Source organism: Nycticebus coucang, chromosome 12, assembly GCF_027406575.1.
Source record: "Nycticebus coucang isolate mNycCou1 chromosome 12, mNycCou1.pri, whole genome shotgun sequence".
NCBI classification, from domain to species: Eukaryota; Metazoa; Chordata; class Mammalia; order Primates; family Lorisidae; genus Nycticebus; species Nycticebus coucang.
Genome location: NC_069791.1, coordinates 95,620,803 through 95,868,999, shown reverse-complemented (window position 1 = coordinate 95,868,999; position 248,197 = coordinate 95,620,803). Strand labels below are relative to the sequence as shown.

At 42.1% G+C, this 248,197-nt stretch overlaps 2 protein-coding genes, 1 non-coding gene and 1 pseudogene across 7 annotated transcripts; 3 read left to right on the top strand and 1 right to left on the bottom strand.

Annotated features, from left to right (window-relative positions):
* Positions 1 to 35,307: 35,307 nt before the first annotated feature.
* On the top strand, positions 35,308 to 46,416 carry MPV17L (MPV17 mitochondrial inner membrane protein like). 3 transcript variants are annotated; one of them, XM_053556381.1, is made up of 4 exons: positions 35,309 to 35,712; positions 39,522 to 39,592; positions 44,438 to 44,467; positions 44,544 to 46,416. In XM_053556381.1, the coding sequence occupies exons 1-4, from the start codon at positions 35,403 to 35,405 to the stop codon at positions 44,721 to 44,723; spliced, it is 591 nt and encodes a 196-aa protein (XP_053412356.1). In that variant the 5' UTR covers positions 35,309 to 35,402; the 3' UTR covers positions 44,724 to 46,416. The 3 variants fall into 3 exon arrangements, with proteins under 3 accessions (XP_053412357.1, XP_053412356.1, XP_053412355.1); XM_053556380.1 differs by having other exon boundaries at positions 39,519 to 39,592; XM_053556382.1 differs by lacking the exon at positions 39,522 to 39,592 and having other exon boundaries at positions 35,308 to 35,712.
* Positions 45,223 to 48,569, top strand: LOC128561791 (centrosomal protein of 57 kDa-like; annotated as a pseudogene). The gene has a single exon (XR_008373340.1). The product of XR_008373340.1 is annotated as a centrosomal protein of 57 kDa-like (transcript).
* Positions 48,570 to 93,626: 45,057 nt separating this feature from the next.
* LOC128562830 (U6 spliceosomal RNA) lies at positions 93,627 to 93,733 on the bottom strand. The gene has a single exon (XR_008373530.1). It is a non-coding gene; the product is annotated as a U6 spliceosomal RNA (small nuclear RNA).
* Positions 93,734 to 99,268: 5,535 nt separating this feature from the next.
* BMERB1 (bMERB domain containing 1) lies at positions 99,269 to 247,288 on the top strand. 2 transcript variants are annotated; one of them, XM_053556379.1, is made up of 6 exons: positions 99,269 to 99,559; positions 205,108 to 205,231; positions 241,224 to 241,297; positions 241,878 to 241,992; positions 242,873 to 242,955; positions 245,712 to 247,288. In XM_053556379.1, the coding sequence occupies exons 1-6, from the start codon at positions 99,454 to 99,456 to the stop codon at positions 245,822 to 245,824; spliced, it is 615 nt and encodes a 204-aa protein (XP_053412354.1). In that variant the 5' UTR covers positions 99,269 to 99,453; the 3' UTR covers positions 245,825 to 247,288. The 2 variants fall into 2 exon arrangements, with proteins under 2 accessions (XP_053412354.1, XP_053412353.1); XM_053556378.1 differs by lacking the exon at positions 242,873 to 242,955.
* Positions 247,289 to 248,197: the final 909 nt, after the last annotated feature.

The following is a 248,197-nucleotide window of genomic DNA, read 5'->3' as shown; positions in this document are numbered from 1 at the left end:
TATAAATTAAAAAAAATTAAATTGCCTGTGAGGAAAAGATTTCAGTAATTTTTTAAAACCATATTGAGCAATTTCAGAGAAGTCTGCGATCCCTAAAGGCAACTCAAGGTGGCAACCCTGAGACCAGTTTTATTCTCTTGCTTCTTTAGGGACACCAACGTCACTAATGTAGTCTAAGGGAGGAAAACCCTACAATCTTTCTGATTGTTAAAATATACAAAACAGCACAAAAGAAATGAATTACTATTGACTAATACCTTATGTGGGAATAGATAGGCTGAGACCCCACGGGCCCTTCAACAGCCAGGGTAAAGACTGCAGGTAGGCCACCCCTTTACTCCTCCTAATTGAGAAGAAAGGAGTCTCTGAAGGTGCCCAGTAAGGGGAATGTCTTGAGGACATTCAGAAAAATCCCTGCATGGGGAAAATCAGCAGTGCAGGCAGCTGAAACCATCAACTAGTAGCTTAGGCTAGAGAAGCTGAGATGTCTGCCTGAGGAGATGACACTTGCTCTCCCCGCTTTCTCTCCTGCTTGTACCATTATCTGTCCTCTTCAGATGTTCCATCACCCTGTGTCCCTGTTTACCCTTTCCCCAACTTTCCTGGGTGCTCTAATCTTCCCCTCTCTCATTTAACCCTGACTACCAACTACTGACTGCTATACATCTTTGCAACATTGTATACTCTGTTATGTATGCAATAAAAAGACTCTGGGAAACAGTACAGGTGCTGCCTGGTTCTTATGCTGCCACCAGGCACATGAAATAGTGTTTGCCCTCACAGGCTTCCAGTTTTACACTAAGTTTGGTGTAAGTTTCATGCTTTCTTCAGTGCTATCTCTCTTGCTTATCTCTGTCCACTAGATGCCCAACAACCCTATAATTACCCCATACACATTCCATGAAAGGAACCCTCTCAAACACCTTTAAACCCTTTTGGTGGGTACATTCCGAACACAATCCCAGGTCCCCCTCAAGAAATAATAACCACTTTTCAACCTTTTGGTAATCATTCCTTGTCTTTTTATCACCCAAACACATATCCCTAAACACTACAGTTTAGCTTTGCCTTTAAAAAATACATATTTTTCTCTTTTAATATGTAGATTTTCCCATATCCCTTTTTCCCCCTTCTTTGCAACTGATTTGTTGAAGATAACAGACTATTATTTTAAAATTTCCCTTAGTCTGGATTTTCCTCTATTCTCTTTTTTTCCTGCAAATTGATAGGCTTAATCAGATAAAAGTTTGAGGGAAATATTCAGAGACAATATTGTGCTCATCATCAAGAGGCACATAATGCATTGTTCTTTCTCTTTTTGTGTTGTTAACAAGCATGAATCCTCTTTAATTTACATTAATTCTGACCTTAGTGAGAAGAGCTGTGAATTTTCTTATACAATATATCCATTTTTGTGTGTGTGTATATGTACATATGTATATATGTGTGTATGTATATATATATATATATATATTTGTTTGTTTGTTTTTTAGAGATAGGGTCTTTCTCTATTACCCAGGCTGGAGTACAGTGGCCCAACCTTAGATCACTGCAGCCTCGAACTCCTGGGCTCAAGAGATCCTCCTGCTTCAGCTTCCTGAGTAGCTGAGACTATAGACAAACGTCACCATGTATGGTCATGTTATATATTTTTTGTAGAGACTGGTATCCCATGTTGCTCAGGTTGTTCTTGAATTCCTGTCTTCACCTCCTACCTCACCCTTCCAAAGTGTTGGGATTATAGGTGTGAGCCACTGTGCCCGGCCACCGTGTACGTTTATTATAATAGAGGAAGGGTTTCAAGTGTATAGATTCCAAGGTAAGATTTCATATCACCCTACTTCTGTTTTTATTTTGATGTCATTTCAAACTTGTAGAAAAATTGCAAGAAGACTCTCTCTCTCTCTCTCTCTCTCACACACACACATTTTTCTGAGTCATTTCATAGTTACAGACATGATACTTTCATCCCTAATGTGTATTTCCCTCCAAATGAGGTCATTCTCCTTCTCAGTCACAGTACAATCAAAATAATTGAGATTGTTAATAACACTATTTTCTAATCAATAGAGTGTATTCAGATTTTGACAATTGTCCCAGTAAAATTCTTTAGAGTGAAAGAAAATCTATAATAGTGTGTTCTGGAAGAGTTCCTCCCACTTTGTATTTCACCAGTCTGGGGGCCAGATTTCACCCAAGGCTGTAATTTGCTGATCCTAGTTATAGGTGACTGTCAGATATGCTGAGTGAAAGAAGCCAGATAGAGGGCAGCACCTGTGGCTCAGTGAGTAGGGCGCCGGCCCCATATACCAAGAGTGGTGGATTCAAACCCAGCCTTGGCCAAACTGCAACAAAAAAATAGCCGGGCATTGTGGTGGGAGCCTGTAGTCCCAGCTGCTTGGGAGGCTGAGGCAAGAGAATCGCCCTAGCCCAAGAGCTGGAGGTTGCTGTGAGCAGTGATACAACAACACTCTACCAAGGGTGGTAAAATGAGACTCTGTCTCTACCAAAAAAAAAAAAAAAAGCCAGATATAAATGAACACATTTGCTGTATATGTACTGTATATGTTGTACAATTCCATTAATATGGAATTCTAGGAAATACAAACTAATCTGTAATGACAGAAAGCCTGGGGCTGGAGCAGGGAGGGGATTGACTGCCAAAAGGTGCTAGAGAATTTTTTTTTTTTTTTTGTAGAGACAGAGTCTTACTGTACCGCCCTCCGGTAGAGTGCCATGATGTTACACAGCTCACAGCAACCTCTAACTCTTGGGCTTACGCGATTCTCTTGCCTCAGCCTCCCAAGCAGCTGGTGCTAGAGAATTTTCATAGGTGATAGAAGAAATCTGTATCTTAACTGTGGCAGTGGTTACACAGGTATATACATTTGTCAAAATTCGTTGAACTGTACATCAATAAAGATAATAATCAAAAAAAAGTACATCAATGAAATGTACTTAAATAAAGATAATAAAAATCATGGCACATCCCAAGTAGCAAGGGTAATCATTGCTTCTGAAATTTCTGTGCCATTTATGTAAATAGATCTGCAGTGATTACGTTGAACTCATCCTTTTCCACCTTAAACCAGGGACTTCTCTGGCATTCCTCATCCCGTAAAAGGATTCCGTCATCCACCGAGATGTTCAAGACAGAAAGCCTGGGGTCTTCCTCTCTCTCACACACACTTCCCTCTTGCCACTTCAACCTCCTAAATACCTCTCAAACCTCCCCACATCTCTATTTCTGTTGCCACCACTTTGACTACTGCAACATGTAAGCTGTCTCTGTAGCCAAATCATTCTTAGCACAGAAACCAGAGTCACGTGTTAAAGATAGAAATCAGATCCTTTGTTTAAAAGCCTTCACCTTTTCATAGAATGAAGTAAGCATGCTTTGCATGGCCCATAAGTATTGTATTGGCCTTTGTCCACTTTGGTCTCTGCTGTCATCTTCCTCCCATTCTTCCAATACAGTAAGAGATCCTTCCTGACAAGCTGTCTTCTTTGACGAGACTATTCTTTCTTTCCCTCTCCTTTTGTCTTGTGTAACTTCTAATCCCCGTATCATTTTCTCAGGGAACTGTCATAAGTGCTTATGGGTACCCGTATTTCTCCTTCAACATACTTAGCACAATTGTAATTATGTAATTAATTAGTTGTTTAATGTCTGTCTCTCATGATAGATCATGAATACTATTTCTTCAGGGACAGAATTTGTCTTTAATATTATTATGTCCCCAATGCTTAGCAGACAGACTCTCAAAAAAGTATCTGTAGAATGAATGAATAATGAATCCACACACTGGTACAGTGTGTAAATTTTATTTTCCAAACATTTCCATTGTTTTCAATCTGGTTTTAATGAGTATCATATTTTAAAGACACTCCATAGGCCAAAAGGCAATTTACCTCCCAAAGCTAGTCAGTACAGTGTCTAGAATGCAGTGGGGAGTCAAAGAATAATTATTGAATGCATTGATTCAATAAATATTTTTTGAGGGTACGTTATATGCCAGGCAGGGTTTTAGAAACTGAGAATACAACAGTGACTGAAAGAGATTAAATCTTTTCCTTTTGTACATCTTATATCCTATTGAAATGAAAAGAAAATGAGTAGCTATATAATATTAATAACTTGTAAATTTTATATAAAAATAAAACAGGATCAAAGAATAGAAAGTAAATTATGAGTGAATCCATCTTTTGGCTATCAATTTAAAATCTCTATTCTAAAACATCAAAAATATTTTTTCAGTGATAATTGGGTGGAAATAGAGGTAAGCAAAATCATCCAACATCCAATACAACCAATGTATTTATTTTTTGATTTATTAATTTTCAAGACCTTGAGAAACACATTCTTTTTTTTTTTAGAAACAGAGTCTCATTTTGTTGCCCTTGGTAGAGTGCCCTGGCGTCACAGCTCACAAGAACCTCCAGCTCTTGGGCTTAGGCGAGTCTTATTGACATTTTTCTGGTGTTCAAAAGACCTTTATTTGATGTCTGGGTAGCTCCGGCAGGTCATAGATTCCATCATTATCTAATTATTGTAGGAGCAGAGTTGGGCATGAAATCTTCAAAAATCTGAAGCACAGATGTTAACATTGATATAGACATATAAAAATAATAATTTTTATTAACATTTTAAACCACAATTTTAATTTGTTTAATTTGTTTTGTATTTAATTTAATTTTAATTATTTATTTATTTATTTTCGAGGCAGAATCTTACTCTGCTGCCCCATGCCCTCACCGCTCACAGTACCTTAAACTCTTAGGCTCAAGTGATCCTTTTGTCTCAGCCTCCCAAGTAGCTGGAATTGCAGGCACCTCCCACAATGCCAGCTAGTTTTTCTATTTTTAATAGACTTGGAGGTCTTGTTTTTTGCTCAGGATGGTCTCAAACTCCTGAGCTCCGGAGATACTCCTGACTGGGCCTCCCAGAGTGCTAGGATTACAGACATGAGTCACTGCACCCAGCCTGATTTATTTTTATTTTATGAAAGTGCCCAGCCTCCTCTAAAACTGTGTACCCGAAAAGTAAATGAGCAAAGATTTTAACAGACAATATAAAAAAGAAAGAACATATGTAAATAGTCAAGAAACATGAAAAAAAGTTCAACATTACTAGTAACAAAAGAAAGGCAAAAACAGAGTGAAATAGCTTTCCCCCCAATAATTAGCAATGTTTTTTGTTTTCTAAAAGAATAATATCCAGTGTTAGTGTAGAAGAAAATAAATACTCTCATGTGTTACTGGTAGACTTTCAGACTCTTATGAAGCCTTTGCTACATTTCAGTTGCATTGAACTGAATAGAATTGGGCATTCAGAAACAAAAACCTTTAAAATATACCTATCTTTTGTATAGGATCCTTTAGGGACACCTACCTTTTATCTCTAAAATTCTTTTCTCAGAAATGTAGACTAAAGATGTCCATAGAAGCATTGTTTGTAATAGTAAAACTGAAAACAAACTATATGCCCAGTGGTATAATACAGAATTGGCTAAATAATGGTACTTCTGTAAATAGTGAGATAGATAAATACCTATTATAAACATAGAAAGATGACATAGTGTTGACTCTAAAATGTTGGTAAGAATACAGTATGCATGGCAGGAACCTATTTGCTTTTTAAAAAGAAAAAATTATATGCAGGTGCAGAAATGACTATAAAAATTTTACCAAAAGTAGAAACAGTGTTTAACTCAACATGTTAATTTTCTTTTTTTTATTGTTAAATCACAGCTGTGTACATTAGTGCAATCAAGGGGTACAATGTGCGGCTTTCATATACAATCTGAAATATTCTCATCAAACAATTCAACGTAGCCTTCATGGCATTTTCTTAGTTATTGTATGCAGACATTTGTATTCTGCCTTCACCTGTACCCATTCTAAGATGCACCGTAGGTGTGGCCCCACCCGTTACCTTCCCTCCATTCTAACCTCCCACCTCCCTTCTGCTTCCTTGGCCCTTTCCTTATAGTCTTGTGCTATAATTGGGTTATAGCCTTCATGCGAAAGCTATAATTTAGCTTCATAGTAGAGCTGAGTGCATTGGATACTTTTTTTCCATTCCTGAGATACTTTGCCAAGAAGAATATATTCCAGCTCCATCCATGTAAACGTAAAAGAGGTAAAGTCTCCATCTTTCTTTAAGGCTGCATAATATTCCATGGTATACATGTACCACAATTTGCTAGTCCATTCGTGGGTCGATGGGCACTTGGGCTTCTTCCATAACTTAGCAATTATGAATTGGGCTGCAATAAACATTCTGGTACAGATGTCTTTGTTATATTGTGATTTTTGGTCTTCTGGGTATAAACCTAGTAAAGGAATTATAGGATCGAATGGCAGGTCTATTTTTAGGTCTCTAAGTATTCTCCAAACATCCTTCCAAAAGGAACGTATTAGTGTGCATTCCCACCAGCAGTGTAGAAGTGTGCCCTTTTCTCCACATCCATGCCAACATCTCTGGTTTTGTGATTTTTTTATGTGGGCTACACTTACTGGGGTTAGGTGATATCTCAAAGTAGTTTTGATTTGCATTTCTCTGATGAATAGGATAATGAGCTTTTTTTCATGTGTTTGTAGATCGTGCATCTGTCTTCTTTAGAGAACTTTCTTTTCAAGTCCCTTGCCCACCCTGAGATGGGGTCATGTGTTCTTTTCTTGCTAATACTGTTTGAGTTCTCTGTGGATTCTGGTTATTCGACCTTTATCAGAGGTATAACTTGCAAATATTTTCTCCCATTCTGAGGGCTGTTTGCTTGCTTTACTTACTATGTTCTTGGCTGTGCCGAAGCTTTTTAGTTTGATCAGGTCCCAGTAGTGTATTTTTGATACTGCTTCAATTGCCTGGGGAGTCCTCCTCATAAAATATTCACCCAGGCCGATTCCTTCAAGAGTTTTCCCTGCACTTTCTTCAAGTATTTTTTATAGTTTCATGTCTTAAGTTTAAATCTTTTATCCAGTGAGAGTCTATCTTAGTTAATGGTGAAAGGTGTGGGTCCAGTTTCAATCTTCTACAGGTTGCCAGCCAGTTCACCCAGCACCATTTGTTAAATAGGGAATCTTTCCCCACTGAATGTTTTTAATTGGCTTGTCAAAGATCAAATAATGGTAAGTACCTGTATTCATTTCCTGGTTCTCTATTCTGTTCCAGACATCTACTTCTCTGTTTTTGTGTCAGTACCATGCTGTTTTGATCACTATGGATTTATAGTATAGTCTCAGGTCTGGCAGTGTGATTCCTCCAGCTTTGTTTTTATTGCTGAGTAATGTTTTGGCTATTCGAGGTTTTTTCTGATTCCATATAAAACAAAGTATTATTTTTTTCAAGATCTTTGAAATATGACAATGGAGCTTTAATAGGAATTGCATTAAAATTATATGTTGCTTTGGGTAGTATAGACTTTTTAACAATGTTGATTCTTCCCAGCCATGAACATGGTATGTTTTTCCATTTGTTAACATCTTCAACTATTTCTTTTCTTAAAGTTTCATAGTTCTCTTTGTAGAGATCTTTCACATCCTTTGTTAGGTATACTCCCAAATATTTCATCTTCTTTTGCACTACTGTGAAAGGAATAGAGTCCTTGACTGTTTTCTCGGCTTGTTTATTGTTGGTATATATAAAGGCTACAGCTTTATGGCTGTTGATTTTGTAGCCTGAGACATTGCTGTATTCCTTGATCACTTCTAAAAGTTTTGTAGTAGAATCCCTAGTGTTTTCCAGATATACGATCATATCATCTGTGAAGAGTGAAAGTTTGATCTCTTCTGACCCTATGTGGATACCCTTGATCGCCTTTTCTTCCCTAATTGCAATGGCTAAAACTTCCATTACAATGTTAAAGAGCAATGGGGACAATGGGCAACCTTGCCTGGTTCCTGATCTAAGTGGAAATGATTTCAATTTAACTCCATTCAATATGATATTGGCAGTGGGTTTGCTGTAGATGGCCTCTATTAGTTTAAGAAATGTCCCTTCTATACCAATTTTCTTAAGTGTTCTGATCATGAAGGGATGCTGGATATTATCAAAAGCTTTTTATGCATCAATTGAAAGAATCATATGGTCCTTATTTTTTAGTTTGTTTATGTGTTGAATTACATTTATAGATTTACGTATATTGAACCAGCCTTGAGACCCTGGGATAAATCCCACTTGGTCTTGGTGTATAATTTTTTTGATGTGTTGTTGGATTCTGTTTGTTAGGATCTTATTGAGTATTTTAGCATCTATATTCATTAGTGATATTGGTCTATAATTTTCTTTTCTTGTTGGGTCTTTCCCTGGTTTGGGGATCAAGGTGATGTTTGCGTCATAGAATGTGTTGGGTAATATTCCTTCTTTTTCTATATTTTGGAAGAGGTTTAGTAGTATAGGTACTAGTTCTTCTTTAAAGGTTTGGTGGAATTCTGACGTAAAGCCATCTGGTCCTGGCATTTCTTTTTAGGGAGATTTTGTATAGTTGATGCTATTTCAGAACTTGATATAGGCCTGTTCAACATTTCCACTTCGTTCTGGCTATGTCTTGGTAGGTGGCGTACTTCCGGGGATTGGTCGATTTCTTTCAGATTTTCATATTTCTGAGAGTAGAGTTTCTTGTAGTATTCATTAAGGATTTTTTGAATTTCTGAGGGGTCTGTTATTATTTCATCTTTAACATTTCTGATTGATGAAATTAGAGATTTTACTCTTTTTTTCCTGGTTAGGTTGGCCAAAGGTTTTTTCTTTTTCTTTTTTTTTTTTATTGTTAAATCATAGCTGTGTACATTAGTGCAATCGCCTGTACCCATTCTAAGATGCACCAAGTTGGCCAAAGGTTTATCTATTTTATTGATCTTTTCAAAAAACCAACTTTTGGATTTATTGATCTGTTGTATAATTCTTTTGTTTTTAATTTCACTTAGTTCTGCTCTGATTTTGGTTATTTCTTCTCTTCTGCTGGGTTTGGGGTTGGAGTGTTCTTCCTTCTTCAGTTCCTTGAGGTGTCCTATTAAGTTATTAACTTCCTCTCTTTCCGTTTTCTTGAGGAAGGCTTGCCGTGCTATAAATTTCCCTCTTTAAGTCTGCCTTTGCAGTATCCCAGAGGTTCTAGTAATTTGTGTCTTGATTGTTGTTTTGTTCCAAAAATTTGGTGATTTCCTTCTTAATCTCATCTATAACCCATCTATCCTTCAGCATAAGGTTGTTTAGCTTCCATGTTTTTGTGTGGGTATGCAGGTTCCTGTTGTTATTGAGTTCAACTTTTATTCCATGATGGTCTGAGAAGATGCAAGGAATCATTTCTATTTTTTTAAATTTGCTGAGGTTAGATTTGTGGCATAGGATGTGGTCGATTTTGGAGTATGTTCCGTGGGCTGATGAGAAGAATGTGTATTCAGTTTTATCGGGATGAAATGTTCAGTAGATGTCTATTAAGTCCAGATGTTGAATGGTTGAGTTTAAATCTAAAATTTCTTTGCTTAGCTTCTTTTTGGAGGATCTATCCAGCACTGCTAAAGGGGTGTTAAAATCTCCAACTACTAGGGAAGTGGAGGAAATCAAGTTGCTCATGTCTGTTAGAGTTTCTCTTATAAATTGAGGTGTGTTGTGGTCAGGTGCATAAATATTAATAATAGAGATCTCATCATATTGAGTATTACCTTTAACAAATATGAAGTGTCCATCCTTATCCTTAATTATTTTGGTTGGTTTAAAGCCTATTGCATCTGTGAACAGGATTGCAATGCCTTCTTTTTTCTGCTCTCCATTTGCCTGGAATATAGATGACCATCCCTTCACGTTGAGTCTATATTTGTCTTTTAATGTAAGATGTGATTCTTGTATGCAGCAGATATCTGGCTTGAGTTTTTGGATCCAATCAGCCAACCTATGCCTCTTTAGAGGACAGTTTAAATGATTCACTTTAATTGAGAATATTGATAAGCCTTTCGAGAGTCCAGTGGACATTCTTAATCCTTTTGTGACTGTGGAAGTTGGAATTTGATCAAGATTTTCTGGGTGAGTTCACTTTTGTGGTGGAGGATTACACTGGTCTTTATGGAGGATAGGTCTGAGAATATCCTGGAGAGCTGGTTTAGTTATGGCAAATTTCTTCAACATGTGAATTTCATTGAAGTATTTAATTTCTCCATCATAGATGAAACTCAGTTTAGCTGGATACAGGATCCTGGGTTGAAAGTTATTTTGTTTTAGGAGATTAAAAGTCAATTACCATCCTCTTCTGGCTTGAAAGTTTTCCGCAGAGAGATCTGCAGTTATTCTAATATTCTTTCCCTTGTAGGTAATGGTTTTCTTTCATCTGGCAGCTTTCAGAATTTTCTCCTTCATATTAACTTTAGGGAAATTGATTATGATATGTCTGGGGGATGTCTTATTTGGGTTGACACGTGCTGGAGTTCTGAAACTGGCTGCTATCTGAATTTCAGAATCTCTTGGCATGTCTGGAAAGTTCTCCTTCATAATCTCATGGAGAATAGACTCTGTGCCTTGTGAAGCCACTTCATCACTTTTGGGGATCCCTATAAGATGAATATTGGTTTTCTTTGAATTATCCCAGAGCTCTCAGAGAGCGATCTGTTTTTTGCCCTCCATTTCTCATCCTCTTTGAGAGTTTGGGAACGTTTGAAAGCTTTGTCTTCAATGTCAGAAATCCTTTCTTCTGCTTGCTCCATTCTGTTGCTGAGGGATCTACTGTGTTTCTCAGATCTTTGAGGGCTGCAACTTCTTGTCTCAATGTGTCAAAATCTTTGGTCATTTGGTCTTTGAATTTGTTGAATTCTTAAGATATCTTTTGGGTTACTGCTTGGAATTCTAATTTGATCTTATTTGCTATCCATATTCTGAATTTGATTTCTGACATCTCAGCTATTTGTTTGTGTATGGGATCTTGTGCTGTGTCTGCCCCATGGATACTTGGGGGAGTTGATCTACTCTTACTATTCATATTGCCAGAGTTTTTCTGTTGATTTCACCTCATGACTGTTTTTCACCGTTGCCTCTGGCCGTCCTCAGAGTTGGAGAGGTGTTTCTCCAAGACCCCAGTGGGATCACTCTATTGTTGCTGGATCTTTGTAGGGAGTGGCCCTGTGTAGTTCCTCTGGGGCTGTCCCAGCCAGGGTGTTCTGGCTGTGGAAGCAGCTCCAGAATGTGACACACCCGGATCCAGCAACAGGGCTGGAGGTGGTGTGCATGGTTCTGGGAGTGCCTGGTGCCCAGTGACTTTGGCACAGAGAACCCAAGGCTCCAGCAGTCTTTGGCCAGGAGAAGGGCTCTGCACAGAGGCAGGGAGGGCTCCGGAGGGCACGCGGCTACCAGACTTGCCAGATGAGCGGGCCGGTGTTGAGGCAGGGAGGGTACAGGAAGGAGGACGCAGGGTTGCGTGGCTCCTGCAGTTCCTGGTCAGGGCATGCGGAGGCCCGGCAGGTGCGTGTTGTGGGTCATGGTGCAGCTCTTATGGAGGTCCGGGCAGCGCCAAGCCCAGGAGTTTGAGGTTGCTATGAGCTGTGACGCCATCGCACTCCACCCAGGGCAACAGCTTGAGGCTCCAGTGTGCCAAAACTGGTCTCACTCTGCCCCTGAGGGTTAAGGCTGTAAGACAGCTCACTCCCCACCTTTAGGCTGCTCAGTCACTAGATTACTAGTTCCCGCCCGATCCTTGCTCTGCGACCCTGAGGGCTGAGCTTGCTGGGGCTGTTCTCTCACAATGGCTCCCTGCGGCCCCCAGCCGAACACTGTTAGCTCCATCCAGCTCAGCGGCTCAGTCTGGGGCCCTGGACAATGCCCAAAGTTCTCCACACTCCTGCTCAAGCTCTGCCCAAAGGCAGTTCAACTGCGTGCCAAGTCAAAAAACACCAAAACAGTTCACAGGTAAGACCTTTCCGGTTTGCAATCTCACTACTGCTTGTACTTACAGCTGCCGGCAGGATTAGGTCAATCGGACACAAGCAACCACTTGCCAGTTTTCCACTGTTTCTGTCCTCCTCCTGGGGTCCAGAAGTCCCTTGCTGACTCCCTGTATCCTCAAAGGGATGATTATAGGCAGATCCCACCAGCCAGAGTTGCCTGGAGTCTCATCTCCCCAGACTCTCAGTGCCCTGTTGCACAGAGGCTGTTACTCAGCCGCCATCTTGCGTAGGATTGTTAATTTTTAAGCCAGGCTCCAGTGCCACTCATAAGACTCCTGCTCTGCTTAGTGCAAAATGCTAATTTTCTTAATTACACTTTTTGTTTTCATATTTTGTTGTAGAAGTATTTTTTAGAAAACATTTATGTAGTCAGGCACGGTGGCTCACACCTGTAATCCTCTGAGAATTGAGGCACTCTACGAGGCTGAGGTGGGTGAATTGCTTGAGCTCAGGAGTTGGAGACCAGACTGAGCAAGAGCAAGTCCCTGACTCTAGAAATAGCCGGGTGTTTTAGCAGGTGCCTTTAGTCCCAGCTACTTGTGAGGCTGAGGCAGGAGGATCACTTGAGCCCAAGAATTTGATGTTGCTGTGAGCTATGACATGACAGCACTCTACCAAGGGCAGAGTGAGACTCTGTCTCAAAAAAAAAAAAAAAAGTACGTACTGTGCCAGTTACTAATTTATTATCTCCCAACTCCAAATTCATCATTTTTGCCTGCTGAGTAAAAGTGGATCTGGGCCCTTTAAATATTGTTCCAACTGGCACCATGTTAATTTAAGTTTGTGTGTAGAGGCCGCTAGAGAGACACTGCAAGAGGAAAGGGTTTTGCTTCCAGGTTCCTGCTAATGGCTTCTCCACAGCGCAGCTCTTACAACATACATACATTGGCAGCAGCTTCCTTGGGTAACTCCCTTCTGGAGAGGTTTTGTAGTAAGAGTACCTTCAGCGAGATGCATTCCCATGGAAAGTTTGTTGAAGAGGACAGATTTCCAGCAAGTTCCACCAGCTGGCAGAGCACTACAGCTACTGTCTTCATTGCCATTCAGTGAACGAGGGCTGTGCCCTCCCCACATGGCCAGGATGTCAGCCCTGGGGAGTGTGTGCGAGAGGGCTTCCTGGGGTGTTCTGTCTCAGTCAGAGGCTGTGCTTTAGAGTTCTCTTCTTTCTACTTAATCTCCCACTATTCCAATCTTCTGTTAGCATTTCTTCAGACAGTAGACCCTCTATTTGTGGACTCTGTATTTGCAAATTAGCATACATGCTAAAATTTATTTGGAGCTCAAAAAAATCAATATCTGTGGTGCTTTTGCCATCATCTGAAGACGCAAATGCACACAGTAACAAACAATTGAGTCATACAACACACCCCTTCCCAGCTGAGGGTGAACAAGGTGGCAGAAAGCTCTGTGTGTGTGTGTGTGGGGGGGGGGGTGGTCGTGGTGGTGATTTTGCTGTTTCACATATCCCCCAAAGGTAGTTCTGAGGTGCTATCCAATGTCCCTAAGTATGAGAAAACTGTGAAGCGCCTAATGGAGATAAGCTTTGTTCAAGCATGAGTAAGGGGACTGTTGGCTGTGAGGTCAATGTTGATGAATTAGCAATGTATGTGAGTATTAGATAGGGTGTCCCTCAACAGAAACACACATAAAACAAGGTTGATAAAAAATATTGTGACCAGAGACTTGGAGGAATCTAATTCCGTACTTCCTTAAAAATAATGATTTAGTATTTGCTAATTCAGTGTTCTCAGTAACTTTATGGAACATAACTACCTTGAATAATATGATTCAACTGTAGTAAACTTTCCCTGTTCTGATTACAGATAGTATGTCCCTCTCCTCATCAGATCAGACTGTTTAAAGTCCTAAAATCATCTCTGAACTGTTCCTGTACTAATCAGTTATTTCTTTCACATATTAGTAGAGTCATACGTTTGTGTAGTAATTGAAGTTTTAAAGGTTCATAAAAGCATAATTGGAGAAGAAAAGTATCTGTAATTAATTCACTTCTTAGGTGAAAATTCTTAATTCATATGCATGTTTGGTTGTGCACTAGATAAGCATCTTTAAAGCCACCTCTATGTTGGATTTTTTATAATTTCAGATTTGTAAATGTTATCTCTTCTTCATATATTTTAAAAGAATTTACAAATTTATTTCTATTCAAAAAGTTTAACAATGGAAAATTAATGAAATCAATTGACTTCTCCATTACTGTACTCCAATTGTGGGAAGAATAGTTAACATAAAATAAAGCTGGTAAAAACACAGTTCCTGAGCCTAAGAAATACCCCAGTTCAAATATATCTTCCAAAGGCACAATTTCAAAATCCAAGTTCCAGATGGGGTCTATAAGGTCTGTCATCTCTGATAAGAAATCTATTGCCACATTTTAATATTCTATTGGGGATAGGATAGAGGATGAAGTATTCCAAACTTTTAAACAAGAGTACGGACAGATAACATTTTAGGTTCGGTATTTTGTTTTAGCTATAACCAACATTAAAATGGTCAGAAAATGATCATATTGATCAAACCACCTTTCACACAAATTTGTGTCAATACAATGGTAAGAGTTGGATAGATCATAAAGACAGAATTCTTAGTCATGATTTTTTTTTTTTTTTGCAGTTTTTGGCTGGGGCTGGGTTTGAACCCACCACCTCCAGCATATGGAGCTGGTGCCCTACTCCCTTGAGCCACAGGCACTGCCTCTTAGGTATGATTTTTCCACCTCAAATGTTAAATACAATGATTTCATGACAGAATTGCTTAATATTTCTGCTAACTGGACAAATTAAGGCTCCACTGAGAGTTACATTTATATTTTCTTTTTCTAACCTCCCCTTTTGACCTTGTTTCCCAGGTGGAGGGCCTTTTATTTTGGCTTATTTTATTTTTGAAAACACAGTCTTACTCTATCACCCAGGCTGGGGTGTAGTGGAATGATCATTAACTCACTGCAGCCTCAAATTCTCCCTATCTCAGCCTTCCAGGGCATCCCACCCAGCTAATTTGTAATTATTATTTTATTATTATTATTATTTTTTTTTTTATTGTTGGGGATTCATTGAGGGTACGATAAGCCAGGTTACACTGATTGCAATTGTTAGGTAAAGTCCCTCTTGCAATCATGTCTTGCCCCCATAAAGTGTGACACACACCAAGGCCCCACCCACCTCCCTCCTTCCCTCTTTCTGTTTCCCCCCCCATAACCATAATTGTCATTAATTGTCCTCATATCAAAATTGAGTACATAGGATTCATGCTTCTCCATTCTTGTGATGCTTTACTAAGAATAATGTCTTCCACGTCCATCCAGGTTAATACGAAGGGTGTAAAGTCTCCATTTTTTTTAATGGCTGAATAGTATTCCATGGTATACATATACCACAGCTTGTTAATCCATTCCTGGGTCAGTGGGCATTTAGGCTGTTTCCACATTTTGGCGATTGTAAATTGAGCTGCAATAAACAGTCTAGTACAAGTGTCCTTATGATAAAAGGATTTCTTTCATTCTGGGTAGATGCCCAGTAATGGGATTGCAGGATCAAATGGGAGGTCTAGCTTGAGTGCTTTGAGGTTGGTTTCTCCATACTTCCTTCCAGAAAGGTTGTACTAGTTTGCAGTCCCACCATCAGTGTAAAAGTGTTCCCTTCTCTCCACATCCACGCCAGCATCTGCAGTTTTGAGATTTTGTGATGTGGGCCATTCTCACTGGGGTTAGATGATATCTCAGGGTTGTTTTGATTTGCATTTCTCTAATATATAGAGATGATGAACATTTTTTCATGTGTTTGTTAGCCATTCGTCTGTCGTCTTTAGAGAAAGTTCTATTCATGTCTCTTGCCCATTGATATAGGGATTGTTGGCTTTTTTCATGTGGATTAATTTGAGTTCTCTACAGATCCTAGTTATCAAGCTTTTGTCTGATTGAAAATATGCAAATATCCTTTCCCATTTTTATTATTATTATTATTAGTTTTTTTTTTTTTTTTTTTGCAGTTTTTGGCCAGGGCTGGGTTTGAACCCACCACCTCTGGCATTGTGGGCTGGCACCCTACTCCTTTGAGCCACAGGCACCACCCCTAATTTTTAAATTTTTTGTAGAGATGGAGTCTTACTATACTGCCCTGGCTAGTCTCAAAGTCTTGGCCTTAAGCAGTCCTCCCACATTGGCTTCCCAACGTGCTGGGATTACAGGTTTGAGCCACTGTGCCTGGCCTTGGTATGCCCTTTTTCTGTGTGTACATTCAAACAGGGAGTGGGCAAAGGGGTGTTTGGGGACAATCCCAGAATAGTGTAGAAAAACCACCCCCCAAACTAACAGCTGAAAGATCAAAGAATGACTCAGGCAAGCCTGTTTTGGCAAATAAGAGTTTATTAGCGGTTACTTTAAAAAGGGTCTAACTCCTGCCCGGTATAGGAATTGCTTTGTAGGAATTTTCTTGCATGCAAAATTTGCATCTGCCCACTCTGGTGCTGCTTTAAATCTCTTCCCAATGAGTAATGCAACAAAGTATCTTTGCTTGTTCATAGTGAAACAAGTCAGGCAATCTCAGTACCATCATGAAACAGCTGTTATGCAACCCATGTTATGTTAATGATATTAACAATTCTCCACAAGACAGGGATTTTAATACTACAATTAGCTAAAAGGGCACTACAGGACAGGCAAAGCAGCTCCAAAGCAGTCAGGGGTGGTCTAAGCCATCTATTTGAAGGCAAGAAAGTACTGAGATGCTCAAGTAGGTCCTGGGCTCTTTTCCCTGGGCCTAGTAGTCATCTTGGTACTTGTTTAATATACTTTGTAACAACTTTGGTCAGCGCTGGGCCCAGCAGAAATACCCTGTTATGTGGTGGTAAGGAATTTGCATTTTCCTTGGGGAGGGGAAATTTATACCACCATAATTTCAATCCCCTCCATTCAAACTTATCCAAAATAAAAAAAAAATTTCTAAAAACAAAAATCATACTGAAAGTTTGCATAAAGCAGAGATGTATTTACTGCTCTTTAGCAACACTCTGAGCAAAAACTTTGTGCTTGTTGGAACACTCAGTGTAAAATGAAAGTATCCCCTTCCATTCACATGGGTGCTGGAGAAACTGCAGAACTGATATTAAGGATGAAGAACTCTGGAATGATCGGGGAAGGGGGTAGAGATATCAGGAAGGGGGGCTTAGATAATTTACTGGCGTCCCTCCAGCCCCATTTCAGGTGACAAACAGGAAGGTAGTTGCTTCAGTTTCCTGTTCTGTGCCCAAACCCACAGAGACAAGTGGAAGTTCAATGCTACCTTTTTTGACCAAGCTGCTCTTAGCCAATTACTTCATCTGCTCCTTGGAATGCTGTCCTGTTGGTTTTAGGGCCTTTGAACATAGTAGTCTTTTGTTTGTCTGTAAAGATGTCAGGATTGGCAAAAGAAGTTACATTTTAGACACTGTGGCCCGCTTCGTGATTCTTATTAAGCCCCCATTCACGTAAACAAAATGAAATATTAACAGCTATAATAAACTCCATTGTAATCATCTTAATGTCTTTTTAATATGATCCTTAGTTGTGAATGAAGCTCAGCTCCCATATCAGTACTTACTCCCTGCTGAAAGAGTGCCTAACAAAACTCCCCCTTTCACAATTTAACACAGCCCTTCATTCTCCAGTCATCCCCCACTGTTCAGGGATATTAATACCACAGGAGTGTGTTGCCTCATTATTGCTGGAGGGCTCTGAATCACAGCTTCCGCAGATGATGAAGCATCAGTGTAATGAATTCATTTATCTTATAGCACCTCCTCTTGGGTGAGGGCTGTGTGAGTCTTTTAGCACTTGCTTGAGTAATAGATTGTCTTTAGCTACTAATGTTTTTATTGCTTTTAAGAAGAGCTGAAAATATAGGAATACATGTGAAATACTGAGCCTTCTTCTGACTATTTTTTTTTATTTTCTTTCAGTGCCCATTAAGTAGATCCGTCAAGTTGCTTGATAAAGACCACTGTGAATTTTGTTTTTTTAATATAATTTAATTTAATTTTTTATTGTTAAATCCTAGCTGTGTACATTAGTGCAATCAAGGGGTACAATGTGTTGGTTTCATATACAATCTGAAATATTCTCATCAAACCATTCAATACAGCCTTCATGGCATTTTCTTAGTTATTGTATGTAGACATTTGTATTCTGCATTTAGTAAGTTTTGCCTGTACCCATTCTAAGATGCTATAGTTGGGGTATAGCCTTCTTGTGAAAGCCATAATTTAGCTTCATAGTAGAGCTGAGTACGTTGGATACTTTTTCTTCCATTCCTGAGATACTTTGCTAAGAAGAATATGTTCCAGCTCCATCCATGACCCGGCCCGCGGGGTCGGGTCATGGATGGAGGGATCGACAGGGATACCTGGAGGAGGGGGTGAGAATGAAAAAGGGGCAAGGGGCGCGAAGAATGGAGACAAGACAGGAGTCTGATCAAGTCTCGTTTATTGCAAAGTTCTTCCAGGGTATGTAAGTGTAGGTGAAGGAGGAGGTTTACGTCACCAGGTATCCAAGCAACCTGGCCTTGGTATAGATAAGTTCCTGGCCTTGGTGGAGATAAGTTCCAACGGCAAGCTTCAAAGTTTCGCTCACGTGATTTATGAGAAGAGGCCTGGCGTTAGCAGGGAAATAGAAACTTAGGCCTAGCATTTGCAGGGAAATAGAAACTTAAGTCTGTTAGTACTGGAAATAGCACTTGGCCTACAAAATAGATGCTGTGGTGTCAGCCTTCCACACATCCATATAAACATGAAAGAGGTAAAGTCTCCCATCTTTCTTTAAGGCTGCATAATATTCCGTGCTATACATGTACCACAATTTGCTAGTCCAATCCTGGGTCGATGGGCACTTGGGCTTCTTCCATGATTTAGCAATTATGAATTGGGCTGCAATAAACATTCTGGTACAGATGTCTTTGTTATATTGTGATTTTTGGTTTTCTGGATATAAACCCAGTAAAGGAATTATAGGATCGAATGGCAGGTCTATAGGTCTCTAAATATTATCCAAACATCCTACCAGAAAGAATGTATTAGTGTGCATTCCCCCAGCAGTGTAGAAGTGTGCCCTTTTCTCCATATCCACACCAACATCTCTGGTTTTGGGATTTTGTTATGTGGGCTAGTCTTACTGGGGTTAGGTGATATCTCAAAGTAGTTTTGATTTGCATTTCTCTGATGAATAAGGATGATGAGCTTTTTAAAATGTGTTTGTAGATCGTGTGTCTGTCTTCTTTAGTGAAGTTTCTCTTCAAGTCCCTTGCCCACTCTGAGATGGGGTCAAGTGTTCTTTTCTTGCTAATACGTTTGAGTTCTCTGTGGATTCTGGTTAAACCTTTATCAGAGATATAACCTGCAAATATTTTTTTTATTTCTGAGGGCTGTCTGCTTGCTTTACTTACTATGTTCTTGGCTGTGCAGAAGCTTTTTAGTTTGATCAGATCCTAGTACTGTATTTTTGATGCTGCTTCAATAGCCTGGGGAGTCCTCCTCATAAAATATTCACCCAGGCCGATTCCTTCAGGAGTTTTCCCTGCACTTTCTTCAAGTATTTTTATAGTTTCATGTCTTAAGTTTAAATCTTTTATCCAGTGAGAATCTATCTTAGTTAATGGTGAAAGGTGTGGGTCCAGTTTCAATCTTCTACAGGTTGCCACCCACTTCACCCAGCACCATTTGTTAAACAGGGAATCTTTTCCCACTGAATGTTCTTAATTGGCTTTTCAAAGATCAAATAACAGTAAGTACCTAGATTCATCTGTTGGTTCTCTATTCTGTTCCAGACATCTACTTCTCTGTTTTTGTGCCAATACCATGCTGTTTTGATCACTATAGATTTATAGTACAGTCTCAGGTCTGGTAACGTGATTCCTCCAGCTTTGTTTTTATTGCTGAGTAATGTTTTGGCTATTCGAGGTTTTTTCTGATTCCATATAAAATGAAGTATTATTTTTTCAAGATCTTTAAAATATGACAATGGAGCTTTAATAGGAAATGCATTAAAATTATATATTGGGTAGTAAAGACATTTTAACAATGTTGATTCTTCCCAGCCATGAACATGGTATGTTTTTCCTTTTGTGAACATCTTCAGCTATTTCTTTTCTTAAAGTTTCCTAGTTCTCTTTGTAGAGATCTTTCACGTTCTTTGATGGGTATACTCCCAAATATTTCATCTTCTTTGGCACTACTGTGAAAGGAATAGAGTCCTTGACCGTTTTTTTTTTTTTGGCTTGGTCATTGTTGGTATATATAAAGGCTACAGATTTATGGCTGTTGATTTTGTAGCCTGAGACATTGCTGTGTTCCTTGATCACTTCTAAAAGTTTTGTAGTAGAATCCCTAGTGTTTTCCAGATATATGATCCTATCATCTGCGAAGAGTGAAAGTTTGATCTTTTCTGACCGTATGTGGATACCCTTGATTGCCTTTTCTTCCATAATTGCAATGGCTAAAACTTCTATTACAATGTTAAAGAGCAATGGAGACAATGGGCAACCTTGCCTGGTTCCTGATCTAAGTGGAAATGATTTCAATTTAACTCCATTCAATATGATATTGGCTGTGGGTTTGCTGTAGATGGCCTCTATTAGTTTAAGAAATGTCCCTTCTATACCAATTTTCTTATGCGTTCTGATCATGAAGGGATGCTGGATAGTATCAAAAGCTTTTTCTGCATCAATTGAATTAATCATATGGTCCTAATTTTTTAGTTTGTTTATGTGCTGAAATACATTTATAGATTTATATATTGAACCAGGCTGAGACCCTGGGATAAATCCCACTTGGTCGTGGTGTATAATTTTTTTGATGTTTTGTTGGATTCTGTTTGTTAGGATCTTATTGAGTATTTTAGCATCAATATTCATTAGTGATATTGTTCTATAATTTTCTTTTCTTGTTGGGTCTTTCCCTAGTTTGGGGATCAAGGTGATGTTTGCTTTGTAGAATGTGTTGGGTAATATTCCTTCTTTTTCTATATTTTGGAAGAGGTTTAGTAATATAGATACTAGTTCTTTAAAGGTTTGGTAGAATTCTGACGTAAAGACATCTGGTCCTTGGCTTTTCTTTTTAGGGAGATTTTGTATAGTTGATGCTATTTCAGAACTTAATATAGGCCTGTTCAACATTTCCACTTCATTCTGGCTAAGTCTTGGTAGGTGGCGTACTTCCAGGTATTGGTCGATTTCTTTCAGATTTTCATATTTCTGAGAGTAGAGTTTCTTGTGTATTCGTTAAGGATTTTTTTAATTTCTGAGGGGTCTGTTGTTATTTCATCATTACCATTTCTGATTGATGAAATTAGAGATTTTACTCTCTTTTTCCTGGTTAGGTTGGCCAAAGGTTTATCTATTTTATTGATCGTCTCAAAAAACCAACTTTTGGACTTATTGATCTGTCGTATAATTCTTTTGTTTTCAATTTTGTTTAGTTCTGCTCTGATTTTGGTTATTTCTTTTCTTCTGCTGGGTTTGGGGTTGGAGTGTTCTTCCTTCTCCAGTTGCTTGAGATGTCCCATTAAATTATTAACTTCTTCTCTTTCCGTTTTCTTGAGGAAGGCTTGCCGTGCTATAAATTTCCCTCTTAAGTCTGCCTTTGCAGTATCCCAGATGTTCCTGTAATTCGTGTCTTGGTTGTTGTTTTTTACCAAAAAATTGGTGATTTCCTTCTTAATCTCGTCTATAACCCATCTATCCTTCAGCATAAGGTTGTTTAGCTTCCATGTTTTTGTGTGGGTATGCAGGTTCCTGTTGTTATTGAGTTCAACTTTTATTCCATGATGGTCTGAGAAGATGCAAGGAATCATTTCTATTTTTTAAAATTTGCTGAGGTTAGATTTGTGGCGTAGGATGTGGTCGATTTTGGAGTATGTTCTGTGGGCTGATGAAAAGAATGTGTATTCACTTTTGTTGGGATGAAATGTTCTTTAGATGTCTGTGAAGTTGTCTTTAGAAGTCCAGATGTTGAATGGTTGAGTTTAAATCTAAAATTTCTTTGTTTAGCTTCTTTTTGGAAGATCTATCCAGCACTGCTAAAGGGGTGATAAAATCTCCAACTACTATGGAACTGGAGGAAATCAAGTTGCTCATGTCTGTTAGAGTTTCTCTTATAAATTGAGGTGCGTTCTGGTTCTGGTGTATAAATATTAATAATTGAAATCTCATCATATTGAGTATTACCTTTAACAAATATGAAATGTCCACCATTATCCTTCCTTATTTTGGTTGGTTTAAAGCCTATTGCGTCTGCGAGCAGGATTGCAACGCCTGCTTTTTTCTGCTTTCCATTTGCCTGGAATATAGATGACCATCCCTTCACCTTGAGTCTATATTTGTCTTTTAATGTAAGATGCGATTCTTGTATGCAACAGATCTCTGGCTTGAGTTTTTGTATCCAGTCAGTCAACCTGTGCCTCTTTAGAGGACAGTTTAAACCATTCACATTAATTGAGAATATGATAAGCCTTTCGAGAGTCCAGTGGACATTTTTAATCCTTTTGCGACTGTGGAAGTTGGAATTTGATCAAAATTTTCTGTGTGGGTTTACTTTTGTGGTGGAGGATTAGGAGGATAGGTCTGAGAATATCCTGGAGAGCTGGTTTAGTTATGGCAAATTTCTTCAACATGTGAATGTCCTTGAAGTATTTAATTTCTCCGTCATAAATGAAACTCAGTTTAGCAGAGTACAGGATCCTGGGTTGAAAGTTATTTTGTTTTAGGCGATTAAAGGTCGATGACCATCCTCTTCTATCTTGAAAGGTTTCAGCAGAGAGATCTGCAGTTATTCTAATATTCTTGCCCTTGTAGGTGATGGTTTTCTTTTGTCTGGCTGCTTTCAGAATTTTCAGAGCTTTCAGAATTTTCTCCTTCATATTAACTTTAGTGAAGTTGATTATGATGTGTCTGGGGGATGTCTTATTTGGGTTGACACGTGCTGGAGTTCTGAAACTGTCTGCTATCTGAATTTTGGAATCTCTTGGCATGTCTGTAAAGTTCTCCTTCATAATCTCATGGAGAAGAGACTATGTGCCTTGGGAAGCCACTTCGTCACTTTTGGGGATCCCTATAAGATGAATACTGGTTTTCTTTGAATTATCCCAGAGCTCCCTGAGAGAGTGATCTGTTTTTGCCCTCCATTTCTCTTCCTCTTTGAGAGTTTAGGAGCATTTGGAAGCTTTGTCTTCAATGTCAGAAATCCTTTCTTCTGCTTGCTTCATTCTGTTACTGAGGGATCTACTGTGTTTCTCAGATCTTTGAGGGCTGCAACTTCTTGTCTCAATGTGTCAAAATCTTTGGTCATTTGGTCTTTGAATTCATTGAATTCTTCAGATATCTTTTGGGTTACTGCTTAGAATTCTAATTCGATCTTATTTGCTATCCAGATTCTGAATTCGATTTCTGACATCTCAGCTATTTGTTTGTGCATTGGATCTTGTGCTGTGTCTGCCCCATTGATCCTTGGGGAAGTTGATCTACTCTGATTATTCATATTGCCGGAGTTTTTCTGTTGATTTTGCCTCATTATTGCTTTTCACCATTGCCTCTGGCCATCCTCAGAGTTGGGGCGGTGTCTCTCCAAGATTAGACTACAGCAGGATCACTCTATTATTGCTGGATCTTTGTAGGGAGTAACCCTGTGTAGTTCCTCTGGGGCTGACCCAGCTGGGGAGTTCTGGTTGTGGAAGCAGCTCCAGTGTGTGACACACCCGGATCCAGCAACAGGGCGGGAGGTGGTGCGCATGGTTCTGGGAGTGCCTGGCGCTCATTGACTTTGGCCCAGAGTGGCCAGGGCTCCAGCAGTCTCTGGCCATGGGAAGGGCTCTGCATAGAGGCAGGGAGGGCTCCAGAGGGCACACGGCTACCGGTATCCCCGGCCAGATGAGCAGGCCAGTGTGGAGGCAGGGAGGATACAGGAGGAAGGACACAGGGTTGCGCGGCTCCTGTAGTTTTTGGTCAGGGCATGCAGAATCCCAGTGGGTGTGGGTTGCAGGTGTGGGGTCACAGCGCAGCTCTTATGGAGGTCGGAGCAGCACCAAGCCCAGGAGTTTGAGATTGCTATGAGCTATGACGCCACGGCACTCTACCTGGGGCAACAGCCCGAGGCTCCAGTGTACCCAAACCAGTCTCACTCTGCCCCTAAGGGTTAAGGCTGTAAGGCAGCTCAGTCCTTGCCTTTAGGCTGCTCAGTCACTAGGTTACTAGCTCCCACCCAATCCTTGCTCTGAGACCCTGAGGGCAGAGCTTGCTGGGGCAGTTCTCTCACAATGGCTCCCTGCGGCCCAGCTCAGCGGCTCAGTCAATGCCCTCAGACAATGCCCAGGGTTCTCCACACTCCTGCACAAGCTCTCCCCAAGGCAGTTCAACTTAGTTCAAGTCCAAAAACACCGAAACAGTTCACAGGTAATGCCTTTCTGGTTTGCAGTCTCACTGCTGCTTGTACTTATGGTTGCTGGTGGGATTAGGGCAATCGAATATACGCAACCACGTGCCAGTTTTCCACTGTTTTTGTCCTCCTCTTGGGGTCCAGAAGTCCCTAGCTGACTCCCTGTATCCTCAAAGGGATGATTATAGGCAGCCAGAGATGCCTGGAGTCTTATCTCCCCAGACTCACCGTGCCCGGTTGCAGGGAAGCTGTTAAGCGGGTGCCATCTTGCTCCACCCTCCCCAGAGGATCTCTTGAGCCCAAGAGTTTGAAGTTGCTGTGAGCTGTGATAACAAAGGCACTCTACACAGGGTGACAAAGTGAGACTCTGTCTCAAAAACAAAACCAAAAAACACCATACATTTATCCACTTCCGGTTACTTCTCCTCCTTCTGTAGTAAATTAGCTGTCTATGGACTCTCATATGCTTTCTGTTCCCATTCATGCTATTTCCTCGTCTGAGGGCTCTCTCCTCTGGCTGATACAGCCCCATGTCCTATAGAGCTTACACCTTCTCCAACCAACCTCTTCTCTGCACCCCACATTCACACAGGCCCTCTAGTCACATAATCTCATGGCATCCTAGACTGAAGTGTGCCACATTCAGTGCATTAAAAATACAGGGCCCCCAGATAACTTTGAATTTCACATAAATAACAAGATGATTTTAGTATAAACATGTCCTAGATACTGCATGGGATACACTTAAAAAGAAGCCTGCGTGTTGTTTATCTGACATTCAAAGTTAACTGGGCCTGCTGTACTCTAACTGGCCACCCCGTCTTTGGAGCACTTACCACAGTTGAAATTATATTTGTATTTGTGTGATTAATTTCATGATGACAATAGCTAGGTTGGTCCCCTCCTGCCCCTTCCCCTGCCCCGTTTTGTTCCTGGCTCCTAACATTGTGCTTTGAGCACAGATGGTATGACATGAACTCTGAGGGGTGGATGGATGATGGTGAAAAGGAAGGAGGGGAAGAAGAGAGAAAGGAAGAAAGGGCAGGTAAGACAGGAACCCACTTCCCGTCACACCCAGAACACACAAGAACAGGGTATGTTCTGTTGATAATGAATTGCTTTTAGTTTGGTGGGGCGGGATTGGTTTTGTTTTTAAAACAGGTTCTCTCTCTGTCTCCCAGGCTAGAGTGCCGTGGCATCATCACAGCTCACTGCAACCTGAAACTCCTGGGCTCAAGCTATGCTCCTGCCTCAGCCTCCCAAGCAGCTAGGACCATGGGGCACCTGCCACAACACCTGGTTAATTTTTCTATTTTTACTAGAAATGGGGTCTCGCTCTTGCTCAGGCTGGTCTTGAACTTCTGGCCTCAAGCAATCCTCCCTCCTTGGCCTCCCAGAGTGCTAGAATTCTAGGTGTGAACCACCATGCCCAGCCATGAATTGCTTTTAGATCCCAGGAAGTACCATGCTGCTCCGTACTTCCATGACTTTGCTCATTTATTTCTTCACCTGTTGAACTGATTCAGGCGTCATTCCTGTCTGAATGCCTCCGTGGGGTACCAGGGTGGGTCAGGAGCTCCCAGTGCACGTAGATTTCTCCTGTAATAAAGCACTTAGCATATTACATAATTCTCCATTAATGTGTCTGTCTCCCTCATCAGCCTACAAGTTCCTTGAGGTAGACACTGATGTCTCATCCATTTTGGAAACTCTGTAATTAGATGGAGTTGGTACATGTGAAGCTGCCTTCCTGGTCTCAACATTGACCACAAGTAACAACCACTTCTTTTGCTCTTGGCCACCTTCAGCCTGGTCTTGGAACATCATCACATTAAAAACTAACAAAAACAAAATTTAAAACAAAGCTAACAAACTGCTGTGCAGGTGAGTGATATCTTTCTTATTTTTTTTTATTAAAGTTTTTGTTGAAAGTTGAGGGAGAGGGATATTTGGCTCATCCTCGTATTTCCAAATGTCTTCCTCCTACAAGGTGCATCTCTTCTACTTATACACCACTCTTGCCTTCTCCCCTGCATCTTCTCTTTATTTCTCCTTTTGTAGCTCAAATCTATGGCCAAGATGGCACCAGAGTCCCCACCTACCTGCCCCACCCCCTACCTTTAGTTTGGAGATTCTTCTTCTCAAGCAGGGCCATCAGTCATCACAGGATTTCTCCAATTTGAATCCACCCATCATCCCACTCTCCCTATTCTCAACCCACCCCAAGAGCTCTTGTTGGGAGGATTTTATATCATAATTAGGCTTCTCATCACACCAACAGATGGAACTTCCCATTCAAAAGTGGAACCAACACTAGGCAGAAAACCATGCTAAGCTGATGAGGAAAATGTATTATTTCTGGCATCCAGGCCAGAACTTCTGAGAAGCAGGATGTGGCAAGGGAAAGACCAATTAAAGGAAAGGGGACTTGAGAAGAGAGGAAACTGACCCTAGCAGACAGAATTCTGAAGACTAGAAGTTCCGATGTTTAAAATGAGCTCTTAAACATCTCCCCTACACCTAAAAAGGGCAGGGCCTTTTTCCTCAGCCTATTTTCCGCTGGTGCTATTGTCATTTCTTTTCACCATCAAGGCTGCCACTATGGACATGAGCATGATGACACCTCAGAGGACTAAAGAGGAAGTTACCAGATAAGGAATTTGGAAAGGTTCCACGGGATGATTCTGAAAACACATCTATCTCATTTTGAAATTGAGGCAAAATTCTCAAAATTCTCACCTGAAGCAATGCCTGGAGACATACCAAACCGTGAGCATCAAAGGCAATGCAAGGAGATGAAGGCAGGTCAGGGAAAGGTCTTGACTTTGAAAGGAGAGAAAGCAGGAAATGCTACAGGATAAGCCAGAAGTTTTAGCTTTATTCTGAAGGCAATGGGGTGAACTCCTGATGGACTTGACCAAAGGATCATATTTACTTTGTAGATAGTGAGTCCACTAGGGCCTGGTGTGGTTCTCTTTCAGAGTTTCCTGGCTTCATTGTAAAGATTAAATGCCTTCATAGTGCATACTGTTTTGAAATTGCATTTCTTAAAACAAAACTGTTTCCCCTCTTAATATATAGTTAACATAAATACTGTTTATCATCCATCTGATACATCGGCTCATTCTACACAGATGTTTTTCTCTTTGGAGTCATGTTCTTGGAGCAATCACTCTCAGTAGCATAGTACCTGCCCTGGATTAGGGGGAGAGACCCTTCTACTACTTACCCTTGGGCAGGAAATGCCTTCTCAACCCTTGCTGTTACCATAAAAATAGGACAGTGGTAAAATGACAAGCTATCCTGTTTGCCCAGGACTGATGGTTTTGTGAGATGTGGCCTCTTAGTACTGAAATGAGGACAGTCCCAGGCAAACCAGGACGGCTGAACACCCTGGTAGTGACCACTGCTGCCTGTTTTTTCAGGTGCCATTTTCTATTCTTTCCCTATTCATTTCAACTTTCCTTGTTGCAAGAGATCGTTAATGCTACAGAGACCATGAGAGGATTTCTCACCAAATGCTCATTACTTGTGTAACCAAATTCCACCAACTGAAAGGTTGCTATGTTTAAAGGGGCCTTTCAGATGGAATGTTCTGAGCATTCATCTCCACTTTTCCTGCTCTATCTTTCAGAATGTTTGCAGAGGATTAGTTTGATCTTGAGCTTGTAACTTAATACAAAGTTATTCACAGTAATAATCTTAATGTATATCTCCAGAGATTAGAATCTCTCATTGGTTTTTGGTGAGATCCAGACACAGGTGACTGTAGTGTGAACCCAGGGAGAGAAACTCTAACCCAGCAGAACACAGGCAGGGCTGGATACTTGATAGTTCTTCTTGGCCCTATCCAACAGCTGGCTTGAGAAGAGCCTGGTAGTATATTCAGGCTTTGCCACTCTGTACCTGAACAGTTAAGATTTAACCACAGGCCATGGCTCAGCTTATAATGGTGACAAGTTAGAAAACAGAAGGAAAAACGTCATTTAAGTATTAGCAGAATGAGTCAGGGTACTGTGGTCTGATTTCTGTGAACCTTGACTTTGCAAATTATACTTTAACATATTATTATACACTATATGCATTTATTATTTAAAGTAACGGAATAGGAATTAATTTCCAAGCTCATGGGGGGTGGTGGGGTGAAGACTTTTAAAATACTCTTGAGATCACAAGAGATCCTCTCCAATGAAACTGAAATGCTTTGATCACAGATGCAGGATTTCAGACTGAACTAAGATGCCTTGAGATTTTTGGAAAAGCAGTTTATCATTATTCAATGAACATCAAGTCAAACTTTAAGAATTGGAGAATTTCATATTTCTTTTTTTAAAATTGTGATTAAGGCCGGGCGCAGCAGCCCACACCTGTAATCCTACTATTCTGAGAGGCTGAGGCAGGCGATCAAGACCACCTGAGCAAAAAACAAGACTTTGTTTCTACTAAAAATAGAAAAACTAGCTGGGCATTGTGGAACACGCCTGTAGATCCAGCTACTCAAGAAGCTGAGGCAAGAGGATTGCTTGAGTCCAAGCGTTTGAGGTTGCCGTGAGCTATGACGCCACAGCATGCAACCAAGGGCACAGAGTGAGATGCTGTCTCAAAAAATAATAATAATAAAATAAAATTGTAATTAAGATGGAGGTGGCCTCACACTTCTTGAAAAATATAAGCTCTAGTTTAATCATAAAATAGAACTTGGTCTACAGGGGGAAAGATCTTGTAGTGTTTTTCCTCTCGTTTTTGAATATGATCAAGTTTGTTGCTCATTTCCAGACTTTAAAGTGAGCAGCAGCTCGTATTTGATGGTGGGGGTAGGGACAAAGAGCTCAATGTAGTAATTATGATTTCTTGACTCTTATCACACACGTATAAAATGTGAATGGATCTACCATCCCCAGAAAAGCCTTTCTGGACTGGAGATCTGAAACCAAAAAAGAAGAAAGTCACGAGTGATGACAGGATTCTGAAAGAAATTCTCAGCACAAGTCGGAAAAAGACTTTATTGTTCACACTTTCCATCAGAGAGTTTTGCATTGCCCCAAATACACTGGCTGAGTTCTTTGTCTCTTCTCATCCCCCTCCTTTTTTAAAGTAAGGTCTTTTATTTTCGAATTTTAGATTTACAGAAAAATTGCAATGATAGTACAGAGCGTTCCCACATACCCTTCTCTCTTCTTGCTCTGATGTTCACATCTTACAGAATGATGGCACGTCTGTCAAAACGAAGAATTTCACATCGGTACATTACTATTCACTAAACCACAGACCCGATGTGAAGTCACCCGTGTTTCCACTCGCAGCTTGTTTCTGTTTCAAGATTTAACCGAGCTTTCAGCATTTCTCTTTGTTGAGTCGCCAGAGCCTGCCCTGTCTTACTTGGAATAATCAGCTTCCGCTTCCTTTTCTCATCAGAGGGTATGCTTTAACACAGTTATTTGTTTTCCGTTCAATCAACAGATTTTAACTGGGCCTAGCGAAGTGCTGGGCAAATAAAGCTGCTGTGATCCCTACCTGGGGAGACAGGCAGTAAATATGTTTTTATAAATTGTGAGGGGTGGGGTGATATCAAAGAAAACAACGTGCTAAGGGAGAGGAGTATGGAGCCGGAGGAAAGGGAGGCATTGATATTTGAGTCCTAAAAGTGTCAGGAGTTCACCAGGTGAGGAAAGAGAGCATTCAGGTAACAGGACCCAGAAGAACAGGTGCCCCATCCTAGGAACCAAAAGCAGGACAAGTAAGTGGAAGAGAACCCTGGTGAGGCTGGAGTGGAAGGTAGACGAGATGCCGTCTACGCCTTCCTTGGCCCTTTCCCCATAGTCTTGTGCTATAGTTGGGTTATAGCCTTTATATGAAAGCTATAAATTAGCTTCATAGTAGGGCTGAGTACATTGGATACTTTTTCTTCCATTCCTGAGATACTTTGCTAAGAAGAATATGTTCTAGCTCCATCCATGTAAACATGAAAGAGGTAAAGTCTCCATCTTTCTTTAAGGCTGCCTAATATTCCATGGTATACATGTACCACAATTTGCTAGTCCATTCGTGGGTCGATGGGCACTTGGGCTTCTTCCATGACTTAGAGATTATGAATTGGGCTGCAATAAACATTCTGTTACAGATGTCTTTGTTATATTGTGACTTTTGGTCTTCTGGGTATAAACCTAGTAAAGGAATTATAGGATCAAATGGCAGGTCTATTTTTAGAAGACCACTGTGAATTTTGGAAGATAAATGTCTCTATGGGTCATTACCAATTCCTCGCCTCTTTGGGTTTCTGTGAGGAATAATGAGTCAACCTGGAGAACTGGCATATGCTGTAGGCACTCAGTAAACATCATTTCCTTCCCTTTGGGGTAGCCAGATTCAGCAAAATAAATTTTTAAAAAATACAGAGTACCAGGTTAACCTTTAGTTTTAGGTGAACAATGAATTTTATAGTATAGATTTGCTCCTAGTATGGGCACACCTATCCTCCTACCCCACTTTTTTTTTTTTTGTGGTTTTTTTGGCCAGGGCTGGGTTTGAACCCGCCACCTCCAGCATATGGGACTGGCGCCCTACTCCTTGAGCCACAGGCGCCACCCTCCAACCTTTCTAGCTCCAAGGTTCTTTTCCCAGAAACACGATTTTGTTCTTTTTGTTATTGTTGTTGTTGTAGTTGAGACAGAGTCTCACTGTGTCGCCCTTGGTAGAGTGCCCTGGCGTCACAGCTCACAGCAACCTCAAACTCTTGGGCTTAAGCAATTCTCTTGCCTAACCCTCCCAAGTAGTTGTGACTACAGGTGCCCGCCACAACGCCCAGCTATTTTTTGTTGCAGTTGTCACTGTTGTTTAGCTAGCTCGGGCCGGGTTCTAACCCACCACCCTCGGTGTATGTGGCTGGCACCGTAACCACTGTGCTACAGGCGCTGAGCCAATTTTTCTAATTTTGGTTAATAGTATTGTGTAGAAATCATTAGAGAAATTTTCCTTTTTTCATAGACCATATGATTTTTTCTTAGGAACCCAATTTTACTCTATTTTCTCTCTAACACATTTGATTAAGGGAATTGCATATGAATCATTAGGGAAATTTTTACCTTTTTTTCATAGACCATAAGCATTTTCTCTTATTTAGGCAGAAATTGGATTTTTTTTTAAGTCATCACAAGTACAAATCCTTTCCACACATAGCATATAGTTCAGTGCTTGACACATAATGGTGCTCAGTGAATATTTATCAACTGAAATGAATGAATGAACTGATGCCTGGACAAACAGTCCTGATCTGTATGTGTTGATAAATGGGGAGTTTGATTCAGCTAAGATGACCAATTGCTGTAAGGAGAGACCAACATGTCTACAGAGAAGAAAGACAGGGTAAAGAGAGATATCATAGGCTGAGCGACGGCCCCCCAAAGATGTTCACATCTTAATCTCCTGTGAATATGTGGCTTTACATAGCAAAAGGGACCTTGTAGATATGATTAATATAAGGATTTTGAGATGTTGAGGGTATCCTGGATTATCCAGGTGAGCCTACTGTAATCACATGGGTCCTTCTACAATTAAGGCAACAAGGTCAGGGTCAGAAAAGGCTATGTGACAATGGAACAATAGAGAGAGAGGTTGGAAGATTGTGTGCTGCTGATCCTGAAGATGAAGGATGGGGCCAAGAAGTGCAGGGGGAGTCTAGAAGCTATAACAGTCAAGGAAATGGGTTCTCTTCTAGACCTCCAGAAGAAATACAGGCCTGCAGACCCATTTTAGATTTCTGACCTTCAAAACTCCAAGAAACAAATCTGTGTTGTTTTAAGCCATTAAATTTGTGTTCACATGTTACACATACAGCAGCAATAGGGAGGTGTAAGTAATGAGCAAAGAAAGAGATGTTTTACTGGGCAGGGCCTGTGGCTCATTGGTAAGGCGCCAGCCCCATATACCGAGGGCCCCCGCCGAACTGCAACAAAAAAATAGCCAGGCGTTGTGGTGGGTGTCTGTAGTCCCAGCTTCTTGGGAGGCTGAGGCAAGAGAATCGCTTAAGCCCATGAGTTGGAGGTTGCTGTGAGCTGTGTGATGCCATGGCACTCTACCGAGAGTGATAAAGTGAAACTGTCTCTACCAAAAAAAAAAAAAGAGAGAGAGAGAGAGAGATGTTTTACTGAGCTAGGCACTTGCCCAGCTGGGAGAAATCTCACAGAAAGATCTACTGGGGACCAGCAACAAGGACTAGGAGAGGAGAGGGCTGGAAATTGGCAAATGATGGGCAGAAAGGGTAAGAGAACACAGAAATTGGCAGAATAGAGGGAGGGGGGAGGTAGGCAGAGGGAGGGAGATTGGTGGGATTACACCTGCGGTGCATCTTTCAAGGGTATATGTGAAACTTAGTAAATGTGGAATGCGAAGGTCTTAGCACAATAACTAAGAAAATGCCAGGAAGTCTATGTTAACCAGTGTGATGAAAATGTGTCAAACGGTCTACGAAACCAGGGTATGGTGCCCCATGATCACATTAATGTACACAGCTATGATTTAATAAAAAAAAAAAAAAGAAATTGGCAGAATAAGAGAATGGATATATTAGTTTTCTGGGGCTGCCACAACCAAATACCACAAGCTGGATGGCTTGAACAATAGACATTTATTTTCTCACAGTTCTAGAGGCTAGAAGTCCAAGATCAGGTGTCTTCTGGGTTGGTTTAATTCTGAGGCCTTTCTCCTTGGCTTACAGATGTCGCCTTCTTGCTGTTTCCTCACTCTTTTCCTGTGTGTACCCCACTGCCTCTTTGTGTGTCCAAATTTCCTCTTCTTCTTTTTTTTTTTTTAATTAAATTAAATTTATTTGTTTTTGAGACAGAGTCTCATGCTGTTGCCCAGGCTAGGGTGCCATGTGGTCATAGATCAGAGCAACCTCAAACTCTTGGGCTCAAGCCATCTTCCTGCCTCAGCCTCCCAAGTAGCTGGGAATACAGGTGTCTGCCACAATGCCCAGCTCAAATTTCCTCTTCTTATAAAGACGCTGGACAAATTGGCGTAGAGCCCTTCCTAAAGACCTCATTTTAATTTAATCACCATTTTTAAAGCTGTGTCTCCAAATATAGTCACATTCTGAGGCACTAGGAGTTGAGTTAGGGCTTCAATATATGCATTCTTGGGAGATACAATTCAGCCCCATAACAATGGGGTTGCTTAATTGAGATACAGTCTACAAAATAACTGGCTAGCAACCCAGATTGCAGACTAAGGTCGTATGACAGTTCATTGCAATGCAAAGTGATTCAGGACTGGATGCCAGATGGGGACAAAAGGACTTCAGTGGGACAATTGGCAATAATGTGAGTAAGGTCTGTAGGTGAGGTAATAGTATTACAGCTGTGCTTGTTTCCTTTCTTTGATCAGTGTACTATCGTTATGCAAGATGTCAATATTTGAGGAAGCTTGAGTGAAGAGTATATGGGAACTCTTTGTACTATTTTCTAAGTCTGGAATTATTTTAAAATTAGAAGTTAGGCAGCGCCTGCAGCTCAGTGGGTAGGGCTCTGGCCATGTACACCGAGGCTGGCATGTTCCAACCTGGCCCAGGCCTGCTAAAGCAATAATGACAACGGCAACAAAAAAATAGCCAGGCATTGTGGTAGGTGCCTGTAGTCCCAGCTACCTGGGAGGCTGAGGCAAGAGAATCGCTTGACCCCAAGAGTTTGAGGTTGCTGTGAGCTGTGATGCCACGACACTCTACCAAGGGTGAGATAGTGACGCTCTGTCTCAAAAAATAAATTAATTAATTTAATTAGAAGTTTAAAAATAAAGATTAAATAAAATAGAACAAATAATAGAAAAGAACAAATGAGGGCGACAGAACCAGGTTAGTTAGATATGACTGTGAAGGAAGAAAAAAAAAAACAAGGCAGGAAAAGAAGTAAGGAGAAAATGAGGGCCTTGTGGTCCGAGCTTCTACCCAAGCTGTTGTTTGGGCCCCCACAGACCTCCTGCTTGACACAGTGTCTGGGATCTCAGCATGTGTTTGGGGAGGCAATGGACATGGAGGCACAAACTGAAGAGGAGATGGCAGGAGGCACATTCACGAAAGTCCTCAAATGTTAACTTGTGACCTTCTCTACAAACAAAGGCACACAATGTCAGCGTGTTGTTGAAAGTGTGAGGCCAGGTTCAGTGTCAACCTGTAATCCCAGCACTTTGGGTCAGCTTGAGGCTAGGAATTCAGGACCAGCCTGTGCAGCATCCGGAGACCCAGTCTTTAAAAACATATACATATATATTAAAAAATTAGCTGGGCCTGATGGCACCACTGTAGGCCCAGCTACTTAGGAGGCTGAGGCAGGAGATCCCTTCAGCCCAGGAGTCTGAAGCTGCACTGATGTTTGAACTGCACTCCAGCCTGAGCCACAGAGCAAGACCCTGTCTCTAAAAAACAAACAACAAAGAAGACTCTTTGCACGAATTCTTCTGTATACAGAGTTGCTATTTTGATAACTGAGTTTCACTATCCCTTCATTTTTCCCCCTTTATTTTTTGAGCTATAATTCACATCCCATACACGTCACCATTTGAAAGTGTACAATTCAGTAGTTTTTATTTTTATTTTTTCAGTTTTTGGCCAGGGCCAGGTTTGAATCCACCACCTCCGGAATATGGGGCTGGTGCCCTACTCCTTTGAGCCACAGGTCCCTCCCAATTCGGTAGTTTTTAGGGTATTCACAAAGCTGTGCAACCACCACCACTATCTAATTACAAAATGTTTCCATCATTCCAAAAATGATCCCCATAGCCAGCTAGCTGTCATTCGTATCCCACCTCACTTCCACCTCTGATCTACATCCTGTCTTTGTGGTTCTGCCAATTCTGGTCATGTCGTGTGAGAAATGCCTTAGGCGGACCAGGCACTTTGCGAGTGCTCGGTCCCCACGATGGCCAGTGGCCACGGGATTGGACGGCGCAGGCAGGGTGTGGCCAGGCCGCCCACTGGCTCTTGGGCCTTTGGCTCCGGCAGGTGCAGGTGGCAGCAGCGGCGGAATCTGCGCGGGCCCAGGCCAGCTTCCCGGCTGTGGCTCGCGGGAGCGAGCATGGCGGGCTGGTGGCGGGTGCTGCAGCGCGCGGCCCAGCGCTACCCGTGGCCCACCAACGTCCTCCTCTACACCGGGCTCTACTCCGCCGGCGACGCGCTGCAGCAGCGGCTGCGGGACGGCCCGGCCGACTGGCACCAGACCCGGCGCGTGGCCACAGTGGCCGTGACCTTCCACGCCAACTTCAACTACGTGTGGCTGCGCCTACTGGAGCGCGCGCTGCCAGGCCGCGCGCCACGCGCCGTTCTGGTCAAGGTGCTGTGCGACCAGGCGGTCGGCGGGCCCATCACGCTGTCCGCCTTCTACGTCGGTGAGGGGTCGGGGCGGGGGGCCGGGGCGCGAGCCGATGAGGGGGCCTGAGACCCAGCTTTGAGGGACTGGAGAAGGGCGGTGCAAGGGGCTGGGGCCTGCGCAGGAGCCCAGCATGCTGGGGGCCGGGGCTAGGTACAGGCTGGAGACCAGGACGCTGGGGCCAGGGTGTCTGGGGGTTGGGGATTGAGGTTTCTGAGGGTGCGAAGTTGGAGGGCACAGGCAGAAGACTGCGTGGGTTGGGAAGCTGGAGATCCAGCTTTTCAAGGATCCAGGGACACTAGGGTTGAGCAGGACTCAGGAGTCAGTTTCCCCTTTAAAAAGGCCCACAGGAAAGTCGAGGAGACTGCACTTAAAGCCATAGCAACTGCAGGCTCGGTGAACCAGTTGTTGGGTGGGTGCCCAGACCTGTACCCTCAAAATTCCACGCTTGGATCTCTGGGGCCAACACGCCAACAAAATGTAAGGAGACTGGTGATCCTGGGAGGCAGAGCCGGTGGAACCTGAGGTTGGGCCTGATTCCTCAGAAAATTCCTGCCCTAGTCCTGTTTGGGTAACACGATTTTCCCATGGAGGTTTCGCAGAAAATGTGAGGTGTCCTTGGATCCTTGCGGTAGAAGACTCTATACCTGTGAGGGCCCAGGGAGTCCTGTCTAAAGAAAATCCTCCTTGGGTTGGGGTGGAGTGTGGGCCTGACTGTGGGAACCTTCCCTTCTGCCCCCATACTAAGAAAAGTGGAAGGTGGTCCGTTGCCACTGTCATCAAAGTAATTTCTGTAGCCTTCAAGGGAGTGGGCTAAGTAACTGGGAAGGGACATGATTCCCTCAGAAAATCTCCCCCCTTGAGTCCTGGGCCTGACCTTGGCATTGGGGCTTACAAATTCCCCCCAAATGTGAAGGGACTTCTTTTAGGGATTGTTGATGCCTTCATGACCAAGTTGAGGTCAGGCAAGTCACCCTTTTAAGGTTATATACCCTGCCCCATGGATATTATTATTGTTATTATTATTTTGAGACAGGGTCTGTCTCTGTAGCCCAGGCTGGAGTGCAACAGTGTCATCATAGACCAATGCAACCTCAAACTCCTGGGCTCCAGTGATCCTCTTGCCTCAGCCTCTCAGGTAGCTGTGACTACAGGGGTGCACCACCACATCCAGCTAATTTTTCTATTTTTTTTTTTTTTAGAGATGAGGCCTTGCTGTGTTGCTTAGGCTGGTCATGAATTCCTGGCCTCAAGCGATCCTCCCACCCTGGCCTCCCTATAGTGCCTTGTACCCTGGTGAAGGGATTAAAAACCAGGGAGCCGGGACTTTGGGGACTACATTCCTATTTTATCTTCTAACAACCAGAGTGGCAGGTATTCAGTATGTCCTAGTTATAAATGAGGAGACTGCCTCTCAAGGGGTTTATGTGACTCATCCAAAGACAACACGGTCCAGGCTCTCAGTCGTGTTCCTAATCTTGATGCTCTAACGATTAGAGTGTTGTCAGTCTCTGAAACCAGAAAAATGCAGTGACAGGGCTTGGAGAGGTCTGTGACTGACACAAAGAACCCTGCTATGGATCCCTGCCTGGATTACTGCTTTGTTTTGCTTTTCAAGTTTCTGGTCCAGTTTTCCTCACCTCAAGTTACAATGAAAGGAGAAGGAGAGGGTGGGTTGGATGTTTGTGTGAGGCACTGCTTGGAAATTGCACGGATCAGATGATCCTTTGTGCCATGGCCACTTCAAGGAGCCAGAGTAGTAACAGATTAAGAGGTCTGGCTCAGGAATCAGACACCTGGGTTGGATTTAGTCTGCTATTAACCTCTCTAAGCTCTTTCCCTCCTTTGTAACTCTACCTACCTTAGTGAATTATTAGGAAGGGCAGGTGAAAAGAGGCACATAAAGTGTTTAGCATTTACTTAATGCTAGGTAAGTGGAACACAGTATTACCAATATTTTGTTGGGTTTCTTTTGAGTCTAGTAAGAATCTGCTGCAATTGACTAACAAAGGTCATATTTTCCCTTTCTCCTGATGGAGGGTGGGAGAGGGATTTTTTTTGTTGTTGTTGTTGAGACAGGGTCCCACCCTATGCCCCTGAGCAGAGTGCAGTGGGTGTGGTAGCTCACCGCAACCTCAGACTCAGGCTGCGGGCACCCCGCTGCCTCAGCCTCCGGAAGCCGGAAGCTGCTGGGATTACAGGCGCTCACCGTGGTGCCCGTCTGGGTTTTTCCATTTTTTTCATGAGTCGAGGTCTCACTGTAGCTCAGGCGAGTCTCGAACTCCTGAGCTCAAGCGATTCTCCTTCCTCAGCCTCCCACAGTGCTGGGATTACAGGCGTGAGCCACCGCGCCCCGCAGGAGAGGGATTTTAAATAACTCTCATTTTTATACCCTTTCTGAAATAGGAGAAATTTGTCCTTGTTCCCCAAATTTCTTTTTAGAGATGTTGAAGGTCAAAGTTTACAAAGTGAGCTGGGTACTGTGGCTCACACCTGTAGTCTTAGCACTTTGGGAGGCTGAGGTGGGCAGATGGTTTAGGGCAGGAGTTCAAGACCAGCTTGGGCAACACACAGAGACCCTGTCTCTACAAAACATAGAAAAATTAACCAGGCATGGTGGTGCAGGCCTGTATTCTCAAATACTTGGGAGGCTGAGGCAGGAGGATCTCTTGAGCCTGGATTTGAAGGTTTCAGTGAGTTATGATGATGCCACTGCACTCTAGCTGGGGTGATAGAGTGAGATCCTGTCTCAACCAAAGAAAAAAAAAAAGAAAAAGTTGGGCATGGTGGCTCTTCCTTGTAATCCTAGAACTCCGGGAGGCTGAGGCTGGTGGATCACCTGAGCTCAGGAGTTTGAGCCCACCCTAAGCAAAGCGAGACCCCATCTCTACTAAAAATTGAAAAAATAACTGAGTGATATGTTGGGCACCTATACTCCCACCTACTTGGGCTGAGGCAAGAGGATTGCTTGAGCCCAGGAGTTTGAGGTTGCTGTGAGCTATGATACAATAGCACTCTACTCAGGGCAACTGAGTGAGACTCTGTCTCCAAAAAAAGTTTTCAAAGTGTTTTCAGAAAGGCTGAATTGGTACATTACTTTCAAACTTTTGATCAGTATAATACCAATAGGAAATTTGCAGTAGCCAGAATATTCAATACCTACCAGCCTTTAAAAAAAGAAATAAATTTTTCAAACTACACTTTTCATAAAAAGTTCAGAACCTAGAGAGAAGTCACCAATAGTTCCACTATAGTAACATTATTGTTTTTGTAAATTCTTAAGGTTTTTTTTTTAAAAATAATTCTTCTGGCTTGGCACCTGTAGCACAGTGGTTATGGCACCAGCCACATACATAGAGGCTAGCGGGTTCAAGCCCATCCCAGGCCAGGTAAACAACAATGACAACAACAACAACAAAAATAACCGGGTGTTGTGGCGGGTGCCTGTAGTTCCAGCTACTTGGGAGGCTGAGGCCAGAGAATTGCTTAAGCCCAAGAGTTTGAGGTTGCTGTGAGCTATGATGCCATGCACTCTACATAGGGTGACATAGTGAGACTCTGTCTCAAAAAAAGAAAAGAAAAAATAATTCTGCTATAACTTGTTTATCTTGTTATTCTCACTTCATATTTATCATTCCTTTAAAATTTATCTAATCTCAGAATGGAGATGGTGTTCTTTTTTCACTGTTGAGTCAGAAAGGACATACTGAGTGAGTGATAGTAATGGTTATTTTGCACATTGGCATAGGAAATATGAACATATACTGTTAATAGTAATCTTCCTACTGAATCTTTTAAAATTCTTTTGGTGTATGTTTTGGTAAGTAGGTATGAACATTCTCCAGGGGAAAGATGATATATTTTTGGATCTGAAACAGAAATTCTGGAATACATACAAGGTAAGATAGGCATTTGAAAATGTAATCAAAATCTTTTTGTATATTATTTATTTATTTGTAGTTTTTGGCCGGGGCTGGGTTTGAACCCGCCACCTCCGGCATGTGGGACCGGCGTCCTACTCCTTGAGCTACAGGTGCCGCCTGTATATTTTTAATATTTAATAAAACTGTTCGTAAATTAGTGTTTCAGTTTGGTTGACATATGGGTCCCTTATTTTGACACAGAGGTCTTAAATTTGTTTTTGTTTTTTGGGTTTTTTTGGGGGGGGCAGCTTTTTGGTCGGGGCTGGGTTTGAACCCACCACCTCTGGCATATGGGGCCGGCGCCCCACAGGCACTGCCCATCTTAAATTGGTTTTGATAGATGATTGAGGGGAGGCCTGAAGAGTATCTGTACTTCCATGAATCAGAAAGAAATAGTATCTCTGAATTCTAGTTAATGTTCACAACGATTTTTGAATTTGTTAAATTTACTCTTATTAATAATCACAGTCTATTTTGGAGCCTCTTCATAAAACAGGAATTAAAGAATGTGAGTGCCTGAATGAAAATATTTCCCCCATTAAGAGAAAGTTTCCAGGTGTGTGTTCTACCAGGTCCTGGTGAAAAGAACATTAACATCCCAAGGGTATTTACAGAGAAGGATAATGTTCCAGAGGGATATTCCTAGGCTCAACGCAAGTCAGCTAGTGTTCTGTCTGCTCATCACAAACATATACAATCCAGTTTAACAAATATTTATTCATTTATTCAATGAAGATTTATTGGACAATGTCCATAAGGCAGTATTAGGATGCCTTTCATCTCTGGCCTGGAGCATGTTTGATTCTGTTAATCACAATGAGATGAATCTTCAGAATTCCAGAATATGTGCAGACTGGCTGAGGTTTTCACATGTGCTTAATTCCCAACCAAAAGCAGTACCCAGCCACACCCAGCTGTTACCTGCACTGGTTCTAGCATCATCTATTCAATGGCACTGACCCCCCTCCCCCCCTAACCAGCCTACCACTTGAAGGTTACAGGTAAAGGATAGAGAGACTTGAAGCCATAGTCTTTCCCTGGGTTCTTCTACTCAGAGATGATAACTACAGGAAAGAGCATTCAGAACTCTCGTTACTTCTCTGGGAGAAGAAATTGTGGGCCCATCACATCCAAATGTGATTTTCTTCTGTTTTAGTTTGGAAAAGGAACAAGTTTTCCCACTATGTCATGGAGCCTAAGGTGATATTAATATATATATCTAACATATAAGAGCAACAAGCAGAGTTGGAAAAAAAACGGGGCTTTACACAGAGATTTGTATGAGTCAATGTTTCAGAATCTCCTTCCTTAATGCAGGTGTAACAGGCTGCCTGTTTGGGCAGAAACACGGGGGCCTTTGCATACCTTTTTGAGAAAACAGTGGTTGCAAAGAGTTAGACTCATCTGCATCCACAGGAAGAAAAGCGGTACCAGCAATCCGAAGCCCAGCCCCATTTGGGGACTTTTTTGAAGATCTCCTATAATAAAAACTTATCTTCTACCACTGTACTAATCGTCAGTGGAAGGTAGGAAAAAAAAAAAACTATACAGCTTCTGTCTTTAAGGGACTTAGAGTCTAGTGCGGCGGTTCTCAACCTGGACCCACAGAGTGGGTGACTGTATTAAAGGGTCACGGGATTAGGAAGGTTGGGAACCACTGGTCTAGTGGGATAGACAGACAAATAGACAAGTCATTAACTAGAATGTTACTAGAAATGCCTTGGGTCCCAGGGAAGCATGGAAGTGTGGGGGTAAGGGGCTCAAGGAAGGCTTTCTGGGCGAGTGGATTCTTTTTTTTTTAGTTTGTTTTTTTTTGCAGTTTTTGGCTGGGGCTGGGTTTGAACCCACCACCTCCGGCATATGGGGCCAGCTCCCTACTCCTTTGAGCCACAGGCACTGCCCGCGAGTGGATTCTTGAGCTAAGTTGTAAAGAACAGCTGCAGTCGGACAAATATTCAAGGAGTTCCAGGGGCAGAAGGAGTTAAGCAGAGTCAACAATGAATGAAACACTGTGGTCTTCCCAGGAGGGAGAAACCATAAACAGTTTGGTGTTCGCACAGTATTAAGTATGAGTTGGGGAGCAGCTGGAAATGAGTTTGGATCTTGGAGACTGTTGAACACTATGCTGGGCATCTTGAACTTCATCTTTAGGTAATGGCAGCAAGGGAAACCCGTTGGAAGTTACCATAACCAAGTTCACTTTAAAAAAAAAAAAGGAAGCAGTGGAGGATAGGAGTGATTTGAGCAATATTTACAAGGTAGATTAATGGGTAGGTCTGCATGGTCAAGAAGAAGACTCACAATTCTGGCTTTGAGCAACGGCATGGATGAAGTTCATCCCTTGATTGAGGATGTAGAGGAAAGGGTGGCAATTTGAGGGAAAAAACCAAGATGAGTTCACTTTGGGAAATGTTGAATTCCAGATGCCTTTAGGATATTCACAAGGAGATTGCCACATGCACAGAGGAGAGTTCATGACTGTGTTTAATTATTTTTAGTGTTCAAGTGTCCCAGATTTGGACGGTGGGAGTCCCTTCAAGCTGGTTCCTATGTCCTTGTGCCATCCCCCGTCTTTTTTCTTTTCCTCCTCCTTCTTCTTTTTCTTTTTAAACCATTTTATTACTTTCTGGCATAAAAAGATGTTCCAGGCTCATCTTGTACCTCGTACTTGCCCCAGCCCTGGAAGCAGCCAATTTTCTGAGGAGTCCTGATCCCTTTTTGTGAGGGATTGAATAAGGCTAAGATCTGGACACTAGATAATACTGCATTCTGACAAGAAAAAAAGTGCTCATAAGAAATAAAGCAACATTTGGATGAGTTTAGTTTTCTGATTATTTTTGCTAAAGAATTAAATTCCTAAGTGAATATATACTTCAGATATAAAACCTGTATTACATGTAATACCTATTTTAAATATAAAAATATGTATTATAAAGCTTTTATTGCATTTACAGTACAACCTCTGTAAGTTGACCACCCAAGGGACTGTAACAAACTGGTCAATATATGGAAGTGCTTGACATAAGGAACGAGGCCCGTGGTGCTCAGATGTACATGTGGTGCATGTCTGGTCTGTGAAAATTAGGTCAACTTAAGGAAGTGGTCAACTACGGAGGTTTTACTGTATTTATTTTAGAAATCTTGGAAAGAACAAACTGGTAAAAAGAAATAAGTCTGTAATTATACTTTTAAGAACAATTGTGAACACCTCTAGTTTTTTTTTTAAGATATAATTTACACACCAAGATCTCTATCTTTTTTTAAAAATTCACAGTGGTAACATTTTTTGTCAGAATGTATACTATAAAGCCTGTTAAAATAAGCCTATCTAAAATATTTTGTGGCCAGGCAAGGTGGCTCCTGCCTGTAGTCCTAGTTCTCTGGGAGGTTGAGGTGGGTGGATTGCTTGAGCTCAGGAGTTCTAGACCAGCCTGAGCAAGAACCAGACCCTGTCTTTACTAAAAATAGAAAAAAAATAGCCGGGTGTTGTGGTGGGTGCCTGTACTCCCAGCTACTTAGGAAGCTAAGGCAAGAGGATCTCTTGAGCTCAAGAGTTTGAGGTTGCTGTGAGCTATGATGCCACGGCACTCTACCTAGGGCAACAGAGTGAGACTTTGTCTCAAAATAAAAGTACAAATACAAATAAAAAATATTTTGTAATACACAAAAATGTTGACTCAATTTTTTCTATAGACTGACATAGTTTTAGATACATGTATATTATTAGCAAACCATTCCATTAAAAATGGTTTGTGGGGCCTGGAGGGGAAGCTGATTAAATGATCTTGTCCCCCTAAACAGCCATTCTTTCAATTTTTAAAAATTGAGATAAGATGCACAAAATATAAAATTTTACATAACATAAAATTCACCTTTTAAAAGAGTACAATCATTAATTTATTGACAAAGTTGTGCAACCACCCCACTATCTAATTCCAAAACATTTCCACCATGTCAAAAAGAAACCCTACATGGATTAGTAGTTTCTCCCAATTCCCTCTCTTCCCAGCCCCTGACAACCATGAATTTCCTTTCTGTCTTTGTGAATTTGCCAATTCTGGACATTTCACATAAATAGAATCATACAACATGTGGCCTTTTGTGTCTGGCTTCTTTTAGCCTAAAGTTTTCAAATTTCGTCCATGTTGTAGCATGTTTCAATACTAAATTCCTTTTATTGCCTAATAATACGCTATGTCAATCTGCTACATTTTGTTTATTTATTCATCTGCTGATGGACTCTTGAGTTGTTTCTACCTTTTTGACTATGATGAATCAAGTTGCTGTAAACATTCATGTACAGGCTTTTATGTGCATGCTTTCAGTTTTGGGGGATATATACCTAAGGATGAAATTACTGTGTCATACAGTAACCCCATATTTTAATTTTCAATTGATAGAAACAAAAAGAATGGTTTGGTATATAGTTTTAAGGCGTCATTGATGATCCTGTATATGTAAATATATTCCTGCATCATTCACTTCTGCTAACTGGAAAATTGTAATACATAAGTGTATGTTGTTATTTCTAAAACACTTGTCTTCTGGAATTGGTACTGATTCTGGACTTTCATTCTGGACCTATGAATATATCTCATACAAATATTTCATACCTAGCATTTTTTTCCAGAACTCCCCAGCCCTCTCTACTCCAGACTACTTAATGTAGTCTAATTTAAATAGCTTAGCTTAAAATATAATGCCATCCTGGCATCCTATCTGCCTGATATTTAATTTCTCATAGAATGAACTGCACGATTGTTTTGTGTGGTTAAAAGTCATTTTAATAAAGTTTGTTGTTGTTTTATTTTTAAATTCCAGACCGGTCTGATGTACTGGCCTTTTGTACAGGTGAGTTTCAAACTACTCAGAATATTAACTTATGGCTTTGGTTTATGTATATTCTAACAGACTGTCTCTGTTTCAGCTGACCAACTTCAGCCTTGTCCCTATTCACTGGAGAACAGCTTACACTGGACTCTGTGGTTTTCTCTGGGCCACCTTCCTTTGCTTTTCTCAGCAGAGTGGTGATGGCACATTGAAGTCAGCTTTCACCTTTCTTCGTATGAAGGAGACCCGTGCAGTTGAAGGGCCCCCAGAGAAATGAGAAGTTGAGGACTCTCCTAAAGTGACTAAATTTTGTCCTAAAATGCACTGGATTGCCTGCAGAGAAAATACTTATCAGTTATGTGCTTCATTTTGAAGAGTTATGATACTATTCTATGGACTCACTTGTTTTTTAATTGTCAGTGATTATTTTGAATTGTAGTCAAGCCTTTTTTCCCCTTCCCATTCTGTTCTGAAAGTCTTACTTCTGTCATGTTTTCACTTCTCTATTATTTTGGTTAATATCAACAACAGTGACAAAAATAGCCACTGTTTTAGAGTTATAAAATATTTTAGAGTTGATCGCGGCTAGTTCTAGCAGCCAGTCCCAGGATTAGGAGAGTGCCCCGATCCAATTGGGCAAATGTTCGCAAAAGGTTCGCTCTCTGCCGCTGGCTTTTTCCCCTTTGGCTTCTATTGGACCATATTAGCTCCTCCTAATCGTATTCGTTATTGGCCAAAAGAACACCTTAGCTGAACCATCAAAGGCTAGTGGAGGTATGGTTCGCCATTCTACATCTCCTTATGTAGTGTATCCATCTGATAAGCCTTTCCTTAATAGTGATCTACGACGCTCCCCAAATAAGCCTACACTTGCCTATCCAGAAAGCAACAGCAGAGCCATATTTTCTGCTCTGAAAAATCTTCAAGATAAGATTCGACGCTTAGAAAGTGTGAAAACCTTGTCTAAAGAAACAGTTGAATATAAGAAAGTACTGGATGAACAGATACAAGAAAGGGAGAATTCAAAGAATGAGGAATCAAAGCATAATCAAGAACTGACATCTCAATTGTTAGCTGCAGAAAATAAGTGTAATCTTTTAGAAAAACAGCTGGAATATATGCGAAATATGATAAAGCATGTGGAAATAGAGAGGTCATCTGTCTTGGAGAAACAGGTTTCCTTAGAAAGAGAACGGCAACATGATCAGATACATGTTCAGAGCCAGCTTGAAAAACTGGATCTTCTTGAACAAGAATATAATAAACTTACCACAATGCAGGCTCTTGCAGAAAAAAAAAATGCAAGAGTTGGAAGCAAAACTTCATGAAGAAGAACAGGAAAGGAAACGTATGCAAGCTAAGGCAGCTGAGTTGCAGACTGGTCTAGAAACAGATAAACTTATCCTTGATGAAAAGGCAACTCCATATGTTCCCAGTGCAAGAAGAATTAAAAAAAAGAAGACAAAATCACCAGAAAAGAAGAGTCCTAGGAACTATTTTGGTGCCCAGCCGCATTATAGATTATGCTTGGGTGATATGCCATTTGTAGCTGGAAAGTCCACCAGTCCTAGTCATGCTGTGGTGGCCAATGTTCAGCATGTCTTGCATCTAATGAGGCAGCACAGTAAAGCTTTGTGCAATGATCGAGTAGTCAACAACGTTCCTTTGGCAAAACAAGTATCTTCCCGAGGTGCTAAAAGTAAGAAGTTGTCAGTAACACCTTCCTCCTCCACCAGCATTAATGAGTAGTTGTCAGAAGTCTTACAGACCTTACAGGATGTATTTGGGCAGATGAGCTTTGATCATCAGCAGCTTGCAAAACTTATCCAAGAGTCGCCAACCGTAGAACTGAAAGAAAACTTAGAGTGTGAGCTGGAGGCACTGGTGGGAAGGATGGAGGCAAAAGCCAATCAAATAACTAAAGTTCGAAAATACCAAGCCCAGCTGGAGAGACAAAAGCTAGAGAAGCAGAAGAAGGAATTAAAAGCTACCAAAAAAACTCTTGATGAAGAGGGGAACAGCAGCAACCGTTCTGGGATCACAGGAGGGGCCACAAGTAAGAAGGATTGTGCCAAACCCAGACCTGGAGAAAAAAGAAGGAAAAATCTTCAATTATTGAAGGACATGCAGACCATACAGAATTCATTACAGAGTTGTGTTGGGATTACTGACTTGGACCAGGTCATAAATTTTATTCAGATAATCTGTACCTCATCAATCAAATTTTGACAATTTTACTTTCCAGACCTCATGTTTAGTTGGAATTAATGAGTAGCAGGTATTAAGAAATCCAAGCTTCATTACACTGAATTTTTGTGTATGCGGCATGACTAAATGTTAAACCAGGGGAGTGTTAAGCCTAAGAAGCCACATATAATCTGTTTCTTGTAGATAAATTTGCTGTACTGGTATATTGCTCTTTGTAAACAAATTACCAATTTTTTACTTGTGGATGTGATTTTTTAAAATAGTTCATTATACAGTATACAATAAAATTGGGTTTAAATTTTCAAAAAATACATTTTAGAGTTAATAATATTTCTATTTGAATATTTTAAATATTCAGAAATCAGGAATATTTGTCAGGAATCCCCATATTGATGGTTTACATCTCTATTCTAAAATCTCAGGTTACTCCTAAACATTTTTGAGTCCAATTATCTTTTATACCAAAAATAGCCCTTATAGTAAATTTCTATATACACAGAATTCAATCAAGGAAAAGATTTATAATCATTCTTCCCCTCAAAATGCTGCATAATATATTGTTATGCTGATACTAAAATTCTACAAGTACATTTTTTACCATCAAAAAAATAGTGCTCTGTTTAGAATGTATTTTATCTACTTCTACAATTTCTAATTTAAGTACTTTTAAATTATTGTATTTTAGTTTTGAGCATGTTCAGTTGACTGAAGCACCCCATTTCCTAGACATATGAAATAAAATATTTGGCTTTTTTTTTTTTTTTCTTTTGAGGCAGAGTCTCACTGTGTTGCCCTTGGTAGAGTGCCGTAGCATCACCGCTCGCAGCAACCTCAAACTCTTGGGCTTAAACGATTCTCTTGCTTCAATCTCCCAAGTAGCTGGGACTACAGGCGCCCCACCACAATGCCTGGGGGTTTTTTTTGCAGCAGTTGTCATTGTTGTTTAGCAGGTCCGGGTCGGGTTTGAACCCACCAGCCTTGGTGTGTGTGACCGGTGCCCTAACCACCAAGCTACGGGCACTGAGCCCTCAGGCTAGTCTCAAACCTGCGAGCTCAGGCAATCCACCCACCTCGGCCTTCCAGAGTGCTAGGATTACAGGTGTGAGCCACCACTCCCAGCCAATATTTGGCTTGTTAATGAAATATATTGACTTCCAGACAAAGGAAGAACTACAATCCATAGTGTACCAAGGAAAATAATAATTTCCTTAAATTTCACACTGATGTTCTATTTTTAAAAATCAGTGGTTTAAAATAAATTTTTATATTTTAAGGTAGACTTGAGAAAACAGACCTAATCTTCCAGATTTATTCAGTTTGTCTAACCTCAACAGCAGCCAGTTTAAAAATTATGTGAATATCTTATTTCAAGAAGATTCAGCAAATCACATCTAAGAATTACACTATAATTCTGTTGCTTTCAATTTTGTATTTCACAGATTTCAAAATGTGAAGCATGGAACTGTCAATTTATTTTGATAATTTATATTCAAGATTAATTTATGAACATATGCCTAAAATGTAATAATTTATAGCATAAGTTTATATGTTATAAATATGTAATTTCTAAGTATATAATTTATCTGAATGTAGTAGGTTATTCATATATTTTACATTATTGGGACAAGAATAAGGGAATTTCTAGGTGATTCAATTTAAAAATAATTTGTTATTTGCGTTGTTTTAAAAGTGGTTAATACAACAGGAAAAAAGATAAGTCATAATAAATAAGACAAATTTTGTCATCAAAAAAAGTGTATCCAGAGTAATTGTAGTAATTACTGCTTGGCAAAATTTTAGATGAGCGTCAACATTACTTTTATGATGGAAGAATAGTGTTTGCATTTTGTATAAAAATACTTGGGACCAAGCCTTGGAAAAAAAGATTGTGTCTATACTGTCAAAAAAAGCAACTGATTATTCACAGAAATTAGAGTGTGAGAGTCTTTACACAATGATATATTGCTCTGCCTCCATAGTTGACTCCTTCCCTACATTGACTGTTGTGCCCAGGAATTCCCAAAGACCACACCATCATACTAACCGAATTAACAGAAGAGTCCTTTATTGAAGAGCCAGCCAGCGACTGCCTCAGTGTCCCAACATAGGGTTTCTCAGAGCAGCCCTGAGTGCTTAAGGGGTTGGGTTTTTAGGGCCTGGTCTGCATCCTGGCTGGCAAGCAGGTGCCTCCAAGTAGGATAGCAAGCAAGCATTGTACAGAAGCAGAACTTTGTGGTCAGTTAACTATATGTCATATACCCCCTGTACCTCTTAGTCTTTAGCTCAGTATTTTCTCCACCTGTTATTGTTTAAAGGTTGGTCTGGGGACGGTCGGTTCATTTCCCAGGGAGTTAGCCAACCAAGAAACTGGGAGTGAACTAGAAGCAAGAAATCAATTAGTACTTTCTCATTTATCTTGGGGATGAACTAGACTTATTTCATTTCTTTTTTGAAAACTTGCAGTCTGGAAATTTGCCAGGAGTTAACTGGTATTTTTTCCATTATAGTCTAGGCCTAACACATTTCTGCTTTAGCCTAAGCCCACTGTGGCCTAGCAGACCGCCTTAGGTTGACCTAATTTTAATAAACTGGAGATGCACCACATGGGCGTATCAGTACAGTAGGCCTAGTTCCTCTATATGTTGACCAGTTCATTACAGTCCCTTGGGTGGTGAACTTACAGGTGAACTTACAGAACTTAATAGCTCTGTGCTATTAAGAATGTATTCTCTGAACTTTTGCAGGCAATACAGTTAATTTTTACGTGAGTTATTTTGTGTTTTTGAGTCAAAAGACAAAACTTATTCCAAATAATACAACCTGTAACTATTTTAAAGGGCTGCCATCCTTGGTATTACATGCCCAAGATGTTTCAGGGCTTAGAACCAAACAGGTAGCCCAACACTTTTTCTGTAGTTTTCATGGTTCCCTAAGGTTTCTTTTGTTGTGTGTTGCCCCACCATATTCTCTGGCTTCATAGTTGCTCAGGCAAAGGCAGTACGTATAATTTGTGTCTCTTAGCAGAATTGAGACAGACTAGATTTTCAAAACAACTTTACCTAACAAAAACATTAAAAAACAAACATACAGGCTGGGCACAATGACTCACGCCTGTAAGCCTAGCATTCTTGGGGGCCGAGGAGGGACGATTCCTTGAGCTCAATAGTTCAAGACCAGCCTGAGCAAGAGTGAAACACTGTCTCTAAAAAATAGCCAGGTGTGGTGGCAGGTGCCTGTAGTTCCATCTACTGGGGAGGATGAGGCAAGAGGATTGCTTGAGCCCTGAAATTTGAGATTGCTGTGAGCTATGATGCCACAGCACTCTACTGAGGGCAAAAGAGTGAGACTCTGTCTCCAAAAAACAAAAATACCCCAAACACACACTGATTTCTGATTCTCTCCCACTTACTTTGAACTCAAGAATCTCAGATCCTATCCTTGGTCCAGGCATTTGGGGTATTTATCTTACAGCCCTAACCAGACCTTCCCAGCACTTCTTGGTCACTTACTGATTGTCACGGTGTGGTTATTATCAACGGCCATCCACCGCCAGGGACCTGTCACCTTGGCCCTGCCACCATTAAAATCAAGAGAGTCTGAGTCAATCTCTTTGGACTCCGGGTTTTCATTTCCACTCTCATACCCAGATAACTGAAAAATGATTTCGTCACTTCAGGGGAGATCTTTCCTCTTATGTAAATGGATGTGGCTGAGATGAGATGAGGTCTCTTAAAAGAGAAAGCTAACAGATAGGGAAAAGTATAAGTTTGAACATAGAGGGAAATTTCCACTGACCATTCCTCAGAATTGAATAATGTAGATGCTTCTGACCAGCTTACTTGTTACTGTAAAATCATGCTTAATGTGCATCTTATCAGGCTTTTTCATTTGCAGGAAAACTAATAAAAGTTATTTTCTTTTATATGTATCATAGTTGACTTGTTGGGAGAGAATTAGGCAATTTGATTGTGTTTAAAAAATTTTTATTAGAAATTGGAGAGTGGAATATGAAAACTTTTTTGCAAATATTTTTCTCAAAATTTGTTCATTATGGCGATTCAGTGGACAAAGTAATTCAATTGCCTGATATATAGTCAGTTGAAATTTGGCAGTTAGGGATTCATAAAAATTAAGGATGCTTTAGGAAAATTTAATTATTATCTGATTTGTATTGATGCTGTTTGGATCAGAATATGAATACTGTTTAATAATTGAAAAGAATTATAGATAATATAAGTTATAGTTCAAAGAGGAAAACATTTTCATAGTCTAATACTTGGTAATTGTGATTTTGGTTTTTTTTGTTTATTTGTTTTTTGAGACAGAGTCTCATCTGTTGCCCTGGCTTGAGTTCCATAGCCTCAGCCTAGCTAACAAACAGCCAGCAACTCAAATCCCTAGGTTCAAGTGACCCTCCTGGCTCAGTCTCCCATGTAGCTAGGACTATAGCCGGGCACCACGCTTGGCTAATTTTTCTATTTTTTTTAAGGTTGAACTTTGCTCAGTTTGATCTTGAACTCCTGACCTCACAGAACACTCCCAACTTGGCCTTCCAGAGTCCTACGCTTATAGACTTGAGCCACCTCATTCATTTTTTAATGCTTTGAGGAAATATTTATTCTATTTTTTCACATTAAAACCTAGAGATAAAGAAAATTAACCATGGTATTTCAGGTTATATCTCAATAGGACCTTCATATCAACTATGTAAACTACATTTGACCAAATTAAATGTAAATAGTCTCCTTAATAGAAATAGATTACCCAGAACCATAATTTCTAACTCACATCATTGCTATGTACCTTATTTGTTTATCATTTTTCTTCCAAGGACTATCATTTTTTAGAATTCACTTGAAGCTATCAAAAATATTTTTTGGTATATGGGCAATTTACTTCTTTTTTTAATTAATATTAAATCATACCTCTGTACATTAATGAGATCATGGGGCACCATACACTAGTTTTATAAACAGTTTGACACATTTTCATCACACTGGAAAACATACCCTTCCTGGCATTTTCTTAGTTATTGTTTTAAGACAATTCTATTCTACATTTACTAAGTTTCACGTGTACCCTTGGAAGATGCACCGCAGGTATAATCCCACAAATCACCCTCCCTCTGCCCATCCTCCCCCCTCCCTGCCCTCCCTCTCCTCCTTCCCCATATTCTTGGGTTATAACTGGGTTATAGCTTTCATATGAAAGCTATAAATTAGTTTCATAGTAGGGCTGAGTACATTGGATACTTTTCTTCCATTCTGGAGATACTTTACTAAGAAGAATATGTTCCAGCTCCATCCATGTAAACATGAAAGAGGTAAAGTCTCCATCTTTCTTTAAGGCTGCATAATATTCCATGGTGTACATATACCACAATTTATTAATCCATTCATGGATCAATGGGCACTTGGGCTTTTTCCGTGACTTAGCAATTATGAATTGAGCTGCAATAAACATCCTGGTACAAATATCTTTGTTATAATGTGATTTTTGGTCTTCTGGGTATATACCTAGTAGAAGAATTATAGGATTGAATGGCAGATCTATTTTTAGATCTCTAAGTGTTCTCCAAACATCTTTCCAAAACGAATGTATTAATTTGCATTCCCACTAGCAGTGTAGAAGTGTTCCCTTTTCTCCACATCCATGCCAACATCTCTGGTCTTGGGATTTTGTGATATGGGCTAATCATACTGGAGTTAGATGGTATCTCAAGGTAGTTTTGATTTGCATTTCTCTGATGATTAAAGATGATGAGCATTTTTTCATAAGTCTGTAGGCTGTGTGCCCGTCTTCTTCAGAGAAATTTCTCTTCAAGTTCCTTGCCCAGCCTACGATGGGATCACTTATTCTTTTCTTGCTTATACGTTTGAGTTCTCTGTGGATTCTGGTTATTAAACCTTTGTCGGAGACATAACCTGCATATATCTTCTCCCATTATGAGGGCTGTTTTCTTGCTTTACTTACTGTGTTCTTGGCTGTGCAGAAGCTTTTTAGTTTGATCAGGTCCCAGTAGTGTATTTTTGAAGCTGCTTCAATTGCCTGGGTGGGGTCCTCCTCATAAAATACTCGCCCAGACTGATTTCTTCAAGGGTTTTCCCTGCACTCTCTTCTAGTATTTTTAGTTTCATGTCCTAAGTTTAAATCTTTAATCCAGTGAGAGTCTATCTTAGTTAATGGTGAAAGGTGTGGGTCCAGTTTCAGTCTTCTACAGGTTGCCAAGCACTTCACCCAGCATCATTTGTTAAATAAGGAATCTTTTCCCATTGGATGTTTTTAATTGGCTTGTCAAAGATCAAATAATGGCAAGTAGCTGGGTTAATCTCTTGGTTCTCTATTCTGTTCCAGACATCTACTTCTCTGTTTTTGTGCCAGTACACCATGCTGTTTGATCACTATAGATTTATAGTATAGTCTGAGATCTGGTAGCGTGATTCCTCCTGCTTTGTTTTTATTTCTGAGTAATGTCTTGGCTATTCGAGGTTTTTTTCTGATTCCATATACAACGAAGTATTGTTTTTTCAAGATCTTTAAAGTATGACAGTGGAGCTTTAATAGGCATTGCATTAAAATTGTATATTGCTTTGGGTAGTATGGACATTTTAACAATGTTGATTCTTCCCAGCAATGAGCATGGTATGTTTTTCCATTTGTTAACATTTTCAGCTATTTCTTTTCTTAGAATTTCATAGTTCGCTTTATAGAGATTTTTCACGTCCTTTGTTAGGTATACTCCCACATATTTCATCTTCTTTAGCACTACCGTGAATGGAATAGAGTCCTTAACTGTTTTCTCAGCTTGGCTATTGCTGGTATATATAAAGACTACTGATTTATGAGTGTTGATTTTGTAACCTGAGACACTGCTGTATTCCTTGATCACTTCTAAGAGTTTTGTAGTAGAATCCCTGGTGTTTTCCAGATATACAATCATATCATCTGTGAATAGAGAAAGTTTGATCTCTTCTGACCCTATATGGATATCATTGATCGCCTTTTCTTCCCTAATTGCAATGGCTAAAACTTCCATTACAATGTTAAAGAGCGGTGGAGACAATGGGCAGCCTTGTTTGGTTCCTGATCTGAGTGGAAATGATTTCAATTTAACTCCATTCAATACGATATTGGCTGTGGGTTTGCTGTAGATGGCCTCTATCAGTTTAAGAAATGTCCCTTCTATACCAATTTTCTTAAGTGTTCTGATCATGAAGGGATGCTGGATATTATCAAAAGCTTTTTCTGCATCAATTGAGAGAATCATATGGTCTTTGTTTTTTCATTTGTGTGCTGAATTATACTTACAGATTTACATATATTAAACCAGCCTTGAGACCTTGGGATAAAACTGACTTGGTCATGATGTATAATTTGTTTGATGTGTTGCTGGATTCTGTTTGTTAGGATCTTGTTGAATATTTTTGCATCTATATTCATTAGTGATATTGGTCTATAATTTTCTTTTCTTATTGGGTCTTTTCCTGGTTTGGGGATCAGGGTGATGTTTGCTTCATAGAACGTGTTGGGTAGTCTTCCTTCTTTTTCTACATTTTGGAACAGGTTGAGTAATATAGGTACTAGTTCCTCTTTAAAGGTTTGGTAGAATTCTGACGTGAAGCCATCTGGTCCCGGGCTTTTCTTTTTAGGGAGATTTCATATGGTTGATACTATTTCAGAACTTGATATTGGTCTGTTTAACATTTCCACTTGATTCTGGCTAAGTCTTGGAAGATGACGTGCTTCCAAATATTGGTCAATACCTTCAGATTTTCATATTTCTGAGAATAAAGTTTCTTGTAATATTCATTAATGATTTTTTGAATTTCTGAGGAGTCTGTTGTTATTTCGTCTTTGTCATTTCTGATTGATGAAATTAGAGATTTTACTCTTTTTTTCCTGGTTAGGTTAGCCAAAGGTTTATCTATTTTATTGACCTTTTCAACAAACCAACTTTTGGATTTATTGATCTGTTGTATAATTCTTTTGTTTTCAATTTCATTTAATTCTGCTCTAATTTTGGTTAATTCTTTTCTTCTACTGGGTTTGGGGTTGGAATGTTCTTCCTTTTCCAGTTGTTTGAGATGTCCCATTAAGTTGTTAACTTCCTCTGTTTTGTTTTCTTGAGGAAGGCTTGCAGTGCTATAAATTTCCCTTTGCCTTTGCGGTATCCCAGAGGTTCCGATAATTTGTGTCTTCATTGTTGTTTTGTTCCAAAAATTTGGCAATTTCCTTCTTAATCTCATTCTGACCCAGCTATCATTCAGCATAAGTTTATTTAACTTCCATGTTTTTGTATGAGTATGCAGGTTCCTGTTGTTACTGAGTTCAACTTTTATTCCATGGTGGTCCGAGAGGATGCAAGGAGTAATTTCTATTTACTGAGGTTAGACTTGTGACCTAAGATGTGATCGATTTTGAAGTATGTTCCGTGGGCTGATGAGAAGTATGTGTATTCAGTTTTGTTGGGATGAAATGTTCTGTAGATGTCTACTAAATCCTAATGTTGGATGGTTAGATTTACATCTAAAATTTCTTTGCTCAGCTTCTTATTGGAGTATCTATTCAACACTGCCAAAGGAGTGTTGAAATCTCTGACTATTATGGAGCCGGAGGAAATCAAGTTGCTCATGTCTGTTAGAGTTTCTCTTATAAATTGAGGGACATTCTGGTTGGGTGGATAAATATTCATAATTGAAATCTCATTATATTGAGTATTACCCTCAACAAATATGAAGTGACCATTCTTATCCTTCCTTACTTTTGTTGTTTTAAAGCCTATTGTGTCTGCAAATAGAATTGCAACACCTGCTGTTTTCTAGCTACCATTTGCCTGAAATATGGATGACCAACCTTTCACCCTGAGTCTATATTTATCTTTTAAGGTAAGATGTGACTCTTGTATGCAGCAAATATCTGGCTTAAGTTTTTGTATCCAATCTGCTAACCTGTGCCTCTTTAGAGGACAGTTTAAGCTGTTCACATTAATGGAGAATATTGATAAGTCTGGTGAAATTTTGGGTATCGAGTTTTCCAAAAGTCCAGTGGATAGTTTTAATCCTTTCACCACTGTGGAAGTTGGACCTTGATCAAAAGTTTCTGAGTGAGTTTATTTTTGTGGTAGAGGATTGGGCTGGTCATTATGGAAGATAGGTCTGAGAATGTCCTGAAGAACTGGTTTGGTTATGGCAAATTTCTTCAACATATGAATGTCATTAAAGTATTTAATTTCTCCATCATAAATGAAACTCAGTTTAGCTGGATACAGGATCTGGGTTTGAAAGTTATTTTGCTTTAGGAGATTAAAAGTTGATGACCATCCTCTTCTGGCTTCACAGGTTTCAGCAGAGAGATCTGCAGTCATTCTAATAGTCTTCCCTTTGTAGGTAATAAATTTCTTACCTCTGGCTGCTTTCAGAATTTTCTCTTTCATATTAACACTAGTGAAGTTAATTATGATATGCCTGGGGGATGTCTTATTCGGATTGAGTCATGCTGGGGTTCTGAAACTGTCTGCTATCTGAATTTCAGAATCTCTTGGCATGTCTGGAAAATTCTCTTTCATAATTTCATGGAGAAGGGCCTCTGTGCCTTGCGAGGCCACTTCATCACTTTCAGGGATTCCAATGATGCGGATATTAGCCTTCTTCGAATTATCCAGAGCTCTCTGAGAGAATGATTTGTTTTTGCTCTCCATTTCTCTTTCTCTTTGAGAGTTTGGGAGCGTTCAAAAGCTTTGTCTTCAGTGTCACAAATCCTTTCTTCTGCTTGCTCCACTCTGTTACTGAGAGATTCTACTGTATTTTTCAGTTCTTTGAGGGCTGCAAATTTTCGCTTCAGTACATCAAAATCTTTGGTGATTTTGTCTTTAAATTCATTAAATTCTTGAGACAACTTTTGAATTTCTTCTCAAATTTCTAATGCTGACTTTTGAATTGCTCTTCGAATTTCTACTTTCAATTTTTCCTCCATTCTATTAATCTTGTTTGCAATCCAAATTCTGAATTTGATTTCTGACATCTCGGCCAGGTGTTTATGAATGGGATCTTCTGTTACATCTGCCATATCTTTCCTTGAGGGGTGGGTTGATCTATTCTGCTTATTCATGTTATCAGAGTTTTTCCACTGATTCCACCCCATGATTGTTTTACACCGTTTGACTTTTCCCCTGGAGCTTTGTTGAGGACCTGAACAGTGCTACGGCCTATGAAACTGGGGACCTATTTGATGTGGTGGGGCTAAGTGGTTCTGTCTTGTTTACAGCTGGTCTCTGTTCGACCCTAGTGAAACAGTTACTCTGGGTTGAAGTCTCAGCTGTGGAGAAATACCAGCAATTATGTCACCCCGCCCCCCACAGGCAACAATTGGAAAAGGAAAATCAAACTTTCCTACAACCACACACCCAGGGCACCACTTGAATAGTGCTCCGGCGATTGGCTCAGTTCAAAAGGTCCAAATCAGTTGTCTCAGTCAGCACCTGTCTCAGGTGTGAGAGTTTCAAAGGTCTCTGGGAACTGGATCACAGGGGTCTGGTGACAACTCAAATATGACTTGCTCCAGTGCTCTGTGAAGTCAGGAGGACCCACCCAGCAAATAGAGTCGTCTGGGAAGGTTGATGCCTCCTTCCCCAGCTTGCACCTCTGTCACACCCAGTTACTGATAGCCCCACAGGGCTGTGACTCAGTTGCCTCCCATGAGCAGATACTCCAGGGGTTTGTACCAGACTGAATCACAAGGAAATCTGTATCCGCTCAGCCAGGCCACTGCTCTCTGCCTCTATCCAGCAGGGGGTGGTGAGGCCTGACAACCTTGGGCGCTTGATGGAGGCTGGGGGGTGTTCACTCAGTTCCAGCCCCGCCTCAATTGATGTTACTGAGAGAACAGAACAACTTTCTGGGAATTTGTTTCTGCCCTTGCTAAATTCCTCTGCAGAAGAGAAGATATTTTGAGTTCCCATAACCTGTGCCTCAGGCCCTGTCTTTACTCCTGCAGGTTTGTATTTGTAGCATGGTCAGCTCTAGCCTCTTGCCTTCCTTTGTCTATAGGCTGATGATCCCCTAAGGGCCGGGTGTGTCTTAGGCTCAGTAAAGCAGTCCTCTGGGTCACCCTGCCCTGGGAATTTCCTGGCTCTGCACATGTGTTTTCTAATCCCCACACTCCACCCAGGCCGGTACCGCCACAGGCAAACCCTTTACTCATGAGGCCTGTGTTTCAGTCCCAGATCTGTTCCGTGGTGGTTGCCATCTGAGAGGATGCCCGGCCTTCTCTGGTTGTCCAGGGGGACAGGGGTTGTGGCTTCAGAATATCCAGGGGTGGGCCGTATTGTTGCCAAAAACAGCTGCTGCTCTGCACCTCAGGGTACTGGCACTCCAGTGTGGTTCCCTCTCAGCTAACTGTCATCTCCTCACTCCTGTGCTGCAGAATCAGCATGACCAGCTGCAGTCCAACACCCCTCGAGAAATCACCCAAGAATCTGGACTCCTGGGGGACAGGCCTCCAGACCTCAGAGTGAGCATGGAGGGGAGTGCTGAGAGCTCAGAATTGCAGGTCAAAACACCAAACTCATTGAGACCAAATGAACAAATAAACAGACAAAAAGGCTACCAGACACACTAGCCCACAGTTGCACAAATAATCAGAAACACATAGACATACAGACAACAACAACAAAAAAACAACTACAATAAAAATACTGGTAATCATAAAATAATTGAGAAAAAAGGGTAAAAAACATACAAACAAAATGAATGAACAAACAAACAACTGTCTAGAAATCTGATGTTAGCACTCTCAGAAACCATAGGAAGGGAAGAAGAGGAAGAATGAAGAGAGAAAAAAAAAGTGGTGTTCATACTTTAAAGATCTTGAAAAAATAATACTTCATTTTATATGGAATCAGAAAAAACCTCGAATAGCCAAAACATTACTGAGCAATAAAAACAAAGCAGGAGGAATCACGCTACCAGACCTGAGACTGTACTATATATAAATCCATCGTGATCAAAACAGCATGGTACTGGCACAAAAGCAGAGAAGTAGATGTCTGGAACAGAATAGAGAACCAAGAGATGGATCCAGCTAACCGTTATTTTATCTTTGACAAGCCAATTAAAAACATTCAGTGGGAAAAAGATTCCCTATTTAACAAATGGTGCTGGGTGAACTGGCTGGCAACCTGTAGAAGATTGAAACTGGACCCACACCTTTCACCTTTAACTAAGATAGACTCTCACTGGATAAAAGATTTAAACTTAAGACATGAAACCACAAAAATACTTGAAGAAAGTGCAGGGAAAACTCTTGAAGGAATCGGCCTGGGTGAATATTTTATGAGGAGGACTCCCCAGGCTATTGAAGCAGTATCAAAAATACACTACTGGGACCTGATCAAACTAAAAAGCTTCTGCAAAAGAAAATTATAGACCAATATCACTAATGAATATAGATGCAAAAATATTCAACAAGATCCTAACAAACAGAATCCAACAACACATCAAACAAATTATACATCATGACCAAGTTGGTTTTATCCCAGGGTCTCAAGGCTGGTTCAATATACGTAAATCTATAAATGTAATTCAGCACATAAACAAATTAAAAAACAAAGACCATATGATTCTCTCAATTGATGCAGAAAAAGCTTTTGATAATATCCAGCATCCCTTCATGATCAGAACACTCAAGAAAATTGGTCTAGAAGGGACTTTTCTTAAACTGATAGAGGCTATCTACAGCAAACCCACAGCCAATATCATATTGAATGGAGTTAAATTGGAATCATTTCCACTCAGATCAGGAACCAGACAAGGCTGCCCATTGTCTCCATTGCTTTTCAACATTGTAATGGAAGTTTTAGCCACCGCAATTAGGGAAGAAAAGGCGATCAAGGGTATCCATATAGGGTCAGAAGAGATCAAACTCTCGCTCTTCGCAGATGATATGATTGTGTATCTGGAAAACACTATGGACTCTACTACAAAACTCCTAGAAGTGATCAAGGAATACAGCAGCGTCTCAGGTTACAAAATCAACATTCATAAATCGGTAGCCTTTATATACACCAACAACAGTCAAATTGAAAAAGCAGTTAAGGACTCTATCCCATTCACAGTAGTGCCAAAGAAGATGAAATATTTGGGAATTTACCTAACAAAAGACGTGAAAGATCTCTATAAAGAGAACTATGAAACTCTAAGAAAAGAAATAGCTGAAAATGTTAACAAATGGAAAAACATACCATGCTCATGGCTAGGAAGAATCAACATTATCAAAATGTCCATACTACCCAAAGCAATATATAATTTCAACGCACTCCCTATTAAAGCTCCACTGTCATATTTTAAAGATCTTGAAAAAACATTACTTCGTTTTATATGGAATCAGAAAAAACCTCGAATAGCCAAGACATTACTCAGAAATAAAAACAAAACAGGAGGAATCACACTACCAGACCTCAGACTTTACTACAAATCGATAGTGATCAAAACAGCATGGTATTGGCACAAAAACAGAGACGTAGATATCTGGAATAGAATAGAGAACCAAGAGATGAATCCAGCTACTTACTGCTATTTGATTTTTGACAAGCCAATTAAAAACATTCAGTGGGGAAAAGATTCCCTATTTAACAAATGGTGCTGGGTGAACTGGCTGGCAACCTGCAGAAGACTGAAATTGGACCCACACCTTTCACCATTAACTAAGATAGACTCTCATTGGATTAAAGATTTAAACTTAAGACATGAAACTATAAAAATACTAGAGGAGAATGCAGGGAAAACCCTTGAAGAAATTGGTCTGGGTGAGTATTTCATGAGGAGAACCCCCCGGGCAATTGAAGCAGCTTCAAAAATACACTACTGGGACTTGATCAAACTAAAAAGCTTCTGCACAGCTAAGAACACAGTAAGCAGAGCAAGCAGACAGCCCTCAGAATGGGAGAAGATATTTGCAGGGTATAACTCTGACAAAGGTTTAATAACCAGAATCCACAGAGAACTCAAACTCATCAGCAAGAAAAAAACAAGGGATCCCATCGCAGGCTGGGCAAGGGATTTGAAGAGAAACTTCTCTGAAGAAGACAGGCGCACGACCTTCAGACATATGAAAAAATGCTCATCATCTTTAATCATCAGAGAAATGCAAATCAAAACTACTTTGAGATATCATCTAACTCCAATGAGACTAGCCTATATCACAAAATCTCAAGACCAGAGATGTTGGCGTGGATGCGGAGAAAAGGGAACACTTCTGCACTGCTGGTGGGAATGCAAATTAATACATTCCTTTTGGAAAGATATATGGAGAACACTCAGAGATCTAAAAATAGATCTGCCATTCAATCCTGTAATTCCTCTGCTGGGCATATACCCAGAAGACCAAAAATCACAACATAACAAAGATATTTGTACCAGAATGTTTATTGCAGCCCAATTCGTAATAGCTAAGTCATGGAAAAAGCCCAAGTGCCCATCGACCCACGAATGGATTAATAAATTGTGGTATATGTATACCATGGAATACTATGCAGCCTTAAAGAAAGATGGAGACTTTACCTCTTTCATGTTTACATGGATGGAGCTGGAACATATTCTTAGTAAAGTATCCCAAGAATGGAAGAAAAAATACCCAATGTACACAGCCCTACTATGAAACTAATTTGGGACTCTCACATGAAAGCTATAACCCAGCTACAACTTAACAATAGGGGGAAGTGGGAAAGGGGGGGGTGGGTAGAGGGAGGGGAATCGGTGGGATCACACCTGTGGTGCATATTACAGGGGTATTTGCGAAACTTGGTAAATGTAGAATGTAAATGTTTTGGCACAGTAACTGAGATAACGCCGGAAAGGATATGTTAACCACTGTGATAAAAATGTGTCAAATGGTTTATGAAGTGAGTATATGATGCCCCATAATCATATCATTGTATACAGTTATGATTTAATAAAAAAATTTAAAAAAATAAAATAAAATAAAAAGCTTCTGCACAGCCAAGAACATAGTGAGTAAAGCAAGCAGACAGCCCTCAGAATGGGAGAAAATATTTGTAAGTTATACTTCTGATAAAGGTCTAATAACCAGAATCCACAGAGAACTCAAACATATTAACAAGAAAAGAACACGTGACCCCATCTCAGGGTGGGCAAGGAACTTGAAGAGAAACGTCTCTAAAGAAGACCGATGCACAATCTACAAACACATGAAAAAAAGCTCATCATCCTTAATCATCAGAGAAATGCAAATCAAAACTACTCTGAGATATCACCTAACCCCAGTAAGAGTAGCCCACATAACAAAATCCCAAAACCAGAGATGTTGGCGTGGATGTGGAGAAAAGGGCACACTTCTACACTGCTGGTGGGAATGCACCCTAATACGTTCCTTCTGGAAGGATGTTTGGAGAATACTTAGAGACCTAAAAATAGACCTGCCATTTGATCCTATAATTCCTTTACTAGGTTTATACCCAGAAGACCAAAAGTCACAATATAACAAAGACATCTGTACCAGAATGTTTATTGCAGCCCAATTCATAATTGCTAAGTCATGGAAGAAACCCAAGTGCCCATCAACCCACAAACGGACTAGCAAATTGTGGTACATGTATACCATGGAATACTATGCAGCCTTAAAGAAAGATGGAGACTTTACCTCTTTCATGTTTACATGGATGGAGCTGGAACATATTCTTCTTAGCAAAGTATCTCAGGAATGGAAGAAAAAGTATCCAATGTACTCAGCCCTACTATGAAGCTAAATATAGCTTTCACATGAAGACTATAACCCAACTATAGCACAAGACTATGGGGAAAGGGCCAAGGAAGGGGAAGGGAGGGGGGAGGTTTTGGTGGAGGGAGGGTAATGGGTGGGGCCACACCTATGGTGCATCTTAGAATGGGTACAGGCGATTGCACTAATGTACATAGCTATGATTTAACAATTAAAAAAAAAATAATAATTCACCAGGCAGGAAAGGGGGCTGGGGAGAGCATTTCCAGCAGGAAGAGGGCATCTTCACAGAGATAGAAGTTTTGAAGACAGTGCTGTGTTTGGAGGCCAAGGAATTATTTGTTGGTGGGTGGATTCTGTGAGGAGAGGGTGGGAGGGAGATAACTCTGGAAAGTGAAGCCAGGGCAGGGAGTGCAGGTGGGGCAGGGGCTGAGGAGTTTGTGCTTTGCCCTGTCAGGCAATGAACAGCCATTGAAGAGAGATTTTTAACATATTTTTTTCTCCTGATTCTAAAAGTAATACAAGCTTATTATAGAAATTTTTTAAAAATAGGGAAAAAATATGAGACACAGATGATTACTGTTAACATTTTGGCATATTACTTCTTTTAGTCTTCTTTCTATACACTTTTCATTAAATCTAAGACACCATCATTGGAGAGCACATCATTACTTTCTCCGCCACGAAGAAGGTGTAGTTATACTTGACACACTGCTCCTTATCAGAGAGAATGAGACACATTCCATTTCAGGTGGGTTAAAATGTAGGCAAAAAATCCTTGGAATTTCAATAATACCTTGGAATGGATGAAATAAAGCTATGTGTATTTTTCAAAAAGAAAGTGGTGTTCATCAAAAAGTTAAAAAAGAAGAAAGAAAAAATTAAAAATAGAAAAAAATAAAATTAAAAAATTGTATAAAAACTAATAAAAATTAACGATAGTTCCTCCAAGAAAATGATGAAAGAAGAAAAGGGCACCAACCACAAAAATATTATTCTTGTATATATGTAGAAATACACATCTACATATATGACGTAGGGATCACCTTTTGTAGGAATATATTTATAATGCAATATACTTTCTGGACACCAGGTGGCGCTGTAAGCGGTTACCAGGCTTGTACCCGATTCACAGTTTATACTGTTACCACGGTAACCACCCTACCTGGTCTATGGCCATTTTGGAGTTTCTGTAAAAGTTTTTTTACCTAATTGTTGTACAACCTCATCTGCTCTGTTCCAGACAGCACTCCTATCCGACCTCCCAACTCATAGCAGGAATCCACGCTTCACAAATCTTTCCACTCTGCTCCGCATTCTCCTGCAAACTGGCAACTGCAATCAGCTGTGGGGGAGGGTGCTGGCTGCCACGGGGTCGCTGCCACCTCAGCTGCAGCACTCAGAAACCTTATACTCAGTTTTGTAGCTCATAATGTCACTTTTGAGTCTGGAATTTCAAGTTCAGCCACCCACCAGTTCATCTCACAGCCTGAACTGCCAGCGTGCACCAATATTCCCCACCAGGAATGGTCTAGTCTATTTAATCACTCCCGTCATTCTGGGGGAAGGTGCCCACCATTTCCGACAATTCAGAATGTCTGTTTCCTGGGCGGGATCTCTTCCTTTCAATTTTTTTTTTTTTTTGTAGAGACAGAGTCTTACTTTATGGCCCTCGGTAGAGTGCCGTGGCCTCACACAGCTCACAGCAACCTCCAACTCCTGGGCTTAAGCGATTCTCTCGCCTCAGCCTCCCGAGTACCCAGGACTACAGGCGCCCGCCACAACGCCTGGCTATTTTCTGGTTGCAGTTTGGCCGGGGCCGGGTTTGAACCCGCCACCTTCGGTATATGGGGCCAGCGCCCTACCCGCTGAGCCACAGGCGCCGCCCTCCTTTCAATTTTTTATTGGGTTGCTTAGGTCCTTGTGATTCTGAGTGGCTCCCCTTTTGGGTGCCAAACTCTGCTCAGGAATAAATTTTCGTCAGTTGGGTTTTGGCAGGAATTGCAAACTGCTGTCCTCCCTGAGGGAGGGGCCTGCCAGCCAGCATGGCCAAGCAGAAAAAATCTCTACAACAGAGTCCATGGTTTTAAATTACACCTCATACTCATCAATCAGCCAATTTGCTGCGCATTTCCAGCTGTCTGTCCACACCAATAATCCATGCGGGGAAAAGGTCCAGACCCCCCTTCCTCTCACCTGATGACTTGGGAGAGGTGGGCTACATGTCCGTCCTGTCTGCCATCATGCTCCGCCTCCAGCAATTTACTCCTAGTTCCATGGAATTGTATATGCATTTCTACACAGTCTTTGCCAAAACACATTATATCTAGAACATTCTTAATGATATATTTTGGAGGCAGCTTTTGCTTGACAGTAGGTTCATCTTCTAAAAGTACAAAAAAATTTAATGGATTTTTGTGCCTGAAAATATTGACCTTGCATTAACTATGTTTAATCCTGTGTTACCCCTAAGGGTTAGAGTCTAAAGGAACTAAATCACTGAAAATGCAAATTAAAACTACTGAAAGTTTTTCTATTAATACTGTCAAGAGCTGATAGATGAAAAGGAAAATCTGGGGTTTAAAGATAAAGTATGAGCCTGGTAGGGAGCACATGGAGTGCTGTGAACTCTGCGTAGCTAACCAAGTGAGTAGAAGAGAGTAAGTAAAAAGTGAGTTGCATTTTTGGTACATATCAAGCAAAATTTGTCTTTTCCTACTTCTCTTCCACTTTTTGTCTTTCCCTAACGAATCTTTATTTGTTCATCTCATCCTTCTTTGCCTGTCAACTCCCCAACCGAACCCCTTCTCCCACCCTTCACCGTTGAGACACTCCAGGAAGGCAGAATAATTTTTTATTTATTTTTTTATTTTTTTTGTAGAGACAGAGTCTCACTTTATGGCCCTCAGTAGAGTGCCGTGGCGTCACACAGCTCACAGCCTGGGCTTACGCGATTCTCTTGCCTCAGCCTCCCGAGTAGCTGGGACTACAGGCGCCCGCAACAACACCCGGCTATTTTTTGTTTGCAGTTCGGCTGGGGCCAGGTTTGAACCTGCCACCCTCGGTATATGGGGCCGCACCTTACCGACTGAGCCACAGGTGCAGCCCAGAAGGCAGAATAATCGTAATAAGATCAGGGAACCAGGGCCTTGGGACACGGCTACCTTTAGAGAGGATAGCAGAGGCCCCTGTCTGGTCTCTGGGACAAGAAAAGCAGAAGGATCAGTTGCAAGGAAAATTTCAAAGTGAGTAAGCAGTAGGTGCCTCTCTTTGCTGCCCCTTTCCTTCATTTTGTCTGCTTCCAAGTTAAGTTCCCATTCCCCCCTCCCTGTGCCTTTCGAAACTTCCATTTTCTTCATCTGGCTGAACTAGATGTTAGAAACGTAGGCTTATCAAGTTCATTTCCAGAGATGTGGATGACAACCTTCCTAGCTTAGTTTTTGTGTTTGTTTTTAAATTGCTAACACAATGTTATTTCTGGATGGATTTTCAGGAACCATTGCTGTGGGGATGGAGACAAGGGTGTATTCTTGGCCGAAGTCTTCCAATGATGCTTTGCATTATGCCATCTAATTCCCGTTGGATTAAAACTACCCTGAAAATTGTAGACCCTGATAAAGACCACTGCAATCTGGTGTGAACTTTTCATAATGTGTGGTTACTCTCTGAATAGTTATTATTCCCTACCAGACTGTGAGCTTGTTGAGGGAAGAATATATTTTGTATTTATATTTGTATCTAATACATCCAACACAGTAGAAACTCTGCACATTGTTGAATGAATTAATGTAGTTTGGATTTCTTTATTTTCTGTCATTGTTTGCCTCTTGACTGATTCTGAGAACTCTAGATTGATTCCATTTGCTTTCAGCCCTATATGCAAGCAGAGGTCCTGTCTTAAGCTCAAACCTCAAGGCCAGAAAATTTTCTTTTTTTTTTTTTTTTTTTTAATCAGAAAAATCAATATTTATTAAATTACAAGTTTAGATACTTCCTTATTTAATAATTAAAAAATGTATTACTTTAGGAAAATTAAATAACATATGACTTTCTTCTCTGACAATCTTAACTTATAAAATACTTCATAATTATTTTATTTTATTTTATTTTATTTTATTTTTTGCAGATTTTGAACTCGCCACCTCCAGTATATGGGGCCGGCGCCCTACTCCTTTGAGCCACAGGCGCCGCCCCAAAATACTTCTGAATTATACAATTTCAGATTTAAATACATCTAAGTTACGGGTAATCAAGTAGTACTGAGAAAGATGCTGCAACATTTTCAATTACCTAAGGTTTACATTCAGCATACTGGACCACACTAAATTATGCTGACACTATTATATTTAGAGTTTAAAATCGTAGACAGAAAGGCCAAATCAGAAGTATTTCAAGGGCTGTGATTAACAGGATTTTCTTGATCAATATCTCATACTGTACAAAAATCATGGCTTTTGGGATATTCTTAAAGAGAGAAACCAGTAGCTCCAGGGTAACTCAGCAGAGACATGTAGAATATGAATGTAAAATAGGTATTTTTTCAGCTGCTGTTTTTAGGTAGCATTTCTATTAAAAAAAAAAACAAAAAAAAAACGAGGGGTAGGGAAAGGAAGATCAGGGAGAGGGAAGGAGCGAAGGGCGTGGGGCCTTGGTGTATGCCACACCTTTAGGGGGCAAAACATGATTGCAAGAGGGACTCTACCCAACAAATGCAATCAGTGTAACCTGGTTTCTTGTACCGTCAATGAATCCCCAACAATAAATAAAAATAATAATAATAAAACATAAGGGACGGGCGGCGCCTGTGGCTCAGTGAGTAGGGCGCCAGCCCCATATGCCGAGGGTGGCGGGTTCAAACCCAGCCCCGGCCAGACTGCAACCAAAAAATAGCCGGGCGTTGTGGCAGGCGCCTGTAGTCCCAGCTGCTCGGGAGGCTGAGGCAAGAGAATCGCGTAAGCCCAAGAGTTAAGAGGTTGCTGTGAGCTGTGTGACGCCACGGCACTCTACCTGAGGGCGGTACAGTGAGACTCTGTCTCTACCAAAAAAAAAAAAAAAAAACGTAAGGGACTTATTTTGAATGTAAAACGGGCAATTCTAGAATTTAGTTCCTCAAGTTTCACAGGAGTCTCAATATTTATACAAGATGAAATGTGAAGTCTATTGCATAGTGCTGACTTTTAGCCTACCTATGGCAAAGAACAAATTAGTGGAAATATTAAAAAATAAAAGATTTCATTTCAAACAAGATAATATACCTGGCAAAAATAATACAGAACAGGAAAATACTAGAAAATTAATTAGATACAAAACCCCATTTTTCTTATTTTTTTAGGGATGGCCATGTTCCCCCAGCCTCACTTGCACATATCCCTTAGAAATCCATCTCTTCACGCCTCTTTTAGTTGTGCAAGACTAGCGTCTTGGTTGTTGTTGCTGCTTTTTTATTGTTTGGGATTCATTGTGGGTACAAAGAATTAAGTACACTGATTGCATTTGTTAGGTAAAGTCCCTCTTATAATTGTGTCCCACCCACAAGAGGTATGCCATACACCGTGACCTCTGAACCCCTTTCCCCCTCCCCTCTCCGCTCCCTCATTCCCCTACCCTCATGTATTAGGTCATCTACTGCTTTCATATTAGAATTGAGTACATTGGATTCTTGCTTCTCCATTCTTTTTTTTCTCCTTCCTTCCTTCCTTCCTTCCTTCCTTCCTTCCTTCCTTCCTTCCTTCCTTCCTTCCTTCCTTCCTTCCCTCCTTCCCTCCCTCCCTCCCTCCCTCCCTCCCTCCCTCCCTCCTTCCTTCCTTCCTTCCTTCCTCAGAGTCTTACTATGTCACCTTCAGTAGAGTGCCATGGCAACACATCTCGCAGCAACCTCAAACTCTTGGGCTTAAGTGATTCTCTTGCCTCAGCCTCCCAAGTAGCTGGGACTACAGGCACCCACCAAAGCCTGGCTAGTTTTTGGCTGTAGTTGTCATTGTTTGGCAGGCCCGGGCTGGATTGGAACCCGGCAGTTCTGGTGTATGTGGCTGGCACCCTAGCCACTGAGCTACAGGCGCCGAGCCAGGTTCTCCATTCTTGTGATGCTTTACTAAGAAGAATGTGTTCCACCTCCACCCAGGCTAATACAAAAGATGTAAAGTCTCCATCTCTTTTAATGGCTGAATAGTATTCCATGGTATACGTATACCACAGCTTGTTAATCCATTCCTCGGTTGATGGGCATTAAGTTGTTTCCACATTTTGGTAATTGTAAACTGAGCTGCGATAAACAGTCTAGTGCAAATGTCCTTATGATAAAAGGATTTTTTTTTCCTTCTGGGCAGATGCCCAGTAATGGGATTGCAGGATCCAATGGGAGATCTAATTTGAGTTCATTGAGGATTCTCCATACTTCCTCCCAAAAAAGGTTGTATTAGTTTGCAGTTCCACCAGCAGTGTAAAAATGTTCCCTTCTCTCCACATCCACGCCAGCATTTGCAGCTTTGAGACTTTGTGATGTGGACCATTCTCACTGGGGTTAGGTGCTATCTCTGGGTGGTTTGGATTTGTATTTCTTTCATGATTAGGGACATAAGCATTTTTTTCACATGTTTGTTAGCCATTTGTCTGTCTTCTTTTTCTTTCTTTTTTTCTTTTTTTTTGGTAGAGACAGAGTCTCTCTTTATCACCCTCGATAGAGTGTCACAGCAACCTCCAACTCCTGGACTGAGGCGATTCTCTTGCCTCAGCCTCCCAAGTAGCTGGGACTATAGGTGCCCACCACAACACCTGGCTATTTTTTTCGTTGCAGTTTGGCAGAAGCCGGGTTTGAACCCACCACCCTCTGTGTATGGGGCCGGCACCCTACCCATTGAGCCACAGGCGCTGCCCTTATCTGTCATCTTTAGAGAAGGTTCTATTCATGTCTCTTGCCCAATAATTTATGGGATTATTGGTTCTTCTTTCATTGATTAATTTGAGTTCTCTGAAGATCCTAGTTATTAAGCTTTTGTCCAATTTATAGTATGCGAATATCTTTGTGCATTCTGAGGGTTATCTATTTGCTTTGGTTGTTGTCTCCTTAGCTATTCAGAAGTGTTTCAGTTTAATTAAGTCCCATTTGTTTATTTTTGTTGTTGTTGCAATTGCCACAGAAGTCTTCATAAAATCTTTCCCCAGGCCAATATCTTCAAGTGTTTTCCCGACACTTTCTTCAAGGATTTTTATTGTTTCATGTCTTAGATTTAAGTCTTTTATCCATCTTAAATCAATTTCTGTGAGTGGTGAAAGGTGTGGGTCTAGTTTCAGTCTTTTACATGTGGTTATCCAGTTCTCCCAGCATCATTTATTAAATAGGGATTCTTTTCCTCAGTGTATGTTCTTGTTTGATTTATCAAAGATCAGGTGGCTGTAAGATGTTTCATCTTATAGTTTTCTTTTCGGTTCCAAATGTCTATGTCTTTATTTTTGTGCCAATACCATGCTGTTTTGATCACTATGGCTTTGTAGTATAGCCTACAGTCTGGTGGGGTGATACATCTGGCTTTGTTTTTATTAATAAAAATTGCCTTGGCCATACAAGGGAGTCTTGGTTTTTGAGACTTGGTTGGAACTATAATAGTTGGTCTTCCTCAAACCACTGAATAACTCTTGTTCATGTATGTTACTATTTTGTAGTGTGTGGTTCATTCAGTGTGGTTGTCTGTGACCACCATTTCACAACTGTCACAGAATTGCAGTGAGCATTCCTTTCTGAGACTTTTGAAGTCATACTATTATAGGTAGTCACCTGTTTCTCCTACTCCACATCCTCTCTCTAGGACAAGAAAATGTAGTTATGACCTGCAAATGGACATTCAGCCAGGCAGTCAGATAATTTCCAAATAACAAGGGAATTGGCTACACTTTTCCTTTAGACTGCTAATGGATGGAACATGTGTGTTGTGAATGCTGTGAATGTTGATAGCTGAGAATTGATTTCAGTTAGATGACAAGTCCTGTGGAGCTGAGACCCTTGCGGTGCTTGATGACAGTCCTTAGTGAAAGATTTAATCAATGTGATTGATAGTCTCTATATGGAGGTTAAAAAGTGGGAAAATACCTGCCAGGTGTGAATATTGCCATTTGGGTATTCATGATGAGAAGCTCTATTTGTTCACTAGCTCATACTTATATCAGTGCCCCATTCCTCTGAGCCATGGGCCAGAATGTTCTTTTCTTATTTTTTTGAGGAAAGTGTTGTTGTGTTTTTTTTTTTGTAGAGACAGAGTCTTACTTTATGGCCCTCGGTAGAGTGCTGTGGCGTCACACAGCTCACAGCAACCTCCAACTCCTGGGTTCAAGAGATCCTCCTGCCTCAGCCTCCCAAATAGCTGGGACTACCAGCACTGGCCACAATGATTGGCTGATTTTTCTATTTTTAGTAGAGATGGGGGTCTCACTCTTGTTCAGGCTAGCCTCAAACTTCTGAGCTCAAGGGATCCTCCTGCCTTGGCCTCCTAGAGTGCTAGGATTACAGGTGTGAACCATCATGCCCTACCAAGTTGCTTCATTATTAAGTTTAGATTTTATGTCTAATATAAATATATTAACATTTTGATGCAATGTGATTTTGTATATATGAAAAATAAATTAATTTTAGTTAAGCATGGCAAATGACTCTCACTGGTGACGTGACTATTCTCGGAAATATGTAAAGGCAATTAGATTTACATCCTGCAATTTTTCCTAACATATCTATTGCAAATACAAGATGTGCGCCTTTACTTTGGACTGAGGTACAAGTTGTCCTTATCTGTTTTTGTGTGTTTTTGAACTCTTCCAAATGTTGGCCTATTTTATAGGTACACATGTACTATCATAGAAGTGAAATCTAGCATCAAAATCATTCTCATGCGACTTCTCAGAAAAACATTTGTTTTGTAGCATAAGTAGGAGAAAAGGGCAATATTAACATTTCAATTATTAGTACTGAGGAGACAAATTTAAGCCTCAATTTCAAGTTCTTGAAGCTAAGTTTTCCATGTCTAGTGCTCACGTGGCTCATTTGATCTGGAGACCACTCATTTCCTCTTCCACGATTTAAATTCTATTACCTTGACTGAAATAGATTTTTCTGAACCCAGTCAATGAAGGACCTAAGAGTATGTATTTGAAAAATATGTTGAATTGTTCTACAGTTGAGTTTTTATACTTTATCCTGTTTATGAATGTATACACCCGTGCCTGAAAGTCACATCTTCCTTTTTTTTTTTTCTTGAGACAGAGTCTAACTTTGTTCCCTGGGTAGAGTGCTGTGCCATCATTGTTCACAGCAACCTCAAGCAATCCTCTTGCCTCAGCCTTCCTACTTAAGTAGCTGGGCCTATAGTCACCAGCCACAATGCCCGGCTATTTTATTTTGTTTATTTTAGAGACAGGGTCTTGTTCTTGCTCAGGCTGGCCTCAAACTCGTGAGCTCAAGCAGTCCACCTGCCTCTGCATCCCAGAGTTCTAGAATTACAGGCGTGAGTCACCGTACCTGACTCAAAGCCACATCTTTCAGTGGCTCAGAGATCTAAATCTTTCTGTTTTTATTGCATCTTTATTTTAAGTCCCTTTCTGTTTTTATATGGTCCTATTGTCAGAGCAGTTCAATATTATAACTGAACTGCTATGGATATAATGGGAATAGAAAGTAGTTGTCAGAAAATGAATTTGGAGTGTAGGAGATGTGATTCCCTTCTTTGTATACAGCACTTAGCTTTTAGTTCTATAATTTGAGTAGGGATGGAACAAATGAAATAAAGTTATATGTAGAACTCAGGTTTCAGGTTTATTAAATTTCCATGTATCATTCTATCCCATGCCCTCTGTTTACGGGTTGTAAATTAGAAAATTGAAACAAAACCCACTAAACCAAAACAACTATTCCTTGGTCAGTTGATTTTTTTACTAGACAATTTCTACATTGATATTAGAATGCTCTAAGAGAAAAAAAATGTGTGTCAGTAAAGGTTCTTGCATATTTAGGCTATTTTTTTTTTTTTTTTTTGCTACTAAAGAACAATGGGAAAGATCAGATTTTGCTTGAGTAATGCCAGAGAAAATGCTTAATAATAGAGGACTTAATAAAGGGATGTGAGGTATTAAATTAATATACTAAACAGTAGCATATAAAACTACCAGGCAGAAACAATAACCTGTCTAACTTTTGCAAGCTGTTTTGGCTCCATAATTATAAGTAGTATGAAAGTGAACCAAGATTTACAGGCTATGACCAATAGTGAATTTGCAAGGGTAAGTATTACAGAATTTCCTGCAGATGATATGTGGATATTTGAATAGACCTAATGATTGCAAGTAGTTTTATTTTCTCCTCTGGGAGAAATTATAAAAAGCAACACAGTAAACATATCTTGAGTCATTTCTCAACAGTTCGGAGCAATGATGCTTTTACCTGAAGAAATAAAAAGCTTTTCACTACATTTTTTTTTTTAAGGAGTATAAAATAGTAAACTGTAAGATGAAGGGTTGAGGAGGCAAGTTTTATTTATTTAGTTTTGTTTTATTTTATTTTATTTTGAGATAGAATCTTGCTCTCTCACCTGGGCTTGAGTACTATGATGTCAGCCTCACTCACAGCAATCTCAAACTTCTGCGCTCAAGCGATCTTCCTGCCTCAGCCTCTTGAGTAGTTGGAACCACATGTGCCCACCACAACACCTGGCTAATTTTTCTATTTTTTTAGTAGAGATGGGGATCTCACTCTTGCTCAGGCTGGTCTGGAACTCCTGAGCTCAAGTGATCCTCCCTCCTCGGTCTGCCAGAAGCTAGGGATTACAAGCGTCAGCCACTGTGCCTGTTGAGAAGTTAATTTTTAAATGCAAATATGTAAAAGGAATGATGAACAATCCAGACAAATGTTAAAGCTAAAATTAACAACATCTTTATTATTCTCTCCGTTATGTTATACTTTCCCAGGGGTAGACTATCTCCTTATTGTCCCCTCAGAACAACTGACACTTCCTCATGTGTCCCCTCCTGGAAGTTTTTTTCTTACCTCTTTTTTATTTAAGTGCTACTTATTAACTATCAACTTTTCTCGCCCCCACATTAGTGTTTCATCCCCAGTTCAGGAGGCCTCTGGATCTCGCTTCCTTCCCTACAGGCTTTCCTTTCCATCCTTCCCTCAGGATTAAGGAAAAGGTTTGTCTGCACACAGTAATTTAAAGGGCTGAGCCACATCTGGGCCACAAATTGGTGTGTTCTGCTGGAAAAGGATCATGCAGGCAATGACGAGAACCGCCATGTGGCACCCAAGCATAGACCATGGCTGGTGTTCACTTAGCCAGTGATTGAGCAGTCTGTGAGCCTCCACCAAGCTCCCCTTTGCTGGTGAAATCCACTGCTTGCTGTGTAGTCTTTCAGTGCTGAATCACCTCCTGTCCCTGCAAACTCTCCTAACTTCTGGTCTCTTTGTTCCCAATCCCCGTGACCTCTCTCCTGGGTCCCTTCCCTTCCATTTCATCTCCATCCTCTTAAGGAATCTATCTCCCAGGGCGAGGGAGGCTTCGTTCTTCATTTACTGGGCACACACATTTATTAATCATTGAAGAAACTTTATGCCCTGTGCCCTTTGGAACTTTACTTTTGATTCTCAGAAGTGTTTGGATTTCAAGAGCTACTTGGAAGTTATCCTTCTGGGATAAGTTTCCAAAACCTGTTTTGAAATCCAAAGCTAATAATTGACTGGCTTATGGGTTGTCGTGCTTTTTTTTTTTTTTTTTAATGGTATACTTCCCTGGAGCTGCCAGGTCTGGGGAAGAATCATCTCTATACAATAAATGGTGGTGGGAGGCTGGGCTCAGTGGCTCACGTCTGTAATCCTAGCATTCTGGAAGGCTGAGGCGGGTGGATTGTCTGAGCTCACAGGTTTGAGACCAGCCTGAGACAGAGTGAGACCTCATCTCTAAAAATAGCTGGGCGTTGTGGCAGGTGTACTGAACCCAGGTACTTAGGAAGCTGAGGCAAGAGAATCACTTGAACCAAAAAGTTTGAGGTTGCTGGGAGCTATGATGCCATAGCACTCTACAGAGGGTGACAAAGTGAGACTCTGTCTCAAAAAAAAAATAAATAAATGATGGTGAGGAACTCAAGTTAATAATTCATTGTTGTACCTACTACTCATCCATTCATTCATTTATCCATTTGGTCAACAAATATGTATTGAGTTGAGTATCTACTCTATATTTAAAAAAACTTTTTTAGAGATGGGGTCTTGCTATGTTGCCCAAGCTGGAGTGCAGTGGCCATGCACAGATCAAATTGTTGCACACTAAAGCTTCCAACTCCTGGACTCAAGAGATCCTCCTGAGTAGCTGGGATTAGAGTCATAGGCCACCCTTTCTCACCCCACTATGCATTACAAAGTTGCTTTCAAAGGCCAGGCTTGGCCCCTTTGCCAAAAAGCTATCTCTGCCTGCTCTGGCTTTTATTATTTTCTGCTGACTGTTGGAGTATTTATAGTCTGTATCCCACAATTTAACTTATTATTTTGTGTTGTCAGCCATCTTACATATATTCTCTTTTCTCCCCACTATATTGAAGTTCATTGAAGTTATAGACCATGGTTTATATTTCTTCTGTATCCCTCCTGCCCAATGCCTTGGCCAAAGGAGTTCAATTAATACTGGTTGGTTGATTTCTGTGTCTATGAGTACTGATATTGGCATTAATTGCATTCACACATAGACATCTTCTGAAATGGAAGAAAGATTATTTTACTCTGCTAGCTAGTGAAATAAGTAATATGCCATTAAATCTCAAGCATGAGGCCAAGGAAGGGGAGGAAAGGCAGAGAGGGTGGGAATTATAAGTTCTAGGATGATGCTTCTCAGCAGGGGATTGTCTTGCCTGTCCAAGTGGGGTTTCTAGATTTAGCAAATAAAAATGCAGGGCATAGGCAATAGAAAACCCGAGGCCAGAAGATCGCTCAAGCTCATGAGTTCAAGGTTGCTGTGAGCTATGATGACTCCATGGCACTCTACCCAGGGTGACAGAGTGACACTGTCTCAAAAAAAAGGGGGGGGACATAAATAACAAATAATTTGTTGGGTTTTTTTTTCTTTTTCTTTTTTGAGACAGAGTCTCACTGTGTTGCCCTCAGTAGAGTGCTGTGGCATCACAGCTCACAGCAACCTCAAACTCTTGGGCTTAGGCGATTCTCTTGCCTCAACCTCTCAAGTAGCTGGAACCACAGGTCTCCACCACAATGCCCAGCTATTTTTTTTTTTTATAGCAGTTGTCATTGTTGTTAAGCAGGCCTGGGTCGGATTTGAACCCACCAGTCTCGGTGTATGTGGCCGGTGCCCTAACCATTGAGCTACAGACGCCGAGCCCTCAGGATGGTTTCGAACCAGCTAAAACAGCAGTGACAACTGCAACAAAAAATAGCCGGGCATTGTGGCAGGTGCCTGTAGTCCCAGCTACTCGGGAGGCTGGTGGTCACAACTGGGAATTGCTGTTGGTGTCTAGTGGGAAGAGACAAGGAATGCTGCCCAACATCTTGCAATGTATAGGACAGATCTTTACAACCAAGAATTATCTGGCCCCAAATATAACTATGCCAAATTGAGAAATCCCATTTTAGAGGGTGTGAAGAGTCTAATTCTGGGTATTCTTATCTTGTGGGTCCTGTGAACACAGGGCTTAGGGTCGGTGACCTTGTCAAGGATTTATAAAAATATTTGAAACTTGAAATGTGTATATACATACACACACATATACACACAGGTACGGCTTCAAAATGCAAAACAAAACAAACTCTAGAAATCAACAGGAATTAATTTTAAATGTCTTTAAAAGAGAATATAATGCCAGCCAGTCATCTGTAGCTCAGTGCACATAATTACATTTTCTATATTAAATATAATGTGGGATGTGGGTGCATTTTAACATGTTTGATACTATGTAGGTTAATTCTCCAGAAGAAACTGGGGCTTACAAAAGTTTAAGAATAGCCCTCCTGAAGTCAGGCAGCATGTGAAATATTGTTAGTGGGTTGGTGCATGGAAGAAGGATCAGGTTTTGACAGTTGGAGGATGTTAGAATGTAAGGTCCATTTAAAGACCATAGTTGAAATATCCCTGGAAGAGTTGAAATATCCCTGGAAGACTTGGGTGAAAACGCAACCTGGGCAGGACAATCAAGAGTAGAAATTAGAGGGAAGGGAAAAAAAGAGAAGGTTTTCTTAATTGTCATACATATGAAATACTTTTATATGGTGCTAAATAATACTGTTTTTCAGTTGTCAGGTCAGTTAGGTCATCTCATGTCACCTATATGCTTAAACCCTTGCATGCCTCCCCCTCACACCCCATGGAAAAGCTAAGAGTCTTACAGTGGTATAGATGAGTTCCTACCCCTTCCCCCTCTTTCCCACACTCTCCAGGCACACTCTTCATTTGTGGTTGTATTAGTTATCTCTTGCTGTGTAACAAATTATCCCCAAACATAATAACGTACAGCGACATACACTTGTTATCTCACACAGGTCCCTGCGGTTCTGGAATCCAGGAGTGACTTAGAGTGGTTTCTATTCAGGGTCTCTCATGAGATGACAATGAAGATGTCAACCAGGGGCTGGACAGGGTGGCTCATCCCTGTAATTCTGGCACTCTGGGAGGCTGAGCTAGGAGGATCCCTTGAGCTCAGGGGTTCAAGATCAGCCTTAGCAAAGCGGGACCCTGTCTCTACTAAAAATAGAAAAACTAGCCAAGCATGGTGGCAGGTGCCTATAGTCCTAGCTACTTGGGGGACCAAGGCAGGACGCTCACTTGAACCCAAGAGTTTGAGGTTGCCGTGGCATTTTACACAGGGCAACAGAGAGAGATTCTGTCTCCAAATTAAAAAAAAAAAAATGATGTCAACTGGGGCTGCAGTCTATGAAGAAGACTTGACTCTCAAAACAGGTCTTCTGTTGGGGGGGACATAGGAAAAGTACTCCCTGGTAATTCAAGGAATGGAGGGTCTTGAGCTTAGTAGATGCTGCTCAGATTAACTGAAGACTTGTCAAGACTTCGTTTTATTTCTTTCCATACAGACTTAAGGAGCAGGTGCTATTTAAAGTGTTTCACTCTGCTATGCTTGGTGTGAGATTATAAGAGATGTGAGGATCAACACTCTTATGAAAAACCAGTGTTGTTCTGGGTATAATTTTGGACACAGTGAGAAGGAAGCTCTTGGTATCCAGAAAAAGTCAACAGTTGCGTATTCAACAATAAGCTAAGCAGGGTTGCTTCCATTTTCTGCACCATCTTCTTCTTCTTTTTTTTTCACAGCTAAAATGAATTGTCTGTGATATTTTCAATTGGCACTTGCAAACTAGTGGTCTGCAGAGTGCTTTTTTTTATGATACCCACAGGTTTGAGACTTTGAATTTTATGTTCAAAATTTGGATTTCTGGCAAGACAAAAAATAGGAAGATCTGCCACATGGCTACTGCAGTCCTCGATTAAGCAGCGTGCTGCAGTATCTGCCCTGAATCTGCAGCCCCTGTTAGGTAGTTTCCTAGAGACGTACTTCCTCCTGTCTTACAACCTGCCCCATGTATTCATTTCCACTATGTCCTGTAAGGCACTGGAGTTTGCGATTTCTGTTCTGATTGAAATACGACATTGGTGACATTGTCCAAATGACCACCCATTAATTATAAGCTTAGCCGAGTATGACAATCAATAGAATGAAGTGACGTAGTACTGTGACCATATTTCTTGCACCTGTCTGCTGGCGTCATTGCGAACCTGTTGGTCAGAGATGGTCTAATTCCATCTTGCTCACTCTTCGGCGCATGTTATATTAATAGTGGTAACATTTGAGGTGGCACAGTGTGATTCAGCCTTTCCATTTCCCTTCTCGAGGCAACAACAAATGTTTTCCTTCTGAATCAGCATTACCTAGAAGCTACTGCTGATCAAATTTAGACTATGCATTTTCAACCACATGAATATTGGGCAGTTTAAAAATTCCTTAATATTGATTGCATGTGTAGGTCATGTTTAGTTCTGTGATGTGTGTGTGGCTGCTACAAAACCAGAGGGGGAAACACAAAAGCATTTTCTCAGTTGTGCACACATCATTACATTATAATGAGTAGGTAATATTAAATTGCGCTGATGACTCATATGACAGCAATCCAGTATTTCCCTTGTAAAATCCCTCAGGCTTGCATGAGGAAATCTCTTCTAATAACAAGAATAGTGATTTTGAAGCATGTGCTTCTCAATGCCTCAGTCTTTATTTACTAGCTGTATGAACCTGGGTAAGGAGCTTAACTTTTCTCAGCCAGAATTAAGTGAGGATTAAATGAGAGATCATGTATTGAAAAGCTTGAAGGACACTGCCTGGCACATAGTAGGCTCAGTATTTTTTTTTTTTTTGAGACAATCACTCTCTGTTGCTTCAGACTAGAGTGCCATGGTGTCATCATAACTCACAGCAACCTTAAACTCCTGGGCTCAAGCGATCCTCCTGCCTCAGCCTCCAGAGTAGCCGGGACTATAAGTGCACGCCACCACACCTGGCTAATTTTTCTATTTTTTGTGCAGACAAGGTCTCTCTCTTGACTAGGTTGGTCTCAAACAATCCTTCCATCTCGGCCTCCAAAGTGCTAGGATTACAGTGTGAGCCATCATGTCCCAGCCTGTTTAAAATAGACATTGATTCTTAGTATCAACATAATGATAGAATGGATCAGTCTTTCCTTTTGTTATTTATTTGCCTGCGTAGCATGGGATCATATATTGCATGTTCAAGGGACACATTTTAAATAGTTTTAAGGGGAGGGGAAAAGAAATTTTCTTTCACTGCCAAGACAGGCAGAATACACCATAATACTTCACTTAGTGTTTCTTTTCTAAATTGATATATATGTATATATATATATATATATATATAGTAGACTCTTAAAATATACACTGGAATATGTTCCACTTTTAGCTGTAGTCCTTAATTCAGTTCTATCCAGTTATTAATGCTATGAACTCAGCAATAGTTTATGTTTTCATCTTACCTGAAGTCATGTTGCTATTGAAATAATTTCCACAACTTTGCCACTTTTGATTTCACCATTTCCGTCATCAACATTAATTCAACAGATATTTAAGCTGCCTAAATGTCCCAGCACTGTGCTAGGCATCAGGGTTACCTGAGATTAATGAGAGGAGGACCCTTCTGTCAGTTTGCTTATGGTCTAGTAGATAGACTTCTGCTGTGTTTCTGCTAACTTTAGGGAAGGCTCTATGCTGTGCCCTTCACATAAGTTGGTAATTGGTGTAGTGCAGTGGGTGGTTGTTACATGCCTCTCACCATCAATTTCTCCACCCCTGCTTCCCAATAGCTCCTATTTCTCTTTGGGGGATTCTTCTGGAAGGTGACTCCATGACTGGTTCAAGATGTGGAGCACATGACCAAAGATAAGCCAATCAGTGCACCGCCTGCTCCTGATCACATGACCTGTATAGGCACAGTTAGAGTGAATCTCATAACTTTTGCTTAGAAAACCAAAACACAGGCTCAGCACCTGTAGCTCAGTGAGTAGGGCACCAGAAGGCTGGCAGGTTCAAGCCCAGCCCAGGCCTGCTGAATAACAATAACAGCTGCAACCAAAAAATAATAGCTGGGCATTGTGCTGGGCACCTGTAGTCCCAGCTACTCAGAGGGCTGAGGCAAGAGAATCTCTTAAGTCCAAGAGTTTGAGGTTGCTGTTAGCTGTGATGCCATAGCACTCTACTGAGGGCAACATAGTGAGAGTCTGTCTCAAAAAAAAAGAAAAAAGAAAGAAAAAAAAAAAAACACAGGCCTTCTCTCGTTTTCTGGTTGGGATGTTAATACAGAGAGAAGGGCTAGAACTGCTATGCCCGGTCTGGTTACCATGAAAGGCATGAAGGCAGGAGAGTATCCATGAAAGAATTTCAAAGCGATCTTGATGATTTCATGATCTCCAGCAGAGCCTGTGCCCAGAGACCGCTCTGGGCTTTTCTATCACAGGAGCTAGTAGATTCCCTTTATTGTTCAAAGCACTATCAGTTAGGTTTTCTACTACTTAAAGGATATCTTAAGGGATATCACAGTGGATATCACTCCCATTTTTAAAATTTGTAGAAATGTATTGGGTACAAGTGCAGTTTTGTGACTTGTATAGATTGCATAGTGGTGAAAGCCAGGGCTTTTAGGGTACCCACCACCTGAATGACATACATTGTACCCATTAAGTCATTTCTCATTTTCCACCCCTCCCCCTATCACCTTTCCGGGTCTCCACTGTCTACTGTCCCACACTCTATATCTGGTGTGCATATTATTTAGCTCCCACTTCTGTGTAAGATCTGCATATTTGTCTTTCTGTGTCTGACTTCTTTTGCTTAAGAGAATGGACTCCAGTGCCATCTATGTTGCGCCCAAAGACATGGTTTCATTCTTTTCTATAGTTGAATAGTATTCTATTGTGTACATATACCACATTTTCTTTACCCAGTCATAGGCTGATGGACACTTAGGTTGATTTCATATCTTTATTATTGTGAAGTCATTCCAATTTTTTTTTTCTTTTGAAACAGAGTCTCACTCTGTTGCCCTGGGTAGAGTGCCATAGCATCATCTTAGCTACAGCAACTTCAAACTACTGGGATCAAGCAACCCTCTTGCCTCAGCCTCCTGAGTAACTGGGACTACAGGCATCCACCATGACTCCTAGCTGGTTTTTCTATTTTTAGTAGAAACAGGCTCTCGCTCTTGCTCAGGCTGGTCTTGAAGTTCTGAGCTCAAGTGATCCACCTGTTGACCCAGCTGGAGTGCAGTGGTGTTAATCACAGCTTACAACAACCTCAAACTTTGAGGCTCAAGCCTTGGGACTTAGGGCTGGGACTTAGAGCTGGGACTACAGGCTTGAGGCATAATGCCTGGCTAATTTTTCTATTTTTAGTAGATAAAAGGTCTCACTCTTACTCAGGCTGGCCTCAAACTCTTGGCCTCACGTGACTCTCCTGCCTCAGGCTCCCAGAGTGTTAGGATTACAGGGGTGAGCTATAATGCTCAGCCCACTCCCATTCTTACAGCTGAGGAAGAAAGGTCCTTGCCCTTTACCACCAAGCCAATACATGGCAGAGTCATGAGGTCTGGTTGACTCTCAGACCCACACTCTTGCCATGATCATGCTTCTGGCATTTTCAGTGGAATAAGAGGTCTATGAAGGATATAGGAGTAGAGCAAAGGCAGGAACGATCAACTCACTGTGTGTGTGTTGGCCATGGAGATATTCTAGAGGAAGAAACGACATGTGCAGATCATGCAGTGATTGGCTAGTGATTTATGACAAATAAATGTTTTCTAGCTCATTTGCCTTTGTGCTTTTGAAAAATTTAATGTGCCAGAGAATCCTAGAGAAAGGGTCCCCATATCTCCATGGGTCCTTGAAAATGACACAAGGAACTAAGAGTTAATTTCAAAAAGCTAGTGTTCTAAAGTGGAATTGCACAGATTAATCCAGACATTCCTTCTTTACAATTGTTGGGAGCTCTGTGAACCCAGTGTGGCTGCCTCACACTTCTTGGCCTCCACTGCTATTGCTCATTTCAAACCCTTGCTGCATTTCTCATGGAAAACCTCCATGCTCAAAGTAAAGGATGGTCCATGGACCAATGGCCTCAACATCACCCAGGGACGGCTAAGAACCTCAGACCCCCACCCAGACAATCTGGATCAGAATGTGGATTTTAATGTAGTGAAAACTGAGAAGTGTAAATGAATTTTTCCACTGGAGTCTTCCAAGTGCTGTCTTTAACTCTAGTTTTGCTTCTATCTTCCACTCCATCCTCACCAGCACCATCTCAAAAGCACTTACTATGTCTCCACCCTGCTTAAGGTCCTTTAGTGGTTTCCTGTGGTCTTCTGGAGAATCTCCAGATTCCTTTGACTTAGAAGGTGTAATGGGGCACTTTTGCACCTGGCCAGTCTCCTCTCTTGCTGGCCCCTGACTTTCCCTGTATTGTGCTTTAACTGCAGGATAGCTCAGTGGTTGAGCACATAGGCCTTAGGGTCATATGAACTTGGGTTCAGTGCTCAGCATCAGCTATTTGACTTTGGGAATGTCCCTGAACCTCATTAAGGGAATGTCTTTATCTGTAAAACAAACAACAAAAATCAGGGATAGTAGATAGCAGAGATAGTACAATTTATCTCATAGCTTTGTAATATACACAGAGCCAATAGCAGAGCCTGGCAAAGAACAAGCTCTCAATGTAACAGCCATTTTCTTTTTTTTTTTTTTTTAATGAGAGCAACCTTTTTAATTTGTAAAGGAAAATAATATGATACACAAAGCAGTTGCTAGTCTATTAGAAATTCTGAAGTCCTATCCATTGAGATCCTCCTATTCTGGAGTGGGAATTGTTCCAAGTTTACATCCTAGTCTCTGGTCTCATAAGTAGATTTTCATTGTATTCTGTGGCCTTTAACTCTGCCTTCTGCTAGTTCCAATCTTGTCCATGATCATTTTTGGCCACATCTGAAGATGCTCTCCTTGGGAGCCCCATGGTTTCTGACCCTGTTGCCTTTCAGCGCTGGATTGTCTGTTGTTAACTTGATTCTTGGGCTCCTAAGGCTGGGAATTCCATTTCTCAGAATCTCCTTCTGTGAACAAATATGGGGTGGAGTTGGCCAATTAGAAGAACTTTTATGAATTGGAAGGCAAAATGAGAGCCAAGGACATCACTCTTAGAAAGTTATGGTCATTGGACGGCGCCTGTGGCTCAAAGGAGTAGGGCACCAGCCTCATATGCTGGAGGTGGTGGGTTCAAACCCAGCCCCAGCCAAAAACTGCAAAAAAGTAACAGCCATTTTCATTGGATTTCTCCAAATTCATTAGACATCTTTGTTTTTGCACCTCCTGTTCCAGCTTCATGGAAACCTTTTACCCTTTACTTGATTAACTTCTATTCATCCCTTCAAAACCTAGCTCAGATGTCGCTTTCTCCAGGAAGCCTCACTGTCACCCTCCTCATCAAAATCTGTGTTCCTGGTGTTTGTTACTTTCATTGCAGCACTCTCCACAGATACCAAGTTACATGCGTCTTTGATCAGTAAAATGGGTGTGGTGGCTCACACCTGTAATCCAAGGCCGAAGCAGGAAGATCACTTGAGGTCAGGAGTTTGAGACCAGTCTGAGAAGAGCAAGACCCCATCTCTACCAAAACCAGAAAAAAATTAGTCAGGGATAGTGGCACATGCCTGTAGTCCCAGCTACTTAAGAGGCTGGGACTTGATCCCCAGAGTTTGGGGTTGCAGTGAGCTGCGATGATGCCACAGCACTTTACCCAGGGAGACAGAGTGAGATCCTATCTGAAAAAAAAAGTCATATATTCTAACAAACACATGAAAAAATGTTCATCATCTCTATATATTAGAGAAATGCAAATCAAAACAACCCTGAGATATCATCTAACCCCAGTGAGAATGGCCCACATCACAAAATCTCAAAACTGCAGATGCTGGCATGGATGTGGAGAGAAGGGAACACTTTTACACTGCTGGTGGGACTGCAAACTAGTACAACCTTTCTGGAAGGAAGTCTGGAGAAACCTCAAAGCACTCAAGCTAGACCTCCCATTTGATCCGGCAATCCCATTACTGGGCATCTACCCAGAAGGAAAGAAATCCTTTTATCATAAGGACATTTGTACTAGACTGTTTATTGCGGCTCAATTTACAATCGCCAAAATGTGGAAACAGCCTAAATGCCCACCAACCCAGGAATGGATTAACAAGCTGTGGTATATGTATACCATGGAATACTATTCAGCCATTAAAAAAAATGGAGACTTTACATCCTTCGTATTAACCTGGATGGAAGTGGAAGACATTATTCTTAGTAAAGCATCACAAAAATGGAGAAGCATGAATCCTATGTACTCAATTTTGATATGAGGACAATTAATGACAATTAAGGTTATGGGTGGGGGAAGCAGAAAGAGGGACGGAGGGAGGGAGGTGGGGCCTTGGTGTGTGTCACACTTTATGGGGGCAAGACAGGATTGCAAGAGGGACTTTACCTAACAATTGCAATCAGTGTAACCTGGCTTATTGTACCCTCAATGAATCCCCAACAATAAAAAAAAAGTCATATATTAATAGATGCCACTTGTTCATACATAGAGCCTAGCAAAATATGGCATGCCTAGGGAAATTAATACGTTTTTGGTTGAAATTTATAATTCCTTCTCAGGATTTTCCAGTGTATGTTTTGTGGAATACAGTTTTGAGGGTTTTTGAGGGTTTAGTGGCTGTTATCTGATAAGAGGGTTCACTGTTTATCGTGCAAGAAACACAGGGTTACACAATGCTGAACAGATCTCAGAGCATCTAAGATACCGATATTCATACTGGGTCTCCAAGAGAGTGCTATATTGTGCAGTGGCCACCTGCCCTGGCCCACAGTTCTGCCAGCTGTTGAACAATATGGCTTCTCTATGGATGAGCTTTGGCATCTAGCATAGTTTCTGGCACAGAATAAGTGCTAACAAATATTTGTTAAAAGAGGAACTGATTGTCTGGATGCAGTGGGTCATGTCTGTAATCTCAGCACACTGGGAGGTTGAGGAAATAGGATCGCTTGAGCTCAGGAGTTGGAAATTAACCTGAGCAAGAGCAAAACCCTGTCTTTGCTAAAAATAGAAAAATTGTGGCAGGCACCTGTAATGGTTCTAGCTACTCAGGAGGCTGAGGCAGAAGGATGGCTTGAACCCAGGAGTTTGAGGTTGCAGTGAGTTAGTCTGATGCCATAGCACTCTACCCAGGGTGACAGAGAGAAAAAAAGAGTAAATGATGAATGAAAATTGCTTCCTCTTTCATTTTTTTTTTTTTTTTTTGGCCGGGGCTGGGTTTGAACCCGCCACCTCCAGCATATGGGACCAGCACCCTGCTCCTTGAGCCACAGGCACCGCCCGAAAATTGCTTCCTCTTTATGGGAGAGAGAATTTAAGCCCAAATTAGTTGTTCAATGATAGTAGAGAGTAAAGGATGGATTACATTTAATAAACTTGGATTTACCTAGGAGAGGCAGTATCAGCAAGATTTGTAGGGCGAAATACAAATTTTCTGGCTTGAATGACTGACTAAAACAAAGGTGTCATCAGCTGTGATAGAAAATACAGAAGATAGGTTTCAGAGGAAGACATTAAGGTGCTTCTGGGATATTCAGTCTATTGGAGCTATCCAACAGAGAGTTCCACATCTAGAAATATGGATTTGTAAACTTCCATCACCTCTTTACTCATTTACAATAGTTTAGGTCGATGCTTTCCCAGAGAATAACCACCCTGCACAGGTGATGATGAAAAATTGGAGACTAAGGCAGGGGCTCTAGATATGTGTACATAGTAAATCTAGGTAGGATGGAAGGATTTTATTCTCTGGAAGGGAATTTTGGAAAAGCCAGAAATATTAGCCCTGTGTGCAAAGGGATGCTATTGAATCAATTCCACACTGAATAGTTGGGTGAATATAGACATGGCATGGTAGCAGTTAAGTTATGTTATGATTATTTAAGCTGTACACAAACCAGGGAATGCTTGGGACTTTACTTGTGTTCATTCATTCATTTATTCAACAGACATTCACTGAGTATCTACATGGGGCCATTGGCTATTTCAGCTCTGATGATTGAAGAGTAAATAAATTGCATTTCTACTCCACAGGTATACTCACATAAACATGCGATTTATAGTAATTTGTAGTTCTCACACACCTTTCTGATGACTATAACTTGGCATGAATGTCAATTGCCTTTGAAAATGTGCATATGCTTTAATTCAGCAATTTCACTTCAAGGAATTTATGCTAAGGAAATAAAGGTCATCTATAAAGCTTTAACTGAAAGATGGTTCTTTACAGTTTTGTTAGTAATCTCAAAAAGTTGGAAATGACCTGTTTGTCCCCCAAACTGAGAAGGTTATGTAAATTATTCTGCAGACAGCAGGAAGCCAATGAAGATTTCTAAGGAGCCAAGTGGCACTGGATACAAGTGTGTGCTAATCTAATTTTAGAAGCAATGTGGAGATTGGTTTCTAGTGGGGCAAAGGATCTCAGAAAAGATGGTTTTTGTAGTAGTCTAAGTCAGAGGTGATACAAAATTGAGTGGGAATGAGGAAGGCGATTGGATTTTGGCGATACTTTCAAGGTAGAATGAATAGGATCTGTTGACTGACTATGTTGGGGAGAGTATGGAATATGGGAAAATAAGGTTACCAAGGAGAAATCTGAGATCTCTAATTCAGGTGGAGCAGGTTTGGGTGTAAACATAACGAATCTGATTTTGAACATGTTCAGGATGAGGTTATAAATCCCTCCTTGAGGGCATTACCATGGCAATTTCTTCTTTTTTTTTTTTTATTGTTGGGGATTCATTGAGGGTACAATAAGCCAGGTTACACTGATTGCAATTGTTAGGTAAAGTCCCTCTTGCAATCATGTCTTGCCCCCATAAAGTATGACACATACCAAGGCCCCACCCCTCTCCCTCCCATGGCAATTTCTTTAGACAAAACAGCTGTGAGAGGTGACTTGGACTCTGATTAAATGTTTGGGCTTTGAGACTGGCTGGCTGAGTTTGAATCCTGGTTCTGCCACATATTAGCAAGCAATTTACTCAAATATTCTGCGTGATAGCCCCTGCCCGATGGGACACTGGTAAGAGTATAGAGTTAAGAAAGGCAAGTATTATAAAGTGTCCAGCACATGGTAACCGCTCAAGAAATGTCAGCTTTAAAAAACCGAAAATTTGAGAATAGAAGGAAAGTCCCCATACGCCTCAGAGATTTTTCTCAGACACTTCCCACCCCACTCTCAATGGGGCAGGTAGCCCAAGTTCCACTATAATAACTTCATGCCCCAGGTGGTGAAAACACCTGATTCCACTCCTCAAGCACTTCAGGCAGAAGCTCCAGATGCAAGATTTCAGGTCCTCAGCCGTGAGCGTATTCTTCCTTAGCTTCTTTTCTATCTCTCAAGCTTCCTTTAAGAGCAATATATACTGTACTTTCTGGAACTCTGTCTTTAACTCTATTTTATCTTCCAAATCTATTTCCGTCTTTTATCAAAAATTTCCATGATTTCTGGGTATTTCCAAGAGGTAGATGGAAATATAATACACAAGAGGGAGACTGGAGCTGGAGGTGAAAATCAGGAGCTATTGGTGTTGAAGCCACAACCAAAGACAGGCTTAACTAGGAAGGGGTGAAGAATGAGAAGAAACGAAGATTAAAGGGGTCGTGCATTGGAGAACCATGAATGATGAGGGTGAGTGATGGAGAAAGAGTTTGTAAATGAGAGGTGGGGATGGAGGGAAAACCAAGAGAACCACAAGAGAGCATTGTCTTGGGAGCTAGGTAGGAAGAGGGTTCAGAGTAGTCTGGCCCACAATATATATATATATATTTTTTTTCTTTTTTTTAAAAAGAGGAGGACAGAAAGGAAGCAATTGAATACGGCAATGAATGAGCCATCAGGAATCTTAGAGTAGTTTCAGTAGAATGAAGGAGAAATGACTTGCCCAAGGTCACGCAGCAAGTGCATGGTGAAGCTAAGACAAGTCTGGATAGTCTGTCTGCAGAACCTGAGTTCCTTATCACTGTGCTTCACAGGTAAACTTTTTGACATGCCTATTAAAATGTTAGCAGAATTCTCTGTGTGTATGTGTGTGCTGGATATATGCTATTTCAAAATTATAAAAATGAAACACATTTGCACACTTAATTCTGTGCTCATTTCTCCCTAAGCACAGATGTCTATTGATCCCCATCTGTATTTATTTTAGATGCCTAGGAAACAAGTCCAGATTTTTTATATGAAAGCTATGTCCTCCTAAAACATTGATCATCAGCTTGCTTCATGTTTTATGTTTTTATTTTTATTTTTGAGACAAGGTCTCACTATGGTGCCTAGGCTAGAGTATAGTGATGTTAGCCTGCAACTCAAACTCCTGGGCTCAAGTGATCCTCCTGCCTCAACCTCCTGAGTAGCTGCAATGACAAGCACTCGCCACAATGCTCAACTAAATTTTACGTTTTTAGTAGAGACAGGATCTTGCTCTTGCTCAGGCTGGTCTCAAACACCTGACCTCAAGCAATCCTCCCACCTTAGCCTCTCAGAGTGCTAGGTTTATAGGCATGAGCCACCGTGCCAGGCCAGGTAGAGATTATTAACTTCATTTTACAGTTAATGAAGAAATTGATCCTTATAGAGCTTGAGTAGTTGGTTTAAGGTGACATAGCTACCAAACATAAAATCAGGATTTTCACTTGGGCAGCCTGGCTTCAGAGCTACAGTCTTAACCGCAAGGACATCCTCTTCAGAATCTTACTGTTAATATTTCTTCTCTTTCAAGTCATGGTTTTTAGAATTATCACTTTCTGGAAGTAACACTTTTTTTTTTTTTTTGGTAGAGACAGAGTCTCACTTTATTGCCCTTGGTAGAGTGCTGTGCCATCACAGCTCACAGCAACCTCCAGCTCCTGGGCTTAGGCAATTCTCTTGCCTCAGCCTCCCCAATAGCTGGGACCACAGGCACCCGCCACAGTGCCCGGCTATTTTTTGTTGCAGTTTGGCCGGGGCCGTGTTTGAACCCACCACCCTCGGTATATGGGGTCGGTGCCCTACTCACTGAGCTGAGCCACAGGTGCCACCCAGTAAAACTTCTTTTTTATAATTTTATTTTATTTTATTGATGTAGTCATTTATTTATTTTTGAGACAGAGTCTCACTTTGTTGTCTTTGGTAGAGTGCCATGGCGTCATAGCTCACAGCAATCTCAACCTCCTGGGCTCAAGTGATCCTCTTGCCTTAGCCTCTCAAGTAGCTGGGACTACAGGCGCCCACCATGGTGCCTGGCTAATTTTTCTATTTTTAGTAGAAATGGGAGTCTAACTCTTGCTCAGGCTGGTCTCAAACTCCTGAGCTCAAGCAATCCACCCACCTTGGCCTCCCAGATTGCTAGGATTACAGGTGTGAGCCACTGTGCCCGGCTGGAAGTAACACTTCTTGTATTTCCTTGGGTCCCTGGATATTTTTCCTTCGCTGCATTTTTAGAGTTTTAGCTGAGTCATAGATAAGTTCCTCTCTGGTGGCTTCAGTAGTTTCCATAACCATAGCATATGGCTGACAGAGGGATACAAGGCATGTGCCATCCTGGTTATGGGGCATTCAATTCAAATGGCTAGCTACTTGAAATATTTCTGATTTTCTGATTATTTTCCCAGTAATCAAAGAGTGATAGGGCTGATAAATGTTATGCTTTTATCGAAAAATGATCTATTAGGAGCCACTGGAGGCTCTTAGGGGTGGAGCCCATTTCGTAAACATAACAAATGCATTTCCACACCCACATCCCCCCCCCTTTTCCATAATTCAAAATGGAACCAAAGCAACATCATGGAAATAGGAAATTGTTTTTCCAATATTCTTTCATAAATACATCTTGCACAATCAAAACTTTTATATCACTGCCAGACATGGAAGTATAAATACAGTCTAATTAATACGCAGCCTATTTGTCAGTAGCAAAACGGCAAATTCAATAAGACCCCATGACAATGCTGGAGAAATTGTGTATTCAGCAGGGTATGAGAGTGTGGGTGGAGAGATTTCTCTGCATCGGGCCAAAGGATTCCTAGACTCATTGTCACTACTTTGGAAATTCCACCCAGACAAAGCACCCGAAATGATTCCTGTTAACACACAAGCTGGAGTGGTCAGTTACCACCACGTAATGTAAATGTGATTCAAATGTTTAAATCCCAGTCAGTGTCATTTTTTGGAGAACAGATTTATTGAGATATAAATTACATACCGTATTATTCACTCTTTTAAAGGGTACAATTTGATGGCTTTGCATATACTCACAGTTGTGCAATCATCACTACAATCAACTTTAGAACATTTTCGTCACCCAAGAAAGAAACCTGGGCCTTTAGTAATTACTATTTTTTCTCATCTTCTCTCTCAGTCCAAGGCTGAGGCACCCACTAACCTATTTTCTTTCTCCTTAGATTTTCTATAGATGTGCTTTCTCTATAGGTATAGATTCTAGACATTTTGTATTCAATGGAATCATACAATATGTGGTATGTATAGGATCTTTCACATAACAGCGTTTTCAAGATTTAGGGCGGCACCCATAGCTCAGTGGGTAGGGCACCAGCCACATACACCGAGGCTGGCAGGTTCAAACCCAGCCCAGGCCAGCTAAAACAACAATGACAACTGCAACAACAACAACAACAAATAGCTGGGCGCTGTGGCGGGCGCCTGTAGTCCCAGCTACTTGGAGGCTGAGGCAAAAGAATTGCTTAAGCCCAAGCGTTAGAGGTTGCTATGAGATGTGACGCCATGGCACTCTACCCAGGGTGACAGCTTGAGACTCTGTCTCAAAAAAAAAAAAAAAAAAAAAAGATTTATCAGTGCTGTAGGATGTTATCAGTACTTGACTCCTTTTTATTGCCAAATAACATTCCACTGTAAGGCTATGCCTTTACATTTTGTTTACCCATTTGTCAGTTGATGGACATTTGGATTGTTTCTAATTTGGGGGGCTATTGTGAATAATGCTGCTATGAACGTTGGTGCATTTTGTGTGAATATATGTTTTCATTTCTCTTGGGTAGACACCTAGAAAGAGTATAGCTGCGTTTTTTTTTTTTTTTTTTGAGGAACTGTCAGACCATCTTCCAAAGTGGCTGCACATTGTATGATATATTTCTGGTATTGAGAATTCCAATTTTTTAATTAGCATTAGATCATAGCTGTGTACAGTAATATGATCATGGGGCACCATACCCTGGTTTTATAAACAGTTCGACACATTTTCATCACACTGGTTAACATAGCATTCCTGGCATTTTCTTAGTTATTGTGTTAAGACAATCATATTCTGCATTCACTAAGTTTCACATGGACCCTTGTAAGATGCACCGCAGGTGTAATCCCACCAATCACCCTCCCTTTGCCCAATCTCCCCCCTCCCTCCCTTCCCAATATTCTTAGGTTATAACTGGATTTTAGCTTTCCTATGAAAGCCATAAATTAGTTTCATAGTAGGGCTGAGTACATTGGATACTTTTCTCCCATTCTTGAGATACTTTACTAAGAAGAATATGTTCCAGCTCCATCCATGTAAACATGAAAGAGGTAAAGTCTCCATCTTTCTTTAAGGCTGCATAATATTCCATGGTGTGCATATACCACAATTTATTGATCCATTTGTGGATCAATGGGCACTTGGGCTTTTTCCATGACTTAGCAATTGTGAATTGGGCTACAATAAACATTCTGGTACAAATACCTTTGTTATAATGTGATTTTTGGTCTTCTGGGTATATACCTAGTAGAGAAATTATAGGATTGAATGGCAGGTCTATTTTTAGATCTCTAAGTGTTCTCCAAACATCTTTCCAAAAGGAATGTATTAATTTGCATTCCCACTAGTAGTGTAGAAGTGTTCCCTTTTCTCCACATCCACGCCAACATCTCCGGTCTTGGGATTTTGTGATATGGGCTAATCTTACTGGAGTTAGATGGTATCTCAAGGTAGTTTTGATTTGCATTTCTCTGTTGATTAAACTGATGAGCATTTTTTCATATGTCTGTAGGCTGTGTGCCTGTATTCTTCAGAGAATTTTCTCTTCAAGTCCCTTGCCGAGCCTGAGATGGGATCACTTTTTCTTTTCTTGCTTATACGTTTGAGTTTTCTGTGGATTCTGGTTATTAAACCTTTGTCAGAGACATAACCTGCAAATATCTTCTCCCATTCTGAGGGCTGTTTTCTTGCTTTACTTACTGTGTTCTTGGCTGTGCAGAAGTTTTTTTAGTTTGATCAGGTCCCAGTAGTGTATTTTTGAAGCTGCTTCAATTGCCCGGGGGGGGTCCTCCTCATAAACTACTCGCCCAGACCTATTTCTTCAAGGGTTTTTCCTGCACTCTCTTCTAGTATTTTTATAGTATCATGTCTTAAGTTTAAATCTTTAATCCAGTGAGAGTCTATCTTAGTTAATGGTGAAAGGTGCGGGTCCAGTTTCAGTCTTCTACAGGTTGCCAGCCAGTTCACCCAGCACCATTTGTTAAATAGGGAATCTTTTCCCCACTGAATGTTTTTAATTGGCTTGTCAAAGATAAAATAACGGTTAGCTGGATCCATCTCTTGGTTCTCTATTCTGTTCCAGACATCTACTTCTCTGTTTTTGTGCCAGTACCATGCTGTTTTGATCACTATCGATTTATAGTACAGTCTCAGGTCTGGTAGCGTGATTCCTCCTGCTGTGTTTTTATTGCTGAGTAATGTTTTGGCTATTCGAGTTTTTTTCTGATTCCATATAAAACAAAGTATTATTTTTTCAAGATCTTTAAAGTATGACAGTGGAGCTTTAATAGGGATTTGCATTAAAATTGTATATTGCTTTGGGTAGTATAGACATTTTAATAATGTTGATTCTTCCCAGCCATGAGCATGGTATGTTTTTCCATTTGTTAACATTTTCAGCTATTTCTTTTCTTAGAGTTTCATAGTTCGCTTTATAGAGATCTTTCACGTCCTTTGTTAGATAAACTCCCACATATTTCATCTTCTTTGGCACTACTGTGAATGGAATAGAGTCCTTAACTGTTTTCTCAGCTTGACTATTGTTGGTATATATAAAGGCTACTGATTTATGAGTGTTGATTTTGTAACCTGAGACACTGCTGTATTCCTTGATCACTTCTAAGAGTTTTGTAGTAGAATCCCTGGTGTTTTCCAGATATACAATCATATCATCTGTGAATAGCGAAAGTTTGATCTCTTCTGACCCTATATGGATACCCTTGATTGCCTTTTCTTCCCTAATTGCAATGGCTAAAACTTCCATTACAATATTAAAGAGAAGTGGGGACAATGGGCAGCCTTGTCTGGTTCCTGATCTAAGTGGAAATGGTTTCGATTTAACTCCATTCAATACGATATTGGCTGTGGGTTTGCTGTAGATGGCCTCTATCAGTTTAAGAAATGTCCGTTCTATACCAATTTTCTTAAGTGTTCTGATCATGAAGGGATGCTGGATATTATTAAAAGTTTTTTTCTGCATCAATTGAGAGAATCATATGGTCTTTGTTTTTTAATTTGTTTATGTGCTGAATTATACTTATAGATTTATGTATATTGAACCAGCCTTGAGACCCTGGGATAAAACTGACTCGGTCAAAAAATATGGAACGCTTCACGAATTTGCATGTCATCCTTGCGCAGGGGCCATGCTAATCTTCTCTGTATCATTCCAATTTTAGTACATGTGCTGCCGAAGAGAGCACTGAAAGTTCCAATTTATCTACTCAATGTCATTTTAATAGGTTTTTGTTTTTGGTTTGGAGACTTCATTTGGTAAATTCCCAAAAGATAGATCCCCAAACATCAGCTAGCCCAGTGCTTTAACCCAATAATGATGATAGTGGTGGTGGTGATGATAATGATGATGATATTAACTTGCATTATCTCATTTAATCATCACAACAGTCCTCTGGGAGAGGTAGTGCCATTGGAACTTTAAAGCTAAGAACAGAAGCTTAGAGAGATTGAGACATATCACACAAGGTCATACAGCTGGCAGGTGGCAGTCAGGGCTCAAACTCAGATCCTCTGGATTTGAAAGCCCATATTTTTGCACACCGTGAGATCCTAATGAGCTCAGCATCATGTACATTTGGAAATTGTCAACATGCTGGATAAAGTATCAAATTACCAAGATAATATTGCACTATTTTAGCCTTCCATCAACCAAAAATGGCAGTTCTTGCACTGGCCTCTGCTCTCCTGGCTCTTTGTAATCACCCAGCATTCCTCCAAGTCTTTGGCATTCCCAGCAGAACTGAGGCACTGAGCCAGGATGAGGAGCCAGGGCTGGGGAACCACTTAATAATTCCATGCAGATGGTTACTTCAGCCAGTTATTGAACTTGAAGCATTATCACCCAAAACTAATGCAAACAGACAGAGTTTCCGGTACTACACTGGCAGAGATAGTTTTGTCCTCTAGGATTACAGAATTGAGTTTGGAAACTGAATTTATTCTTTTATGAATTACAAAACCTGGGCTCAGAATAGATGGTTGAAAAGTTCAGAAAATTAAAAAGAAAGTATCTCCCCCAAATCTCCACTCTAGAAACAAACACTGTTAATATTTCATAGTCATTTTAGCTTTCCACACATTCAAATCATTATTGATTTTTTTCTGATTATAAAAGTAATACATATGCCTTGTAGGACCATTGGAAAACACAAATAAAACCTTTACTATCATGCCATCCGTAGGTAGTCACTCTCAACATTTTGGTGTGTGTCATTTCAGTGTTTAGGATAATATGTGTACTTAGGGGTATGTACCATATATGCAAACACAAAATTTGAATCACAATATTTTTCTTTCTTTTTTTTTTTTTTAATGAGACAGTCTCAAGCTGTTACCCTGGGTAGAGTACCCTGGAATCATAGCTCACAGCAACAACCTCTAACTCTTGGGCTTAAGAGATACTCTTGCCTCAGTTTCTTTTTTCCTATTTTTAGTAGAGATGAAGTCTCCCTTTTGCTCAGCCTGGTCTTGAAATGGTGAGCTCAAGCAATCCACCCACCTCAGCCTCCCAGAGTACAGGATTACAGGTGAGAGCCACGATGCCTGGCCTGAATCACAATATTTTTCATTTAATTCCTATAATTATCATTCCACAAGATAATTAATACAATCGAGATCACATTCTAGTCCTGGGTGTGGTGGTGCACATCTGTAATTCAACATACCTGGGAGGCCAAAATGGGAGGATCTCTTGATCTCAGGAGTTTGAAGTCAGCAGGACAACGTGTGGAGACTACATGAGAAAAACAACAACAACAACAACAAAAAGGAAGTATAAAAGCATGAATTTTTTTTTTTTTGAGACAGAGTCTCACTGTGTCGCTCTGGGTAGAGTGCTGTGGTGTCACAGCTCACAACAACCTCAAACTCTTGGGCTTAAGCAATTCTCTTGCCTCAGCCTCCCAAGTAGCTGTGACTACAGGTGTCCACCAGAACACCTGGCTGTTTTTTTTGTTGTAGTTGTCATTGTTGTTTAGCAGGCCCAAGCTGGGTTCGAACCTGCTAACCGCAGTGTATGTGGTTGGCGCCCTAACCACTGAGCCAAAAGCGTGAAATGTTTATTTTAGTTTTCCATATAGTTAGGTGAGTATCTCAGCATCATTTGTTGAGTAGTCCATTCTTTGTGCACTGATTTGTACTACTCTGTCATAGATCAGATTTGTAAATATGTGCCAGTCTATTTTGGGGCTCTCAATTTTCTTCTTATGTGTTAAAGCTTTATAATAGGTTTTGATATTTGATAGTTAATTTCTACACACCTCATTAACTTTTCTTCAACACTGTCTTACCCATTCCTGGCCCTTCCATGTAATTTTACAATATAATTTTTGAATTAGCTTGTCAAAGTTTATTTTAAAATACTATTCCCTATAGATATTTCAACCAAAATAATTCTGAAGAGGATTTAGGATACTGATTCTTTTTTACCCCTGAACATGGCTTATTCATTTTTTTCAGTTCCTTTTTTATGTTGAAAAGGTAATATTGCAACATAAAACTAGTTAGTTAATTAATTCATTGTCTCAGGTGACATAAAGTAGTAATTTTCTCTCAAGGTTTTTTTGGTTATTATGATTATATTTTAAGTTTTTTAATATTTTAAGTTTGGTTAATGTTGTACAGAAATACAACTATTCTTATATGTTTATCTTGTTTCCAAAATCTTGCTCTTATTCATTTTAACAGGTTAGCCATGGTTTTCCTTGCATTTTTATGTAGGCAATTACAGTGTATAAAAAGAAAATTTTGTTTCTTCTGCTTCAGTTCTTATACTTCATTAATTTTTCTCATCTAGCTAAGCGAGGACCTCCCAAAAGTAAAGATTGTAGGCATCCTTGTTTTGTTCCTTACTTCAATGGGGTTGCCACTAGAAGTTCAACTGTAAATGTGATATTTGCTATAGACTTTTTTATAGTTATTCTCTAGAAGGTTAAGGAAAGATCCTTCAATTCTCAGTTAAAAAAATATGTATGTATGACTGCTAATTTAAATTTTTTTCTGTATTTATTGACATATCTGAATAGTTTTCTCCTTTAATTTGCAAATTTGGTATACTATATCAATGTATTTTCTGATATTGGGTCACATTCCATTTTGGACATATACCCTATTTGTTCATGATGTATTTTTGCTTATAATTTTTGCACTTGTGTTTATAGGTGAGGTCATTCTAAAATTTTTTTATGGCCAGATGTGATTGCTTATGCCTATAATTTTAGCATTCTAGGAGGCCAAGGTGGGTGGACTGCTTGATCTCTGGTGTTCAAACCAGCCTGAGCAAGAAAGAGACCCTATTTCTAGAAACAGCCAGGTGTTGTGGTGGTTGCCTATAGTCCCCCCAGCTACTCAGGAGTCTGAGGCAAGAGGATTGCTTGAGCCCAAGAGTTTTGAGGTTGCTGTGAGCTATGACACCACAGCACTGTACCAAGGGCAACAAAGTAAGGCTCTGTCTAAAAAAAAAAAAAAAAGAAGAAGAAAGAAAGAAAAGAAAAGAAAAGAATTTTTATCTAGTTTTGGTTTCAAAACTAGAAGGTCATACAATCTTCTTGAAATGAGCCCTAAAAAAATTTTTATAAGATAAGGATTATCTGTTATTTGGTAAAAATCACCTATAAAACTCTCTGGGCCTGTTGTCTTTGGGGACTTGGAGGAAAACAAATTTCTATATTAAAAACTAAATTTTTGTTGTAGTTATTGACTTGTTTTTTTATTTCTTGAATACATCTTGATAGTTTTTAAGAGAAAATTATCAATTTCAAATACATCTTAAAAATCTTACTGTATTATAATTCATTTCCCTTTTCACTCTTAATATTATTCACGAGTGCCTATTTTTATGAATTTTAAGAGGTTTGCCTTTCTAGTGCTTCCCCCCAAGAAATCAGCTCTTAGTTTTGTTGATCCTCTCTATTGCTACTTGATTTTAGATTTAGTCAATTTATGCTCCCTTGTTATTTCCTTTTTCTGCTTTACTGAAGTTCTGTTACTTTTTCTTAACGTCTCTTGAGTTGAACACTTAACCTATTCATTTTTAATGAATGCATTTAAGGCTATATAATTAGTCAAAACTTACAAGTTTTTATTTTTCTTTCTTTCTTTCTTTTTTTTGAGACAGAGTTTCACTGAGTTGCCCTTAGTAGAGTGCTGTAGCATCACAGCTCAGAGCAACCTCAAACTCTTGGACTTAAGCAATTCTCTGGCCTCAGCTTCCCAAGTAGCTGGGACTACAGGTGCCCACAATGCCCAGCTATTTTTTTTTGTTGTTGTTGGAGTTGTCATTGTTGTTTAGCTGGCCCCAACTGGGTTTGAACCTGCCAGCCTGGGTGTATGTGGCCTGCACCCTACCCACTGAGCTATGGGCACCACCCAAAACTTACAAGTTTTGATATATGGTACCATCGTTTTCCAGGTCTAAATATTTTATGATTTTCATTGTTGTTTTTTCTTTTCTCCCATATGCTATTTAGAAGTTCATTATTGATAGTTACTTTTTATTTTCATTAATTTTTTCCTAAATAACAGAACCATTTTACACTTCTACAAGTTGCTGTGGCTTTTTGTGGATACCAGATACTTTTTGTGGCTACAGGATATTTTTTGTTTCTTTGAGGCAGCGTCTGGCTCCTCACTTTGCCACCCAGGCTAGAGTGCAGAGGTGCCATCACAGCTCACCGCAGGTTCAAACTCCTGGGCTCAAGTGATCCTCCTGCCTCAGCCTCTCAAATAGCTATGACTATAGACACCCAAGATGACATTTCAAAACAACAAAGAAACCACCCATGTTCTATTATAGAGTTCCCCCCCACACACACCTTTTATAAAGCACAAAAATTGTGCAATCTAGGAAGTGAAGAGGCTAAATATGGATTCAAATTGCCTGGATTCAAGTACTGGTCAGGCCATTTATAAGAAAAGGATATATAAGATAAAACCTTATCTTATCTTATAAATGGTACTGGTCAGGCCATTTACTAAATGGGGAAGTTTGGGCAGATAATCTTTCTGCAGGCCAGTTCCATCCTCTGTAAAGCAAGGCTGGCAAAATCACATGTTTCCTAGAGTTATTGGGAAGTGTTTGCATCCAGTTGTCATTCAATAAATAGTACTTTTTAAACAATCAATTTAGCTACTGATTGTAGCTAAATCAGTACAATCAGTATGAAAAACCTGATTGTTAGTATGAAAAACCTCTGGGTTTCCGGAAAGTAAAGACCCATGTTCCAGAAAGCTTTGTTACACCTGTGCCTACAGTATACTTTCGTATTTCTCTCTCTCTCTCTCTCCTGCCCCCCAAGTCCATGCAAACACATATAGAACTGACATCCACTGTTTCATTTCAAATTATGTGCAGATACAAATGACAGAGCTTCTCACAAAAACACACTCAGCCAAGCACAGAATCCACAGATCTCGGTCCACGCTCACGCTTCTGCATACTCCCCACAAAGATGGATCCATCGCCCACAGATAGAGATGGGCTCTCCAATCCCACTCAAAGCCTAGCAGCCCGCTGACAGGTCGCGAGCCACCTCAGTGCCAAGGCCACATGCAAAGCGTCATCACCCGCTGCAGTATAGGCCGGGCCTTGTTCTTACTTCCTTTAGGTTAGTTTTATTTTAGTTGTTGTTATTGTTGTTCTTCTTAGAGTTATCTTAGAGTTATCGTCTGCCTCATCCTACCCAGCCCCCTAGCCGTCCGCCTAAGCCTCCACTGCGCATGTGCTCGGCATCCCTCCCCCTCCCGGGTACCAGTCGGAGCTCCCCGGCGCTGGCCGCGGAAGAGATGGAGCGGCGTCACCAGCGCCCGGCCTCTTAAAGCGCTGCTAGCTGGAGCCGCCTCCCTCCCTGCAGCCCGCGGCAGGGATGGAGTGAAGGGGGACCTGTCCACCTGCCTGCGGGGATCGGCGATGGAGTTAAAGCAATCTTTGTCTACCCATCTGGAAGCTGAGAAGCCTCTGAGGCGCTATGGGGCGGTGGAAGAGACAGCGTGGAAAGCGGAGGGGCTGGGGAAAAGTGAGTACTGCGGCCGGGGCTGGAGGACAGTCGGGGACCCGTGCGCTGCAGCCAGTGGTCGCGGGCGCGCTGGGAACGCACCTGGCGGACGCAGGGAAGCGCCCCCGCAGTGGGGTTTTCAGCGACCGCGGGTTGCGCCGCGCCGCGCCGCGCCGCTCTCTCCCGGTGAACAAAAGAGGGACCCTCCGGGCTGTGCTTCCCGGGCAGGCTCGGGGCACCACCAGGAAACTGAGCCAGGAGCCTGGGCTGGACTCCCGGATCTGTCCCCTGGAAGCTGGTGCTGCAGAGTCGGGTATTTCCCACAGCCGAGAGAGGAGGATCCTTTTTCCGCCCGGGATGCGCTAGGTCTCTGGGGCCGAAGGACGGTCCTGGAGAGGGGGAGTGTCCGCTGGATTCCTTTTGCTCTCCCCCAGCGCCAGGTTCAGAGCACACCTGAAATTCCAAGCTTTTCTCTCCCCCGCCCCGCCTTCTCCCGGGTCCGGAGCGGGAGGCGTGGGGGAGGATTTGGATAAGATTATCCGCGAGCACATCCTTCTCTCTTCTCCTTTAACCGAGTTCAAGTCTGTGGTTTGGGTATAATCCTCGAAGGCTGTTCCCAAACAGACTGGCCTGTATTTACTGGTTCTCTCTACGGTGTTTTGGTGTTAGCGCTGAGGAATAATATTAATTTTAATGATTCGGATGCAATAGTTGAAACTTCTGCCCTCGAAGTGTCGCGGCGGGGGTTTCAGGATCCCCAGAGGTCTCTGCACACCCAGGGTCTTCCCAGCGACCCTGCGCTGCTCGCGCTCGCGTGCGCCTCCTGCAGACCGGGAAGGGCCCTCTCGCCTTCTCAGGGACCCCGCAGCTTTCCGCCTGGCTCTGGGTCACCGTGCTTACTTCCCTCTCTTCCCCAGCATGGATCTCTAAGCTCTGTTGGGCTCAAGTGTCGTGAATGTGCTTTTTTCCTGTCTTTATGTGCATGTCTGTGCGCTCTTTCTCTATACCTACAATATGAATTCAGAAAATTTTCCTACAGTGTCTCGGGGTATTCTGATTATGATAGGTTCAAGTTGAAATCACCATCAAATGTCTTAGTTCCTCACCGACTACGATGGATACCAGAGGGCTCCCAACCTCTTTCCTTCTTCTCATTCCTTTCTCCTTTTTGTAACCTTGGTTCTACCTTCGATGCCATCCCTTCAAACCCTTTGGCATTAACACCAGGGCTGAGAAACTCTGTTCCTTACAAGTTCAAAATAATATCGACCATGGCTGCCTTTTACTGCTAGATTACAATGTACTAAGAACTTTACATGCCTCATATCCTTTAATCCCAATAATCACCTCCTGAGGTGTGTACTATGGCTCCCTGTGCATGGGTGGAAAAACTGGGGCTTCTTAGGGGATCTGTTAAGTGAGAAAGCCAGGATTTGAACCCAGATTTTTTGGACCCCTAGTTCCTGTGATTTTAACCCAAAGCTTTCTTGCTCTCATGGTTTTAGGAACCTTCTAAAGTCTGTTGAAAGAGTCCCAGAAAATGTTCAGTGATTTTATAAATATGTGGTAGCCCTGTCGGCCTCTTGAACACACAGTGGACTTGAAAAAAATGCTGGGTCCATGCAGAATAAAAGCCGTGCAGGGAAGTGCTGGTTTGAATCCTTGTTCTGTCCCTAGCTAGCTATGTGACTTGCAGAACGTTTCTAATCCTCATTCTGCCTCTATTTTCTGAAAATGTATGTGATAGTGGTAAGACCATATGGCTTTATGGTGAATATTAAATAAGATAGTGTATATAGAACTCAATACATATCGGTTGCTTCTACCATGTCTTTGCTACAACACATACAGAAGGAACCTGTTTTTATCCTCTGCAAGGAATTGCGTAAAGCAACACTCCAGGCCAACCAAACCTGCAGTGTGGTTTAGTTCCTTAATAACTCTCTTAGTGCTTTTAATTTTCTCATCCTTTTCTCATTAGGAAAATTTTCAAACATACAGAGAAATTATAGCAAGCACCCAAAGGTGTAGCAGTCTAGCTCCTGAAATTTTTGTACTTTTAAGTCCAAGGATGTGCACTTTTAAAAGTCTGTCAGAAAGGCTTCTTTATCCTCTCTCTTGCAAGCAATCAAAGACTTTTGAGTCTTGCTTCCCAGTCAAGTACAAGAGCACAGTTGGTGATCTGCCTTTGCATGGATTCTCCAAATTTGGGTTTTTTTCCTTCTCTCTTTACTTATGCAAACTTGAAATATTCTTCAAGTACTGATCCAGAGTCACAATTTTGAATCTTGAATCTGGCAGTTTTGATTTCTAGACTCTCGTCTGCAACCAGACATTTTTTTGATCAAAGCTTTCTTGGAACACTCTCTCAACTTCCAGGGTATCTATGGATCCATTCCATAATGTCTGGGGCCTCTATGTATTTATGTAAGAAGTGTGAAAATTAGTACTATTGTTCTAATGCATAACATTTGCCAAGCCAACATTGGAATTCCTCCATGTAAAGGCATAGAGACAGAAATATTGGAGAAAAGTTACCCCTTAAATGAAAGCATGCTCTGTTTAATTTCTACTCATATTTAAAGATTTTATGTTAAATACTGAGTATGTACAAAGTAGAAAGAATTGAAAATGGTAGAAATATCGCAGACCTAGTCATTTTGGGTTAAAGTTGTGTTAACTGCTATAATATTTCTAATTTTAATGATAGTTTTTAGATAAAAGTTATGTAATGTACTACAGTATAGAAGTAAAGAGCGGGAGTTTAAAAGTCAGGTGAAATGAATTCACACCAGCTCTAAAAGCTTGTAAGTTTGAGGTTTGTCACCCTGGGAAAATTGCTGAACTTCTTTGTTCACAATTGATGATATTACCTAGTCACAGTAATAGTAAAAGTCACAGTTGCGTCATCTGTGAAATGGGCACAAGAGTAATAATGAACACTTGAGATTCTTGGAAGATTAAATGGGATCATGCTATAACTCATTTAGTAAAGTGCCTGGCACACTGTAAGTGTTCAATCAACGCTGAATTGTTGTCCTAGTAGGACAAAAGAGAATGGCACCCAACAGTGTTTGAATAGATTCAGCTTTTTTTTTTTTTTTTTAATTTTTTTATTAAATCATAAGTGTATACAATGATATGATTATGGGGCATCATACACTCACTTCATAAACCATTTGACACATTTTTATCCCAGTGGTTAACATAGCCTTTCCGGCGTTATCTCAGTTACTGTGCCAAAACATTTATATTCTACATTTACCAAGTTTCGCAAATACCCCTGTAATATGCACCACAGGTGTGATAGATTCAGCTTTTTATTGCTTCTGTTTCTTTGTAAATTCTGGATAACAATTGTGTCTGTACCTCTTTCCTCCTGGGAATGTGGAGGGAAAGGCTTTTGCAGCCTTGCAAACCATCTAGTATTTTCTCATTTGAGAAAAATTCTTAGCAATTGCTTCCATCTACTGATGACGGCATTTTTCTGCTTAGCAGTAAGGTTGTGTTTTCCTCAGTTGGAAAATGTATGGTGACATTTCAGGGTGGTTAGATATACAAAAATACTGCTTTCAACGGACTGTAATTAATGGAGGGAGACACAAAGACAAGGTGCCTTTTGAAAGAGCACAGGGCTTTTAAAAAACACAGGTTTCTGTTGTTAGGGCCATTTCTTGATAGATTAGAATGTGCCTTTAAAGATGATCAAGATTTTGGATAGGGGATGTGGCAGGGCGGGGGGGAGGGAGGAGGAGAGGGAATGCCAAGATGGGTAATAGCATGAGCAAAGGCATAGAGATAGAAATAAATGCTCTGTGAGCAGGAGATTGGAGTAAACTAGAAAGCCCAAACAGCAATCTTTCTATCAGCCCAGGGGAGATGGTTCTTATTTGAAAGTCCAAGGATGTATACTGACTAGCAAGCAGATCATTAAACTGGCCAATGTTTCAGGTTTAATACATAGTGTGGAGACTATGTATTGAATAATAAATAATATGAATTGCTGACAATGTATATAATAGATTCTTGGGGGAGATTTTGTATTATTTTCACCTGTTTGATTAAATATGCTAATTTTCTCATTTTATTTTTGCATTATTTCATGCATTCACTTTATAAAAAATTTAAATTAATATGAAACATAAAAATGAAAAATGGAAAACAACCATCATTTGCTCCCCAAATCCCATTTGTTAATTTAGTAAACAAATGCTAAGCACCTTGTAAGTGCCAGGCAAGTGGTTTAGGGGCTGCTTTTTTTTTTTTTTTTTTTTTTTTTGTGATTTTTGGCCGGGGCTGGGTTTGAACCCACCACCTCCGGCATATGGGACCGGCGCCCTACTCCTTGAGCCACAGGCACCGCCCTAAGGGCTGCTTTCAACCAAATGTAATTAATTGAAGGAGACACAAAGATATAGTGTTGACCAAAACAAAATCCCTACCAAAGGAAAGCTTGCATTTAGGGAAAATCAGGCATAGGTTGAGAGTGAGGGTATCCAATAGTACATTAAGCAAACAAGCCAGATAGTTCAGATCATCCTAAGTGTTACATGGGAATTAACAAGGGAGGGATCTTTTTTATCTGGTGTTCAGGAAATGCTTCAATAAGGAGATGACATTTTGCCATGTAAATAGCAGGCATCCAGGCAGTAAATGTGAAGGTTTTGGTGTGTTAGAGGGGGAGACAGAAGGCCGGGTGGCCAGAATCAGTGAGTCAGGGGGAGAGTGGAAATGAATCAGAGAAGAGCCAGACCAGGTAGGGCCTTCTAGGTTATAGTTAAAAAAAAAAAAAAAAGTCTGGAATTTATTCTCATTGCAAAAGAAACTGCTGAAGAATTTTAAGCTAGGGACTAACTTGAGCTGGTTTTTGTTTCCAAAAGGTCACGCGTTAGCTACTGGATGGAGAATAAGCCATACCAAAGTCATACAAGGGAACTGAGGATAATGTAAGCAGTTTCTGATGTAGTTCCTGGTTCCTTCCTAATCGATTCCATTTTGGACAAGTGGCAGGCACTTCCTTGCATGTGAAAGTGTTGCCGCCCAAGTGGGTTGTACTGCCTGCTGCACAGAGAAGAGCAGTGCATTGAGACTGTGGGGGGGTGCAATGGAGAAAGAGCATTAAATGTGGAGATGGGAGAAATTTCTCAAATCTGCCTCTCCAAGAACTGGGGAAACAGGGTTATTTATTTATTTATTTTTGTAGAGACAGAGTCTCACTTTATTGCCCTCAATAGAGTGCTGTGACGTCTCAGTTCACAGCATCCTCCAACTCCTGGGCTTAGGCGATTCTCTTGCCTCAGCCTCCAAAGTAGCTGGGACTATAGGCACCTGCCACAACGGGCCGGCTATTTTTTGTTGCAGTTTGGCTGGGACTGGGTTTGAACCCGCCACCCTCGGTATATGGGGCCTACGCCCTACCGACTGAGCCACAGGTGCTGCCCAGAGACAGGGTTTTTAAAGACGGTTTGGTGGGCAGAGGATTAGGCAGTCAGGGTCTGCTAATGGGCTGGCTTTGGGGTGGCACCATCAGTCCTTCCATATGGGCTGCTCTCTCAGTGGGTCAGCTACTGGAATGTAGGACCTGGACGTACCTCAAAAACTACTCCAAGGTAAAGAAGCAAACTCCGGGAACAGTGATTAATATCAAGCAAGGGAGGAGACAATGGCTGATTATTATCATTATTTTATCTAAACCTGCTCCTTCAAGGAGTTTTGAGGGTTCTTACTCTGCTTCTCACCTTGTACCCGTCATGCATTAGTAAGGGCGGTTTCCAAAGATGTGACAAGGTTGAAGGCCTCCTGGGCTGTCTTCTGGGAAACTGAGCACCAGGTCATGTTGAAAATTGATCCCCAGGCTCAGTGCCTGTAGCTCAGCAGCCAGGGCACCAGCCACATACACCAAGGCTGGCGGGTTCAAATCCTGCCCAGGCCTGCCAAACAACAATGACAACTACAATCAAAAAATAGCCAGGTGTTGTGGCGGGTGACTGTAGTCTGAGCTACTTGGGAGGCAGAGGCAAGAGAATCATTTAAACCCAAGAATTTGAGGTTGCTGTGAGCTGTGATGCCACTGCACTCTGCCAAGGGTGACAATTTGAAACTCTGTCTCAAAAAAAAAAGAAAAAGAAAATCGGTCCCCAGTGTTGGGGATGGGGACAAATGGGAGGTGTTTGGGTCAGGGGGGCTGATCCCTCATGAATGGCTTGGTGTCCTCCCCACAGAGCCTGGCACCACTTCCTCTCTGTATTGTTCCTTCTCTCACCTACCCAGTGACACACCTGCTCCCCCTTCACCTTCCACCTTGATTAGACGCTCCCTGAGGCACCCACCTGAAGCAGGTGCTGGCACAATGCTTCTGTAAGAGCTGAATAGCCCTCCTCTCTCAGCCTCACGCATTCCTTTATAGCAGTGAAAAACAGACTAATCCATGTGATTAATAACTATCCTTGGATACGTAAATGACTGTGGAAATTGTTGTAAAATTATAATAGAAGAGATGTAAACATTATGAATATGATAGTATCTAGTAAGTACTTTGAATAAACCCAATTACTTACATTTTCTGTGTTCATAACTTTGTTTCTTTTCTTTCTTTTTTTTTTTTGAGACAAGAGTCTTACTACCCTGTTTCCTCAAAAATAAGACATCCTCCGAAAATAAGACCTACCTGCAGGAAAGATAAGACGTCCCCTGAAAATAAGACCTAGCGCATCTTTGGGAGCACACCTTAAAATAAGACACTGTCTCATTTTCAGGGAAACAGGATATGTTGCCCTCAGTAGAGTGCTGTACTGTCACAGCTCACAGCAACCTCAAACTCTTGGGCTTAAACAATTCTCTTGCCTCAGCCTCCCAAGTAGCTGGGACTACAGGCACCCACCACAACACCCGACTATTTTTTGGTTGCAATTGTCATTGTTGTTTGGCAGGTCCGGGCTGGGTTTGAACCCACCAGCTCCAGTATATGTGGCTGGTACCCTAGCCACTGAGCTACAGGTGATGAGGCCTATTCTTATATCCTAACCAAAGAAAAATATCAGTCACATCTATTCTTAGTCTCTGATTAGCTATTAAACACCTATTAATAATAATAGAATTTCGATGAGTTTTAGCTATGAACTTGAGCTTATTAAATCTTCATAACAATCCTGTGACATAAGCAGAATTATTATTCCCATTTTACTTACAGGGAAATTGAGATTTAGGGATGGGGTTGAGAAACTTGCTCCAAGTCATAAAGTGGCAGAGTTGGAGTCTGCTTCTAAAGCCCTGTCTGACCAAATGTTCCTATCCAATGTCTGTTATTCTTGAATAAGACCCAGTCCCCACTCTCAAAAAACTCAAGATTAGGGGAGTGGGAGGCACAGCTATGAAGAACACTGTAACCTGGCCAGGCATGGTGGCTCACGCCTGTAATCCCAGCACTCGGGGAGGCTGAGGTGGGAAGATTGCTGGAGCTCAGGAGTTCGAGACCAGCCTGAGTAAGAGGGAGACCCTGACTCTACTGAAAATAGAAAAATTAGTCAGGCATTGGGCAGGCAATGCGACAGTAGGCCCAGCTTCTTAGGAGGCTGATCCTTGAAGCCAGGAGCTTGAGGTTGCTGTGATCTGTGACTACACCACTGCACCCTACTCTGGGTCACAGAGGGAGACTCTGTCTCAAAAAACAAACAACAAGAAAACCAAAAACTGTAACATTATAGCAGTAGAATGAAACACGCTCTGAGTGAGAACACAAGTGGGAAATGAGAAGAGATTGGCTCTTGCTGGAGAACTGAGGCCAACTCCAAAGAGAAAGAGTGTGTGCACGGGGCCTGAAAGCCAAGCAGAATTTCAAAAGGTGAAGAGAGGAGAGAAGGGCGTTTCAGGTGAGCTGCAAGCCTTGGGCAGGGAAGTGACGATACCCAGGGCCAAGGTCCAGGCACTAGCTTTCCCTGCCCTGTTTCTTTCCCCCTGGCTAAATGCAATCTGGATGTGTCAGCTCTTATGCCATGGGACTCTGGGTCTGTCTGGTTCATTTATATGACTCATCTGTTACCTGGATGAGCCAGTGGGTAGGAAGGCAGCACAGGTAGAGCTTGTCTTTTAGTGTAGCCTTTCTGAACGCCACTCTCAAGCTCACTGGGAAGGGCTCGCCATAGAATGCATCCTTCCTTCACTGTTGGTGTGTTGGATAGGCTTGTGGGCCTCCTATGTGCCAGCTTTAAAGGGACAGAGATTGAGATGGCCCAGACTCTATCCATAAGAAGTTCCCTGTCCAGGGTGGTGGCTGTGGCTCAGTGGGTAAGGCAGGTATACCAAGGGTGGCGGGTTCGAACCCAGTCCCATCCAGCTAAATCAGCAGTGACAACTGCAACAAAAAAGTAGGTGGGCGTTGTGGTGGGCAACTGTAGTCCCAGCTACTTGGGAGACTGAGGCAAGAGAATCGCCTAAGCCCAGGAGTTGGAGGTTGCTGTGAACTGTGACACTACAGTACTCTACCAAGAGCAACAAAGTAAGACTGTCTCAAAAAAAAAAAAAAAAAAAAAAAAGAAGTTCCCTGTGTAACTGTGCTCCATTCCTCCCCTGTGCTGCTTTCCAGCACTGTGGTCTGGGGCAATTTGCCTGACTTCCCTAAACCTCACTTTCTTCATGTGTAAAATGGGCATAGCAATTCCTTTAATCCCCTGAGGATTACATAAAGTATTGCTGGGAAAGCATGGCGTCTGACCTATTATACATGTCACTCAATGTTATGGATACCAGCAACATTAAGGCTCAGGGTCATTTGTTAGGATATGCCTGCTAGGCTGTGCGTGAGGAGCTGGTGGTCAAAGTGTGACTAGCATGTGTGGCCCCATAGAGGCCTTGAAGAGCAGACAGTGTCCAGTATATCACCAAGAAGCATGGGCTTTTGAGTCAGAGACCCTTCACTTTGAGTCTTGGCTCTGCCACATGCTGGCTGTGGACCTGGCATGAGTTATTTTACCTGTTGAGGGCTGGTTTCTGTGTCTGTAAAATGATGACAGTAGTAGTGTCTACTTAGGGTTACTCTGAGAATTCCTGGAGATATAGAAAGTCTTTACAGCTAAGTTGATAGACACATAAAAAGGTAAAACTCAATTTCATTAGGGTGTGTACAAAGCAGAAGATGGGGCAAAGGGAGCATAATGGAGGGGCTGACCCCAATCTTGGGGCTCCTGGACATCTTCTTGGAGAGGTGAGCCTTGATGCGTGAGTGAGAAAAGGGTAGAAAGAAAGACGTATGTGGAATCACCATTATTTATTAGGGGAAAACAAACGAACCCCCCCCCCCCAATGAAATGCCACTGCATAGCCACTAAAATGTCTAAAAGTTAAAGGCTGACCATAGTGAGACAGGGAACTGGCAGGTGCTGCTTTGGGTAGCTCATTACTGCAGGCGATGCCTTGGGCATTGCTGCAACATTGCTTTACTGAGTCAGGAAAAGTTTCTTTTTTTTTATTGTTAAATCATAACTGTGTACATTAGTGCAATCAAGGGGTACAATGTGCTGGTTTCATATACAATCTGAAATATTCTCATCAAACTGTTTAACGTAGCCTTCATGGCATTTTCTTAGTTATTGTATGTAGACATTTGTATTCTACCTTTAGTAAGTTTTGCCTGTACCCATTCTAAGATGCACTGTAGGTGTGGCTCCACCCATTACCCTCCCTCCATCCTAACCTTCCCCCTCTGTTCCCCTTCCTTGGCCCTTTCCCCATAGTCTTGTGCTATAGTTGGGTTATAGCCTTCATGTGAAAGCTATAATTTAGCTTCATAGTAGGGCTGAGTACATTGGATACTTTTTCTTCCATTCCTGAGATACTCTGCTAAGAAGAATATGTTCCAGCTCCATCCATGTAAACATGAAAGAGGTAAAGTCTCCATCTTTCTTTAAGGCTGCATAATATTCCATGGTATACATGTACCACAATTTGCTAGTCCATTCATGGGTTGATGGGCACTTGGGCTTCTTCCATGACTTAGCAATTATGAATTGGGCTGCAATAAACATTCTGGTACAGATGTCTTTGTCATATTGTGGTTTTTGGTCTTCCAGTATAAACCTAGTAAAGGAATTATAGGATTGAATGGCAGGTCTATTTTTAGGTCTCTAAGTATTCTCCAAACATCCTTCCAGAAGGAATGTATTAATGTGCATTCCCACCAGCAGTGTAGAAGTGTGCCCTTTTCTCCACATCCATACCAACATCTCTGGATTTGGGATTTTTGTTATGCGGGCTACTCTTACTGGGGTTAGGTGATATCTCAAAGTAGTTTTGATTTGCATTTCTCTGATGATTAAGGATGATGAGCTTTTTTCCATGTGTTTGTAGAGCCTGCATCTGTCTTCTTTAGAGAAGTTTCTCTTAAATTCCCTTGCCCACCCTGAGATGGGATCACGTGTTCTTTTCTTGCTAATACATTTGAGTTCTCTGTGGATTCTGGTTATTAGACCTTTATCGGAGGTATAACCTGCAAACATTTTCTCCCCTTCTGAGGGCTGTCTGCTTGCTTTACTTACTATGTTCTTGGCTGTGCAGAAGCTTTTTAGTTTGATCAGGTCCCAGTAGTGTATTTTTGACACTGCTTCAATTGCCTGGGGAGTCCTCCTCATAAAATATTCACCCAGGCTGATTCCTTCAAGAGTTTTCCCTGCACTTTCTTCAAGTATTTTTATAGTTTCATGTCTTAAGTTTAAATCTTTAATCCAGTGAGAGTCTATCTTAGTTAATGGTGAAAGGTGTGGATCCAGTTTCAATCTTCTACAGGTTGCCAGCCAGTTCACCCAGCACCATTTGTTAAATAGGGAATCTTTTCCCCACTGAATGTTTTTAATTGGCTTGTCAAAGATCAAATAACGGTAAGTAGCTGGATTCATCTCCTGGTTCTCTATTGTGTTCCAGACATCTACTTCTCTGTTTTTGTGCCAATACCATGCTGTTTTGATCACTATCGATTTATAGTACAGTCTCAGGTCTGGTGGCATGATTCCTCCTGCTGTGTTTTTATTTCTGAGTAATGTTTTGGCTATTCCAGGTTTTTTATGATTCCATATAAGACGAAGCATTATTTTTTCAAGATCTCTAAAATATGACAATGGAGCTTTAATAGGAATTGCATTAAAATTATATATTGCTTTGGGTAGTATAGACATTTTAACAATGTTGATTCTTCCCAGCCATGAGCATGGTATGTTTTTCCATTTGTTGACATCTTAGCTATTTCTTTCCTTAAAGTTTCATAGTTCTCGGGGAGGGGAGACAAGATGGCGGACTGAACCCAGCTTTCAACAAAGGCTCCCGTCCAGAAGGAGAGTTAAGGGACAGGAATTTAGTAAGTATCCTGGTGGACTTGAGCCTTGTCCCCCAAGAGAGAAGGCTGAAGAACGCACATCAACACCGCTGAGGCAAGTTGTGATCACAAGGACGCAAACAAAAGGTACAAAATCCACCACCAAGCGGCCGGGAGTCCCCCTCCCCCATGAGACCGGCTCTGGAGCCCCACAATTGAACAAGCGGGCAGAAATTAAAGCCCCTCCCACTACACTCCACGGGAGAGACCTTCTAAAAACTGGACCTACCTCCCCTACTGGGGTGCCGTGGCGTTCTCCTGCCGGACATAGGGCTGAATAAAACTTTGGGAATCCTTTGCCGGCAACCTCGAATCCCCGGCGCTCCCCTCCCGCCCACTGAGGTCTGGAGGCCTGTCCCCCAGGACTTCGGATCCTTGGGTGATTTCTCAAGGGGAGTGGACAGTCCCCGAGTTGCGACTGGTCAGCATTGACTCTGAGGCGCACCGAGTGAGGAGAGGGCACCGGGCTGAGGGGGAGTCACGCCTCGCGGCACTTCCCTGCGGTGCAGTGCAGCAACCCTCCCCGGGCATAGGGGACCCAAGACTGAATCAGACTCTGGCCTCCCAGCTGAGAGCTGAGAACCCCTACTCTCACTCGGGGTCTGAGGGCCTATCCCCCAGGAGTTCGGCTCCTTGGGTGATTTCTCGAGGGGAGTGCACAGTGCCTGAGCTGCGTCAGGTCAGCGCTGACTCTGGGACACGTGAGCGAGGAGAGGGCACTCCGCTGAGGGGAAATCAAGCCTTGGCGGCACTTCCCTGCAGTGCAGTGCAGGAGCCCTCCCCGGGCACAAGACTGAATAAGACTCTGGCCTCCCCGCTGAGAGCTGAGAGCCCCTACTCTCACTCGGGGTCTGAGGGCCTATCCCTCCGGAGTTCGGCTCCTTGGGTGATTTCTCGAGGGGAGTGCACAGTGCCTGAGCTGCGTCAGGTCAGCGCTGACTCTGGGATACGTGAGCGAGGAGAGGGCACTCTGCTGAGGGAAAATCAAGCCTTGGCGGCACTTCCCTGCGGTGCAGTGCAGGAGCCCTCCCCGGACCGTAGTATTGCGTGAAACTGAATGAAACTCTAGCTTCCCCCCGCCCCACTCCCAATCCGGGTCTGGGGGCCCATCCCCCAAGAGTTCTGATTCTTGGGGGATCTCTTAAGGGGTGTGGACCCAGCACAAACTGCGGCCGCTCAGTGCTGACTCTGGGGCGCGGGACAGAGGAGAAAAGGGTCGCCTGAGTGCCCACACCAGAGCAGCAGTTCCCTGGAGGTAGATCAACAGCCGTTTTTTCTTTAACGGCAGAACGCTCACTTCTGGATATTCTGAGGCCACACCCCCTGTCTCCCTGGGCAACCAGAGGAGGCCACCGGTGACACGGCTCACAAACCCAGAAGCCTCCAGGGCGGGGCCGACCCAGAGAGGTGTTCAGACGCAATTCTCCAGCAGCAAAGACGTTTGAACTCAAAACAGCCCGTCTCCTGTAGGCGACGACAGGAACAGAGACAGAACCTCACAAAGTTGTCTGTTCTGTTCTGTTCTGTTAGCAGCATCCATCAGGGACGGGGCTAAGCCTGAGTGAACACCTCCTTCCCATCACCTGCATCAAACACTCAAAGATGTCAGGCCCCATCTCCTCCTGCTAGATAGCGGCAGTCTGCGGGGGCCTGGCAGACTTCCTCGCGATTCAGGCAGGTGCAAACCCCTGGAGTGTCTGTTCACTGCAGGCAACTGGGTTAGCCATCTGCAGAGATACCAGTGACTGGGTCCGACGGAGGGGCAAAGTGGGGAAGGAGACGTCAACCTTCCCAGACTGCTCTGTTTGCGGGGTGGCTCCTCCTGACTCCACGCTGCACTGGGGTGAGCTGTCTCAGAGGAGTCACCAGGCCCCTGTGATCCAGTTCCCAGAGACCTCTTGAACCCTTCCACCTGAGACAAGTGCCGATTGAGACAGTTGATTCGGACCTTTTGAACTGGGCTAATAGACTGAGGACTTTTCAGGTGGTGCCCTGGGTGTGCGATTGTAGGAAGGTTTGATTCTCCTTTTCCAACTGGGGCCAGAGGTGGGCAGGCGGGGTGACTTAATTGCTGATTTTTCCACACAGCTGAGACTTCAAGCCAGAGTAGAAGTTGCAATAGGATCGAACAGAAACCAGCTGAAAACAAGACAGAACCACTTTGCTCCACCACACCAGACAGGGCCCCAGTTTCTCAGGCCACAACACTGTACGGGCCCTCGATAAAACCCCAGGGGAAAAACCAAAGGGAGTAAACCATGGGGCGGAATCAGCGGAAAAACTCTGGTAACATGAATAACCAGAATAGATCAACCCCCCCAAGAAAAGATACGGCAGATGTGATTGAAGATCCCATTCATAAACAACTGGCTGAGATGTCAGAAGTCGAATTCAGAATTTGGTTTGCAGACAAGATTAATAAAATGGAATTAGGAATTCGAGGAGAAATTCAAAAACTGTCTCAAGAATTTAACGAATTTAAAGACAAAACCACCAAAGACTTAGACACACTGAAACAAGAACTTACAGCCCTCAAAGATATGAAAAATACAGTAGAATCCCTCAGTAACAGAATGGAGCAAGCAGAAGAAAGGATTTCTGACATTGAAGATAAAGTCTTCGAACGCTCCCAATCTCTCAAAGAGGAAGAGAAATGGAGAGCAAAAACGGATCACTCACTCAGAGAGCTCTCAGATAATTCGAAAAAAAATAACATAAGGGTTATAGGAATTTCGGAGGCTGATGACGTGGCAGCCAAGGGCACAGAGGCCCTTCTACATGAAATTATGAAAGAAAATTTTCCAGACATGCCTAGAGAATCTGAAATTCAGATAGCAGACAGCTTCAGAACCCCAGCACGATTCAACCCCAAAAAGCCATCTCCCAGACATATCATAATTAGCTTCACTAAAGTTAACATGAAAGAGAAGATTCTCAAAGCAGCCCGGCGAAAGAAAACTATAACGTACAAAGGTAAGAATATTAGAATAACTGCAGATCTCTCTGCTGAAACTTTTCAAGCAAGAAGAGGCTGGTCATCAACTTTTAATCTCCTAAAGCAAAAAAACTTTCAACCCAGGATCTTGTATCCAGCTAAACTGAGTTTCATCTATGATGGAGAAATTAAATATTTCAATGACATTCATATGTTGAAAAAATTTGCCATAAGTAAACCAGCTCTTCAGGATGTTCTCAGACCTATCCTCCACAATGACCAACCCAATCCTATACCACAAAAGTAAACTCACTCAGAAACTTCGGATCAAACTCCAACTTCCACACTGGCGAAAGGATTAAAAATGTCCACTGGACCTTTGAAAAACTCGATACCCAAAATTCCACCAGACTTATCCTTACTCTCCATCAATGTGAATGGCTTAAACTGTCCTCTAAAGAGGCATAGGTTAGCTGACTGGATACAAAAACTTAAGCCAGATATTTGTTGCATACAAGAGTCACATCTCAACTTAAAAGACAAATACAGACTCAGGGTGAAAGGATGGTCATCCATATTTCAGGCAAATGGTAATCAGAAAAAAGCAGGTGTTGCAATTTTATTTGCAGATACAGTAGGCTTTAAACCATCAAAAGTAAGGAAGGACAAGAATGGTCACTTCATATTTGTTAAGGGTAATACTCAATATGACGAGATCTCAATTATTAATATCTATGCACCCAACCAGAATGCACCTCAATTTATAAGAGAAACTCTAACAGACATGAGTAACTTGATTTCCTCCAGCTCCATAATCGTTGGAGATTTCAACACTCCCTTGGCAGTGTTGGATCGATCCTCCAGAAAGAAGCTGAGCAAAGAAATCTTAGATTTAAACCTAACCATCCAGTATTTAGATTTAGCAGACATCTACAGAACATTTCATCCCAACAAAACTGAATACACATACTTCTCATCAGCCCACGGAACTTACTCCAAAATTGATCACATTTTAGGTCACAAGTCTAACCTCAGTCAATTTAAAGGAATAGAAATTATTCCATGCATCTTCTCGGACCATCATGGAATAAAACTTGAATTGAGTAACAACAGGAATCTGCATACCCATACAAAAACATGGAAGTTAAATAACCTTATGCTGAATGATAGCTGGGTCAGAGATGAGATTAAGAAAGAAATCACCAATTTTTTGGAACAAAATGACAATGAAGACACAAGCTATCAGAACCTCTGGGACACTGCAAAGGCAGTTCTAAGAGGGAAATTTATAGCACTGCAAGCCTTCCTCAAGAGAACGGAAAGAGAGGAAGTTAACAACTTAATGGGACATCTCACGCAACTGGAAAAGGAAGAACATTCCAACCCCAAACCCAGTAGAAGAAAAGAAATAACCAAAATTAGAGCAGAATTAAATGAAATTGAAAACAAAAGAATAATACAACAGATCAATAAATCAAAAAGCTGGTTTTTTGAAAAGGTCAATAAAATAGATAAACCTCTGGCCAACCTAATCAGGAAAAAAAGAGTAAAATCTCTAATATCATCAATCAGAAACAACAAAGACAAAATAACCACAGACTCATCAGAAATCCAAAAAATCCTTAATGAATATTACAAGAAACTTTATTCTCAGAAATATGAAAATCTGAAGGAAATAGACCGATACTTGGAAGCACGCCACCTTCCAAGACTTAACCAGAATCAAGTGGAAATGTTGAACAGACCCATATCAAGTTCAGAAATAGCATCAACTATACAAAACCTCCCTAAAAAGAAAAGCCCGGGACCAGATGGTTTCACGTCAGAATTCTACCAAACCTTTAAAGAGGAATTAGTACCTATATTACTCAACCTGTTCCAAAATGTAGAAAAAGAAGGAAGACTACCCAACACGTTCTATGAAGCAAACATCACCCTGATCCCCAAACCAGGAAAAGACCCAACAAGAAAAGAAAATTATAGACCAATATCACTAATGAATATAGATGCAAAAATATTCAACAAGATCCTAACAAACAGAATCCAGCAACACATCAAACAAATTATACATCATGACCAAGTTGGTTTTATCCCAGGGTCTCAAGGCTGGTTCAATATACGTAAATCTATAAATGTAATTCAGCACATAAACAAATTAAAAAACAAAGACCATATGATTCTCTCAATTGATGCAGAAAAAGCTTTTGATAATATCCAGCATCCCTTCATGATCAGAACACTCAAGAAAATTGGTCTAGAAGGGACTTTTCTTAAACTGATAGAGGCTATCTACAGCAAACCCACAGCCAATATCATATTGAATGGAGTTAAATTGGAATCATTTCCACTCAGATCAGGAACCAGACAAGGCTGCCCATTGTCTCCATTGCTTTTCAACATTGTAATGGAAGTTTTAGCCACCGCAATTAGGGAAGAAAAGGCGATCAAGGGTATCCATATAGGGTCAGAAGAGATCAAACTCTCGCTCTTCGCAGATGATATGATTGTGTATCTGGAAAACACTAGGGACTCTACTACAAAACTCCTAGAAGTGATCAAGGAATACAGCAGCGTCTCAGGTTACAAAACCAACATTCATAAATCGGTAGCCTTTATATACACCAACAACAGTCAAATTGAAAAAGCAGTTAAGGACTCTATCCCATTCACAGTTGCGCCAAAGAAGATGAAATATTTGGGAATTTACCTAACAAAAGACGTGAAAGATCTCTATAAAGAGAACTATGAAACTCTAAGAAAAGAAATAGCTGAAAATGTTAACAAATGGAAAAACATACCATGCTCATGGCTAGGAAGAATCAACATTATCAAAATGTGCATACTACCCAAAGCAATATATACTTTCAACGCACTCCCTATTAAAGCTCCACTGTCATATTTTAAAGATCTTGAAAAAACATTACTTCGTTTTATATGGAATCAGAAAAAACCTCGAATAGCCAAGACATTACTCAGAAATAAAAACAAAACAGGAGGAATCACACTACCAGACCTCAGACTTTACTACAAATCGATAGTGATCAAAACAGCATGGTATTGGCACAAAAACAGAGAAGTAGATATCTGGAATAGAATAGAGAACCAAGAGATGAATCCAGCTACTTACCGCTATTTGATTTTTGACAAGCCAATTAAAAACATTCAGTGGGGAAAAGATTCCCTATTTAACAAATGGTGCTGGGTGAACTGGCTGGCAACCTGCAGAAGACTGAAATTGGACCCACACCTTTCACCATTAACTAAGATAGACTCTCATTGGATTAAAGATTTAAACTTAAGACATGAAACTATAAAAATACTAGAGGAGAATGCAGGGAAAACCCTTGAAGAAATTGGTCTGGGTGAGTATTTCATGAGGAGAACCCCCTGGGCAATTGAAGCAGCTTCAAAAATACACTACTGGGACTTGATCAAACTAAAAAGCTTCTGCACAGCTAAGAACACAGTAAGCAGAGCAAGCAGACAGCCCTCAGAATGGGAGAAGATATTTGCAGGGTATAACTCTGACAAAGGTTTAATAACCAGAATCCACAGAGAACTCAAACGCATCAGCAAGAAAAAAACAAGGGATCCCATCGCAGGCTGGGCAAGGGATTTGAAGAGAAACTTCTCTGAAGAAGACAGGCGCACGGCCTTCAGACATATGAAAAAATGCTCATCATCTTTAATCATCAGAGAAATGCAAATCAAAACTACTTTGAGATATCATCTAACTCCAATGAGACTAGCCTATATCACAAAATCTCAAGACCAGAGATGTTGGCGTGGATGCGGAGAAAAGGGAACACTTCTGCACTGCTGGTGGGAATGCAAATTAATACATTCCTTTTGGAGGGATATATGGAGAACACTCAGAGATCTAAAAATAGATCTGCCATTCAATCCTGTAATTCCTCTGCTGGGCATATACCCAGAAGACCAAAAATCACAACATAACAAAGATATTTGTACCAGAATGTTTATTGCAGCCCAATTCATAATTGCTAAGTCATGGAAAAAGCCGAAGTGCCCATCGATCCACGAATGGATTAATAAATAGTGGTATATGTATACCATGGAATACTATGCAGCCTTAAAGAAAGATGGAGACTTTACCTCTTTCATGTTTACATGGATGGAGCTGGAACATATTCTTCTTAGTAAAGTATCCCAAGAATGGAAGAAAAAATACCCAATGTACACAGCCCTACTATGAAACTAATTTGGGACTCTCACATGAAAGCTATAACCCAGCTACAACTTAACAATAGGGGGAAGTGGGAAAGGGGGGGTGGGTAGAGGGAGGGGAATCGGTGGGATCACACCTGTGTTGCATATTACAGGGGTATTTGCGAAACTTGGTAAATGTAGAATATAAATGTTTTGGCACAGTAACTGAGATAACGCCGGAAAGGCTATGTTAACCACTGGGATAAAAATGTGTCAAATGGTTTATGAAGTGAGTGTATGATGCCCCATAATCATATCATTGTATACACTTATGATTTAATAAAAAAATAAAAAAATAAAAATAAAAAAAATAAAAAGGCTTATACTGGCATCTAAAAAAAAAAGTTTCATAGTTCTCTTTGTAGAGATCTTTCACGTCCTTTGTTAGGTATACTCCCAAATATTTCATCTTCTTTGGCACTACTGTGAAAGGAATAGAGTCCTTGACCGTTTTTTTTTGGCTTGGTCATTGTTGGTATATATAAAGGCTACAGATTTATGGGTGTTGATTTCGTAGCCTGAGACATTGCTGTATTCCTTGATCACTTCTAAAAGTTTTGTAGTATAATCTCTAGTGTTTTCCAGATATACGATCCTATCATCTGTGAAGAGTGAAAGTTTGATCTCTTCTGACCCTATGTGGATACCCTTGATTGCCTTTTCTTCCCTAATTGCAATGGCTAAAACTTCCATTACAATGTTTAAGAGCAATGGGGACAATGGGCAACCTTGCCTGGTTCCTGATCTAAGTGGAAATGATTTCAATTTAACTCCATTCAATACGATATTGGCTCTCGGTTTGCTGTAGATGGCTCTATCAGTTTAAGAAATGTCCCTTCTATACCAATTTTCTTAAGTGTTCTGATCATGAAGGGATGCTGGATATTATCAAAAGCTTTTTCTGCATCAATTGAAAGAATCATATGGTCCTTATTTTTTCGTTTGTTTATGTGCTAAATTACATTTACAGATTTGCGTATGTTGAACCAGCCTTGAGACCCTGAGATAAATCCCACTTGGTCGTGGTGTATAATTTTTTTGATGTGTTGTTGGATTCTGTTTGTTAGGATCTTATTGAGTATTTTAGCATCAATATTCATTAGTGATATTGCTGTATAATTTTCTTTTCTTGTTGGGTCTTTCCCTGGTTTGGGGATCAAGGTGATGTTTGCTTCGTAGAATGTGTTGGGTAGTATTCCTTCTTTTTCTATATTTTGGAAGAGCTTTAATAGTATAGGTACTAGTTCTTCTTTAAAGGTTTGGTAGAATTCTGATGTAAAGCCATCTGGTCCTGGGCTTTTCTTTTTAGGGAGATTTTGTATAGTGGATGCTTTTTCAGAACTTGATATAGGCCTGTTCAACATTTCCACTTCATTCTGGCTAAGTCTTGGTAGGTGGCGTACTTCCAGGTATTGGTCGATTTCTTTCAGATTTTCATATTTCTGAGAGAAGAGTTTCTTGTAGTATTCATTAAGGATTTTTTGAATTTCTGAAGGGTCTGTTGTTATTTCATCATTACCATTTCTGATTGATGAAATTAGAGATTTTACTCTTTTTTTCCTGGTTAGGTTGTCCAAAGGTTTATCTATTTTATTGATCTTTTCAAAAAACCAACTTTTGGATTTATTGATCTGTTGTATAATTCTTTTGTTTTCAATTTCATTTAATTCTGCTCTGATTTTGGTTATTTCTTTTCTTCTGCTGGGTTTGGGGTTGGAGTGTTCTTCCTTCTCCAGTTGCTTGAGATGTCCCATTAAGTTATTAACTTCCTCTCTTTCCGTTTTCTTGAGGAAGGCTTGCAGTGCTTTCAATTTCTCTGTTAGGGCTGCCTTTGCAGTATCCCAGAGGTTCTGGTAATTCATGTCTTGATTGTTGTTTTTTACCAAAAATTTGGTGATTTCCTTCTTTATCTTGTCTATAACCCATCTATCCTTCAGCACAAGGTTGTTTAGCTTCCATGTTTTTGTATGGGTATGCAGGTTCCTGTTGTTTTTGAGTTCAACTTTTATTCCATGATGGTCTGAGAAGATGCAAGGAATAATTTCTATTTTTTTAAATTTGCTGAGGTTAGATTTGTGGCCTAGGATGTGGTCGATTTTGGAGTATGTTCCGTGGGCTGATGAGAAGAATGTGTATTCAGTTGTGTTGGGATGAAATGTTCTTTAGATGTCTGTTAAGTCCAGATGTTGAATGGTTAATTTTAAATCTAAAATTTCGTTGCTTAGCTTCTTTTTGGAAGATCTGTCCAGCACCGCTAAAGGGGTGTTAAAATCTCCGACTACTATGGAACTGGAGGAAATCGAGTTGCTCATGTCTGTTAGAGTTCCTCTTATAAATTGAGGTGCGTTCTGGTTGGGTGCATAAATATTAATAATTGAAATCTCATCATATTGAGTATTACCTTTAACAAATATGAAGTGTCCATCCTTATCCTTCCTTATTTTGGTTGATTTAAAGCCTATTGTGTCTGCGAACAGGATTGCAACACCTGCTTTTTTTCTGCTTTCCTTTCGCCTGGAATATAGATGACCATCCCTTCACCTTGAGTCTATATTTGTCTTTTAATGTAAGATGCAATTCTTGTAGGCAGCAGATATCTGGCTTGAGTTTTTGTATCCAGTCAGCCAACCTATGCCTCTTTAGAGGACAATTTAAACCATTCACATTAGTTGAGAATATTGATAAGCCTTTCGATTGTCCGGTGGACATTTTTAATCCTTTTGTGACTGTGGAAGTTGGAATTTGATCAAAATTTTCTGGGTGGGTTTACTTTTGTGGTAGAGGATTATACTGGTCTTTATGGAGGATAGGTCTGGGAATATCCTAAGGAGCTGGGTTACTTATGGCAAATTTCTTCAACATGTGAATGTCATTGAAGTATTTAATTTCTCCATCAGAAATGAAACTCAGTTTAGCTGGGTACAGGATCCTGGGTTGAAAGTTATTTTGTTTTAGGAGATTAAAATTCGTGACCATCCTCTTCTAGCTTGAAAGGTTTCAGCAGAGAGATCTGCAGTTATTCTAATATTCTTGCCCTTGTAGGTGATGGTTTTCTTTTGTCTGGCTGCTTTCAGAATTTTCTCCTTCATATTAACTTTAGTGAAATTGATTATGATGTGTCTGGGGGATGTCTTATTTGGGTTGGGTAGTGCTGGAGTTCTGAAAGTGTCTGCTATCTGAATTTCGGAATCTCTTGTCATGTCTGGAAAGTTCTCCTTCATAATCTCATGGAGAAGAGACTCTGTGCCTTGTGAAGCCACTTCGTCGCTTTTGGGATCCCTATAAGACGAATACTGATTTTCTTCTAATTATCCCAGAGCTCTCTGAGAGAGTGATCTGTTTTTGCCCTCCATTTCTCTTCCTCTTTGAGAGTTTGGGAGCGTTCGAAAGCTTTGTCTTCAAGGTCAGAAACCTTTCTTCTGCTTGCTTCATTCTGTTACTGAGGGATCTACTGTGTTTCTCAGATCTTTGAGGGCTGCAACTTCTTGTCTCAATGTGTCAAAATCTTTGGTCATTTGGTCTTTGAATTCTTTGAATTCTTGAGATATCTTTTGGGTTACTGCTTAGAATTCTAATTCGATCTTATTTGCTATCCAGATTCTGAATTTGATTTTGACATCTCAGCTATTTGTTTGTGCATGGGATCTTGTGCTGTGTCTGCCCCATTGATCCTTGTGGGAGTTGATCTACTCTGATTATTCATATTGCCAGAGCTTTCCTGTTGATTTTCCCCCAGGATTGTTTTTCACAGTTGCCTCTGGCCATCCTCAGATTTGGGGAGGTGTCTCTCCAAGATTAGACACCAGTGGGATCACTCTATTGTTGATGGATCTTTGTAGGGAGTGACCCTGTGTAGTTCCTGTGGGCTGCCCCAGCCGTGGAGTTCTGGTTGTGGAAGCAACTGCAGAGTGTGACACACCCAGATCTAGCAACAGGGTGGGAGGTGGTGTGCATGGTTCTGGGAGTGCCTGGTGCCCAGTGACTTTGGCACAGAGAGCCCAAGGCTCCAGCAGTCTCTGGCCAGGACAAAGGCTCTGCGCAGAGGCAGGGAGGGTTTCCTAGGGCATGCAGCTACCAGAGTCCCTGGCCAGACGAGTGGGCCAGTGTAGAGGCAGGGAGGGTACCGGAGGGAGGATGCAGGATTGCGTAGTTCCCGCAGTTCCTGGTCAGGGCATGCAGAGGCCCGGCGGGCGCCAGTCACGGGTCAGGGGTCACAACGCAGCTCTTATGGAGGTCCATGCGGCGCCAAGGCCAGGAGTTTGAGGTTGCTATGAGCTGTGACGTGACGGCATTCTACCCAGGGCAACAGCCCAAGGCTCCAGTGTGCCAAAACTGGTCTCACTCTGCCCCTGAGGGTTAAGGCTGTAAGGCAGCTCAGTCCCCGCCTTTAGGCTGCTCAGTCACTAGGTTACTAGCTCCCACCCGATACTTGCTCTACGGCCCTGAGGGCAGAGCTTGCTGGGGCAGTTCTCTCTCAATGCCTCCCTGCAGCCCACAGCTGAACACTATTAGCTCAGTCCGGCTCAGTGGCTCAGTCTGGGGCCCTAGACAATGCCCAAAGTTCTCTGCATTCCTGCTCAACTTCTCCCCAAGGCAGTTCAACTGAGTGCCAAGTCCAAAAACACCAAAACAGTTCACAGGTAAGGCCTTTCCGGTTTGCAGTCTCACTGCTGCTTGTACTTACAGCTGCCGGCAGGATTAGGTCAATCGAACACATGCAACCACTTGCCAGTTTTCCACTGTTTTTGTACTCCTCCTGGGGTCCATAAGTCCCTTTCTGATGCCCTGTATCCTCAAAGGGATGATTATAGGCAGATCCCACCAGTCAGAGATGCCTGGAGTCTTATCTCCCCAGACTCACCATGCCCAGTTGCAGGGAAGCTGTTACTCAGCTGCCATCTTCTCTGGACCATCAGGAAAAGTTTCTAATTCTCCTGATCAAAACAATATGAAGAGCTCAGTGCCCAGTGGTTAGGGTGCCGGCCATGTGTACTGGGGCTAGAGGCTTCCCAGCCCAGGCCTGCTAAACAACAGTGACAACAACAACAAAAATAGCCAGGCATTGTGGTGGTGGGTGCCTGTAGTTCCAGCGTTTAAGAGGTTGAGCCAAGAGAATCGCTTAAGCCCTAGAGTTTGAGGTTGTTGTGAGCTGTGATGCAAGGGCACTCTACTGAGGTTGACAGAATGAGATTCTGTCTCCAAAACAAAACAAAAACACAAACAAGATGAGGGCAGGGAAAATCTCAATGGGTTAGAACCAAGATGGTGGAAAAACACTGCCCTCTTCATGAATATTCCTCTCCTTTTATCCTGTTGCTCAAATAGAAAAGCAACAGGAACTGGGGTGGGAGGGGCATGGGGAGGCTGGACGTCTTCTGGGCAGGGCTGTTTCTTGTCTGCTGGGAGAGCTGGCCTCTGTTCTGTCATAGAGCAGACTTTCTCTACCATTCTATACTTTTGAATAAATCTCATTTTTATTTTATTCTGTCAGCTGGCTCCTGAATTCTTTCTTGAGTGAAGCCAAGGACCCATGTGGACATCAAGGGGCTCCCAGCACTGGGAGTCACTTTCTTGCCTCAGTAGCAAGTCCTGGCAAGGATATGGAGCCACTGGCCATCTCATGCGCTGCTAATGGGAATGGAACATGGGCAGGGGAATAGCTTAGCATCCTCCTCAATTTAAACATATACCAGTTATAGGACCCAGACACTGCACTTCTGGGTATTTACCCAAGAGAAATTAGAACATGTGTCTGTATGAAGATTTGTACACAAATGTCCATAGAAGCTTTATGTGGAATACCCCAAACTGGAAACAACCCAAATGTGTTATAATAAAATGGAATACAGCTGGGCAGTAAACAGGAATGGATTGATGGTCTACATCACCATGTGCATGAATCTCAGAATCCGTTTGCTGAGTGAAAGAAGCCAGAAAAAAAAAAAAGAGTACATACTATTTAGATCCCATCGATACAGAATTATGAAAAAATGCAAACATAAGGCTGGGCAAGGTGGCTCACGCCTGGAATCCTAGGACTATGGGAGGCTGAGGTGGGAAGATTTCTTGAGCTCAGGAGTTTAAGACCAGCCTGAGCAAGAAGGAGACCCTCAGGAATTTGAGACCAGCCTGAGCCAAGAGTGACACCTCGTCTCTACTAAAAATAGAAAAAAAGCCAGGTGTTGTGGCAGGTGCCTGAAGTCCCAGCTCCTCGGGAGGCTCAGATGGGAGGATCACTTGAGCCTTAGAGTTTGAGCTATGATGACAAAGCACTCTACCCAGGGTGACAGAGTGAGACTCTGTCCCCAAAAATAAAGGGGAGGGAGGTTTTAAAATGTCATCAAACTGAACTGGGGATTACTCATATAAGTAAAGCCAGACAGTGAGGTTGAGATTTGCAGTGGGAGAAAAAGGGTATTTATTGCAAGACCTGAACTCCCCAGTGGCTCACGAGCAGAGTGACAAGAGGTTGTTAAAGGAACGGGTACATTATAAGAAAGTAGAAATTTCAGGCAAAACCATAAACCAATACGTTGAGATTATATGTGGTTTAGTCTGTAGGTGTGGCTCTATCCAGGCCCCTCATGAGGAAATTTATAACAAAGAGCAGTGGTCATAGTTCACTCTTCACTTCCCCCTTATCTGACGTTTGTGTGATAAATGTTAACATTTTCCATCAAGTGGGAGCTCAACTCAAGAGCATGTTACTTCTGGTTATCTTTTAGTTTCTATAGGGAACCCAAACACTTTGTGACCCCACTTGCCTAGGATACTATTGCTATCTTACAGATTATTAGGTGGTTTGTTGACTTTTCAAGGCTAGCTAAGTGCCTGGAATTTTCCCTGAAGGGACACAAGATTTTTCCTTTTTATTTACATCAGTGATTTTCAACTGGTGTGCCACAAAAATTTTTAAAGATCATTAATTATTTTCAAAAGAAGGTCAATGCCCAGTAAGTATATTCTTTTTTTCACCCTTTTTGGGGGATCATCACAATTTAAGTGTGCCTTGGAAGTTTAACTATAGGTTCAAATGTGCTGTGAGATAAAAAAAAGTTGAAAAACACTGATTTACATGCTTCAGGGTCCCCAGGAGGGATCCCTGCTCTATCTCAAAAAGGAAAGTGGGAGGAAAAAAAAGCAACATTAAAAATAAAAACACCATACCCCACAGGTATAATGCACATAATAACACAAATGCATACTACGTTCAAGCACTGAGTTACTGTTTTGAGGTCTAGGAGAGGAAGTGGCTGGAAAAGATAATCAGTATTTCATCACTGTTGGGGTGAGGGAGGGCACAACATTCCAGGTAAGAGGAGCAGCTCCCAGGAAGATACTGAGACTTGGAAGAGCACATTTGACCTGGGAACTGCAAATAGGTCAGTGTTACTTCTTAGATTCTTAGGGAGCGATCAAGGAAAGACTAGAGCAGGAAAGAAGGGTGTTTCAGAGCCCAGGGTAAGTTCACTGGGGACTGGGTACAAGCAGGCTCAGTGCCCCATTAAGACACGACTTTACGCAGGATCTAAGCAGAGCGGTTGAAGACCAGACTCCTAGAGTTTGTTTGTTTTATGAATCAGTGTTTATTTTCTTATTTAAAATGCCTCTACAGACAGGGACCATTAAAGGTGCAAAATCAATGATTCTAAAGGAAGTTTATAAGGAATGTGAAAGGTGGAAGGTCTCTTGTGGCATCAAGAGACATATGAGGCCACAGGGGAGCAGAGAAGTTTAGGCCAGCTTTATTGAAAGGGACAGTGACACACCTGGGCAGTGCAAAGGTGGCATCTGCACCTGGGGTCAATTAGAGACTCTTTTATATGGCATGGAGGAGGTGGGCCAAGTCCACATTTGGTTCAGAAAGTTAGAGTCTTTGGTGCGAACTACTCAGAGGGTGGGGCTAGCCAGATCCTTTGTGTCTTTGTGTTAGGAGATGAGGAGGAGGGAAAAGGGTTCATGTGTAGCCCCATTAGGCCCCCCCACAGAATGATTATAAGTAACATGTATTACCTGGCATGCAGCTTCTAATTTGCTTCATGCTAAACATTCTAGGAGATGTGTGCAATGATACTGTTTATTACTCTGTTTTACAGATGAGGAAACTGATGCTCAGTGAGGTTAAGCAGTTTGCCTACTGTGGCAGAGCTGGCATCTGAGCCCCACAGGCTGACTTAATTCTGCTGCTTTTCTGGTGTCCCAGGATTAGCTGAGGCTGCCTTTGTTCAGATGCATAATGTCAGTGAGACACGTTCTCTGTGCTCCTTAGTACTGATTTGTTCTCTGGCTCATTAATTTCCTTTTCTATTACAAACACGTCCCTTATAATCTTGAGGACTACAACTCTCTCTTCAAAGTGCCTTCAGGGTCAGATTGCAGTGGGAGCTCAAGACATTCACAAAAATGCAGGAGGAAGAGCTTTTTTGTTTTGAAGAAGACATGTAGCTTCATAGAGAAAAGGCCTCCTTTGAGTGATCAAGAAAAATTTCTTGGACACTATAAGGGCAGATTTGTGTAATATTTGTAAGAAGGAATTCTGCCTGCATTTGAATCCTGCTATCCTTAATAGCCGTGTGACCTTGGCCTGGCTACTTAACCTCTCTGGATTTCAGTCTTTTCATTTATAAAATAGGGATAATAACTGGACTTGCCTCATAGGGTAATAAAGACGATTCAGTGACATAATATGTGAAATCTGGTTGCCTGGAGTCTTGTGTCTGCTCAGTAAAATGGTGACAAAGATGTTGGTAGAACAGGACATGAAGTGTCCTTAACTGTGTAGCATTTGAACAACTGGAGAGAAGGCGAGAGGGAAGTTAAATTAAAGTGGGTGGACCCGGCCAGTTTTGGTGGCTCACACCTGTAATCCCAGCACTCTGGGAGGCTGAGGTGGATGGATTGCTTGAGCTCAGGAATTTGAGACCAGCCTAAGCAAGAGTGAGACCCCCATCTCTACTAAAAATAGAAAAACTAAGGCAGGGCACAGTGGCTCATGCCTGTAATCCTAGCATTCTGGGAGGCCGAGGTGGGTGGATTGCCTGAGCTCAGAGGTTCGAGACCAGCCTGAGCCAGAGCAAGACATTGTCTCTAAAAATAGCTGGGTGTTGTGGTGAGTACCTATAGTCCCAGCTACTGGGGAGGCTAAGTCAAGAGGATCACTTGAGCCCAAGAGTTTGAGGTTCATGTGAGCTATGATGACACGGCACTCTACCCAGGGCGACTGAGACTCTGTCTCAAATAAATAAATAAATGAAATAAAAATGGAAAAACTAGCCAGGTGTGGTGATTCATGCTTGTAGTCCCACCCACTCAGGAAGCTGGGACAAGAGGATTGCTTGAGCCCAAGAGTTTGAGGTTGTTGCAAGCTACAATGCCACAGCATTCTACCCAGGGCTACAAAAAATAAAAAATAAGTAGGTGGAACAACTCTGGGAAAATAATGGAGGTGACAATTATGAGTGTGGGCATTCTGGAGGAGTATATGAGATTGGCTACATTGGAAGAGTCGTGAGATGCAAGGGTGGTTGAAAAGAGCCTCTAGACCTAGCAGATTAGAAACAGGCTGGTCTTGTGCAGCCACTACAGGACAAGGGAGGAGAGGAGTAGCCTTTTAGGAAGGTGTGTCTGGTGATGGTGGCAGATGAGATAGAAGGACAGAGGTCCTGGGGAATGAGAAGATCAACTAGGAGAGTTTGGGAGTTATGAGGTCCCAGTACTGGGGTCTCAGGCAGTGGCAGTGGGTTTGGAAGAAGGGGCTGATCAGGCATCTTAGAGGGAAAAACCTGCGGTAGTTGATTACATCTCAGAAGGAAAGAATGTCTTCCTAGTGCTGGCAGTGACATGCCTGAGAACCTACCCTGTTGTGAAACCCAAGGCTAAGCAATTTGAAAAACATCAACATCAATACTGCCCACTCTCACTTTCAATAGGGTTTGAAGAGGTATAGGGACTGTGGATACTGGGAGAAGTAATAATAATGATCCCTTGCCCATTTGTAGCTCTTTCCATTTATACTTTTCCTGTTTGTTTTCTGATTTACTCCTAATAAGAAAGTACAAAGAGCAGGCATCATTATGCCCCTTTGCAAGAAGGACCAGGTCATGGACTCAGAAGAAGTCTGAGGCAGACTTCTCAAAGAGCAGGCATCATTATGCTTCTTTGGCAGAAGAAGAGGTCATGGACTCACCCTAGGTCCAGGGTGCAGCCAGTAAGGACTGAGCCAGGACACAGTAGTCCAGGCTGCTCCCACTAGGCCAGCGTTTACAGGGGCATATTTATTTGCATAACACGCAAACAGCAACTGCATTACAAGATGGTAACAAGTATATGTCTGAGTCCTGTAAAATCCAAATTGGAAAATGACTACAATGCATGACACTAGTTAATGCTGCTCATTTTAAATTCCCAAACAGGTAAGTCATTCATTGATCCATTGATCCATCCATCCATCCATCCATCCACATATCCATCCATCCACACATCCATCTATCCACCCATCCATCCATCCATCCATCCACCCATCAATCCACACATCCATCCATCCATCCATCCACACATCCATCCATCCATCCATCCATCCATCCATCCATCCATCCATCCACACATCCATCCATCCATCCATCCATCCATCCATCCATCCATCCATCCATCCATCCATCCATCCACACATCCACCCATCCATCCATCCATCTATCCATCCATCCATCCACACATCCATCCATCTATCCACATATCCATCCATCCATCCATCCATCCATCCATCCATCCATCCATCCATCCACACATCCACCCATCCATCCATCCATCTATCCATCCATCCATCCACACATCCATCCATCTATCCACATATCCATCCATCCATCCATCCATCCATCCATCCATCCATCCATCCATCCATCCATCCATCCATCCACACATCCATCCATCCATCCATCCATTTATCCATTTACTGCTGGCCTCTTCTATGCCAGCTATTGTGCTGTGCTCCTGAGAGTACAATAGTACATTGAATAAGGCATAGACAGAGCCTGCCGCAGGTGATTTAAGGTCTACTGGGAACAGGCCTTGTTTCCAATGCTGCAAAACAAAGGGCCTACAAGGTGATGTCATCCCTCCCAGTCCTTCAGAAACAGATTTCAGGATAGACTGCTGACCCAATGCCCTTTTAGCTAAATGTTGTTAAGAAATTAATTCAGTTATTGTTCTACAGGCGTATTTTTGCAGGCCTTTGAGACGATGAGTCTTAACAGGGTCAAACCATGTTCTATGGGTTAAACCAGGTACAATCTTTTGTTTCTGTTTTCCTGTGAGGCCAGGACCACAGAGACCCTGAGTGTCTTACTCACTGCTCAATGCTGAATGCCCAGCAACCATCACATTATTCAGCACTGAAAAGTCTCTCACTCAATCAGTAGTAGCCAAAATGGACAGCTGTCAATCCACAAACACTGAGGTGCAAATGATTTCATCATGTTTTGTAAACCTTTGAAACTCATCAAACTAAGAAATAAAGTTAGCTGGAGTCTCAGTTGATCTGAACCACCTGCCTGTTTGGTTTAGGTTTGTTCCTGATGATGTAGTAAGATTAGTATTCCTGCTTCCTGATTTGAGGGAAAGATACAAGATTTTCAGATCAGATACAAAGAAGAATAGGTACCATTGCTGGGAACCAGCAGCATGCTGACTTGTGGTAGCGGGTATAGGCAGAGCTAGGTGCTTTATGAATACCTGATCTTGATCCCTAGATGCCAACCTAGGTGAGGTGCACCATTCAGATCAATCACACCTTTCAAAAGCAGCAAAGACAAGGCCACATTAAACATACAGGTCCACTTAAAAGGCTTCTAATTTCTTGTCTTCTGAGACACTGCTGAATGTTGCAGCCTTTTTTGGAAAGCAATCAGATAACTCCTATTAAAATGTAAAATACTCCTGTTCTTTGACCCAGCCATCCTACTCCTGGGACTGTGTCCAATAGAAATAAAAACATCACTACACAAAGACCTGTGTGCAAAAAAAAAAAAAAAAAGAAAGAAAGAAACAAAAACTGGATGCAAAGTGAAGGCCCATCAAGAGAAGAATGGTGAGTAAGTTACTGTTCATTCACTGAAAAGGGTTATGCAGTTTTTAAAACAAATTAGAGCAGTAATAGTTGTCTTAGGGTATCATGGGGAGGGGAGAAAATGTATCTAATAGGATCTCCATTTTTGTAAGACAAAATTCTCACTCTCTTTGTCTGTCTCTGATTCTCTCTCTCTCTATATATATATATATACACACGAATAGTATATATAATATATAGTATGTATATAAAGATACACTATATATATGTAGTATCCAGCCACTTTTAATACTATTTTTCATGTTACAGGGCTGGATACTTTCCAGACAGCCCTTGTATATCACATATAATGTAGAATATGAGTGAGAGAGAGAGAGTGTGTGTGTGTGTGTGTGTGATGTTATTAGTATGGGGGAAAATATGGAAGAATGTGTGACAAGTTATTGCCCGGGGGGACCTGGAGGAAGAAAGCAAGTGCAATACAGAGCCAACCAAAACAAAACCCAAAACAAAACAAAACTCTCCAATCCCCAAGCCCAAAAACTTCCTGGAAAAAAAAAAACCCACTTACTATCACCATACTTACACATCTATGTTAAATTATATACATGTGAGATGGGAGAAGGGGCAGCCTCTCTTTACAAATGTGCAATTGTAGGAAGAAATGGTAGGTCTCAGAACCGAGGAAATACAATCTTCTTTTTGTTTTTTTGAGAAGATTCTCACTCTGTCACCCTGGGTGGGAGTGTCGTGACTTCATCATAACTCACAGCAACCTTAGTCTCTTGGGCTCAAGAGATCCTCTTGCCTCAGCCTCCCCAGTAGCTGGGACTACAGGTGCCCACCACTATCCCTGGCTAGTTTTTGTATTTTTAGTAGAGAGCTGATCTCGCTCTTGCTCAGGCTGGTCTCAAACTGAAGACCTCAAGCAGTTCACCTGCCTTGGCTTCCCAGAGTGCTAGGATTACAGGTGTGAGCCAGAAATATAGTTTTATCTGATTTAGTCTTCACCACCACACTCTATAGGATAAGCACTGTTGGTCTTTTTAAAAGTATATGTGGAAATTAAGGAACACAGAGATGAAAATCCTGTTCCAGGGAATCAGTGGAGAAAGGATTAGAACTCTGGACTGTCTGGTTAAGAAGCGCATCCTGTTCTTTGTGTGTGTGGACAAGGGATATGTGGGAATTGCTGTACCTTCCTCTCCATTTTGCCATGAATCTACAGCTGTTGTAAATAAATAGTCTTTATTAAAAAGCTCATCCTTTTCTCCCTACAGTTATCTGTAGACTTCCAATGGTCTTAAATTCCACTGGTATTCTATGAGTATATTTTTAAAGGGAAAACCATCTGAAATAGTTTGTGGAACCCCATTTTTTGGTTATTTTAAAAAGTACTTGGGCAATGGCAGAATTGAGCATTCCCATTTAACCTGTTCACATTGCAGAGCCTTTGTGCCAACTTTCTTCCAGTGATCCTGAAGGCCGAGGAAGAAAACGACTTACTTCCCATAATCCTAGTCTTCAAGATAAATGTAGGAAACAGGCAAAAATGAGCAGAGGAAGGGCTGAAGCACTCTGCTCTTAAGTCATGTTTTTCTTCCTGTGTTTCTACCCCTGTGTCACAGTCCATCAAGGCTGGGAACTCCAAGGTCAAAGCGCCTGCAGATGCTGTGTCTGGTGAGAGCCTGCCTCCTGGTTCATGGGTGGCTACCTTCTCTTTGCATTGTCACATGGGTGAAGGGGTGAATGAGCTCTTTGCAGTCCCCTTTATTAGGACACTCCTCTCATTCATGAAGGCTCTACCCTCAGGACCAAATCACTTCCCCAAAGCCTCTCTTTCTACTATAACCTCAAGGGTTAGATTTCAGCGTTTTCTATGAAGCTGTGTAGTACAGGAGGGAGTTAAGACAGCTAAAAGCTGCAGATTGGTCCAGGCCTTACTCCAGGGGTGAAACTTTTAGCAGGTGCACTTTTAAAAATCGCCACCTTTTTGACAAGGAACAAAAGTGCTTTAATTATTTCCATTTCAGTCTCGTTTTCTTTTTTCCACACCCAGCGCATCAGTGTAAGACCACATCACCCCCTCCGGGTTGGCAGTGCTGTGTTAGCGCTGAAGACCTGCTCTCCACTGCTGCAGGATTCATCCATCTTCATACATTTAAGTAGACATAGTGAAGGCGTCCCTAGAGCATGTCTTGGTGGTTAAAACCAGTGCAAATGGCAATCAGCAGAGCAGCCCAGCTGGGGCCCAGGAGGCTGGGCTGGGTTCCAGAAGCTGAGAGGTCCATTTTCCCAGGGATTAGTTCTGCCTTATAGCCGGGCCTTTTACCTTGCAAATGCTTCTTCTAAACTGGGACTAGGTTAGCTTTATATGTCTTCTCCACTGAAATAGAGACTTTTTTTTCTTCTTTTTTTTTTTTTTTTTTTTTATTGTTGGGGATTCATTGAGGGTACAATAAGCCAGGTTACACTGATTGCAATTGTTAGGTAAAGTCTCTCTTGCAATCACGTCTTGCCCCATAAAGTGTGACACACACCAAGGCCCCACCCCCCTCCCTCTGTCCCTCTTTCTGCTTCCCCCCCATAACCTTAATTGTCATTAATTGTCCTCATATCAAAATTGAGTACATAGGATTCATGCTTCTCCATTCTTGTGATGCTTTATTAAGAATAATGTCTTCCACTTCCATCCAGGTTAATACGAGGGATGTAAAGTCTTCATTTTTTTTAATGGCTGAATAGTATTCCATGGTATACATATACCACAGCTCGTTAATCCATTCCTGGGTTGGTGGGCATTTGGGCTGATTCCACATTTTGGCGATTGTAAATTGAGCTGCAATAAACAGTCTAGTACAAGTGTCCTTATGATAAAAGGATTTCTTTCCTTCTGGGTAGATGCCCAGTAATGGGATTGCAGGATCAAATGGGAGGTCTAGCTTGAGTGCTTTGAGGTTTCTCCATACTTCCTTCCAGAAAGGTTGTACTAGTTTGCAGTCCCACCAGCAGTGTAAAAGTGTTCCCTTCTCTCCACATCCACGCCAGCATCTGCAGTTTTGAGATTTTGAGATGTGGGCCATTCTTACTGGGGTTAGATGATATCTCAGGGTTGTTTTGATTTGCATTTCTCTAATATATAGAGATGATGAACATTTTTTCCTGTGTTTGTTAGCCATTCGTCTGTCATCTTTAGAGAAGGTTCTATTCATGTCTCTTGCCCATTGATATATGGGATTGTTGGCTTTTTTCATGTGGATTAATTTGAGTTCTCTATAGATCCTAGTTATCAAGCTTTTGTCTGATTGAAAATATGCAAATATCCTTTCCCATTGTGTAGGTTGTCTCTTTGCTTTGGTTATTGTCTCCTTAGCTGTACAGAAGCTTTTCAGTTTAATGAAGTCCCATTTGTTTATTATTGTTGTTGTTGCAATTGCCATGGCAGTCTTCTTCATGAAGTCTTTCCCCAGGCCAATATCTTCCAGTGTTTTTCCTAGGCTTTCTTTGAGGATTTTTATTGTTTCATGCCTTAAATTTAAGTCCTTTATCCATTTTGAATCAATTTTTGTGAGTGGGGAAAGGTGTGGGTTCAGTTTCAGTCTTTTACATGTAGACATCCAGTTCTCCCAACACTATTTATTGAATAGGGAGTCTTTCCCCCAAGGTATGTTCTTGTTTGGTTTATCAAAGATTAGGTGGTTGTAAGATGTTAGTTTCATTTCTTGGTTTTCAATTCGATTCCAAGTGTCTATGTCTCTGTTTTTGTGCCAATACCATGCTGTCTTGACCACTATGGCTTTGTAGTCCAGACTAAAATCTGGTATGCTGATGCCCCCAGCTTTATTTTTATTACTAAGAACTGCCTTAGCTATACGGGGTTTTTTCCGGTTCCATACAAAATGCAGAATCATTTTTTCCAAATCTTGAAAGTACGATATTGGTATTTTGATAGGAATGGCATTGAATAGGTAGATTGCTTTGGGAAGTATACACATTTTAACAATGTTGATTCTTCCCATCCATGAGCATGGTATGTTCTTCCATTTGTTAATATCCTCTGCTATTTCCTTTCTGAGGATTTCATAATTTTCTTTATAGAGGTCCTTCACCTCCTTCGTTAGGTATATTCCTAGGTATTTCATTTTCTTTGAAACTATGGTGAAGGGAGTTGTGTCCTTAATTAGCTTCTCATCTTGACTGTTATTGGTGCATGCAAAGGCTACTGACTTGTGGACATTGATTTTATATCCTGAAACAATACTGTATTTTTTGATGACTTCTAGGAGTCTTGTGGTTGAGTCTTTGGGGTTCTCTAAGTATAAGATCATGTCGTCAGCAAAGAGGGAGAGTTTGACCTCCTCTGCTCCCATTTGGATTCCCTTTATTTCCTTGTCTTGCCTAATTCTATTGACTAGAACTTCCAGCACTATGTTGAATAGTAAAGGTGACAGAGGACAACCTTGTCTGGTTCTAAGAGGAAAAGCTTTCAGTTTTACTCCATTCATTAAATATTAGCTGTGGGTTTGTCATAGATAGCTTCAATCAGTTTTAGAAATGTGCCACCTATGCCTATATTCTTCAGTGTTCTAATTAGAAAGGATGCTGGATTTTATCAAATGCTTTTTCTGCATCTATTGAGAGGATTGTGTGATCTTTATTTTTGCCTCTGTTAATATGGTGGATAACGTTTATGGAGTTGCGTATGTTAAACCAACCTTGCATCCCTGGGATGAAGCCTACTTGATCATGATGAATGACTTTTTTGATGATAAGCTGTAATCTATTGGCTAGGATTTTGTTGAGAATTTTTGCATCTATATTCATGAGTGAGATTGGTCTGAAATTCTCCTTTTTGTTTGGGTCTTTTCCTGTTTTTGGTATCAGGGTGATGTTTGCTTCATAGAATGTGTTGGGGGAAGATTCCTTCTTCCTCAATTTTTTTGGAATATTTTCTGCAGTACAGGAATAAGCTCTTCCTTGAAGGTTTGATAGAATTCTGGTGTGAAGCCATCTGGACCAGGGCATTTTTTGGTTGGAAGATTTTTTATTGTTTCCTTGATCTCAGTGCTTGAAATTGGTCTGTTCAGGAGGTCTATTTCTTCCTGGCTAAGTCTAGGGAGAGGGTGTGATTCCAAATATTGATCCATTTCCTTCACATTGTCAAATTTCTGGGCATAGAGTTTCTGGTAGTATTCAGAAATGATCTCTTGTATCTCTGTGGGATCAGTTGTTATTTCCCCTTTATCATTTCTGATTGAGGTTACTAGAGATTTTACTTTTCTATTTCTCGTTAGTCTGGCCAATGGTTTATCTATTTTATTAATTTTTTCAAAAAACCAACTCCTTGTTTCATTAATTTTCTGAATGATTCTTTTGTTTTCAATTTCATTGATCTGTGATTTGATTTTGGATATTTCTTTTCTTCTACTGAGTTTAGGCTTAGATTGTTCTTCTTTTTCCAATTCCATAAGATGGCTTGTGAGATTGTTGATGCGCTCTCTTTCTGTTTTTCAAATGTAGGCATCTAAAGCGATGAATTTTCCTCTCAAAACTGCTTTTGCAGTATCCCACAGGTTTTGGTAGCTTGTGTCTTCATTGTTATTATGCTCAAGGAAATTAATGATTTCCTGTTTTATTTCTTCCTGCACCCATCTGTTATTCAACAGAAGATTGTTTAATTTCCATGCCTTTGTGTGTGGCTGAGTGTTTTTGTTAGAGTTGAGTTCCACCTTTAGTGCCTTATGGTCTGAGAAGATACAAGGTAAAATTTCAATTCTTTTGATTCTGTTGATACTTGTTTTGTGTCCCAGGATATGATCAATTTTGGAGAATGTCCATGGGGTGATGAGAAGAATGTATATTCTTTATCTTTGGGATGGAGTGTTCTATATGTGTCTATCAAGCACAGTTGTTTTAGGGTCTCATTTAAATCTCTTATATCTTTGTTTAATTTCTGTTTAGAGGATCTGTCCAGCTCTGCAAGAGGAGTGTTAAAGTCCCCTGTTATTATGGTATTATCAGATATCACATTGCTCAGACTGAGTAAGGTCTGTTTCAAGAATCTGGGAGCATTTAAATTGGGTGCATAAATATTTAGAATCGAAATATCTTCTTGTTGTATTTTTCTCTTGACCAATATAAAGTGACCATCTTTGTCTTTTTTGACTTTAGTTGCTTTAAATCCACATGAATCTGAAAATAAGATTGCAACTCCTCTTTTCTTCTGAATTCCATTTGCCTGAAAATTGTCTTCCAACCCTTGACTCGGAGCTTTAATTTGTCTTTTGAAGTCAGGTGTGTTTCTTGTAGACAGCAAATGGATGGCTTGTGTTTTTTAATCCAGTCAGCCAATCTATGCCTCTTCAGTGGGGAATTCAAGCCATTAACATTTATTGAGATAATTGATAAGTGTGGTAGTATTCTATTCATCTTATTTTGTGAGAGTCCATTGCTTAGTTTTATCTTTTGCATCAGTGTGGAGGTTAGGTTCTGTCCTTTAATTTCTGAGTTCTCACTTTGCTGCTGATCCCTTGTGGTGGTCAGTGTGCAGAACAGGTTGAAGTATTTCCTGTAGAGCTGGTCTTGTTGTGGCGAATTTCCTCAATGTTTGTATATCCGTAAATGATTTGATTTCTCCGTCAATTTTGAAGCTTAGCTTAGCAGGGTACAGAATTCTGGGCTGGAAATTGTTCTGTTTAAGTAGATTAAAGGTAGATGACCATTGTCTTCTTGCTTGGAAAGTTTCATTAGAGAAGTCTGCGGTAACTCTGATGGATTTGCCCCTATAGGTCAACTGGCGCTTACTCCTGGCAGCTTGCAGAATCTTTTCTTTTGTCTTGACTTTGGACAGGTTCATCACAATGTGTCTTGGAGAAGCTCGGTTAGAGTTGAGGCGACCTGGGATCCGATAGCCCTCTGAAAGCAGTGTGTCAGAATCTTTGGTGATATTTGGGAAATTTTCTTTTATAATATTCTCTAGTATGGCTTCCATTCCTCTGGGGCATTCTTCTTCCCCTTCTGGGATTCCTATAACTCATATGTTGGAACGCTTCATAAAATCCCATAATTCTGACAGTGAATGTTCTGCTTTCTCTCTCTTCTTTTCTGCCTCTTTTACTATCTGAGTTATCTCAAGAACTTTGTCTTCTACCTCTGAAATTCTTTCTTCTGCATGGTCTAACCTGTTGCTGATACTTCTCATTGCATCTTTAAGTTCCCTAATTGACTGTTTCAGTTCCTTCAGCTCTGCTATATCCTTTTTATATTCTTCATATCATTCATCTCTTATTTGATTGTGTTTTTGGATTTCCTTTTGGTTATTTTCCACTTTATTAGCAGTTTCCTTCATTGTTTCCATCATTTCTTTCATTGTTTTCAACATGTGTATTCTAAATTCCCTTTCTGTCATTCCTAACATTTCTTTATAGGTGGAATCCTCTGCAGTAGCTACCTCATGGTCCCTTGGCGGGGTTGTTCTGGACTGGTTCTTCATGTTGCCTGGAGTTTTCTGCTGATTCTTCCTCATGAGTGATTTCTTTTATCTGTTTCCTTGCCCTAATTTTCCTTTCACTTCCTCTTGCTCTTTAAGTTCTCGTGCCTGTGGACTAAGGGTTCGATGAGTCCTTTTGGTATAGGACCAGAAGGGTGAGAACTTTGAAGAGGAAGAAAGGGATGAAAGAAAGGAGGACTGAGTGAAAAGAAAAAAAAATAGAGAAAGGAGAGGGGGTGGGTAAGAGGAATATTGACAAAAAGAAGAGAGGCACAGAAAGAGGGAGACAGAGCAATATAGGTGTACAGTAGGGTACTTTGACATAACCTTAAAAAAAAACCCACCTTCTGGGGTTGCCCAGTTGGGTGGTTCCCTTGAGGTCAGCAGCTCTTTGCTAACCTGATCAGACACAGTACCCCACCTCCACCAAGTAGAGAGGAAAGACAAAAATGCTATAAATCAAACCAAAACAAGCAAACAGAAACTTTACAGGATAAAATTGGGTGAAAAACCAAATAATAGCAGTAGAAACACTAGCAAAAATGAAGTTCTAGTTATTGAAAAAGGCAGCAATGGGAAATTATAATTAAACTAGAAAAATTGAGAAAGAAAAAAGATCTGTACGGAAAAGGTTGAAATTAAAAAACAAAACAATATCAACAACATCAAAACAAACAAACAAACAAACAAAAACACAACCAAAAACAAAGCAGTGTGTATATGTTGTTGAATATTGTCTGGGCAACACGTGGTCTTCTGGGGTATGAGATGTTAATCACAGTTCTGATACGACTGGAGGCTGCTGATTTCTCAAACCCCAGCAGGTGGACACCCTAAATCTCTCTTTAGCCCACTTAAAAGGCACTTTGTTATTTTCTTTTCTTTTTTTTTTTTTTATTAAATCATAGCTGTGTACATTGATATGATCATGGGGCATCATTCACTAGCTTCACAGACCATTTACCAAGTTTCACATATACCCTTGTAAGATGCACCGCTGGTGTAATCCCACCAATCCCCTTCCCTCTACCTACCTCCCCTCTCCCTCCCCTTAAAAGGCACTTTGAAGTTGTAAACTTGCTGAGCAGAAGCTTTCCCAGGAAAGTGCTTGTCGCTGGAATCACTGCTGAAGTGGCTATCGCTTACCCAGTGTGCCAAACCGGTCTCACTCTGCCCCTGAGGGTCAGGGCTGCAAGGCAGCTCAGACCCCACCCTTAGGCTACTCAGTCGCTAGGTTACCAGCTTCCAACCGATTCTAGCTCTGCTACCCTGAGGGCAGAGCTTGCTGAGGCAGGTCACTCACAATGGCTCCCTGTGGCCCACAGCCAAACACTATTAGCTCCGTCTGGCTCAGCGGCTCAGACTGGGGCCCTAGACAATGGCCAAAGTTCTCTGCACTCCCGCTCAGGCTCTCCCCAAGGCAGTTCAACTGAGTGCCAAGTCCAAAGACACCAAAACAGTTCACAGGTAAGGCCTTTCCGGTTTGCAGTCTCGCTGCTACTGAATTTACAGTTGTGGGCGGGTTTAGACCAATTGAACACACGCGACCACTTGCCGGTTTTCCACTGTTTTAGTCCTCCTCTTGGGGTCCAGAAGTCTCTCACTGACTCCCTGTATCCTCACAGGGGTTATAATAGGCAGATCCCACTAGCCAGAGATGCCTGGGAGTCCTATCTCCCCAGACTCACAGTGCCCAGATGCAAGGAAGCTGTTACTCGGCCGCCATCTTGCTCTCCACCTCGAGACTTTTTTTTTTAAGACAGGATCTTGCTCTGTCACCCAGGCTGAGTGCAGCAGCACAATCATAGCCCACAGCAACCTTAAACTACTGGGCTCAAGTGATCCTCCCGCTTCAGCCTCCCAAGTAGAGATTTTTGTTTTGAAGTACAATTCACATGCCATAAAATATACCATTAAGTAAACGCCATGACTTGCATTTAGTACATTCACAATGTTGTCCAGTGATTGTGTCTATTTCAAGATATTTCTTCACCACAGAAGGAAACCTGTATTCATTAGCTATCTCTCCCTATGACACCCACAGGGAAGAAAAAGATTTTTTTTCCTTACCCATCACTAGGTTCATGGCCAAGACTCTCATGACAATAGATAAATTAACAAGAAAAAAGCCTAATAAATTCATTTAATATAGTTTCTTCAGAAATGAAGATCTGAAGAAACATGGAAACCTGTGAGGCAGTGTGTGGTGGCTCATACCTGTAATCCTAGAACTCTGGGAGGCCCAGGTGAGAGGATCACTTGAAGCCAAGAGTTGGAGACCAGCCTAATCACGAGTGAGATCCTATCTCTACTAAAAGAAAAAAAAAAGCAATAGAACAATTGGGTGGGCCTTATGGTGGCTTCCTGTAGTCTCAGCTACTTGGGAGGCTCAGCCAAGTGGATCATTTGAACCCAGGAGTGTGAGGTTGCTGTGAGCTATGATGACACTACTGCACTCTAGCCTGGGCAACAGAGTGAGACTCTGTCTCCAAAAAAAAAAAGAAAAGAAAAGAAAGAAACATATGTATTTTTATGGACAGTCATACAGAAGTATGATGGGAGGACAAAAGGGGATACCATTATAATAAACTGAGGGGCACTTAGCAAGGTCTGTTTATTCAGCTTCTTCTTGGTGTTCCTGTGCGATCTTCCTTCCCTTTGGGTAGAAGGCAGGATATAGGCAGAGACAGAGAGAATTAGAGTCATCTTCCTATTTTCTTAAATGCCAAGGTGACGTATTAGTGGGTAGCATGTCTTACACCCATAATGTCCCTTCCCTTAAGTCCTTGGCCACCACTGCTTCCTGTCTTTCTGAATTTAGGATGTTTTATATAAAGGAAATTCATACACTCTGTGACCTCTTGTGTCTGGCAGTTTCACTTAGCATGTTTTCAAGTTTGGTCTGTCCTGTAGCATGCATTAGTCCTTCATCCCTTTTTATGACTAAATTATACTCCATTTGTGGATGTTCCACATTTTGTTTACCCGTTCATTACTTGATAGACATTTAGGCTGTTTATATCCTTTGGTTATTGTGAATAATGCTGCTATGAACTTTTATAAACAAGTATTTGTTTGAGTGTTTTTCATTCTTTTGGGTATATATCTTGGAGTAGAATTACTGGCTCATATGTTAATTCTGTGTTTGACTATTTTGAGGAAGGTAGGGGGATTTTTTTTTTTTTGACTGCCACATTCTCTGGCTATTTTCCCCTGCTATGACTCTTTTCTTCATCCTGTCTTCCATGGAAATTCGTACAGGCAGTCCCCAGGTTGTGAACAAGATAGGTTCTGTAGGTTTGTTCTTAAGTTGAATCTGTAGGTAAGCTGGCACAGGTACATTTAGCTTCCCTTCCTATGTGTTAGTAATATGTCAGTAAGATATTGGTAACTCAGGGACTTACTGTTATATAGCTTCATTCATGAGAGCTGTATGTAAGTCAGATATTTGTAACTTGGGGCCTGCCTGTACTTTTTAGTAGATAGAGAGCGTGGAGAGATGGTACCTTGTGGTCATTAAATGGGAGAATTCTTGAATAAGGGTTCAGGCTGTTTGGGTTCAAAAATTCACCTTTGGCAAGCTACGTAATCTCTTTGGGACTTCATTTACTCTTTCATATTAGAATAATAATTTCTAACTCACAGAGTTGTATTGAGGAAAATGATAAGGCACGTATACTACTTAGCACAGTGCCTAGCACGTGGTATGTAAAAATACATCAGCAATGGCAATCATTGTAAATAGCTGTCTTAGTTTGCTTGGGCTATCCTAACAAAGTACCAGAGGTTGGATGGCTTAAGCAACAGAAATTTAGTTCTCACAGTTTTGAAGGCTGAGAAGTCTAGGATTAAGATGCTGATGAAGGCCAGGTGTCTTGGCTTATGACTGTAATCCTAGCAATCTGGGAGGCCAAGGCCAGTGTATTGCTTGAGCTCAGGAGTTTGGGACCAGCCTGAGCAAGAGCAAGACCCCCATCTCTGCTAAAAACTGAAAAATTAGCTGGGTGTTATGGCAGGTGCCTGTAGTGCTAGCTACTTGGGAGGCTGAGCAAGAGCATCTCTTGAGCCCAGGAGTTTGAGGTTGCTATTAGCTAAGACACTATAGCACTCTATCCTGGGGCAAGAGAAGGAAGACTCTATCTCAAAAAAAAAATAGATAAATAAAAAATAAAATGGGCTATGATCTCACCACTGCACTCTAGCTTAGGCAACCAGGTGAGAACCTGTCTAAAAAAAAAAAAAAAAGACCAGTGTGAGCAAGAGTGACACCTTTTCTCTATGAAAAATAGAAAAATTAGCCAAGTATGGTGGCACATGCCTATAGTCCCAGCTACTCAGGAGGCTGAGGCAAGAGGATTGCTTGAGCCCAAAAGTTTGAGGTTGCCATGAGGTATGATGATGCCATGGCACTCACCCCCCAGGGCAATGGAGTGAAATGCTGTCTCAAAAAAAAAAAATGCTGGAGAAGTAGGTTTCATGTTGAGCCTTTTCCCTTTGACATGGAGGAAGTCACCTTCTCACCGTGTGCTCACAGGAGCTCTTCTCTGTGGACAAGTGGAGGCAGGGATAGAGAGAGAGAAGGAAGGAAAGAAAGGGAGAAATGAAGACAGGGAGGAGGAGAGGAAAGGAAAAGGGAGAGGGTAGGAAGAGAGGGAGGGAGACAGAGGGCTCTCTGGTGTCTCTTATTATAAGGGCACTAATCCTATCAGATCAAGGCCCCACCTTTCTGACCTCATTTAACCTTAATTTCCTCCTTACACTCGAGATCTTCAAATACAGTCTCATTGGGGGTTAGGGTTTCAATGTATGAATTTAAGGGTGGGGGGAACAGAGTTCAGCCCTTAGAAATAGCCTTCTTATTTGGGACTGAAAGTTGTGTTGTAGCATCCTGACGTTTTAGGGCTGGAAAGAAATTTGGAGTCTGTTTAATTCAGTATTATTGAATTGATAATCTGGGTTAGACAATTCTTTGTTGTAGGGACTGTTCTGTGCATTGTAGCCTATTGAGCAGCATCTCTGGCCTCTACCCACCAGATGCCAGTAGCACATTCTCTACCCCTTGCCTGAGTGTAGCAACCAAAAATGTCTCTAGACATTGGCAAATGTCTCCTAGCGAGCCAAAATGGCCCCTGGTTGAGACCAATTGATTAAGTCTAATACCCTTTTTGGATTCAGAGACTTTAGTTTTATGATGTAGATATTCCTGTCCAAGGAATGTGTTCCTATCCTGTCTCTTTTCCTTGGTCCCTGGGTTTCTGCTCTCTCTTTCTCCAGATGTCTTAACAGTTTTCTGTTCACACACACACACAGAGCACTGGCAATAAAAACTGTTGGATGTGCTTGAGATGAAGCCAAGAGCAACACGATTATGAGTTTCCCAAAGCATTAAAGAAACCTCCCCCACGCAAAATGGATTTAATTTTCCTCAAGGCATTCCTGTTCTGGCAAGATTCCTACTCACTACAAATTGAAGTGAATGAGAAAGTGTCACTTTCACTTACAACAAAGAAAATGCTTTGTTGACTAGAAAATGCCCTCCAAAGAACAGCCCTCAACTCTGCTACCTAAATGAGAGAGGGGTTTATTGTCAGCCCAGAGAACATCCACTGTAAGTTTTTCTGGAATATTATCTGTCTCCAGGGACTGTTGGCTTCCCCTTTATTATTACCTCAAAGAGTACACAGAAAATAATGAAAGGGACCAGCAGAGTAAAGCACACCAGGTGACAAATGACATTTCAATTTTCTGAACACTGAAATTACATTTCTTTGGATGGGGCTGGGGTGGAAAAAAGAATGCATAGTTCTTCCTTTAATATTCTTAAATATATTTCTTAGTATAGAGGTATACCAAGAAATCAGGTGTTCCCAATGATTCACGTGTTTCTTACTACCCTAAAGAGGACATTGTGTGACAGTCAGTATTTATGTGCAATTGCTTCTTTTGCTTCTATAGGGCACAGAGTAAAATTGTTATTGCTGGAGGTGGTCTAGTCCCAAGCCGGGTGATTCCCAACTCTGATTGCACATTAGAATCCTCTAAGTAGCTTTTGATATAATTAGTCCAGTCTTAACTCCTCCCTTTAAAATAGATTAGAAACCCCTAACCCAGAGGGATAATGATTTTCCCAAGTGCAGGGATGTAGCAGAAATAGGACTCTACCTCATTTGTCCTATATATTAAAAAGGATGTAAGTTTTAAAAAAAAAAAAAATTCCCTTCCTAACAAAGGATTTTGTCTACCTGACCTTGATGGCCAACATCTGGAATTTCTCAATAAATTAAATAATTAAATCCAAAATTATAAGCCTATCATTGCCACTGGGAAAGCAGGTTAGCCCACATGTCTTGTGGCCCCTAGACCAGCCATCCTTTTCTGAATCTAGAAGATACTGGTGCTAATATTATTTGCAACCATTATTCAAAAATCTGTCCTGGACAGGGAGATGCATAACTCATATTAGACAGGCCAGCCCACTCCATTAATTTAGCTCCTTTTCTGAAAAAAGGAAATGTAATAAAGTGTATTTAGAAACGATAATTACCCATTAGCTAACACATTTCACAAAGAAACAGGTCACTATATGACAACACATCGGTTGCAGTAGAAATTCACCTACAGTTCTAATGGAGCAAGGGGCAGGAGATTAAGGCATATTTGAGAAATTTGAAGGAAAAAAATTAATATCTTCCTCTGTGACTGTTAAAATATAATTGTTAGAAAAGGTTAAAAGCTTGATTCTCACAATGATACAAAAATGAACACGTGTTGAAGATTTTATTCTCCTCAGTAAAGAGCCAGATAGGTGTTATAACTGCTACAGAATATCCCAAAGCACAGGGTAATTTATAGATCAGGAGGATTAACATGAATAGGCAAAGAAAACTAATTCCGATTTTTCTGAGAGAGAAAGAAAGAGAGAAAGGTTAGAAGTCAACTGGACTTTGGTGAGACAGAACAGAATTTGCAGAATTATTTTTAATTGTTATCAATTACCTACTGCTTATAGAGTTGTAAAATAGCTCAAAGACAAGGAAGACTAGATTCAGATAACGTGGGGAGGTGACCTCCAGACAAGGCACATCCAAGCCCACCTTTTAAATTATTTTTATTTCAAAATATTAAGGAGGTACAAATGTTTCTGATCACTTTTGTAGTATCACTTGAGTCATGCTATTAAGTGTGCTCATCACCAGAAAAGTGTTTTTTGTACCCATTAGGTAGGTTTCCCCCCCCCCCCGCCCCATTTTAACTACTCACTCTCCTGAAGAGAATGCAGTGAGAATTCAGGTACCTAATTAACTACAGTCTTCAAGCACAAAGAAGGTTACTTGTTCCAACTCTATCTAGATTAATACAAAAGATATAAAGTCTCCATCTTTTACTGAATAGTATTCCGTGGTATACATGTACGACAGCTTGGTAATCCATCCCTGGATTGGTGGGCATTTAGGTTATTTCCACATTTTGGCAATTGTAAATTGAGCTGCGATAAACAGTCTAGTGCAAACGTTATTACGATAAAATGTTTTTTTTTTTCTTCTGAGGGGATCCTTTATATTAACCTGGATAGAGTTGGAACACATTCTTCTTAGTCAAGTATCACAAGAATGGAGAAGCAAGAATCCAATGTACTCAATTCTATTATGAAGCCAGTAGACGATCTAATACATACCCACAGAAGAGAAAAACTCAAATCAATTCAAGGTGGGGGGATGAGGGATCAAGGGAATGGAGAGAGGGGAGAAGGGAGGAGGACTTGGTGGGGGTTACTGTTATGGCACACCTGTTGGGGGGCGGGATACAATTATAAGAGGGACTTTACCTAACAAATGCAAACAGTGTAACCTTATTCTTTGTACCCTCAATTAATCTGAAACAATTTTTAAAAAGTTACTTATTACTCGTTTTCAGGTGTTGACAGTTCACAAAACGAACTTAAGCAGTAAATAATTTCAAATGAAACTTGATCCAGAGAATGGCTGTGCTTGAAAACACAGAATTTAGACGGGCACTGAAAAATGACTGAAAATTCTGTCCATTAGTTACCCAGATGTTCATGTATCCATGCCAATTTTTATTGGCTTTTTGAAAAGTATCAACCAGATGTTTGGCTGCACTGGAACTGGGAGGCGCTTAACCCAGTGCTTGCTGGTTAGCAATTTAGCTGCCCCAGGAACTGAAAATATCCACCACATAGTGTACAGACGTTAAACTCAGGGTCATTACCATATATCCTGTGGCTGATAACTACCAGTCTGCCTGGTTAACAGATCTTCCTTTCAAAGGCTAGGCTAACAGGAACAGGTGCACAGTATGAATTCAATACACTATTTGCTAAATTACAGCCAGGTATTTGATTCCTAAGCAACCGAACAAAGTTGCTTCACTTCCTAGGGAGGTAGGCATATTGGACAAGTGGTTAATGAGCTTCTGCAAATGTCCTTGAAAGAGAAATTACTTTGACCACCGTGGGATTGGAATCAGGTGTCTATATTTACAGTATTCACTCTGCTGCCATTTCTATTACCTAAAAATAAAGCAAAGCAGCTTGCAGTTGGCTAGTGAGTCTAAACCCCTCAGTGTTCGATTACTTACTAGCTTGGCATATGTTGCTCTGTGTTTAAAAGATCTGGAGACTCCACAAAGGAGCATATCAGAGGCAGGATTTAAAGATAGAAATTCCATGGAGCAATTTGCTGTTTTGCGGCATTTTTAACATCAGCCATCTGGATGTTCATTGTCCAAATAAAATGATCTCTGTTATAACTGTGGGCTTTTTCTCGAAGGCAGCATTTTCTAAACTATGTTCCAAGGAACAGCAGCTGTGAATAAGTTTTCTAAGAAAAAGAGGCGGGACTGTGGTCAATACATATGAAAATTGTTGGAGGGAAATTTAGTGACGTAGGTAGCTTGGCTATTGGAATCTTTTTTTTTTTTTTTTTTGTCTGGGTAAATCAATTTTGGCTATTGGAATCTTTAATAGGCTAAAGCATGTTCTGACTCTCCGAGGGCTTGTGAAAACTGCCTGGAATGTGCAGCAGCGTCCTGCCCTCAGTTCTGCTGGTAACCAGTATTTGTTTGGTTGGTTGGTTGTTTTTTTGAGACAAGAGTCTCACTATGTCACCCTCGGTAGAGTGCTGTGGCATCGCAGCTCACAGCAGCCTCAAACTCTTGGGCTTAAGCGAGTCTCTTACCTCAGCCTCCCAAGTAGCTTGGGACTACAGGCGCCCTCCATAACACCCGGCAATTTTTTTGTTGTGGTTGTCGTTGTTGTTTAGCAGGCCTGGGCCGGGTTCGAACCCACCAGCCCTGGTGCATGTGACTGGTGCTCTCACCACTGAGCTACAGGCCCTGAGCCTATAAGCAAATTTATTATTTAAACACATTTACTTATTTAATAATAAGCAGGCAGAGTGGTGTGGTCTCCTTACGTGAAAAGCACAGAAGCTTAAGGAGAAGAAGAAATATACTGGAAACATCTGGAGATCCTTCCAGAATTACAGAAAAAGCTCAATAGCCAGACATTAGAAAGAAAGAAGTGTGGAAACTAGAAAGTGCCAGGTGGCAGAAAATTTAGGGCACTGTCATAGGGTGGAATCAGTTTGTCATTTTGCATCTCTGAAACAGTCTGCGCAGGATTCAAATACCCTGGGCTAGTGTGATAGCTCACACCTGTAATCCCAGCACTCTGGGAGGCCAAGGCAGGTGGATCACCTGAGCTCAAGAGTTCAAAACCAGCCTGAGCAAGAGTGAGATCCCATCTTTACTAAAAATAGAAAAACCACACTGCTTATTATTAAAGCCATCAGGCATTCTGATGGGTGCCTGTAGTCCTAGCTACTTGAGAGGCTAAGGCAAGAGGATTGCTTGAGGCCAGGAGTCTGAGGTTTCTGTGAGCTATGACACCAAATCCTCTGCCCAGGGTGACAGAGTGAGACTCTGTCTCAAAAAAAAGGATCTAAATATCTTGGGGGGACAAATAGAAAAATCTCTGAATTATCCAGAGTCCATTGCTGTTGCTTACAAATCCTCCTGTCTTCTCTGTGTGACTCCCAAATTAGCACTTGTGGAAGAAATGCTGACCCATACGAACTTCCTTTTTACTTAGTGCCTCTTAACTTTGCCTTTACTGCTCTCCGGCAGTGGAAATTCCCCAGGCATAGATGAGCACAAGGTGCCTGAACAGTTGTTGGAAGAGCCAAGATAAGGTCAAAGCCAAATACAGCCAGAACTTAGCCTCCTGTGCATATTGGTCCTGTCAGGACCAGCACCCAACCATTGGCTAAGGAAGGGGTAGGAGGAATCGTGAATGTCAGTCCCCCAGGACAGCATCCTATGGGTGAGTTGAACTCTTTCATGGAAAGCTGATGGAGGAGCTATGAGGAGAGAAAGTGATACTCGAAGAGCAAAACCCACAGATGACCGCTAAGGAGTGAAATTGTTTTTCCTTCTCTAATAAAAATATGGAGTAACTGTTGTTTTTATTGTGTAATAAAAGAGAGTTAATGCTCATAGTTTTTTAATTAAAAATATTGAAAGTTATAAAAGAGGCTCTGGGTTTGAACCCAGCCTGGGCCTGCTAAACAACGACGACAACAATAACAAAAAAATAGCCGGGTACTGTGGCAGGTGCCTGCAGTCCCAGCTACTTGGGAGGCTGAGGCAAGAGAATAGTGAGACTCTGTCTCAAAAAAGAAAGAAAAGAAAAGAATGTTATAAAAGAGAGTAAATATCACTTAATAGAACACTATCAACCTCAGATAACCACTGAGAATATTCCTTTTTTATTTATTTATTTTTTTTGAGACAGAGTCTTTTTGCCCAGTGATTGATGTCAGCCTAGCTAACAGCAACCTCAAACTCCTGGACTCAAGCCATCCTTCTGCCTCAGCCTCCCAAATAGCTGGGACTACAGGTGCCTGCCAGCATGGCTAATTTTTCTATTTTTAGAGATGAGGTCTCACTCTTGCTCAGGTTGGTCTTGAACTCCTGAGCTCAAGTGATCCTCCCTGCTCACAGCGTGTTAGGATTACAGGCTGGAGCCCAGTGCACCCAGTCTAGAACATCTTTTAGGCGTCCCTCTGTCTCCTTCACCTCCCTCTGCCTCCTCCTAGGGATCCCACTTCTCTAAGAGAGACAAATTTCATCTGGGGACCTCACACATTTCTGCTCTCTTGGGGCTTCCTCCCTCTTGATGGATATTAGAAGGAGTTTTTTTCCTTTTAGAGTTTGAATGGGGGAAGACTTCAGAGCTGGGGTGAAGTGGAAGCTTAAGAAAATAACGCTCGACAGGTTAGATGTCATTTCTATAATTTGGAGTCACAGTAATGAGGATAGGTTGTGACAGAAAGTCTAATCTGATTCAACAAACACATTGTTTTGACTCCTTTTGTGCAGATGGCTCTACCAGGTGCCGAGGAAGGAAAGGAAACCAAGATGCATCAGGCAGAGTTGATTCCTTTAAGGAGCTCCCTGTCTGATTAATTGGGAAGAGATTATTATAGCACAAACTAGCCCATATTAAATACAGAAGCTAAGTGCTATGGGATCACAAATGAAAAATCAATTAAAATGCAATTATCAATTAATGTAGCTTGTTGTTTGGTACATTTTCATTTCACAAATAAGAGGGCGTAGACGGCATCTCGTCTACCTTCCACTCCAGCCTCACCAGGGTTCTCTTCCACTTACTTGTCCTGCTTTTGGATGGGGCACCTGTTCTTCTGGGTCCTGTTACCTGAATGCTCTCTTTCCTCACCTGGTGAACTCCTGACACTTTTAGGACTCAAATATCAATGCCTCCCTTTCCTCCGGCTCCATACTCCTCTCCCTTAGCACGTTGTTTTCTTTGATATCACCCCACCCCTCACAATTTATAAAAACATATTTACTGCCTGTCTCCCCAGGTAGGGATCACAGCAGCTTTATTTGCCCAGCACTTCGCTAGGCCCAGTTAAAATCTGTTGATTGAATGGAAAACAATCAATGAGAAAAGGAAGCGGAGGCTGATTATTCCAAGTAAGACAGGGCAGGCTCTGGCGACTCAACAAAGAGAAATGCTGACAGCTCGGTTAAATCTTGAAACAGAAACAAGCTGCGAGTGGAAACACGGGTGACTTCACATCGGGTCTGTGGTTTAGTGAATAGTAATGTACCGATGTGAAATTCTTCGTTTTGACAGACGTGCCATCATTCTGTAAGATGTGAACATCAGAGCAAGAAGAGAGAAGGGTATGTGGGAACGCTCTGTACTATCATTGCAATTTTTCTGTAAATCTAAAATTCAAAAATAAAAGACCTTACTTTAAAAAAGGAGGGGGATGAGAAGAGACAAAGAACTCAGCCAGTGTATTTGGGGCAATGCAAAACTCTCTGATGGAAAGTGTGAACAATAATGTCTTTTTCTGACTTGTGTTGAGAATTCCTTTCAGAATCCTGTCATCACTCGTGACTTTCTTTCTCCAGTCCAGAAAGGCTTTTCTGGGGATGGTAGATCCATTCACATTTTATACGTATGTGATAAGAGTCAAGAAATCACAGTTACTACATTGAGCTCTTTGTCCCTACCCCCACCATCAAATACGAGCTGCTGCTCACTTTAAAGGCTGGAAATGAGCAACAAACTTGATCATATTCAAAAACAAGAGGAAAAATACTAGAAGATCTTTCCCCCTGTAGACCAAGTTCTATTTTATGATTAAACTGGAGCTTGTATTTTTCAAGAAGTGTCAGGCCACCTCCATTTTAATTACAATTTTATTTTATTATTATTTTTTGAGACAGCATCTCACTCTGTGCCCTGGGTTGCATGCTGTGGCGTCATAGCTCACAGCAACCTCAAACTCTTGGGCTCAAGCAATCCTCTTGCCTCAGCTTCCCAAGTAGCTGGAACTACAGGCGCATTCCACAATGCCCAGCTAGTTTTTCTATTTTTAGTAGAAACAAAGTCTTGTTTTTTGCTCAGGGTGGTCTTGAACGCCTGCCTCAGCCTCTCAGAATGGTAGGATTATAGGTGTGGGCTGCTGCGCCCAGCCTTCATCACAATTAAAAAAAAAAAAAGAAATATGAAATTCTCCAACTCTTAAAGCTTGACTTGATGTTCATTAAATAATGATAAACTGTTTTTCCAAAAACCTCAAGGCATTTTAGTTCAGTCTGAAATCCTGCATCTGTGATCAAAGCATTTCCATTTCATTGGAGAGGATCTCTTGTGATCTCAAGAGTATTTAAAAAGTCTCCACCCCCCCCATGAGCTTGGAAATTAATTCCTATTCCTTTATTTTAAATAATAAATGCATATAGTGTATAATAATATGTTAAAGTATAATTTGCAAAGTCAAGGTTCACAGAAATCAGACCACAGTACCCTGACTCATTCTGCTAATATTTAACTGACATATTTCCTTCTGTTTTCTAACTTGTAATCATTATAAGCTGAGCCATGGCCTGTGGTTAAATCTTAACTGTTCAGGTACAGAGTGGCAATGCCTGAATATACTAATAGGCTCTTCTCAAGCCAGCTGTTGGATAGGGCCAAGAAAAACTATCAAGTATCCAGCCCTGCCTGTGTTCCTCTGGGTTAGAGTTTCTCTCCCTGGGTTCACACTAAAGTCACCTGTGTCTGGACCCCACCAAAAACCAATTAGAGATTCTAATCTCTGGAGATATGCATTAGGCTTATTACTGTGAATAACTTTGTATTAAGTTACAAGCTCAAGATCAAACTACTCTAATCCTCTGCAAACATTCTGAAAGATAGAGCAGGAAAAGTGGAGATGAATGCTCAGAACGTTCCATCTGAAAGGCCCCTTTAAACATAGCAACCTTTCAGTTGGTGGAATTTGGTTATACAAGTAATGAGCATTTGGTGAGAAATCCTCTCATGGTCTCTGTAGCATTAACGATCTCTTGCAACAAGGAAAGTTGAAATGAATAGGGAAAGAATAGAAAATGGCACCTGGAAAAACAGGCAGCAGTGGTCACTACTAGGGTGTTCAGCCATCCTGGTTTGCCTGGGACTGTCCTCATTTCAGTACTAAGAGGCCACATCTCACAAAACCATCAGTCCTGGGCAAACAGGATAGCTTGTCATTTCACCACTGTCCTATCTTTATGGTGACAGCAAGGGTTGAGAAGGCATTTCCTGCCCAAGGGTAAGTAGTAGAAGGGTCTCTCCCCCTAATCCAGGGCAGGTACTATGCTACTGAGAGTGATTGCTCCAAGAACATGACTCCAAAGAGAAAAACATCTGTGTAGAATGAGCCGATGTATCAGATGGATGATAAACAGTGTTTATGTTAACTATATATTAAGAGGGGAAACAGCTTTGTTTTTTTTTTGTTTTTTTGGTTTTTTTTTTGTAAAGACAGAGTCTCACTTTATGGCCCTCAGTGGAGTGCTGTGGCCTCACACAGCTCACAGCAACCTCCAACTCCTGGGCTCAAGCGATTCTCTTGCCTCAGCCTCCCGAGTAGCTGGGACTACAGGCGCCCGCCACAACGCCCGGCTATTTTTTGGTTGCAGTTTGGCCGGGGCCGGGTTTGAACCTGCCACCCTCGGTATATGGGGCCGGTGCCTTACGGACTGAGCCACAGGCGCCGCCCGGGAAACAGCTTTGTTTTAAGAAATGCAATTTCAAAACAGTATGCACTATGAAGGCATTTAATCTTTACAATGAAGCCAGGAAACTCTGAAAGAGAACCACACCAGGCCCTAGTGGACTCACAGTCTACTTGATCTTTTGGTGAAGTCCATCAGGAGTTCACCCCATTGCCTTCAGAATAAAGCTAAAACTTCTGGCTTATCCTGTAGCATTTCCTGCTTTCTCTCCTTTCAAAGTCAAGACCTTTGCCTGACCTGCCTTCATCTCCTTGCATTGCCTTTGATGCTCACGGTTTGGTATGTCTCCAGGCATTGTTTCAGGTGGTTCCCTCCTTCTGGGACATCTGGTCCCTAATTCTCTGACCAGTGAAATCTTACTCATTCTTCAGGAAGGAGCTTCGGGCTGGGTGTGGTGGTTTATGCCTGTGATTCTAGCATTCTGGAAGGCCGAAGCAGGAGGATCCCTTGAGCTCAGGAGATTGAAACCAGCCTGAGCAAAGCGAGACCCCGGCTCTACTAAAAATAGAAAAATGAGCCAGTGTAGATAGATGCCTGTAGTCTGAGCTACTTGGAAGCCTGAGGCAAGAGGATTGCTCAAACCCAGGAGTTCGAAGTTGCTGTGAGGTAGGCTGACGCCACAACATTCTAGCCAGGGTGACAGATCAAGACTTTTTCTCAGAAAAAAAAAAAAATAGCCTGGGCTTTTTGCCTTCTTGCAAACATTTCCTGACCCCTACAGGTTACCTGATGATGCCTCTCCTTTTGGCTCCTGTGGACATAATATATTATTCTTTCTGATGCACCATCTGTAATATGTCACAAATCACACTGTATTAGAATGGCTGGCTTTTTTTTCTTTCTTTTTTTGCAGTTTTTTTGGCCAGGGCTAGGCTCAAACCCACCACCCCTGGTATATGGGGCCGGTGCCCTACTCCTTGAGCCACAGGAACGGCTGGCTTTCTAGTCTGGCTTACTCCCTCCCCTCTTTTGGGGGCAGATACTGTGACCTGCTTGTCCTTGAATCCCCAGAGCCTACCACAGTGTCTGATACATGTAGATGTTTGTTAAATCTTTGCGGAATAGCATGATTGATCTGTAAAATAAGTGATTAGATTCAGTAATACAAAATTCTAGGATATTATGATAATTAAAAGTCGAAAGGAACCCCAGAAGAGCCTCCAAGGAAACGACTCAAGATAATAAAGTAAAAACACAAACAAAGGAATTAAAATGGTATGCTACAAATTATCTATTTAATATAAAAGAAGGCAATAAAGGAGGAAGAGAGGAACAAAAAATGTGTGAGACACGTACAAAACAAGTGGCAAAATGGCAGGTGTAAATCCAACCACATTAATCATTATGCAAGTGCAAACAGGTTAAAGGCTGAAATCAACAGGCAAAGATCGTCAGACTGGATTAAGGAAACAGAGTCCAACTACATGCTGTCTACAGCAGACACACTTCAGATTCAAAGACACAAATCAGTTGAAAAGGAAAAGATGGAAAAAATATATACCATGCAAACATAAGAGTGGCTATAGTAATATCAGATGAAAGGCACAATTGTAAACATATATGTGTCTTGAGAATTTTGCCTCAATTGCAAAATGAGATAGATGTGTTTTCAGAATCATCCTGTGGAACCTCTCCAAATTCTTTATCTGGTAACTTCCTCTTTAGTCCTCTGAGGTGTCATCATGCTCATGTCCATAGTGGCAGCCTTGATGGTGAAAAGAAATGACAATAGCACCAGCGGAAAATAGGCTGAGGAAAAAGGCCCTGCCCTTTTTAGGTGTAGGGGAGATGTTTAAGAGCTCATTTTAAACATCGGAACTTCTAGTCTTCAGAATTCTGTCTGCTAGGGTCAGTTTCCTCTCTTCTCAAGTCCTCTTTCCTTTAATTGGTCTTTCCCTTGCCACATCCTGCTTCTCAGAAGTTCTGGCCTGGATGCCAGAAATATTACATTTTCCTCGTCAGCTTAGCATGGTTTTCTGCCTTAGTGTTGGTTCCACTTTTGGATGGGAAGTTCCATCTTTTGGTGTGATGAGAAGCCTAATTATGATATAAAATCCTCCCAACAAGAGCTCTTGGGGTGGGTTGAGAATAGGGAGAGTGGGATGATGGGTGGATTCAAATTGGAGAAATCCCGTGATGACTGATGGCCCTGCCTGAGAAAGAGAATCTCCAAACTAAAGGTAGGGGGTGGGGCAGATAGGTGGGGACTCTGGCGCCATCTTGGCCATAGATTTGAGCTGCAAAAGAAGAAATAAAGAGAAGATGCAGGGGAGAAGGCGAGAGTGGTGTATAAGTGGAAGAGATGCACCTTGTAGGGGGAAGACATTTGGAAATACAAGGATGAGCCAAATATCCCTCTCCCTCAACTTTCAACAAAAACTTTAATACAAAAAATAAGAAAGACATCACTCACCTGCACAGCAGTTTGTTAGCTTTGTTTCAAATTTTGTTTTTGTTAGTTTTTAATGTGATGATGTGCCAAAACCAGCCTGAAGGTGGCCAAGAGCAAAAGAAGAGGTTGTTACTTGTGGTCAATGTTGAGACCAGGCAGGCAGCTTCACAAGTACCAGCTCCATCTAGTTACAGAGTTTCCAAAATGGATGAGACATCAGTGTCTACCTCAAGGAACTTGTAGGCTGATGAGGGAGACAGACACATTAATGGAGAATTATGTAATATGCTAAGTGCTTTATTACAGGAGAAATCTATGTGCATTGGGAGCTCCTGACCCACCCTGGTGCCACGGAGGCATTCAGACAGGAATGACGCCTGAATCAGTTCAACAGGTGAAGAAATAAATGAGCAAAGTCATGGAAGTACGGAGCAGCATGGTACTTCCTGGGATCTAAAAGCAATTCATGGCTGGGCATGGTGGTTCACACCTAGAATTCTAGCACTCTGGGAGGCCAAGGAGGGAGGATTGCTTGAGGCCAGAAGTTCAAGACCAGCCTGAGCAAGAGCGAGACCCCATTTCTAGTAAAAATAGAAAAATTAACCAGGTGTTGTGGCAGGTGCCCCATGGTCCTAGCTGCTTGGGAGGCTGAGGCAGGAGCATAGCTTGAGCCCAGGAGTTTCAGGTTGCAGTGAGCTGTGATGATGCCACGGCACTCTAGCCTGGGAGACAGAGAGAGAACCTGTTTTAAAAACAAAACCAATCCCGCCCCACCAAACTAAAAGCAATTCATTATCAACAGAACATACCCTGTTCTTGTGTGTTCTGGGTGTGACGGGAAGTGGGTTCCTGTCTTACCTGCCCTTTCTTCCTTTCTCTCTTCTTCCCCTCCTTCCTTTTCACCCTCATCCATCCACCCCTCAGAGTTCGTGTCATACCATCTGTGCTCAAAGCACAATGTTAGGAGCCAGGAACAAAACAGGGCAGGGGCAGGAGGGGACCAACCTAGCTATTGTCATCATGAAATTAATCACACAAATACAAATATAATTTCAACCGTGGTAAGTGCTCCAAAGACGGGGTGGCCAGTTAGAGTACAGCAGGCCCAGTTAACTTTGAATGTCAGATAAACAACACGCAGGCTTCTTTTTAAGTGTATCCCATGCAGTATCTAGGACATGTTTATACTAAAATCATCTTGTTATTTATGTGAAATTCAAAGTTATCTGGGGGCCCTGTATTTTTAATGCACTGAATGTGGCACACTTCAGTCTAGGATGCCATGAGATTATGTGACTAGAGGGCCTGTGTGAATGTGGGGTGCAGAGAAGAGGGTGGTTGGAGAAGGTGTGAGCTCTGTAGGACATGGGGCTCTATCAGCCAGAGGAGAGAGCCTTCAGACAAGGAAATAGCATGAATCAGAACAGAAAGCATGTGAGAGTCCATAGACAGCTAATTCTCTACAGAAGGAGGAGAAGCGACCGAAAGCAGATAAATGTATGGTGTTTTTTGGTTTTGGTTTTGAGACAGTCTCACTTTGTCACCCTGTGTAGAGTGCTATGTTATCACAGCTCACAGCAACTTCAAACTCTTGGGCTCAAGAGATCCTCTAGCCTCAACTTCCCAAGTAGCTGGGACTATAGGTACCGGCCACCATGCCCACCTAGTTTTTCTATTTTTAGTAGAGATTGGGTCTCACTCTTGTTCAGGCTAGTCTGGAACTCCTGAGCTCAAGGGATCCACCCACCTCAGCCTCCCATAGTGCTAGGATTACAGGTGTGAGCCATATGCCAGGCCTAAATGTATGGTGTTTATAAGAGGGATGCGGTACAAGTAAATGTCAGGTACTGTGACTCAGGTTGTTGCTTCTGAAAGATTAGTCAGTAGAGATGTGCGCAGGACTCAGCCGGTCTGCTGGCGGATGTCAAGGAATACTGACTGGAGGTGGGGGTGGGGGCTGGTACCAGGCGGGTACTAGATTCTTCAATAATGCAGAGTCATCCCCCAAATGAATCTGACTTTGCCTGTAAACCACAGAGAGTTTTAAAAACTAGAAAGGGTTCTGGGAGGCCAGTTTGTTTCAGCTTAAATATGAAGTACAGTATAAGTGTTCTGTCAGAGAGAAACTGATGGGAGAAACCTTTTAGTAAACTCTGCAGGCTTTGTTTGCCAGGCCAGAAAGTTCCCTGCAAATGGGAAGAGTGATCGCCCTGCATGTGGCCTGCTGCTGAAATCCAAGCAAGAGTGACAGGAGAGAGTTGAACTGAAACCCCAATCGCCTGGAGTAGTGGCTCTCAACCTGGGGCTATTGAGCAATATTGTTAATTGTCACAACTGGGGTGAGGGTGATGCTATTGGCGTCCAGTGAGGGGTAGGGAGTTGCAAGGGATGTAGAATGCACAGGACAGCCCTGTCCGCTCGTCTTTCCAACAAAGATGTATCTGGCTCATGGTGTTAATAATGCCGAGGGCGAGAAATCTTGGCATGCAGGTAACGACGTGGGGAGGAGGGGACGTCATTCTGAATCCAGTGACAACAGTGAGGTCCCGTGCTTCCATCATTAGTATGGACAGTAGGGCCTTAGAAAATCCCTCCTTTGGGCCACTATTATGATGGAAGTATGGCCGAGTTTTAACACGAAGAGGCAACAAGCCCGGAACCCTGGCAGGAGGATGTGTGAGGTGGGTCGGGGTGGTGGGAGGGTAGGATAAAAACATATCCCACCTCTCACCACCTTCTTTTCCTCCATTGTTTGACCCACTGAGGTCTGTTTACCCACTGAACAGCCTGACCTTGGCTCTCATTCAGCCTCCACTAATAGATGTTCACTGTAGACTATCAACCATTGTAGTAATTCTCATCTTTAAACATCTCCCCCTCCCCAAATGCCATTTTGGGAGAATATATTCAGGGAAAGCCACCCTCCCTCCCTCCTCATCTCAACCCCCATCCCTTTTCATTTGAGGCATAGCATAGGTGAAAACCCAACCCCCTGGGCAAGATGAAAGATGTGCGTGATGGAACTGTTATGTATTTTGATTGGGGTGGTGGTTATGTGAAGCTGCTCTTGATAACATTGCACAGAACTACATACACACCCACAAAATGAATGCATGTAAAACGGGTGAAATCTGAATAGGGTCGCTAGATTTTATCAATGCTGATCTCCTGGTTGTGATATCACACCAGGGTTATGCAAGATTTTATCATGGGAGAAAATTAAGTGGATGTTTTTCAAGATCTTTCTGTATTACTTCTTACGATTACATATAAATCTATAATTATCTCCAAATAAGACATTTTTTAAAAAACCCTAACATCCTGTATCCAATGTCCAGATTTTGTGGATGCTAAGATCTTTGATTCAGAGTCTTTTTTAGAAAATGAAAACAAAATAAGATTTAGCTGAAGATTCCCATTCAGTCCTCCTCCTTTCCAGAATTGACCCATATCACAGAGTTAATATTGTACCTTTCTTATCCACGTCTGTTTTTACTGTATTACGCATGTGTTCATAAATATATGACAGCATGCTATACATACCATTTTGAAAACTTATTTTTGCCACTAAAAGTCATGTTTTCAGGATTTATGCATGTTGATACATGTAGACCACTTCTTTTAGTTTTATAACTGCTTGAGGTATTTATAATATACGAATACACCAGAAGTTTTTCAATCAGTCTCCCACTGATAACATGTAGGTTGTTTACAATTTTTCACTATTACCAAGCACTGCTTTCATGACTGTCCAGGTATATATGTCTTTCGGGCCCAGGAAGAAGAGTTTGTGCAGGGTATTTATGTAGATGTGGAAGGGCTCAGCAGATACTATGAACATATTCAATTTCAGTAAACATTGTCAACTTGTTATCCAACTGTGCAACTGTATGCCAGCTCCATTTCTTTACATCTCACCAAGCAACCCTAAGCTATCAAGACTGTTAAAAGTTTGCCAGTCTGATGGGTGTGAATCAGTATTTCTATGCGATTTTATTTTTGTATTTCCCTGTTGCCATCTTTTCCCATGTTTAATGGCTATTTGAGTTTTCTCTTCTGTGAATCATTAAGTCCATATCCTTTTGCTCTTTTTTTCTATTGTGTTACCATTTTCATATACGTTCTTTATATTTGGTTCTCAACCTTTTGTATATTCATAAATTTCAGTCTATGGGGTGGTGCCCATAGCTCAGTGGATAGGGCGCCGGCCACATACACAGAGGCTGGCGGGTTCGAACCCGGCCCAGGCCAGCTAAAACAACAATGACAACTGCAACAAAAAATAGCCAGGCGTTGTGGTGGGTGCCTGTAGTCCCAGCTACTTGGGAGGCTGAGGTAAGAGAATTGCTTAAGCCCAACTGTTTGAGGTTGCTGTGAGCGGCGATGCCACAGCACTCCTTTACCCAGGGTAACATAGTGACAATCTACCTCAAAAACAAACAAACAAACAAAAAACAATTCAATCTGTGGCTTATTTCAAAAAAACAAACTTTTTTGCCCCCAAAAGGTGTGGCACAACTGTAAGAGGGACTTTTCCTAACAAATGCAATCAGTGTAACCTGATTTCTTGTACCCTCAATGAATCCCCAACCAAAAAAAAAAAAACTTTTTCAATTTGGAAATTATCGTAGTTTGCATGTAGTTGGATTTGTGTGACCAGCAACAAACTCAAGATTCAGAGGAGTTTCATTGCAAAAGTCCCTCCTGCCACTCTTGTGTGTGCATGTATAAATGTGTGTGTGTGTGTGTGTGTATGTATCTTGCCCCTCAACACCTGGCAACTACTGATTAGTACTCCATGTCCATAATTTTGTCACTTCAAGAATATTAAATAAATGGAATTATAAAGTACAGTAGAACCTCTGTAAGTTTTTTGTTTTTTTGACACAGTCTCCCTCAGTCGCCCTTAGTAGAGTGCCGTGGCATCGTAGCTCATCTCAACCTCATACTATCCTCTTGCCTCAGCCTCCTGGGTAGCTGGAACTACAGGTGTCCCCCACAATGTCTGCTATTTTTAAAGACCAGGACTCGATTTTTGTTCAGGCTGGTCTCAAACTCCTAAGCTCCACCAATCCACCCGCCTCACCTCCCAGAGTGCTGGGATTACAGGTGTTAGCCACCACCCTGGGCCTAGAACCTCTGTAAGTTGACTAACCAAGGGGATGTAATAGGATGTAATAAACTGGTTTATGTACCAAGGTGGTCAACATAAGGAACTAGGCCTCCTGTATTGATATGGACATGTGGTACATTTCTACTCTATGAAAATTAGATCAACTTGGGCGGCACCTGTGGCTCAGTGGGTAGGGCGCCAGCCCCATAGACTGAGGGTGGCGGGTTCAAACTCAGCCCCGGCCAACCTGCAACAAAAAAATAGCCAGGCGTTATGGTGGGCGCCTGTAGTCCAAGCTACTCGGGAGGATGAGGCAAGAGAATCGCTTAAGCCCACGAGTTGGAGGTTGCTGTGAGCTGTGACGCCACAGCACTCTACTGAGGGCGATAGAGTTAGACTCTGTCTCAAAAAAAAAAAAATAGGTCAACTTAAGGAGGTGGTCACTGTAGTGAGGTGGTCAACTATGGCGGTTCTGCTATACATAACCTGTTTGATATTGACTTTTTACGCTCCGCAGAATTCTCTTGGGATCCACCCAAGTTGCTGTGTGTTTCAGTAGCTTGTTCCTTTTCATGGCTGAGTAGAATTCCGTGATATGGATATATCACAATTTGTGTCATCTATGTTATTTCCAGTTTGAGGCTATTATGAATTATGCTGTCATGAATAATTATGTACAGATTTCTGTGTGAACAGAAGTTTTCGTTTCTGTGGGATAGATGCTTAGGAGTGCAGCTGCGGTGTCACATTAGAAGCACTTATTTAGCCTTATTAGAAATTGTAAAACTGTCTTCTAGAGTGTCTGTGCCATTTTGCATTCCTACTGGCAATGTGTGAGGGACACAGTCTCTTCCTGTCCTCCTAGCATTTGGTATGAGTGCTATTTTTTATTTTAGCCATTCTGATAGGTGTGCAGTGATATCTCATTGTAGTTCTAATTTGCATTTTCTCTATAACTAAAGCTGTTGAAAATCTTTTCATGGTTTGAGTGTCCATCTGTACATCCCCTTCAGTGAAATGTCTGTTCATGTCTTTTGTTCCCTTACTAATCTGATTTTTGTTCCTGCTGTTGAGTTTTAAGATTCTTTCTATATTCTAGGTATAGGTCTTTGTTGGATATGGGTTTACAAATGTTGCCTCCTAATCTATAGTTTGATTTTCACTCTCTTCAGGGATTCTTTTCCAGAGAAAAAGTTTAATCCTCCTTTTAGAGCCTAAAGATTTTCTCTTATGCTTCTTTCTGGAAGTGTTATAGTTTTACATTTTATGTTTAAATTGGTGGATCATTTTGAATTAATTTTCTGATAAAGTGTAAGAATTACGTAGAGGTTCTTTTCTTTTCCCTTTGCCTATGGATGCCCGATGGCTGTAGTATTATTTATCGAAAAAGCCGGTCTTCTTCAAATGAATTGTTTCTGCACCTTTGTTAAACATAATTTGGGCATATTTGCAGGGTGTTGCTGAGTTCTCTATTTAGTTCCCTCGATCTCTGTGTTTATTCTTCCATTGGCAACACACTGTGTTGATTATTGTAGCTATAGAGTAAGCCACAGGTAGATATAATCAGATAGTCATTCCACACACTTCATTCTCCTTTTCAAAATTATTTTAGCTTTTGTAGGTCCTTTCCCTTAATATATAAAATTTAGAGTAAGATTGTCTACATGTTCAAAAAATACCTTGCAGAAATATTGATGGAAATTGCATTACACCGCTAGGACATTTGGAGGATAACTGACATCCTTATTATGTTTAGTCTTCCAATACACACACACCATATGTCTCTCTCTGTTTTTTTTTATTAAATCATAGCTGTGTACATTAATGTGATCATGGGGCACCCTACACTGGTTTTATAGACTGTTTGACACATTTTCATCACACTGGTTAACATAGCCTTCCTGGCAGTTTCTTAGTTATTGTGTTAAGACATTTATATTCTACATTTACTGAGTTTCACATGTACCCTTGTAAGATGCACCGCAGGTGTGATCCCACCAATCATCCTCCCTCTGCCCATCCTCCTCCTCCCCCATCCCTTCCCCCTTCCCCATATTCTTAGGTTATAACTGGGTTATAGTTTTCATATGAAAGCCATAAATTAGTTTCATAGTAGGGCTGAGTACATTGGATACTTTTTCTTCCATTCTTGAGATACTTTACTAAGAAGAATATGTTCCAGCTCCATCCATGTAAACATGAAAGAGGTAAAGTCTCCATCTTTCTTTAAGGCTGAATAATATTCCATGGTGTACATATACCACAATTTATTAATCCATTCATGGATCGATGGGCACTTGGGCGTTTTCCATGACTTAGCAATTATGAATTGGGCTGCAATAAACATTCTGATACAAATATCTTTATTATAATGTGATTTTTTGGTCTTCTGGGTATATACCTAGTAGAGGAATTATAGGATTGAATGGCAGATCTATTTTTAGATCTCTAAGTGTTCTCCAAATATCTTTCCAAAAGGAATGTATTAATTTGCATTCCCACCAGCAGTGTAGAAGTGTTCCCTTTTCTCCACATCCACACCAACATCTCTGGTCTTGGGATTTTGTGATATGGGCTAATCTTACTGGAGTTAGATGATATCTCAAAGTAGTTTTGATTTGCATTTCTCTGATGATTAAGGATGATGAGCATATTTTCATATGTCTGTAGGCCGTGAGCTGGTCTTCTTCAGAGAAGTTTCTCTTCAAGTCCCTTGCCCAGCCTGCGATAGGATCACTTGTTCTTTTCTTGCTTATATGTTTGAGTTCTCTGTGGATTCTGGTTATTAAACCTTTGTCGGAAACATAACCTGCAAATATCTTCTCCCATTCTGAAGGCTGTTTGCTTGCTTTATTTACTGTGTTCTTGGCTGTGCAGAAGCTTTTTAGTTGATCAGCTCCCAGTAGTGTGTTTTTGAAGCTGCTTCAATTGCAGCTCATAAAATACTCACCCAGACCGATTTCTTCAAGGGTTTTCCCTGCACTCTCTTCTAGTATTTTTATAGTTTCATGTCCTCAGTTTAAATCTTTAATCCAGTGAGAGTCTATCTTAGTTAATGGTGAGAGGTGTGGGTCCAGTTTCAGTCTTCTACAGGGTGCCAGCCAGTTCACCCAGCACCATTTGTTAAATAGGGAGTCTGTTCCCCACTGAATGTTTTCAATTGGCTTGTCAAAGATCAAATAACAGTAAGTAGCTGGGTTCATTTCTTGGTTATCTATTCTGTTCCATACATCTACCTCTCTGTTTTTGTGCCAGTGCCATGCTGTTTTGATCACTATAGATTTATAGTATAGTCTGAGGTCTGGTAGTGTGAAACCTCCTGCTTTGTTTTTATTTCTGAGTAATGGCTATTTGAGGTTTTTTTCTGATTCCATATAAAATGAAGTAATATTTTTTCAAGATCTTTAAAGTATGACAGTGGAGCTTTAATAGCGATTGCATTAAAATTGTATATTGCTTTGGGTAGTATGGACATTTTAACAATGTTGATTCTTCTCAGCCATGAGCATGGTATGTTTTTCCATTTGTTAACATTTTCAGCTATTTCTTTTCTTAGAGTTTCATAGTTCTCTTTATAGAGATCTTTCACGTCCTTTGTTAGATAAACTCCCAAATATTTCATCTTCTTTGGCACTACTGTGAATGGAATAGAGTCCTTAACTGTTTTTTCAGCTTGACTATTGTTGTTATATATAAAGGCTACTGATTTATGAATGTTGATTTTGTAACCTGAGACACTGCTGTATTCCTTGATTACTTCTAAGAGTTTTGTAGTAGAATCCCTGGTGTTTTCCAGATATACAATTATATCATCTGTGAAGAGTGAAAGTTTGATCTCTTCTGACCCTATATGGATACCCTTGATCGCCTTTTCTTCCCTAATTGCAATGGCTAAAACTTCCATTACAATGTTAAAGAGCAGTGGAGACAATGGGCAGCCTTGTCTGGTTCCTGATCTGAGTGGAAATGATTTCAATTTAACTCCATTCAGTACGATATTGGCTGTGGGTTTGCTGTAGATGGCCTCTATCAGTTTAAGAAATGTCCCTTCTATACCAATTTTCTTAAGTGTTCTGATCATGAAGGGATGCTGGATATTATCAAAAGCTTTTTCTGCATCAATTGAGAGAATCATATGGTCTTTGGTTTTTAATTTGTTTATGTGCTGAATTATACTTATAGATTTATGCATATTGAACCAGCCTTGAGACCCTGGGATAAAATTGACTTGTTCATGATGTATAATTTGTTTGATGTGTTTCTGGATTCTGTTTGTTAGGATACTTGTTGAATATTTTTGCATCTATATTCATTAGTAATATTAGTATATAATTTTCTTTTCTTGTTGGGTCTTTTCCTGGTTTGGGGATCAGGATGATGTTTACTTCATAGAACGTGTTGGGTAGTCTTCCTTCTTTTTCTATATTTTGGAACAGGTTGAGTAATATAGGTACTAGTTCCTCTTTAAAGGTTTGGTAGAATTCTGACATGAAGTCATCTGCTCCCAGGCTTTTCTTTTTAGGAAGATTTTGTATGGTTGATTCTATTTCAGAACTTGATATTGGCCTGTTCAACATTTCTACTTGATTCTGGCTAAGTCTTGGAAGGTGACGTGCTTCCAAGTATTGGTCAATTTCCTTCAGATTTTCATATTTCTGAGAATAAAGTTTCTTGTAATATTCATTAATGATTTTTTGAATTTCTGAGGAGTCTGTTGTTATTTCATCTTTGTCATTTCTGATTGATGAAATTAAAGATTTTAGTTTTTTTCCTGGTTAGGTTAGCCATAGGTTTATCTATTTTATTGATCTTTTCAAAAAACCAACTTTTTGATTTATTGATCTGTTGTAATTTTTTTGTTTTCAATTTCATTTAATTCTGCTCTAATTTTGGTTATTTCTTTTCTTCTACTGGGTTTGGGGTTGGAATGTTCTTCCTTTTCCAGTTGCTTGAGATGTCCCATTAAGTTGTTAACTTCCTCTCTTTCCGTTCTCTTGAGGAAGGCTTGCAGTGCTATAAATTTCCCTCTTAGGACTGCATTAGCAGTGTCCTGGAGGTTCTGATAATTCATGTCTTCATTGTTTTGTTCCAAAAATTTGGCAATTTCCTTCTTAATCTCATCTCTGACCCAGCTATCATTCAGCATAAGGTTATGTTTTTGTAAGAGTATGCAGATTCCTTTTGTTACTGAGTTCAACTTTTATTCCATGGTGATCTGAGAAGATGCAAGGAATAATTTCTATTCCTTTAAATTTACTGAGGTTAGACTTGTAACCTAAGATGTGATCAATTTTGGAGTATGTTCCATGGGCTAATGAGAAGTATGTGTATTCAGTTTTGTTGGGATGAAATGTTCTGTAGATGTCTGCTAAATCCAAATGTTGGATGGTTAGGTTTAAATCTAAAATTTCCTTGCTCAGCTTCTTATTGGAGGATCTATCCAACACTGCCAAAGGAGTCTTGAAATCTCCAACTATTATGGAGCTGGAGGAACTCAAGTTGCTCATGTTAGAGTTTCTCTTATAAATTGAGGCGCATTCTGGTTGGGTGCATAGATATTAATAATTGAAATCTCATCGTATTGAGTATTACCCTTAACAAATATGAAGTGACCATTCTTATCCTTCCTTACTTTTGTTGTTTTAAAGCCTATTGTATCTGCAAATAGAATTGCAACACCTGGTTTTTTCTGATTACCATTTGCCTGAAATATGGACGACCATTCTTTCACCCTGAGACTATATTTATCTTTCAAGGTAAGACGTGACTCTTGTATGCAGCAAATATCTGGCCTGAGTTTTTGTGTCCAGTCAACTAACCTGTGCCTCTTTAGAGGACAGTTTAAGCCATCCACATTAATGGAGAATATTGATAAGTCTGGTAAAATTTGGGGTATCGAGTTTTTCAAAAGTCCAGTGGACATTTTTAATCCTTTCGCCAGCGTGGAAATTGGAGTTTGATCCAAAGTTTCTGAGTGAGTTTACTTTTGTGGTATAGGATTGGATTGGTCATTATGGAGGATAGGTCTGAGAATATCCTGAAGAGCTTATTTGTTTATGGCAAATTTCTTCAACATATGAATGTCATTAAAGTATTTAATTTCTCCATCATAAATGAAACTCAGTTTAGCTGGATACAGGATCCGGGTTTGAAAGTTATTTTGCTTTAGGAGATTAAAAGTCGATGACCACCCTCTTCTGGCTTGAAAAGTTTCAGCAGAGAGATCTGCAGTCATTCGAATATTCTTCACTTTGTAGGTAATGGATTTCTTACGTCTGGCTGCTTTCAGAATTTTCTCCTTCATATTAACTTTAGTGAAGTTAATTATGATATGCCTGGGGGATGTCTTATTCAGATTGAGTCATGCTGGGGTTCTGAAACTGTCTGCTATCTGAATTTCAGAATCTCTTGGCATGTCTGGAAAATTCTCTTTCATAATTTTAAGGAGAAGGGCCTCTGTGCCTTGCGAGGCCATTTCATCACTTTCAGGGATTCCAATGAGGCAGATATTAGCCTTCTTCAAATTCTCCCAGAGCTCTCTGAGAGAATGATCCGTTTTTGCTCTCCATTTCTCTTTCTCTTTGAGAGTTTGGGAGCATTCAAAGGCTTTGTCTTCAATGTCAGAAATCCTTTCTTCTGCTTGCTCCACTCTGTCACTGAGGGCTTCTACTACATTTTTCAGATCGTTGAGGGCTGCAAATTCTTGTTTCAGTGCATCGAAATCTTTGGTGGTTTTGTCTTTAAATTCATTAAATTCTTGAGACTTTTGAATTTCTCCTCGAATTTCTAATTTCGACTTTTGAATTGCTCCTTGAATTTCTAATTCCAAGTTTTCCTCCATTCTATTAATCTTGTTTGCTATCCAAATTCTGAATTTCATTTCTGACATCTCGGCCAGGTGTTTATGAATGAGATCTTCAGTTACATCTGCCATATCTTTCCTTGGGGGGGGGGGGTTGATCTATTCTGGTTATTCTTATTCATGTTACCAGAATTTTTTTACTGATTCTTCCCCATGATTCTTTTATACTGTTTGATTTCCCCTCTGGAGTTTGTTGAGGACCCGTACAATGCTATGGCCTGAGAAACTGGGGCCCTGTTTGGTGTGGTGGGGCTAAGTGGTTCTGTCTTGTTTTCAGCTGGTCTCTGTTCGACCCTAGTGAAACAGTTACTCTGGGTTGAAGTCTTAGCTGTGGAGAAATACCAGCAGTTAAGTCACCCCGCCCCCCACAGGCAACAATTGGAAAAGGAAAGTCAAACCTTCCTATAACCACACACCCAGGGCACCACCTGAATAGTCCTCCTGGCGATTGGCTCAGTTCAAAAGTACAAATCAATTGTCTCGGTCAGCACCTGTCTCAGGTGGGAGAGTTTAAAAGGTCTCTGGCAACTGGATCGCAGGGGTCTGGTGACTACTCAGATATGGCTTGCTCCGGTGCTCCGTGGAATCAGGAGGACCCACCCAGCAAATAGATTATTCTGGGAAGGTTGATGCCTCCTTCCCCACCTTACACCTCTGTCACACCCAGTCACTGATAGCCCCGCAAGGCTGTGACCCAGTTGCCTGTAGTGAACGGATACTCCAGGGGTTTTCACCTGCCTGAATCACAAGGAAATCTATGTCTGCTCAGCCTGGCCTCTGCACTTTGCCTCTATCTAGCAGGGGGAGGTGAGGCCTGACAACTTTGGGTGCTTGATGGAGGCTGGAGGGTGTTCAATCAGTTCCAGCCCCACCCCTGATTGATATTACAGACAGAACAGAATAGAACAACTTTGCGGGAATTTGTTTCTGTCCCTGCTAAATTCCCCTGCAGAAGAGAAGCTGTTTTGAGTTCCCAGAGCCTGTGCCTCAGGCCCTGTCTTTGCTCCTGCAGGTTTGTATTCGGTTAGCTGTCAGTTCTAGCCACCTGTCTTCCTTTGTGTATAGGCTGATTATCCCCTGAGGGCTGGGTGTGTCTTAGGCTCAGTTAAGCAGTCCTCTGGGTCAGCCCCACCCTGGGAACTTCCCGCTCAGAACGTGCGTTTCTAGTCCCCAGCTCCACCCAGGCCGGTACTGCCTCAGGCAAACCCTTTACTCACGGGGCCTGCATTTCCATCACAGATCTGTTCCATGGTAGTTGCCACCTGAGTAGATGCCCAGCCTCCTCTGGGAGACGGGGGTGTGGCTTCGGAATATCCGGGAGTGAGCCCTATTGTTGCCAAAAGACGGCTGCTGCTCTGCGCCTCGGGGCACCACTATTCTGCTGTGGTTCCCTCTCAGCCAACTGTCCTCTCCTCACTCCCATGCCACAGAGTCAGCACTGACCAGCTGCAGTTTAGGCCCTGTCCACACTCCTCGAGAAATCACCCAAGAATCTGGACTCTTGGGGCACAGGCCTACAGACCTCATAGTGAGAGTGGAGGGGAGTGCTGGGAGCTCAGAGTTGCAAGTAGAGAATATTACAGTTTTATACAGTTTTATGCCTGGTAGGAGAACGCACGGCACCCTAGTAGGGGAGGTAGGTCCAGTTTTTAGAGGGTCTCTCCCATGGAGTGTAGTGGGAGGATCTTTGAACTCTGCTCATTTGTTTGTGGGGCACTCTGAGCCGTTCTCATGGGGGAGGGGACTCCCATCTGCTTGTTTGTATCCTTGGGGTCTCAGCTTGCCTCAGCAGAGAGGCAAGCTGTGCATTCTTCAACCTTCTCTCTTGGTGCAGTTCTAATCCACCAGGTTACTTGCTAAATTTCTGTCCTTTAACTCTCCTTCTGGACGGGAGCCTCTGTGGAAAGATGGCTCAGTCAGACATCTTGTCTGCCCATGCCATATGTCTTTCAGTGTATTTATGTATTCTTTGATTCTTTGCTCAGCATTTTATAATTTTTGGCATAAATATATGTATGCAATTAGGAATGGTATCATGTCTTTAATTTTAGTTTCCACATGTTAATTAGTAGTATATAGAAATGTAATTTCACATCTGTGCCTTGATAATGGATCTTGGAACCCCAATGAGCTCATATATTAGATCTTTTGTTTTGTTTTGTTTTTAGAGACAGAGTCTTACTTTGTCGCCCTTGGTAGAGCGCTGTGGCATAACAGCTCACAGCATCCTCCAGCTCTTAAGTTTAGGTGATTCTCTTGCCTCAGCCTCTGGAATAGCTGGGAATATAGGCACCCACCACAATGCCTGGCTGTTTTTGTTAAAGTTTGGCCAGGGCCAGGTTCAAACCCACCACCCTCGGTATATGGGGCTGGCGCCCTACTCACTGAACCACAGGCACCGCCCTTATATTAGTTCTAATAGTTTTTTTCTAAGGTCTTTGAGATTTTCTACATAGATGCATTTGTCATCTGCAAATAGGGACAGATGACAAATGCCTTTTATTTTTTTTCTTGCCCTATCACACTGTCTAGACTTCAGTATTATGTTGAATAACAGTGGTGAGAACAAAGATTCTTGCTTTGTTCCCAGCCTTGAGGAGAAAGAATTCATACTCTCCACATTAAGTAACATGTTAGCTGTAGTTTTATGTAGATGCTCTTTCTTTTTTTTTTTTTGTAGAGACAGAGTCTCACTTTATGGCCCTCGGTAGAGTGCAGTGGCCTCACACAGCTCACAGCACCCTCCAACTCCTGGGCTTAAGCAATTCTCTTGCCTCAGCCTCCCGAGTAGCCGGGACTACAGGCGCCCGCCACAACGCCCGGCTATTTTTTGGTTGCAGTTTGGCCGGGGCCGGGTTTGAACCCACCACCCTCGGTATATGGGGCCGGCACCTTACTGACTGAGCCACAGGTGCCGCCCGTAGATGTTCTTTCTTAAGTTGAGGGAGTTCCCCCTCATTCCAATTATCCTGAGAGTTTTTAAACATTAATAGGCTTCTGGATTTTGTCAAATGCTTTTTAAATTTGTTAAGGATTTGCTATTTTAGCCCAGATACCAGTTATCCATTTTATTTTTATTTAAGAATTGGCTTTTGTTTCATTGATTTTTCCCTATTGTCTTGCTATTTTGGTTTTGCTCATTTTCTTCAGCATCAGTTTATAAGATCATATGATTTTTCTTCTTTAGTCTGTGGATCACATTGATTTTTAAACCAGCTCTTCACACCTGGATTGTCCCACTTAGTGTATAATTCTTTTTATACATTGTTTGGTTTGATTTGCTAGTATTTTGTTGAAGATTTTTGCTCTAAGTTTTTGAGGAATATTGGTCTGTAGTGTTCTTTTTTGTGCTATTATGGTAATATTAGCTTCTTAAGATGAGTGGTGAAGTGTTACCTCTTCTATTTTCTGCAAGAGATTATGTTAAATTTTGTGTTAATTCTTTAAATGTTTGTTGATAGAATTCTCCACTAGGCCTGGATATTTCTCTTTTGGGAGTCTTTAATTGATGCACTTATTTTTTATTAACGATTCTATGACTATGCAGATTTTCTGTTTTATCATGGTTGAGTATGGTAGTTTGTTGTTTTTGAGGTAGTGATCCTTTTTTTCTAAGATGTCAAACATTTGAGTGTAAAGTTGTTCTTTGTGGGTGTAGAATCTGTAGAGATATCACTTGTTTCATTTCTGATATTGATATTCTAATATTGTGCCATCTTTCCCTTTGCACTTCCCTCTACCCCTCAAACCTTCCTTTCTAAGCAAAAGGGTCTCACTATGTTCCCTAGGCGGACTTGAGCTTCTGGACTCAAGTGATTCTCCCATTTCAGCCTCCTGAGTAGCTGGTATTACATAGCTACCATGACCAGTGCTTCTATTTTTATCTTTGTCAGTCTTATTAAAGAGTTATCCATTTTATTAATTTTTATTTAAGAATTGGCTTTTGTTTTATTGATTTTTCCCTATCGTTTTGCTATTTTGGTTTCACTCATTTTCTGCTTTTATCTTTATTATTTTCTTCCTTCTGCATTCTTTGGGGTTATTTTGCTATTCTCTTTCTAGTTTCTTGAGGTAGGAACTTTCTCTTTTCATTTTTTCTTTTTTTCTTTCCTTCTTTCCTTTTTCTTTTTTTGAGACAGAGTCTCATTATGTCGCCCTCCGTAGAGTGCGGTAGCATCACAGCTCACAGCAACCTCTAACTCTTGGGCTTCAGTGATTCCCTTGCTTCAGCCTCCCAAGTAGCTGGGACTACACATGCCTGCCACAATGCCAGGCTATTTTCTTGTTGCAGTTATCATTGTCGTGTAACTGGCCTGGGCCAGGCTTTAGCCCTCCAGCCTTGGTGCATATGGTTGGAGCCATAACCACTGTGCTACAGGCACCAAGCCAGAACTTTCTCTTTTCTGATACAATAGAACCTCCATAACTGACCACCTCCCTACATTCACCACCTCCTTAAGTTGACAAAATATTCATAGAATGGACATACATCACATGTACTCATCAGTACAGCAGGCTTAGTTCTTTATGTTGACCACCTCTGTATGTTGACCAGTTTGTTACAGTCCCACGGGTGGTCAACTTACAGAGGTTCTACTACATAAGTATTTAGTGCTATAAGTTTCTCTCTTATTACTGTCTTTGCTGCACCCACATAATCTGATATATTCATTTGGTTCTATTTTTAAAATTTCCTTTGAGACTTCCTCTTTGACCTGAAGATTATTTAATTTCCAAGTGTTGGGAGGTCTTTCTGTTATATTTTTCTGTTAGTGATTTCTGGTTTGGTTCTATTATGGCCAAAGAACATCAAGTTGTATAATTTAGAGTCTCTTAAATTTGTTAAGGATTGCTATTTTAGCTCAGATATACTCTATCTTGGTTTCATAGGCACTTGAATAAAATGCGTATTGTGCTATTGTTGGGTTGGAGTATTCTATAAATAACAATTAAGTTGAGTTGTTTGATATTGTTATGCAGCTAATCTATATCCTTGCTGATTTTCTGTCTAGTGATGGTATCAACTGACAACAGTGATGCACTGGGGAATGATGAAGTGACTAATTACAACTGTGGATTGTTTGCTTCTTCCAGCTCTATCAGTCTTTCTTTCATGTACCTTTAGACTCCTTCATTTGATGCATGCTCAGGATAGCTATGCCCTCTTCATGGATTGACGCTTTTATCACTATGTATGTCTTTCTGGTAATTTCTTTGCTCTGCAAACTATCTTGGCTGCATGCAATGTCTCACACCTATAACCCAACAGTTTAGAAGGCTGAAGCAGGAAGATTGCTTAAGCCTAGGAGTTCAAGGCTACAAAGAGCTATAATTATACCAGCCTGGGTGACAGAGCAATACTCCATCTCTAACAACAGAAAATCAACTTTATCTGGTATTAGGGTAGCCTCCTCTGCTTTCTTTAGATTAATACTTGTGTATCTTTTTGCTGTCATTTTACTTTTATATACCTGTATCATGATATTTGAAGTGAGTTTCTCATAGATAACATATTGTTTGATAATGCTTTTATATATCCATTCTGCCAATCTGTACTTTGGGGTCTAAGTTGATATATTTAGACCATTTGCATTTAAGGTAATTATTGATATGTTAGGGATTAAATTGCCATATTATTGTTTGTTTCTCATTCCTCTGTTCCTCTTTTCTTACCTTTCTGTGGGTTACTTGACATCTTTTAGAACTCCATTTGATTTGTATAATTTTCTATGTGGTTGTTCTAGGAATTAATATATATATGTATTACATATATACTATATACATATTTGCTCTAGGAATTTATATATATATATATATATATACACACACATATACATACACATTATATATGTATATACCACAGGATACTGTTATTAATATTTTACTACCTCTAATTACTTCCATTTAGGTCCCCTTAACTGTCCCATTTTTTGTTTAAAAAAATTATTTTGTGATCTCACTATATTGCCCAGGCTGGACTTGACCTCGCGGGCTCAAGTAATGCTCCCATTTCAGCCTCCCAAATAGCTAGGACTATAGGCGTGCACCACCATATCAATTTTTTAAGTAGAATTGTCTTGAGTATTTTTTCCAAATGCATTGAGCACCACATCGAATAGTATTATATTATCATTATGTCAAATATGATTTAAGAGAATCATAAGAAAGATTATCTATTCTGTTTACCCCTATTTTTGCTCATTTGGATGCCTTTCTTTTCAAAATTTCTAAGGCTCCCTCTGTTATCACTTCTTTTCTGTGTAGAGAACTTCCTCAGACATTTTTTAAGAGCAGGTTTGCTAGCATTGAATTCTCTTAGTTTTTCTTCACCTGAGAATGTCTTTATTTCCCTTTCATTCCTGAAAGATATTTTTACCAGATCTAAAATTCACAGTTCATAATTCTTTTCTTTGAGTACTTGAAAATGTTGAGTCACTTCCTTCTGGTTGCCATGGTTTCAGAAGAGAAGGCCATTGTCATTCAAATTGTGTCCCCTTTAAGTAATATTTTATTTCTCTCTGGATTCTTTCAGAATTTTTTTTGTTTGTTTTTGTTTTTTGGTCAGAAGTTTAATGATATGTCTTGGTATGAATTTCTCTTATTTGAGATTTTCTTTTTTTTTTTTTTTTTTTTTTGTAGAGACAGAGTCTCACTTTATGGCCCTCGGTAGAGTGCCATGGCCTCACACAGCTCACAGCAACCTCCAACTCCTGGGCCCAAGCGATTCTCTTGCCTCAGCCTCCCGAGTAGCTGGGACTATAGGCACCCGCCACAACGCCCGGCTATTTTTTTTGGTTGCAGTTTGGCCGGGGCCGGGTTTGAACCCGTCACCCTCGGTATATGGGGCCGGCGCCTTCCCGACTGAGCCACAGGCGCCGCCCTGTTTGAGATTTTCTTATCTTCTTGAATCTATTGGTTGTCTTTCATCAAATTTTGGAAGTTTTCAACCATTATTTCTTCAAATACCTTTTCAATACCATCTTCTTTCTCTTCTACATCCTTGGACTCTGAAGATATGAATATTAACTTTTCTTATTGTCTTACAGGCCCCTGAGGCTCTGTTTGTTTATTTTTTTTCAATCTATTTTCTCTGTCATTCAGATTGAGTGATTCTGTTCACCTGTCCTCAAGTTCACTGACTCTGTACTCTATCATCTCTAGTATTGAACCCATCTAATGACATTTTCATTTTTGACATCGTATTCTTTAATTTTATCATTTCTGTTTGATTCTTTTTCCTAATTTTTTCCAACAATTTCTTCGTTGAGATTTTCTAGTTTTTCTTTCATTTCAAGAAAACTTGTAATTACTTTTGAGGCATCTCTAAAATCTTTGTCCGATAATTCCAAGGTCTGATTTATCTTGGTGATGGCCATCAGTTTGGTTGTCTTTTCTCATTCAGATGGTGATTTTTCTGATCCTTGTCATAATGAGTGATGATTTTCAATAGTTTCTGGGATATTTTGGGTATTATATCATGAGATTCTGTATTTGGGCTTTTTTTTTTTTTTTTTTTTTAAGACTGAGTCTTGCTCTGTTCCCAAGGCTAGAGTGCCATGGCAACAGCCTAAGCTCACAGCAACCTCAAACTCCTGTGCTCAAGCAATTCTCTTGCCTCAGCCTCCCTAGTAATAGGTACTATAGGCACCTGCTGCAAAGCCTGGCTATTTTATTTTTCCCCATATAAAAAGACGTTTATTTAGATTTAGAATCATCTAGTGACTGGACAAACATTAACCAACTGAGGCTCCAGAGCCACAGCAGGGCTCTCCTGGCCTCCACCCGCAGTGGCCCGGCTAGTTGACCCTTCGGTGCTGGTTGGTCTTTGTGCTTCAAAACATTTTCCAGCTGAAGGCTGTGACTGCCGTTTTTAGAAGATGTGCTCTAGCCTCAAGGGACTGGGGTGTGAGGTCCTTTGTACAAAAAGTGTTGTCCTGGGAGCTTCCCAAAAGACACCTTTGGGCATTTCAGTGATTCTTGGTGAGGGCGACTGCTGTCTGTCTGGGCTTGAATGGTGGTACTACTGGACACTGTCACCAGCAGTCTACTGGACAGCAGCGGCCTCAGTGTCTGTGAACCTGGCCATGATGGTAAGAACGAAATGTTTGCTAATCTAAGACTTGCAAGCAGACCACAGAAAACTGCAGTTAGGGATGCCCTACAAAAGTGAATGACAATATTTTCCAAAAATACTTTTTACAGCACTTTAAATAATTTACAAAAAGCTACAAAAATCAAATTTACCAGGACACATCTGTTAAATAAAACCATGGTTTCATGTCAGTGTACATATGTACAGGGGCGCGTGTAACGGACAGCGTCGCGCTCTGTACTCATGAAAACCATCTACACGCGTGCTCAGGTACACACACACACAGACTGCTTTCCATGAATGCTACGAACACCAGGATGCACACTCACAACTTGAGAGCTTTGCCCTTCCCTACTGAGTGGCCACCGCCATCCTCCATGGAGGGGTTGCTGAAGTCACTGGAGTCACTGCCCAGGGCCTCCTGGTCCTGGTCGTCCTTATCCATGACCCTTTGTCAATACCACAGGTCTAGAATGTTTTCCTCTGGGCCTGAGTTCTTCCTGTCATGCAAACCAAGTCCTGCCTGGGCCTTCCGCCATGGCCAGGACTCACCATCCTTCTTCCCGAGCAGGTGTGGGCTTCCAAACACAGGGCTGGGCCCGGCCTGGGCCTCCCTGAAGGCTGAGAAGGACGGGCCCTGCAAAGGCAGCCCTGGGTGAGGGCTGAAGAAAGTGGCCTGCTTGCCCCCCCAGGACACACTCTTTCCTCCAAAGTGGAAGAGCTGAGTGGACAGCAGGGAGGAGAAGCCTGTGAAAGGCAGGCTGGGCAGGGCCCTGGTCAGGCCCTCGGGCTGCTTCTCTCTCTCGTTCCACAGGTCCCCTCTCCACGCTGAGTCTTCCGAGTTCAGCGCCTGGGGACTGGGCAGCCGACTCTGGTGGGCAAAGTCGCTCCAAGGGAGGGTGAGGTCGGCCTGGGGTCGAGTGTACCTCTCAGCTCCTGAGCTGGGAGTTGGGAAGCTCTGGCTCCCATAACTCACATGGAAGGTCCCTTTGGCACCTCCTGCCTCGGTGCCTGCTTTGGCACAGAGCCTGGCTATTTTTTTTTAAAAGACAGGTCTCGCTCTTGCTCAGGCTGGTCTTGAACTCATGAGCTCAAGCCATCCACCCACCTTGGCCTCTCAAAGTGCTACGATTACAGGTGTGAGCCACCGCGCCATTGCAAAAATCATAGTTTTATACATAAAAGTTAAAAGTAAGAACTATACTAACCCTTATCTCAAATAACAATAATTAACATTTTTCTTAAACAGCAGTAATCTCCACAATCCATTATCCATAATAAACAATAATTGACATAACCCATGACCCCAAACAACATTTCTATTTCAAAAGTTCATCTCTTAAATCAATTGCCCTCAATTGCCCTAAACTACTCAAGATGTACACTTTTAGGTTAAAGCTGAGTTTACAAAACAACAAGAATGGGAGACATGAGGTAAAGGTCCCTTAGGACCTAAATCAACTGGACCGGCTGTGTCGTGTCAGCCCTAACCGTCTTATTCTCACTATGTGTGCTTTCTTTACTGCTGCCAGGGAGTAGGGAAGTGGAGAGCTGACTCACACCGCTTTGTTGCTGGTGGGCGAGGGCAGGAATGTAGCTCCCCTCTGGGTTTCACTGACACCAGGGTTGGGAGAATGAGACAGGAGTGCAGACTAGCCTTGTACAAAATTAGAGGACAGTCCAAAAGACTGCTCTTACTTCTTGCCCTAGCTGCAAGTTTAGGAGTCCTCAAAACTACTCTCAGGTTTGATGATTTTCTAGAGGGTCTCAGAGAAGTCACTGAAAGCTGTGATACAGTTATGGATTATCACAATGAAATAATATATGTTAAAATCAGACAAGGAAAGACACGTATGGGACAGAGTCTAGGTACGTTCCAAACACAGAGCCTACAGTTGTCTTCTACAAGTGGAATAAAGGACAGATTTAATTTCCTGGCCGTGATGTGTGATGACATACCTGGAGTATTGCCAACCAGGAAAGCTCACCCAAGCATTGGTATCACCACTAGACCCTCTGATATTTCTTTGGCAAGGAAATCAGAGCACCGCCTCCTTCCACTAGGTGGGAAATAGAGGATCAGCTCTCAATTCATCGCCACCTACATTACTACCGCAGGGGAATCAGACTGTTACCACCTGCTTTCACCATGTGGGAGTTGGAAGGCCAGCTTTTTTTTTTAAGTGTTAAATATCTTTATTTGATATTACACATAAACCACACTAAAACCCTTTCAATAAATAGAAGACAGCATTTTAGTAGACGTAGGGAAATTTGATTAACGTAGTGAAGACAAAAATACAAAGTAAACATTGCTACCTTACCTCTAGCCCTTGCTTTTAACAGGCTAATGAACACAAATTAAAACACCAGTGAGGGGGGCGGCATCTGTGGCTCAAGGAATAGGGCGCTGGCTCCATATATCGGGGTGGCAGGTTCAATCCCAGCCCAGGCCAAAATTGCAAAAAAAAAAAAAAAAAAAGAACACCAGTGAACTTTGCTTGGTTCTGAGACAGTGAAGGGACTTCCATTGTATTTAAATATATTCACATAAAAATATTATTTATATATATGAATTATAAAAATGTTTATTTATAATAAATAATTTATAAATCTTAATAGAAAACCAATCTTAAGTAGGCTCTGAGATGGGCAATTTACCTTGTGAAAAGTTGAACATCAATAATTAAATCCAATCATATCTTTTTTTTTTTTTTGAGACAGAGTCTCACTCTGTAGCCCTGGATAGAGTGTCCTGTCATCATAACTCACAGCAACCTCAAACTGGGTTCAAGCTATCCTTTTGCCTCAGCCTCCAGTGTAGCTGGGACTATAGGTGCCCACCACAACACCTAGCTAGTTTTTCTATTTTAAGTAGAGATGGGGGGTCTCACTCTTACTCCTGGTGGCCTCAAACTCCTGAACTCAAGGAATCCACCTACCTCGACCTCCCAGAGTGCTAGGATCCCAGGTGTGAGCAACTGCACCCTGTCCCAATCGTATGTTTAGAAGGGAAATTACTAAGTTGGAATGCCTATCAAAATCCAAGAAAACCAATCCTATTCATTTAACCATAAGCCAGTCTTAGTTCTATCAGGACTGTCCAGCAAAAGTGCTTTGTCACTCATTCATGATCTGAATTCTGGTGTATAAGCTCAATTAAATTATGGAACACATAAAATAAAAGCCATGAGATATTTCTGTCTTATAATAAATAAGGTAGTGCTAACTACTAAGGCTAGGAGTTCAAGACCAGCCTAAGCAAAATACCGTGACCACATCTCTACTAAAAATAGAAAAATTAGCCAGTAGTCATGGCAGGCACCTATGGTCACAGCTATTTAGGAAGTTGAGGCAGAAGGATCATCTGAGCTCAGGACTTTGATGTTGCTGTGAGATACGATGATGCTACTGCACTCTGACCTGAGTGACATAGACAGAGTCTGTCTCAAAAAAAAAAAAAAGTCAAATATACTTTCTTTAAAGTTTAGGGGTTTTGTCTGTTTAAGGAATCCTTCTCTGCATTAAGGCCATAAAGATAGTTCATAGTTTTTCCTCTAGTTTTTTTTCCCCTCTAGTTTTAAAGTACTTTTTGTTTTTCATGCTTAGGTCTTTGGTTTAACTGGAATTTATTTTCATGAGTGACAGCGATTTTCAAAGTGTCATTCAAAGACCCTGGGTGCCTGTAACTCTTTCAGGAGGACCATGTGATCAAACTATTTTCACAATATGCCAAAATGTTATTTTTCTTTTTTATTGTGTTGACATTTCCAATGGTGATGCAAAAGCACTGGTGGTGAACACTGCTGGTAACGTTAGCACAAACCACGGCATGGCACTCAACTCTAGCAGTATTCTTTACTGCCGTGTGCCCGCAGTTGAACCAACACACACCAGTTTCACTTAAGAATGTTCTTGATGAAGCTATGAGGATTGTGAGTGTTACTGACTTTGGATCCCGAGTCCATGTCTTTGAACCGTTCTCGCTGTTGGAATGGGAAGTGAACATAATGCTTCTGCTGTTTTCTAAAGAACTCTGAAGTCTTGGGGGAAAAGCATTTGTGCAAATTGCTTGAACTGAACTAGTTGCTTTTTAATTTTAATTTTTGCAAAGAACACTATTGAAAGATGGAGAAACTGTGGATTTTCACCCTTGGGTATTTGTCAGACACTTTCTCAAAAATAAATGAAGTGAGCCTGTCACTTCAAGGAAAACAACTGACAGTGTTTGTTGCCAGTGACAAAACTTGAGCTTTTAATAGACGATTAGAATTTTGGAACATGGTATCTGTTACCATGAGCTTGACAGTTTCCCAATACAAGAATTTTCTGAGAAGATTGGTGGTAAAGTAAATGAATGTGATTTTTGTGATGAAATGTATCAACATTTGAAAGATCAGCATAACTCAGTGAACCAATGTTTTCTAAATAACTAATACATGATATTGTAAAACTCATACTTGGGCAAGAGATCTTTCAAGGAGTAAGATAGACTGATGGATTTTCATGCAACAGAATATGAAAAGTTCATTGACAGAGTTTCAGATTTCACATCGCAACTAAACTTTAAAAAACTACTTTTAGAGTTTGGTTGGGTGTCATAGAAAATCAGAATATTTGCAATAATCGGGAAAGCCTATCAAAATACTAATGCCTTTACTAACCACAGGTTCCCCAGAGGTTGCAGTTTCTTTATGTGTATCTCCAACTAGAACAATGTATCATAATCAACTGAATGTAGAATCAGATAGGAGAATCCAGCCAGACATTGAAAAGATTCACAAAAATGTAAAAGAATGTCATACATGTTTTTTTGTTTTTTTTTTTTTGGAAAAAAGAGCATTTTTTAAAATTAAAAACTATGTTATCTCTGTTACCCTTAATGAACTTATAGCAATTATAAAAAATGAATTAGGAAATATATCTAAAATTTCTCACTTTCAATTCATCCTGTACTTAATATTGATAGATCTATTTTTTTAAAAGCTCTTGGGTCCTCCATTATTTCTTTTAAGCATTCAAGAACTGTTGGTCTATGGCATGAAATAGAGATCTGATTTTATTTCATTTTTCTGACATGGATAACAAGTTTCCCCGGTACTCTGGAGTAGTCTAACTCTGTCACCACTGATTTGTAATGTAACCTCCTGCTTCTGGAATGTGTCTATATGCACATGGATCTGTGCCTAAACTCTCATTTTCCTGTATATATTTCTGTCCGACCGTTCACACACCAATTCCACACTATCTTACTATTACTTGATATCTGTGAGAATTGCCATTTTGTGATACATCTCCCCTTTCATAACAGTGGTATGTATTTCCATTTATTTACATCTCCTTTTTATGTCCTTCCATCAAATTTTATTATTTTCTCCGAGATTTCATATATTTTGTTAAATTCATTCCTAGAACTTTTTATTTGTTAGTATAATGTTTATTAATTGAACATTCAGATTCATTGTTAACTGCTATAATAGGAATCTACCAATTTTTTTTCAGTGTGTTAATCTTACAACCAGCAACTTTGCTGAACTCTTTTTATTAATTTTCATAGTTTGTAGATGCTCTTGAATTTTCTATGTGGATAATCACATAATCTACAAATTAACACTTCCCACAACCCTATTTACATGTGTCAAATCAGGAATAGCCAATAACTTACAGTGTCATGAAAAAAACATTAGCTTTTTATTTGAGATCCTCTGGCACAGAGAAAGCCTTGGACCCTTACCAACTTCTCACCTGAGTAGTGGTGGATTTTATCCTGACAACCCCAGTACCTTTCACCTGCATTTTCCTTCAGAAGGTGAATCATGCACTTATATATTCCATTTTTTTCTGAAGGTCAAGGTAGTGAGTGCGTCTGCTTTATAAATATTAATCCCTCTGTAGAGACCCCTTGCAAGGGATAAGAATTTTGGGATAAAGCAACAGCAGCCTCCTAATTTATAATGGAGGTGAAAAGTTCCTATTGCCTACTGATGTCATAGCCACAACATTGTAGTGCAATGCATTACTCATGTGTTTGTGGTGATGATGGTGTGCACAGACCTGCTGCCCTGCCCACAGTAGAAAAGCCCAGGACATGTAATTATGTACAGTGCATCATACCTGATGATAGCAAACAACTATGTTACTGGTTAATGTGTATTTACTGCACTGTATTTTAATGTTTTAGAGTATATTCCTCCTACTTACAAAAAAAAGTAGTTAACTGTCAAACAGCCTCAGGCAGGTCCTTCGGGAGGTCTTCCAGATGAAGGTGTTATAGGTGGTGATAGCTCTGTGCCTGCCATTTGTGTTATTGCACCAAAACACCTGCTCCGGAGGCCACAGGTGGAGGTGGAAGACAGTGATATTGAGGATCCTGACCCTGTGTTGGCTGATGTCTAGGTGTGTGTTTTTTCATTTAAAAAGTGTGTGTGGAGAAGGAGAAATTTTAAAAGTTAAAAAAAAAAAAGCTTATAGAATAAGGATAGAAAGAAAGAAAATACTTTTGTACAGCTGTATGATGTTTTAAGCCATATTATTACAAAAGAGTCAAAAAGTTTAAAAAGTTTATGAAGTTAAAAGTTATAGTATGCTAAGGTTAGTTTAATATTGAAGAAAAAATTTTAATAAATTTAGTATAGCCTAAGTGTATGTCCCAGGCCTTCACAGTCACTCACCACTCACTCACCCAGAGCAACTTCTGGTCCTGAAAGCTTCACTGTGTTAAAATATACAAGTGTACTCTCTCTCTATTCCTCCCTCCCTCCTTCCCTTCCTTCCTTCTCTCACTCTCTCTCTTTCTTTCCTTCTTCCCTTCCTCCCTCCCTCATCTCTTTCTCCCTTTCTCTCTCTCTGTCATTTCTTGACAGTGTGTCACTCTGTTGCCCAGGCTAGAGTGCCCTGGCATAAGCCTAACTCACAGCAACCTCATATTCCTGGGTTCAAGCCATCCTCCTCCTTCAGCCTTCTGAGCAGTTGGAACTACAGGCGCTGCCACAATGCCCGGCTAATTTTTCTATTTTCAATAGAGATGGGGTCTCACTCTTGCTCAGGCTGTTTTGAACTACTGATCTCAAGTGATTTTCAGTCTGCCTTGGCTGCCCAGAGTGCAAGGATTACAGGTTATGAGCCAGCACATCCATCCGTACTGTACTTTTTCTGTGTTGGGTGCACAAATACTCGCCATGGTGTTACAGTTGCCCACTGTGCAGGTCAGTAGCCCAGGAATGATAGGCCATATCATATAGTAGGCTCTACCATCTAGTTTGTGTGAGTACACCCTATGATATTCATACAACTATGAAATCGCCCAAGAACACATTTCTCAGATTGTATCCTTGTTGGTAAGCAATGCATGACTAACTCTTCTCCCAAACACTCACTACAGCTGTTTGTTAAATCTTAGGAAGTCAGCATCAACTTGAACATGGAAATTCACTTGGCCTTTTGCAAGGGCACTTTGCAGTACTTAACAATGTTTTAAATAGATCTATTCTTTGACTCAGGAATTCCACTTTCAGGAATCTACACAAATATCTGCAGGAATGCATAAAGAGCGCTATAAAATAATTTCATCAGAGCATCGTTTCTAGTAGTAGAAATTGGAAGTAATCTAAGAGTCCATCAATAGAGAAGTGGAAAAACGATAGAAGAACCTTATAGCCAAATACTATGTAGAGATGGCATAGTATAATAGATCTACTGTCACCATGATGGAAAGGTCTTCAAGACGTGCCATTAAATGAAAAAACAAGTTGCACAATATGTAGAGCATGTTCCCATTGCTGTTAAAAACAAAAAAACCCTACATGTTTGCTTATATGGTACTCATACCATCATCAGTGGTTGCTTATCTCTGGGACAAAGAGTGGGCTTGGAAGAAGACTGTCAAGGGAACTCCTTTCTTTCCTTTTTTTTTAACATAATTCTAGATCGCTTGAAATTTCTGTAATGAGAATGAATTCATATATTGCTTCTGTAATTATAAAACATTATTGGGACCCTGGGCGGTGCCTATGGCTCAAGGAGTAGGGCGCCGGTCCCATATGCCGGAGGTGGCGGGTTCAAACCCAGCCCCGGCCAAAAACCACAAAAAAAAAACAAAACAAAACATTATTAGGACCCTGAAGCAGACCTTTGGTGCACAATGTTTCCTTGCAGGATAGAGTCCACCACCACTGATACTGACCAGGCACCTGCTACTCCAAGCCTGGCCCAAGTTCTCATCTTGAGTAAGAACCAACCTTGGAAGAGAGCCACACCCTCATTGTGGGGACCTTCAGTAGTATGGATGATGCTGAGGCAACATCTTCTCTGTCTCTCAGGGAAGAAGACAGCCCAGTGTAGGGACTGAGCTGTTTGCCTTGGTGTCAGTGCCCTAGATGGGAGCCCATGAGCTGAGCAGAGATGCTTTCCCTGCTGCCAGGGGCTTGACATTTTTAATAAATTTAGTATCGCTTAAATGTATGTCCTAGGACTTCACAGTCCAGGACTAAGTAAACATCCCAGTGGCCACCTGGTATGTAGCTTGGAACCCTTCATTGATTTGTTGATAGTGTCTGGAGGAGGTACCTGGCGGGGAGGACTGAGCCTGCTGGGATAAAGGAAGCAGCTGGTTACTGTCCACGCAGAGCAGCTCAGAGCTGAGTCACGCCTCAAGGCAAGGGCACCTGTGGAAGCAGCCATGACTCACTGTTACCTCCAGCTTCACATCTGGAGGAGGCCATCACTGATGGGGAGCAAGGTGAGGTGACTTTGGGGGTTGTCATGCAGGATTCACCCATGTTTAAAAGATAACAACAAAAAAGACCATGTAGGATTTAAAACTAGCACTTATTGCCTGCATTCCTAGTTATAAAATTAACATGTGTATTATCATCTCTGTAGTTACCATTATTGTATTGAGCATTTATCCCATGGCAGGTGCCAGTGCTGAAAGCTTGTCGTGAATTATCTCACTTTGTTTTTATCACTGTTTGGGGAGATAGATCATCATTTCCATAGATTTTGCAGACATGGAAACTGAGGATATATGTGTGTACACACACACACACATATATAGGGTGCTAAAAAATGTATACACATTTTAAACATATTATCTATGTATTACCTTTCGAAGTTAAATTGAAGATACTGTTACTGGTCACGTATACCTAGACATGCTATGCCCATCCATTTTACCTGCAATTCATATCCTTTTGTGGAGTGTTTGGTTTGCCTCCAACAAGATCTTTTAAAATGTGTATACATTTTTTTGAGCCCCAGTACATGGTATATATGATATATATAGATAGATAAATATAGATATAGATATAGATATATGTATACACACACATAGAAAAAAATCACTGACAATTCTATCCTCCAAAGTTAACCAACATCCTGATGCTTTCCTATGCTTGTTTTTCTAGTAATTTTTTCATAGATCATTTTCTGTGTTGTTAACATCTATTTATTTTCCCATCAATTGCCCCTTTTGCAATCGTATTTCCAAGCCATCAAGTATTCTTCAATAACTTGATTTTAACCAGCCCCTACGACCAAACGCTGGACATTTCCAATATTTTCACTGTTATAAAGGGTGCTGTCATGAGTATAGATTATAGTGGGCTAAATTCTAATTATCTTTCTATGAAGAACATGGAAGTATAGATTCTTCTAAAGGAGAGTTGTACATTTTTATGCCGTTCCCTCTCCTAGGAGGCACTTGGGCAGAGTGGTTGAGAGTTGGGCAAACCTAGGTTTGATTCCCAGATCTCTGCTAACTTAAAGGCTGTGTAATCACAGACAAGTCAGGTTCTCTTTCTGGGCCTTGCTTCTCTGTCTATAAAACAGGACTAAAATAATATTTCCTACCTCAAATGATTGCCCCAAGGATTAATGATGAAATTAATGCTTATAAAGGGCTTAGCATTTGTTTATGAGGCCCAGAAAGCTTCTCTTCCTCTCTTCCTAGCTCTCAACTGCCATGGCAAGACTCAACCCATTTTCAGGATCTAGTTCCAAGGCTACCTTCCAGTGAAATCTCTGATATCTTCCTGGCCAGACATAAGTCCTTTTATTCCAAATGCCCACTAACCCATGAATAGATTCTCAAATTATAGAGACTTTACAACTTTTTTGTTTACCTGGATGCAGTTGGAACACATTCTTCTTAGTAAAGTATCTCAAGAATGGAAAAAAAAAAAAAAAGTATCCAATGTACTCAATACTATATGAAACCAAAATATAAATACTTACACACTCATATAAATGATAAAACACAAATATAGTCTAGCAATGGGGAGGGTGAAGAGAGAGAGGGGAAGGGAAGGGAGGAGGGAGGACATTTGGTGGGATCTCACCTAATGTGCACAATGCCAGGGTATTTACCCCCCCCCCCAGGGTGAGGGGTTCTCCTACAACTTGAACTTTACCTCAGAAATGTGAACAAGGTAACCTAAAAATTTGTTCCTTCATATTAATTTAAAATTTTTAAAAAATTAAAAAAATTTTTTCTAATTGAGGCAAAATTCACACAAGAGTCACCATTTTAAAGTGTACCATTCAGTGGCATTGGTGTGTGCAGCCATCATCTGTAGTTCCCATTCTCATCATCCACCAAGGAGGCCTCTTGCCCATTAAGCAGAAGTCACTGTACTTCAAGATTTCTCATGCCCCATATCCTGCAGGACTGGATCTAGGGGCTCAAATGCGATCAGCAGGACTCAGCCTTTCTGTCTTGTTCTCTTCGTTCTGCATCTAACCTGTGCTGGCTTTACTCTTAGGCAGGTGCATGTGGTGACCTCAACAGCTTCAAGCTTCTATTTTCTATCAGGTACAGTCCTAAATAGAGAGAGACAGTTGCATTAGAAGTCTGGGAACTGACTCTTATGGCACCAATTTGGATAATTCACCCAGATCTGGACCAATTACTAACAGGAGAGGGGAAGAGGTGGTGATGGAATACTCTGATTGGCCAGGTTCTGGTCACATGACTAACACACACACACACACACACACACACACACACACACACACAACAATCAGGAAATGAGTGCTGAGTGTGGGCAGAAGAAAGAATGTTGCCCAAAGGTCTGAGATTAGGGAATTGAACACTGAGGTCAGAGGCCTGATCTTGACCTTGCATCCTGATCTTGACCTTGCATCGTTTAGCAAACCTCCTGACCCATCAGGCCCTCACACTTCCTATCTGTAAATGGGCTTCGTGCCACCCATTCAATTCCCAATTATTACCTGCCCTGGGGAGCCAGTGCTTCCTTTCTTCATCCCACTTATTTAATTTCTTCAGAGAAGTATTTGGGTCATCTCTGACCCATTTTCACCTTGAGAAATGGGGCTTAGGAAATTATGCAACAACATTTTATATCCATTCTGATCATTTCAGTAATTGGTTCTGAGACACTACTCATTTCCCCAAGCTCTACTGAAGTATAAACTGCCATTTCCAGCTATTTCTTTGGAGGAAAATGAGAAAGAATATTTTTTTTCTTTCCAGGAAGAAAGAAAGGAAGCGAACAAATAACAAGAATACTAAAATGAATCCTAAAACCAATTTTTTCATTCCCAGTTTGTCCCATGCACCACTCCAGGCATGGTCACCTAGTCCTTCCACCTACACACCCCTTATTCTTGGGAGCTAACCTAGTGCACAGCTAAGGAAATAACCCATAATCCATCAAATCCATCATTAGTGAGGCCCATGCTGATGATTCAGAGAATATTAAAACTGGCAGGTTGTTTTGCTCTTACTGGAGCTATGTTCGAGGATTATTTTGGTTGTAGGTAACCATAAACCACTCAATTCAGTCCAAAGTAGATATTGTTGAAGGATTCTGAAGGGTCCCTATGTATAGAACATAGAGATGGGATTCTTCTGGAATTTAAGAAGGCACTAGAGCATGTGGACCAAGCAGATCCCTCTACCACCTCCGTCTGTTAGCTGTTTTTCTCTTCATATCTCTTTCATTCTCTCTCACAGAAAAGTGGCTTTCTCTGGGTTTTAGAAGTTACGACATGGTCAGACACAGTGGCTCATGCCTATAATCCTAGTATGGGAGGTGGAGATGGGTGGATTGCTTGAGCTCAGAAGTTAGAGACCAACCTGAGCAAGAGTGAGACCCTCATCTCTACTAAAAATAGAAAAATTAGCTAAGTGTGGTTGCACACATCTGTAGCCCCAGCTACTCAGGAGGCTGAGCAAGAGGATCACTTGAGCCCAGGAGTTTGAGATTGCTGTGAGCTATGACTCCACAGCACTCTACCCTGGGGCACTAGAGTGAGATTCTATCTCAAAAAAAAAAAAAAAAATAGAAGCTGTGGCAAATAGCTACCAAGCTTATATTTTAAGACAGCAATTAAACTGAGGCTGGAATCTTCATCTCAGTACCAAACTCTCAGGAAGCCTCTTGGTCCATCTTGGGTCAGATGACCACACCTGGTCCAATCAAATGTGGAGAGAGCATGGGAATTAGGTTGTATGAATATGATCATATTGGTGGTTCATAGAAAAGATAATTCCCACTGGGAAAAAAAAGTTTTATGTTGCATTGTGCTACTAAACTTCAGACTATAGTGAAATCTTCTTGTCATTGCCACTTCTTTAAAATAAACTTGAGGTGTTCTACCCCACAGCATGGCTGGTTTCTAGAGCCAGATGACAGGGTTTGAATTCTGGCCCCAGTATTTCCTGGTTGTGTGACCTTAGGTAGATAACATAACCTGCCTCTGTACCTGACCTGACCATTTTGTCATCTACAAAATGGTATAATAATAGTGGTTGGTCATTAAATGTATTGATTAAGTAAAATGCTGAGAACTCTGCCTGGCACATAGTAAAACCTTAATAAATAATAGCTATTACTATTATTATTATTACTATAAAGTTCATTTTAATTATGGCTTATGTTACTTTTCAGGTTTACAAAATACAGAAGGTGCTTAATAGGGAAGTTTTGTGATGATGTGAAAATAGTTCTAAATAACCATCACTAAAATTGAACTTATCATAGCTGTTACCCTCATGAATGTTCTTTCAATTCTGTGTGGTACTTTTGATTTATAACCTTAAAAGCCTTATGTATGATAACATTAGCAATTCTTGCCATTTTATCTGACAAGAAAAAGACAATTATTTTATTAAGTTTTCCAGCATAATATTGGAATTTAAAGCCTTTAATACCTTATTTATAAAAGGCAAGTTATAGAACGTCTCTTTCCTGTATGTCTTTAAACATAGAATCAAGTCACAGGATCTTTTAGGACAAGGGTCTACAAACCCTTGCTCAAAGAACTGATCGCAGATATTTTTGTCTTTGAGGGCCACATGGTCTCTATCTCCACTACTCAGCCCTGCTCTAGCTCAGAAGCTGACAACGCATAAACAAATGGACATGGCTGTGTTTCATTAAACCTTTCTTCATAGACACCCAAATTTGAATTTTATCTAATTTTTACATCGCGATCTATTATTTTTCTTTTGATTTTGTTCCCTCAACCATTTCAAAATGCGAAGGCAGTTCGTGGTTCACAGGCTATACAAACAGAAGTGGTGGGTGGTATGTGGGCTTGGAGCCATAGTTTTTGGACCCTGCTTTAGGAGACTGTGTTGCTTCTGACTGCAGCCAGGGCAGAAATAAGATGACTTTAGAGGCATGGTTACCCCTGCTGCTTCTCCCATATTTCTTAGAAGATAAATAGCATTTGTGTGATTCTCTTTATTTCTTGCAACAGAAATACTCAACCTGAACTGCTCTGCAAGAAAGGAACTCAGTGGTTTGTATTCTCTAGGGGTGGTTGATCCAGGGGCCCAAAGTTTATCACTTGTCTTCTTTCCATCTCTCGGCTCTTCTCCCCTCCAGGAGGGCTTTGTTCTTAGAATTTATGAGCCTTGGCAAATGTGGAATGTAAATGTCTTGGCAAAGTAACAAAGAAAATGCCAGGAGGGCTATGTCAACTAATGAGATGAAAATGTCAAATATCCTATGAAACAAGTGTATGGTGCCCCATGATCATATTGATGTACACAGCTATGATTTAATAAAAAAAAAAAAAAAAAGAATTTATGCCGCGCCAGGGTTTGTTTGCTTCCAAGAGTTCGCAGCACAAAAGTTCTGGGGTTGACTCCTTGTGGCGTCTATCTGACCCCATATCCATCTGAACCAGCCTTGGGGGCCCGGGAAGTGGAACACGGTGAGAGGCTTAGGCTCCGCCTGGGTGGGGTGAGCCCCACTAACTAACTACCCAGGACCTGGGAATGATGGTTCCCCAAAGGAAATAGGGGTCTTATTACCAAACAAAGGTGAATGGGTGCTAGAAGGCAAATTGACAATTGTCCATTGCACGTAGGAACATCATGTGACTTTTAGAATCTGAACATCCAGAACAAAATGTATTGGGGCTCTGGCAGAAACAGGAAATGGATGTTCATACTGCCTCTTCTTGGAGCAATTATTGCTTGTTTTGCCTTTGGCAAAATTCCCTTTGCGGGTTCCACCTTCTCCTCGGGCCCTTCATCTGCCTTGGCAAACCTAGCGCCATGGAAGGGTTTGTTTTTCATCTTCCTCGCAGGCTCATGGCACTCAGTTGATTGAAATTTGGTTTAGGGGAAGCACAGGTCAGCTCTGGGCAGACAGAGCCGAACTTTCTAGTTGGGCTCAAAATAGCTATTTTCTGACATGAGCTATCCGTGACTCACATTGGAGTTTTTGAGGCTTTGGGGTATTGTTGACATTTTGTTCTGCTCCTCCCACATCACGGAGTCTAACTTTTTCTACCTCCCCCGAAACATAACTTGGCACCTCTAGTTTATCCCATGGCCTACTTCATTCCCACCCTGTTTTTCTTTTACTCTCAGGGGCCCATTTCGGATCCATTGTCATTTTCCTCCATCCTCTGCCCAACCAAGATTTCTGCCGGTGGTTACCAGAGCCTGCTTCAAGAGGTGCTGAGCAGGAAAGTTGCTGCCCTGGCCTGCTGTTTTATACCCGACTTTCTAAATGAGGCGTGATTGTGGGCGTGTGTGCCTGGAGATTCCCTGGCTTCATGGGACTCATCCATCACATGCCCGGCCAGGGAGCTCTGCCTGTGGGAACAGCTCCTTTGGAGGGCTGTCCCACCCTCTGCAAAGAACCATGAAGCTGGAAAGGTGTCCGTGGCTAAGTCAGAAGAAGCAGAGAGCAGCTACCTAACTCCAGTAGTGCAGTTATGCATATTTGTTGCACTTACTGTATTCATTTTATCACATGTTATTGCATTCACTGCACCCTCGCTGTGCCCTGGACTAGATGCTTTGCATGCATGGTGATGGATTCCATCTTTCAACAGCTGAGACCAGAAGGCTGGCCTTACCATCGGTACACCAGCTCCCTGCACTGAACACTTTCTCATGGGAGACACAGCAACTCTTAAAAATACAATCAGGTTGAGTCTCTCCCTCAATCAAAATCCTTGTGTCGGTCCATCACTGGGACTAAAATCTAAACTTGCATCATCTGGGCCCTTCCTGACTCTCCCTCTCCCTCATTTTGCTCACCCACACTGGCCTTCTCTCTGTTCTTGACCGTGTAGCTTGTTTTCCTCTCAGGGCTTTTGAGCTTAAAGCATTCTTTCCTTTCATCTTCCTGGGCCAACTCCTGCTCAACTGCCACTTTCTTAGAGAAGTGTTCTGTGACCCCATGACCTGGAGGAGTCCCACCATCCATCACTTTCTAGCCCCATTTTACTTCTTCTGTCAACTTAACGGCTGTTGTTTGTCCCTCTTTCTGCTTACCGTCTGCCTTCGCACACAAGTTCTGGGGCTGACTACTTTCCCCACGAGGATGGATGTTTCATTTCTATACGCCTCGCTCCTAGAACATTGCCTGGGGGGGGGTATATTGGATAAACAGAGGGCCCTCAAACGGAGATAGGACCACCCAACAGGGACACAGCTCTGCATGTTCAAAAGGCATCCTGGAGAGAGTAAGAATCCATGCCTCTGACAAGTATCCCAGCTGGCTGAACCTTTGCCTAGCTTACAGGGGCCCAGTTTGGGTTTGTGTGTGTGTGTGTGTGCACGCGCGTGTGCATGTGTGTCTTTGGCATTTGAAGCCAGGTTGACCCTTGGACATGATCCTTCAGGTTTTGATTTCTCACTGCATTGCTGGGCAGTTGGCTCTTGCACACCACCAGCCCTAGCTGGGACACATGCAAAGTTCTGAAATTTTGCTCCACTAGCCTGTGATCCTCTTCGTCTTTCAATATGGATGTTTTTTTTCTAATTATAAAAATAATACAATGCTGTGCTCTTAAGGAAGTACACATAACTCCCCACCCCATACGTGTGAGCTGTGCACAGTGATTTCCTCCCAAAGAGAAGGGGAAAGGAGAAACTTTAGAGTTGAGAAAGCTGGCAGATATGACGTCAGCCAGGTGATCGAGGCTGGCATCCACAGTGCCAGATCAGCTTGAGGGCATATACCCTTCAGATAAGGTGACAGAAAATGGTGATTCGCCCTGGTGGTCTTCCTCCCTTAGTTCATAACCCCAGTCTGTTTGCCAGTAAAAAACATCAGAAAAAATTCCAGTTAAGAGGCATTCTGCAAAATACCTGACTAATACTCAAAACTGTCAAGGTCATTATCAAAAACAAGGGAAGTCTGAGAAACCATCACGGACGAGAGGAACCTAAGGAGACTGGGAGACTCACATCAGGATCCTAAATGGGATCTTGCAATGGAAAAGGACGTTAGGCCTTTCCTGTAATCCTCACCCTCTGGGAGGCTGAGGTGGGAGGATCGCTTGAGGCCAGGAGTTTGAGACCAGCCTGATGAAGAGTAAGACCCTGTCTCTACTGAAAATAGAAAAATTAGCCCAGCATGGTGGTGGGCATCTATAGCCCCCCCTGCTCAGTAGGCTGGGGCAGAAAGATCATTTGAGCCCAGGAATTTGAGGTTGCAGTGAGCTATGTTGACATGGTTGCTCTCTAGCCTAGGAAACAGAGTGAGACTGTTTCAAAAAAAAAAAAAAAAGAAAGAAAGAAAGAGAAAGCTGCTAGGTGGAAACCAAGGAAATTTGAACAAAGTGAGGATTTTAGTTCATTGACCAAAATCTGTATTTCTAGTCATAATGCTTTTGTCTTTTTCATGAGCACCATGGTTAGGTCTCATTTTACTTCTAGGTGAATTTGCCGTGGAGCATCTATTTCCACATTTTCTTTCCTCCTTCTCCCCCCACGATCCGACTCTCCCTCTGGACTCCCTTTGAACTTGGCCAACTCACAGCCTGTGCACAGGCTTCCCCAGTCCCACCCAGACCACCCCCATTCAGATAAGAATAAATCCCACCCTATTCCCTCTTCTTGAACTTTGTGAATGAAAATAACGTCCCTGAGAAATTTTTCTCTCTTGTCAAGTTTCAAGCCTGTGAGGGATTAAATGAGCCACATGAGTTCCAGGCTAAGCAATTTTTAAAAACTGAAATATTACTTTAGACAGTCCCAATTTATTTTCCTCCGGATTCCAGTCATTTTAACCCCACCAAGCCTGGTCTTAAGCAGCCCCATCTGGTTCTCTAACCATCCTTGCGTGACCTGGGCCCTCTGCTTGCTTCTGAATTGGTTTGCAAATTGGAAGCATTAGGGAGTCTTAGTAAAAATGCACAAATCATGGCTCAGGATAAATTTATAATTGTCTGTATTCATGAAGTCATTCTGAGATTATCGGGCTAGAGGATATTAACAAAAATGAACCATAAATAATAGGATGAACCTGCAGAAGTGCTGAAAAACGTTAGTTGTTTATGTAGTTTTAATTGGATAATTATCTTATTGTTATTACAGGGTTATCAGTTTCAACAGCTTTAATTCGACAGCTTTAATGGTTCCATTTGAATTAGGAAGAAGACCGAATTCTCACGTATGGTCCCAAAAGGCCTTAGTAACCAATCTCAGCCCTTCAGCGTGGGGTTGGGAGAAAAATGACGGAGTGGCTTCGGTGACTCATTGAAGGTCACTTAGAAGTATCTGGGAGAGGATACTGAGTAATGTAAAATGACATTACAGATTGTTAAATAATGTGCCAGAGCTTGTGACATCTTCAGAGATTTACCCTGTGGGTAACACATATGCATAATGCAAATGAAAACCTTTCTGAAAATCCCACCTGGAAACTGCAATCCCAGTCTCTGGCAAACTCTTATGAACACCTTTAATGGTGATAAACCATTTCTTGCCTTAGAGAGGGAGATTTGTTTTTAGAACCACCAAAAGTTGTTCTGAGCCAAGTTGTGCAAATAGAGTGGTTGATGAAATCATATGGATATAAAAAAGTGGATATAAATGTAGTAAACAGCTCTTGTTGAATGGTTCATAAAGCATTGGGAGCAATTATCACAGAACAGTTTATTAGTACCTCTCCTTATTCCAGAACAGGTTTGATTTCTTAGGAGACTAAGAAATGTTTTAAAAGGATCGAGGAATGCTGATATTTTTAGATGCATAGAGCATTCTAAAGTGATTCCTTAAAGGATAATATTTTACTGTATTTATTAAAAAAATAATTCATTATTATTACATTAATATTACTCCCCTCTCCCTTCTCCAGGCCCAATGTTGTTTTTGTGGACAATGCCGGTGGGACATGTAGCTTTTGGTGCTTGTATTCCAAGAAGGCACAGAATGGGTTGATGTATGAACAGAGCTTTCCCAGTGAAGGGAGTTTTAGGGAGGAGGTGAAGTTGGTCAAAGGGCCTCCAGCAGCTGATATCCTTTGTCCTTCCCCATCCCTAGCTCCAGCTGTAGTGGAGTTCTGAGTTTGCCTGCTGTGTCTTTTGATGGTGATGTGATGGTGATGGAGGTAGTGGTGATGGCGATCTTGATGATGGTGGTGACGGTGATGGTGATGGTGATTATGGTGATGATGATGGTGATGGAGATAGTGGTGATGGCGATCTTGATGATGGTGGTGGTGGTGATGGTGATTATGATGGTGATGGTGATTATAGTGATGATGGTGCTGATGGAGATAGTGGTGATGGTGATCTTGATGATGGTGGTAACGATGATAATGATGGTGATGGTGATTATAGTGATGATAATGGTGATGGAGATAGTGGTGGTGGTAATCTTGGTATATGGAGTAGCCAGGAGCTTCTGAGTTAAAAGCAGTTCCTTCATCTCCTTGGGAAATGTGACTCATTAAAAGTAACTGATGCTTCCCGTTACGTTCACATTATAGCAAGAAGCCAAGATGCTTGGTACATCCCGTAATAGGATGTTAGGGGGTTGGCATGAGCTTCTTACCTAGATAAATGATTGATGACAATGAAGGCTGGGCCCCAGGAATTGGGCTCAGATATATTTCCCTGGATTTACGATCCTTGGATATGTCAATACCAGGAAGAAGTTCCATTGAACACTGGGGTGCTGAGCCGGGGACTGATTGGTTGAAAGGCATGGGGAGCCCTCTGGACCCTCCTCTCAGGGCACAAATGACTCTGTGAGAGTTGGGTGCTGCCATCTTACCTAGAGTGGCTTAGAAATGATCTAGCACATGACACCTCCATGTTCTCCAAACCTGATAATTGTGATTTGGTTTCTTCCCTAATATGAGTCTGGCTTCTTTCAGGGCAAGGAAATGTGATGGTAGTGATGATGCTACTGACCACTTTCAATGACATCCAAGCACTTGATGTATATAGTCTATATCTGGGGGGGGGGTCCCCATCCGTGGATTGTGACAACAGTGACTGGAAAATATTCAGGGGAAAAAATTCCAAAGAGTTCCAAAAAGGAAAACCTGAGTACTACGCTGACTCTATGCAAATGAAGCGATGTGTAGGCATCGTATTAGGTATTATAAGTAACCGGGAGGTGATTCAAAGTGTCCCAGAGGATGCGCATAGGTTATATGCAAATACTACACCATGTCACATCAGGGAACTGAAAATTCAAGGATTTTGGTAGCTGAAGAGGGTCCTGAAGCCCATCCCCCACAAATACGCTGAGGAACAACTGTATCGTGCTGTCTCATCTCTACAGCAGCAACTTCGTGAGGTGGTATCGTGGTTCTCATTTTACAGAAGAGGAATCTGAGCCTTAGGGAGATTAAATAATTCGCCATTTACAATTAGTGGAAGACAGAGCCGGGGTTTGAACGGGAGTCTGTCTTGAGCCGATGAACACTGCAAAGTATGGAAGCAACTTTCTCCATAACAGGATCCGCTTGCTAGAAGGTCAGCTCCACAAGGGCAGTGATGTTTGTTCTGTTTGTTGTTTCATTTCCATTGCTTAGAGCGCTGTCTGTCACAAAGCAGGTTCTAGAGGCATGGTTATTAAATGAATGGTAAGAGCAGATGTTACAGAGACTGTTCCATTTTCCTGGCACTTATGTAAATCATCTGTGAGATAGGTATGATTGCCCTCATGTTTCAGATGAAGAAATTGAGGTCTAGAATCATCAATTGATGGGTCTAAGTGTGAAACCTGGACACAGTAACCCCCCACACACCTGTAGCCACTCTCTTCTCTGGCCCTCTCCAAGGGCTGACCTGGCTCCCACGGTTCCTGCACATGCCAACACTTTTCTCATCTTATTTTTCTTGTAAATCTGTTTTGAATAGGTAGTACCTGCCTGAAAGATGTAAATGATGGTGTCCAGAGAGGAGGCCGCACAGATATTCAGGCCAAGTTTATCGAAAAGGGAGAGTGACCCACCTAGGCAGTGCAACAATGGTGTCTGTGCCTAGGGGTAGAGACCCTTTTTATATGGGGCCGGGAGAGGTGGGCAAATTCCACAGCTTGCCTGGGAAGTTAGGGTCTTTCGGTGAGGAACTTCTGGAGGGTGGGGCTAGCCAGATCCTTTGTGTCTTTGCCTTAAAAGAAGAGGAGGTGGAAGAGAAGGGGAGAGGAATTGTGTGTGGCTGTGTTAGACCCCCCAACACTGCCCACAGATAAAATTGGTAAATTTCTAACAATATAGTTAATGGCAATGCACCAATGCCAGTTTTTTAGTAATGTTAACAATAAAGGGAATTGGGTGAATGGTATAGGGGAATGCTGTATACTTTTTGCAACTTTCCTATAAGTTATTGCAAAATAAACAATGCATTTAAAAGTCCTAACCTGTGAGCCACATCTGTAATCACAGCATTTCGGAGGCTGAGGTGAGAGCATCACTCAAGGCCAGGAGCCAGCATCACATAGTGAGATCCCTGACTCTACAAAAATTAAAAATAAGATCAGCCTGGAGTAATGGTGGGTGTCTGTAGTCTCAGCTATTTGGGAGGCTGAGGCAGGAGGATCACTTGAGCCCAGGAATTTGAGATGCAGTGAGCTATGATGATGCTAACCCCGGGCAACATAGTGAGACCCTATATATATAAAAAAAGTTCTAACGAGAGAAAGGAACATAGGAGGTGGAAGTTGATTTTCTCCAACACTGATCTCCCAGGCCCTAGCCTCTTCCTCTACATGCAATTATTATGGCCAGGCTCTTGGAAGATATTCCAGAGGCTGAAATGAATTTAATCGCTTCTTTTATATGAGCTGGGTTGAAACAATTACTCAAAATGGTCAAGTCATCTTTGAGTAAAAGACTGGATCGACAGACCCATGGCTGAGAATTCTCCTTCAGGCTTGAGTTCTTGAAAGGAGGAAGCAGTGGTGCCCAGAAGTGAGACTTGAGCAAGGAAGTATCGGTCAGGGTTACTGAAAGGGGACAGCCCATCTGGGCAGTGCAAAGATGGCATGTGCGTGAGACATGGCTCGTTCACGGGCTGTAAGGGAATACAGACATAAGACAAATTCCACAGCTTGCCTGGGGGGCTTTGATGGGTCAGGCTACTTGGGCATGAATTTCTTCAAGGGGTGGGGCTAACTAGATACTTTGTGTTCTTTGTTTCAGGAGAGAGGGGGGAAAGGGTTCAGTAGGACTGTGTTAGGCTCCCCAACAGTTCTTATGTAATTTCTGATGAGAACTCAAGAGTTTGGGCCCCTCAGAACCACATCTTGCCAAATCATTCCATATCCTACCCAACGTGAATAGAAGGCTGAATACAATGACCTCTAAGACCCTTCCAACACAAAGGCTTGAGTTTTATTCTACAGTATCTTTCCCAGGGTGTGGGATAGGTGCCCCCAAGGTACTCATGTGCTTTTCCAGCCTGAAACATCAAAGAATTACATTGCGGAAAAGCCATTCTCTTTTTCCCAATGATCAACCTTTCTGATCACCTAAAAGAAAGCCTCAGTTTGATACTGGTCTGCCTCGAACACTTCCAGTACTTGCCAATTCTCTTTGTTAAGAAAGAAAAATCAGACTTTGGTCTGAACTTCGAGCAGGCCACAGTATTTATCCAGAATTTAATAATGTTGCTCTATCTTCATCAGGTTTATATGTATGGCCATTTTCCGATTATGCCAACTGAGAATAACTTATGGATGTGACACGACATTTCCTTTAAGGAGTTTGAGTAAAACAAGTCAATATCTAGAAATCCTGAGTAGGTGACAGTGACCACAAGACATGGCTGTGGTGAATTTCATGCAGTGTTTGGAGTTTGGGAAATGCTATTCAATAGCCCTGTGACCTTTAGAGCATGGGCTTTCCAATCAGATGGATCTGGGTTTGAGTTCCAACTCTGCCACTCATCGGCTGAGTGCCCGTGGCCAATGACACGTGTGTTGCTGAGTCTCATTTTATTCATCTAGAAAGAGAGGTTGATAAAAGCTAGTTTGTGGCTCACAGCACGTGCTTACTATGAGTGAGCTCTGGGGCTTGCACCAGGCACTGTTACGAAGCAAAAGCAAAAGAGCAAAGATTGTGTAGGACACCCTGGGCTTAAATTCCTACCGTGACCCACAGTTGGAGAAGACAGAATAGGACAGACTTCTCTTTGGTCCCTGGCAGTTTTACCCTCCCTCTCTCTACTTAAACTAGGAGTTTCTAGGCTGTTGCCAGCCCTCATGGGTTATCTTCGCCACCGATCGTGTCCCTGGGGAGCTTTACATTTCCTCGATAATTGATTAAACCTGCTGGTTTGTCCCTGTCCTGCCTGAGCACTCAGCTCTTTTGTTTGTTGCTGCTGCTGCTGCTCACGACGCGTGCATCTCCCCGGGGTGGCATCTGGGGATAGGAAGATGGATTTAGCTGCCTCTTCCCCCAGAAGTGACTCAGCCCCTGGGAGCTCAGTGACAGCGATGGCAGTGGGAGCTCTGGGGACTTCCGTGCCTTGATGTTTTGCTGTCCCCACTTAGTAAGCAGGCCATGTTGGGAGATGTGCAGTAGAGCCCATCTTCTCCAGCCAGCCTGAAGCTTCCCTCCTGTCTCCTGCCATGACTGGGTCTCTGCATGGAAACATTCCTTGGCAGCTGGTGGACGAAGGAACATCTTATCATGCTAGCTTCTATCATACAGGTTCAGACTGAAAGAAAACTGAATGCTGTTCATTTATTCATGTCCTGTCCCAGCATTTTCAGCCTGGTCAGTAGACCTCCTCCATGAGGGTCCCTGTGTGTGACCCCCTCCCCACCCCCACTGCCACCTTGGTTTAGCCTAATCCCTGGCGGGGAGGGGCAGGGAATCGCCTTTTTAACAACCTTCCCAAATAATCACCATGGCCACTAATGCTTGAGAATGGCTATTCTTCAAGGACCAAAAGTAATACAATGTAGTTGACTGATGACAACAAGAGTTCCTGAGTAGGACAGATCTAGTTTTAAATCTCAGCCCCATCAATTTCTCCTTTTCCTGAGCTTGGATTTCTCGTCTATGACGTGGGATAACAGCACTGACATCCAGGACTGTTTTGAGAATCAGATAAGGTAATGCACAAATCCTGGTGTTAATGGAAAAAAAAATCCATACTCTGTAAAATAATTAAAAGAGCTTTATTCTGAGGCAAATGTGTGTGACTGCCAGCCTGGAACACGGGGCCTCAAGAGGTCCTGAGTAGAATGTAAATGTTTTGGCACAGTAACTGAGATAACGCCGGAAAGGCTATGTTAACCACTGTGATAAAAATGTGTCAAATGGTTTACGAAGTGAGTGTATGATGCCCCATAATCATATCATTGTATACAGTTATGATTTAATAAAAAAATTAAAAAAAAAAAAAGAAAATGAAAGAGGTCCTGAGAAAAAAAAAATATGCAAGTTGGCCAGGTTAGAATTTGGTTTTATACATTCATGGAGACAGGAGTTACATGTAAAATCATAAATCAGTACGTGGAAGGTGAACATTGGTTGGCCCCAAAAGACAGGACATCTCAAACAGAGGTATAGGTTACAAGTGGATTCAAAGCTTCTTTGATTTGTAATTGGTGAAAGAAATGAAGCTTTGTCTACAGCCTTGGAATGGTTTAAGATTAGGAGTCTGTTAATCAGAGATAAGCCACTGGGCGTGCATGGGCTCAGGTGATCTCTGAAGCAAATTGATGCCCTGCAGGTGATTTAAACCTTACCCTGCATGGCTTTGGTATCTTGTCTGAGGCATCTCTGATCTCCCCCTCCATGGCCAGGAACTCAGTCTTAAGGTTTCTCTGGGGTCCCCTTGGCCAAGAGGGGGGTTTTCTCAGTTGGTGGGGGTTTAGGATTTTATTTTAGTTCACAGTGGCATGTGATAAATGCTCGATAAATATTAGCTGTTATTTTTTCTGAATAAACCAGGGTTTCTTAACTTTTTCTGTAAAGGGCCAAGTAGGAAACATTTGAGGCTTTGTGAGCTATGTGGTCTCTGTTGCAGGTACCTGATTCTGCTATCGTAGCACAAAAGCAGCCATGAATAACCCATAAACAAATGAGCACAATTAATGTTCCAATAAAACTTTACTTACAATGTTGGGCTTCAGGCTGGATCTGGTACCTTAGCTGTAGTGTGTCAGCCCTTGGCCTAGGATGTTGTCAAAACTAAATGAGACGAGGCTTGCCATGATCCTAGCACTGTGCCTGGCACAGGGTACTCACTGTGAGAAAGGATTCCATTTCCTACCTGATTGGAGGTTTAGACTTCGTTCCCTCCTCGTGGGGGAAGGAAAACATCCTTCAGCAGAGGTCTCAGTCCCATTCTCTGCCCCAAATCAAAGCTAAACTTTCATCTCGGCACCTGGAGCCTGGCACTCACCACCTCCCTCCTCCCCCGAGGATGGAGGTAAAATGCCAATTCACGGGGTGTGATTAATTCTCTTCGTCCCACGCCTCGCCCCAGGGTGTGTTGCCATTTTCAGCGTCTGTCCCCTGGAAATCAGGTTGCCCATCTGAACTGTGATGTGAAAAATGAGGGTGCTCATACTGCAGGGTGGTTAACTAGGCACTTTCCCATCCGCAAATGCATTTAACCCTCACTAGAAGGCTGTAAAATATGGTTAAGGGCACGTGGTTTGGAGGTTGGAGAAGAGAGAGTGAGCGAGCAAGATGGGTCTCTGCAATGTTCTGGTTGTGTGATGTTAAGTGAGTCACTTTCCTTCTCTAAGCCTCGGATGTGTCATCTGAAATACGGGATTAACTGAGATAATACGCATAAAGCCTCCAGCACAGGGCGACTATGGAACCCCACTGTGCAGAGGAGGAAAGTGATGCTAAAAGGTGAAGAGACTCGGTGGATGACTGGCCTCAATCGAGCGAGAATCTCTGACTCTGGGGCCCAGCTGGCTTTTGTCAGATCCCAGTCCTCTCCCTTCCTCCATGTACTTCCCACACCCCTTGGCTATGCTCCACGTGCTGGGACCAAAGCCCTTGGAGAGAGTGACTTTGCTGTTAGGGAGCTGGCAAGCCAGCAGCTGTCTGTCCTTGTGGTGGGTTAACAGCCTCCTAAAATTCACATCCATCTAGATGTCAGAATGGGACCTTATTTGGAAATCAGGTCTTTGCAGGGGTAATTAAGATAAAGACCCAGGTGAGGTCGCACTGTGTTAGGGTGGACCCTAAATTCATTGATACAGGAAAGGATACACAGAGTTCCCAGGAGGAAGGGCACATGAAAACAGAGATAGAGGTTGGAGTGATGCTACTGCCAGCCAAGGAGTCACCAGAGGCTGGAAGAGTCAGGATTGCCAGGAGCTGGAAAAGACAAAGAAGGATCCTTTCCTAGAGCCCTTGGAAAAAACACGGCCCTTCCAACACCTTGATTTTGGACTTATGGCCTCCTGAGCCATGAGAAACTCAGTCTCTGCTGTTTGAAGCCTCCCTGGTGCTGGTGATTTGTTATGGCACCACCCTTGCCTGTAAGACATGAATGGATAGGAGGTGTGGACGTAGAACCTTTATATGCACCAGATGTAGCTGGGATGGGGACGAAGAGCATGAATTTAGAGCCAGACATGGGCTCAGCTTTTTCTCTTGCCAGCTCTGAGCCTTTGTTTCCCTATTTATAAGAATGAGAACATAACCAATCCTGCTGGCTTGTGGTGAGGATTAGAAGAGAAGCCCTGGTTAATTCGTTCCTCACAGCTGCCCTGGGTGGTGGGGTCTCTTCTCATCCTCATGTGTACAGAGGAGAAACTCAGCCACTGAGAGGTTAACAAATGCTCCCAAGGCCATACAGCTAGGGAGGGACCATGCTGGGACATCTGATTATGGGATCCCCCCTGCTCCCCACCCCCAGATCACCACAGTCCTCAGTTGTCCTGTTTTCAGAGTTCATGGAGCTGCTCCTCTCACCTGGTTGGGTCTCGGCACACAGGAATGATCAATACATATTAATATCTTTATCCTATCCTTCCCTCCTTGTTCAAACCAGGACTTATTGTTCCAAACCCAGGAACCATCTTAGCATGGTGTCAGGGGCAATAGGACCCCGAATCTGATTCCAGGGGCCTTAAAGCTTAACCCAATGACCCCAAGGAGGTCTTTACCCAGCACATCGCATGGAACGTTTCCTACAACTCTTCTGTAGACAGTCACAGCCTGAGACAGCTCCTCTGACCTCTCCCTCCACTACATCTTCCTTTTCACGCTTCTCAGGCACCAGCTCAGCCAGATGGCCAGATAGTCCTCAGGACCTGCAATCCTTAGGCAGGGAGGAGACGGTGGTAAGGCTCTCCAATTTCATGTTTTCCCTTCTGTTCACACAGTTGCTCAATACCTCCCTCCCCCCTTCCCCCAGTGTGCAGCAAGTTCTGCACTGCCTGTGTGCTACATTCATCTATGCTGTGAAATCCTGGAGTTTTCCGAAAATATAAAAGAAATAGACATTGCTCTGGGACACTGCACCAAAAGGAGAGAAAATCTCCAACAGGCCTTTGACCATCAGGCCAACATTTCTTCTCCCCAACTAATTCCCTGGCCTTTTCTCATCGCCTTTGTCATTATTTCTCTTACAAATTGGGAATTGCCCCAGAGAGGATGAAGGGAGGCCAGTCCTTTCAATGCAGGCACCGACTATGGGGAATTGCTCCCCTCCTGACTCTTCAGCAAAATGAGGAGTTTTGATCGGTGGAGGGGAGACACGTCATTTTCTCACGTGGAACGGACGCCTCGGGGGTGGGTGCTGGAAGGGTGTGCCAACTCACCCAAAATCTGATGCCTGCTGGACAGCTCAGGGCCAGGAGGGTCATGAGGGCTCCTGGGCGCAGATGGTGCTTCCAGATCAGGGCAGGCAGAGGACTTCAGGGAAGCCTACAGATCACAGTGCCCAGAGCCCTGTATAGGTGTGGGGGGCCAGATCCCCCCAGCCACAGGAGAAAGACAGGTAGAAAGAGGGCAACTCTCCAAAGACAATGCCTGGCAACAGAACTGAGATGCAGGGTGGGGCCTGACCTCGGGGATAACTGTGCAAGGAGTTGACAGATACTAGTAATGATACTTTGGTGGCAGAGGAAAGCAAGGATAACTCCTCTCCCAAGGTTCCCCAGCTACCTGTAAACAGCCTTGAATATTGCATCCCTTAAAACCCAGCCATTCCCTCCTGAAATGGAGCCTAAAGGAACTCTGAGATGTGTGTGAAGATTTAGCTTTGAGAAGGCTCATCTCAGGCTGCTTATGGCGGAGAAAAGTGGGAAACAACCGAAATGGCTGCAGATTGACTAAGTGATTCGTGACACAGCCACAAATAGAAAACTACCTACCCTTTCACACTGCTTAAGAAGAACATCCAAGAACAGGCAAAAGTGAAAAGAGCCAAGCAATAAAATGGCAAGGACTTAACTTCATATTATAAAAATAAGAGCTAGATAATGGTGGATATGTGTATACGTATATAATGGTATACGTGTGTGCATATTTCCATGCATATATTAACATTTTTAACTACTAAGATTTTAGTGTACATTTTTTGTCTTAAAAACCTCACATGTCTGTGTATGATATTATACATTTTAGGCTGAGTAAGGTTGCTCCTACCTAGCACTCTGGGAGGCAAAGTTGGGAGGTTTGCTTAAGGTCAGGAGTTTGAGACCAGCCCGAGAAGAGTGAAACCCCAGACGTGGCCCTCTAACCCAGGCAACAAAGAAAGATTATACATAAAAGAAAAAAATTATACAGACTCGGCACCCATAACATAGTGGTTACGGTGCTGGCCACATGCACCAAGGCTGGCAGTTCAAACCCGGCCCCGGCCAGCTAAACAACAATGACAACTACAACAAAAAAATAGCCAGGCGGGCTATTATGGTGGGCACCTATGGTCCCAGCTACTTGGGAGGCTGAGGAAAGAAAATTGCTTAAGCCCAAGAGTTTGAGGTTGCTGGGAGCTGTGACGCCATGGCACTCTACTGAGGGCGACGTAGTGAGACTCTGTTGGGTGGTCAACTTATAGAGGTTCTGCTGTATGGTCCTATAGTTGAACACTACATATAAAATATATAATCATATAAATTACCATATACTTAGATCTATCTACAGATAGATAGAGATTGTAATACACACACAGCAAGAATACACACCAAAATGTTCATGGTAATATGTCTGGTAATATGTCTGGCTCTCACTTACATATGAGAGCTGTCTGGAAGGCATGCAGCCATTATTAATATTACCTTTCATATTACAGGGCCAGATGCTCTGCTTTGCAGATGTGTTATAAAAATTTCTGTGTTGAGGGTGGCGCCTGTGGCTTAAGGAGTAAGGCGCCGGCCCCATATACCGGGGGTAGTGGGTTCAAGCCCAGACTCATCCAAAACTGCAAAAAAAAAAAATCCCTGTGTTGAAGCCCTAACCCCCAGTGTGGCTTTATTTGGAGATGGGGCCTCTAAGGAAATTTTGGCCTTACCATAATAGGCCTATTGGAGATTTTCTTCCCGTTCAGTTCAGCGTTTCTGCTTCTTTTATGTTTTCAGAGAGCTCCCAGGTTTCCACGACATAGATGATACAGAAGATAATTCAGAACCTGCTGTTGAGTTGGGGAGGGGGACATTAAACATATGAGCATATATTTTATACGTAGTGTTCATAGGAACCGTATAGTAGAACCATATATAGGACCATAAAGTAGAACCTCTGTAAGTTGACCACCCAAGGGACTATAACAACTGTGTAAAGGGGAGGGAGAGGGGGAGATGGGTGAATGGGGAAAATATGAAATTGGACACTTTGTCTTTAGGAGAAGAGACACCGGAGGGCTTGCACTCCACGTCCCAGCCCTCCCCCTCATCACCATCTTCACACACACATATACACACACTAGCACGTTGTGAGAAGGCAGCTGTCTGCAGGCTGGGAAGGGAGCCCTCACCAGACACCAGTCCTGCTGGCACCTTGATCTTGGACCTCTAGCCTCTAGAACTGTGACAAAATAAACTGCTGCTGTTTATATTACCCAACCTGTGATATTTTGTTATGGCAGCCTTAGCAGACTGATACGCACACACATATACATGTAGAGTCTTTCTTTACCTGAGGTAAGAAATACAGTTTTTACAAATGGTTTTCTGCACATGGTAACATACAAACAGCTCTGACTGTAACAGCCTGGAAGAATGTCCCTCAGAATATCAGCAGTGGTTCTCTTTGGGCAGTGCTGTTGCAGATCACTTTTTTACTTTGTTCTCTTTTGCCTACTATATTATCTGAATTTTCTACAACAAATATGTACTTATTTTAAGATTATTTTAAAATTATTATAAAACTTTCTTCTGCCTCGAGTGTGCATTGGTCTCGGAGGCAGGGACGGGGTGAAGTGGCTGTGGGCAGGGTAGCAGAGGCTCAGAAACTGGGACAAGGCAAGGGCTGACAAAGCCTTCTGCGGGTTTTGGGGAGTCCATCTAAGCCTCTGCATGGCATCACATAGTGTTCCTTTGCAAAATGTGTTTTCCAGTGTCTAAAGGGCATTGCCATTTACAAATACAGATGTGCGGCCCAGGCCAAAGGCTGTGTGCTCTTGTGGTGTGTGATGGTTGCCGAGTAAGGCTTTTCCCTGGGATGACGATTTGGTCTGTTCTGCGTGCAGGAAGCCTTGAGAACCAGTGTAGCCTCCGGGTGCTGACACCTGTGTCTTGTCTCTCCTGCACAGGTCAGCTGGACATCATCTCCATGGCAGAGACAACCATGATGCCCGAGGAGATTGAGCTAGAGATGGCGAAAATCCAGCGCCTCCGGGAAGTGCTGGTGCGCCGGGAGTCTGAGCTCAGGTTCATGTGAGTGCTTTGGGGAAGTGAAAAGGAGGGGTGTGAGGGGAAGGGGCCTGGAGAACCTACTACATACGATTGCCTACTTCATGCCAGACACTGGGATAAAGGCATCAAATCTCATTTGACTCTCACTATTACCCAGAGAAGTTGGTATTGTCATCTCCCATTTTAAGCAAAACTGGGAAGTTGGGATTGAATTTGGACTAGTTTGATTCCAGGAACTCCAAGAGCTTTCTATGTTATGAATAGGAGAAGGGGGCAGGGGAAAGAAAGAGAAGGGAGCCCAGAGATGGTACCTTGTGCTGGGGTCATTAAGAGAATGCACACACTGGACTCAGATAAGCCTGAGATCAGAAAGAGACGGTCCACTTGGGCAGGTTACTTAGGCCCTTTGAGCCAGTTCCCTTATTTGTAAAATGAGGGAAAAATAATAACACTCCTCTTGGGAGTCATTATCTGCCTCACAGTTTTATTAGTTCAGTGGTTCTCAACCTGTGGGTCGCGACCCTTTTTCCATTTGTAAAAACATGGCAATTAGGAAGGTTGAGAACCACTGCATTAGTGGAATGTCCATTATCTGCAGAGCACAGCATGCCAGAGAAATCATAGTAGTCTTTTAAGAGAAACTGCCATTTTAAACAATGAGAGCTTAAAAGTAAAACAAAGTAAAAACAGAGGGTTAATAGCCAATCTGGAATCAGTGCGGTGGCTCATGCCTGTAATCCCAGCACTCTGGACGCCCAGGCAGGAGGATCACTTGAGCTCAGGAGTTTGAGACCAGCCCGAGGAAGAGTGAGCCCCCATCTCTACTAAAAACAGAAAAATCACCAGGCATGGTGGCACATGCCTGTAGTCTCAGCTATTTAGGAGGCTGAGGCAAGAGGATCACTTGAGCAGGGGGTTTGAATTTGAGGGAAGGGAGGGAGGAAGGACACTTTGATTAGATCTGCCAAGATAATTCCTTAAGATAATTCCAGTGAGACTCTGTCTTGGGGGCAAAAAAGAAAGAGGCAACCTGGCTGGAAAATTTCCTGCACTCCTGGCCAGCTCCCCACCTGACCTCCCCTGGAAGCAGCAGGAACATCACTTTTTCCAGGCAGGCACTAAGCCCCTCCCACCTCCCCCCACCCAACTCTATCACTGACCCTTCATAAAGCCATTTTGAAGCCATTTTCACCCCCCAGTGAAGCCCATTTTGATGAGGAGGAAGTTAAACACCTGTCCAAGTTCTCCCAGCTAGTAAATGTGGGAACGAGGGTTCATAACCAACTCTTCATGCCTTCAACACTCAAAATCTCTCTGGGCTTCATGACCTTCTCTGTTACCCCATAAGATGACCTGCATCATTCAAGCTGCCATTTATTCAGCTCTTTGTATGAGCCAGACTGTGCTAAATGCTTCATGGGCATGATCCCTTCTTCCCAGGAGCCTCAGAGGAAGGTTCTAGAACATTCCCACTTTAGGGATAAGAAACACCCTTTTGTCTTTTGTCTGAAAATAAGCTAAATTGATACATGAGCATTCAGAAACAATCCTCCCAGTTTTTAAAACGGAAGACAGAACAGGAATTGTGTTTTAAAGTATAGACTAAAAGTGTTCAAGGGCGTTGGTTTTGCTGCTGTGGAAACAAGGGCTGCCACATTGCATTTATTGACCTTTGCACGTGCACCCATGAAGCACTCTCTCTCACACACACACACACACACGTGCATTACTCCTGGCATCTGGCACATGCTTGGCACACAGCACGTGCTTAAGGACAAGTTTATCAACCATTTCTCAAGTGCTAGCTCTGGGCCAGGCACTGCACTGAGCTCTTGACTTGGGACCTCACTACATTTCCTTACCAAGCCTGTGAGGGAATCCAACCACTTAAGGACAAAAGTCAACAGTAGACACTCGAATAAATCAAATCTTCTAAAGCAGGAGTGTCCAACCTTTCTTTTTTTTCTCTGTTGCACATTGGAAGAATTAAGAGTTATCGTGGTAGCCGGGCGTTGTGGCGGGCGCCTGTAGTCCCAGCTACTCGGGAGGCTGAGGCAAGAGAATCGCCTAAGCCCAAGGATTTGGAGGTTGCTGTGAGCTGTGTGACGCCACGGCACTCTATCGAGGGCGATAAGGTGAGACTCTGTCTCTACAAAAAAAAAAAAAAGAGTTATCGTGGGCCACACATCAATGACATAGACACTCACAAAAGCTGATGAGAAAAAAAAAAAGGTCGGTGCATAATATCCAACACCACAGATGTGCAAAAAATGTCCTCACAAAATCAGCACATAGCCTGCGGGGTCTAAAGGATGCAGAAGGACTTCAGTCAGTGTGGTCTTGAGGATATCCTCCGGAAGTCCTGCTGGAGTTCTACAGAGTGTATTTCATGATAGTGACACTCCCCCCGCCCATGGTGGTAGAGTGTATCCCTGGGGGAGGTGCCCCCACCTCAGCCATCTCAGTCAGAGATACACAATGGAGTCTAAGGCAGTCAGGATAGAGGACACAGCACACACAGATGTGGACAAACTCTTCATCCATCACCCTTGGCCTTCCAGGCCAAATCCACTCTTGAATTCAGTTTCTCAGCTATTTCTCAGGGCTGGTCCTTCCATAGCAGTAGGGGGGCGGTCCTGTTGTTATCCATATATATATATGTGTGTGTGTGTGTGTGTGTGTGTATATATATATATTTTTTTTTTTTTTTAGACAGTTGCACTCTGGACTCCCTGGTTAGAGTGCCACGATGTCATGGCTCACAGCAACCTCAAACTACTGGGCTCAAGCAGTCCTCCCGCCTTAGCCTCCTGAGTAGCTGGGACTACAGGCACCCACCCCAAACCATCTAGTTTTAGTAGAGATGGTTCTTGCTCGTGCTCAGGCTGGTCTCAAACTCCTGAGCTCAAGCAATCCACCTGCCTCAGACTCCCGGAGTGCTAGGATTATAGGTGTGAGCCACTGTGCCCAGCTTGTTATCTTTGTTTTTTGGAGAAGAAGGTGTTAGAGGTTAAGAAATTTGTCCAAGGATGTGGTAGCTAGTGAGCAGCCAAACTAGGATGCAGTCTGACTCCAGAACGTTTATTAGGTGAGTAAATCAAAGAAGGAAGGAAGGGAGGAAGGACACTTTACAAGATCTACCAAGCTAGTTCCTTAAGAGCCTAAGCTCCGTGAAGGCAGAGATCTTATGTGTTTTTGTCACCATTGTATCTTCCCAGCACCTTGAGCAGTACCTGGCACTTATTAGGCTCATTAATGTTCTTCAAGTGTGCAATAAATTATACATTCACATTCCATGCTCACCCCAGCCACCTGCTCACACACAGGCCCATGTGCATGCATGCACACTCACACACGAGACCCCAGGGCATAGCATTAGGGGAGAGAGAGAAAATTTCAGACCCCGGTAAGCATTTTCAGGCTCAGGAAAGGAAGTTCCAAGTGACAGGAATGTGACAGCCCTTGGCTGAAATACTCCCAGTGACCAAAGCTGTAATCACCACAGCGGGATCATTTGTCACACCTGTTCTGAAGTAATTAATCCCCATCAGCTCCCATGGAGCGGGTGTGAGGCTGAGGCTGCCTCTCGCTCCGTGGCCTCTAGCCATGTTGACTTTCAAAAATGAGTCCAGTGTCCGCTGCCTTCCCCACATCCTATAGCCCACTGTCTTTAGAATTATCCTTTCTTTTGTGGGCTTTCCTTGTCCTGGCCACTCTGCCTTGCTCTTTCGTCCAGGATTCACAGGCTCTGTCTGTTCTTCCATCTTCCTGCCAGGACAGTGAGGAAGAAGAGGGAGATTCACCCATTCCCAGGAAACTGGCAGGAACTCAGGTGACCTGGGTTCAGGAATCATCCTGGCTCTTCCTTATTCTTGGCTGGTGACCTTGGGCACACAACAAAGCCCTTAAGAGTTGCTGTTTATGGGGCACACTGATAATCCCACACAGCCTGCTACATACATTAAACCCATTTGCTCCCCTATTTTAGCTTATTGAATCCTCACGAGAGCCCTGATGAGGTGGGGTTTATTCCTTCCATTTTTTTTGGAGACAGAGTCTCACTTTGTCACCCTGGGTAGAGTACCGTGGCATCATAGTTCACAGCAACCTCAAATTCCTGGGCTCAAGCAATCCTCTTGCCTCAGCCTTCCAAGTAGCTGGGACTACAGGTGCCCACCACAACGCCTGGCTATTTTTTTTTGAGATGGGGTCTCATTCTTGCTCCAGCTGGTCTTGACCTTGTGAGTTCACGTGATCTACCCGCCTCAGCCCCCCAGAGTGCTATGATTACAGACACGAGCCACCATGCCCGGTCTTATTCTTTCTTTTTTTAAGAATGAGGAAACAGGTGAAAAAGTGACTTATTCAAGGTGGCCACCGGCTAGCATGAGCAGAACCAGGATTTGAACCCACGATGTTGGTCTTAAAGGCAGAGCCCTCAACCGTAGGCTATTCTGTTATCTTTATTCCCAACACAAGGACCCCTTTTCTCTTTGTTTGTCCTTCTAACATGCATAGGCAACCCCTAGCTGGATGCCCTCATTCCATGTCAGGTTTTGTCTTGTTCTGCCCTCTTGAGTTGAGTGTGGTGAACATTGAATGGATGCTACTGAGTCAGGCTTTGGACTGTTCTGTCCCCTTTCTCTGGACATAGGTGTTTTATCTTGGAGCTTAAAATGATGAGGAATTTTCTGCAGAGCCTTGTTCTCATAAAGATTCTCTTGAACCACAATAGTTGACATTTCTTGATTGCTTCACATGCATTGTCACATAACCTACTTCAAGTGCTTCCTGGTGGAAGGACAAATCAGGAGTCGCTCCCAGCACACCTTCTTGCCCTGAGTCAGGCCCACGAGGTCAGGTTCATAGATGAGTGAGCTATGAGTGACTCCCCCAGGTGGCAGGTGTGCCCCATGCCAGAGATCCAGTGTGACTTCTCTGGCTGACTTCCCTTAGCTTGTCCTCTGGTTGCTAGCTTGCAAAATAGCTTTTGGAGACCTCTCTTGAGGTTTGGCAATTTTATGAACTTTATTGGAAGAAGTCAATAAACCTTTTAGTATCACGAAACCACCTCTGGAGTAGGTGGCAATCATCTGGGAGATATGCTGGAAGCTTGCTTTTTCCTCTCCCTGCCCCTTCTCCCGTACTACTTTGGGCAAGAACTCTCTGTCAACAACCTCAGACTCATTATCTCAGCCTTCATTCCTGCCCTGAATCACATCATTAGCTTTTAATAACTCCTCTTGCAGCCCCCGGCTGCCCGCCTTAGCTTTTCTGCACCTTGTATACCATCCCTCTCCTGCTGTTTATCTGGATTTCAGATGATTAAGTCTCTTGGACCTCCGAATGGGCGTGGGAGGTGGTTATCTTTCTTTAACACCCGCTTGCTAAATTTTCATAAACAGGACAGTGTGCCTTGTCCTTCAGCTTACTCTGGGCACAGGTTTTAATCAGCCAGAGAGAACTGCAGAAGGCAGGGGATGTGGGCGTGCAAAAGACGTATTTCAGGAACACAGCCCTGAGTCCCAATATGCCCAGACCCTGGGCTTGAACTTCAGTAAATTTTATTAAGAAGGATCCAGTGTGGTGTAGAGGTCAGATCCCAGGAACCTGGCAGAGAGTCAAGATAGGGTGATGGAAAGTACATGAATCATAGACAGCAGCGTTTATAGATGAGGAAACTGAGGTACAAAGAGGTCAAGTCACTCATTCAGGGTTGAGCAGCTTTCATTAAATAGCAGACAATGATAGAACCCAGACATTCTGAGTCTGAAGTCCACAGTCTCAACCCTCAAGCTACAGGGTCTCTCAAATGGTTTTGGATCCAAGTTCTACCTCTTACCAACTGTGTTGGCCTAGAGCAAATATGTTGCCCTCTTTCAGCCTCCCTTTCCCCATCTGTACAATGGGGACAGTGATGTCTCTCCGGCAGTGTTATAGCAAGGGTTAAAAAGAGATGACACCTATAAAGCTGGTGGCTCTTCCTAGGTAGTAAACAAATCAAAATTCCCTTACCTCATTTCATTATCAACATAGTGCTTTGAGGGAGCGCAGATCAGGGCTGCTTAGCCAGGTCTAGACAATTCTCAGAAAAGATTCCTCTCCCTGAAAGAAGCCAGGGCTTAGAGCATCCTCTTTGAGACCTCTTAGAATGGACTGATTCTCCAAGAGTGGCTCTCAACCACTAAGTACAACTCTACCCTAGGGCCTTGATTTTATTATTATTTTAAAAAATTGTCTTTATGAACCTGCATTTTTCCTCCCTCCCCTCTAATGAGCTGATAATTCTGGTCTGTTAGGCAGAGCTTCGAGCCAAGGGCAAAATGAAACGTGCGTTTATGTAACTTGACACATCTCAGCCACATTCGGGGGTTCTGCGTCACTCCAGTTGCACTCTAGTTTTAAATACCTTCTCCTAGGAACAGGTCACCATTGCCAGAGCCACTGTACATATCAGGTGGGAAGAGAGGCCCTTAATTGCAGAAGATCTACAAAGCAATTTATCTTGGACAAAATATACAAGAATTTGAGGAGTAGAGGAGGGAGGGAAGGAGGGAGTCCTTGAAGGAAGGGGAAAGAAAGGATGGAGAGTGTTCTAGGCTAGACCTCTGAATGGAAGGACCCTCCTGCTGAGTTTCTAAATGTGCTGGGAGGTGGGGTTTAGGGTGAGCATCTAGGTTGACTGGATGGAGAGAGAAATGTCCCCTACTCAACAAGCTAGCTGCTCCTACTACACACAAGTTGTCTTCCACAATCAGAACAAATTTCAGGAAAGGAAACTCTTCTCTCTGGAAGCTCTGACTGTCTCACTATAAATTCATTCTTTGGCTCTGAGGGTTTGCCTATGAACCACATGGGCTCTGGTGGGTTAGGAGGAACATCACCATATGAGACCCCCTTGTGGTTAATTTTTTGTGTCAATTTGACTGGGCCGCAGGGAGCCTGGACATTTGGTCAAACATTATTCTGAGTGTGCGTGTGTGAGGGTGTTTCTGGATGAGATTAACATTCACATTGGTAGACTGAGTGAAGCAGATGGCCCTTCCCAATGTGCTGTAGGTGGGGTGCACCCAATCAGTTGAAGGCCTAAATAGACCAAAAAGGCTGAGTAAGAGGCAACTCCTCCTGCCCATCTTGAGATTGGATGTGGGTCTTTTCCAGCCTTTGGACTCTAAGTGAAACATCAGCTCTTCATGGGCCTGGGGCCTATCAGCCTTGGGATTGACACTTAACACCCTCAGCTCTCCTGGGCCTCCAGATAGCCGATGGTGTTCTTGGGACTTCTCAGCCTTCATAATCACATGAGCCAAATCCTTATAATGAATATATCTACCTATAAAATTCTATTGGTCCCGTTTCTCTGGAAAAGCCTGACTAATAGAATCCTGTTCATGCTCAGAAATTTTCATCTGGATACTTTATCTGGTTAGCAAAGAGCCAGGGTGTTGGGAAAGACTGAGATAAAGGGAAATTGGCTCTCTCACTTTAGAAAACAGTTCTGTGATAACCTAGTAAAGATGAACACGTGCTCACTGTACAACCTGCAGTTTAACTCCTGGGTAGAACCTGCAGCTGTCCTGGATAACTGATTATCCGCTAGCCTCACGTGGCTATTTCAACTTAATTATAATTAAATAATTTAAAATGCAACTCCTTAGTAGCTCCCATCATATTTCAAGTACTCGCTGGTTAAATTATGGCCAGTGGCTACCCTATCAGAAAGCACGTATTTTTACCACATTTATCCAAGTAGATCTGATAAATGCATGCACCCCCACCTGCCCCCACACCTCGTTAAGGGGGGATGTCAGTGTCCGTCAGCATGTGTTAGCTCTAGAGAAAGCACATATTTTTATAGACCATTTCTATTGTTGTAAAAAGTTCTATTAGAGCATCCCTGCCCTAAAGAAACTTTAGAGCATCCCTGCCCTAAAGAAACTTTAGAGCATCCCTGCCCTAAAGAAACTTTACACAAGAGCATTAGGAGGACTGTTCCAAAAGGTTCATAACTGCCTTGTTTGCAACACCAATGACTGGAAACAACTCCTATGTTTTTCAGCAGAAGAAAGGGCATGCCAGTCATGGTCTTGTTGTTCTGTGGAATACTGTACAGCACTGAAAATTGAATGGGCAATAACAGGTAATAACATGAATGCATCTCAAAAGCAAGATTGAGCAGTAGATTTATATAACATTTATAAAACTAAAAAATATAGCATGTAAGCATTCACACGTGGGCGGTAAACTATAAAAATAAAAAGCATTAATGCAAATTTGGAGTCCCGCTTACCTCTGAGGGAATGAGGAAAAGATAAGGTTAAGGGACCTACCAAAGTGTTTAAGAGTCATATGCAAATGATTACTTAAACAGGGTGAAGGGATCATTAACTGCTTTATTATTCCATAAGCTGTACGTATATGTTTATGTTTTTGTATATAGCTCACATACATTTTTCTTCCATATTTTTTATTGTTAAATATAAAGGGTACCCCAAAAATGTATGCACATGTTAATAAAGGAGAAAATTGGGCAGCGCCTATGGCTCAAAGGAGTAGGGCGCCGGCCCCATATGCCAGAGGTGGTGGGTTCAAACCCAGCCCCGGCCAAAAACTGCAAATAAATAAATAAATAAAGGAGAAAATTGTGTTAAAATTGTAATACTCAAGTTATGTTTGATTTCTAACATTACAAGAGATGCAAGATACATTATATAACAAACATTATGGTATATATTGAGTATTACAATTTTAATATGTTTTCTTCCTTTTCTTCAAATGTATATACATTTTTGGCACCCTCTATATATAATAATATTCACTATCTTAACCATTTTTAAGTGTTACATTATGTGCAACCATCACCACCATCCCTCTGCAGCACTTTTTCATCTTCCAAAACTGAAACACCCATTAAAAAAAATAATGGGTGTTTCATCCCCCACACACACTCCACAGTCCAGGTGATAACCATTATTCTATTTTCTCTGTATGTAATTTTTTTTTCTTTTCTGTGATTTATTTTCTGTAGTAAACAGCTTAAGAACCATAGAAAATTACAAAAAAATATTTTACAGGAGTAATGTCTGAAAAGAGTTTGATAAAGAACATCTAAGGCATGATTGCTATTATTTTTACTATAATATACAATTATTTTCTGAAAGGTACATTGGGCTACTATCAGACAACTTATTGATACATGGAAAAATGTCAATGTCATAGTTTATACACGTTTTACGTTACATATATTACTTTTCCTGTAAGATTAGCAAAGATGGAGGAAAAATTAAAGAGCCTGCTTTAGGCATCCATTAAAGGTCTATTTCATTAAAATTTAATCTTAAAAGGGTGTTTTAGCTAGCTCTTTTGTCGCTGTGATGTTGATAACTCTATGTACCTTATAAAAGTTGGGTCAGATTGGACGCAGTGGCTCACGCCTGGAATCCTAGCACTCTGGGAGGCTAAGATGGGAAGATTGCCTGAGGCCAGGAGTCCAAGACCAGCCTGAGCAAGAGCAAGAGCCCGTCTCTACAAAAAATAGACCAATTTCAAGGACTCCCTAGATTTGGCAAGTCTGGGTAGTGAGAACTGCCTGCTCCCTGAAGGTCAAGCAGACGCTGGCTCCCATCCAGAGTAGTGGACAGCCTGAAACTGCAGCTTGCAGTGTAGAGACCTCACTAACGGCATTAGTTTCCTGGGCTGCTATAGCAAATTACTTTAAACTTGGTCTCAAAACAACACACACTTACTCTCTTATAGTTCTGGAAGCAGGAAGTCTGAAATTGGTTTCCCTGGTCCCAAATCAAAGTGTCACCAGGGCCGCACTCCTTCCAGAGGCTGTAAAGGAGAATCCTTTTCCTCATTCTTTCCAGCATCTGAAGCTGTATTCCTTGCATGCCTTGGCTTATGGCCCCGTTCTCCTCTGAAGCTGACAGCATGGTGTCTTCAATTCTCTCAGCTCAAGTTGACCCAGCACCTTTTCTCTTCTACTTCAAATCTCCCTCTGCCTCCCTCTTCAGAGAACACCCGGATTACATTTAGGGCCCACAAGGCTAACCCAGGCTAATCTCCCCATCTCAAAATCCTTAATGTAATCACATCCGCAAAGTCTCTTTTGCCATATGAGGTAACAGATGCACAGGTTCCGTAGGATATGGATATCTTTGGGGGCTATTATCCAGTCTACTACATTAAGTGACCACAGCAATTCATTCAAGGGCCAGGCCCAGAGCTGGGTTCCCACTGTGGCAGCAACAGTGACAAGACAGAGTGGGCCCCACATTCTGGGTGTCGCACAAGGAAACACACTTTGTGGTGCACCCTGACTGCGTTCTGTGTTCTCAACATTTTTTGAAACCTCTGCAGAAAGAAGCATGTTCTAAAACAGAGAGAGAGGTAGGTATCAGCAAACTACACTATGGTCTGGTGGTTAGGAGTTTTTCCGATCTCTGTGTTTATTTCTGGAACATGCCTGGTTTGAGCAGCAGCAGAGATTGAGAAGGGCTTGTTCCAATCACCTGATGATCTGAATTGAATCACACAGTGCTTGCCCAGCCTCCCTCCCGCGTGTGCCTTCAAATCAGATACCAGCCCTCTCTTGATGGTTCTAAGACAGGATGCTCCGAGAGGAATAGGAGAGAATAAAACTATAAACAACTTAGCAGACATCCTTTGGTGACTTGGGTCTACCATACAAGCATAGCCCTCACCATCTCCTTTAAGACAATATCCTGACTCACATCTTTCATGTTATTGAATCGGCTTCTATTTATTGAGCAGTTCTGTAGATCTCACTTTCTCCTAGAATTCCAGCCCACTCATGGTCCTGTCCTCAATCCACTAACACATCAGGGAATTCAAGTTAGATTACATCAATCCAAGACATTCCTGGTTGGGTTTTGCCAAAGATGAGGGGATTCCTGTTTTTTTTCCATAACTAGATGTCCTGGTTTTTGACAGGGTTGCTTTCGGATAGAGAGAGAGACAGAGAGAGAGAGAGACCTATACTTGTTCCAGATTAAATTACATCTAGTTTTTTGGGTTTTTTTGAACTCTATCTCTGCCCTTCGCAGGCTATGCAATCTTGGGCAAATATCTCAACCTCTCTGAGCCTCAGTTGCCCTGTCTGTCAAACAGGCATGCATTCGGTATCTCATAGGATAGTTATGAGGAGTAAAAGAGATCATGTATATTAAGGGCTCAGCCCAGTGCTTGCTACGACATAAGCACTCGTTAAATGTTACTTTCCTTTCTTCTGGGAAGAAATTGAGTTTGGAAACGAATAGATGCAGATGTAAGCTCAGACACTGCACCCAGGAACTTTGTTTTGAAGAGGAGGAGAAGGGAGAAAATTGGGGGTGGAGTGAAAGTCTTGTCCATAACAAGTATGGTGTTCAGGCAAGAAGAAAAGGCTCTAGAGGCACCTGAGATCTGCTGAAAAATTTCTGAAGGACTGTCTCATGGAAGAGAGAGATTGTTTCTTTTATGTGAAACCACAAGCAGCATAGAGAGGCCACAGTGAGCCAGGTTACTGTCTCAGTATGAGAGGTGCCTTTCCAGACATTTAGAGATGTTGTAAAGTTGGAATCTTAGGAGGTAGTGTGTTTACACTCTTGAGGGTATTAGAGTATTTAATTATTCCTTCCTTCATTCAATAAGCATATATTATACACTTACCATATGCCGCATCCTGGGATCTCATAATGAATAGGAAAGATGAGGACTCGGCCTTAATGGAGCACAGAGTTCAGGAAGGAAGAAAAATCCGGGTGGCTCCTGCGGATAGAGGGAAGCTTCAGATGTTGATGGGATGAGATGGAGGGTGTCAAGTTGTCACGGTTAATTCTTAAGGTTGTTATTATTATTATCTAACATCTTCGAACACTAACATATGCCCACACAATGCTAAAGTTGTTATACAAATCACCTTTATTCATTTTCATAGCAACTAGATGAGGCAGATCCTATTATGAGCCATCTTAAACAGATGAGAAAAAACTGAGTTTCAGAAAGTTAAGAGATGTATCCAAGATCACCCAACTAGAAATTAGCAGGGTTGGGATTCTAGCTCTAGCAGCCTGGCTCCAGCGTCCAGGCTCTTAGCCACTCTGCTGTGTTTATCCAGTGTCATCATTGCCTCCTGGCCACTACCCCTCCCTAGAGAACCAGCCCCAGCCCCAGCCCTGCAAGGGGCAGCTCCAGATGGGAGAGCCTGGGACTCTCCATACTCCTCTCTGATTGGTTGAGATTGGCTCACTTTGAGCCAATTAGAGTCCCTCTCCTTGGATGCAGAGGGACCAGGCCAGTTAGGTGATGGGAAGTTGGCAAACCAAAGTCTGTGGCTAAGCAGACAAAGCCGGTTCTTGAGGAGGAACAGAAAAGATGCCCCAAGAGTGGTAAATGAGGGAGACTGTGTTCCTCAAAAGCAAAGAATGAACTCAGCCATGACATTCTGTGTTGGTCCCCAAGCATGCCAGCTGAACTGAGCCTGTCCATAAGATGTTGCATCTTCTTACATCCTGGGTGTCCACTCTCCAGACCTTTGGAGAAGTACCTCCCACCCTCTGTTGCTGTCGCCTAGTTTAGGGAAATCTAAAATCCATCCTGACAAGGTCTGTAAAGTTTCCAGAGGGCTTCTATTCTCATGTCTTCTCTGCTCCTAGGCTTGGTTTCTGGGGTCCCCTATGTCCACCCTTCTAGACATGAAACTCAAATGCTTCAGTAGTTTCCATAACAACAAAATAAACCCATGCCCTGTCCTACTCCCGTAGTCATTTGAGGAGTAGTAAAGCTAAGGATCACAGAAAGGGTCTCATGAGCTCTTCACAGCAAACAACTTAGAAACCATCACCAGCTGCCATCACTGCCTTCTGGCCCCCCACCCTCCCTTAGAAGACTAGCCCTAGTCGCAGCTCTGCAAAGATCTCAGTTTTTTTAAATTGCAAAAAAATAATAAAAGTCAATGTTCTAATAATAAAGTATATGGTGATATCTGCACGGTGATATCTAAGAGAATAAGTGATCTTACATGTGACTTTCCTGATTGATAAGGTCTTTCTCACCACCACGTGCCATGAGGCAGTAGAATGGGTTCCTTTTACTTGGCATTTTTGGCACATACAGGGTCCAGTCTTACCATCTCCCTTGTTTTCCCCTGTACCTCAGCTGCCTCCATCGCAAGTAAGACAGCTTCCTCTCCCTTCTTATGCACAGTAGCTTCATCCTCTCCTAAGAAGCCACAGCACCAAGGGATGCTTGGGCTCTCACCACCCCAGCTTTGTCAAGCTACGATTCCAAGCAAAAGCCCTTATCTCCCAAGGTAGAATTGGGTACCTCCCTCCTTGCTTACACCTTTGCTAAACTACATTTTTATTAAGGGAACTTGAGTGGATTTCTCTTCCTTCTAGTCTGTGCTGGAATATTCTCTTGCAAACTTAGCTATGCTGAAAAATTATTTCCCAGATATGCTTTCCCTGTGTGGGTCCACGTTAAAGGGAGCTAAAAGAGGACCAGGTGGGAGGCTTGAGAGGTGGAGAGGAAGCAGCAGCGTTTACCCTTTGAGAGCTGTCCTGGTTAGACATGGAGGTCATCAGATGGGCAGCAGGGCTTCTGGCTTGTCCTCACGTTCCTCCACTTGCCCTTTAGCTTGTCATCCTGACCCTCTGGCCCAGCCGACCTGAGGCAGAGCTTCCTCCTGTAGATGCTAGGCAGACCAGGAAACACCCCTCCCCCAAGACCTCCTCCACTGTCCCCCACTGCAGCCCTTTCTTGCCTCTGATGTCCCTAACTCTGAGATCTGCTGGTGGGTGACTCTGCTGGGTCACCTCCCCAGTGACCCTGACCATGGCAGAAGGTCTGATTCCTATAATACATCGCTGGCCCCATAACTCATGGTTGACTTTGCTTCCCTGAACCATCCCTGACTGATACATGGTGAGAGCCTTTTCAGAATCAGCCAGAGGCTGGAGGTACTGAAACTTGCCTGCATTGTACCAGTGTAACAATTCTCTCAGCCTTCTGGTTCTCAGCCTGGACAGCACATTGGGATCACCTGAGAGCTTTAAAGAAAATGCTGGGGACTGTCTTGGTCTTATTCCCAGACTCTCATTTAACTAAATGGTCCAGGGTGTGGCCTGGGCACAGGGAATTTTAAAAGCACGGAGGGAGGGCTGGGTGCAATGGCTCATGCCAGTAATCCTAGCACTCTGGGAGGCTGAGACAACTAGATCGTTTGAGCTCAGGAGTTTGAGACCAGCCTGAGCAAGAGTGAGACCCCCGTCTCTATGAAAATAGAAAGAATTAGCTGGGCATTGTGGCGGGCACCTGTAGTCTCAACTACTTGGGAAGCTGAGGCATGAGGACTACTTGAACCTAGAGTTTGAGGTTGCTGTGAGTTATGATGACGCCATAGCAGTCAAGCCCAGGGTGACAGAGTGAGACTCTGTCTCAAAAATAAATAAATAGGCCAGCCACGGTGGCTCATTCTAGCTGTAATTCTAGCCCTCTGGGAGGCCAAGGTGGGTGGATTGCCTGAGCTCACGGGTTCAAGAGCAAGAATGAGACCCCATCTTTAAAACAATAGCCAGGTGTTGTGGCAGGTGCCTGTAGTCCCAGCTACTTGGGAGGCTGGGGCAAGAGAATGGCTTAAGCCCAGGAGTTTGAGGTTGCTGTGAGCTATGACACCACAACACTCAACTGTGGGTGACAAAGTGAGACTTCATCTCTAAATAAATAAAAGTGTCCACCTCACCGCCTACACCACAGACGCCCCCTCACCTCTTCCCTGGTGCTCCTTATAGATGACTCATCTTAGTTTCCTCCTGCTATTTTTCTTGATCAAACTTGGCCTCAGACAGAAAATACCACATCTGCCCTACATTAGCTTGACTCCTTGGCACAGCAGTGGGTCCCTCTGACTCCAGCAGCTTAGGATCGTGATGGGAATCAGAATGAACTGTGTACCTGCGGTCCCCTGCGGTGTATGAAAACGCCAATGCCATCTGTCATCAGCAGCACATATGTTATTGAAATCCATTGATTACGCCTTCGATCGAACCTGGTGCTTTATTTATTAAGAAAAATTGCAGTTATAAGCCTTCTAAAAGCTTATGTGGGTCGCTGTGAAAGTTTTAAGACAGACTGTGTTAAGGTCCATTATTTCACTTCCTAGAAACTCAGTGGACAACTTTCTTTCTGATGCACTCAGGCAAGTTTCAACTTGCTCGACCTGTCGGTGTTGCTGGGAGGGTCTCATTTGTTTCCTTCCGTGCACATGCATAACCAAAAGAGGAATCTGTCATCACTCAGCAACAGTTGCTTTCCATTCACTCCATTACCTGTTTTCAACCTCTGAAAGAGGCAATGGAGTGATCTCCTTATTTTAATTTTGTTAAGAAATCAAGTAAGCAGGCCAAAAGCAGGAGACATGGAATTCCTTTTTCCTCAAGGAACTACAGAAAGGTTTTAGGATTAGAGGGTAATAACAACAAAGGGGCGGGGGGTTCTGGAGCCAGACGGTGTAGAAATTTAATACCAGCTCTACCACTGACTTAACAGTACAAACTTTTAAACCTCAAGTTCCTCATCTGTAAAATGGGTACAGTCACAGTTTACAGAGGTGGAGTGAAGATTCAATGAAATGATGTGTGATTCAAGAACTTACAGGAGAGCCCAGTCCTTTGTAAGGACCTCCTATATATTAGCCATTAGACTTTCCTGGGAAAGTCTTTCTGAAATTGATGAAAGAGTTTCAGAGCTATAGTTCGATCCAAGACGAAAACTATTCATTTATATAATGAAATCTAAATTTCACTTTAAAAGCAACACTTTAGAAAAGGCCTGAATAAAATGACATTTTGACTTGATGGGAGGTTTCCCCGTTAGAGTTAGAAAGTTAAAAGGCTCTTAGCTTGGAACTCTTTGCCCCCTTTTCCCCCTTTGAAGGTAGTGATTATTCACTGCTGGTCCATGTCTTCAAGTTCTCACGCTGCTTCTTGGGCCCATTAGAACTGACCTTGAGTTCTTCCAAAGGAAAACTCCATCTGATCCTAGAACAACAAGAGCAGCTCTGCTTCAATCCAGGATTGCTCTGGTGATTAAATTCAGGGAGCCTTGCCCAGGGCATCATTAACTGTTTGGAGGAGTGAGCTCTCCCGCCATCTGTTGTCTGCCATCACTCTTTGGCTTATTTCTTTGGTCACATTTTAATCCAAGTTGAGAAATTTCTAGCTTCTCTCAGCTTGCTGCCCTAACATAGTTAACCAGAAACATGGCGTGTTTCAGCTAAAACTCCATGTTGCAGCTAAAACTCTGGACTTGGAGACAGGAACTTGGGCTTAGATCGTGACCATTTGACTTTATGGGACTCCGTTGGTCCAGTTTTCCCTAAAAGTGGGACACACACCTGGATGCTTCTAGGTAGTACCTAGAAAAACATTAATTAAGAATTTAAAACCAGCGTATGGTGCCCCATGATCGCATTACTGTACACAACTATTATCTAATACTAATTAAAAAAAAAAAGGAATTTATTGTCCGGTGCGGTAGCTCACACCTGTGGTCCTACCACTCTGTGAGGCCGAGGCAGGTGGATTGCCTGAGCTCATGAGTTTGAGGCCAGCCTGAGCAAAAATGAGACTTCGTCTCTAAATATAGCCAGGCATTGTGGCAAGCGCCTGTAGTCCCTGCTACTCGAGAGGCTGAGGCAAGAGGATCGCTTGGGTCTAAGAATTTGAGGTTGCTGTGAGCTATGATGATGCTATGGCACTCTATAAGGGTGACAAAGTGAGACTGTGTCTCAAAAAAAAAAGAATTTATTGTCATGTCTCTTAGGACAAATACTGGCTTTCCAGTATCATTTATAATGCTATAAGAAAGCAAATCAACATAAAGAAAAGTATTAAGCAATAGTAGAGAGGGCTTGAGACACTTGAGACACTGGTTGTCATGGTAATATGCAAGTCACTGATGTTTGGGAAACACTGACCCAACCCCCCACCCCCACCCCGCCATGCTGTCCTTTTACCTAAAGGGACCCTTATGGATATTGTGGATGTGTGTACCTTATGGGTAGGGTGAGGTGGTCAAATATAGCAAGAGTCAACACATGTAGTGGTCAAGGTCACAGAGTTTTCCTGTGTCAGGGTCCGTGTCCCAGTGGAGATGGTTGCCTGCTGTGTGACCTTGGGCAGATCACCTAACTTCTCTGTAACTTGTTAGTCTGGTATTTTCTGACACCAAATGTGTTTGGGTTTTTTTTTTTTTTTTTGACACCAAATAACATGCATTTTTCTACACCAGTTCTGATTCTTGGGCATCATGTCTAAATAATTCAGTTCAATTCTGACACTATCAACCTGGAGTCACAGGGCTCTGTCCCACAGGACTGTCCCCGCTTCAGATGCCAGTTGCAAGTCTGGGGTCACCAATGCTCCTGCCCAGCAGCCTACACATTCAAGCGTTCCTACAACCTCATCAAGCGTTGATATTCTGCTAGAATGACTCCCAGAACTCAGGAAAGCACTTTACTTAGGTTTACTGGTTCATCATAAAGGGTACAACTCGGGAACAGCCAAATGGCAGAGACTCAAACAGTGAGGTCTGGAGGGAGGCGCTGTGTGGAACTTCCATGGCTTCTCCTGGTGTGCCAGCATCCCAGCATATTAACGTAGACACCAACCCAGAAGCTCCCTGAATCTCAGGGTTCTAAAGCTTTTAGAACTCAAAGAAGGTTGGCATGTAGGGCTTAAAGTCCTCCTGCCCTGCCATCTGAAGCACAGGTTTGGTCTATCTGGTGACCAGTCCCATCCTGAAGCTATCTATCTAGGTGCACCCACCCCCCTTGCCTCATTAGCACACCCAGGTGCAGTAAAAAGGGGGTTGCCATGGAGAACAAAATACATAGGCAATTCCATGTTTGTTGGCTTTTTTTTTCTTGAGACAGAGTCTCACTTTGTCACCCTCAATAGAGTGCTGTGACATCACAGCTCACAGCAACCTCCCACTCTTGGACTTAGGCGATTCTCTTGCCTCAGCCTCCCGAGTAGCTGGGACTACAGGCACCCACCACAACACCCGGCTATTTTGTTCTTGTTGTTTAGCAAGCCTAGGCCAGTTTGAACCCAAGCCTCGGCCAGCCCTGGGTGTATATGGCTGGCACCCTACCCACTGAGCTACGGGCACCACCCAATTCCATGGGTTTTAGGAGCTTTGTACCAGGAATCAGGACAAAGACCCAATACACACATGGTGCAAAAAAAAAAAAAAGTACACACATTTTAAGAAAGGAAAAAACTATTTAAAATTGTGATACTCTCTATGTACTGACAATAAAAGTTGAATACAGGTCACGCTGAGCACATTATCATTGCAGAAGTCAAATGTGACTTGAGTTTACAGATTTAATAGTTTTTTTCTTTCTTAGAATGTGTATACATTTTTTGGCACCCCCTGTATATTTTATTATGCCACCCTTGTTTTCCTCAGAATGAATTACCTTACAGGGAGTTTTTGTATGTGTGAGGATACGTAAAAAACTATTACAGTACCTAACTGCAGAACTGCTCCACAAATGTTAGCCAGTATGCTGCTGCTCCATGGGTAGTGGGCACTGAAAGAATTTTAGTTGAATGTGTTCCTAAAAAACCATGAAAGAGTCTTCTGTTAAGCTTTTATATAAATGTTGACTAAAAGTTGGAAATAAGGAAAGAGAGAAAGACCAGAATGTCCTGTCTTACTGGGGTATTGCTTAAAGACCTGCCCATGGATTATTAGTCTTTCTTTTTTTTTAATGTCATCTATGAAAACAAATGCCCATAGATTATTAATGATCTGGGAGAAGGAACATGTATCTGACTTTGCTATTCACTATTTGATTAGAGCCCTAACATGATGAGATTTCATGTTAATATGTAGATTTCTGTCCAGTAGGAAAAGTAACCTTGAAGATTATGGTTTTATTGTCCTGGAGCATGTTAACCAGATTTGTATCTAATTTAGCAATCTTATTCTAAAGGATTATTATTTTTAAAATAACTGTGAAATCAGTTCCTTACATGCTCCTGAAACAAGCTCTGCCATCTCACCCGTTCCCTCATTAATGGGTTAAATAAATTTTTGACAAGTGTTCGTTCCATATTTGTATGAGTCATGTTTTTAAATTTGGGGAATATACTTCAGCATGATCATAATAATGCCAAATCCTGGAGACTTCTCTGCACTCATAATTTAGTTCACTGGGTATTCACAGAGCACATTCTGTATTCAAGACATCATGCTGGCACAATGGGGAAGCCCAAAATGGGCAGGACTGGTCCCTATAGTTGAGGATTTCATAATTACATATGGGGAGATAGAAATATATGAATTATTTCTTCTACTGTGCGTGTGAGAGAGAGAGAGAGCAAAGCAGCCTCTGACTGTGTGGCGCTGACTTGGCACTCACAGCCTGGCCGAAGTGTTCTCCCGTTGAACATCAACAATTATGCAGGTCGCCAACATCAGTCAAGGCCATTCCCAGACAGTGACACATCTAGGCAAAAACAAGACAATTCCACAAATATGCCTGAAAGCAGATAAAGACATAAACGTTGCCCAAATCATAAAATTCACCAAACATCCCCATATCCTGGCTCATATGAGTGACTACGGCTTCTTTGTTAATCATAGTTTCACCCTCATTCTGTCCTTCTCATTTTATGGAAAGGAATATGATGATACTCTATCTAAGAATTACCCCCCACTTCCTGACAATATCTAATCCAGAGTAAATGCCACTTCCTTTAAACTGCCCTCCAAAGCGCCTAAGGCAAGCTTAAATCTTGTGATAAATACTCTTGTACGGATACCTTCTGTCCAGAATTGAATTAGAGGCAAAGTAACTGGGTACCAATCCATAGAAGATGCTACTGACTCACTAAGGTGATGCAAGGTGGAGCAAGTGGTCCCCATCAGGACTTCCCTTAGAGAGAGGACTCTGTGTGGTTGGCAGGAACTCAGAAGGGCAGCTTGGGATAGAAGCTTGTTTTGGTTAGGATTCTTTTTTTTTTGTGAGTGTGTATTTTATATTTTAGTCATCATTTTTTTCTTTCTTTCTTTTTTTAATTTTTATTGTTGGGAATTCATTGAGGTTACAATAAGCCAGGTTACACTGATTGCATTTGTTAGGTAAAGTCCCTCTTGCAATCTTGTGTTGCCCCCAAAAGGTGTGGCACACACCAAGGCCCCACCCCTTCCCTCCTTCCCTCTCTCTGCTTTTCTTTTCCCCATCCCTCCCTCCTTCTTTCTGTCTCTGCTCTCCCCTTCCCCCACCCACACTGTGACCTTAATTGTCATTAATTGTCCTCATAGCAAAATTGAGTACATAGGATTCATGCTTCTCCATTCTTGTGATGCTTTACTAAGAATAATGTCTTCCACTTCCATCCAGGTTAATATGAAGGATGTAAAGTCTCCATTTTTTTTATTTTATTTTTTTTTTTTTTTGTAGAGACAGAGTCTCACTTTATTGCCCTTGGTAGAGTGCCGTGGCCTCACACAGCTCACAGCAACCTCCAACTCCTGGGCTTAGGCGATTCTCTTGCCTCAGCCTCCCAAGTAGCTGGGATTATAGGCACCTGCCACAACGCCCGGCTAGCTCTCCATTTTTTTTAATGGCTGAATAGTATTCCATGGTATACATATACCACAGCTTGTTAATCCATTCCTGGGTTGGTGGGCATTTAGGCTGTTTCCACATTTTGGCGATTGTAAATTGAGCTGCAATAAAAGTCTAGTACAAGTGTCCTTATGATAAAAGGATTTTTTCCTTCTGTGTAGATGCCCAGCAATGGGATTGCAGGATCAAATGGGAGGTCTAGCTTGAGTGCTTTGAGGTTTCTCCATACTTCCTTCCAAAAAGGTTGTACTAGTTTGCAGTCCCACCAACAGTATAAAAGTGTTCCCTTCTCTCCACATCCACGCCAGCATCTGCAGTTTTGAGATTTTTGTGATGTGGGCCATTCTCCTTGGGGGTTAGATGGTATCTCAGGGTGGTTTTGATTTGCATTTCTCTAATAGATAGGGATAATGAACATTTTTTCATATGTTTGTTAGCCATTCATCTGTCTTCTTTAGAGAAGGTTCTATTCATGTCTCTTACCCATTGATATATGGGATTGTTGGCTTTTTTCATGTGGATTTTGAGTTCTCTAACAGAAACTCTATGCCCAGAAATTTGACAATTTGAAGGAAATGGATCAATATTTCAAATCACACCCTCTCCCTAGACTTAGCCAGGAAGAAATAGAGCTCCTGAACAGACCAATTTCAAGCACTGAGATTAAAGAAACAATAAAAAAGCTTCCAACCAAAAAATGCCCTGGTCCAGATGGCTTCACACCAGAATTCTATCAAACCTTCAAGGTGGGTCCACATTAGACTCCCCGCTTATTCCTGTACTGCAGAAATTATTCCAAAAAATTGATAAGGAAGGAATCTTCCCCAACACGTTCTATGAAGCAAACATCACCCTGATACCAGGAAAAGACCCAACCAAAAAGAAGAATTTCAGACCAATTTCACTCATGAATATAGATGCAAAAATTCTCAACAAAATCCTAGCCAATAGATTACAGCTTATCATCAAAATAGTCATGCATCATGATCAAGTAGGTTTCATCCCAGGGATGCGAGGCTGGTTTAACATACGCAAGTCCATAAACGTTATCCACGGTATTAGCAGAGGCAAAAATAAGAATCATATGATCCTCTCAATAGATGCAGAAAAAGCATTTGATAAAATCCAGCATCCTTTTCTAATTAGGACCCTGAAGAGTATAGGCATAGGTGGCACATTTCGGTTAGGATTCTTGGCTGCAAGCAACAGAAATCAGTTCTGCCTGACTCAACCAAAAAAATGGGATTGAGTAAGTGGCTTTTAGTACTGGTGGAGTGAGTGGGATGGGACATGTAGAAAGAAAAGGCAGCTGAAGGGACAGGCTTGGAAATGAGTAAAGATGAAGAGGGCCCTACAGACTGGCCACAGGACCAATCTGGCCAGGATGCCATTGTCACCATTGCTGGACACCACAAATCTAACCCCACCATCCTTTCATCTCTGTGTCGTTTGCTCAGTGGGCAAAGTCCTGAGGCCATGAACTTCTGGTGAGCTGAGCCTGAGAGAGAGGGAGGGGGTTGTGCCCTTGTTTAAATTCTCTGTTAACCACTAATACAATAAATGATTGCCCTAAAACTAGGGTTTGGATGGTGAGCAATCAAAAATTCCAACTTTTGTCCATTAGAGGAAGGACATACCCCCTTCCCCAAAGGCCATGTGTGAATGACAATAGATGGTCTCTAAACAGCCGTCTAAGTGAAGTGAGTCCTGCTATCTGCCGGCTTTTCGTTTTTTGTTTTGGAAAGGGTTATGCTGAATTGATATCACAGCTAAATTGCTCGGAACAATGGAGAGATTCCTCACTGTGCTAATGTGGGCATCTGAGACTACTCAGGTGAGCATCCTGGCCCTACTGTTTAACTAGCTGCATGACTCCAGTTAAGCCACTTACCCTCTCTGAGCTGCAGGATCTTCATCCACAAAAGAGATTGAAAGGTGTAAGTGGTGGCACCCAGGGACAAGATGGGAGAGGAGATGTTCAGGCCAGACTTAATGAAAGGGGGCGGCAACCAGCCTGGGCAGTGCAAAGATAGCATCTGTACCTGGGAGCAGTCTGAAACCGCTTTCATATGGGGCTGTAGGGAGTGGGTAAATTCCACAGCTTCCAGAGGGCTTTGGTGGGTCCACGTTAGACTCCCCACAGAGATGATCACACAGAAGCATCATTATAAGGATTAGCTGAGATAATCGGTATGAAGCACTTAGTATATTCAAAGCATTTGTGTATAAAGCCCTTGATAAATTCTGAATAAATGATGTCTAAAATCACCATCATCATTGCCATGGGCAGTCTTTTCCCCACAAAATGCTCAGCTTTTATTCCAAATAAATGTTGAATAAATATTTTAAAGAATATTGATGAGGCACCCCTCAATTTACTCGCTTGTTGATTCCAAGCAATATTATTAAATTTTCAGCCATCTTGACAGCCACTTGTTAAACTGTGGGTAGCTTGAAATCTGCAGTAGTAGGAGTATTTACACCATGGAAATTGGCAGACGGTACCAACTACTAGGGCTTCCACCTCCCTCCTCTGCTCTCAGCCAGTTGTTAAACATTTGCCAGCACACTTACTAATTGTAGCCCTGTCTTGCTCTGCTTTGAGGAGGGGTTGTTTCTGCAAGAGGATACTTGCAGCTTCTTTGTGGCTCACCAAGCCCCCAGAGTCCTACTTTCATACAAGGGGGGGCCACTAAGCACTAGAGCTGAATAAACCTGAGATTGATCTCAACATTAATTTACTTATCATCAAAAGTTCCTCTGCTTCTGCTAGTGCTGTGACTCTGATGGAGTTGCTGGTGGTGATAGTAGATAGCTGATGGCTACAGAGAAGGATGCTTTGTGCTCTGGCAGGAGCAGCAGTAAGCAGAGACTGTGGTTGGCGTGGCCCTATCCGTTCACTGGCTAAGTGGGAATGGCTGGGAAGAGGGCAGGGAGGCCCTCCCTGGGGTCTGGGGATTGTGTATCTTAAATTTTCCCTGTCCTTCAGTCCTTAGATGTTCACAATTGAGTTTAGAATTCCTAAACAGGAGGGACTTAGGGCCAGGCATCTGGTCACAAGGAGGTATCAGGGGATTTATTTTAAGGATGCATTTGAAGTAATAAATCAGTAAAAATGGCATGGTTTTCTACCAAGGTTTTTTACTTATACTTTATACAACATTGGGGGAAATGTCCATTTCCCATTTCAAAAACACTTTTAAAATGTTGAAGTGGTTTTGAGGGCTAATGGAAACCATGGGGTGGTGTTAAAATTATTTCCCCCCTAAGAAAGCCCACTAAAAGCATTGCTCCTCACTGCAAGGATGTGACAAGATAAGGGGGCACTGGAGCAGAGAAAAACAGCCTGGTATATCTGGGTGGCAAATTAGGCAGTTAACTGTAGTGACAATTAGCGGGGCTCTGGAGTCAGACTGTCTTCTTTCAGATCTTCCCAGCTGTGTGCTCTTGGGTGGTTTACTTAACCTCTCTGAGACTTCTGTACAGGGGAGAATGAGAATAGCTGCCCTGCAGATGGTGAAGGTTCGGTGAGGCGGCCGGAGGCCCAGTTCTATGATAAACGCCCAGATGAAAACCAGCTTTTGCTGGTATCACAATGAGAAGGGGGGATGGGCTCTGAAGTGGGCAGGGCAGATTTGGGAGGAGGCGCACTGCTCTGGCAGGAGCTCACGGCAGGTGACAGAGAATGAAAGGCACAGGAGGGCCCAAATGCTACGAGAGCTCAGAATAGAAACAGTATTGATAGCAGAATGCAAAGCAGTTATCACTTGAATTACGGATGCTTAATTGGATTTCTCCGGGGCTGACTCACTGCCTTTGATAGATGCTATTGCCCTCGTGGAGTCTCTATCATGGGATCTGAAAATTTTCCACCTGCACTCACAGTCTTTAGGCCTTGCCTTGTTTCAGTAAAACGCAGGACTGTGTGGACTCCTCTGTGCCTACCCTCTGGTTTGCCTTCCTTCTTTCCTCATGTATTTATTGTGGTGTCTCACAGGGCACAGGGTGATGTGTGAGGACCATGGAGAAAAAGGCCAGGTCCCTTCAAGGGGGTACTGTCTATCTAGGAAGAAACACAAATGCCTGGGTGGTTACCTGTGGGATGGCAAGGGGGCTGGGGCGGCATAAAGGAAGAGGCTCTGATCCAGCTGGGAGCATCCAGAAGGTTCCAAAAGGAGATGCTATGGTGCTCGTGAAGTCTGGATAGGAATGAGTCTGAGACAAAGGTGTGCTGAGCTGGGGGAGGATTTAGGCAAAGGCTTGAAGGATGTGGGGCTAGTAAACACACAGGCTTGCAAATGGGCTGCTGGCCTGGACCAACTCTGTGGCTTCAGATTGTAGTGCCCAGGAGTTCCACAAAGACTACACTGCCAAACAGGCCAAATTTACAGCAGAGTGCTTTTCTTGAAGAGCCAGCTGGTGACTGCCTCAGTGTCCCAACATGGAGGTTCTGAGAGCAGCCCCCAGTGATTAAGGAGTCAGGTTTTTAAGGCTTGGTCTGCACCCTGGTTGGCACGCAGGCTGTCCAGGTACATTTGGAGGGCAGCAAGCAAGCATTGTACAGAAGCAGAATTTTGCAGTTAGTTAGCCATACATCATACATTCTTTGTTTTAATATTTTCCCATGTGTTTTAGTTCCAGTACTTTTCCTTCATACATCTTTGTCTCAGTATTCTCTCCACTTGGCATTGTTTAAAGGTCAGTCCAGGGATAGTCAGTTCATTTCCCAGGCCCAGGAGTTAGTCAAGCAAGAAGTTAGTGAGCACTTTCCCATCTATCTTGGGAGTGAACCAAACTTACTCCATTTTGTTGAGGGCTTGCAGCCCAGGAATTTGTCAGGAGTTAACTGGTATTTTTCTACTTTAGCCTAGACCTAACAAAAGTCTAAAAATGCAAGGGCACAGAGAGACTTCTGCAGAGGTGATGGTGACCCAAGACTGGCCATAGGTGCCTCTGAGGAAAGGAGTGGCCCATACAATGAAAAAAAAAAAAAACTCTTAAAAACCACCCTGATAATACATGTTTATTGTGAGAACAAAAATTAAAAATACAGAGAAGCAAATGAAGGAACTAAAAATTCCTTCACAATAATCATTCTAACATTTTGGGTCGTCCAATCTTTCTTCTATGTATGTGTATGTCATGAAATTAGATCAGGATATTTCCTAACCAGTTATTTTGTGTAGGGTTTATTCTCTCACAGCAGTAACTTCTCCTTAGAGCATCATTTTTCATGGCTGTGCAGAATTCTCTTCTGCGTGGGAACCATAACTGGTTTAACCAGTGCCCTGTTGTTGGGCATTAAGTTGTTTATGGGTTTTTGCTGTTGTTAGCAAGGCTGTATTGCACATGATCATAGTTAAATATTTATGTATCCATAACTGTTTCCTTAGGATAAAATCTTTAAATGGAATTACTAAAGAGCTTAAATGTTTTCAAGGTTTTTATGTATATTGTCGAATTGTTCCCAATTTTCAGCTTCCATCAGTTTGTTGAACACTCATGTTGGTTCTCTTTGGGGTCTTTCATTGCTGTCTCCCCAGACTCTCATAGAACTGGAAACTCTTCCTCTCACTGCTTGGTGGAGCAGCCAAGGAAGAACTTATGTATCTCTGCATAGGCACTAATGTGGCAAGAGTCTGGGAGAAAATAAAACTAAGAAATGAAATCACTAGACGGGGCACGAAGGCTCATGCCTGTAATCCCAGCACTCTGGGAGGCCGAGGTGGGTGGATCACTTGAACTCAGGAGTTCAAGACCAGCCTGAGCAAGAGTGAGACCTATCTCTACAAATAGCTGGGCATTGTGGAGTCTACTCGGGAGGCTGGGGCAGGAGGACCCCTTAAGCCCAAGAGTTTGAGGTTCCTGTGAGCTATGACATGACAGCACTCTACAGAGTGGGAGGGACAAAGTGAGACTCTGTCTCAAAAAAAAAAAAAAAAAGGCCGGATGCAGTGGCTCACACCTGTAATCCTAGCACTCTGGGAGGCTGAGGAGTTTGAACTCAGGAGTTTGAGACCAGCCAGAGTAATAGCGAGATCCTGTCTCTACTAAAAATAGAAAAACTGATGCAAGAGGATTGCTTAAGCCCAAGAACTTGAGGTCGCTATGAGCTGTGATGCCATGGCACTCTAGTCAGGGTGCCAGAGTGAGATTCTGTCTCAAAAAAAAGAAAAAAAGAAAAAAATAAATTAAATCATAACACTTACTGTGTCCTTCAGTGGAGCAAAGAATGTGTAGAGGAACAAATGCTGTCACAGAAAGTGCCAGATTGCATTAGCAGGAACCTGCAGGAAATCTGTTGGCCACGCTTACATGTGTTGGACATAGCCCAACCCCTGCTGGAGCCCAGAGAAGGAAACAGGTTCCAGCCCCTCAGTTGGAGCAGTGGGCAGGCAAGAGCCTTGGTCGCTGGCCTAATTCTCAGAGTCCCTCAGAAGTGAAAATTAAGTTGGAAGCCTGGCACACAGTAGGCTCTCAAGAACTATTTTACACATGAGGCGGTGAATTGATTGAGCAATAACCCTCTTTCTGGGGGTGAATATCTTCATGCATATAAGGTGAGAGCTCTTCTTTAGTCTCTGAGTACCCCCTGTGGTTCTTTCTGAAGATCAGTGTAATGGGCCAGCTAGAAAATATCGTAGGCTATGATGTTACTCACCTCTGCCATCATAGTGAAGAGCATCCACAGGCAGCGTACAAATGAATGGAAGTTACTCTGTTCCAACAAAATGATATTTATAGACACTGAACTTTGAATTTCATATATCAGGAAATGTTATTCTCCTTTGATTTTTTTCCCCAACCATTAAAAAAAAAACTTCTCAACTCGTGGGTTGTACCAAAGCAGGCAGGGGGCCAGATTTGGACCGTGGGCTGTAGTTTGCCAATCCCAGATGAAGATTCACGAGCAAATGCATCTTCCAGGAATTCCTTGCACTGCCATAAACAGAAGGTTCATACTGATCACTATGTCTTCCAAACTCCCTTGTGTAGATACATCACCATGCCATGCTCTCACTCTAGAAGCTAAGATGGTGCCCATGTTAAGATTCTTCACAACCCAGACTCATCTGTCACTGACATGTCCTAATTGGGCAGACTCTTCACTGTCACCTATCCAGGGGCACCATGTCCATTTCTATCATTTGTCTAAGCTGCTCCCTTGTCCTGAGTGCCAACTATCCCTTCCTAACTGTCCAGGCTGTGCCTCTCCTGTAAGTGGCACCTCAATCTGAAAAACCTTCCCCGGATTACTCTGATCTCTGTCTCCCTGAACACCAATAGCCACATGGGAGGGGCTTTCACATTCTCAGTGGAGCATGGCTCTGTGATTACATTACCTGAGTTCACATCCCTGTCACTTACAGATGACTTTTCAGCAAGTTCCTTACACTATGTGAAGGGTAATAATAAGTCTCTACAGTGTAGCTCCAAGAATTCACTGATATGATTCATATAAAATGTTTGACCTAGAGCTCTGGAAGTATAAAAGCATTCAATAAATGCTAGCTGTCATCATTCTGTATTGTTTGATGTTTTTGATAGTGGGACCATATATATGTAATATTTGTGTAATTTTTTTAAAAAGACCAAAAGTGGGCCGGGAGCAGTGGCTCATGCCTATAATCTAGCACTCTGGGAGGCGGAGGTGGGTGGATTGCCCGAGCCCAGGAGTTCAAGACCAGCCTGAGCGTGAGCAAGACCCCCATCTCTAAAAATAGCCAAGTGTTGTGGCAAAATGAGACTCTTTCTCAAAAAAAAAAGACCAAAACTGCCCCTTAAGTTTAAAACACAACTAAATAATATTGTTGGTAATTTTTTTCGAGTAAACTTATAATTGATAAGTAACATATAGAAAAGGGCACAAACCACAACTGTACAGCTTGATAACTTTTCAGTGTTTTAAGTAATTTTTGTTTTAAGAAGAATTGAGCTAAGACAACATAGAAAATGCTTGGAGAAGAGAAGAATAAACCTCAGTTGAGGGAGGTGACATTCTTCTGGGAACAGAGAGTCACATCTAGGAATGAGGGTCTGGTTATAACCAGTGGGCGAGACCAGGGTGATGGGAGTGGAAATTAACACTTAGACCATTAAATAAGCCGCTGAAAGAGAAAAGACACAGCTTGGCCTTCCAGGGCGCATTGCAAGGGAGTCCCTTTCCTGGGTATGTCACCAGAGCCTGCTGGCCGGCACCTGTCTGGTCCCTGGGTCTCCAGCATGATACTGAGAAGTGGCTGAGCCCCAGGGCTCCCTGGAGACTTCTCAACAATTATTCTTCCCTGGGGATAGCATTGAAGTTCATGAATCCGGTAGGAGCTAACCAAACGCACATGTTCATCATCTCGGTGGCATTTGGTTGGAGGAAGTTGAAATAACACATGAAGGTGAGGTTCATTCTTTGACACAGGAATGTTGGCTAAAATAGCCCAGGAGTTGCAAAGGAATTTGTAGCCAGTACATTGTAGACCTGAGATCTACAGTCATATAAGGCTGGGTCTCAAGCAAGTTGTGTGCTGGCAGAACAGAGCTATAGTGCTCATCAAAAACTCATTTTACGAGGTCTGACAATTAAGTTCCAGAACTTGCCACTGTGAGCTTACATTGGCAGCACTGTACAAACAACTCAGTGAGGTTTCACTGCCTTGGTATATCAGCGTCCCACAGTTGAGTTCGTATTGATGTGTGGTGGTGTCTTGCTGAGTGGCGTTCATTATTGTTGTTGCGTGTTTTTGTGCGCTGTCGTGAGAATGGGAGAACTTGAATTACAGCAATGAACAAACATTGAATTTCTTGCTAAACTTGGTGAGAGTGGAAGTGGAAGCAGGGACATATTAGTCCAAATTGATGGGGAGAATATCATGAAGAAAATGGCAGTGTGCAAATGGATTAAACATTTTTCTGAGGGGAGGGAAAGCGTCACTGATGAAGAGAGGTCAAGGGCGGCCAGTAATGAGCAGAACTCATGAAAACATTGCAAAAATCCATCAAATTGTATGTAAAAATTGTCAACTCACTGTGAGAAGCATAGCAGACCACGTAAACATTGATAGAGAAGGAAATCTCAACTGAAAATCTTGGCCAATAATTCAAGGCTGTTCTATCACAACAAAGCACCGACTCTCACAGCTCTCACTGTCTGTGAGGGAGTCAACAAATAGCTGTATCGGACTATCCTCCCTCCTCACTTGATCTGGCCTCCAATGACTTTTTCTTTACCTAAAGACAAAGGAAGTATTGAAAAGAAGCTATTTTGATGACATTCAGGACAGTAAGGGTAATATGGTAACAGCTTTTATGGCCATTTCAGAGTTTTAAGACTGCTTTGAAGAGTGGGCTAGAAGCTGGTATCAGGGCACAGCTTTCCAAGGGGTGTACTTTGAAGGTGACCATAGTGATATTCAGCAATGAAGTATGTAGCACTTCTTCTAGGATGAGTTCACAAACTTAATTGCCAGACCTTATACACATGAGGAAACAGGTCCAGAGAGGAGAATGACTCGTCCAAGGTCACAGAGTGGGTTTGTGGCAGGGTATGGACTCAGACCCAGGCTCCACATCCCAGAGCAGTGTTTCTCTCTAAGGTTAGATGTTACTCCCCATGCCCCCGAAGATGTCCACAGCCTCCACAATTTATTTTAGAAAGGAGCCAGTAAGCACTATTTTTAAAAGTCAGCCTCTGGCGATCTGCTTCACAGTCTCTGCTGGGTTCCCATTAGGCTGCAAGTCAAACTGCCAGATTGTGTCATTTTCAAAGAAGTCTTGTAAAGTGGCAGCTCTGTCATTCTCCCAGGGCCTGATCACCTGTCCCCGCCCAAAGCTGGTGAAATGACCCATTTTCCCCCATTGTCCCAGCGTGAAAGGCTGAGAAGTGGAATGACATAGGACTGGCTTTCTTTTCCTTCCTGCATTCATCAGGTTCTTAGAGATGACATCTGTCTCTGGACTCAGCCGGCAGCAGCACAGTACGATTTCCAGGGTTCAGCACTGATAATACAGAGACCCGGACTAATGCGTCTTATTCAGAGTTCCAGCCAAGTTTCCAAAGCATTTTGCATGAACTATTCGAATGATTTTTGAACAACAGGATTTAGTGGCATCGTGGAAAATAGTTACAATGCAATGTTGGCAAGGCTGGAAGTGAGCAGGGTAGATGTAATTATGTCTTCATCCTAATCTCATTAAAAACACACCCATCTACACACAAACAGATCTGTGAAAATGTCCTCAGCTGCAAACAACAGAGCATCCCTTTTTTTTTTTTTTGAGATGGAGTCTCACTCTGTTGCCCAGGCTAGAGTGCTGTAGTGTCAGCCTAGCTCACAGCAACCTCAGTCTCCTGGGTTGAAGTGATCCTTCTGCCACAGCCTCCCAAGTAATGGGACTACAGCTGCATACCACAATGCCCAGCTAATTATTTCTACTTTTAGTAGAGATGGGGTCTCACGCTTGCTCAGGCTGGTCTTAAACTCTTGAGCTCAAATGATCCTCCCGCCTCAGCCTCCCAGAGTGTTAGGACTGCACAGGCATGAGCCACCGAGCCCAGTCAGAGTATCTCATTAATAGCACCTTAAATCTAGAGTGACCAACCTGCCCAGTTTTCCTAGGACTGAAGGGTTTTCCAGGACATGGAAATTGTGGTGTTGAAACTGGAATAGTTCTAGGTGAACCAAGACAGTTGGTCACATCACTCCATGTAAGTCATAAGGATATTTAATATTTACTTAGCAAGCAGTCCAGATGCAGGTGATCCAAGAGTCAGCGGGGTGGTCCAAGTTTATCATCGGGGGTCCAGTTCCCTTCTTACTTCCCCTCTGCCATCCTCATGGAGTGGCTGCAGCAGCTTCAGGGCTGTACCCAAGGCCTCAGCATCTTTCACAGAAGCCCAAGCTGGCTTTCTCTTACATCTCGTTGGTCCTAAGTATGTGTCCTGACTACCTCTAGGTGCAAGGCAGCCTAGAAAGGGGGGCCTGGCAAAGGCACGTGGGGCTTCTGTGAGTGGCTGCCACTATGGTCACCCTTGAAGTTCCCCCTCTTGAGAAGCTATGCACCAATGCCAGCGCCTGGTCTACCCTTCAAAGCAATTTTGGAACTCTTTTTCTGGAATGCACATCAGAGCTGCCATCATACAAATTGGAAATAAAAACAATGCCCCTCTCATGGGACTGCTTTGAGGATTTACATGAGTTCATGCTCAGAAAGTGGTGAGCACTATGTCTCTCATGTAGTAAAGTCTCCATAAACATCGACTCCTTGTTTTCCTTAATGGCAGAATGACCCATCCCTTCATCTTTCAGAGAAAGAAGTGATTTCTATTTCTTTTCTTTTCTTTCTTTTTTTTGGGGGGGGGGACAGAATCTCATATGTTGTCCTCGGTAGAGTGCTGTGGCATCACAGCTCACAGCAACCTCAAACTCTTGGGCTTAAGTGCTTCTCTTGCCTCAGCCTCCCGAGTAGCTGGGACTACAGGTGCCCACCACAACGCCCAGCTATTCTTTGGTTGTAGTTGTCATTGTTGTTTGGTGGGCCTGGGCTGGATTCAAACCTGCCAGCTCTGGTGTATGTGGCTGGTGCCCTAGCCGCTGAGCTACAGAAGCCAAGCAAGAAGTGATTTCTAGCAGGTGAAAGTATGAATGTCCACCCTCTGATGGATAGCTTGGTGGGGGAGCAAGCTTCCTTCTTGAGGACATGTTCAGAGAACCATCAGGCTTTGATTTTGCCAACGGGGATTTGTAAGTTGAAGACCAGAGTTGGATCGTTTGGGACCTGGCAGGCCTCCTGTGGCTGGAAGGCGCATGGAAGATGTAGAGAGAGAAAAGAGTGGGACACTTGGGGGAAACAGCACCATCTCGCAGGGGTTTTGATGGAAGTTTGGCAGCGTGACGCCCCATGAGCTTTTCCATAGACCTCCACTTACCTGTCAATATGCTGTGGATTTGGGTCTCTTGGAGAGACTCAGTGACATGATGGACAGAGGCAAGGGCCCCCTGGGTCACATGGGAGGAAAAAGCATGGCATGAAATACACCAGAGCACCATAGTACAAGTGGTCTTTGGTGTACGCAGCAGAAGCTTATGCATAATTTTAGGTTCTTTCTTCGTACTTGTTTGTATTTCCCAAAATTCCTACAGTGATTAAGGATCCACTCTATAATCAGATAAAAATGCCATTTAAAAACTTATGGCAGACCAGGCATGATGGCTGATGCCTGTAATTCTAGCACTCTGGGACGCCAAGAAGGAAGAATTGCTTGAGCTCAGGAGTTCGAGACTAGCCTGAGCAAGAGTGAAACCCTGTCTCTACCAAAAATAGAAAAATTAGCCGGGCATTGTGGCAGCACTTGTAGTCCCAGCCTCTTTGGGAGGCTGAGGCAGGAGGATCACTTGAACCCAGGAATTTGAGGTTGCTGTGAGCTATGATGCCATAGCACTCTAGCCTGGGGCAACAGAGTGAGACTCTGTCTCAAGAAAACAAAAACAAAACAAATGACAACAACAAAAACTGTGATGGAAAGAAAATCAATAGAAGTTTTTTCTCTACAGGTTTTGCATCTTAGCTCCATTTCTCAGAAACAGTGACTGTTCAGCCACATTTTCTTGGTTTCTTTTTTCCTTCCTGCTTCTCTCTCACAGTTCATCATAATAATAAGATATTATTTTGGTGTGGTTGTCATTGTTGTTTGGCAGGCCTGGGCTGGATTCAAACCTGCCAGCTATTTACCTGCCAGATAATATTTTACTCTGTCCATCCTAGGCCCTGTGTTCAATGCTTGACACACATAATCATCCTCGAAAGTGGTCTTATCATCATTCCCATTTTCAAGATGAGAAAAGTGAGACTCAGAGAAATGAAGTCACTACAGCACTTTGGCCCCTTTGAGACCAAGCTCTTTGGTGTCAAAACTCTGGCTTCTAATCACTACACTTCTTTTTCCTTTCTCCATCTTTTCCTCTCACATCTTGCAAAAATTGTCAGTGAGGTGTCTGTGTCAATCCTGTGGTTATAATATGAGATTTCTCAACTTGAGCGTGATTGCCATTTTGGCCCAGATTGTTCTCTGTTGCGGGGGCTGTTCTGAACCCTGTAAGGGTGTTCAGCAGCATCCCAGGCCTCTACCCACTAGATGCTGGTAGCAGCCGCCCTTAGAGCAACACTCATTCAGTTGTAATAATAAAACACATCTCCAGGCATTGCCAAATGTTCCTGGGGACTAAATAGCCCTCACTGAGAACCACTAATGTAACCTGATCTCTGCATTAGCTGTGGAAAAGGATTCTGGAGTCCCTTTGGTGGAACAATGGCTATAGAAACCTGCAGGAACAGCCTGTGCCCTTCTGGAAAGTCCAAGCTCATTCGAGGCAGCTGCCACCTGCTAGGACATCCTAGGGCAGGGCTTGATAAAAGCTTGGCAACAAAAGTTGCAGGCTGAGGCACAGCACCCCTGCCTGGAAGCTGGGGTGCTAGAATTGGAATGGAAAACGCGAGTAGTTCTTCACCAGCAAAGGGCTGCACGCCTCAAGCTAGTGGGCAGGTGGCCCTGCGAAAAGGAGTCAGCAGACCGGACTCTCAATGAAGATGCTGTGGGATGGACAGCAAGATAAGTGGACTCAGATCCCAAGGGTTGATTTCTGGTCCTGATCCTGCCCTGCTACCTGCATGCACTGAGCCCATCCCCTTTACCTGTTTCCTCATAGATAAAACAAATATTAATGCTATCCCTCTGTCTCCCCCAAGGACAGCTATCAGGAGCAAAGTAGGAAATTGTGTCCAAACTGACCCATTCACCCGCTTCACTCTTCTCCATAGAATCTGGAGTATTATGTATGTGTTCACCCTCTGACTCTACTGCCAAAATGTCAGCTTCCCCATGGCTTGGTCTTGTTGGCTGCTGTGTCCTGAGAGCTGGGGACTGGGGCCAACATCGTAGGTATTCAATAGAGAAGTGCGGAGTGAACACACACATCTACACTGTGGGCAAGCTACTCGAAAACGTGTCTCAACAGCTGTGGACGTATCCATTCTTTTGTCCTTGGCGGTTCCACTTCTGAGAATGTGAATCCCTCTCCCCAAATAATCCAACATGAGCAAGAAGACTTACGGGAGTCCATGTTCGTTCTACAGTGGCTGACATAGCACACACAACCTGAAAACCCACCTAAAATCGTCCAGATAAGGGCATAATTACCACAACCTTGATACATCTATTTGGTGACACTCCAGGCAATCATTAGAGACCTTGTCTATAGTAAGGTGAGTTAATTTTTGCAGCATGCACACAAAACCATAATGAGCAATGCAAAACTGTCCATGTGACCCAGCTATGGAGCTTTTAGGAGGGAGCGTGGCCCCCCACACTGGTGCTGGCTGGGAATAGTGGTCACGATCTCTCTAGAGGGCAATATGGAAATTCTGATTAAAATGTAAGTGTTCAAGTCACTAGCCCCAGAAATTGCATTTCTAACAGCAGGAGACAACCCAGATGGTCATGAACAGAGCCATTGTTAAATGAATTACTGTATATCAATACAATGGGATACTATGCAGCTGTTAAAAATGAGATTTGCATTTACTGAGATGGCTAGATGTCTAACATAGATTATTAAGTTGGAAAGTAAAAGTAAATTGCAATTTCCTTTTTTAAAACTTAATAACAGATGTGCATTTTAGATATCTAGCCTTGTTGGTACATATATGAGAGGAGATTTTCTCTATGTTTTGTATTTCTGTGATGTTTAAACATTTTTAACATAGGCTAAAAACAAAATAGTGAACCTGCAACACAAGCACACGTGTATAAGCAAACAAAAGCTAGGCACATTGGCTCGGTGCCCATAGCACAGTGGTTACGGTGCCAGCCACATGCACTGAGAATGGTGGGTTCAAACCGGGCCCAGGCCAGCTAAAGGACAATGACAACTGAAACAAAAATAAAATAGCTGGGCGTTGGGGCAGGCGCCTGTAGTCCCAGCTACTTGGGAGGCTGATGCAAGAGAACCACTTAAGCCCAGGAGTTGGAGGTTGCTGTGAGCTGTGATGCCACAGCACTCTACCCAGGGCGACATAGTGACACTCTGTTTCAAAAAAAAAAAAGAGCTTGGCACATGAAGACACAAAGATTGGAAGGAACTTTATTAAGGTGTTAATAACAGTAATCAATCATTTCTACGTGGTGAGAAAATAGGTGGTTTTGGAGTTTCTCCTTTTGAAGGAAGAGGTCTACCATGAGCATGTGTGGCCTTTACAAAGGATAACCCACGTATGCAAGCCCTCTTTGTTTTCATCAGGGTGATGCTGGGGTGGTGCTGGGGTGCAGTGCTCTGCTGACATAACCCACTGTTGCATGGTGTCCTGTTTCCCCAGGATGGATGACATCCAGCTCTGTAAAGACATCATGGACTTGAAGCAGGAGCTGCAGAACTTGGTCGCCATCCCAGGTAACCATCTGGCCTTCACCTCATGTCAAGCAGCTGCTCATTTCTACTCGTAGGGTCTGGAAGACAAAGTTCCTGTCTTCTCCAGGCGTGGCCTCATTCTTACAATGCAGCACTCCCTGACCTCATGGTTCAAACACAACTTCAGGCAGACCTGGGTTCAATAGCTTTTGGCAGAAATTTAGATATCAAAGTTAGGGTTAGGGTTAGGGTTAGAATCACCTAAGCCCAGGAGTTGGAAGTTGCCTTTGCTTTTCTCTTTGGGTCCCAGCCCCTGGTATTTGGGGCAGGCTTACTCTGACCACAAAGTGATTTCCCCCACCAGCCCCTCCTCGCCCTCTACCTTCCCCTTGCTGTGTCGTCCCCATTTACCAAATGCTCCTGCTAAGGCCGAGCTTCCTGCTAAGCCATTTACTAACATCACTGCATTTTAAACCTCACTGTGTGTATTTTACAGAGGAGGAAACTAAGGCTTGAAGAGGTCCAGTTGCTTAGAGCCAGCTTTATAACCCTGGCCTCAGACTCAAGTCTCTTCAATAGGTCACCCTCATCTGATTCTTTGTCGATGTTTTCTTCTTCCCAGAAAAAGAAAAAACCAAGCTGCAGAAGCAGAGAGAGGATGAGCTAATCCAGAAGATCCACAAACTGGTGCAGAAGAGAGACTTCTTGGTGGATGACGCGGAGGTTGAGCGGTTACGGTGAGTGAACTGCGTGTCCACGAGCACTGGACTGCTGGGCACCAAGAGTCCACTTTCTCCCAGCACCCATCGTCTGCTCCTGGGACTCACAGCCTTCCTAAGAGGTATGGCCTCATCCAGTAGTCCCCGGACACTGCATCCAAATGAATCTCAGCCTTCTGGCCGGAGGACCCGTTCCATATTCAAGAAAAACTCAAATCCAATGAAAGTCTGTGTATCTTCAGTGAATGTCATTCACGGAGAGGACCAGGGAGGAATTATATCACATAACACAGAGCTTCCTACATGCCTTCACAACTCATCAGGGCAACTTCTCAAAATCTCCTTCAGTTGGAGCCCTGCACAAGAAGAGAGGCCCTCGGGGCCCCTTCCAACCCAGAGGGCAGCTTCCTCTTTATCCAGTGTCCTCAGAGACCTCCTCTCCAAGGTCTCTGGGATGTGCCTTGCCTAGCTCAGCCAGGCTGGACCCACCAACTTTACCCTAGTGATTCTTGGAAGAGCTAAGGATGACTTGTTCTCTGAGAACTGAGACATGCTCATTGAGAGCACAGGTGAACAGGGTAGCTTAAAGGTACAAGGTCAGGGGAGGTGTTGCCTAGCTCACTGATCCGCAGCAGGGAGGCTGGGTCCTGTGATGCCTCAGCCTCTGTCCTGAGATCTCACTCTAGTTCTGGGTAAGCATTTACCCCATTGTTCTTGTTTCTTGTTCAGAGCAGGATCATCAAATACAACATACACACATAACACACGACAACATACACACCATCCACAAAGCTTGACACTTGCTTCCACCTGCTAACCTATGGGCTTTATTTCACTGGTTCCTTGAAGTTTTCTTTGTTTACTGTACTTTCCTCTTCCTACACATCTGCCTTCACAGGGAGCAAGAAGAAGACAAGGAAATGGCTGATTTCCTGAGAATCAAGTTAAAACCTCTAGACAAAGTAACCAAATCTCCAGCCAGTGAGTTCATATTCCTTACCATCTTCCAAGAAAGGGAAAAGGATATTTCAAGAAGGTCTGGGGGCCAGAGGGGGGTGAAACAAAATGCTTTCTAGAGATCAAACTTGAACATGAAATGGCAGCCGGCAGGGCCAGCCTTGCTGGCCTACAACTTGTGCAGTTGCCGAGGGGCCCACGTCTAGAACAGTACTGTGCTGGGCTTAATGTTCTGCTATTGCTGTCTTGAAATTCTTAATAATTTTGGAACACATAGCTCTGAGTTTTTATTTTGCCCTGAACTCCACAAACAATGTAGCTGGTCCTGGCAGCAGCTGTGCCTCCCTAATCACGTGGTTTGGTGAATTTCATAGAAGGAACTGGGTGTCCACTTAGGCTCAGGGAACTCTGGCCTCTGTTAGGGCTGGAATCTATGGAGGAGTGAGAGGCATAATTCTTAGAATGTTAGCTTCACAATGTTAGCTTCATACCCAGAGCAAAAAGGGTTTTAAGTGAAATTAGTCTGTGAAATGCTACATTCTTGACCCTCTGTTTGGGTCAAGGGTCCCAGTGTCCACTAGAATATTGAAATGATAATGGATCCTGCTGTCAAGGAACTGTCTTCTTTATGTTCACCCAGTATTTCTCAGATCTGTCTAACTGCTGTATTAGTGAATCCCCTTTCAGTTATAAGAAATAGAGGCTGGGTGCATTGGCTCACACATGTAATCCCAACATTTTGGGAGGCCAAAGTAAAAATATTGCTGAGGCCAGGAGTTTGAGACCAGCCTGAGCAGGAGCAAGACCCCCCTGCTAGAAAAAAATAGCAAGATGTGCTGGGTGAAGTGGTGCATGTCTATAATCCCAGCTACTCAGGAGGCTGAGGCAGGAAGATTGTTTGAGCCCAGGAGTTTGAGGTTGCAGTGAGCTCTGATGACGTCATTACTCTAATCTGGGTGACAGAGCAAGACCCTGTCTCAAAAACAAACAAACAAAACAGGAAGGGAGGGAGGAAGGGAAGGAAGGGAAAGAAAAAAATGAATGCCCAGTTCTGATTTAAGCATAAAAGGGAATTTGTTGATGAAAGAGCGACAAGAACTAGGGCCTCAGGGACTGAACACTATTAGCTCCCTCACTTTCCTTCTATTTCTCATCTCTATCTCTCTTTTCCTGTTAGCTCATTTTCTCCTACTACACAGGCCTTCTCTATGGGGCCAGAACTCCACACTGATAACTTAACCAGCTCTGAGGAAATGTCACAGATCTTCTCCTCTGATATCTAAATAAATGCCAGGGAAAGATTCTGATTAGCCCTTCTTGGATCATGTTTCCACCTCTTAGACCCATTACTGTCACTAGGAGACTGGGATAATCTGATTGCCTCGGTCTATGGAACACGATACTCCTACAGCCATAGGGACATGAGCTGTTATCAGAGGAAGAGGGATTGGGAATCTTGCTGGGGAAATAAAAGACCAAAAGCTACCACTGTCTATACAACCATAAACCCAGTTTTCACTGATCATCTATTAACATCCGATGAACACAGGGTTGTAGAGTTTGGGGAGGAAGGAAAGAGAACCATGGTCCCTTCTACTGGCCCTTAAAACCACAAGGCACATAGATGGAAAAAAAGAGATGATTCTGGCAAGAAATCAAAACACCAATTGCCCCACCACAAGTAAAGGGCAAGTTTACACCCTCATCTGGTGCTGGAATCTCAAATTGAATGATAAAAAGCTAATCTAAAACCAGTGGAATCTCTAGGACCTTAGCAAGAGCAAATGTAAAACTGCTAAGTAGGGAACTTTCTGAATCCCATGGTGCACAGTACTCCACAGATAAAACAACCACCATGAAGACGGGCTCTCAATACAAAATAAAAATCCATGAATAATTGAATCACCACGAGGGGAATCAGTAGATCCAACAAAGAGAGTGTCCTTCCAAGAACCAGAAACAATAGAACTATTTAAAAGAGACAATAAACCAAGTACATTTAATTTACTAAAGAGATAAGAGAAGGAATAACAACCAAAATGAAATAGCAGGATGCTTTGAAAAAGAATAGGTGGACTTGCAAAACTTTAGCATTCTATAAAAATTACTGTCACCAACATAAAAACTCAATGAATTAAATACAGAGATATAGCTGAAGGGAGGATTCATAAATTGGAAGGCAGACCTGAGAAAATTACCTGGAATGCACCACAAAGAGAAAAAGAGATGGAAAAATAAAAGAGAGATTATGAAACATAGAAGGTAAAATGAGAAGTCCTAACTTATGTCTGGTAGGAATTCTGGAAGGAGATAAAACAAAGAATGGGAGGTGGAGGTATCTAAAAAAAAAAAGTATGAGTAGTTTCAAGAATTGAAAAATATGAGCCTACCTTCTTAGTTTTAGACAAAAAAAAAAGGAAAACTATAAGCCCTCAGATTGAAGTGACTTGAACAAAATTCCCCATTTTCCATTCACCAAATACTTCTTGAATGCCAGGCACTGTGCTATACACTTGGTGGGTACAATAGAGAGGAGAACTGACTAGGAGAAGGGCTAACAGCTGTGTTTGAAGACTGATAACTGAAAGCCAGTGGGTTCACATGAAAGGGGGAATAGCTATCATATAAAATGTACATTAGTTCTCCACATCACCTGCACAAAACCTAGAACAACAGGCAGAGGGTTGTGGTGGGGCTGGGGTTGGGGACAGTCAGTGCTTCCCTCACCTTACCTCTTTCTTTCTGTCCCTTTCTCCCTCCATGCTCCTGTCTTGCTGCAGGCTCCCGGGCAGAGAAGAAAGCAGAGCCCCCACCCAGCAAGCCCACAGTGGCCAAGACAGGGCTGGCACTCATCAAAGATTGCTGCGGGGCCACCCAGTGCAACATCATGTAGTCCCCACGTGGGGTGCCCCCAGGGCCACGGGGACCCCCTCCCACCCTCTTGTCTTCTTAGCCCCCATTTCACTGGGGCTCAAGAGCTCTCCAAGGCAGAAGGGGTTGAAGGCAAGCCCGTGACTGTCGCCAGGGGCCATGGCAAGGCAGGCGGGCCAGGCCACCCTGTACAGAGTGTAGCAATAGGGAGTCCCTCACCGTCGCATGGCCCTCCCCAGAGCATGCCGAACCCAGGAGTCTGTCTCTCTGTTTATCTAACCACCAGGAAAGGTCCTCCCTCAAAAAAAGTATATCTCCACTTCTATCTAGCTGTATCTAACCCACCGTGTGAATGAACTGGGAGAGGGGCATGCTCCCCAGGTGTGTGTAGTTGTGATTTCTCAGCAATCTAGCACAATGTTGGACACATCCCCCCATCCACCCTCCCAGCTCTGCTGTCAGGCCTGCCCCAAATGGGCACAGGCCCCTGTCCTGTCTGTCCTCTCCCAACAGCTGTGCCCTGGAGGGCTCCACACAGCCCATGTCTCTCTAGGGCACCATTCACATAGCCTTCTTGGAGACACAGATGGCCAGTCTCTAAAGATGGAGCTTGTGTACGGTGTCATAGTCACATCTCCTGCTTCCTCCTATCCTGTGTCTGGGGACAGTTCACATCAGGGGCATCCACTGAGCTCTCAGCTGCTATGTCTGCCCCAGGTGGACACATGGAGTAGAGTGGGGCTGGTGGGGGTGGCGGGTCTGGGTTGGGGCAGACCCAATGTGCAGAAAAGGTGGCAAGTAAGAAGCTGCAATGCCAAGGCCAAGATGGATGAAAAGGGGACCCAGAGCAGATGTTGACTCAGGCACTACACCCCCCAGGGACTGTTGCAGAGATGCCAGCAGATGCCACCTCACCAGGCCAACACACAGACCTCCGCAAAGAGCAGCGATCGCTGGGAGAGGGAGCCTGACCTGATCGTACCCCAATACCTGGTGGTGTGTTTTAACCAGCCACCAAATAGTTCCACCCGTTTAACTTGATGTACATTTGCTACAGCCAGCCCGGCACAGCCTGTGTGACCTCTCTGTACGTGTGTGTGTCGTGAGCGGCCTAAGTAGTTAGCGTAACTCAAGATTTGCTGATGTGCAATCATCCATCAGAGAAAATAAAAATGGAAACCACGTACACAGCATTTTAAAAGTTTCTACTTTTTCCTTGATTATGGAAGTAATCCATGTACATATTAAATCATTTTAAAAGTACAGAAAGTATAAAGGTTTTTTTTAATACCATTATTCCTTCACTTAAGACTACTTTGACATTTTGTCATGTTTCTTTTCAGTCTTTTTTTGTGCGTTTCTTTTTTCATGACTGACATCATATTGTATCACTTTAAAACCATTTTTTCCTACTTATTATATCACCACCATTCTCTTACATCATTAAAAGCTCTTTGTAAACATTAAACATTCTTCATTAATCTTACCAATGGCTGCTTAGTAATCCATCTTGTGGATATACGGTAATTTATCTAACCATTTCACTGGTCACTACTGGACAATTAGACTGTTGCCAGTTTTTCTGTGGTATAAATAACGTCACAATAAACCTCTTGGAGGAAAAAGCTTCATCTGAGTGTTTAATTTTCCCTTAATGATAAACTCCTAGAAGTAAAATTCTGGGGTGACTAATGAGCAGCATTTTCAAAATATTTGTAAATCAAAATTTAATCTGGGTTGGGTGCAGTGGCTCACTCCTATTATCCCAGCACTCTGGGAGGCCAAAGCAGGAGGATCCCTTGAGTTCAAGAGTTTGAGACCAGCCTGAGCAAGAGCGAGACCCCATCTCTACTAATAGAAAAACTAGTGGGGTGTTGTAGTGGGTGCCAATAGTTCCAGCTACTCAAGAGACTGAGGCATGAGGATCACTTGAGCCCAAGAGTTTGAGGTTGCTATGAGCTATGATGCCACCACGGCACTCTATCCTGGGCAACAGAGTGAGACTCTGTCTAAAAATAATAATAATAATAATGATTAAAAAGCAAAAAGTTAATCTGAATGTGTCTCCAGTCACAGCAGTTGTGGAGTTGATGCAGAGTGTCTCTGGCAGTGGGCCCCATGGCCTGTGGTCTTTGGTTTGATGACCCCTTCAGCCACAGGGGCATGACCTGTCCTCGCACTCTGTCACAGATGTAGTCCTGCTTCAGTCTAGGCTTTGGTCTGCATGTCATTTTCTTTCCAATGCTGGACAGGGTCCCTCAGGCCACCCACTGCCACCCCACAGGGACACTGTGTCCTCCTTTACTACCCTACACCAAGCATGAAGTCAGGTTGTGTCAGTGTCCTGGGACTGCCATAACAAACGACCTTATATTTGGTGGCATAAAACAACAGA

Bases quoted from the DNA above. Each gene is read 5' to 3' on its own strand.
- MPV17L (XM_053556380.1), top strand. From the start codon at position 35,403: ATGGCGGGCTGGTGGCGGGTGCTGCAGCGCGCGGCCCAGCGCTACCCG. The intron at 39,593-44,437 runs GTAAGATAGGCA...TTTAAATTCCAG, and splicing joins AATTCTGGAATACATACAAG to ACCGGTCTGATGTACTGGCC. The intron at 44,468-44,543 runs GTGAGTTTCAAA...TCTCTGTTTCAG, and splicing joins TGTACTGGCCTTTTGTACAG to CTGACCAACTTCAGCCTTGT.
- BMERB1 (XM_053556378.1), top strand. From the start codon at position 99,454: ATGGAGTTAAAGCAATCTTTGTCTACCCATCTGGAAGCTGAGAAGCCT. The intron at 99,560-205,107 runs GTGAGTACTGCG...TCTCCTGCACAG, and splicing joins AGCGGAGGGGCTGGGGAAAA to GTCAGCTGGACATCATCTCC. The intron at 241,298-241,877 runs GTAACCATCTGG...TCTTCTTCCCAG, and splicing joins GAACTTGGTCGCCATCCCAG to AAAAAGAAAAAACCAAGCTG.